The 238408-nt window shown below is 41.7% G+C and overlaps 7 protein-coding genes and 5 long non-coding RNA genes across 22 annotated transcripts in view; 4 read left to right on the plus strand and 8 right to left on the minus strand.

Annotated features, from left to right (window-relative positions):
- Positions 1 to 25219, plus strand: part of LOC309529094 — a 30126-nt gene extending 4907 nt beyond the window's left edge. The window contains exons 2-3 of the long non-coding RNA XR_014218072.1: positions 3733 to 3843; positions 23524 to 25219. This is a non-coding gene — a long non-coding RNA (uncharacterized lncRNA). The remainder of the gene's footprint in view (positions 1 to 3732; positions 3844 to 23523) is intronic.
- RPF2 (ribosome production factor 2 homolog) lies at positions 16590 to 33963 on the minus strand. Its single transcript, XM_082216829.1, has 10 exons — positions 33815 to 33963; positions 31319 to 31451; positions 30308 to 30345; positions 28638 to 28677; positions 27156 to 27237; positions 26079 to 26155; positions 25227 to 25326; positions 19538 to 19640; positions 17731 to 17875; positions 16590 to 17178 (listed from the first exon to the last, which is right to left on the minus strand). The coding sequence occupies exons 1-10, from the start codon at positions 33835 to 33837 to the stop codon at positions 17002 to 17004; spliced, it is 918 nt and encodes a 305-aa protein (XP_082072955.1). The 5' UTR covers positions 33838 to 33963; the 3' UTR covers positions 16590 to 17001.
- Positions 33964 to 39176: 5213 nt separating this feature from the next.
- On the minus strand, positions 39177 to 44476 carry GTF3C6 (general transcription factor IIIC subunit 6). 2 transcript variants are annotated; one of them, XM_082216831.1, is made up of 6 exons: positions 44303 to 44476; positions 42184 to 42264; positions 41721 to 41784; positions 40900 to 40944; positions 40672 to 40782; positions 39177 to 40013 (listed from the first exon to the last, which is right to left on the minus strand). In XM_082216831.1, exons 1-6 carry the CDS (start codon positions 44348 to 44350, stop codon positions 39694 to 39696), a joined length of 669 nt encoding a protein of 222 aa, XP_082072957.1. In that variant the 5' UTR covers positions 44351 to 44476; the 3' UTR covers positions 39177 to 39693. The 2 variants fall into 2 exon arrangements, with proteins under 2 accessions (XP_082072957.1, XP_082072956.1); XM_082216830.1 differs by lacking the exon at positions 44303 to 44476 and adding an exon at positions 44128 to 44262.
- Positions 44477 to 46889: 2413 nt separating this feature from the next.
- AMD1 (adenosylmethionine decarboxylase 1) lies at positions 46890 to 65816 on the minus strand. Of its 4 annotated transcripts, none has more exons than XM_082216823.1 (9): positions 65220 to 65814; positions 58156 to 58242; positions 56269 to 56395; positions 53502 to 53604; positions 52490 to 52532; positions 52245 to 52389; positions 51494 to 51586; positions 51242 to 51397; positions 46890 to 48940 (listed from the first exon to the last, which is right to left on the minus strand). In XM_082216823.1, exons 1-9 carry the CDS (start codon positions 65351 to 65353, stop codon positions 48806 to 48808), a joined length of 1023 nt encoding a protein of 340 aa, XP_082072949.1. In that variant the 5' UTR covers positions 65354 to 65814; the 3' UTR covers positions 46890 to 48805. The 4 variants fall into 4 exon arrangements, with proteins under 4 accessions (XP_082072949.1, XP_082072952.1, XP_082072951.1 ...); XM_082216826.1 differs by lacking the exon at positions 65220 to 65814 and adding an exon at positions 64554 to 64707; XM_082216825.1 differs by lacking the exon at positions 65220 to 65814 and adding an exon at positions 64483 to 64505.
- A 3603-nt stretch (positions 65817 to 69419) lies between these two features.
- On the plus strand, positions 69420 to 151296 carry CDK19 (cyclin dependent kinase 19). The gene is given in 15 exon segments (XM_082216803.1): positions 69420 to 73146; positions 88472 to 88478; positions 88480 to 88532; positions 95335 to 95410; positions 103333 to 103443; positions 114662 to 114802; positions 126797 to 126854; positions 127489 to 127620; positions 132999 to 133142; positions 133308 to 133377; positions 134409 to 134481; positions 135281 to 135378; positions 136750 to 136828; positions 138749 to 138997; positions 145622 to 151296. Coding segments are annotated over 15 exon segments (1551 nt in total). The 5' UTR covers positions 69420 to 73018; the 3' UTR covers positions 145754 to 151296.
- On the minus strand, positions 115729 to 122648 carry LOC309529095. Its single transcript, XR_014218073.1, has 2 exons — positions 121510 to 122648; positions 115729 to 119848 (listed from the first exon to the last, which is right to left on the minus strand). It is a non-coding gene; the product is annotated as an uncharacterized lncRNA (long non-coding RNA).
- On the minus strand, positions 127628 to 187304 carry LOC309529084 (uncharacterized protein). 5 transcript variants are annotated; one of them, XM_082216834.1, is made up of 3 exons: positions 186134 to 186921; positions 154439 to 154559; positions 127628 to 128300 (listed from the first exon to the last, which is right to left on the minus strand). In XM_082216834.1, exons 1-3 carry the CDS (start codon positions 186529 to 186531, stop codon positions 128289 to 128291), a joined length of 531 nt encoding a protein of 176 aa, XP_082072960.1. In that variant the 5' UTR covers positions 186532 to 186921; the 3' UTR covers positions 127628 to 128288. The 5 variants fall into 5 exon arrangements, 2 of the variants coding, with proteins under 2 accessions (XP_082072960.1, XP_082072961.1); XR_014218059.1 differs by lacking the exon at positions 127628 to 128300 and adding an exon at positions 186930 to 187304 and having other exon boundaries at positions 152557 to 154559; positions 186134 to 186258; XM_082216835.1 differs by lacking the exon at positions 127628 to 128300 and adding an exon at positions 187074 to 187304 and having other exon boundaries at positions 152557 to 154559; positions 186134 to 186262.
- On the minus strand, positions 135280 to 136730 carry LOC309529098. Its single transcript, XR_014218076.1, has 2 exons — positions 135612 to 136730; positions 135280 to 135456 (listed from the first exon to the last, which is right to left on the minus strand). It is a non-coding gene; the product is annotated as an uncharacterized lncRNA (long non-coding RNA).
- On the minus strand, positions 150036 to 152565 carry LOC309529096. The gene is made up of 2 exons (XR_014218074.1): positions 152398 to 152565; positions 150036 to 152231 (listed from the first exon to the last, which is right to left on the minus strand). It is a non-coding gene; the product is annotated as an uncharacterized lncRNA (long non-coding RNA).
- A 41-nt stretch (positions 187305 to 187345) lies between the features above and the next one.
- On the plus strand, positions 187346 to 207413 carry SLC22A16 (solute carrier family 22 member 16). The gene is made up of 8 exons (XM_082216777.1): positions 187346 to 187546; positions 198561 to 199037; positions 200480 to 200597; positions 201645 to 202191; positions 204539 to 204666; positions 205929 to 206038; positions 206158 to 206257; positions 206767 to 207413. The coding sequence occupies exons 1-8, from the start codon at positions 187497 to 187499 to the stop codon at positions 206977 to 206979; spliced, it is 1743 nt and encodes a 580-aa protein (XP_082072903.1). The 5' UTR covers positions 187346 to 187496; the 3' UTR covers positions 206980 to 207413.
- Positions 207414 to 212975: 5562 nt separating this feature from the next.
- Positions 212976 to 223143, plus strand: DDO (D-aspartate oxidase). 3 transcript variants are annotated; one of them, XM_082216814.1, is made up of 5 exons: positions 212976 to 213123; positions 216285 to 216459; positions 217547 to 217655; positions 218985 to 219161; positions 222320 to 223143. In XM_082216814.1, exons 2-5 carry the CDS (start codon positions 216288 to 216290, stop codon positions 222885 to 222887), a joined length of 1026 nt encoding a protein of 341 aa, XP_082072940.1. In that variant the 5' UTR covers positions 212976 to 213123; positions 216285 to 216287; the 3' UTR covers positions 222888 to 223143. The 3 variants fall into 3 exon arrangements, with proteins under 3 accessions (XP_082072940.1, XP_082072941.1, XP_082072939.1); XM_082216815.1 differs by lacking the exon at positions 212976 to 213123 and adding an exon at positions 213190 to 213210; XM_082216813.1 differs by lacking the exon at positions 212976 to 213123 and adding an exon at positions 213779 to 213919.
- Positions 223144 to 226605: 3462 nt separating this feature from the next.
- On the minus strand, positions 226606 to 233371 carry LOC309529091. The gene is made up of 2 exons (XR_014218069.1): positions 231091 to 233371; positions 226606 to 230045 (listed from the first exon to the last, which is right to left on the minus strand). It is a non-coding gene; the product is annotated as an uncharacterized lncRNA (long non-coding RNA).
- Positions 233372 to 238408: the final 5037 nt, after the last annotated feature.

The following is a 238408-nucleotide window of genomic DNA, read 5'->3' on the forward strand; positions in this document are numbered from 1 at the left end:
TTCTCTGAAAAACTAGGAGAGACTTAGAGCTCTGTTAATAATTTTTTTCATTTCTCAATCCTATTGGCTTTCTGAACAAAATATGTCTTTCTTATCAAACTGCTAAACCATTTTTACCCAAATTATTTGAGAAAAACATCACCAAACTCAAGACAGAATGGTTTTCACACAGCAGAAGCCCCTTTACACATTTTATTATTTCATATTTTCTACTTCAAATGGAGTAAATAAAAACTAAATTACAGATTTGACTTTTTGTCTCTTACTCCCTTTAATATTTTAAACAGTCTTGACATATGAAAGTCAATGGTCATGAAAGGCAATGTACACCCTAGCTTTAAAAAAAAATAATGAACATGGATTGCTGCAGGAGCTACACATCGTTCTGATTCAAAGAGCACTTCCATTATTTTGTAAAGATTTCTTGACATATTTGACTGCTTGGCATCTAATTTTCACTGCATTAGAACAAGTCATTCACCATCTCAATTTTTCTCAGTTTTTTCCTGAGTGTAAAAACAAAAAGCAATCAGTATTTACAATTTTTTACACTAATTATTTTAGTAATTAATATTTTCCAGCAGGATGTGTACCAAGTACCAGCAGTCCTGAGACATGGAAATGTATCAAATTAGCTTGTTTTCATTTATGACTCCTAGTTCAGATTCTCTAAAAGCTGAAATATAAAATGATTTCTGAGCAGGTAGATACCGGTAATACAAGCAGATTTATTCGTTGTGCAACCTCATCACCATATGTTGCCCACTTAAATATAGTACATCTCATATTTCTGCACACAATACAGTAGTAACACCCAAAATGAAATGTAAGTATTACATTGCGTTAATTCTCTTTTAAGAGAATGTTTTCCAGCTTAACACGCTTTTCGATGAACAAATCTCATTTATCTTAGCATATGCCATGTTATGACCACATTTTGAAAGGTGGCGGGGAGAGGAAGAATAATTGTTTGCCCCCTAGAAATCAAGCAGATTCTACTCATTCTAGTTTGTTTATGCAAACTATTTTCACCCCACTCTTCAGTCAGAAAATAACAGATTACAAAGGAATAAAAATAGCACAGCCCCTGCCCACAGACTCACAATCTGAAAAGACATGACACAAAAGGGATGTGGGGTGGGTGGGAAGGAAAACAAGCAAACCAAATTCTAATTCAGGCACCAAATTCCTAGTGTTAAAAGGTTCTTACAATGATGAGCTTGGATGGAAACAGGCTGCTCTCAGTTTGTTTGTTTTGAAATGCCCTGCGAAGAATTTACAGTGACCCAGCCTTTGAGGAAGTGACTGTAATGCAGTTAGAACATTAAGAAGGACCCATCTTAGCCCAGTATCCTGTTCTCACAGTGGCCATCAAGATGCCTATGTAGTGATTTATTTATTTTTTTTACTATTGTGTAAAGTGGTACTTCCCTTTGTCTGTGCAAAAGTCTTCAACTTTCAGTTTTAATGCATGGACTTCTAGTATTTGAAAGAGGGAGAAAAACTTCTCTTCACACTGGGTATCAGGGTGGGGCCTTCTGGACTCTTAACTAGAATCTGACAGCTTCATATCACTCCTACCCCAGCAGATGGGCTCATGGGACCTAGCTGATATTACACCCCCAGTGAATAATTGCCTCTGTGAGTTAATTATAGCAGGAGACCGTTAGTGGTCACTTCCAATTGTTTCTTTGCAAGTGTGCCTTGCCTTTGGTTCCTTTTAAATTTGACATCAAATCCATGTACCACTGGGATTGGTTCTGCTCAGAAGCTCAAGTGGAGCCAAACCCTGCCAAAAGGGCAGTTTGAACTTGGTGCTGATCAGCACTGACTTTAAATGCCACTGGGATCACCCGTACTCCCCAATGCTGCAAATTCTAGCAGGGTTTTCGGCCAGAGCCTATCAGTGATGACTGGAAGTCCTTGGAGTTTGACCTCAAAGGAAGGACTCTTTTCCTTTGAAGTATGGCATCTTCAACAGCAGAAAGTCAGTCGCTGGGGGCAAACAGCAAAGGAGGGATATTGCCTTTATTCTATATTTGTGGGTCTTGTATAGGGTGAGTCTTTTAAAAGAGGCCCCATGGAACATGTGTACTCTGTATCCACGGGGCCTCTTTTAAAGGACTCACCCTGTATAAGCACTGCTGGAAAGAGGGTGAACCTTTAAGCTAATGCAACTGAGCTATTATTGCATTCTGCTGGTTCAGTCCCTTGGGCCTGGAACAAAAGTGAGCATCGCAAAAGGCTTCAAATCAAGGTTCAAAATAAAGTCAGTCTAGGTCTCAAATCCAAGAAGCCAAGTTGCAAGGGGAAGCTAGATGGAAAGGGAGGAGGTGGTTGGCCACATTTACCCTTCCAGACTAAGACATGAGTGCTGTGCAAATGTTTTGTATGGCACTGCAAATGTGCTTGGAGATAGGTGTCAGGCGCACCATGTACAGGTCAGCTGTGGCCTGCCAGATGTTTCTTGCTGCTCAGTTTGGGGTTACAGAAGACCTTGAGAGTGTAATTAAGATAGTATTGCGGGGAGAGAGAGGGAGAGAGACTGACTGACTTCTGGCAATAACTTAAAGCAAACCTTAGTTACAACAAAATTGAGAATTAGATATAGATATAGATATTAGCTATAATGTCTGAAAGGAATTACAACACAGATCAGACAATAAAAGTTTATTCACTAAACTGGCTAAAAGCTAAATTTCTTATTTGCTTTTTCACTGTTAAAGCTGCCTTAAGGCGCTTCCAGCAGAAGATTCAATATCTTCAATATCAGGTCATTCAGATTCAATATCAGGTCATTCAGATATTGCAAATGAGTCACTGGCAACAAGCTTTAATTTACAGGGTTAAATTAAATTAAATTTGGATTAAATAGGAGGAAACACAGGCTGGTAATTTTCATGTCAGAAATATCATTTAGATACTGTGGGGGGGGGGAATGCATGCATGAGGACCAACCATCCCACAACAAACACTCCTCTGAAAGCACCCTTATATTCTGACTATGAAGATACACAGCTGTTCCTACTGAAGTTAGTGTCAGTGGTAAGCATATTTTTAAACACTGTGGTCCAGCATTTGCTGCCCACATGATAGACCACACAAAAGTGCCGACATCTGACGTAAGGTACACAATCTAAGGTATTCCAGGTAATCCATGGGCAATAAATGCAAGAGTAAAAGGAAAGACAGATAAGATTAAAAAGTCCAGCCTAATGTGAAAGTTTGGCATATTGTGCAAGTTTATTAAGAACAAATAATTTATAAATAAGGGCATATCCCTTAAAAGAGATACGCTGTCAACTATAAAATGTTAATAATATTCACTGGGTGTTTTTCTTTCCTTTCCAATATTTGGTCCTAAGTTTAAACAAAAAGGGAAGGAAGAGAAAATTGAAGGCTACATGGTAGCCAAGCAATATGGAAGTCAAATATTTATGCTTTTTCCTCATCATAGCATTTAATTCATGCCTCTCTGCTGGAGTAAACATTTTGCTGCTGCTTAGTGCCTGGGCTCCTGCTGCTAAGTAGTTTGAGGCAGAGGAAATGTATTTGCTTAAAAGTAAATAAGGATCTGGATGCTTATCTCTGTAAGAAAAATAACATTTAGCAAGAGAGACCAGAGCTTGCTTTGGGACGTTAAATCTCAGTTTAGGATCCTTAGAACAAGGATTGTTAACCTATGGCTTTCCAGATGTTGTTAGACTCTCATTATCCTTATCCATTCGTCAGTCTAGCTGAAGGTTGAGTCCTACGACATCTGCAAAGCCCCAGGCTCTCTACTGTTGCCTAGAGTAGAAGTGAGTTTATCCTGAAATGAAAATGCTTTGCAGACAAGTCACAGTGAGTCAATTCTATTACTTCCTTTGGGCCAGACTGTAAAAGGTCTCATAGTACCTGGAAAAGCTTCACTAGATGTCACAGTGAGAAAAACCAGTTCCAGTTGCCACATGTATGAAGCCAATGACATATTGGGACACCCCCAAGGTTATCATGGTGACCATGAAGTCCTGAGCCACCCCCACCCCCCCAAAAAATGGCCTCAACATAGCTGTTCCAGACCCCCCCCCAACAGTCAGGGAGTCCTCAACACTGGCACTGAGACCATATCTGTCAGGTCAGGCAGGGAGGCTGCTGGGCAGTAAACCAGCAAAATGTGTTATAATGCCTAAAACTAGGTTGAGATACTCTATATTGCCAATCAAGTGGACAGAAAGCATGGGAGGAGATCCTATAAATTACAGTAACTCCGTTTCCCCAGTCCTCAAGTCTGTGCCTAGGCTGCCTTGAGTACCTGGGTGGGCACAGCAGGGTGAGATGAACTCCACCATGCTTGCTCACTTAGGCCCCAGTGATACAAACCAGATCAGTCTCCTCATGTATGATCAAATCATGGATAAGGGAAGTCTTCATCAAAGCTGACCTGGCATTCAGTAGCAGTAGCTGCAGATCTTAGGGCTGGCTGCTAGAACAAGCACCCCCAAACTCGGCCCTCCAGCTGTTTTAGGACTGCAATTCTCATCATCCCTGACCACTGGTCCTGTTAGCTAGGGATGATGGGAGTTGTAGTCCCAAAACAGTTGGAGGGCCGAGTTTGGGGATGCCTATGCTAGAACCAAAATTCCTCAGGCTGGAAAGGGGGCTGGCCCACGGCATAGCCACTTATTGTCTGTGCCATGAACCTGCTACATGGCTTGCCCCCTTTCCCACACCCTATCTCCCAGTACCCAGGAACCACTGTAACTGCCTCCCTGCTTTGTTCCCTCCCCAGCTGAGTACATCAACTGACTGCAGAATTCCATCAGATTGTATTATCTATGCATGTAAGATCATCTCTACCTGACAATCAAAAGACATCATATGTACCTGCCAAAAGTGTTTAGTGTGATATATTTTTAAAATCCTTTTTTTTGTGTCCTGCTAGTAGTATTTCATACAGATTGGTGTATGATTAACAGAACTGTTAGCTGAGCAATGAGATTGCAAAATCTTAGTGATGCATGAAGCAGAAATACATCTGAGCTTTCAGTTTCCAAGCTGAGTCTGCAAAACTGATAGGCAGAAAACGTTTCCACCACAGTTGCTATGAAGTTCTTAAGATACAAGCCTAAAATACTAGAAGCTTAATTAATTTTAGTCATTACTCTAGCCAGAGCTGAAAAACAGAGGTAAATGAAGTAGGGACCTCCACATGACATTAATTGCCCTTTTGTCTCATTTGGCTCCTGTGATATACTAGTCATACATCATTACAGTCAAAATTGCTTCTATTAATATTATGTAATGTGCTCTTTATTTTAATGCATTCAATTACCTGGCATAATGTGCTTTTGCTAAACAAAGTCAGAAATGTATTGTGTGCATCTACCACCTAGCCCAGGGGTCTGCAACATTTAAGACAAAAAGAGCCACTTGGACCCGTTTCCGAAAAAACAACAACTGGGAACCGCAAAACTCGTCATTATAAAAATAACTTTTTTGTCACTTTTTTATTATTTCTTTGTTTGACCCCTCAGAATTACTCCTCCTCATAGAAATAAACATTAAATTAACAAGTTACCTTTTTGTGTGTGTGTGTTCTTCACTCCCCTTCAAAACAGTGACCAGCGTACATGCCCCTTTTCAATGCAGTGACCAGTGTACATGCCCCTTACAATGTAGCAAGCGGGCGGGCAGGAAAGTGACGTCGGGACGGTGCGTGACTAACGCACGCACCGCCCCCATGCGACGTCACAGCCAGTACAGCGGCCGACCACAGTGAGGAGTGTCAGGGCGCACAATGCGCCTCCTCCCTTCGCTAGTATCCGCCCCGGAGCCGCGACAAAGGTGTAAAAGAGCCACATGCGGCTCTGGAGCCGCGGGTTGCAGACCCCTGTCTTAGACATTAACCTCAGCCTTTTCAAGCTTGTGAAATCCACAGCAGTCTTGCTGTGTGTGTGTGTGAGTGCGTGTGTGTGCTAACCTCTTCCCTACTTTCCTTTTTACCACATCTCCAAATTGCTCTGTTTAGTTTCTGCTAGCTTCAGTAATTTATACTACATATGCTTACTGCTCATTGCATAATATAGCCTGTGATCTGTTTATTTTTAGGCACAAGCCCTGTCAAGTTACCAACAAATAAACTTGCCTGTGAAATGAATGCTTGCAATAATTTGTACTTTCCATATTTTTAAAAAAGTTTGTTTTAAGGTTTAGCTGAGTGCACTATGGATTTGTTTAAAAGTCTCCAGTACCTACTTTGACACAGTAGCTGCAGGCAAACAAAAACAGAAGTTACAACATAGTTCAATATTATGTATTATGTAGCACAGAAAACTTCAGCCTAAAAGGGTGAACCTAGGACAGAGACCAACTTTGACCAATGAGTTGACTTTATAACAATGTTAACCCTTTAAAAAAAAAACTCCTTCAAAAAGACTCACAAAAGCAGTTATGCTGAAAATTCTCTGCTGAAGTTAAATTTATGTGCATCATAAACAGTTCACTTTATTACTTTATTGACTTTGGGCTAACCCTTCTTGAACATGTGTGGCTTTTAAAAAAGCAGTAAAACTGCCATCTGCTGAGAGATCTATAATTGTTGCAGAATTCAATTTGCTTTCTTACTGTTCTCTGGTAAAATCAGCAAACACTATCCTTAGATGACAGGAAACAATCTGGTATTTGCTTTTGCTTTTTTGTTGTTGAAAAAAACAAGTTACAGTACTCAGAGCAAGACAATAGATGTTATCTCTGTTAGAGGCAATCAGTCAAAAAGCACATGAGAGACAAGTTACCTGAGCAATTGAAGTTTAATTTCAGAATCATGGCATTTCAGAACGTAGCTTGTCATTGTTGGTAGTTCCAATTTCTTTCTCCAGCATAAACCACCCCGGTTAAATTATGGCCTGCATTCATTTCTGAAAACAATTTTGTGCTATGAGAATATGTGCAGTGCCGGATTAGGGTGGTGTGGGCGGTTCCCTCCCACAGGGCGCTAAGACGAGGGGGCACATAGTAATAATAATAATAATAATAATAATAATAATAATAATAATACCTATATTTATACAGGTACCTACTCAAAGTTAGGGAATACCAAATTTTGTCATTGTTCAGGGTGCCATATTACCTAAGTCCGTCCCTGATATGTGGTGGTCGTTTAATGGAAGGCTGTATAAGCATCTGGGTTTGATTTTTATGTATCAGATGCTGCAGAGCTGATCAAAATAAAATCATAGAATCATAGACTCATAGAGTTGGAAGAGACCACAAGGGCCATCGAGTCCAACCCCCTGCCAAGCAGGAAACACCATCAGAGCACTCCCGACATATGGTTGTCAAGCCTCTGCTTAAAGACCTCCAAAGTAGGAGACTCCACCACACTCCTTGGCAGCAAATTCCACTGTCGAACAGCTCTTACTGTCAGGAAGTTCTTCCTAATGTTTAGGTGGAATCTTCTTTCTTGTAGTTTGGATCCATTGCTCCGTGTCCGCTTCTCTGGAGCAGCAGAAAACAACCTTTCTCCCTCCTCTATGTGACATCCTTTTATATATTTGAACATGGCTATCATGTCACCCCTTAACCTCCTCTTCTCCAGGCTAAACATGCCCAGCTCCCTTAGCCGTTCCTCATAAGGCATCGTTTCCAGGCCTTTGACCATTTTGGTTGCCCTCCTCTGGACACGTTCCAGTTTGTCAGTGTCCTTCTTGAACTGTGGTGCCCAGAACTGGACACAGTACTCCAGGTGAGGTCTGACCAGAGCAGAATACAGTGGCACTATTACTTCCTTTGATCTAGATGCTATACTCCTATTGATGAGGCCCAGAATCGCATTGGCTTTTTTAGCTGCCGCGTCACACTGTTGGCTCATGTCAAGTTTGTGGTCAACCAAGACTCCTAGATCCTTTTCACATGTACTGCTCTCAAGCCAGGTGTCACCCATCTTGTATTTGTGCCTCTCATTTTTTTTGCCCAAGTGCAATACTTTACATTTCTCCCTGTTAAAATTCATCTTGTTTGTTTTTGCCCAGTTCTCTAATCTGTCAAGGTCGTTTTGAAGTGTGATCCTGTCCTCTGGGGTGTGATCCTGTCCTCTGGTTCTTGATTTTCTTGGCTTCCACCCTGTGAGAAATGATCAATTGCAACATTGCCAGTAGTGCACATATGGGGGGGGGGAATGCATGTTAAAGTTACTTACGAATACCTCAAGGGAGAATAGCTGAGACACAGTATTCCATGTAGCAGAAGAACCCAAAATGGGCATTGCCAAAATGGGCCACCCTGCAGTCACAGTCTCTTGAACACAAATGCACACACAACCAAACACACACACTACAGCACCCCTGCAGGCCACTCTCTCTCTAAGCACGCACCTTTCCAGCCAACAACACTGCAGTGGGAATTATATTTGTGCTCTCTGTGCTACAGAGACCAATCCTCTCAGCCCACAGCTGTGATAGGGAACAGGGTGGGGGCTGGCAGTCCACTAGTAATGGCTTGGTGAGCCTGATGTGGCCCACAGGTTCAACACACTTGCTCCAGTTATTCCACACACAAAAACATACTTGGTGCAAGTAAATTAATGGCTCTGAAACTCAAATAATTATATTTGATAACGGTTATATAGTAGTTTACAACAAAATGCGGATTTCTTTCCCAGCCAGCTTAAAATGCAATTTAAAACACTTTATCAGACTGTTTGCTGCGTAACACGCCCCCCCCCCCCCGGTGGAGGGCAAATCTAATACAGTGGTACCTTGGTTTACATACGCTTCAGGTTACAGACTCCGCTAACCCAGAAATATTACCTTGGATTAAGAACTTTGCTTCAGGATGAGAACAGAAATCATGCAGTGGCGGCACAGCAGCAGCAGCAGGCCCCATTAGCTAAAGTGGCGCTTCAGGTTAAGAACAGACCTCCAGAATGAATTAAGTTCTTAACCAGAGGTACCACTGTAGTTTAAACTTGAGACAGAAACTACCATTTTCTAGACAGGGTCAATCTATCATCAAAATCAACCATCCATTATTTTCCAGAGGCACCTTCTCTTTTGATCTCAGAGTTTTTTGCCTTAAAAACCCCCACAACTAGTAGTGTTCAGAAATGTTAAACAACTGGATGATGTAGTTAAAGAGGCTGTATTTGCATGTAGCAATAATAAAGCAATAAATTTAGCCTAATAAACCATGTCATTGACACCGTCTATGCTCAGTATAAAGTACTTTAAGAAAGATAATTTCTATTTGTCACTGAACTTCTGTTACTCGCATAAATATATTTATTTTGACCTAGACAGGTTAAACACAATGCCTACCTTTTAAAAAAAAAAATGGCAACCCCTAATTAACATATTATTATTATCAATGTTTTTTTGTGGGGGGAAATGCTGCTGACTCACACCATGAAGTTGTTACAGTAAGTGCATAAAGTGATACCTTGGTTCTCAAATGCCTTGGAACTCAAACAACTTGGAACCCAAACACTGCAAACCCGGAAGTAAAGTGTAGTAACGATAGTTCCTGTCTGAAATGTAACAGAAGAAAGTTCCAAAGGGTAGGTGCCACTACACTAAAGAACTAATTCCTAAACCATGCGGAATTGACCTCCTGAAGAGATGGTATCTGCAAGAGGCCCTCTTTTTTATCAAAGCATTTACACAGTACACAACATGATCTATCCAAGGTTAGGACTGCTTCTTCTAAGATAAAAAAATCATGTGGCATCTTTGGGAGATCAATATGACTTTGCAATCTTATTGTTCTCTCTGGCAACTGCTATTTTCTTCACAGCCTTCTTCACAGCCTGAATTACATTTCATAAGCTCTCTGAAAATAGGGAATGCTTTAGATCTGTGCAAAAAACATTCCCCCAAAATGTGTTTACTGTTTACATGGAAAGGACTTCTTTCCCTTTCCTCCCATTATCATTTTCAGAGAACTTGGTCCTACCGGCACTATACATTTATAAAGCAGAATTATCCCATTTTAAACAGCCACAGCTCCCCCCCTCCCCCGCACAGAACTACAACAAATGGATGTAGTCAATTCCTCTTCCCAGGGAACTCTGGGAATTCGAGCCCTGTGAAGGTAATAGGCATCTCCTAACAACTCTTGGCACCTTTAACAAGCTATTGTTCCCAGGATTCCTATGAATGTTTAAAGGGATATGATGGCGCTTTAAAAGTATAACCTTCATAGAATCTTAATCTGTCATTTTTGTCCATAAAACGCACCAAATAATGTATGGGTAGGAGAAGTCTCATACTTTGGTGAGTTTCTTTCCAATTAACATCCAAATAAGCAAAAGAAAGAACTAAGGGGCAGTATCCAACTAAACAGTTCTGCTAGTGCAAGGATCTTTGTGCAATGGAACTTCTGCTCCTCTTCCTCCTCCTCCTGCCGTGTGCTTCTAGGCAGCCTATAAATTTGCTCAGAAGAGTTGGGAGAAACCCTGACACAGATTAGAACTCACACAGAGCTGCTTAGCTGGATATCACCCTAAATGTTTTAGAGCAATGAGCTGAGCATTAACAAGACATTTGAGGAAGATTTCCACAGCAAGATTGGCACTTTTGCACTCTTTCAATACTGTGTATTCCCATCACCAAGTTATTTTGAGTCCTAGCTGCTCCTATTTGTATTATTCATATAAATGTCTAATCCTTTTTCAAAATCCCACTAAGCTCTTTGCATTAGTAAGCTTATCATGAATCTGGATCCAGTACTGCTCACACATCAACCAAAGACCCACAGGAATAATCTGCTTTGCCACATGAATCCTTCATACTTGTAAAATACAGGAACTATTAACAGCACTACTTGGCTCGGGACAAGCATCCCTGAAACAAACAATTCTGTAACATTGATGTGGCACATTAGTAGCAACACTCAGTGTTGTTTCTTCAAATTTCAAATCTCAAGAGCTCAAAGCAGAAAAGTTGAACAACTTAAAAGCATGATCCTAGAAAGGTGCTTTCACAAAGGTTTTGGAAAACAGACCACAGGAAAAGCAGTCTCAAAAATAATAAGTTAAATAATCCTGCAATGACCACTTGAGTTTTCCCCCACTCTACCTTGGAAGTGGGGTATTGGGCATCAGGGTCCAGATAACACAAAATATTAATGTCCAAAGAGGACAGAGGCATCTCTTCATTTGGACAAATGCTGCCAACATCTCCTCCTCTCATAACAAGCACAAACCTTGGTTTACCGCTCATGGCTTGTTTGGAGATGAACAAACCATGAGTCTGAGTTTGCCCATCACCAGAGGTCAGTCTCTAGCATTTTCCCTTCCCCAGGCAGCTTATTTGCTCCAAGAGTGGGGAAGGGGCAAAGTATTCACACATGCTAAACCACAGTTTATTTAATGTTACGTTTCAACACGGTGTGTGAACCAGGCCTTTCACGCTCATAATACACAAAAATTAAATGGAAAGATTTGGGAAAGTACTCCTTCATGCAACACTTAATTAACTTATAGAACTTGCTGGCACAAGATGGAGTGATGGTCCCTGGGTTAGTATCAAACCAAGTTAAACATGTGATCGGATGTAAATTGCAAGTGGTGCAATAGAAGCTTCCTTCCAATAACAGATAGTATCATCCAGTGAAGGTGGACTGGGGAAGATCAGGCCAGGCCCAAATGCAGCCCTCTGGGTCTCTGTATCTGATCCTCAGGCCACACCCCTTCTCAACCTCTCTCAACGCCACACCCCCTTCTCAGTAATTTATCCTCTCCAGGCCACACCCCTCACCAGCCCTTCCTGACTGTTTCTGCCTACTAGAATGTGTCCTTGGAACTCTGATAACCCCTCTTAGTTGTCTGGCTGTGAGAGGTGTGTGCAGAAACTAGCCTATCAAAGTTAAGATGTACCTTTGTTACTTCTCCCACTTTTGTCTCTGGCCTCGCCCCCCACTGGCAAACTGGACGGTTGCCCAGAAGGTAATGAAAAAGGTTTGCCACCATTGCAGAAGAGGGTGGATTGTTGACAACAAGGAAGCACAGAGGATGAGGGATGAAAATAACTGCAAACAGGAAGAAGGTCCATTACCTTCATGCTCTGTGTTCTGGCTTCTGTTGGAATCAGGATGCTTCGTTAGAAGGGCCTTTGATATACAGGATGCTGCCTTGGAAGCAAAGTTTTTAGTGTTATGTTCCCACTTTACAAAATAAACATTGCTCACATGAGTGAGATGTAGGAGCTAGCCAGTGGTATGTTTGGGCAGGATTTGGATAGAAGTCCTGAGTTCTACTTAGCAGAATGAACAAAGCTGGCTTATCACACGTTGAATTAAGTAATACACATGCCCTGAAGGACCACTTGCTCCTGCATAGATCTGTAAAATCAGTTAGATAATCTGGGTAAAATTTATTCGCGTCCCTGCACCCTACAAAATATCATGAGGGAGGGAGGGAGAGTTCGGAAAATAAGGATTTTCCACCATTGCCTTTGGAATGCTCTTCCGTCTGTCATATACGAAGCATCTCCAATTACTTGCTTTTGACACTGTAAAGACATATCTTTTTGCACATGCCTTCCTTGATCCATGAAACTGCATGCTGTATAACTGGATTCCTATTTTTATTTATTTATTTCTTTTTTGCTAATTATTTTTATTGATTTTTCAAATAGTTTCTATTTCTTTTCTAAACGGCTTAGAAATTTTAAATGGCTGAGAACAGGAAGAAAATACGGGTACCCTGTAAGACTAGTAACTTCAGTGTCTTAAATGAGCTAAACTGCACCAGTAGCACTAGCTCTGAAAGAAGACCTTTAAAAAATATGTTCTGTACATAATTGGTTCTACTGTCTTTATGTTCTAGCAACTGAAAGGCAAAGACATAGATCAAACTTGAGGCCTACACTTCCTGGACCAAATCAAGCCCTCCGATTTGGGATTTAAGCTTTCTTCATTCTGCACTAGGCAGCAGCAGTTCCTCTCTAATGATGACTCACTGCTCTTTCTATTTTCAATATATTCCAAGCTGTACCATAATAGTACTGCAAGTTCTGTTGATTTAGCATTTAAGGTTAAATGTTTACCCTATTTATTTTTCCCTTCCCCTGTTCATAGAACAACAAAACCTTTCTGTAACTTTCAGTGACATTGCCTGATAAAGCTAGCACTGAATAAATTATATAGAGCTTCATCAGAAGTTTGTTTAGCATGAAAATCGTCAAACTAAATGCATTTTTTTCAGACATAAACCATTTGCTAGTTGCTCCACTGCATTGTGGTTCACACATACAAAAGTGTCAAGAGTTGTGATGAACATACAGCACACCCACAATAAGCAAAGTAGATGGAGGAAACGTTTAGCATTGCAGCTGCTTCACTTCTTAAAAAGCAAATAAACCAAACCAAAGTGTAAGCCACCTGCTTTAGGATAATGCATTAAAGTCAAATATTTTAGCTGCTTACAAATTAAAAATATTTATATCTAATCAACATCCATTATTCAAACTTAAACATATTCTGTCCAAGAGAAATCTAAGCACAATCCAGTTCATCACAAGCACTTCTAAGTCTTTTATTCTAGTTCATTCAACAAGCACATTCATAAAGCCTTATTCATAATCCCCACATGCGTCCCCTTTGTGACTTCACCAGCAAAGTAAAAGCTCTCTATTCAAGAAACTTAATAGTGGAGAAAAATCATTCCTGCTATAATACACACCACAAGAGGAAGCTTGTCCAAAGGCTTGTTGTCAAATGGAAGCTGGAATGGTTTCTGATATTATGCTGCTACTCAACATAGCCTAAGCACAAAGAAGTGCAATACACAATTCAAGAATTGTTATTGGCAATATCCTGGCTTAGTAAGAATGAACAAATTCCACTATTGCAGTTTTCCTCAATTTCTCATTTTTCCAGTTCAGTTTGTCAAATTTTTGTATTACTTTGCAGTCTTCCTCCCCCCCCCATCCTCGTGAAAATTCAGCAGCATTTTACTGTGCTTTTCTCCTAATATAAGCATTTTTAAACATCTCAAAATTTGAAGGAGTGCAAAGGATACCTATGATTTGTTTCAAGTATATATTTTTTGGCAAAGAGTGAATTAGGAACATAGGAAGATGCCTTATATATAGCCAGTGAGGCCAATGATCTATCTAAAACAGTGCAGCCACACTGACTAGCATTAATACTCTTAAGGTTTTATGCAGGTGTCACTCCCAACCGTCGCTGGAGATGTTGGGGGTTGAGCCTGAGCTTTTTGCATATAAAACAGATAGCCGACCACTATAGGCCATAGCCCTTCCCCTAAATTAGGTTCTCATTAAAATGCAATCCACCATTCCTATGCCTTAAACAATTAACAAATAAAAAGTGCATCAAGGTTCTGGTCTGTATGTTACATTGTAGGATGTTAGATATTATAAAAATGAGGATATCCAATATTTCATTTTTAGAAAATTTGGGTCGGGCCACTATTAGTCCCAATAAAGGTAGACCCATATAATCAACATGGCAAACATAGGCCCATTCATTTCAATGGGTCTGCTCAACCCATGCTAATGATCAAAGTATTTAATAGCAATAAAAAGTCAGATTCATCAGGGCATGGAGGCTCAAAGATTGGGAGAAAATTTTAAAAGACAACGTTCATGTTGCTTTCTAGGTTTCCTTCCCCTTCAGAACCAAGGTTAGAAAGAGTAAGACGCTCTCTTGTAACATTGTAATCTAAGGGCAAGCAAGCTGTTACCGTTCCTTGTTAGGAGCCTGAAAAAGTTTGTCTATACATATTCCTTAGGAACAATTCCCATTGAAATCCATGGTGCTAAGTCCTGATATCGTTTAGTAAATATAAATGGCTAAAAAGAACCTGAAGTTAAGCAGCAGTTTTCAGTTTTAAGATATTGAAAGGAAAAGCTCCCCACAGCCCATTTCTGTGAGGCTATTTAATATTCTACCTAATAACCTGCCATGATTTATTGCTGTTGCAAAATGAGTTTTAATGAGACTTCAACTTGAGCACTTAAATAAATTAAAAGCTTATTACTGTTTTATTAGCACACCAGGAGTTTAATTGATGTGCCTTAGGGATTTATTTTTTTTTGTATTATATGTACGGAAATTAGATAATTGAAGTACTACAAGCAAGAAATATTATGTGAAAAGCTGCACAGCTGACTGAGATGCTCAACTGGTCTTTTTAATTTTTTTTAAAAAACAGTTAATTGTACTTTCAAATTTTGTATTAAGTGCTGCTAGTACTTCAAGTACCAAAAGTGACATAGCTGCTACTGGCCACTAAAGTTTAAAGGAGCCATTATCTATTCTCCCAAGATGTTTACTACCCTTCAGTTGAGAAGATCACTTAGCTTTAGGAAGAAAGCATCTCAACACAGAACACCAGAACAAAGACAAAGATCTGCATAATATTTACATGTGCTAATTCATATTGGTGGCTTCGAATGTAGTGTGAGTGGGCATCCATTTGTAGAACAGGACCTTCCCTTCCCTTTACAGCCTCCCTATATCCCCTAAAATCACCCAGTAACCTTGGGCCAGCCATTGCCTTCCAGCCTAACCACCCTATGACGTGGAGATAAAATGGTGGAAGAGAGATAAAATGTATGTCACCTTGAGCTCCTCAGAGGAAAGGTTGGTGTGACAGAAAGCTCAGGTAGGCCAGAGTCTGGAAGTTTGCAGAGTGCTGGGCTGGAAACCTCACTCTGATTGGCTGCAGGTACAGCTAGCCAGAGGGGGCAGAGACAGCACTTTGGGAGGGGGGGAAGCTGAATTTGAGAAAGGAGAAACGGGTGATGAAGGAAGACTCTACTTGGGTCTCAATTCAGTGAGAAGGGATAGATCTTCTGGAGAGAGAAGAGTAATCCCAAACCAGATAGAGGGGTGCAGTGATCCGCTGGTCTGGTGTACTAAAGGAGAAGCCTCAGGAGTGAGATTTATAGAAGGTTGGGAAACTGACAGAAAGTGCCAACTTGTTTCATAACCCAAGTTTTAAGACCCAAGCTGCAACACCTCTGCAACTAGTTTAAGGAATGGAAGTAAATCAAAACTGTACATTTCCATCTTGTTGAGAAGCATGTAAGACAGTTTGACATCCTTGGCTATTTAGAAACAATTCCTGTAGTTTAAATAGAAATACATTTCACCATAGTAGGCAAACCTGTGAACTATGTCTGCTTTTCAGATGCTAACTGTTCCAACAGAACTGGAAAAACCACACTATCCCAGTAAGATACCATAGACGTCAAATGAAATATTGTAGTTACAGTAGTCTTCTAACCCCTCAATTCAAACATTCAATTATTATTAATTTGTTTATTACTTAAAAAAAAAGTTGAAACAGAAAACTTCTTGGTATAAAGACTGGGCTCCACGTTTTATTCTTTTCCAACCCAGGCTAGCTTATCATGTAAGCAATAGACAAAGCACAACCTGATTAGGGGAAAATCCAAGGATAGGATGAAAAGGTCAAAGCAACCTGGAATTCTTTGTTTATATAGACAGAATTTTGTAGTTCAATATAACAGCCATAAGCCAATTTACTGATGCTCTAAACAACACACACATACATACACACACACACACACACACACACACACACACCCCCGAACTAGGTCATGGCTTTCCCAGTGATAAATATCCAAATATGTTTATTTTTAAAAAAATCCAGAGTACAGATGTATTTCTGCTCATGTCCGTGATGATAATGTCTTTAAAAGCACACAGATAAATGCCATATTCTGAGAACTTAATGGCAACAGGGGCTGGGAAGAGAATGAAGAGTAGAACAAGTCATCCTGAATGGCTGGAAGCCACTGCTGGAAGCAATGGCTGGCAGTATCTGTTTCAAGTGGTTGTCAGAAGAAACTTTTCCAAAAATTAAGCAATACATATTCATTTCCTCCCTTTAAAACATCCCTGCCTTCCAGGAACAACTATGTAGTTTTGCCTGAAAACCCATTCAAAATAAATTTCAGAGGTATATGGCATTTAAATGAATAAATCAAAGGAGCAGCCAGCTCAAGTGCTCAGTCCAGATGCAGCCTATCATTCTAACTTTACTTTCTTTGGATTCTTTCCATCTTCAGTCTTCTTCTCAGCTGGCCTCTTCTTTAAACCCTTCATTTTCCTGGTCTGCAGTTTTTCCAGATCTTGTTTCTGCATGTGGATCCGTCCATATTTTGTACCAAAGACATCATGGGAAATATTTTTCTTCTTCTTTGGCTGAAAAATAAGAAAGCATTACAGTTTCTCTAGACTGACATCTAGCAATTGTATAATGCCACCATTCCTTGTTACATTTCAAAACAGTTGCATTTAAGGACAAAAACCAAGACTGGATGCAACTCACAAATTACTAACTTAGAAGCGCCACCCCCTAAAACTCCATTCAGGCATAAGGTTTCATTTGGCAGAAAACTCCAGAAGCAGTGATTTGGGAGTTACAGGAAGAGACAGCTCTTTAACAGAGCACTAGTGACAATATGAATTACTAGCAGCAGTGACCTTCCAAATTAAGGCCGCACCCAAATAATTCCAATTAAATTAGAGACCTAACAGTGGTATGCAGATTCAAAACATGCCTGATGTCAAGGAATCTTTTAAAAACCTACTAAAGAGCATAGGAAAAACAGGACAAAGCTTAATGGTTCATGTAACAGAACATGGAAACAGTCAGACAATGAATTGCTGATTACATCAAGGGTAAACATTGAAGACGAGAAATCTCTTTTCTTATGGAAAAGCTTTCAGTGGTGTAAAGATGTGCCAACATACCTTGAGAGCTTTGGGCTGTCTTAGAGATAACTTATAAAGATCATCTGAGGCCAAGTGGGTCCTCCTCATCACCAAATCTAGCGATGGCCCCATGTCTTCAAGTTCAATCCTTGGTATTTTGCAACCAGATTTTTTCAACAGTACTCTTAAAAAGATAAGAACAAGTTGCCTTCTCATCTGACATGTTTAACAGATGCCTTGCAACAATCAACCTCCCCCTCACTCGCATTCCACAGTGATGCAATACCAACATGACTGGACGATGTGCTTTTCTCAGACTGCAGAGTTTTGTGCAGGCTGGAAGCTTACTTCCAATAAGAGAGAAACTATTGCACACATGCTCTTTTTTTCTGGGAAGAAATCAGTTACTAGGATCCTGATAGTTCAGTACGACTCATTAGCAACGAAATCCTACCCTCTTTGAACCTGATGCCACTGATGCCCTGGCTTGTGTGCAAATGTTATGTAAAGCAAAAACATAGGGCACGAATGCTGAACAACAGACTTTGGGAGAAGGACTAAGGTGGGCAGAAATAGCGGGAGCACCCTGCCCCATGACATGCATCCTTAAGGGCACAGGAGTGGCCCCTCCAACCAACTACTCCCACAGGCAAATCACTATTTGCAGGGCACAACATGTGTTGGCCCCATCTGCACTGCATTTTGTGCTGCTTTTTCTGTGTTGGGGCAAGCTATTGTTTACTTTGCAGTGCTAAAGTACACCGAGGTTATACTTGTCTGCCACAAACTTAAAGCTCTGCTCTTAAAATATGCTTCCCTGGAATGAATGTCATATAGATTTACAAGCAAGTACATATAATTAAATGTCATTTAGTTTGGAGGTGAATAAATTAGTAGTATGATCATTCCTTTATTTTATTTTAAAAAATCACTATTACATTTTCCAATCAGCAGTAGAATTTTTACACAAACATTTAGCTGTTTTGTTTTTACCAAATATTCCATAGCTCAATAGCTGAGCATCTGGTTTGCATGCAGAGGGTTCTGGGTTCAAGTCCCAGCATTTCCAAGTAATACTGGGAAAGACTCTCTATTGAAAACCTGGGGAGCTGCTTGCCAGACAATATTGAGCGGGAAGGACCATTGGGTCTGACTTGGTACAAAGGCAACTTCTCATATTCCTAAATAATTTGGAAGCTGAAGAGTTTGAGCAGAACACATTGGAAATTATTTTTATAAGTTTTAGAAAATATGCCATTCCTGCCTTGACCTCTAGGAGGCGCTAACCACCTGCCTCCAGTATGATAGCATGCAGTGAATCTGTTCAAGCTGTTAGATAATTTAGGTAAATTATAACTAGGCACCTTCACTTTGATATACAGGAAGCCTGCAACTTACGCAAGGGTTACATTCCAAGGATCACACCGAAAGCTTATAGCCAAAACACATTGGGCTCAATGGTGGGTGGCATTGCCAAAAGTCATTTTTCTCACTCCATCCCCATTCTCTCCACGCCCCCCCCCCCATATAGCCACATTCATAAAGCTGAATGCGCACAAGTTAAACGTGTGCAGGTTACGGGCTTTCAAAGTCTGATTCTGTAACTCTAACTCAGGCATAGGTGAACTCCAGCCCTCCAGATGTTTGGGACTACAATTCCCATCAGCCCTAGCTAACAGGACTAGTGGTCAGGGATGATGGGAATTGTAGTCCCAAACATCTGGAGGGCCGGAGTTTGCCTCTGCCTGCTCTAACTCAATCTTACAAAGCGCTTCACACAATCTAATTCTTAGGAAGCATGTTAGTATTGCATATAATACCAAAAAATCAGCAATGAGAGACTTACTTGTAACTTCTCATATAGACTTTTTCATCAATGGCTGTGAAGTGAAGAACGTGTTCTAAGCCTGCCAGGCGAACGCTGGGCACAACAGGGCCTCTGAAAAAATCTGAAAGAGGGAAAAGAGCAAGAGCCATTTCTAGACAGCCAAAAGAAACAAGATCAGGGATCTGCAAATAGAATCGCCACTTGCAGCCAGACGTGTAATTATGTCAACCAGCAAAATATTCTGGCACAAGAGTAATATTTTTTTTAGAGCCACTAGGCCAAAACAGTTCAGGTCAAACAGTGCACATGCAACAACCAAAACAGGAGGATTCAAAATAACCATACACTTTTAAAGACCTTTATCTTTAAAACAGTGGTTTTCCACATATTTCAATGTTTGTGAAAATTGGGACTGAAAGAACAGAAAACAACACCTCACTTCAAAATAGATTGATATTCTCTCTCTCTCTCTCTCTCTCTCTCTCTCTCTCTCACACACACACACACACACACACACACCCCAAACAGCTGACACTAGTGGACAATTTTGAGGTTGCAAGAGATTATGCATTATGGAAAATAAAGAGTTAGAAGTGGCTGATTAACTGTACTTCCCCCACCCCCTATGTTTGGCACTAATTATAACAACCAAATTGGAGAATTGCCTCCCAGCCCTGACGCATTTCGGTTATTAATAGTGCAAGTTATGTAAAACATAAATGAAACAAAGCATATTCAAGATATTTGGGTCTACGAAATGATATCAAACATGGTAAAACTTAACAGAAACACAAAAGCTATTTTATGATTTTTATACAGTCATTATGATCAGAAGATGTTAACAAAATTGCTACTGTAAAGCTCACACCTCCTTGAGACTTAGAGATGGGGGGGAGCACAAGTAAGATATCTCTGGTCTATGCTTATTGATATCAAGGACAATCACTGTACAGACCTATCTATGCACCGTAAACAATAGATTCAAAATGTTAAATTGGAGGCGTTTTCCCAACCTAACCTAGGGCACCATCTGTATGTCCTCATTTTCAAGGCATATCAAAGATGTAAAACCCACTGTAAATGAAATCTCATCTTGAGCGCTGAGTTCCCCCAACAACCATCAATATGTACATTTTAGGATGACTCTCCATTTGAACCTCAATTCCAGTTCGTGCCAGGACAAGAAGAGCCAATGTGATGCCCTCCATATCTTACTGGATTATAGTTACCATCATACTTGACCATGATGGTTGGGGCTGATGTGGACTATACACCAACTATCCCTCTTTTAGGAATATTAACTTCTTCTTTTTAGAGGGTGAGGAGAGAAGATATGCAATCCAGATTAAAACAAGATCTCTGAATTAATATAAACAAAATGTGACTAAAGAGGATGGTTAGAATGCGGCATTCCCTGCCAAACCAAGAGCCATAAACTCAAGGTAGAGAGCGCGACTTGAACATTCTGAAATTTCTTTTCCGTACAAATAAGGGCTGCTAGTTCAGATTAGCAACCCTGAACCAACAACTTCTGAAATTATGCAGGACAGGTATGCCCAGATTATTTTCAAACGGCCCTTAACAACTTTGCATAGTATTGTTCAGTAGCAACACATTAGAACAAAGTCACCGGTGCTGGGATGTATGCATAACCGTTCAACTGGAATAGACTGTGATACTCTTCTGAGACCGCATATAGCTTGTGAGAAAAGGATTTGAACTATACTCTCAGCCAGGAACACAGAAAGAACGTGGCCTTGAATCATGAGTACAAGGTATGTTAACAAAAACAAGTATCAATATTGCAATTTAAAAAGTACCATAGTGCTAAATGTTCCGTTCCCTTCTAGCTTTGGCTTCCAGAGTCAACTGTATTTTTCTCAGTGTCATTTCCTTGGTTATTTCAGCCAAACCAAAAGCATGAAGTGCAAATATACCAGTGATCAGTTTTCACACGTATCCTTTTGAATTACCAGATTTCTAACCGAAGAAATGAGAAAATATTTTCTTGACATTTCAATGTCAAACTTTCTCTGCCCATGACTGATATTCTATGTAGGTAGCTTTTGAAATATTATTTTCCTATGTTTTTGGCATCCAATCTTTAAACTGGCAACAGTCCAAAGTTCTATAGCAACAGGAACACTGCTAAATCAAAATCCACATAAAGTTGCTAAATTTCTGAAAATTATTTTTGTTCTATTACATTATTCTCCGAGTTCTTGCCAGTTTCTTCCCCTTTTGCTTTCTTAACAATTCATGCTCTTCCAAAACCAACCGTCTGTGAGCTATAACCAGCCATATTGCTAAAACTTGGAAGTTATGCACATTGAAAGAGCATATTGGTCGACACCTATGATTAAACTGAGCAGTTTCACACATGCTCAGAAGATGCAGTTATGTTTGAATATAAAAAGGTTGTGTGGAACAATGCAATTCCTATTCAAAAGGGTTATTTTATTTATTAATTTATATACTGCCCTTCCTCCATAGATCTCAGGCCATTTCACAACATAAAAATATAAGAGAAAAACACAAAATACACAATAAAAACAAGAACCAACCCCCCTTTAAACACATTTAAAAGAGTAAAGGTAAAGGTAAAGGACCCCTGACAGTTAAGTCCAGTCGTGAATGACTCTGGGGTTGCGGTGCTCATCTCGCTTTACAAGCCGAGGGAGCCGATGTTTGTCCACAGACAGTTTTTCCGGGTCATGTGGCCAGCATGACAAAGCCGCTTCTGGCGAACCAGAGCAGTGCACGGAAATGTCGTTTACCTTCCCGCCGGAGCGGTACCTATTTATCTACTTGCACTTGACATGCTTTCAAACTGCTAGGTTGGCAGGAGCTGGGACCGAGAAACGGGAGCTCACCCCGTCACGGGGATTCGAACCGCCGACCTTCTGATTGGCAAGCCCTAGGCTCAGTGGTTTAGACCACAGCACCACCCGTGTCCCTCCATTTAAAAGAGTATAGGATGTTAATTAGCCAAAGGCTTGGATAAGGGGGAATATTTTTGCCTGGCACCTAAAGGTGTATAATGAAGGCACCAGGTGAGTCTCCCTGGGAAGAGCATTCCACAAATGGGGAGCCACTGCAGGGAAGACCCATTCTTGTGTTGCCACTCTCTGGACCCCTCGTGAAGTAGGCACATGGAAAAGGACCTCAAATTATGACTGCAGAGTCCGGGCAGGTTCATATGGAGAGAGGCGGTCCTTGAGGTATTGCAGTCCTGAGCCTATTAATTCTGTTTATATACAGAATTAGGCTGCTCACATATAAGAGTGCTTCAGGATAAAATCCCTCTAGTGTAGTGTTTCCCAGACTTGGGTCTCCAGCTGTTTTTGAACTACAACTCTCATCATCCCTAGCAAGCAAGACAAATGGTCAGGGATGACCAGAATTGTAGTCCAAAAACAGGTGGAGACCCAAGTTTGGGAAACACCGCTCTAGTGCCTAGGGTTGCACATGTGGTGCTTCAACTCTGAACACGCTACACCAAATGGATGGGGGTCCCTTGATCCAGAACAGGTGGCTGGTGTCTGTCTGACTGACCCTCTATCCAGGTGGGGAAGAGGAGGAACCTACACATCGATAGTAGAAGAGATACTCTTAGACTCACTTCATTTGAGTTCACCTCAGAACCCAGTAATGTTCCTTTGAGTGACATTTGTGCTCAACTATTCCTCATCTTGCTCCTGATTGATATCATTCAGAATATGCCAACAGATTAATGAATCAATGAATCCTCACAGGAGAGGAACTAATTCTCACACAAAACTGATTTACAATCTGTCAGAATGCAATGCTTTTATTTAAAGTGGGAAGAGGAGGAGTGTCAGAAAACTGTCTCAAATTCAATATGCTTCTGGAAACTGTAGCCATGTCACATGTATAACTAGCACACATGCCCTAAAAAAAGATTTAAAGGGGCCAGGAGAATTTTCCTGTTCTAGCATAACACTTATGACCTCATTTTCCCAACCCCTGTGCTCCCTCAGCAGCAATGTCACATGACTCAAATGGGCAAACTCCACACCCGGCCAATGGCTCGCAAGTCAACAGAAACCTAGTTGTTTACCAAGAACATTGATGTGGTCACATAGCTTTGGTAAGAGTTTATTTGATGCTTGATATTCCCTGTGGGCTAAAAGCAGAATGTGATATTTACAAGGGCAGTGGCTTTTCAAAAGCCATTTACTTTTAGCTGAAATCCAAAGCAAAATGTTTATTTTTCACCAGTCAGATAAATAACAGTTCCACTTAGGTCAAACTGTAGAAAATCCAGTCTACTCCTTTATGATTTCATGGGAAACTTCTTGCTCCTCATATTCTTTTGCCTTTACATAGTCAATTAATCTTCCCCAGTCGCAAAATTTTGCAGCCAAAACTGTACTGCGTAATCACATGAGGGAAGTATAAGCAGATTCTAGCTAATTCTAAGGTTGCCAAGTGCACACAAAGCCTTTAAGAAGAAAAACAACCTAATGGAACTCCCCAAAACAGCCCAGCAGGGACTGAAGAGCCAAAGAATGCTGACTGACAAGAGAATCAAAATGTTGAAAGCCAGGTGAGAGGGAAGAATGGAAGGGCTGAAAAAGAAGGCGAGAGAAAGAACTGCACAGATATAAAGAGAGGGAGAGAAAACTATCTCGCTCACTTTGTACAGGTTGTTCACTTCTTCCACAAGGAGAAGATATTCTAGGGTATTTTTTAAAATTCCCAGGGCTAGAAATGAGGTATGTTCATAGGAAGCAAGATTTTAAATGTGACTGGGATTAGGCAACAATATTTTAATTCAATATTTTAATGCCTACAGGGAAACAAACACAAGTTACCCATTCCAATTTTATTCTATCTAAAAAAGGAGGACCCCCCCCCCCATCTGACTTGGAATACAGTGGTACCTTGGGTTACGAACTTAATTCGTTCCGGAGGTCCATTCTTAACCCAAAACCGCTCTTAACCTGAGGCATGCTTTCGCTAATGGGGCCTCCTGTTGCCGCTGCACGATTTCCATTCTCATCCTGGGGCAAAGTTCTCAACCTGAGGTACTACTTCCAGGTTAGCAGAGTTTGTAACCCAAAGCGTTTGTAACCCAAGGTACCACTGTATCTCCCCGATTATCCAGTCGCTCTTTTCTGACATAAGAACTGGGCAACTGGGCAGTAATAACCAATGATGGGGTTTAGATATCATACTGACTCCCAATATGACTTTGAAAACTTACGAATTTGAAGTTATATTTGCAGGCTTGATTTCCATCTGCCAAGGATTACACACACACACACACACACACACACACACACACACACACACCCCACTACACTTACACAGGGCTTTCAGGGCCTTCCTAGTCACAGTCCTGAGCAAGTCCACACTCCCTGAGCTTCCGTAATGCATCAGATGTTCCCAGGCAATCCACTGGGTCTTGATTTTTAACTTAGGCTGCAACTATTTCTTTATAGGAGGACAGTTCTCAATGTTCTCCCACCCCACCCCCTGCTGCAAAAAAAGAACAGATGACCACAAAACCGCCTGGGTTACTGACCGAAAGATAAAACTTCCACATAACTTTACAAAACAACATAAATCACCGCAGCTTTTCACATTTTAGTACTCCCAACAGATGGCTAAATCCCAAATATGAAAATTTCCATGACTCAGCACTGCAAGAGTTCCTACTCTGCTGCACAAAAAAACTTACCAATTAGAAGGTTTTTTAATCTCCTGTGTTCTTCACTGATGTCGAAAGCATCACCGGCAAATATCAACATAGGTTTTGTCCCTTCAGGGCACTTGCTGTTCTATTAATTTTGTTTTTTAAAAAATAAATGAATCAGAAGATTAGAAAGTGAAGGGTTGCAGTGGGAGAAGAAGCAACACCTCAGAAAACTGCCAATGAAATAAGTGATAAAAAGTACACAAAACCCCAATGCAAGCAAGAGGGAAACGTAGCTATCTTAAGGTACAAATATTTTAGTTGGCTTAATCTGTACTGACTGCCTGATAGCATTTCACATGGAGAAGCCTCGCCAGGTCTAGGTATTAAGTCAGGGGTGGGGAACCTGTGGCCTTCCTCATGTTGCTGGACTCCAACTGCCATCTGTCCCAGTCAGCATGGCCAAAAGTCAGGGGTGATGAGAGTTGTAGGCCCATAACATCTGGAGGGCCACAAGAGTCTGTGACAAGAGCTCAGTAAAATGAATTTTCTATTCCTATACTATTTACAAACCACACAGCATAAACGATAGGTTAAATATCCACATTTAGGTAGTAGGCAAAGGCATTTGTATTTTCCATGACTTTTAACCTAAGCTGAACCACCCCTCCCCGCTTCTGTCATTCTTTTCAGTGATCACTTTAAAGGTTTTTACTGCCTTTTTTTAATCCTAGAAATTTTGAACTGTAGGGAAATATAGGTATGTTTTAAATAAATGAATAATGCCTAATACATAGTTTGGGTGTACTTCTCCATATCACTCCTCATTTTAAGGATATGTAGCCACCAATCCATTTGGTAAGCAATTGATAACCTACAGGTTTTACAGCATCTTACCTTGATATCTCTGAGAGCTACAAACTTCTCAATACCCAATTCAACCATATCCAGAACATGATAATCATACATGCGACCTGCCAAAGAAAAGAAAGTGATTCAAATATTCTCCTTGAATTCAGCACAAAGACAGATGCACAATAGGATTGCAGTGTACATATTTAAACACCACAAGTTATATGGATATAAGTACTGCCAGGTAACGGTTAACCATTTCTGAAGGCAGCCCTGTTCAGGGAAGTTTTTAATGTGTGACATTATTATTATTATTATTTGTGAATAACCGGCAACCTTGTCTTCATAAACGATATACATTTCAGACTCTGCATTCTTCTCCTTTGAGAGAGGCGTCTCAGCATGTTGGAAAATCCAGTAAGTTAAGACTTCCATCACCTCTGTCACCAACTCGCTACATAGCCTTGGCCACTAGTTCTGCTCCCCAACAAAATATTTATGCGGATGAAGGCAATGAACTGTAGAAAGTATTGCACAAATCAGAAGTGCTAAACAAACTGTGAGAGCTCTTCTTGTCACAATCAAATCAGTGCACCAAAATTTCTATCCTCATTTTCTTTAACATGCGTTGGCTGAATTCACGGAGTCGGCTGTGACAATGCCTCACCCATGCCCTCTGCTGGCCCTTCCCCTAATCTGCAAGCATTTAGTGGAAGGCAAGGATTCAACATGTGTGGCTGTGAAAGAGTTCCTGCTTGAAAATACGGACACTACAGCCCATTCTTGTCTTCAGTTGCATGCATAAAACTTAGGGGGAAAGGGCCAATCCCACTTCCTCTCCATGTGTAGGATCAATATGGAAAAAGGATAATGAAGTTACAGAGGAACCAAGAGCTCTCCTACAGACATCTCTACAAAAGCAGACAAGCTTTCGAATTATGTAACAGGAAAGCCTAATTCTGCTTCGAATCTTTCAAGCACACTGCTGTTACTTTCCTCCAAACTTATTTGTAAAAAAAGGAGGTCAAAGTAGCAGAAGAGCACTGATCTTTTTATTCTCACGTTAGCTAGATCTTGTTAGTAATCTGTTTCTTCCAACTCACAAAAAAGAAACAACTTTACCTATTATCAGATTATTAGGCCTCTTCTTGTTATGTGATCCAAACAGGAACAAAGAACAGTCAGATTTCTTGGAAAAAAATTCCTGTTAATAAAAGATGTCAGTTGAAGGTTTTGCAAAGTGCAACATAAAAGTGCTGAATGCCAATCCCTCGGAAGAATGTTCTGCTCCTGAGCAACCTTAAAATCCTGCCAAAGGAGGAAACTCAACTAGCTGCTTATCTCAAGATTAAACCTAAATGGCCTTGTTGGAATATTATGACATTGTTTTATTTAAAGTCTGCAGGAAAGACATGGGTGGCAATCCAGAAAACCCGGTGTGTGCATCCAACTGGGTTTGGTCTTGGGATTCTTGAACAGCCTGCTTGTACAGACTGCTCCTGTAATTCACATGCAAGACACTCTCTCACCCACAAGGTGAGGTTACAAACTTTTCTTTCCAGCCACAAGCTCTCATGCCTTATTGCAAGTGTGAGGAAACTGTGGCCTCCAGATGCTGCTGGACTACAACACCCATCACACCCCTGACTACTGGCCATGCTGCCTGGGGCTGATGAAAGTTGGTGACAGTGATTTGGAAGAGTCCGGGTTATGCATGGGGGAGGGTGTGCTTCTGAAATGGGGGAGCTGAAAAGCCACACATGCACCCCTTGTACAAAACACTATCTGGGGCACTTTGGATCTTAGAACTTTGGATTAAAAGGGCATGAGGTTTAATAAAATCTGAAATCAATCACACATATTCTTCATCTATTAAGAAACCTAATATGCACTATAAACATTCATTTTAAAGTTATTTGTGTTTTTCAGATAAGAGTCTGACATTCCAAATCCGAATCCTGTCTAAATGCATAAACAATACCCAATGAACACCAGCTGCGAAATGAGAATGGGGTTTCCCATTAAAGCTTTCATTTGACAACACTTACCTAATGACTTTATGTTTGAAAAGGTTAGGGAAATGCCCAGATATTCAACTTAGCTTGGGTGAATGTTTGCTATCTGCCTGAGTTTTTGAGATAGAGCAAGGTATAAAACAGAATGGAGTTGCACATTGCTCCTGTTTTACCCATCACTGCCTTGAGCATACCATGCAGCCCTCATTCAGCTTGATTCTATGGCAACAATATTCTCATTTCACAAACTTCTCACAACAGGTCATGTTTCCCAAGTCACAATACAGAATGGAAGCTGCTTATTTGAATATTTCAGAATCAAACACAGCTATTAATGAATTTAAACATAAAGGATCCTGTCTCCTCCTCAACAAGTTCTGCCTAGAAGCCAAGAATTACTGTTAAGAGAATTACTGTGGCAGGAAAAAAAGATTGCAGTGTTCGTTTTATGAAAATCAAAATGACGTGGATCCATATACTAGCACAGCATATCAGTCTCCTCTGAATCCATCTTTATTTTGTTGTTTAGAGCCATGCAATGAAGACAGCCCATTTGTTCCGATTGGACATATAAGTTTTGTATACTTACCAGTGAGGTTTGATCTTCAAATGGTCTTGCAATGTTTTTTCTAGAGAGAATAGAAAGGTTTGGGGTTTTTTGGCTCTTGGATATGTGGCGTGACAAGATCGACTTTGAAGTTTTAGGCACACTGTGTCGAAAGACTCTTGCTCGCTCTATCAGTTCAGGAGCTTCATCACCACTTAAATTTAGTGTGGTACAGTAACCTTCCCCCCAGCCGGGTGCATTCCAATTGTTTTGACTTCAACTCCCATTATCCGTGTCCATTGGCACTCCTTACTGGGAATCTTGGTCCAGAACACCCTGAAGGAAGGCTGCAGCACTGCAAAGGCCCATGCAATATATCATATCAACTCTATCATGGATCAACCAAATGCTCTTATTTACTCTGTTTACATTCCACCTTTCTTCCAAGGGCAGTGTAATTCTTTCTACTCAAGGACCTGCCTGAATGGGAATCTGCCAAGGGCCCACATCCCAACAGGGGACCACTGACAGCCTGCTCCTCCACTGCAACCTGCATGTCTCACCCCCTTCTCTGCATCTCACTCTAGCCCAGATGGTGGTGAGGAGCAGTACTTGCCACTGGCTCTCTGCCTGGCATGCAAGCAGATGATAGCTATGACAAGGACGACACGGAGCATCTAATGATAATGGGTAGAGGAAACAGGCCCACAGAGGGAGAGGTCTTGCCCTAGGGCCCTTGTAAACCTGCCACTGGCACGGTTTCCAACTTGTATCTTCACACAACCCTATGAGATAGGCTAAGCTGAGATAGTGAGTTAGCAACTGGCCAAGGTCAGCCAGTGCACCTCCCTTGTTCTAGTCCAGGCATGGCCAAACTTGGCCCGCCAGATGTTTTGAGACTACAATTCCCATCATCCCTGACCACTGATCCAGTTAGCTAGGGATGATGGGAGTTGTAGTCCCAAAACAGCTGGAGGGCCAAGTTTAGCCATGCCTATTTGAGTCCAACACACTAACCAAGTAGGGTGGTTGTCCCCCAACATCTGTTTCTGTAGATAGGGGCTCCATTTGATCAGTTTATAATTCCTGACTCAATTTTCATAAATATATCTAGCCCTTTTTGAAGGTATCACAACATACTTTACCCGTGAATCTGATAGGTTAAGTTCATGCCACATTTAAGCAGTTCTTCCTTAACTTCCTGCATTAACCAAAAGGTAGGTTAAGAGGCAGTGACTGGTCCAAGGTAACCCAATGAGCTTCATGACTGAGTGGGGATTTGAACCCTGATCTCCCAGGTTCTAGTCTGACACTTACCACTACACCACACTGGCTTCCTAGAGTACTTCTGCTATGGGGCAGCTCTATATATGTAGTTGAATAAATGCGGGGAGAGCAAACTATTACTTAGAGAAGGATCTGAAATATTTTTCTTGAAGCTTGAATTTGTTTTATTCTGGAGTGTTTTATTTGAAGTTTTAATGTGTTGTAAACCACTTTGAGATTTTTTTCTTAAAAATATAAAGTGGGGGGAAACGGCACCTAGACATACAGTTCGAGTTTCTAACACTGCTGAATACTGCATGCGCATGCACACACGTACACACGCACACACACACACACACACACACACACACGTATGTATTAGCTGCTCTTAAAATATGCTAAATGCCATACAAGTTCATATTAGATTAACTGGGGAAAACACTTACTTTTTATATAGTACAGCAAAGGGCTTTTTCAGCGCATACTACAAAAGGAAATAGAAGTTAGAGATAACATTTTAACGTTGAACCACTCTATGACAAATCACTTTAAACAGAAGAGGGGTAGTGCTTGTCTGGACAGAGAAAACAGATTAAGGAGTGCCTGAAGGATTTCACTGTGTGCTGTGCTTCCCAACAGGTTTCTGATAGTGGATCGATCCATCAGGGAGCTCTGTAACCACACCCTGCCCCCTCCATACCTCTCACTATCAAGGAAATGCAATAAACAAATAGAAATAGAATCTACCCGGTTGCTGTTGATACAAAACCCCACACGTACACAATATAAAAGAATATAAATCCATCTTCTTCCCCAGCCTTATACTGTACTCAACACTAAGGTCTCACAACAAATGTAACTGATTCATTAGAAAGACTGTAAAACCTGAAAAAAGAGACAAGGCATGTACTTTTGTAAATCAAGAAAATCTTTAATAAAAATAAATTAAAAATATTAAAAATTAAAAAAGGACTTTCTTCTCTCTTCATTACACTATTATTTTTTCTCCTTGGTCCAAATATATGGCCCCTTTCTACTGCAGTAGCTATACTGCTGTAAACCACCCTGAGACCTCCAAATGAATGAAGTAAATATAGATTCATCAGGAGAGTAAAATGGGGGGAAGCAGAAGAGGATCACTTGGAAAGAGCAGCTTCAGAAAATCCTCCAAATATACTAGCAATCAATAATTCCAGGTGCTGTGGATTTGAGTTTAGAATCAACATTCCAACAATAATTTTTTGGACTGCATACCCCAAGTGTTCTGCAACAAATGGTGGAATTGGCAGAGATTAAGCATACCCTATTAATACAACTGAAGTAAGGCCATCTGGAATCCAGCGCTTGGAGGACTTCACTTAAAAGATAATGCCCAGTATGTATTCTCCAAGTCACATTCCCACACAACCCAGAACACTAGCCATTATTTCACACACACAAATTCCAATCATACTTACAATATCTTTGAGCACGTCAGTTATTGTTGCAGTTGCATTTCCACCTTTTATTAGCATCGCATTCTTTGTGTTTTCTGTGAGCTTTGGCTCTCTCTTCTCAATAAACCTTTTGGCCCTCTTAGTTTTGGGCTTTCTGCCATGGGAATTTATAAGACACAGAGTCAGCTCTCAAAAAGTATTTGAGCACATCTACAAAGAAACTGGGTTCAACATAGCCCAAGGCCATCAGTGCAAGGATTCTTCTTGCACGGCAAAACCGTCTTGCCATATCCTCCCCTTAGCATGCCTCATACATCTGTTCTGGGGATCGCCCCAAGCTTACAGAGCAGATCTGGGCACGACATGAGGGGAGGGATGGTGGAGTCCTGTTGCACTAGCCCAACAAATCAGTTGAGTACCGCCCATAATTTTGTGTTCTCTATTAAATATATTTAATATTTAGTTATTACTGTATTTATTTATTTACTTACCTTTCCTCCAAGGAGCTAAAGGCAATATACATAGTTCTTCCTTCTTTCCCCATTTTATTCTCACAACAATCCTATGATGTAGGTTAGTTTGAGAAAGTGACTATCCCAAGGTCACCAACTGAGCATCATGGATAAGTGGGAATTTCAACCCTGGTCTCCCAGATCCTAGTCTGACACTGTTAAACAGTTGTTGCTTTTTAATGTATGGACAAAAAAACTGTACTAGTCTTCAAAAAAGTCAATATAAAGATCACGTATTAGTAAGGAGCAAAAAAAGAATAATATGCAACTCCATATGCATATTTACTCAATTCACTAAGCTTTATTTCCAAGCAAGTGTACATAGAACTTTAGTGATGGGTAGTTAATGCAATTGCTGCCTCTGAGTTTTCCACAATCCAGTTCAATACCAAAACAGAAACATATCAGCTGAAGCCACCTCATTAAAAATGTTACTCATTGTAGTTTTAAACATATTTAGCTGCAAGGAAGCCATACTGAAATCCATGGATCTTAGTTCTAATTAATCATGGCTGTATTTGAGCTGCAAGTTTTACTACAATCTGAAAAACCATATAAAAAATTATTAGATTAAGAAAAAAGCAAGGAAATGTTGGGCATGTTAGAGCTAAGTTGCAGCATCAGTCAAGATACTGATAAAGACATATCACAACATTTTTTTGTTTAAAACAGATTAACTACTATTCTGCTGACATTTCAGCTGGTTTGTCAGTAATGCCACAGTAACAATGTGCTGCCTCTGCATGAGAATCTAAATCTTTATTTGTTGAAATATCAAGCCTTATTAAGATGCTTTTATACTTTAAAGTCAGCACAAATAGTGTTTCGAAGAGTCTGAAGTTTTCAAAGTGGAATATTAACTCCAGATTGATGATATAGTGCTGGATGTTAGGATCTAAACACGAATGTTAAAGGAGTTGTGCTCTTTCAAAGGAACAGGGAGTTTCAAAGGAACAATTCCCTCACACTGTCCTTTCACCCCAACTACACCTCACACACCCAAGCACACATGATTACCTGTGACTCAGCTATACAGCTGCAAATAAAACTTTTAAAGTCTGTTTTAAGTGCAATATACTAGATGGTGAGCCTTATGGAAAATTCAATGTATTTTTTAAAATGCTTTTAAAAACAAAACAAAAACATTTTCAGAATGGTTTTTATATGTGTCTAGGTTACACCCTGGCTCAAAGTCCAATGCTTTGACAACCAAATAAAACAATTCCTCATTTCAGCATTGTTACCAAGCCTTCCAAGAATAAAAATATTGACACAGCTCAAAATGTAGCCGAATAAAGATCTGGTCAAATCTGGAATCATCTGAACAACCAAAATTCCCTAGGGATAGATGGACTGACGCGAGAAGAAAGTTTATGCAGAAATGTCAGATTGTCATCCTTGCATTTTATGGCTCTGGGGTCACACTGCCTACAAGAAATTATTTATATACACACAGAGGTGGACCCACCCATTAAAACGACTGACGAAATGGGCTCTCTTATCTGAACAGGATTGCTCAACACACTGTGCACTCCATTTTTTTATAAGCCTTTATAATTAGAATACGCTTCTTGACAGATAAAGCAGCTTAGCTGCAGAGTACCAGACAGTTCATGGCTCTACACCTAAGCAAAGGAGTAGAGCAACGGCTTATTTGGCTTTCCAGATACAAAAGGACGTTGTCATAACACCTGTAAAGCCTGCAGTCCAAACTATAGCCATGGTCATTCAGTAGCATGATGTTTTGATTTCTGTACCCGCGGAATGAGGAAAGTGCTTCCCGCGCTTAAGTAAGTCCGCGAGCGCTTATGCCATAATAAGACACAAACCTTGGAAATCCCATCGAGCTCACCGGGTTTTACTTAGAACTGGACCTGACCAGTCTAAGGCTGTATATCTGCCAAACCTATAGGGGCAATTAAACATTTTCTTCACGACCTCAAAATAACGCGGCCACACTATTACGGGCACAAGATTCGCAACGCTTCGAAACAACTGTACTTACACCACCCGGTCCAAGGACTCCATTTTCGCCGAAAAATATCACCCGTCTCCACGTGCGTCCGTCGAACATGTGCGCCGGAAGAAGAACTACGCCCGGTGTGGTGACGTCATATCCGGCGGCATTGGGAACAGGCGTAAAAAGATAGGAAAGGCTAAGAGCTTTGGAACGTAACAAACGCGCAAGCATTTGTATCTCTGTCTCACAGAGCCAATATACTGAAATATTCTGCGCGGCGGAGCAGCATAGAAAAGTTTTGGGTGAATAACATTTTATCACTTTTTAATTCCCTTCCCCGCATATGGCAACGTTCAGAGGTAAATCGGAAGTTCAGGCTGCGTGGAAGTGGTCCTAATTTGCCATTTCTATGAGAAAGGGCTTACGGTAGAGCGTCGGTCATAGAGATAAGAAGATTGAGCAGCCAATATAAACCTCCGGTTTTAAAGCTGTTGTCATTCATGGTTCTCTTTGGGCGCGTAATTGCAGATACTGTATACACAAATTTAGAAAGGCGTATCTTGCGTAGACATTTTTACTTGCTCCTCGCAAGGGAAGTGAGAGAGGGCTATAGCAATCAAGGGGAAAATACAGGATTTTGCAGTAGGCGTCCCGCCGCCGCCCCAAATGTTTCCGTACAGCACGAGCCCCTGTTCTTCCTAAAACAGTTTTTTTCAGAGACAGCAGAAGCCGCCTGACTGCCAATCAAATGAGTTCAAGGCTTCCGTTTGCAATTTAGTCCTTAATTTGGTGTGGGAGGAAGAGGCAGTTTAAGCAGAATAGCCTTTCTGCTCCATGAAGGTTGTTTGGGGTCTTACATAGAAGTACTATATACAGTAGATGACATTTGCAAATGGAGCGACGAAGACCGCATTTTTCAGGGGCTGCGCTGGGCTGTTTCCACCTTAGAACAGGTGGAAGCAACGTATGGTTCTCCCCCTACCCCCATTGTTCCGCTGTCCGAACCATGGTTGCTATGCACTATTGTTTTATGACCACCAGGGGGAAGAGATGAGCGGATGGATTCACTCCCCATTAAGGGAATTTGAGGATACTTTTTATTTATTAAGGTGGGGAAATGATACAGGATGTCAGAGTGCGAGGTTGCAGTTAAAATGAGGAGAGGGAAATGCGGGGGGGGGGGGATTCGGGCTCCAGGTGTCCCTTATCTCTGAAACCTTAGGAAATTTAAGTTTTCCTTTGCATGGAGCAGTGAATCTTGAGTGGTTGTTCTATTTGGTTAAAAGCAAATTTATCATCATCACCACCATCATTTATTCCTCCACACTTTAACATATTTTGCTAAAGCGTTAAAAGCTTTCCATTTACACTTCCTTTTGAGACCAGGTATTCTTTCAGGATATTCTGGCATGCAGGCTTTTATTCCACCTTAATGGCAGTATTCTTGGTATTGCCTGGAGGGGTGTAATGTTGAGAAAACAGAAATACTAACCCTCTCCCATATTGGTCCAACAGTTTGGCTGACCCCTGAAGGCACACTCTTCCATTGTCTCCCAAGATAGATATCAACAAGAAGAGTCTGAAAGACTTAATCTCTTTCTTTCAATTTATTGCCTCAAGCTTTCAGGGTAGAATGCATGCCTACTCAAAAGAAAGCTTAAGTTCTGCCCTGGGGCAGGAAGATGACTGGGAGAGTCACAAAACCACCACCCAAAAATGAGATATAGTTGTGATTTCTGCATTGCAGGGGGTTGCACCAGATGGCCTTTGGGGTCCCTTCCAACTGGACAGTTCTGTGATTCAACATAATTAACTCCCAAGTAGTTGTGTATACAGCATGATCAGCTAACCACTTTTTTTAGCTCTGTAGTCTGTAGTCACCCTTGGCCAACTTCTAAGCTAAGTTATAGGTGTGTCTACAGCATTTTGAATTGAAGTTAACCCCACACCCCTCCTCAGTTATCTCTGCTTATCAGTTGATATGCGGCTCTGAAGACTGAAGACTGTGGTGGGAAGATTTGTATCCCCAGCAGGCCAAGAGGTTTAGCTTTCTCTGCCTCCTTCAGTGCAGTGTCTATTTTGGTGATTCTCCACTTTGCTGCCTCTGCCCAAATCAATGGGGTGAGGTGAGAAAACTTTGCTTGGAAGGCCCTCACCCTCCCATAGAGAAATACTGTCTACAGAGAAGTAAGCGCCATTCAATCAAATTAGGCCTGCTCCTAGATATATTTATGTTTGCAATCCTACACCCACTTCTCCGGAAATAAGACCTGCTGAATTCAGTGAGTAGAAGTGCAGAGGACTGTACTATTGTACAAGTAAAATGTTTTGCTTGACCAGACTATAGGTATTGCAGTACTACCAGAAAAGTGGAAGAGCTTTGAACATCAAGCTAGACAAAGTGGAGACATAAGTAAACTAAGTTTTACATTTTTTTCTACCGACAGTTTCTTTTACAAACTAGCTTCTTTCTTAGCCTTATTGCGGTTATAAACAACAAAGGCTGTGTACACACCCTGGGAAATGTAGCTTGCTAAGAGTGCTCAGAATTATTGTTCTGGGTCAACTATGGTTCCCAGGATTTGATGCATGTGGGTGTGAAATGTGCTTTAAATGTATGGTTGCATATGCAGCAAAAGAAGGTCGTAGTACCCAAAGAACAGGTGGGAAACCTGTGGCCCCTCCAGAGGATGTTTATCTGCAACTTCCATTATTCCTGATCACTGATCATGCTACCTCAGAATGTTCGGCTTTGGAATTCAACAATATCTGGAGAGCCATACATTTCCCATTCCTGCCTTAGAGGCTAACAAATTTGTTACGGCATAACCTTTTTAAGTCCAGAAAAGCTTATGCAACAATAAGGTTGTTACGTCATTAAACATAAGGGCTTGTTTTTGCTGCTTCATACTACCACAACTACCCCTCTGGAAATCCTGTGGTTACCCAGATGTCAAACATACTAAACGCAATGGCACTTGCTTACAGATATGTGTACTACGATGAATCCTTATCATTTAAGCAGGGGCAAAACTAGGTCCTATCGCACCCGGGTCAAATACCCATATGGCACCCCCCATGTGCATTAGCATACACACACAGGCTGGGAGCCTCAATTGCACCCCTCTGGTGGCTTCACTACAGCAAGAAACCTGGCTAGCCCCCCCCCCCCCACATGCAGCTACTGCTCTGCTTTAAAGTATTTTGTTTTAAACTCAGTCAGGCTTACTTCCAAGTAGCATAGCATGCATAGTGTTAGGCTTTATGCACACTTTCTTGGCAAAATAAAAAAATTCCTTCCAGTAGCACCTTAAAGACCAACTAAGTTAGTTCTTGGTATGAGCTTTCGTGTGCATGCACACTTCTTCAGATACACTTCTTCTGTGTATCTGAAGAAGTGTGCATGCACACGAACTCATACCAAGAACTAACTTAGTTGGTCTTTAAGGTGCTACTGGAAGGAAGTTTTTTATTTTGACTATGGCAGACCAACACGGCTACCTATCTGTAACTTTTTTGGCAGTAAGCTGCACTGAACTCTGTGGGACATGTTTCTGTTGGAGCAGCCTCTCAGTAAACACATTTGCTTCACCTCCCCCCTCAGTATATAAAAAAAGTGTGCTAAAACTAGCCAAGCACATGGATAATAGGGTTTTACATATTTGAGAATAGTATCTATAGTGGCTTATCTTTCTGTTGGGGGACCAAAGTGCACCATCACATGCAAATCAGGCTCATTGTTTTATTTAAAGCTCTCAAATCAAGACTTTGATAATGTAAAAGAAGGCGCAAGTTGGCAGCCTCCAGGCAATGCTTGGTGTAGGTTTATAAGTGGCTCTAAGCATTATTTCAGGAGCTTTGCTGAAGTGATGCTTGAGTCAGTATTTTGCAACATGTTCTTGGAGGTTCTAAGCATAACACTTTGAAAACAATTATATTTTATGTTAGTTCTCTTTTCAGCTTATGTTCTTGTTATGCAAGCCCTGCAAGCCTTCCTAGCAAATAGACAGGAAAATGCTGTAGAGCAGCCTTTGCCAACCTACTGCTGTCCTGTTATCATTGGATGACAACTCCCATCAACCCTGACCATTGGGCTAAGCTGGATGGGGCTGATGGGAATTGTAGTCTAAAACACCTGAAGGCCAGCAGCTTCGTGAAAGCTGCTGCAGAAAATTACATTACAGTCAGGTTACAGTAATACTTCAAAAGAGAACTCTCACAGTATCATTAGACTGGGAGGTATCAAGTGATCATCTGGTGCTCCCAAGGTAATATAAACAGCTAGGAGGTTTGTCAGGCCAATTTCCCCCCAACACCTCCTTCGACATTCCATGTTGCCGTGCCGTTTCATTCTTGCTCCTTTTTAATTTGCAAGCCAATATTTTTCTGCAAGCTTGGGGCGTCTGCCAAATGTGTAGAAACCCTACCTTATCTGTGCGTGGCTCCATTTTGCTGTCCTGCTGATAAGCACGGGACTACCAAGCTCATTATTAGATATAGCAATGATGAAGCAAATGAGAATATGGAGACACATTTCTTCACATGTGATCTGTAATTATATCAGTATATTATTATTTCATCGTAGACATTGTAATACTTATGTTACCTTGAATGGTAAAATTGACACCGAAAGGCAAAACAATCTAAGCAGAATGGATATTCTGAGCTGGGGGTGGGGGGTGATTATATATAATTAGCAATTAACTGGAACACAGGGTACATGTTTATTTTAATTTGAAGGTTAAAACAGTGTCTAACCACAGGAGGCGAACACAATACTAACTCTTAATCTGTCCTTGTGGTATTGACCAAACAAGCACAAAGAAAAACAAAGCCATTTTGCTATGCTTGTTTGTTTTCAGAAACAAAGAAACAAATGCATATCTAGAATCACTAGCAAATGTTATGCATGGGATGGCGAGGGCACAGGACATCTCTCTGACCAAAAACTGGAGATTGTGCTTGCTAAAGTTCTTTTGCAGCTGCTGGTGTTGCAATTATTAGATTCATAGGAGCTGAAATGATAAAAGCAGATGGTTAATTGCTCTGTTTTTTTCCTGTTCAATCTTTTGCACTGGCAGTGCTTTCAAAAGAGATTCTAGTTAGTGTGGAGGGGAAAGCAACATTTATGTTTGCACATTGATATATATATGTTTACGATCAATAAAACACAAAATTATGGATATCATATGTGTTTCTGACAGCATGCCACATCTTATCCAAGTTAAGAAGCTGATGCAGAAAGTATAGATGCTGCAGGATATTTCTAATAATGGTGAATGTACCAATGATGCCCAATTCCTTGTGGGAGTGAAGCATAGCATGTGCGGAAGGAGAAAACACTTATTACATGTTTACAATAAATCCACTGCCTGTTCAACATATAAGATATAAATTTCAGTCTGCCTTTATGCTTGAAGACAGTAAACATTTATTTTATAACAAAGATTATAGAAGTAAAACTGTAAAACAAAAATTGCTTCCACACTTGAGAAGAATCAGGAAAGGGTTGACATTATTTCTTCCTCAGGCACAGCCTTCTGCTTTTCTGAGGCCAGGGATGTTAGACAAAGGCCAAAGTCCAGCATGTCTGGTGGACATGCCTCAGGCCTTACATTTACCTGATAGGATTTATTTTTTCCTTTAAATATCAGTTCCTTGCTGCACAACATGCTTTGCTGAGTTTTGGAAGTGGCTAATGGTGCAGTGTGGTCTTGTGGCGAGCGGGGGGTCACTGAAAGTAAAAGGGCTTGTGAGGAACAGGGACTTAGCTGCGTAGTTCCTGATTTGTGAAAGATGACACTACTTAGCACTCAGATTTAGGGTCCAGTTCTCCTATATGTGATGTAAACAAACCATCGGTCACAAAGAGTTCTCTAAAACAACGGTATACAACAATAAGAAGGTCCGTTAATTGTCATCTCTCAACTACAGTCTTTAGAGCAATGTGGAGAATTATCTGCAGTAATAACCTGACTATCCTCTGAAGAAGAGTCCACTGCCTTGGAGGAGGTGGCATCCATAGGAGGGGCGCCACCATCCCTTTCAATGTGTGGATGCATCTCAGGTTCAAAGGCCTGATCAATACTTCCTCTGTCACTGGCTTCTCCTTCAGATTCTTCTGCCATTTTGTCTTGGGACTCAGCTGCGTCTTCTTCTTTCTCGTATAAGAAGTTGCAAATCATGTTAGGTCTGCTGTATGAGAAATCTTTGTCCTTAAGCTCTAGCCATTCCACACCACCACCTGACAGAGAGAGAGAAATCAGGAAGAAGATGAGTTGGGGACAGGATTTTAAAACTTTTTAAACTACAGTAGTATTAAATTCACTAGTCACATCTATTCTTTCTCTCTCCTTTTCCTTTGGTCCCTTCCCCTTTCTTTGTCAGTGCCTTGATTTAGATGGTAAGTTCTTCAGAGGAAAAGAATGAATGTCATTCTATAAAGCACAATCTATGTTAATGGTTGCATATAATCACCATCAATAGGAAGTTTTAGGGTTAATCATGTAGCAGTAGTTAAGGAATACATTCATATACGCCATAAGAATACCAGCTGAGGTAGATGGGGACATAAGGAGTTTAGCACATATTATTGATAGCAAACTTATAAACAGGCCTGGTATGTTACCAAGTCAGGGCCAGGATTTAACTGGGATCACTAAAACAAAGTACCAGAACCACAACTCCTTGTAGGCTCAGTTACTTCCAAGTGGAGTAGAAGTGGTGCCAAGAGAGGGTATGTTTATGAACAAGGGAGGTTAGAAAGAAGTGAAGCAATATACAGGAACTGTGCAAAGGAGGGTGGTGAAGCAATGCATGACATGTAGAAATCTGGTGAGCATGCAAAATGGGATTTCTAGAAGGGGAACTATAGAAAGCAACAGCAATTTTCTCAGAACCACCTATGTTCTCTTCTCCTTCCTTCTTTTCAGTCAGGAGTGTCCGTGTCATGTTCAGCTTCTTCATTGTGTGGCATTTATATTTTAGCTGTATTTTTTGGTTGCCTTCTGCATCTAGTATAAGGAAAAATTACAGATTATTTTTAAGTGGTAACTTTACTCTTTGCAATGTTCCCCCTGCCTAAAGTTCTCTTGAGCTTTTGAAAAGCTTAGAACAAAAGTCTTCCTTACCATGATCTTCATTTTCTTCAAATACCAAACAGGTACGAAGAGTATCTGGGAATGAAAATGAACATTTTGTTAAGGAAAGTGCAGGTAACTTTTTAAACGAATAACACTCAAAAGAGCGGTATCTACTCTTGTTAAGCAATAGATTTAGAAGATAAGTGTATGAAAAGTTAGGGCCAGAAGAGCTGATTAGTTCATACAAGGGACTTTTGTTTGCTTGCTTCCTTTTTTCTTATTTAATCAGTTTACACCAATGTCATATTACAAACTTCTCAAAACTCCTCTCAATCTCAAAAGCAATTTGCAAACAGATATGGTAGCTAAAACTTGGATGTGAAAATTGTTGTCTGCTTTTAGTTAATGTTAACATCTCCTATGTTTGTATTTAGGTGTTTTTACTGTGATGTTATTTGAGAATTTATGGGTGAGATCCAACACTATGCCAGCAGATGCAACAGGACTTCCCCTACCTCATCTCCCCGCTGTGCTCCTCCCCTGCTTCCTTGCAGATTTTGGGTGCGTGGGGGGAGGGGCTGCAGGAGGAAGGATAATTTCCCCAACCCTAAGCAGATTTTGGGTGCGTGGGGGGAGGGGCTGCAGGAGGAAGGATAATTTCCATTTGTGCAAGTTGAAGTTCATTGTGCAAGCAGGACACTTGAACTGGATATCAGCCTAAATGTATTTGCTTTTTCTCTGTGTGGAAAAACAGCAAAGGTATACTACTAATAAAAAATAATTCTGCCTTGGCTCACATGACTAGTTTTATTGTGCATTGGATCCTGGCTTATGAAAAGAAGTATAGTATTCATAAAATATTTTCTTACCTTCATATTCTCCAGCAAAAACATATCTGTCTACTTGCAAAATGGGCCTCTCTGTGTCTACTCCCTGCAAATAATAAAAAGAAGAGTCACGGCTGCATTTAACAAAAAGATCATTAAATGCAAATACCTCCCAAGTAATTTTGACTCAAAGCGCAGCCTAAATTGCTGAAGTCTGTAACGCTTATGAAAGGTTACAGATATCATTGTCATTCACAAAGAGCATGCAGTCTCTATTTTGACAGTGTTTATGTACCCTAAACTGATCAGAACTTCCCACTTCGTGTGCACACAACAAAACGAAGATATGCACATTCTTCATACATGACAGTACTTCCCCCCACAACAACCGCAAACCAGACTATAGTAAGCAAAACACCTATATTGACTTTTGTAGGTTCTGAATAGAGGTTTGTTGTTCTTAACAAAAACTGCAAAGATGGAAATTTGTATTAATCACACTCACCAAAATCTTACACTTGTTATCACATTTTTCCAGAAAGTCTGAATCAATTATTCCCGACAGCTCCACCATGACCAATTGTTCCTGGGGGCAGAAAGTTTTTAAAATGTATTTAAAACAATGTATTCATAAACTCAATCTCCCTTTCAGTCCAGCAGATGGAGCCCATCTGCAAATATATTACTGCTATACAACCACTTTCCAGGAGCACATATACAAACACATCCACCCAACCATCAACCTCTATGTTGAAATTGCATGCATTTATATTTTCAACCAAGTTTGTGATGCTATGGGAGAGCAAGACATCCACACCTTCTTCTCCCCTCCAAGTTTCAGTAGGTTGGATATCTCACATTAGTTAGTTTTGCTCTAATGCAATGAAAGTGATGTGCATCTTTCTCCAGTGCCAATTTGCAGCTGCAGCTGACTATTTCAAGTCTTATATTTGTTTCATTAAAAAATAAATAAATCTGTTGCCTTTACTTAATGGCTTTTCAAAATGTTTCACTGCTCTCACCAACTTAGGACATGGAAACAAAATCATAACAAATCAGTTTAGAGTAAGTATCAACTTCTGATTCTGTATTCCTAAGTAATGCCCACTAGAACTGTTACTAATAAATATGCACCAACATATGCAAGAGGTAGACGAAAGCAATTCTGCTCTTCTGAGTTATAGTAAAAGAAACATAAGATGCATTCACATTTACCGTCTATTTTCAAACACCAGCAGTTTACTCCCACTTAATTCCAGCAGTAAAGCACTTCACTATTGTACATTCTGCACTGCCATTTCAACCCAGAGTAAACTAACGCTGCCTCTTTCTGCTTTTTTCATAGGCTGACATAAAAAGTACTAGCACTCCCACATTTTCTTCCAGCACCAAGTAGGGGAGTATGCAGGAGCTATATACAGTTGGAAAGTAGGTACTGTACACTCTACTCCTTAACCATTTACATACAATGTTTCAATCATCCTTAGGGAGACAGCATGAAAACTACTGATGGAAGATGCTGCTGTAGTTACTGTCACTGCTGGCCCAGAGTAACTCCTGCGGAACAGAGCCATGTTCAACACAATATCCAGCAGTAAAATGCCTGCTGAAATTCATTAATGTTTATTATCAAAGTAATAAAAGGGCACGTTTTTCGCCTTTCCTTTGGGGCTATATTCCAGGTGTACAACACATGCTTTGCCCGTAGAAGGGCCAAGTTCAAAGCCGCATCTCAAAAGTTATGGAGCTGGGAAATATTACTGTCTGAGATTGAGGGGAACATGGACTTCAGGGAGGTAGACAGACTGTATTCTGCCGGATCAGGACGGGAGCATGTGACCTTCCAGACTCGCAACTCCCATCAACCCCAGGCACCATTGCCATTGGGATGGATAATGGGAGTTGTAGTTCAGCAGCGGCTGGCACTCTGCACATGAACCAATATAACCTGACAGCATGTATAAGATATACATGTATTCTTTTATACCATGAAGTAATCATTTCAGTGATACTGGATATGGACCGGTGGAGGCAGAAGGCTTTTGAATATTAGGAGATCCAAGTGTTGCACCTATTTCACTACAGAGAATGGTGCTCCAAGACTCTCTACTTCAGGCATCCCCAACTTTCGGCTCTCCATATTTTTTTGGACTACAATTCCCATCATCCCTGACCACTGGTCCTGTTAGCTAGGGATCATGGGAGTTGTAGGCCAAAACATCTGGAGGGCCGCAGGTTGGGGATGCCTGCTCTAGTTTCACTTCGCAACGGATGGAGAGCTGAGTCATGGCATTAAATGCTGGCGATGACAAGACTAATGCCAGGAATCGAGTCCGACCGAGCTCAGCAGAACTTATTTCCATGTTCCATGCGTGTGTATCAGGTTGCCCTGAGGAAGCGCAATCCCCATCACCCATCCGTAGGCGTCAGCCCGGGACTCCCAACGAACCCGCGACGCTGCTCCCACGGCTCTCGGCGCCACAAAGAAAGGCCCAGGCTGAACCACTGGCAGGCCGCTTTCCCTGCTCAGACCCCGCATCGGGAGGGCAGCCGGCAGCCTCGTCGCGAGGTGAGCCGCGGAGTAAGCCCGCGGGGTGAGGGGAGAGCCCATTCTTGCCACCCACCTCCACCTCCACCTCTTCCCCGTCGCGGGGTCCTTCCGCGGCCTCCATGCCGGTAGTGCCTCAACGAGTGTCACGTGATCCCCCTGCCGCCGCCGCCGCCGCCATCTTACGCAGGACCCTTTCGGCAAGAGCAGCGCCTCTGGTTGCTGCAAGGAGGACTCTGGGCAGGGACGGGAGAGCCGCGCAGTTCGCAGGCTTGGGGCGGCGGCTTCTGCTCAGAAGCAGCCGAGGGGGAGACAGGTACAGTTCAGGCAGTCTAATGACCCGACCAAGCGTGTGGGGATATATATATCCTGACCTATAGAGAACTTTGGCGGGAGCAGGAAAAAATGCTCGCTTGTATCTTCCGCCTTTTTAACATAAATGTGGTTCATTTCGCGGCTTTCCTGCTGTTTAGCGAAGTCCTCTCTGTTAACGACTGTTCTCTTCACTGGCCATCCTCTCGTCCCGGATACATTTTTAAATTTAAAGTATTTATATTCCGCTTTGCGTATAAAACTGCAAAGCACGGTGTAAAAATTAAGCCGCCCACTGTGCCATAGTAATAAAAATAACAAGACGTACATCCAAAGGAAACGGACAAAACCTTAATGTTAGCTGCGTAATTTAGAACTAAAATAGGCGTTTTAAGAAGAGCTCTCTTGTTCATTTTTCGCACCAGGTCATCAAGTATTAAGGTCAGTAGGCTGCTTTTTAAAATAGCAGCTGCTGGGAACACAAGCCAGTCATCCGTCAAACTAATTCTTCTAATCGTAACATTGCAGTTTCACCTTCTCTTTTGATAAACTCTGCATGATCTCAGATGCACTCTCCCTTTTATCTTGATGTAAGCCATATACTGTATAAATAATGCTCTGAAAACCTGCACCCCCTACTAAACTATGTATTTTAATTACACTATCTTGCTTCAAGACTTAGAATTTTAGCAGCACACAGGTAAATTAATCTCATAAGTTTTACACAAGCAGGGAAATAATTTAATACTGTTTCCTTGGTGAAGACAAGAGGGAGTAATTAGCAGCCGAGATTTCAGTACTGTACTAGTTCAACTTCATGAAACACAAAAACCAAACCAAGGCTGGTATGGGGTGTTACATTCATAATAATAAAGCTGGTTATTCATTTATTTGTGATGAGATACATACTTGAAGTGGAGAATTAACACAAGAAATGAGAGGATAAAAGTTGATGTTATTTTATTAATGCATATTTGATATTAAGCAATCTCATTTTGATTTAGTCAAGAATGTTACCAGTAGTGGCAAAGCCACAGGTATCATACACTTAATGTTACCTGTATAGGGTGTTTAAAGGCAACTTGTGTACACAACAATGTAAGGGTATTGATATAAACACCATTACTGTTATGGATTCTTAAGTGCTACTCCACAACAGGTTAGCAATACCTCCAAGATGTTGGTCTCTATTATCTATGTCCAACAGCAACAAGTTTCAAAATAAGTTCTTACCATCTATAATTTTAAATTTGCTTTTTTCTGTTGCCTGCCAGCAATGATTCAGTCTTATTATTTATTGCATTTATAACCCACCTTTTTTCTCAGATGAACTCAAGTTCGTGTACATGGTTGTCCCCCTTATTTAATCCCCACAACCACCCTGGGATGTAAGTTAAGCAGAGGTAGTGATTGGCCTAAGGTCACCCAGTGAGGTTCATGGCCAAGTGGGAATTTGAATCCTGGTTTCCCAGGTTTTAGTCGGACACTCTAACCACTACACGCTAGCTTTTCACACCTTATAGTCGGTCATCTACTGCATTTACCACTTCCTCTGTATGTCCACTCCTCTCATTATCAGAGCACTACCTATAATTGGATCAAATTGCAACCAAGTGTTGAGGTACCTTAAAGAAATACAGTAACAGTTTTGTTAAGATCTTTGTGGACCAGAAACCACTTAAGATACATGAAGTGGTAGCCTCAGATACAGGCACACATACATGTGTAGACGATGGCAAGATTAGGGCAGAGGGATTTAAAATGTAAAAAGTAGTGGCAATTCCAACTTTGTTGCAGGCAAACTAACCATAGTAATCATTTAAAAGCAACATTGCTAAAATAAATTTTAAACACTGCTCAGTGCCTACTTCAGCCACCCTAGAATCGCCCCTCCCTATCACCATGATCTATCAAACTTCTCTTTTCTATTGAAAGCAAGAAGTAAAGGTATTGACTTTTGTCCCTTTTTAGGGGAGCTGCTCATGATAGATTATAAACAATGGCAGAGTGTTCTGTAAGAATATAATCACACACATTCAATTGTACTTGAGACTATACACAGCTGCTATTTAAGTAGTGCCTTCATTCTAAAAACAAGGTTACATTAATAGTCTGCCCTTTGCATTGATTAAAAATAGTACAGACAGGTAGTTGATTAGCAGGATTAGTGCTTCCAATAGGCTTAAACCTCCTGGGTCACCCTGACATTTGATTCCCCATCACAGTTATTAGCATACAAGGGGCTGTCTGGAGGTAGACAAGAACTTAACCAGGTCAAGGCTTGAAGTTGCCATGTATGAATTCAAAATAGAATTATCTAAGTCAGGGTAAACAACATTCACTCATTGAAAGAGCTTAGAAAGCAAACTTTTATTGAAGCATTACAATTTCAGGTACAGATATATTTTTGTACATTTTAATGATCCATGTCTAACACCACAAGAGAGAAGATTTAACACCAAACATCACCCCCTCCATTGTTCGCCCTAGTGTTTAAAAGTACCCAATTCAGCTGCTTTCTTTCTATCCAAGGCTTTTTACCTGAATCTGCATTTTAAGTATTATTGAAGGGAACTTCAGTCTAGCAGACCTCAAGTCAACTTGAGGCACTCTTTCAAGAACAAAAACCATTTGAAAAATTGGTCCTCAAAATCTAAAGCACCCTAAACTGTCAGGTGCTACTTATAAGCAAAATTGGTAATTTTGGTAGAAAACAAATCTACTTAAAAATAAAAAGGTGTTCAACCGCTTGATATCCAACCAAGCAGATTTAGTAGCCTAGAAACACTAAAAAAGTGTTTCATTTATAAATACAGAAGGAACAAAATATTGTCATATTCAGAGAATCAAAAACAGTAAAGATGAGTGTCAAATTTGTAACAGACTTCCTGGTCTCAACAGCTGAAATCCCACAGTATTTCCAAGGTTACTTGAATATACTGTCTCAGAAGCTTGAAGTTTATATCCATGAAGTGGTATTTCCATGCCTAAATTGTTATTAAAAGTTGTGCATAAAGTGTTGTACTTGACTGTCTAGGCTCCTCATATTTTGCCTCCTGCAGCCAAATCACTCAGTGCCTTCCACATCTTGTAAAAAGGAACCACACGTTAATTAAGAAACACAGATGAAGTCACAATATTATTAAGTTCAGCTTAAATATCACATGCACAATGCTGTCACAGGACGTCAGTCACAGTGTGGAAGGATTTGTGGTGTTTGAATATGCAACAATAGAGCCACCTTATTTCACAGTAAATGGTAACTAACCATTTTGTGCAGTAGTTTGAATCACATTCCATTAGATGTCCCTGCCAAGTTACCAGTAAGTACCAAGCTCCAAACCAATTAGATTCCTCAACGCTGCAACTATTTGAAGCTTGTCAAATGCCTAGAGTCAGCTTAGTCTATATTGTCACAATTGTGTAAGTACCCTTACACGGATGTTCAACAATTTTCACCAGTTGCTATGTGTTGCCTTTGAACAAAAGACCAACACAGAACAGAAATGGTCTTGGCCGAAACTGAAAAAAGTTGATCAAAATAAAATGACCAATGAGCAATTAAGTTTCCAGAAGTAAAAAGCTAGTGCGTTAAACCCCAGTATATTGTTTCAACTGGATGTGAAAATATACACAGACCTAGTGATAATTTTTTATACTAGCCTCAAATTTTAAAAAGTGAAGTAGTCCACCATGTGTAAGTAGTCTTGTTCTACCAGTCTCAATATTTCAAAACTGCAAAAAGTTTGAATCTGCCATCAAAGAGTTACAAAATAAATGTCAATCAGAAATTGCTCAAATTCAAGATTATTTTTAAAAGTTTAAGTTACAGCATACATATGAAAAAAGTTAGGCAACAACTAATTGTTTCAGATAAGTAGGTCCATGGGAAATCCTAATGAGGACGAAATCCTTGTCTGTGGGGAATTTTTGGTGATACGTTGAGAAAAACTATACTGCATGTAATCCTATTGGAATTTTTACAAATGCTGTAGAGTCTCATACAGTAAAATTTTTCTACATGCATTTCAATTTCACAGCAAAAGTGAAATAGAATACCTAAACACAGTAGAGAGTATTCATGCAATATATCTAATTTTTTGATATAATAATGCATACAATTGAAAATTATACTATGATTACATTTAGGGCTTTCTGCAACTACGAGGTGGATATGAAAAATATGGCCCCTTGTATCATTAACTAGAAAGCAACCACCACCTCCTCTATTGGGTATCTTTTTGCGCTTTTTCTTCATTTCTCTTAATCAACTCTGCTGTTTATTCTTGGCAAAACTGGTAAACACGAAGTTGTAGTCATTAAACTGAGCAATCTGGCGATCTAGGCGCTTAAAACCTTCAATCTTCTGGGCTGAAGAAAACACTGTGCGACATTTTGAACTCTAATAGAAAAAGAAAAAGATATTCTTCAGATACACAAATCTTGATGGTAGAATATTCAATACTAACAAATTAAGAGGGGTAACCACGTTTGTCTGTTGTAACCAAGAGCCTTAGGTAAAGGTAAAGGGACCCCTGACCATTAGGTCCAGTCGTGATCGACTCTGGGGTTGTGGCGCTCATCTCGCTTTATTGGCCAAGGGAGCCAACTTACAGCTTCCGGGTCATGTGGCCAGCATGACTAAAACACTTCTGGCGAACCAGAGGAGCGCACGGAAACACCATTTACCTTTCCGCCGGAGCGGTACCTATTTATCTACTTGCACTTTGACGTGCTTTCAAACTGCTAGGTTGGCAGGAGCTGGAACCGAGCAACGGGAGCTCACCCCATTGCGGGGATTCGAACCGCCGACCTTCTGATTGGCAAGTCCTAGGCTCTGTGGTTTAACCCACAGCGCCACCCGCGTCCCTTCACCAAGAGCCTTGTGCCACCTTAAAAAATAAATTATGGCATAATGGGCCAGAGCTCCATTTAAGAGTTGGGTGACATGACACACCTTTTGAGTAGGCAGAATTTATTGTAAGTACAGAGAAAATGTGTGCGCATGAGTTTGAAGGGGGCAGACATTTTACAATCCCTTGGCTGTTGTAACTCCAAAGAGATTTATTATGCACAAAAGCAGGAAGATGAGGCAAGTTAAAAAGGGAATGATTTACTTGCAACTAATGAATTAGTAAGCAAATTAATGTAAATATATTAAGTTGGAATTCCTATGTAGATGATATTTAGGACTAGGGATCTACTGAAACTAGGAATGGCTAGTTGTAAGTACAGAATTTTATCTCTTAGTTTATCTTGATGTGCTAAATCTTCTATGATTGGATCTTTTATTCTAGACTATTTGCATAACACAAATGAAAATGGAATCCAGTAAAATGTATTGTATTGTTTAGTCTTCAAAGGCTTGCTTGAAGAATATCTTACTTCCCCTATCCTTTCCCTTAGATCAGGCATGTCCAACTTCAAGTAGGCTGTGATCTACTATCCAGTAAATAAAACGGGCAGTGATCTACCACACACTCCCATTTCATTCTTCAACTTCTTCGCTTTAGGGGCGAGGGGTAAGGTGTTGTTGGCGGCCAGAAAAACACCCCTTCTTTCCTTAGCACGTATTCACGGTTGATTCCATCGCCTTCTTCCACGTATTGCCCAAACGGAGACTACAGCTGATTAAGCCACAGGCCGCTCTGTATGGAGGAAGGAAAGGCGCTCTCCTTTTATCCAGCCTCGTCCTGAACGCGAAACATCAGCACCCCCATGCCCCACTTTCCTTTGCTCCCAAGGGGGACCGCTGCACCCTCTCCCCATCGCACGGGTGTGGTACTGTAGCACCCAGCAAGGGCCACCCAGCCGAGAGCAGCTTCCTTAGCAGAGCAAAGCAAGAGACATGTGCTCCGGAGCTCACAGTACGGCAAAAGCAGAGACGCAGCTCGCTCCCTCCCACAGCAGAGCCCTGGCTGCGAAGAAGTAGCAAAGGCTGCCTGGCCGTAGTGCAATTGACCAAAATCCATCCAGCAATCTACCCGTCGATCGTGATTGAGGCGTTGGACATGTCAGCTTTAGATCACAATACACTGTTCAGTCTATAGTTCTTTTTCACAGGAGGACACTGAAACACTCAAGGCCTTCCTCTTCTGCAATCGAGTGGTGGCCCCATAAAAATCTACAGTTCTCTCTGATAAGCATGAATGTTTACTACTTATAAGTTCAGTTTGAATCTGGAAAACATGCTTTGGATTATAGCCTTCAAATCAGTTAGGGTCCTCTAACATTTGGTGTGGTTTAAAGTAGCTCCTGTCCTGTTTCTCTTGACCATCAACATTACAAAACCATATTTTCTCTCCTTTTTGCAGCCGGAATACACCTGTTATTCATTTCTTTCTTTCTTTTTAAATCAGTGTATTTGTGTTTTCTGAAGAAACAAAACAAAGATGCAAAAACTATGGCCATTGGGGGACGGGAACACTGAATGGCAATGGTAGTGGAAACAGTAAAGTTGATTGTGTGGAAGTAGCCTTTTATGTGCTATTTATGGCATTTCCAATTTATTATGGTTTATGCAATAATAAAAATAAATTGCTGTAAGATGCCACAAAACTGGTTTTGCTGTAATAGACGGACTAGGTAAACATTTTCTGTATTACAAATACAATTACTTCTGTAATGCTCGTGGATAGCTGGATCATTTGGGATTATCTGGCTGCCAAAACTAGCCTACTGAAAGTAATACAAATGTTTGTACCTGATTAACAAAGAGGGTTGTCACAAATTTTCCTGGCTTAAAAATGTCTATGACCTTCCTAATTAAGTCATCATAGGATGTCTGACTTATGTTGGTTTCAAAACTAACGTATGAGAACTCTGGTTCTGGAGTGATGTGAATAGTCCAATAAGTTCCCTAGAAGAAAATAAAGGAATCAGGTTAGAAATCTCAACATGGCAACAGTTAATAAGTGAATTATCTTTGCAAAGAATAAAAAAATATGGCACTCACATCTGTTTTCATCCCATTCATTGAATATCCACAAGGATTGAACATTGTAGCATCAATGACAGAACCTGTTATCAGGTCACGAATTCCACTCACCTAAAGCCAAGAAAGTGTTTGTTTATTTAACCTATTTATGTAGCTGACATTTCTAAGCAGTGTACTTAAAAATTAAAAAGATAAATTAAAAGTAATCATATAAACATAAAGTCTTAAAATGCGTGCTCATATTTAATCTTCAGTGTAGACTACTGCTTCAACTGATTAATGTACGTCTGATGAATCAGTTCTTTTCACCCATGGTTCCTCTCTTCCTCTCTCAAATAAGTTCAAGGCTTTAGATGTCTGGCTGTTAATTTACCTTACTAGTTTTAACTAGAGAAGCCAGTTAAGTAGCTGAGAATACTATTCCAGGTGCATACATTTCACCATGTGTGTTTTAAGCTGATTAAATGGTGTCGTCATTGAGATATGGATGAGAGATGTAGTGAATGTTCTATTGTTGACTAGGCAACCCTAAAACAAGTCAATGTTTCTTATAGTGACTACAATAACTTGTGCTTAAATTTAGTTAAACCTCCATGCATTTAAAACCTTTTGAGTATTATTCCTATTTTATAGACAAATTAGCTGGCAATCAGGAAAGGATTTGCCTAATGACTTTACAAGTGAGGGGCTGGTGAGGACAAAAGTCCTACATATTAGGAACTGTATTAGTCTCTGTTCTTCTCCTTCACAGTAGACAATCCACACTTACACGAGTGACATCATTTGCAGTAACACCATCTTTCATGTAGAACTGGTCCATAACTACTGGATCGAGCTCGCTCATCAGAATTTCCAGTGTTTGATCTGGCTGATTGATGACCCGACTCTCTGGAAAATCCAGAGTGTACAAGTACCTGTTTACAGGGGGTAGAGAATCAGAGAAGATAATATATAGCACCTAAAAGTCAAATTTGTACTGCTCAAGATTAAAGTAATAATTCAAAGTAAACCTACCAGCAGTCAGAGTTCATACGACCCATGCAATAAGCTGCTCCATCTGTAAAAAGCAAACAAGACCAGGAATAGAGCTTAGAAACAAGGACTATCATCTTTGTTTTGAAACGTAATGTTTAGTACAGCTAAAAATTAATTCCATTGTCTAATTAGTGTCTCCATAACATCATGAGAGTAATTCACACCATACATCAGTTTGCAGCACTGATGTGGGGAGAAAACTAGTACTGCAAACTGATTCCCCAACCCCTGTAAATATTTCCATTTTGTAAGTTCATTATTAACAACAACAAAAAGGATGCCTATTCCAGTATTAGGCAAGATTGACAGTTTCAATGTTTTTATTTCATTTATTAAAATAAACATGCTAAATTAGATCACTCTGTGGCATCAGAAAATTTTCCAATGCATGCATGAAACCCCACATCACTGGCTTGCAGCAAAAAAAAAAAAAGTACAGTATTAGTATATTACTAGTTGGCACTGGAGATTTGTCGCTGTGCTTTTCTTACAGAGCTCCTAAGCTCTGACTACTTATTATAGGCATTGGTTGTCCATGTTATTGCAAAAGAGACACAGCCATGCCTCACTGCCAAGCAATCTACTAGATTTGCTAGAACTACATAGCTCTTTGTCCATGCAACTGTTTTCTTTTTACCCTTTTCTGAACTTATGGTCAACAGAAGACAAGGGGGTATTATCACCCAAGGATACACATAAAAATATCAGACATCCATCAAACTGTGTGCACTGTATAAACCTATTACATTTATCATGCCATAATTCTGACTAGGTGTGAAAGTCTACATAAGAGTAGATAATGTAAGAGTCAGTTCTTGACATCTTTTGTCAACTCAGACTATCACTTCTAATCAAGGCAAAGCTGCATTTTTAGTATGATAATGATTTTATATTGGTTTACATGCTAGTTTCAACAACCCACTGCACATAAGCCTCTTGGACAGTTGTTTGTTATTTACAAGCATCCCATTCAAAATACACATTCACTTACTTGGAAATATTTCATTAAGGAACTCTACTTCTTCCTGGAAATTCCTATGTGGGTACTCTTGATGGGAAGGCTTCATGAAATTCTTGCGTGAATAAAAGAAGCTCTAAAGAAAAAGAGGGGTGAAATTAAATATGCAGCTTTTCTTAAAAGTTCCATTAGGATCAAAAGGAAATTATTTAAACACATGCTTCTGCTCAGGCCTTTCCTTCTTGTCTATAATTTAATCTATTGTCAACTCAAAGATGAATGCACTACTCTGCAAAAACAAAACATGACATCAGTTTTGTCACATATAATACATAATGATCTGGAAAGATTTTAAATGGTGTCTTTAAAATACAGATTGGCAACTGCATATAGATAATGCAGGGGTTGGGGGTCACCAGAAGAACTGGTAACACTTTTGTTACACCAAGCTATTCCCTTCACTGAGTCAAATAAAGGAGAGTCCAATGATAAGGACTCACAGAAGCCATGACCTTGATTGTCAGTATTGGGTATTAATTTCAGTAGCCCACCAATGCCTTTCAAAGTTTTACCTGTTTAGCTACCAACATTTGGTTTTGCTGCTTTGATACACCATCAATCTACTTTACTATTATGCAGCTTGGAAATCCTAGGCTTACACAAATGTCTGCCCCAAACAAGATACAATGAATTGATTTGATAGCCAAGAACACTATCTTAATATGTATTGCTTCCTCTTAATGTGGATTAGTGCTATTCAGAGATCCCATAAGCACATATAAATTGAAATAGCTTTAGTATGTTACAGTGCACTTTGATGTGTACATTAACAAAGTGATTATTTTGGAAAGCACTACCAATATGCTTGCCAATTTCCAAGGTGCAGTGAGAGAGAATGACCATCAGGATGTCAGGAGGAGTGTTTCTAGGGCCTCTCCCTAGAGTGCTCTTTACATGCTGCGAATACAAGGCCCAGTGCCAGGCAGGGATAGGGTAAGGATAAGGAAACATATTACATGTAGTATTCATTACGGTGGCTTGGGTAAAAAGCTGGTTTAAAAGATTTTCCTCAGTGAGTGGGGAAAATAAATGTAAAAGCTTTCCAAAATGGCCCTGACAACAGGAAGAACAGTCAAGTTACCTGCACTTCCAACAGTTGCCTCATAATGCTAACCATAGCCACTCTCTATTTTATAGTATCTGTGTGTGCTTGTAGCTCAGCCTCTCTGACAAAGCACTTTAGCTGTTTTAGTTTTCATGCAGACTTTCATGCAATCAAAACACTAGCTAGGCCACACAACAAGGCGATATTGTGCCACACACTATTCTTCTTGTAAATACAGAAAAATACTTTCCTGAGTGCATTATTTCCAACTGCTTAAATGGTCTTTAAAAGAGGCCATGCAGACAATAGTGCTCAGGAACCTTAGTAGAACTTGTAGATTAAGATCACACAGAAGTAAAGTTAACTTTTGAAGCAAGGGACTGGGTAGAATAGATCTGTTGTACAGTTGTGAACTGTGCACGTTCCAGCAAGCCATGTTTAACTGAAGGGTACATTACAGGGCATCCATATGGTATACTGATGGATAAGAACATCATGCACCATCTTTGACCAAACCAGAACAACTTTTTGTCGTGCATTTGACCAGAAGGTGAATTTGACCTTAGTGTTGGTCTGGCTCTCCCACAGCTTTTTCTGCTTGTACATAAAAACACAGGCAATGTTATTTTATGGAACATGCATGTATAAAGGCAATATGGGTTGCCATCCTCCTGGTATTTGTTTGTGAGAGGTGTTGAAGAATACAGTGGTGCCCTGCAAGACGAATGCCTCGCAAAACGAAAAACGCGCAAGACAAAAGGGTTTTTGCGTTGCTTCGCAAGATGATTTTCCCTATGGGCTTGCTTTGCAAGACGAAACTTCTTGCGAGTTTTTTTTTACTTTTTCTCAAAGTGACCGCAAAGGCGAGCTCCGGTCGTGCGGCCAAGGGAAGCCCCGCTGTGGGTCGTCCAAAGTCAGCCCGAGCACGCCACTCACCTAAAAGGCATGGAGAGACAGAGGGAGCGCGCGAGGATCCCGGTGCAGAGGACGCTCCTGCAGCAAAATAAAGGCAGTCAGCAGCCGGAGGGCTCCAGGACCCAGAGCTGCGGCGGGGCCGTCGATGGTGCTGCCAGAGATTCCACCCTCTGGGCCTCGTTCTCTCCGCCTTCGCTTGCCCTGCCTGCGATCGGCCGGGCTCATTGCTCCGCTCTGCAGAGCGCTGCGCAAAGGCACGGCGGGACAGGTGTCCGGGGACGCTTTGGCTGAGCGCGCCCCGGGATCGGAGGTGCGGGGTGCTTGCTGCAGATCTTATCTTCCGGGGTCGCTGGGATGGCAGCGGTCGGGACTTGTGTTATGTAAGCGCGTCAGGAGGGACTGCTTAAGAGGCCTGACGAGGCTTATGCAATGGCCAGATGCTCCCTAGGGGTCAAGGCTTGCAGTTGCGGGAACAAGTTTATACCTGTAGCCGCTAAGCCGCTAATAGCCATGCTTCGCAAGACGAAAAAACCTCAAGACAAAGAGACTCGCGGAATGGATTAATTTCGTCTTGCGAGGCACCACTGTATTCTTGTGCAGGATCCAGGAATCAATGTATTTCTTATAAGATGTCTGCTGAAGCTTTAAACATAGAAACGACGCTGAAACAAGGTCTAGCACTCTACACTTCTCTTCCTTAAATATGTAAACCACCACCACTTAAGAAAATATACCTTTCAGTGCAGCTATAACGTAAGGATGAGATTCTGGGTATCTTACCTGAATCGAGTCAAACCCACAGTACTCTCTAGCAAGCTCTAACAGGGGAACCAGTGCCTGCAGTAAGAGGGTGGTACCACATGTCTTCAAAATGAAACGTCTCTTGGAGACAAACATGCTACTCTCACTGAAAAACAAAATACAATTGGTAGTGTTACATTTCATACCTGAGTAGTTTTGGGAAACTCAAAATTTATTTGCCATCAGAGTTGGTTCACTCAAAGCTGTTCTTAGGAAACATCCCTGGGAATGTTCCCTAAAGATTGGATGGGGGCGTATCATTCCACAATGGGCTTTGAATCAGGCAGAAGCCAACAGCTCTCCTACAGTACTTTTGCCTGCATCAACATTGTGACCTGACAAATTGCTCCTCTCGCTGTTGGAGAGAAGGGAGCTTCTAACAGTGCTGAGTAAAGGCCTATGTCCTCAATATGCAGATTTGTGGAGGTCTTAAAATACAGGGAAGGAATACAATGACAGCATTATATACCATCTTAAACACAGCTACTAATGTCTGATGAAGTAGGCATATAGAATATTAAACAGTAGCACCAATTTTCTCCTGAACAGCAACCACAAAACGTTCTATGGGTCTATCTATGGGTTCATACCATGTGAAGAGACATGATCACATCTCTCACAAATGACAGCAAACGTTTTTTGCCAAGAGCAGGGAGACAGAGCCAACTGATCAGGGCTGCACTGCTGGGGGAAGGACTTGCCCCTACCCAATACCATTTCCCAACTTAAGATCACCCCTTCCACAACTGCAACTGGCCCCACAGGGTGAAAATAAAGTGCAAATATGTTTTCCACCATCAGACAGATATTAGTTTCAAAGGGAAAATATTTAATTCTGAAATACTGAATTTGAAGCATGTTAAAAATGATTACCACCCACTGCCATTCTGATCTGACTTTCCTCTGCATTTTCCTCTTAGAAAGAACACCACAGACAATCCACTCACAATCTTCCAACATCTCATCTAGTTTGCCATCCCTTACAATGAAATGAGTAACTATGCCAAAACAGTTTAAGACTTCTGTATTGGTGAAAACCAGCATAGTAAAGAGGCTTCAGTGTTGGGACCAGATCCAAATCTCAGCTTGACTACAAAGCTAATGATCAGACTTTGGTCAAGTCAGTATTCTTGACTTAACTTCCACCACAATACTGCACTTAGCCTCAGAATGTTTGGATGAACTTCTCATGCAGTGTAAGTATAGCATGAAAATGTAACAAAAAGGGAGTTGGATAGGCTCCTTTTCTGCACAGCTACACACTCCAACAAAACTCATAACGGGGCTGTTCTAGGGTGCCCCTCCCCTGAGTATCCAAGCAACTCTACCCTATCTGTAGCCAAGAGGTGGCAATAAAAGACTATCACAATGTTTATACCACAGTACACATGCAGCCCAAAACACAGCATAATTTTATCAGAACCATCAACCTGTACCAATTGGAGGCCATTTGGGTAGCTGCAGAGTTGAGTTGGTGCTTGTTTTTTCAAGCAAGCATTTAGATTTGGAAGTGATGGCAGAGGGTTGCCTCCAGCTGCCTCCATGTGTACAGGGATGGCTACAATCAGCAGAGCAGAGTATACTATAAAGGGTTTCTTTTTATAAAAAAAGCTGTGGTGATCAGAACTGCATAAAACACTATAAGTGGGTACACAGACTGGAAAAAGGAAGTATATTTCTCAACACTGACTTTTTCCTCATTTACAACCACAGCACACAAATTCATGTTTTCATTGAGTTTTCTACTGGCCCACCAAGATCTTACCTGACTAGTAAAGCCAACAAACCTATCAAGCAAATACATAACTTTGAACCTTAGTGATAAGATTGTTTCTAAAAAGCTATGTTTAACCTTTGTGAGCTTACCTGAGTACATAAGCTTCCTGCTTGTCAGTTTTTGTCACACTAATGATCAAACAATGCACATTCTCCAAAAGTTTGTCCCACTCAAACCTGTTAGGGAGAGTAAAGTTTAAAATTTTAATTCAAGCAGAAATCCAATATGACTACAACATTACTATTTCAAGTCATAAATGGGTAGTACAAACAAGTCCATAGCTGTAGTGTCCAATGCCTTATTTTCCTTCCTAAGTGGTTTGGAGATTCTTAACTACATGAGTAGTAACATAATGACCAGCCTCAGCATGGCTTAGATGTAAGCCATAGATGTAAGAGTAATAGTAGATTGCAATTCAACATGTTGCAAAACATTTTTTTCTTTTGTGAAACATTTTTTGTGTGTGAATTTTAGTATTTGGGCAATCAAAGCTACTGGTATCTGAGTATTACCACTTACAAGCCATCACATGTTTTTAGAATTAGAATATAGGAATGCTGCAAAAGCAGAATAAAGCTTGAAGTTTCAGCATAGGAGCCTGTTTCTGGCCTGGCTATGGCCTCACACACTGCAATGTGACACTATATGGAATGGATGAGGAACCTGTTGCCCTCAAGATGTTGTTCAACTATCCCTGACCATTGGCCATGTTGGTTGAGGCTCATGCAAGTTGGAATGCAACATCTGAAGGACCACAGGCTTTCTGCCACTGCCATCTGGTTAACACAAGTGCATCTTTCAAGGCTTTATAGTCCAAGCCATTCTTCATAGCACATTGAAAACATTTTACAAACCTGGAAAACATCACCATAGACAGGACACAGAAAGAGCTAAAACAGTGTCTCATTCTGTTATGAGGTTTGTCACAAACTGGAAGTATGAAAAATTGTCTCAAAAATTAGACAAAAGTGTTACCAAATGGAAGTTTTGGCATGGTGGCTAAATAAATTGCTTTTAAAGGCTCATTTTAAAATTTATTTTTAAGGTGCTTCTTAAATATATTTTTAATTATTTCCTTGAACAACCACTAGGTTAATATTAATGTTTTCCCTAGAGATCTCTGAACTGAGTAAGTGCTTTTCTTAGGTACATTTGAGTTAAAATGAGATTTTTCTATGTAAAATAATTAAAGTGATTATTTCTCATATACAAATATGTACACCTCTACCTACCAAACATAGGTATTTCTTTTGCACTAGAAGAAAATAAACTACTAATGTCTGCTTATTAACTATCAATCATGGACATTTATTTTTGCTTGCTTTTTTGGTGGGGGGGATGTGCCAAGGCAGAGTGAAGCAGAAACACAAGTAATATGACAACTGTCCAGTGCACCAATTCCAATATTCCCTTAATTATTGTCATGGCTGAATGTCATTCCCTCTAAAAGTAAAACAGAATGCATGCAAAGGGTATACAGTACAATGAAGAGATGCAAAAGCAAAATAAAATAGTGTCAATAAAAGTAGCTGTAATTAACATGATGTAGTGGTCAGATATACAACACTGTTTTAGAAATATATGTAGCAGATGGTGGCGTACCAATGAGTGTTTCTCCAGTTTGCAAATGTGTGCCCAGTCCCAAAGAGTTTGGCAACCCTACCCTTAGGATAACTTAATGGGAGTACCATAAAAATACTGAAGCACCATGAAATGTGCACATAACCAACATAACTAAGTCATAGCTGCCTCTAGCATGATAGGCTTAGTTTTTTATATCAGAATGTTTGGGAAAGCATTTGGCTTCCAGTTGCTAGCATGTTTGCTACTGCAGTGTTTAGAACAAATGACATCTTTTTAGCCTTACCAGTTTTCTTACTATTCATAGACTGGTAGTGTTTTAGATCACAATTATGAAAAGGATTTACTTTTACCTGAGCAATTGTACCAATTTTTTCAGTAAGAATCAGGTTTCGATTTAATGTAACAAACCTTTGTCCATACTAAGCAGATTCTGAATAGCCATGTTTGAGGGGAAAGCCTTTATATTTTCTTGTCTTACACAGAACTTTTGAGTTCTATGAGACGTCTCATTCTATATCCCAATAACACTTTGGAATCAGTTCCATTGACTTATTGGCTTCCAACATATGCCTTGGCAGATAGTAAGCTTAAGTTCTGTTGATTTGCTCAGCATTTACTAAATAAGATCTGGAGAAAGGAAACTGATCCTAAACCTCCACTGCCTTGCAGCTATACTCATCCATGAAAAAGGCTCTGGGACTAAAACCTGAGGAAAAATCTGCACCTGCTGCCTTGCAAAACATCTATGGGACAAGAAAAATCTAAGGAGTAAATCCTACACAAATCCAGAGTGGAGTCCTCATAAGATGTCTTGTACACCTCCTGGCAACTCCTACAGTCAAACTGGTCCAAATGCATTGCTCTGCTTTCCTTTGGACAGTTTTCTCATGAATAGCTCTAAAGGAAGGGAATGCTATGCTGGGGGAAAAAACATGCTGCTCCATTGGAGTTACAGAAGAAGCAATAGGATGAGGGGTCGCCATATTTCTTGCTTAGTAAGGAGGTGGAATTGAGAGAACTGTATGCTAGTGAGGACCACATTGCACATGCTGGTGGAGGAGTTTGGATTTGATATCCCGCCTTTCACTCCCCTTCAGGAGTCTCAAAGCGGCTAACATTCTCCTTTCCCTTCCTCCCCCACAACAAACACTCTGTGAGGTGAGTGGAGCTGAGAGACTTCACAGAAGTGTGACTGGCCCAAGGTCACCCAGCAGCTGCATGTGGAGGAGCGGAGACACGAACCCGGTTTCCCAGATTACGTGACTACCGCTCTTAACCACTACACCACACTGGCTCTGGTGCACTTCCTTCCTTCATAATGCAATCTCTCTGTTCCTTCTTTGCATTAATGACCCACCCATAAGAAGCAGCAGTCAGTGGCTCACACTTTTTAACAACTTTGACTGCATCAGAACCATAATGTTCAGGGGTCCACAACTTATTGGTGGTTGACCAACAAAGCTGCAGAATGGGTCTTGTCTGTGATATCACACTAACCTCCCAGGCAGTTGGGAATACAGTGGTACCTCAGGTTAAGAATTTAATTCGTTCTGGAGGTCCATTCTTAACCTGAACTGTTCTTAACCTGAGGTACCACTTTAGCTAATGGGGCCTCCCGCTGCTGCGCAATTTCTTTCTGCTGCGTAATTTCTTAACCCGAGGTACTATTTCTGGGTTAGTGGAGTCCGTAACCTCAAGCATGTATAACCTGAAGTGTTTGTAACCCGAGGTACCACTGTACCTCTAGCTTTGCGTAACTGCAGGCGCAAATCCCCCTCACACCAACTGAGGAAGTGAAGACTCAGGAAACAGTGAGAAGCCTTGCTGCTTTCCAAAATGCTCCAAGACACAGCCAGTAGCCTTCTCCAGGCTCCAGACAAGTAAGTTGTGACTACAGATTCTGCTCCCTGCCATCAACATTATCTGCTCTATATCAGCATCAAGCAAAATGTGATGCTTCCTCCTCCACAAAACAAGTGCAGAAGAGGGGCAACAGACTTAAGTCCATCCTGCTCTGCTGCCTTGTACTTTGCACTTTTATTTATTTATTTATTTATTTATTTATTTATTTATCTTTGTGGGTTTTATAAACAAGAATAATGTTATACAAACAAGTATACCAAGTTTTCTCATGTCATGTCAAAATAGCATAATAAATGTGGAAAAATATCTACAACATATATTTCATTATAAGTGGTCAATGTACAAGTTTTGGGTTCATGAATTGGTTTAAAACAATTAGGAAGAAGAAGAAGAAAGAAAGGGTGAAGAGGAGGAGGGGGAATGCCGAGTGGGGTGGGGTCAGGTGGTTATGCTTCTATTATTCTACTTAGTAGGGGTGGGAATGTGTCCGTGTTACTTGTATGGGTTCTCTTACTATTTATTTGTAGTGAGAGAGGTTGGGGGTGGCTGAGGGTGTACTTTGAGCTTGTTCAAGCAAAAAAACTGTTTCAAGATGGCTGCTACTGTACATCAACCTTCCCACTCCCTTAAAATCAGAGCCAGTTCAAAGAACTATCAAGAGATCCTGGACAGACAAAATGAAGTACTTTACATTGTAGAGAGTTAAATTATGGGATTTCCTATCATAAGATGTAGTGATGACCACTAACTTAGGACAGCTTTAAAAGAGGATTATTTTGGTTATGTTTAGACTGAGGTGCGCAATCCCTAATGAGGCCTCCCGCCGCCGGTGCCCTTCCACCATTTGGCTTCCATTCCTAGACCGAGCTAAAGTTCGCTAACCGAAACACTACTTCCGGTTTGTATACCGAATAGTTAATAAACAGGGCTGTTCTTAAACCAAGGTACCACTGTAGTACAGAATTTTAAGTTGGAAGGGACCCAAAGGATCATCTAGTCCAACCCCCTGCAATGTAGGAATCATAGTACACATAAACTTCACTAGTGATCCACAACAGCCCCTGCCCGTTAACTATGTGAAATTTTAAGGTATATGTGTAGATATTGGTTGGCTTGATTTAACTTAAGTTTCTGTACTAGTATTCTTGACTTCTGAAACTTGCCATGGTCTTAGATTTCTGGCCAACTGGTAACACGCTGCAAACAAGGGGGAGATGGATGTAATGTGTTTATTAAGAGATTTGCATGCTGCCAATTCTGTCCTAGCTTTGGGGTGTTTCATATACAAAAGGGATACACTTGAAATGCTCATATGCATGGGTAGGTGCTTACATTTTTCATTTATGCCTCTTTATGAGGGGCACACACCTGCTCCTCTAGACTTCCATAAAACAGGAAAGAAGTTGTATTTGTTTCCAGTACTATTATATCCAAGTTATAGGTGAAATCTCAGATGGCTGGGGTATAAATAATAAAATTTATTATTATTATTATTACTACAACAGCTACTGTTTTTAAAAATCTGTTTTTAACATACCAGGTTTAGAGAATCTCCTAAAAAGTATAGGTCTTAAAGGAAATTTCATAACCTCAACTATATTACAGGTACTTGTTTCTAGACTACATGTTGATCAGATTGGATATTAACTTGTTTTAGGATTAAATGTTTCAATGCAATAGCCAAAACTACAAAAAATTGTTTCACCAATGTTGGGCCAAAACGTATTTTAATACCACTGACAAACAAGATTGGCAACCACAATGTAGATAATTTGCCATAGGAGTCCAGGTGTGTTATGAATTCTCAAATAGCTCAGTTTATAGAAGTGTGAGCTATCCAGAAGACTTGATTTGAACAGGGCCTCCCTTGCCCATCACTTGTCTCTGTCTTGCTTCAGCAAGTTAACCTTGTCAGTCATTAATTCCCACTCTGGTTCCTATGCTTAACAAGCCCAATGTTTCAAAGTTCTACTAAAAACTAGTCAAGGGAGCACTGTCCCTTTCACACACAAAGCAAGGAAGATGCAAGCACATGTACATTTCAGGCTGTGCAGGGCCCAGCCCTTCCCCCCACTACTCTGTTGGCTGAGCTGGCGCTTCCTCCACATTCCTGAAATGCCCACTGGATGACAGGCCCAGGCCCAGCCCTTAAAATGATACTGCAATCTCATTGGCCTGAGTTTGTCAATGGGGAAGGAGAGGCCACCACATCTGGGGCGCGAGCCAGAAGCCTCACGTGTGATCTCGGTTCCAGCCACATTTTTCAAAAGATAGGAGGGGCCTCTCCCCGCCCCTGTGCCCAAATAGGAGAAAAGCCAATCGCGCAAATAAGAGCCGCCCCAGCCACTGCTCTCCTCGCCGGAACGACCCTATGTGGCCCAGAACACAAGACCTGCCCCAGTCAGAAGCTGAACACAAGACGGTGCGAGGGCTAACGCTCCGCAGCATTTAGTAAGGCCCGCTAAAAGCGTCATTTCACAGGTAGCTGACTGACTCGATTAACTCTTCCACAAAGCCAAGTTCTGGGGCTGACAGAGGCAACCAAGCGCTCGCTCCGTCAGAATTTGGTCCGAGATTATCGAGGCCAGGTTGGAACCACGGCGCCAACGGAGACGACACAGACACGCAAGGCTGCTCGCTCGCCTTCTGGCCGGGGCGAGACCGGGGTAACGCGGCAGCCGGTGCAGCGTTCGGAGGCGTTAGACACGTGTCCCGCCGTCACGTTACCCTCCCATGAGGAGCTTGCGTGCTCTCAGCCGCGGGCAGTGCCCAGTTCGCACACGAAATATGTTTCAGGCGTAGACGCTGCTTATACACGGGAGAGCAGGTTTGCCGGTGGCCCCGCGCGCGGCTAAGGTTTCACGCGCCTCCCACTCTTCCCCGAAGGCCCAGCCAACCGCCGCCCGCCCCGACCATTACTAGGGCGGCCGGCAACGACTACACGCGGTGATGGCATCGCTCCGCGCTACCTCAGAGCAGGGGCGGGGGAAGAGAGGAACCACGCGGGCTGAGCTGAAGTCGGAAGCTCTCCCGAAGGCACCTTTTTAGCAAGGTCGTTTAAAAGGGCCGGCGCGGAAGGTCACATTCCGCCCGTGCAAGGTCACCCCGGCTCTTCCCACCACCACCACCAAGTTCCTCCACTCGGCCAACTTTTTCCTAGGGCTGCGCGGCCTGCTTGGAACTCGGACGCAGGCCTGCCCGCCAACGGCCGTGCATGGAAGCCAGGCCCACGCGCGTGCCGAGGAGGGACGTTGGTGGCGGTTGGCGGTTGTTCGTTCTCGTGCCCCCCCCTCCGCCCGTCAACGCCCAGAGAAGCCGGCGAAACTCAACGCGTCACTTCAATGTCCGCCGTATCCCTCCCTCTCCGTCGGGCCAGCCCCGCACTGTCCCTCCTTCCCGTCACACACTCATCCACACATCGAGCTGCGCTCTGAATGGAGCAGCCGCCATGCCCTTCCCCTTTGCTGGCCATCAGCCTCGTTCACTTCCCGCCCAGCGGAGCCGGCATCGCGGCAGTCCTCTCGCCAGTGCATGTGCGCCACCAGTCGGGCATGTTCGCTCCCCCCTCCCCTCTCGCCACTAACCCATCCATGTTGCTTCTCTCCCGCGCCCGGCCGCCCTCCAGCAGAGCGGACCTTCCCCTTTTTCGCCACCACTCCGGTCGGCCCCTCTGGCTCCCTTCCTTCTCCCCTCGCGAGCAACTAACCTGGGGATGGTGCGGAGATCGCCGGACCCATTGGTTTGGTGCGGCTCCTGCGGCGAGGGCTGTTGCCAGGCGAACCACACCTCCAGTAGCTTCTCAGTCCCTTCGAAGAAGTGTGCACCGTTCTCCTCCATCATGGTGAGACAACTCCGCAAAAACCAACAACCACAGAAATTAAAACGACAGACACCCCCGACCAAACTGCTGCTGCTGCCACCGCCGCCCTCCTCTTCACCTACACACCGGCCAAGGCTGGTACTGCTTCTGTTCCGGGCCGCGGCGCCTTCACCGGGTCTCAGCCCGTCCCGAACAGGTTTCACCTTTGACGGGGTAGTAATCTTATATTAGGCTATAAGAGAAATATATATATAGATATATATACCAGAGAGCGGTTGCGGGAAAGGTGGCGGGTTGTTACACAGTCCTTTGGGGTAGGGGAAGGAGGGAGATGGAAGGAGAGAAGTGCGGAGTAGGCAGGCGTGCAGGCGATGCGGTTCGGTTCCTTGTAGTCCGTGTGTTCCCCTGTTACAGAGAAAAGCACAGAGCGAGCGCTAGCTAATGTCGCCGGCCATACTGTGGAAGCGAAGAGGAATGAAGCACGCAGCAGCTTTTATATGCGCACAGGTATTCGGGTCCCTTCCTCCGCAGCGCCACCATTGGGTGCTTGCTGGTTAGTCCCGCCCATCTCCTTCACCGATAGGACGCTCCAAGATGTCTGTCAGGCGACACGGGCTCGCCCCGTGCTACTGACGGTTCCAGCCTGTGCGCCCGAAGGCGAAGCGGACGGAGGCAACGTCCCCGGCTGGCACTCGCGGGAGCCAGTGGGCGAAAGAGGGAGAGAATAGCTGCAGAAAGAATACAAAGAAACCGCACACAGCTGCGTAGCAACAGAAAATATGTTTGTGGTTAGAAGAGTGGGGGTTGGGGTTCTGTTCAGGAGAGAAGGTATAAAGGTACACTGGAAAGCTGACATTTGTTTTAATGTGCATTTTGGACTACACTTAAATCATGAGTGCCTGGGGCATGTTGCTGGGACCTTCTGAAATATGGCTCTTTCAGTACAAGCTACAGGTGGAAAACAGCAATGTGTGACAGACTCAATATATTTGTGACAAATGGAAAGTATAGGGTGTTGCCTAATATATAGAACCTTGTGTATAAAATATACTATTGACCTCTCTGGGAATTATCTCTGAGTAAACATGCATAGGACTGGACTGCACCTGTAACTCAGGAACAGGAAAGCTGTGGGAAACCCCCTTGTTCACTGAAGCAGCTGTTCAATGATTTTGTCCTCCGCAACCAGATTAACCAGCCATTTACAATGATGTATTTCTACCAAACCCACTGGGATTCCACCAACAATAAGCAAATCTTCCCCAGTTTAATAGTATATAAGGGCATTACTGCACAGTCAGTCAAAGCATAATTCAACATAATTCAATGCACTCTGATCATGCTTCCATTTAGGTATATCCTACTGTGTTCAATGTGCATACTCCCTAGTAAGTATGTTTAAGATTGCAGTTTTATGTTTAACTTCAAGTTCTTTTCAATGCACAATAATCCATGAATCTGCACACGACTTGGAAGAGCATAGTTATGCTGTGTGACAGTGGTCCTTAACCTTTTTTGGGTTACAGACTCACTTGAGAATCTGATGAAAGCTACAGACCCACTTCCCAGGAAAAATGCAAATATGTGCCATTTTTTTGCATGCAGTTGATTTTATTGCATGGGTGTGTTTTGCATCCATAGGCCCTAGGGCGAGAGGGAGAACTTACAGTTTCACATAAAGATAGAGAATCTACTGAGAGCTGATGGACAAGCTTCAGTGACATACAGTTACAATCTTATATTAACCCAGCCATGGCCAAACTTGGCCCTCCAGCTGTTTGGGACTACAATTCCCATCATCCCTGACCACTGGTCTTGTTAGCTAGGGAAGATGGGAGTTTTCCCAAAATAGCTGGAGGGCCAAGTTTGGTCATGCCTGTATTTGGCAGTAAGCTTTACAGTAGGGCTTATGAGTAAGCAAGCATAGAATTATACAGTGTATTGATAAATAAAAGGGGGGAGGTAGTTGGTTGAGAATTCTTGCATTGGGATTTTCCACAGGGCTGCCTCAAGACAGTTTCCTGCCTGAGGCAAAGGACAAGATGATGTCTCCACCATTCCATGTACAGAAGCTAATTGGAATAGTGTCTTCCACTGCACCTGAGAGTACCAGGCTAGTTAGGGGAGTGTGGCACATAGAGCTCTGCCTTTAACAGAAGAGTACAGCTGTGGGATTCAGGAGTAGAAGCTAGAGGACTACCACTGCTGCCCCACAACATATTGCAACCTGAGGCAGTTAACCTCATTCTGCCTAATGGTAGGGCTATCCCTGGGCATCCAAAATATATTTATTTTAAAATTATAACAAATGAAAGTTTATGAAAGTTCCCGAAAGTGTGGAAAGGGGAAGATAAGCATTCTGCTGCTAATTTCATCACAGGAAATACCCAATAGCCGCCACTGAAACTTGTAACTGCATCCCACACATTAATCACAATGGCAATTAATCCACTGCCTTGAGCTATTGTATTTCCCCAAATGAGACTGTGTGAATTAATTTATCTAAAATTAAGCTACTTTCACATCTGAACAGTGTATGTGTAAGGGGCAGGCAAACAACACAAGCTTATAGGGAGGCTTTTGCATCTGATAAAATATATTTTAATTCAGGGGATATTGTGACAGAGCACACAAGATTTCCTTGGAAAAAGCGTGAACAAATGGTTACTTCTGATCTGAAAGCAGAAGACAGCAGAATTGTGGGTCATGATACAGTATTTGTTTTCTAAATTAAGATTGCTATCCTATGATGAATTAGTGGAGGATAAAAGTACCTCAGGAAAAGCTTAACATGTTTTGTATGTGAGAGGGAAAAATAAAAAAGTAAAAAGATGTGTTGAGGTTAGAAGTGAAAATGTATCAATGGGAATTAAAAGTAGACGTGTGTACAAGAAACCTACTGAAACTCTGAATAATTTTACTCAGTAAGGCTCTGATTTCATACCTCAGTGTTAATGCCTACTTCAGATCTAATGGAAGACCATGGTTCGTTCATCACTGTGTGAGTAAACTATGACAAACACTGGGCTTTAGCATTTCCTCTCCTCTGCTTCCCTCTTTTGTAGGCAGGGGGAGATGAAGATGGGGTCACACAGTGTAATTTGCCCCAGGTGCTGCACTTCCCCTAGGGACAGCCCTGTGTTCATATGGGTGGTGGGGAAACTGGTGGCTGAATTAGTTTCCCAAAGAAAATCTTTGCCAAAGAGATCGTTCCTCTGTAGTTGTGTGCCCAACCATCATGTAGGCTGGTATTAATATCATGCTTTGATTATATCCAAGTAAAAAGTTCAGGAGCATTGGTGCTGAGATCTGCAAAAGATCAAAAACTTGAACAACTTGCATTTCATAGCTTCACCCTTGGTAAATATTGTTAAGCAATACAGTACAACAGTGCCCTTCCCTGTAATGTTTTTACATTCAACGCTGGATTTTAGCTGAATAAACAACAATAACAGGTATGCTGGTAGAAAGCCAGCAAGGGACTAGCCAGTGTATTGTACAGAATATCACACAATTTCTGCTTGGTTTTAAAGGAAAGCATTGATATAGTGGGCCTAGTTGAAATCAGATGGAGAGAACCTGTGCAGTAGGAGAACTAGTGCAAAACAGCTATCTCTTGATGTAAACTACGGGAAGGTCAGTAGGAGGGTGTACTGGAGGTGGTGTTGCTCTGCATGCCAAAGGACACAGAGTCCAGCAAGCAAAAACTTATAAAAGGGGTAGACTCCACCACAAAATTGCTGTGGGTGGCAATACCAAGGCATCAATATAAATTTAGTACTGAGTACATGCTATCACTGAGATGCGGGTGGTGCTGTGGGTTAAACCACAGAGCCTAGGACTTGTCGATCAGAAGGTTGGCGGTTTGAATCCCCGCGACAGGGTGAGCTCCTGTCGCTCCGTCCCAGCTCCTGCCCACCTAGCAGATTGAAAGCATGTCAAAGTGCAAGTAGATAAATAGGTACCGCTCTGGCAGGAAGGTAAATGGCGTTTCCATGCGCTGCTCTGGTTCGCCAGAAGCGGCTTAGTCATGCTGGCCACATGACCCAGAAGCTGTACACCGGCTCCCTCATCCAATAAAGCGAGATGAACGCCACAACCCCAGAGTCGGCCACAACTGGACCTAATGGTCAGGGGTCCCTTTACCTTTTACATGCTATCACACCATGACCAAAATGCTCAGTGTGATCTTGAGATGGAGACAGAAACCAAGGAGGCATGCAAAGAAGGAAATGTAATGGGTGACTTCAATTGGGTAAATGAATGCTCCAGTCACGATAGAAAATAAGCCTTCCTTTATAAAATGTAAGTCTTATCCAAATGAGGAGAACAAAAAGGTACAGAAACTTTGGCAAAATAAATGCAAGCAGACTACAAGAGAACATTTCATATTGCATTTTTTTTTAAAGACCAACAATAATACATTTAAAAAACATGTTAGAACCAGCAGACTAGCTGGAGAGATGTTTGGTCCTTTGGATGACAAATGAGTCAAAGGTGTACTAAAGGAGGAAAAGGAGATTGCAGAGAAGCTGTAGTGCTGATCCCTGCGCCTGAACTGAGTCTGAAGAGGCAAATGGTGGTGACAAGAATTGACGTTCTAGGCCTTGATGACAAACTAAAAATGAAGACATCACATCCAGGAGGTAGCATCTACTTGAGAGCCCTTTAAAAACTTGAATTTAAATAACTGATCTTCTAACAAAAAAAAGTAACATCTGTGAGATCAGCGTGCATACCTGAGGACCAGAAAGTGGTCAATATATAATCAACTTTTAAAAAGGGATCCAGAAAGTATATATGAAATTAGTTTTCAAGTATCCAACCTATAATGAAAACTATTATTAAAATTAGAATTACCAAGCATAAAAGACCAAATTTGGCTGAAGCAAAATTGGTATGGCTCCTGCAAATTTAAGTCATATATAACTAACCTTTTAGAGTTCAGAGTGTCCATATGCATATGACTAGGGGTGATCAACAGATAACATAAACATGGCCATTTATCAAAAAGCTTTTGATAAAGTCCCTTAAGGGACTGAAAATAAAACTGCCAATCATAATGGTGTTATATAAATTGATGGTGTGACCAGATTATAGTACGAACATTTCTGGTAGTCATACATCAAAAATACTATCTTAGAGCTGGAAAAGGTGTTGAAAAAGGCAACCAAAATTATAGAAAGGCAGGACCAATTCCCATATAAGGAAAGGTTACAACATTTGGGGCTTTTTAGGTTAGAAACAGTGCATAAAATTATGCATGGTGTGGATAAAGTGGATAGAGAGGCTTTCTCCCCTTCCCATAATATTAGAACCCAAAGTCATCTACACAGCACATAAACTATTGAATTTTATCCCACAAGATTTAACATTGGCCACCAACTTGCACAAACATAAAAAGAATAAGACAAACTATTGGAGGATAAGGCTATCAAGGCTGCCAGTCATTATAGTTGTACACTGCCTCTAATATTGGAGGTGATATGTGACTGAATACCAGTTGCTGGAAAACACAAATGTGGAAAATGCTATTGTGCTTGTATTGTGTTTGTGGGCTTCCCATAGGCATCTGCTTGGCTCATGTGAGAACAGTGTAGTAAACTATTTGTTTATGGTTTGATCCAGCAGGGCTCCACTTGTTATTAGAGGTTCCACAATGCTCTTTCTTATCCTTCACCCTATTTAACACCTTAATGAAGCTACTGTGGGAGGTTATATGGATATTTCAGATGCAGCATAATCAGTATGTTGATGACACCCAACCCTGTCTCTCATTTTCAGCTGAACCAAGGGAGGCAGTTGAAACAGTGAACTGTTCATTGTTGAGAAGGACTGGATGCTGTACAAGAAGCTGAAACTTAATTCACAGAGTACAGAAGCAGCGTTGGCAGGTGGACTAACATGACTAATATCCTCTCAATTCTTTTGTCCAAGTTGTTTATAAAGACATTGAACAACAATGGGCCCAGGACAGAACCCCGCTTGTCACTTTTTACCAGAATGAGAAGAAACCATTAATGAGTACAGTACTTTTGGGTTCGGTCAGTCAGCCAGTTACTTCATTCAGGCCACCTTTTACCAGCTTCCTCGCAAGAATATCACGGGGTGTGTGTATTTGTCCAAAGCCTTACTGAAATCAAGATACACTGTGTCCACAGCATTCCCCTGATCCACCAAGACTGTACAGTAACTCCATTAAAAAAAAAAGAAATGAGATTTGCCTGGCATGACTTGTTTTTAAGGTACAAATGAAATGAAAGGGAAAACACAGCTTTTGTGATATGGTAGTCTGCACATCTGTAAGTTTACATTATCTGAAGAAGAGAAAGACCTTGCAGAGCAAGCGCAGACCTGCATGTAAACTGTATGAGTCATTTAACAATGCCTTTTGAATGCTGATGGTTACTCGAAATACATTAGGAAGAGGTGGAGGCAAACCAATAGGTGCCAAATCAATTTTATCTTTGTAAGCAAAGTGTTCCTCTACGTCAAGTTTCGAAGTCTCTAGGCTTCATGTTCAAGAGACATTAAACTCAACGCCAGCTTGAAAACTGCTCTACCCTATCTCCACCCCCTTCCGCGTCCTAAGGTAGTCCCTGGTCGGTGAGGCATATTGTACGCGTTGCCTGTGGGGCAGCGTCTTCCCGCTCTAGCGCCTGGGAACGTGCACCTGCTGCCTTTTCTTTTAATTATTAATCTGAGGGCAGAAGAGCTTTGCCGGCGCTCTGCCGCTCCTCCGTTCATAGAACATGAGACGCTCCAGGAAAGCAGCGCTGCGCAATGTCAAGCGAGCGAGCCGAAGGAGGCGGGAGTGGGAGCCAGCGAGAGGCGCGTGAGCAGAGCCATTGTCAATATGCTAGCGAAGGGGGGAAGGGCGAGAAACGCGAAGGCTTGGGAAGAGCTGCGGGACGACGACGACGCGGAGATCTGCCCAAGCGGCAGCCTTTCTCCATCAACTCTCAGACTTGAGGCTCCGCCTTTCAATTGATTGACAAAAAGGCCAGCGTTTCAGATTCAGCGTTTGGGCGGGCTCAATGGTGAAGGGCGAAAAGGCGGGACGAAGTCTAGCCAACGGTGACGAATGTAAGAGCGAAGGGCGGGGATACAACCTGAATGACAGCTCAGGAGATAAACAAGCTCCAGCGCGAGACCCTCAATCGACCGACCTCGGCCGTACCCCGTTCCCCGCCTCGCCGCTTAAGAGTGTGACTGCGAGTCATTGTTCTGCAGGCGGATAAACGAAGCAAAGAGACTCCGCTGTCTCCCTTCTAAGCAACCGCCTGACTCTCCCGCCACTGCCCGGCAACGTGAAGACTCAGCAACTTCCCACCACCCGCTCAGCAATAACCGGGGAGCGGGTTGCAATGCGCAGGCGCACACAGGCTTCGGTGCTGCAAGCGACGCCGGGAACTGTAGTCTCCGCTTCCTCAACCTTCCCCAGACGCCTTTGAGCTCGCGCTTCCTCCGATACTACCAAGCCCAGAATCCCTTGCGGCCCTAACTATTGGAAGCCCTAGTTGAAGCGGGTGGCGGCGGAGCGGACTCCCCCCCCCCAAAAAAAAACCCAAAACAAGGAAATGGTGCCCAGTGCGGTGGCTTCGTGCCCCTGACGCTCGCGCGGCCGCTGGTCCCGCCGCCTCATCCCGCCCTCCCTGCGGCCGCCCCTTCCATGGGTGAGAGACATGGACTACGAGTTCAAATCCAAGCTGGCGGCCGAGCGCGAGCGGGTGGAGGATCTGTTCGAGTACGAGGGGTGCAAAGTCGGCAGAGGCACCTACGGGCACGTCTTCAAAGCGCGGCGCAAGGACGGGTAAGAGGGAACCGTGCTCCTTCGAGAAGGGCGGGGGGGGGGGGTCGGGGAGAGAGGGGGGGGGAGCCGGCCGGGCGGGAGCCGAGGAAGCGCGGATTGCCAGGAGGCGCCGGCGAGGTCGGCTGAACTTTGAAGCCCCGCCGCTTTCCGCGATTGCTGTCACAGCGGCGGCGGCGGGTTTTATTTCTCGAGCCCCAACCCCGCCCGCTAGAGGCGGCTGAGGGCGGGAACAAACTTTGTCCCGCGCTGGCGAAGCCCTCCTTCCGCTCCTCGTGCCTTTGGGGTGTGAAGGAGGCTCGGGGTCGAACGGGATCCAGGAAGAGACGCGCTCTCCCCTCGTTTGTTTTGTAGGGTCCAGCCCAAACCGCGCTTTCTCTGCATGAAGCAGGACTAAAACTATCCTCTCAAGTCTCAGCCGTTCAAAGCCTAGGATTTAAATGCTTGACCTGATTTGAGTAAGCAACAAAATTTCCCTCTTTCTCGGTCGGAAGCACTGGGAATGTTTGGAGCTTGAGATAGTATCCTGGTCACAGAGCTAAGAAAACGGTCTTTGTTGGGTTAATAGGTCTTAATATCATACTTTGATTTTATCTGATCTACATTTGAGGGGGAGAGCCCCCCAAATTCATATTAGCTGCTCGGAATAAAAGGGTTTTTGCTGTTAGTGCACAAATTACTTGCTTGAGAAAAAATTCTTTTTACTACTTGTCCTACAAGTACATCTCATGTGACACAGGTATTACCTGTTTGGATAATAATAATCTGCACTGTCTTGTGTAGGCATATATCTGGATAGAGAGGAGTCTGATGCTTTGTAGATGTTTTGACTAGATAGTTTTTGGAACTCCTCTGGATCGAAAAGTCTATTCAGTATTATAACGGTATTCTATATATGTGTATCTAGGATTGGTTAATGTATGAAAACAAAGAGCAAAGTATACTCCCATGTTTAAATTTCTGATCTATATTTTTGTAATGCTATATATACAGGCTGATGATGTAAAATCCCTTGAGTACTGAAAGTGGTTTTATGTTTATATAGTGTCAATGGTCTCCACCATGAAAAAGAAATCAAGGCCTTTTGTAACTATTCTGCTTTGGCAAATCAGGTATTTTGATTACAGTATGTACAAATGCTTAAAAATCTGGATGCACAAAACCCAGTTTCTGGTAAGTCTGCAGTCCTGTGTATTTACCCTTACTTGGAATAAACTCCATGAAACAGTAGGGTTTGCTTCTGAGTAAATATGTACGGGATTGGACTGCTTGTCTCATTGAGTGTACAAATCCTTAATTCACAACATTTAGTAGCTCTCTTCTGCAGACATTCAATATTAATTTCATGCTAACTGATAGAAATGATAGCAAAAATCACAGTAGGTAGAGACATTCCCATGTAATACATTGATAGATCAACATAGCTATGTGTGTGTTGTCTTTTCAACTTGGTAGTTTTCTTTTACAGTGGGAGCCATGTGGATAAATGTATAAGCCTGCAGTTTCAGTTATGTTATTGACAAAGTTAATCACAGTAGTCTTCCAACACAAGTCATGAGATGAGACCCTTCTATTTATTATGCAGTAGGGAAAAGGGAAACACAACTTTAGGATTAACAGCTTTTCCAGTAGGGAGAGGGAGAACCAATATTTGCTCCAATACCTCTACATTTCGTTCTGAAGCATGGGCAGATTTTAGAGGCATCAAAATACTAGGCCCAGAAAAAGCAATATTGAGACAAAAAAAATCACAAAACAGTTTTACTGCTTTTCAGCAAATATTATATTAATATATTGACAGTTATTTATTTTGCTATTTTTATATTCCACTTGTCCTTTTGAATGCTCAGAAGCCGCATGCATGTGGTTTTCAATAGTTTCCCACCAGGTGTTGCTCAGGTCCACACATGCCAAAGATTCAAGCAAAATATATGATTAGACAACCTCCGTCCACCAACTTTGTTATCAAGAGATCAGGTGTGATCACAAATTTTGAGTTGTGCTTTCCTTCCCTCACTAACAAAACAAAACAAAACAAAACAAAAAATAAACTGACTAACAGTGCCATGGAATTAAATGAGACTTACTGTCCAATCCCAACTCAAGTGTAGTACTTATTCCTAAATGTGTGGGGTTAGAATTGCAGCCTTAAACTGCCTTAGCATGATCTATTAAAACTTGGGTTTTTTCTTTTACTTTGATGCAGCTGCAATAGCTGTGATACTTACAACTGGCCGGGCGGAAATTAATAGCATCTTCCTGCATCTCTTTGGAGTAAATAAACAAAAAGAACTTAAATTGTTTAAGATAATATTTTTCTCAAACATTTCCCGTTATGACCATTTATATGAAGGAATTAGCAGCTCAACACACTTGTTTTCCTGGATTGTGTTTGGTCAACCAAATGAATAGCAGCACCAAACTACATATTTGTCTTATCATAGCTGCAGCAGTGCTGTTAGCCATGGTTACAGAGTTGAGTGTTACACATGACATTGACATAAGTCCAGTATCTCATGATTCTGCAGGATGACAGAATTCTGCTTCCTGGGAATGTATTTGAATTTGAAATAAAGTGAGTTCCCTGTCCTTATTCTTCAAAGATATTTAAAAGTGTGTTGCAAGGCCTGATGAAACCTTATTTAGCCACCTGTCTGGCTTCTCAGTTGTCCAGCGGTGGGAGGTGCAATTTTTTAAAATAGATCTTTCTGCCTCTCAGTGTCTAGGAGAATAGAATAAATGTGGCAGACTTGCATGATATATCATTTTTTGCTCAATTTGCATAGTATCAACAGACTTTAACACTTGGCTTTTCTTGATACACAATTCCTCTTTCAATGCAGGAGATACATTGTTCTAGCTTTATTAATGCACCTCCCTCTTTCAGCTTGGAGAGGCCAGCTTGGTGAGGCAGTACCACAAAGATACCCTCCTGATACTGGTTTCTCTGTCACTTACTGGGTTAGCAGTGGGAGGTCATGGCTGTGCAGACATACTGGTGGAACCAATCCAGCACTCGCTCTGATGTGCTCACAGAGCCTTGACCTCACTGTTGCTCTGCCCCTACAACACCTCTTGGTAAGCAGCAGCAATGCCCATATTGGAAACATCTCTCTGCAGTACCACCTTACTGCACTAGCTGCTCTTATATACAGGCTTGTGAGACCTGCTTCCGTCTTTCAGACTTGGAGGAAATGTGTGGTGGCCGCATTCAGGATACCTGTTCCAGTTTTAAAAGGGAAGGAGAAAGCTGCAATGCCTTTTGTAGGTGTGGAAAAAGCACCATGATGGCAGGGAAGGAGATATGAGAAGGGAGACTGTGGGAGGGGAAAATGGGGAGCCAGTGGGTGAGGGTGGAGAGGTGGGAGGAAGATTTAATCCACTACTTGCAAGAGTGATAAGAGGCCTGCTCTGGTTCTGATTTTGTCATGTTTGGATTCATGTCGATTTCAGGGAATTCCTAGGGAAAATTCCTTGAAGGTCATTGCTGGCTCTTAGTCAATATGCCAAACCAGTACAGAAGGCTTATTAACTTTGCTGCTGCAGTTTTTTCTGGAAGTTTATCACCTCACTTCTGTAATGGCTGTTTTTTCATGGAGCATCTGCTTGCCTATTGGCCAGTATAAATAGTTACAATGTAATGGTATTGAGATTGTTTGCAAGCCAGATGTTGTATATTATTTTCAAGGCACTATTGCACAAAACATCCATATTGAGATATAAGTTTTAACAAATTTGAAATGTTGCGCTGTGATAGTCTGAAATTCATTGAGCCTCTTATGTTGTGTCTTATAATTAAATTGGTTATTGCTGCCATGAAGGATACAGTTTGGGAAAGAGTAATGAATGCAAAAGATCTGATTAAACCTTTTTGCATTTATTTAAAACTTTCCGTGTATAAAAATGCTTGCAAAATTTATTGCACCTTAAAACAGTTTTGTTGCCTGTATTGTAGTTTACCGGTACATTTATGATATAAATACAGTTATAAGCTGGTGGTTTTGGCTCTTGTGGGTGTAATGGTTGTATGTCCTTTGATTCAGTATTGGTGGAATAGGAGCAATGGAGCTGGCTACATACGTAGTTGCTTCTGTTACATTTAACTTGTGTACCACAATTTCAAATTTTATTTTTATTTACAGTACTTAGACTTTTAACCCCACCCCGAAAACTCAAGACAAGTAGAGAAACAAGTTATAAAAGTACTGTCAAAATAAACAAGTTGCTTCCCATTCCACTCTTCTATGCTACATCAAATGACTTCGCATCGTTAGTGTGTTCAGCTTCTAGAATGTAGAAGTGACCACTAAAAGCTAGTGATAGGGTGAATTTAGGTCAGAAAGCCTTGCCCCGTTATAGAGTGTTGAGATCCCTCTGAATTTGGGTCTAGCTAGTAATGGGATTTGTCTTTGTTCTGGCTACTCAGCTCTGCCTCCAGTCCTCCTGCTTTTCCCAGCAAAGTCCTTGCAATTGAGAAGCTTTAGAATTCATTTCTAATTAAGGACAAGGCCCACAAGCAGACTTTCCCACTCTCTTAGGATCCCTCTTTGCTGCTGGTTCCTCACTCTGCTTTTCTTGTGATGTTTTGGGAGGGGGAGGGGATACAGGGGAACCTGAAGATAAGAGAAGCTCATTTCTCCATGTTCCTTTATTCCTGAATGTTCTTGGGGGGGATGTGCACAAGGTTTCAGGAAAAGAAGAATGGATTTGGAATCAAGCAAAGGGGAGTTACCCAGTCACTACATAAAACTAGGGGGGCCAGATGAAAAAGAAGATAGGGTTCCTGTCATGGGCATAGCCAGGATTTATGTTGGAGGAGCAGGCTTTATGTTAGGGGGCCAGAACCTCAGTAAGTTATGTATTTTTACTGATTGATTTGGGAGAGCAGCTGCCCCCTGCCCCCCTTGGCTACACCCATAGCTCCTGTGTCTTTATAGAAAAGGTAATTGTAATTCCTCTTCTACATCTAAGTTGCAGGAGTTCTGTCTTCTGTAAAAAACAAAGGGGGCGGGGGCAACCTGGGTAACATGCTATGCTCTTGCTGTTTGAGGCTTCTCAGAGACCACAATGCGATATGCCTTAGGAAATGCATTCTTCCATATGAAATGTTTTTAGGTGTTGGTATTCATGTGTTCTTGGATTGTACCTAGGGTTCTGTTCAGATAAAGATCCCATTACCGCCATACTTTGTCTAGAAATAAGTAGAAACAGAGGGGAGCAATCCTGCAAACAGCTGGCAGGTCTTTCAGTTATTTTGGTTGGTTATTCATTCTTACCTGGGAGAAAGTGGAAATAAAAACAATGAGGCTTACTTCAGAGTAGATGCTATCAGATTGTCATGTTAATATCTCATTACTAATTTATATGGTTTAAAAACTTATTTTCATGAGTCAGTTACTGGGATACCAACATTTCTGAAACAGCTTTAAACATTCTAAATCTTAAGGAGGATATTCAGAGAGGGAAGAAACAACTACGTATGTGTTTATTTTTCTCTTAAGAATGGGGGAAGGAACAAAGGGTTGTGGAATGTTACTTTTACAGTACAATCCTGTATGCATGTCTACTCAGAAGTAAGTTCCATTGAGTTGAAGAAACTCACTCCCAAGCAAGTGTGTATAGTATAAAAAGGTAAAGGACCAGTGACAGTTAAGTCCAGTCGCAAACGACTCTGGGATTGCGGCGCTCATCTCACTTTACTGGCTGAGGGAGCCGACGTTTGTGTGCCGACAGTTTTTCCAGGTCATGTGGCCAGCATGACTAAGCCGCTTCTGGTGAAACCAGAGCAGCACACGGAAATGCCGTTTATGTTCACCTTCCTGCTGGAGCAGTACCTATTAATCTACTTGCATTTTGATGTACTTTTGAACTGCTAGGTTAGCAGGAGCCGGGACTGAGCAACGGGAGCTCACCCCGTCGCAGGGATTCGAACCGCCGACCTTCCGATTGGCAAGCCCTAGGCTCAGTGGTTTAGATCACAGCGCCACCTGCATATAGTAGCCTTCAAATGAATGGAGTCTTTTATAAATTAAATTAAAATGTTTGGAGGGGTAATTACTTTAGAAGTAAGTTTGATAAATTTATTGGAGTGTTAGAACACTTAATATTAAGACATATTTTTTCTTGGGATTTTAATACATTAAAAAAGGTGTAAAAAACCCGTTAAGAGTTCAATCCTATAATGTCTTCTCAGAAGTTAGATCCACTCAGTTCAGTGGAACTTTTTCCTTGGTAAGTGCTTATTTAGGATTATAAAAATGTCTACATAGAAGGCTGCATCATACTTACAAAGCTTGTGTTAAAATAAACTTAGCTTAAATCACTCTAGGTTAAATGGCTTTGATTTTAATTTTGTGACGCTGAATAGCTCTGTGTACCTCATTGTGTCTAAGCAAATTACACCTATTACGTATATGAGGTTTTGAGGTGTATCAGTTAAATAATTTAGAAAAAAAGACATCAACAAATACAAAGTTGCAAGAATGGCTCCTTGAAAAAAATACTTGTTTTTGAATAGAAAAAGCTGTGGCAAAGTTTTAGTGTGGGAATGTTATTGGTAGAAGGAGGCCTCTAGCCGTGTTGCCAGCTAAAACTCCATAGAAACCCAGCAGTGATGCATATTTATAGTTTGCCAATCACCATGGTACCAAGGCACTGCTATAGCTAAAATCCATTCTACCCATTCTTATAGATTGTTTCAGCATCCTTCTTAATCTTTCTGCAGATGAATCTTAAACAAATTGGGAGAATGCATTCAGTACTTAGTACATTTTCATGATTGTTGTTTGCCCACTTTATATTTTACAGATTCAATAAGTATCATGCAACAAATATTGTTATATCACACTTTTGTCAGCTATGAAATATTGCTTCTAAAACAGTTGCTTTGCTTGGATAGGTACACAAAGAAATAATTGCTATGGTAGTAGCTTTTCCCCCTGTAGTGAGTGATGGCATAGCCAGTGGCATATCTCTTTGATTTGGTCAGCTCTGTAGTAGCTAATCTTAGACCTGATTTATACATGAAATTGACCACAGTGAAAGCTCACAGTGAAAGCTCCCCAAACTCATGTAAGTTTCCCATGCTTGCTATATCTTAAAGAACTTGCAGGATATGTTGCCCCATTCACATGTAATATTAGCATGCCAACAATCAGGGTGTGCTATTGGCATGCTAATGTTGCACATGAATGGATGAGCACACTTTTTTTTGTATGTGAATTTAAATGTGGTGAAGCACACTGTGGTGAAGCACATGTAAGGCTTATCCAGATAAAAGCTTTTCATGTGACTCACATCCTACATGAATTTAGCTTTAGAGAGGGGTAAGAATAAAGAAAACCCAGTAGTGCTTATTTTAAAAACCTAAATAAACACACTCTTTTGGGAGTTGATGAATGCCTGAAGTGCCTGGTCAGACCAGTGGGCCGTCGGTGGTGCTTAGTGATTCTGAAAGACTGTTGGTTGTATTGATTAAATAACCTTTTTATTATAGTGCTAACCTTGCATGTTTGAATTCTGTGTTTGAAGTGATCTTGTCTTTCTAGGCTGCTGAGACAGCCAACTAAACTTGACCTTCCTAAGTCAGTACTTATAGTAAATCAAGAGCTTTGAGAGGCTGTTGAGGTGGGCTGCATCTGCAAGCTATTTAAACACGAATCTCGGTGATTGTCATTCTGATAGAAACATCCAGACTAGTAAGACAAGTCCGTCATCTATGAAAATTTAAATCTATTAGCTCCAGTTTAAGAGCTGCTACTTCATGTCAGGAATATTTTGATGATGATGAATAAAATTTATATACTGCCCTTCATCTGAAAATCACAGGGTGGTTTACAGTACGAAAGCACGAAATACATAACATAATGACGAAATAACAATAACCCCTTCCAGTTTAAAAGGCCATAGATTATTTAATCAGCCAAAGACTTGGGGGAAGAGGAATGTTTTCACCTGATGCCTTAAGATATTTAATGAAGGTGCCAGGTGAGCCTCCCTGGGGAAGAGCATTAATGCTTGCTACTCATCCTTACAGTAACCATAGCACCTCTCCCCAAAGCCATTCCTACCTGTCTGCAGTCTCTCTTCAAACTTTGTGTCCATTATGCACTTTGTCTTCTGCTCTTGAGCTTACTTTTCTATCACAGAGAATCTGTAACTCCTAGTGCCGTATCTTTGACTACTGGTTTCCTGGAAGTACAGACATGACTTTCTTGCTCTGCCAGGCATGAGAGTAAGTCACTATGAACTGGCTCACATGACTACCAGCTGTTCATTTCCCCCTGTACAACCTCTGGTGTGTACAGGATCATGTGGGCCAATCTTGGTAAAAAAAAAAAAATCTGACTGTTTACGTTGTGAGAAACCTACAATTATTTCTTTGGTAGATTCAGGAAGTTATTCTGCAGTCTCCATGTACAGCCTCTTTCACACTGAGGTTCCTCATGTGAAGATTGACTGGATTTGTAACTGTGAACAGGCCCTAAGTAAAACCTGACAAAACTTCAGATAGGCTCCCTTTGCTGTCCAGTATGAAAGGCTTCAGACAGTCCTGCTCACCTTGTTCGTTTCAAAGCATTTTCTTCCCATTATGAATACTTACCAGATTCAACCTGTGAGAAGGGACATCGTTTAATGACTTTCTAGCCTCTGTGGAGAGCATGCTTAGTGAGTCCCTTCCAAGCGTTATAACTTGACAAACATTTAATCAGTTATCAGTTTGCTGCATAACGTATTTCCCCTTTTTGCTTGCCAAAAATCATTAACAGTATAATGTTGATATATGCCGCATGATCTAAGCATGCTTAATTGTTTGAATAATTTTAAGTTTAATTGGTAGATCCTTGTGAGTTCAGTGAGCTTAAATGTAAATGTGCATAGGATTGCAGCTAAACTGAATAGTGTGTTTATGCCAAAAAAACCACATTTTTACTTGATTGTATTTTTTCATGTAAAGGTGCTTTATATCTATATGTATCAAACTGCTGAATGACTTTACCCTTCTGAGAAATTAAGTAATTTTTTTGAGGATGAAACTTAAAGGGCTTTCAGTATTTTGCACTTCTAGTACATTTTTGAAAAATTTAGTCAGAAGTAAAGATTTCCTATGCATAGGATTACACACTTTACTTAAAAAACTGAAATTGTGTTTCTGAAAGATGTATCCTTTATTGACCTTGTTTGTTGGTGTTCATGAACTGAAACAAAGGCAGTATTTTATCTCAGGTTTCACCTTGGATAAAATACATGAACAGCTGACCTAAAAAAGACTTGTTTGTTTCAAGTCTGAATCTGCTCCAAGCTGGATGTTTTATGATGAGTTTGCAAGCTTGTTCAATAACTTCAGTTCCAAAAAAAGTTCCAACTGTATTATAACGGAGTAAAATGTTGTGGTACATTAAGTTAATGAAAATATATTGCTTTAAAATATTAGAGGGAAAATATTCTTGGTACACATGACCCACAAAGTGGATCATTTTGAAAATGTATTCCCTTGACACCTTGACTGTAAAGCCTGACAAATTTCTTCATTTGCTTTGAGTCGTAAGAAGGGCAGATTGAGTATGCCCTGAAAACTCAGCTCTCCTTTGTCAGTCTATTTTAGGAATTAAAAGTTGCCTAGTGAAAACAAATTGCAGGCTAGAAATTCTGTACACTGGGAGAAGAGGTTCTCTCACTCAGTGGCCTTCTGTGTTTCTGATGCATACTGAGCAGCAGAGATGGAGGCAGGCTTGAGGCCCCAGGCACTTACCTCCCTGGGAATGGATGGGGACTAGTGGTGAAAGAGAGTTGAGGTGAGGGGCTAGTGATGGTGGCACAGCGGTAAGGATGTACAGCCAATTCCAGCTACCCAGTGTCAGATGCAAAGCAGCTGCCACTCACTTTCTTCTCAATAGCAAGGTCCTTTGTGGGTCCAACTAAGCATGGAGTGGGGGTTCCTGAGCTTCTTGGGCCATCCACTCTGGAAATACACCTGGAGAGTAACCTTTTTTGTCTTGGTATGGTATTAGGAGACAGAAGTGGTGGCAGCTGGAGCCAAAAGGATTTTCATCATGATCCCTAAGCACCAGAGACACGCTTTGTACTCAGCAAAGGTATCAAAGAGTCAGGAGTAATAACAGCTAGAGGCTTTTCAGCTGGCCAGTTTTCTTCCTCTGCAGCACTGAAGAGAGTGTTTGGCTAGGGATGGGACAATGCTGTCTTACTGGGTGCTGAGGAGATCCCAACAGAGGGAACAAGTATGAGAAAGAATGCCACCCTCACTGCTTGTGGTGTGGCTTGGTTTACCATCACCATCTCTTTGCTGTGCTGCTGTCTGATGATTTAAAAATGGGAGAGGCATGTGCACAGATGGAAGAAACAAACCACAGCAGTAGTGGCAGTAGAGCAACTCTGCACTGGTGAAAAATGGGGACCAAGAAGGAAGGAGAAAGGAAAACTTTATCCATGTGACCAGATGGGCGGGGTATAAATAATAAATTGTTGTTGTTGTTTGCTATTATAGCACACAACCAAATGACCTGGTGAAGGAGGAACAGAGCAATCTGTTTCTCCTTCACCCAGCCCAGTTACTATCCTGAATAGAAAAAAGAATAGAATAGCTTTTAAGGCGCTGCAAGGATCTTTGCTACAACACTTACACAGCTACTCTGCTGGAAATTGTTGCTGTAAGCACTCCTTGTGATTGAGCTAGCCTTGGGTTTGCTTTTTGTACACACTATACCTTTAAAGCACATTCAAAGCACATTGCCCCACAAAGAACCCTGGAAACTGTAGTTTATCCCTCACAAAGTTATAGTTCCCAGCACCCTTAACAAACTATAGTGCTCAGAACGCTTTAAAAGTGGAAAAATGTCTTTGAATATTCTTGGTGTGTATGCCCCCCTCATAGAATTGTAGAGTTAGATAGGACTGTGAGGGTCATCTAGTCCAACCACCTGCAAGAAGCTCAATGCTTTCTTGTATGTTCTTTATTCAGTCACAGAGCTTATTCCCCACCCCTCGCCCCCAAATGAAATGGCAAAATACACATGAATTATGGTATGAGTCTCATTCATGTATAACTTCCTGCTGGTTGTGTTCTTCACAAAGAGCTTGTTTCCATAGGCACCAGTTTTTTTCTTGTATTAATCAGTTTTACATAAGATCAGATGTGTATAGTGACTTTCTTCCTTACTGCATTAACAACATTCACAAGTGATATATTACAGACTGCAAGGTGCTGTTGCTGTCAAATGTGAAAGCATTTTTAATAAATGGAAGAAAATTAACATAAATTGAATATAAACTGTCACTGAAAGGGGAAAACATATGAAACCTAACTTACAGTGATTGAAACCAAAACTGAAAACTGGAACAGATAAAGTGATGTTTGTATTTCAGATAATGTGCTTAGCACTATCAAGAAGTTCCACAACAAAGATTTGTAATCAGGTGTAAGAATTTATAACATTTGTTTACTTAGTGCTGTGAGACTTATTTCCTTTATCTAGTTGTTTTCAAGCAGTGTTTTTATATCATGCTTTTATGCAGGATGTAGGATGGCCTTGGGAAGAAAAGCAGGATGTAGTTCAGGATACTAGTGTGTATAGATTATTAGGCCATGGTTTAATGGTGTTATTGCTACTTCTCTGGCAAGTACTGTAAATTAAAGAAAAAATGGTCATACAACATTTAATGAGCATCAGTCCTGCTGCTGCCTCAGATTGAGTTTAATTACTGTGTGATACTCAGTTGCATACCACCTCACAGCAGTGCCTCATCTTTTATTTTCTTACTGCGTATGGCTGCTCAGAGCTACAGTGCATGTCTTCCATGTTTGGTTTCCCTTTAAGGGTAGGAAAAAAATTAAAATGCATAATCATTTCAGTTACATGGTATAAGTGTAATTGAACTGTAGCATTGTGTGGCGGGGAGATGGTGTTATATTTCTTTTGGAAAGACTTAAGGCACAATCCTGTACTCAATACCTATCAGTTGAGAGACCATAGGATTTGGCTGAATCACCCTTACATAGGCAGAATGCACGATGAATCACCATCTTTAGCTATACTGTCAGAACATTGTGTTTGCAGCCCATTCTGACAGCCAAGAAACACTGGTAGAAAGGCTGAAATAACATAGAGTCATGGGTAGCCCAGGGGAGAAACATAGGCTGTCACCTATACCTGTTTATTTCATAGTTAGAGCCCCAGTGGTGTGGGGCAATATTTCTCTTGCCATGCATGTTTAGTTCACAAGGTGAACTTTAGTTTTGGGAAATGGGATACTTTGTACTAAATAGCTTGTCTCCAGAACATTTCTAGGTTCTTCAGGACATTGTTAACACTTCTCTGCACTAAGCAGGGATGGGGGACTTGTGGCCCTCCAGATGTTGTTGGACTGTAACTCCCATCATTCTCAGCCAGCATGGCCAATAGTCTGAGACAATGAGAGTTCTAGTCCAGAAACATCTGGAGGGCCTCAGGTTCCCCACCCCCTTTCTTGGAAGATCACAGAACGACCAGCAGCTACATACATAGTGCTTCAGTATAGCCCTACTAAGCAGAAACATGCTCATGGTCACCACAGTCTCCCCCCTCCCCTCTCGCCATCCAGGTGGTGCAGAGGGAAGCCTTGAGGCATCAGTTTTGATTGAGCACTAAGGTAGCACCACTTGCCCTCCCCTTTTCACACACTCTGAAATACATAACATGCAATGTGCATCCAGGTCCACAAACTATGTTTTCTGTCTGTTGACTGTTATTGGTGCTGTCTGCCCTAACAGAGACTGCTTTGCAACAGGTATAGGCACTGCTTTTTCTGGGGGTACGCAGGGGTACACATACCCCTAAACATTTTGTGAATCTAAGTTTGGCCTACATTGAAGGGCAGTATTTCAATAAGAGTAGGAAAATGAGAGTACCGCTGAACATTTTTTAAAGAAAAAAAGCACTGGGTATTGGATCCTGTTCAACACCCCTTTCCATGCTGAGAACATGGGAGACCCATCCCATGATGAGCAGCGGTGCCCAGCACGCTCCTGGTTGTTTCTCTTTGTGGTTGTTAATCTGCTTGCTCCAGGCAGACTACTGTACCCGTGCAAGCTTCATGGCAGAGAGTTATGCAGCAGATGAGTATGTTCCTATCTTAGAGCTAGTTCCATGTGGGATACTGCACCTGTTATTCTGCTGTCTGTTGAACAGCTATCTGAGACACAGGAACCCTATTATCCATGATGCTGTTCAAGAAAGACTATGATTTTGCCCTTCTTGTTTTTGTTGTTGTGGAGTGGTAAATAAGAATTCCTTTCCCACACATTACTTGAATTGGCTTCAGGATTGCACTCTCTCAGGAAGATGGGAGGAGCTTCATGGGCAAAAGGGAATTGGCTTCTCCCCTCTCTCTCTGCTTACTCATACCACTTTGATAGGTGAATAGGGCCACCCACCAGCAAATCGCCTGATGACAGATGACTCACCTTTGAGTGACTCACCTGGGAGTGTGTCCCTGTTGATAGGGGTTAGAATAGAATTGTAGAGTTGAAAGGGACCTTGATGATCATCTAGTCCAACCCTCTGTAATGCAGGAATCTCAAAACGTGGTCTCCCATCCAGTTTGAAACCATACCAGATCCTGCTTGGCTTTGCAAATGTGTTAGGAGTTTTATTGCTGTACCACTATTTCATTGCCTCCCTCTATGTGTGGGCAGTTTATGGGCTTCATTGGCAGTACAAGTCTTGGCTACTTGGTACTGGCAGAGTTTTCAGGTATTCTATATGCTTGTCTGTTGTTGTTTTTTACACCATTTTGGGATTTTCTGTTTGTATTTTTCTCCCCTTTGCTGAGTGATCATTGGAGATGGCAGCTGTTTACCTATGTAAATTGGCATAGCCCCCTAATGGGGGGGGGGGTAAGTTCTGTTATGAAGTTTTATAGCACAGTAGGAGCAATTATAATACATACAGACCTTCCACTGGTCTCTTTGTTTGCTTCTAATTGATTTGAGCAGATTTTTCTAATTAATGCTTGAATAAATATTTCAGAAATTATTCTTAATTTTGATGGTAACCTGTCTTCAAAAACTGCATTAATTTTACTTTTAATGTGGTGTTTCAGGAGTTTTAAAGTGTAATACTTTTCTTCAGAAAGGCTGGGAAACAAGTGTGATTGCATTTATCCGAGAACTTGAAGAAACATTTCAGACTCCTAGGTGACAGCCTCGCTTGCAAATAGCCATTCATTTTTACAGTTGTTCTGCAGTATATAGTGCAAACAGTGCTGTTTTGGAAAATGTTTAAGTGGCAATTTATTTTTTGCCACCTGTACCTGGAATTCTGATTTTTTAAAATACTTAGTATAAACTTCTGATTCAGGTCAGTTTCTGAACTACTGATGTCCGAAAGGCTTCTCCTTATCATGAATGATATTGTGATCACTGCTGCATCCATGCAAATATTTCAACTGTTTATTGGTTCCTTATAGTACTGTTTCTATGTTTTTGTTGATAACTTTTGAATATACATTTGTTCTTAAGTGTTTTCCCACAATAATTTGTTCTCTCTTCTCACCCTCCCCTTGAGGCAGGAGGAATGGGATTTTCTTCTATGTCAAACTGGCTGGTGGTCCTGTACTGTGTGGGACATAGCTAGCTTGCTATAAATGGAGAGGATTTTGAATCACCCCCCCCCCAAATAAAGAGCTTATTAGCTAATGTATGATAAAAGTAGGATAAGTGAAGCTATTCATCTATATTCCATAAAAGGTAAATGAAGATCTTATCAGTGCTTACCTTGAAAAAAAAAACTTTTGAGTAAGTTGTATTTTCAAGGTAGCCATAACTGCTTTTGTGTATTGCATCTGGTTCAGCAATACTGAAGTGGATACAGATTATGTTTTTTTCAATGAGTTTAAGATGGTTTGAAAGGGCAAGTGATTGCTCATAGTGTTTACTCTCATCCCACTGGTAAGAAGTTTTTTTAGGTGTTTTTTTAAAAAAAAAACCAAACATTTGTTTCAGAGACTTGCAAAATGTGTTTAACCAGAAGCAAAAGTTTGGCCAATAAAATGTGTCTATTTGTGGGTATGTTCTGGGAAGTTAAGCCACTCACAAACACTTTCAACTCTCAAATATTTCTGTTTAGTATCAAAGAATAATCTTTACCTGTTTGTTGTTTTAGTGACTCCTGAACTTCCTTGAAAGTCTTGGACTGATAACTATCATGTTTCCAAATGGTGTGCCTATTTATTAAAGAACTGCTCAGTGGATATCTAGGTATTTGGCGCTGTTGAGACGTAAATCTTGTATATCTACATAAATCTCTGCCTTTTACTTCTGCTGTGTCCATAGATTCCATCGGGCTTCGTATATGGACTTCAAGCCTTGGAGGTAGCAGAATATTCAGCAGAAGGTAAAGAGGAGTGTTGCCTTCTGGCGTCATAGTGTGTGCTTGTGTGCGAATGTGCGCTGGGGTAGTTAGTGTTGTGCAATCCTTCTAGGGAAAAGGCAAATATAGTCCTGTCGGCTTGGGATCTTAGTTAATAGAACAGTTATGTCAATAGACTGCCTGTTGTTTGAACTTGGTCAAAAGTTCCATCATCAAATGTTCCATGAAATCAAGAATGCCCTTGTGTAAGTCTCAGCTTGCCACTGTTTCCCATCATAGGCTCACCTGATAGCAATGGAAGGGCTATACAGTAGTACCTTTGGTTAAGAACTTAATTCGTTCTGGAGGCCCGTTCTTAATCTGAAACTGTTCTTAACCTGAGGTACCAATTTAGCTAATGGGCCTCCCGCTGCCGCCACGCCGTCGCTGCTGTGCAATTTCTGTTCTCATCCTGAAGCAAAGTTCTTAACCCGAGGTACTATTTCTGGGTTAGCGGAGTCTGTAACCTGAAGCGTCTGTAACTAGAGGTACCACTGTAGAGCCTTTGTCTCCCTCTTCGGTGGGAGTGAGGGAGGTCACTCTCACATGCACACTCTAGCCTCTCAGATAGGACTGGTTATTCCTTTCAACTCTCCTCAGAAGACTTACCCATTCTCCATTCCCAATTTAGGCCACATGGCCTAACTTCCCCTTCTGTCCTTTCACTTAATGTCGGGTATCTCTCGACATGAGCATAATGCTCAGGAAGAAGCTTACAGCAAGCAAATACACACACACACACACAGAGTCTTCACAGGTTTGAAGGGTTCATGTCAGCATTTGCAGCGAAGTACTTGCGTGTGTTGTAGATACAAGCACATGTTCTGCTCCCTATCGTTCTGCTGCTTTATGGGAGGGCCGTGGAGGTGGCTGCCACCATTCCATAGAATGCATTTAGTGAGATTCAGTGTGTATGTTTGTGTATTGGTCTTAAGACATAATAAGAGTCTGCTGAATTAGGCCAATGGCCCGTCTGCTTCAGCATCCTGTTTTCACAGTGGCCAACCAGATGCCTGTGTGAAGCTCTCAAACAGGACATGAGCTCAGCAGTGCACTACCCACCTGCAGTTCTCAGCAACTGGTATTCAGAGGCATAGTGCCTCTGACGGTGGAGGAAGAGCATAGCCATTGTAACTAGCAGCTAGCATCTTTTGGGTGCTGTGTTGGCTAGCTTGCCAACTTTCTTGAAAAGTGTTACAGGCCACTTTTCAAGCAGTACAGCATCCACGTGGCCTCTGCCATTTTAAGTAGGTAGGTTGATGATGAGGGTATAGACAGGCGAGAAGCATTCCCTTCTCAAAGGAAAGGCAGCCTGCACATGCTTAGTGGCACCTTGAAAAGATTTCCCCTCAGAAAAGAACTCTGCACATTCTAAGAGACTCTTTGTTCTAGGTTCCAGAAGCTTTATTCATTGCACTTTTTATGGAAAAGGGGCCACCATATGATGTAACTCGGAGCTCTGGAAGGTTTTTGGGAGGTGTGGATTCTGGAGGCTTCTTCAAAGCAGAACTTTTTTGTAATTGATATACTTCAATGTATGTCTTTTTTTGTTCCAATAAACTAATGCTTTCAATACTTGGCCTCTATTTTACAATATTTGACTGGTCAAATGCCAACTTTATACCAAAATGAATAGGAATGTTGAACCAAATAGAAAGATGTTGTGTTACCTGTACATACTCCATTTAGGCTCATGATTGTAGGTGAAACCAATATGTAATACATTTAATTTAATTTCCTCCTCTGTGTATGTTAAACTTTTTGTTTATAGTGGAATATGGCTCCTATGGATGAGTTTTTACAAACTCCTGTTGATAATTTCTTCTACACGTTTTATAATTTAACTTCAGTTTTATTATATTGTCACCATGCATGAAACAAAACCAGGAGCTGATAACCTTTTTACACGAATAGCATCTTTAATCTCAACAGTTGCTGCTGGCCTGCTAGTGGGGTTCAGTCACTGCCACTAGAACCTGGCATGGCTCAAGGTGACTAAACAAAACTAAATAATGGCTGCTAATGGGCTTGGCAGTGCTTGAATCAGGCTTGATTAATTTCTTGTGTAAATAAAATTAAGTAGAGGAAAATACAATGCACATTATATGTAGGTCAGCACATGGGACAGTTGCTCATGGAATTCATCAAGAGTATATGCAATGAACTAAGCATGTCTGCTTTTCATTTCATAGCTTTCTCAGTAAGTAGGCTTATGCTTCAATTTTTACTGTTCTTCTCCGGGCTAAATATTAAAAATTGCATAGGCTTAATATTATTTCTCTGGGATTTATGTGTAGAACAAATCTTTTGGTGTGGTAGTAATTGCTTAGGTATGCATCATCTGTCCTGTCTTGTTGCTGACATTTATTTCTATCCAAATATAAAGGGTGTGAAAGCTGGCTTATTAACTTGTTGGATCACATTATTAATACTGGTATCTCTTATCATTTTGTGATTTCAATTCTCTTCAATTCTCTTCAGAATTTCTGTTGAGTACTATAGCAATTTCTAACATGAGTTGTGTCTAGGGGGAAGACAATTTCTAACGTGAGTTGGTTTCAGGAAGGTGACACTGCCAGTAAGAAACTATTTTAGGATGATGATGCATAGCAAGCGGTTGTACAACCTTATTATGAATGTGACATATGGTTCATAAAAATCTAAGGGCTGGATATGAGGAGAGGTTCTTCTAGGGAGCCAGCTCTCTGCATCATGACAAGTATCCTTTACACATTAATGTTCTTTCCCACCCCTGCCTAAAGAATTCACATGATCTTGTCTACAGTGTGCCGCAAGCAGACAGCACAACTGAGCACGATGTCTCACATCAACGTGCATGCAAGTAGCTAACTTGCAGTGTGGCATAAGCAGGCAAGCCAAAGAAAGGCAAAACCAGCTGTAGTGTCGCTAGCTGTCCTGAACTGAGGAATAGATTCCTGAATTCAAATAATAGTAATCAATTGCACTGTCCATATTCTTAAAGCTTGTGCATTTCTTTTTTTTTATAGTGAATTTGGGTTGTGGTGGCGGTATAGAAACTTCAAGGACGAGGCAAGGAACACAGCAGCAGCAAGACACTTGATTGTACCAGCTGCAAACTCTGACAGTTACTTACACAGTAATAGCATGAATGACACTGAACCACAACAACCCTTTGTCCTTTGCCAGAGCTGAATATCTTGGGAACACTCCTTGGGTGGGAATGAGTTAACAGAAACCGGCCTGGATCCCTAAACTGCATTTCCATTTCCCAGGATACCACCCTTTTGCAGGGACTACAAATTACGCTGGGGTTATAGTATGAGTAAAGTGCTCGTTTCTATATCTGGCCGTGAAATCCAGTCCCACCAAATATATCCTCTGTTGCAGGTGGAGTGGAGAATCCAAATATAAGTCGGGGGAGCTACACATAAGTAATAGAATGTTTAACAGTCAGATTGTCAACAGGTGAAACTTTTCTTATAATTTAATTTCTGTAACAGAAAAGGCTCAAACTTGTTGAATTCCTGTTTGCCATAGGTGGTTATCTCATGAGCAAGTCTGCCCCCCCCCACTTGTCATTTAATTTTTCAAAGTTTTAAAATTTGGCTGTTCCAATGGGCTTCTACCTGGGAAGCTGTAATGTCAAAAGGATTTTGTGGCCTCTTATACCCCCCCTCCCCCAATTAAAAATAATTTGCTGGCTTTAGGCAGTACCTATTTTACACTTTAATGAGCAGGCCCTGATAGCTTGAGGAAGGCAGAAGATCAGATTGCATCTGCCCATCTGCCAGGTAGTCAGAGCAACACCTGCTCTGGTTATGCTCCCTGAAGCGTGTCTAGGGCTCAGGAGGTAGGTGGTCCTTAAATTTAAGGATTTCTGATCCAGCAGTCATCTTTGATAATGGAAATGGGAGGAAAGTTTAGCTGATTCTGAGTCTCCTCTGCAACCCCACCCTGACCGGTGTTACTCTATTTTCTATATAGGAGCCCTCTAGAACAGCATGGGGAGGTAGTGAGGGTAGCCAACAGAGGTTGGGAAATGGATGCAGAGGTTGGGAAATGGCTCCCCTCTCCTGTTAGCAGAGGTGTTCACTATGCTGCAAATAGAATGAATCCCCCTATACAAACCACAGGTGTCATTGTGTAAAACATGGGGTATATAGCTAAAATGAAAATAATTGTGTATAAAAATAAGTTGGTGTTTGACATTGTGGAAGTATTGGGTCCAGTGATGCTATGCTCAGTTTCTCCTCAGTTAAAAAATGAGCAAAGTTTGGTCAGTGTCTACTGGCTTGGTAGTTTCCTGCTTGCTTCCAAGTATGTATATTCTTCTTTTAGCTGTTCAATGTTTAAATAGGTATTGATAAATATTTTTTTTAAAAAAATTAAGAACATCTTTGGCTTTGTCAGTTGGAAAAGTAAGGGGGAAATAAAAGCTGAAAACTGATCTAGTAAGCAGAGGAAGATTTTTATTAACTAAGCATAAAAGTAGGTATACCAGAGCAAAACAATGCATAAACAAATTAAATGTGCATTTTTAAAGATGAGAAAATAAACATTAGTGAAACATTATTAATGCGTAGCAGTGAATTTGAGTATTTAGCGTAAACTTAATAGAAACATAACATTTTACAAATGATGCTGTCCTATGCATATTTGAGGACGATCCTCATTGAACAACCTGGATCATGTACAGGAACACTCAAGCTTTCCATACCTGATGTTGGCAGAAAACGTGCATAAGCAACTGAAGGAAAAACATAAGCTTCCAGCTGGCAAGACAACAGTTTAACTGTCATAACATAACTGTTACCACAGACTATCCAAGTGGAATGCTTTGGTAACCCTGGAAACCACCAGGTAGCTTGAAACATATGCAAACATGTACGTAAGCTCAGACACACAACTCAGATACTGTTGTAACTCCCAACAACTAGTTGGGAATTGTCAAATAATGTATGGAGAGCACCAGGAAACCTGATCCAAGTTAACTACATAGAAAACCAGGACTACAATCCTGAGCATGTTTTACTTGAGTTTAACCCATAGAGTTCATTGGGACTGGTTTCAGGTAAGTGTGTATAGGATTGCATCCTTGGTATCCTAAAACCATACTTATTTTCTGAGAGCTGGGTATAAATAATATATCACTGAAAAAACTAGCATAGCTCAAATTCCTTTTCTGATCAGTATCTGAAAGATAGTTCTGATTTCAAACTTTCATTTTGACCTTCATGGATACCTGAAAATGGAATATGGCATGAATTGGAAGAAGATTCTTCACTCTCTTACACATGTTAGTTTTTTCATTGGTTGTATTTGTTTGACAATCATTCATTGGGCTTTATGTCACTTGATGCAGAAGAGGGAAGAATCAGAGGAAAGTGAAGAGCAGTTTGGAGTCTGAAGCTTCCCCATGCAAAGGTCTTAGCTTTACGTTGCAAGAACAATTTGTTGAGTCATATATCTTAACATGCTCAGTATTCAACTTCTGAAACATTTTCCAGACAAGATTGTTGCTTGTTTAATAGTCCAAAGACAGTCCCTGGAAACTGCTTTTATATAGTAGGCAAGGCTATTTGTTCAACCCAGTATTGTTTTCTCTGTTTTCCAGTTGCCCTCTAGGTTCTTGTGGTTCTTATGCAGAGGTCTTTCCCCATCTCCTGATACCTGATCCTTCTTTAAATGGAGTGCTAACAATATTTGTTTTCAATGCTACTTCCGAAAAGCATTTCACCTATTATTTTCAAAGAAAGAGTATTATATTCTCAGATTCTCAGTTTTTGCAGTAGCATAATTTGGGGGTGGGCAGTTTGGAATCTCCCTCTTCCCTGATGCCTTTGCATTGCTGACTTGGTACGCACCCAACTGAGGAGGCAGATATCGCCCACATAAGCATCACCTTCAAACCCACTAGGAATGGGAGAAGCAGTCTTAAACTTGCAGTATGTGGATTGTTCACTTCCCAGTAGATGTCAAGAATATGGTAAGACCAGCTTCCGCCCTTATCATTTGACAGAGAATCAAACTGTGAATTACATGCGTGGCTAGCATGTCCGAAGAGCTTTAAAATTTAATCCTACTGTACAGTCTCTCTCCTCCAACCCTCTCATATTATTCAGGCACGCAACCTATCAAGAGGTTTAGCCCTTCTCTCCCCAGCACCAGTTCCAGTGAAAAACACATGCACAAACATTCTCAACCTGCAGTGTGGTGTAAAAAATGATCCTGTTGGTACCAATGGGAGATCGGTTCTGAAGACTAATTACTGCACTGGGAAGCAATGTTCATTTATCACAGATGGGCAGGGAAAGGTTCAACTTCACTTCCATCAGTGCCATGATCCCTGCACCTTGTTGGTGCTAACCCTGTAACTTGTCTAAGGTTTTTGGGTTGAGCTAGCTTGTTTTGTCTGTCTTAGTTGTATTTCCTGGGTGCAGCTATATTTCTGTTTCCCTAGGAGATTCTATCTTGCTGCTGTTGGCTAGTGTAGCTGGGCTGCTTAGATCTTGGGAATTCTCCAGGTTTTCAGGCTATGCTTGGTGCAGCCCTGTGTGCTTTTGTTAAAATACCATATCTTCATCATGTTTTGTTTTTGTTCTGTTTTGGGTGGTATTTGGAAAACTGCCATTTCAAGAGGACGTATTTTCACTAGAATATCACATGCCAGATTTATTGTTTTCTGGTTAATAGAAGAACTTTGTCATCCCTGACAAATATAGACTAGGGATTAATTAGTATATGTGTTCTTTAACTATTTTTAATATAAATAAGCCCTGTACCATTTACTGTTTTCTTTTTCCAGAAAAGATGAAAAGGAGTATGCATTGAAGCAGATTGAAGGTACAGGGATATCCATGTCGGCATGTAGAGAAATAGCAGTAAGTGAATACATTGCTTAAATAAGTTTATAATTAGTGGTGGGTTTAAAAAAAAAACTTTTGTAAAAGTTCAGGTTTAATTATCTGATAAATTTCTTAATTGAAACTTTATTCAAGTTTCAACTATTTTTAAAAAGTATTTTGTTAAATTTAAGATGCAAGCTTTAAATACATCCTGAACAGCCATCTAGTTGGGCAGGCTTTTCCTGGTTCATCAGATTCATAATCCTGCTCCATTATTTCTTGTTATTTTATTGAATGTTTTATGTACATAGATTTTTTTCTCCTGTAATCACCTTATTGTGATTTATGATGACTGCCTAGGGATTTTTAAATATTATGCGGGGAGTGTGTGTGCGTATGAAAGTTAAATAAAGAATTTTTTAAAAAGAAACTTTTGCAGAACATTTGGTACCACTCCAGTTGGGTTTGAAAACAATTTGTAGCTTGGAGCTTCTTGAACTTGTGCCATCATTAGAAGGGATCTTATTTAAATGCTTTGATGTGTAATTAAGAGAGATTACATGGTTTTTGGACTGAGTGTATAAATTGAACACCTCCCTGTTTTGGTAGCTGGAGGTAGTGAAATAACTTTTAAAAAATAAAGGTGTTTTAAAAAGAAATTTGGTGCTTATTACCTTAGGGGTGTATGCATTCATTTTTCAGTAATGAAAAGTTAAATCTGTGAATGCAATCCTCAGCAGTAGTGACTCTTTCTGACCTGTATGCCACTGACAAAATATGAAATGGTACACTAGCTGAATATGCCACCAGGTGCGAGACACAGATTCTCTTCCTTTAGTTCCTCCCACTTCTAGGATATTTCTGTCATTCTGCATTTATAGCTCAATCACCTTTTTCTATGAGGGGAATGGATAACCAAGCATGGACACGTTATTCAACAAATAACAGGAGACCACGAACCTATTAAAGGCAAGCTCATAAAGCTGAGCCATGCATGTTTATGACTGTGTATACATGTCTTTTTCTCAGAATCATGGAGTGCCATTGAAAGACAGTATTCAGACAACAGGTCATTGCTCAGAAATGGAATGCATAGTTTTATTACAAAGCAAAACATTAATATGCAGGCTGTTAAGAGCAAAAAAAGCATTGGTTAATCAAGCCATAATATTAGTTCTCCTGAGATGAAGAGGCAGGGACTAAATATGGACATCATTCTTAGGACCAGACTGGAGTATCTGGGGTTGGTTGCAGAGGGGGCCGGGGCTTTCCCAATTCTGCAGGTGCCTGGAGCCTATTATGGTATGTTTGAAAGCTTCTTTGAATGGGACTAGGAAGGGAAGGGTGCAGTGGTGCTCACTTGGATCTTGAACTGATTTGAGTTCAAAACAATAAAAATGAAGGAAGGCAAGGAATACTGGGAAGGAAGCCAAAGCTTCCTTTGTTTCTTAAACTAATCCTCTTTCTGGATTATTTGAGAGCATATCCCAAACTGAATACCAGGACCTAACTGAAAGAACTCTCTTATATGTCAATTTATACCAGGAGAGTTTCACTCCCTACAATTTGACCTAAATGGCAAAGGAGAACAGAGTCTTGATGGGCACCTAGGAGTCGCCCTGGGGTGTATCGAATGAAGTGAAAATATAATTTCTACTCATAACCTCCAGTGAATAATTTACTCCCCCCCCCCCTTAAGATGTATGAATGACTAGCAGTGGTAGTGCTTTAAGGTTGATGTTTTACTGTAGCTGGCTTTCAACACATGCTCTTGAGTGGTTTGCTAAAGTTATGCATCAAATAATTAGAATGGCTTTTGTATGTTTGGAGTTCTTGTGCAGTTATGCAAAGCTGGCAAGAAGCATTCCCACTGAAACCAACTGGTATGAATTTAAGATTTCCCCCTGGCTGATCCTAAGCTCCATGCTTAGTTGGCCTGTACCATGCAAGAATGAAAACAATTAGACATTTTAGGAATTTTCAAAAGACCAGCAAGGTAGAGCACATCAGCAATGGGGTAGCTCATGGCTTCTATTTCCTGAATATGCAAAAGGAATTCTAATTACTGAATTGCATATACTTGAATATCTTAAATATTTCCAAATTGGGAATGCCTCCTCCTATGCATGATTTGGAAGCACATTTTAAAACCTTCCTGTACTATGTTGAAAATACTTCAGAATGATAGATAATGTTAAAACGGGGCATAGTCTGTCACTTCTGTGCTTCATCACACACTAAAATCAGTGCATCTAATTTGCTTCATCAGTACTGAAACCTATATTAAAGGACTGTAGCCTAACATGTGAATTATGAAGCAGCCATTCCACCACCCTCTAGCAGAGGGAGATGGGACTATAGAGCTTCTCCATTGGCTCTACTGGAAAAACACCAACTTTTGCCCCTGCTGTCCTTGAACTCTATCCAGTACAGTTGGCTGTTAAAATAATTCTATTACTAAAATCCATTGCCTAAGTTTGCTTTCCCCTTCTTCCTTCCCAATCTCCTTTCCTTTTGAAAGTTTGTTCACTATGCATTTGAATACCTCTGAAGCTAACCAATTTTTGTATGATAGCTTCTGAGATCAAGGTACAGGTTTTCATCTGTATCTGAGTACAATTGACTGTCATTTTGAATCAAAATTGTCAATTGAACCTTTCAAAACCACACTGATTTTTACCATGGATTTCAAAACTGCACTATTTTTTTTGTTTCTTAGTATTCCCAAGCAATGCTGGGAAGAAGCTGCAATAAGCTGCTGTTTATTGATATTTGTAAACCTGTTCTGGAAGCCTTTTTTTCAGCTGAAGAGCAAGCTAAAAACACTTAACAAACAAATCAATCAGATATGGAATAATCTGTGCAAACCTAATTCAGTCACAGTTTATACAATTAGCATTTTGTAGGGAGAAAAATGAAAATTGTATGCTTTACCTTTTGGACTTCTAATCATATTTAGTTATTTGACTCTTTCAAATGTGTACAGTACATTGTTAGGTGGCTGTATAGAGAGACATCTGCAACATTTACTTATTCCTATCACGTTGCATAGTTTAAGCTCAGACGAAAATATAATGAAGACACATTCTTAAAGTCTGAACATAATTCTTATTTTCTATTCTTTTGCTTTGCTTTTCATAAAATTCTACATGTACATATTGGGTTTTTTAAAAACAACAACACTCAAGTGTGAGGTTTAGAAGAGATTTTAATATTGCTACAAATCTTCATTGATTTCCTTGTCTAATGTCTGCAGAAGCATTTACACCCATGTAATCAGCAGACATAAAATATGTTGAAATTATATTGTACAGTGGTGCTTCGCAAGACGAAATTAATTCGTTCCGCGAGTTTTTTCATCTAGCGAATTTTTCGTCTTGCGAAGCACGAAATCCCATAGGAATGCATTGAAATTCAATTAATGCGTTCATATGGTCAAAAAAAGTCCAAACAAAGCCAAATTTGGTACAACAAGAGTTTATTAAGTGCTCTTTTAAAGTCACACATACTGTAAAGAGCATTTCAAAAATTGAAGGAACAATAAATTAAGTTTCTAAACATGACAGAAAAACATTTAAAAATCAACAAAGTGTACAGTACATTTTCTAAGACTCTGGGGGACAACTCGAAGAAGGTTCCTCTTCCACTCTTTGCTTCTTGCTGAAGAACCCCCTCCTCAACTGTTCCCCCAGCCGCCCACCACACAGAAATTCAAATCCAGAATTTTTTTTAAAAAACAGCAGTGTCGCCCAATGGTCATAGAAAATCATAAAAATGCAGAAAAAAACACACAAGCTTCCAGATTCTTGCAAACCCCTCCCCAACACCAAGTCCTTGAATTCCAAACACCCCAACCCAAAATCCAACCCCCCCCAAAAAAAAGTTTTAAAAGTTTAAAAGAAGTTTTGGAAAAGCTTCAAAAATCACCAAAGTCTTCAAAAACCTCAAAAAAGGCTACCACACCGCGTTCTATGAGTTGCTCCTCGAAGTCAAGTCGCAACTGTATTAACGTTGTTAAGAAAAAGGAAACAAACTTGCAAGACGTTTTCGTTTTTCGTCTTGCGAAGCAAGCCCATAGGGAAATTCGTCTTGCGAAGCAGCTCAAAAAACGGAAAACCCTTTCGTCTAGCGAGTTTTCCGTCTTGCGAGGCATTCGTCTTGCGGGGCACCACTGTACACACTTGCAGACTACTTATCATTTATTCAGCTAGAGCACCACTCCTTTCTTGCAATCATCTAGCTTGCCTGATTTATTAAACTTTTCTGTTACTGTTTTTACCTTCCCGTATTGGTCACTATGAATGGGTGTGGTATATGCCCTATTTCAGAATAGGCAATTGTTAACTTGATGATATTTGTGCGTGGGTTTGACTGCTTCTACCTTTGCACTAAAAATTAGGCATAGGAGGAAATTTGTTTGGTCCACTTTGCAGTGTAGTAACCTGACCTGATGCTCCTGAGCTTGCTTGCTGATTTTAAGTTAAGTGTGCACGGAATGCATACAGCAGGACAAGTGCAGATGAATTGGATGCAGTGGGCACCAGGGGACGCAATGGGATGGAACACAGCTATGTTCAAGAGCCAGCAAGACTGAAATAGGATGGAATTAGAGGCTTAGCCCATCGCTATTGAAAAATATGCAGGCTAGTGATTGTGATATTTTACTGTGTCTCCTATCAGTAAAAGTGCCAAACTTATTTATGCTCTTTCTGTGAACCCCATGGAATGAAAGCACAATGCTAATTGTCTCATTTCCTTTACTTGAATCAAAGCATAATCCTTTTTAAAGTCATTTGAAATGCTTTTGTTTAAGAAGAATGCTGTTCATTAATGCCAGAACATTTTCAGATCTTGAAATGAAATTATTTATAGAACAGCTGCTTTTAAAAATGCTTGTTATGGAACAAGGGTGTTGCATGACTTGAGCAATTGTAGTAAAAAAGAAAAGCAGCACTTGCCAACAATGCACAAGAAAGTATTTTTAAAAATCAAGGAATCAGTAAGCTATAGTTATTGTGTAAAAAATCCTAAGGGCATTTCAGTTCCCTTGCTCAGTTTCAGATGTCTGCACACCATTTATCCTAGGCAGTGAATAGCCATTCTTAGTTGGTTAAGTGATTTGTCTTCTTAATTCTGGTTTTGAAGGCGAAACTGGCATCTCAATAGTTCTGCAAGCTATTAGCAGTCAGCATCCAGCCTGTTTGAAGAATCTGGCATTTAGTGATGCTTTTACAATAAATTGTCTTGTACTTCTTGCAACTTTAGAAATTTAAGCTATAAAAATGTAGAGGCCCTTCCCATCTGCCTGTGTGCAAGAGTAGGTTAGAAGATATTGTATATTATGGTAGGTGGCTTCAGATTTCGAATTCTGAGTTAGATAGTGTGGTTTGCTAAGGCTGCACTAGAGGAGCCAGAAAAAGTGAATATACAGCTGGGTGCTAGTCAGGGAGAGTTGATCAGAGAGGGAGTTAGTGTTTGTTTATGGTGTTTGTGGTGGACAGCAAGAAGACAGCAGAGGAAGAGGGTCAAGAAAGAAAAAGGAAGACCCAAAAGGAAGACAAGTGGCTTGGTGGCCGAAGACTTGTTGGGGTAGCTGAATCACTTGCCTCAGGCTAAAGAGATGAGGGGCAAACAAGTCTACAGCATCAAAGGTGAAGAAATGAGAGGCATCTTGGAATTCTAGGCTGTAGTGTCTGGGAGGAAAGCCAGAGGAAGATTCCAGGATAGCACAGTAAAAACAGATCTATGCTCCAAACGATTATATTCTACTTTGTACCATACCTCCATCTCACAATTATCAGGGATTATTGGAAAGTTAATATGCTAAGGGTGCAAGTGATACTAAATGATGGCAGTGGTATGGAAGTTGGGCTTTGTTAATAAAATAAGTAATGAAAACCCCCCTCCTTTTCTCCACCTAGACCTTGGACCTAAAGGGGAGGAGATTTGTTGAATGATCCCCCAGATTTTAAGACCTGCTAAGGAACAGAGGATTGTTATTATGTCCTCATATGAAAAACCACAGAATTCAAGGAGGATGTACTTTCTTTTCCCCATGACTATATAAGCTCTGTATTTAAGCTCTGATCCAGCAAAGGCTCCTGCCAGTAAAGGGGGAGAGGTGATTTTAGCTAAATTTCCCTTGCAGCCTCTATGCCCTTTGAAGAATAAATTGCTCTGGAGATTAGAAGACCCTCCAGAACCACATGGGAGGTGGTGCTCTATGGGCTGTAGAGTAGGCAAAAATTCCTTCTCGCTGACAAGAGCCTCTGCTGGCCTGGAGCAATAGTTATTTCAAATTGCCAAAACAGCAGTATAGGTGCCTTGTGGAGCTAATGAAAGAAGTGTAGGAATTCTTTCAGTTTAATAAGCTGCTGCCATGTGCCGATTGAAAATGCGGCTGCCTTATCTTCTAAGGCTCTTTTTCATTTCTTGTTAGAGGACTGCATCAAAATAGCCTAGGCAAATAAAAGAGATTATTTGCTCTCTGGCTCACTGTTATAAAAATAGGCTTCATCAGTTACTCAACTAAAGCTTTATGTCAAATAACAGATTAAAGCAAGAATGAGGAAGCAAGGATGAGGAACCTCCTCCCACTTTTCCCCCTGGAGGGGGGACTGTACACTGGCAGCGGATGAAGCAGAAGCCAGGGGAGGACAGGCCATCCTCTCCTCTCTTCCTCTCATTCTGCCTCTCCTGGATTAAAGCTTGGCACTTTTTCACTGATACTTGTATTGATTTAGAGATGAACTCTCTTCCTTTCCATATGGCTTGCTTTATTTTCTGTGAGTGAGTCTGTTGCTTCACTGCACTGGCCTTTTCCAAGAAAGCACATTCGATCTTTGCTGAACATTGTATTTTAGGGAGATTTCTCTTGTGGTGGAATCAACCCACAAATCACAAAAGTACTCTCAGATGTTTTCACCTTAACACTGCCAACAACACAAATATTTTTTTTCTTACATATACATAATATGTTAAAGACATGCCCCGTATGACAAGAATTTGTTATATTTGAGCATGCTCCAGATAATGCAATGTTTAGTAATTAAATATTTGTGCAAAATTGGAACTTTTGTCAAAGTCAAAATCCACGATAGATTGACATTTCTTAAAGGTTATATTTAAGAATGCTGAATTCAATACCCTGTGTTAAAAATTGGGAAGTGGGGAAAGAGAGAAATTAAACTATTGTGAAATGGCAGGTTAAATAATAACCTTCCTGAACTTCATACTGATCTCTCTTTTGTGATCATAGGCCAGTAGATTGTAAAGGTCATTTAAGAATTTTTAAATGACCATATAATACTTGCCAACTGCTACTATGTTTTAATCCTAGAACAAAATGAAGCCTTTGGTTTATGTTGTTTATGGCATTCCATTTATTTATCAGTTTAATGCAATGAACACCGAAGGGTTAGATTGAAAGTTGGGCTATGATGTTAGGATACATTTCTCTATATTGCACCTTGACTTACACTCAGTGGAGTTCTACTGGCACTAGAGAAAGGGGGTTGGATAGTTTCAGTTTGCAGTGCAGGGTTCTTCCCTCTGCTGTCACCTGTGCCTCCTGAAAACATTCTCCAGAGGCTGAGGGGAACAGTGGGGGGTCTAGGGGACTGGAAATGTGGGAATGTGGGACTGGGGGCTGCAGGGAAAATGAGGAATCGGCAAAGAGCATCCATAATTCCATAATTCTCTCATTTTCAAAGCAATGTATGTGGGTCCACTGCAGGGATCAGTCCCTGGAGGGGATTATACACATTGTTCCTGTTTGATCTCCTCTTGTACTACTTTGGGGGAAAGGCTTACTCCGTTATTGTTCTGTAAATGAGGTACTTCTTGTGCTTAGATTATTCCGGAATTGCTGGAATTTTCAAATCCTTTTGACAAATTAAAAGCAAATTGTCCATTTTGTGGTGACAGAAGTATTGATGATTTTGTCTCTTCACTTACAGCTTTTGCGAGAACTGAAGCACCCTAATGTGATTGCATTACAGAAAGTTTTCCTTTCCCATAGTGACAGAAAAGTGTGGCTGCTATTTGATTATGCCGAACATGATTTGTGGGTAAGTTCAGAATTTATTGGTGCTTTGACTGGCTGTGGTTCCATATCCATAGTTGGGGATAGTAAAAATCTGTAAAAATGAATAAATCCAAAACCCCAGAAATCAGAATAATTTATGAAGTTGTGCAGATTTTCATATGCTTATTATATAGATACAGCCGCATAAGGCAAATTGGAAATGGAGACATAGTTTGAGTGCCAAAATGATTTAACGTATTTTTCGCCCTCCAAAAATGAAGGGGAAATGTGTGTGCATCCTATGGGGCGAATGCAGGCTTTCACTGAAGCCTGGAGAGTGAGAGGGGTCAGTGTACACTGACCCCTCTTGCTCTCCAGGCTTCAGGAAGCTATCCGCAAGCCTTGGGAGCCCGCGGGAGTTCCCACCGGGCTCCCTAGGCTTGCGGATAGCAGCCTGCACCCCGAAGCCTGGGGCTCGCTGAGCAGCGCGCCCCGGGCTTCAGGCAGATATCTGCAAGCCTGGAGGGGGGAATAATTTTTTTTTCTTTATTCCCCCCCCCCCCAAAAAAACTAGGTGTGCCCTATGGGCCGGTGCGCCCTATAGGGCGAAAAATACGGTATTTACTTTTATAAAAAAGTTGGCCTAAAAGAAGGAGCTTCTTCAGATGACCTGTCTATTTAGCATCATTCTGGTTTGCTTGCACAAAGCTTACACGGTGGTCAGACTTCATTAATTTTGACTTTATTGAAATTTGTTTATGGAGTGGTTCTGTGACATAGAGTATTCGTTTTGTATTCTTCCTGATTTGCTTGTAGGGATGGGGGTTATACGTTTTCCTGTGGATCTTTATTCATACCACACTTATCAACGTGTTTCCCTGTCAGTTTACAAATGTCCAGTTCTTTTATGATTTAAGTGGATTTGTTGCACTAAAGATCCAGTATGCATTTGAATTGCTCCTGTAAAATAATTACAGTCTGGAGACATCCTTGTTTTTAGAGACATGACTTATTTTTATTCATGAAGACTAGAAATCTCCCACCCCAGCTTCCCCTTTTTTGATGTGTAATATTACTGGTTTTCTCACCGTGTTTTAATTCACATTGCCCTATTCTACGCTTCATAGTTTTAGGAGTATGCAAATATTGATACCTATGCCTGCAATGCTGCAATCCAGATAAGTGTTTGAGATCAGGGCTTATTGACCTGAATGCGCTTGCCTGACCCAACAAGCCCTCTTCCCCGCCCCCCAAATGCAAGCAAACCCCACTGCAGCCAACCACAGACAACCAACCACACCCTGCCCCCCCAGGTACCTCTCACTGCCAAGGAAATGTAATAAACGAATAGAAAGAGAACCTACCCAGCTGACGCCGACACAAAACCCCACAGTACACTATACAAAAGAATATAAGCCTTACCACCCCACCCTCCTCTCCCCCCTCTTCTTCCCCAACCTTATACTGTACTCAGCACTAAGGTCTCACAACAAATGTAACTGATTCGTTAGAAAGACTGTACAACCTGAAAAAAGAGACACGACATGTACTTTCGTAAACCAAGAAAATCTTTAATAACAATATAAATTAGGAGCCTGTTCACATATTGCTTACAAGTTGGTGTGCAAACGTTTATGTTTGTGCATCATGTACAATATGAAAATCAAACATATTTGTTAGCAGTTTGTTTGTAATAACCTCCTGTGGAAATAGTCTAATTACCACTGGTCTTCCCTAATCAGTTTAAACTATACTGAACTTGGATTACGTTAACATGAAATTTAGGCTTGCCTTGGACAAATTTCTGTAAAACATACAGTAGCAAGGAAACCACACTTTGAAAAGCCATTGCAAAATACATGAGTAATAGCTTACTATCAAGGAAAAGAAACCACACACACACACACAACACACACACACACACACACAATGTTCAAAGTAAAAAGAAACTTGGATCAAAATGATATAAAGTCATGAGGTTTCATGTTACTGCATGCTGCTTATAGTTTAATTGGGTAGACTTGTTCTTACAGATTTACTAGCTTGCACCCACTCATTTTCGAAGTTTTCCCCATTGAAGTTAATTGCACAAAGAACACGTGTACAATTAATATCCCAAAGTATCACAGTCTTATTATGAATAACTTCATTTTATATGCATGAACTTTAACTCTGTGCATCAGTTGAATTTATTTGTTTTAAAAGCAACCACAAAACAATATTTTGCTGCTAAAATGAGCAGTGTGCTTAAGAATTCAGTTTGCAGATCTTGCCATTTGAATGCTGCTTGCACTGTGTGAAAGTTGCCACATGAACAATAGGTTTGTCGGGTCACCACTACTTGTTAGCTATCTGTTATGCAGTCATAATGCAAAGTTACAGATAGGTAGCCATGTTGGTCTGCCATAGTCAAAATAAAAAAATTCCTTCCAGTAGCACCTTAAAGACCAACTAAGTTAGTTCTTGGTATGAGCTTTCGTGTGCATGCACACTCTGTGCATGCACAGAGACATTGGATTCTTATCTCATTATACATGACTAAGCCATTTCTCACCTTCTCACCCCTTGCCTTTTCCTGTAAGACCTATTACAGTCGTTAAGAGTCGTCAACAGGCTCATCTCAGCTATCTGCCAATCTCCCATTCCCACCACCCTTCTGAGTAATACCCCTCCCACCTTCTCACTATATAGAAGGATCTGGCAACTTCTGTTTCAGTGTATCTGAAGAAGTGTGCATGCACACGAAAGCTCATACCAAGAACTAACTTAGTTGGTCTTTAAGGTGCTACTGGAAGGAATTTTTTTATTTTGATAATGCAAAGTGTACATATTTCACTGTGCACTGTCACTTTCCGTGCAATGCACCATTTTATTATCACTAACAATTTTCAGATACTGTATACACTTCCACTTTTTAAATATGTTTGTACATTGAACCATTGAAAAAGGTACTTTATATTTTTCTAACTAAATCATGCAGCTCGTTAAAGGAAGTAAAAGTATTTATGCGCAATTGCCACAGGCTAATGACTACTTCACATATACCTGCAGTGGTAAGGGGTAAGGGAGGTACTACGCTGCTTTGAGAATGTGCATATGATCAAGCCATATAGATGGGACCAATGCTGTCGTTTCTTACCACTAAAACACTGGCTTCCCTCTCTGCCAGTAAGATTTGTGTGGGTAGTAACTGCACTGCTGGCCCTGCCTTCTTGGAATAGTGTTGGATGTCCTCCAGTAAAGTGACTCTCATGAATAAATATGAATTAACTCAGAATCTTATTTTGTCTCTCTTTCTGGTCATTGCTTCAACCCTCTACTTTTGCAAGCAGAGCCTTGTTTTGGGGTGTTTTTGGATCCCAAAATCTGAATATTCTATGATCCTTGAAATTAGCTACTTCATTATTCCTGTTGGCTCTCTTGGTTTTTTAATATTTTGTATAAAAAATTAGGAGATGTATAGGGGCAATTGTACTATTTCATCATTTAGGAAGCATGCAATTCTGGGAGGAGGAATTTCAGAGGTGTGGAGAAACTAATTATTTTGGGCCAGTGAGAAACTTAAAAAGTGAAATGAAATGTGAAAAGATTGCTGCTAAGGGCACAGCTCTAGGAGGATCCATGCCTTATTTATTTATTGAGCTCCATAATGTACATCTTTGAATAATGTTTGCTTTCTCTGGGGAGTGTCCAAAATTTGCTGACGGCCAAAACTTTATCCCTCGTGTTTTGAATAACCCCCCCTCTGTCACTTATTCTAAGCATCACTCCCCCTTCCCCTGCCCCCGTGGTCTTTTTGCTCACTCCCAACTTTGTCTCTTTCCATGCTTCTTACACTTGGAACAGCCTCCCAATCAACGTATGTAAAGCTCCTTCACTCTACTCCTTCAAAACCAACTTTAAAACCCACATGTTTAAGGACACATTTTTTTATCAGATCACTTACATTCTTGGTGTCATACTTGTTTGCAAGCTCTGCGCTATAAATAAAGAGTAGTATTTAAAATTTTCAGGATAGAAAAGATGGTAGTCTGGGCCATTGATTATACCAGTAGCATTTTATATTTTAGATTGAGAGCCATCGTGGTGTAGCGACTAGAGCAGTGGAATGGTAGCAGGTAGATCAAGGTTTGAACCTTTAATCAGCCATCAAACTCCCTGGGTTATTTTGGACCAGTCACTATTTCGTAACCTAACCTACCTTCCTAGGGATGTTTGCGAAGATAAAATGGGAGGGAGGCGAACCATGTGTGTCGTTCTGAGTTCCGTGGAAGAAAGGTGAAATACAAGTACAATAAATGAATAATGCCCTGGTTCATGCACAGTGCTAAGCCATAGTTTGCCTAACATGGGTTGTTTCTTCAGTACATAGCTTGATTTCCAATTGCAGTGGTGCCCCGCAAGACGAATGCCTCGCAAGACGGAAAACTCACTAGACGAAAGAGTTTTCCGTTTTGGAGGTGCTTCGCAAAACGAATCTCCTATGGGCTTGCTTTGCAAGACGAAAATGTCTTGCGAGTTCCTGCGGGTTTTTCCCCTCCCCCCCTTTTTCTTAGCCGCTAAGCCGTTTATCAGCTGATCCGATAAGCCGCTAATAGCGCTAATCCGCTAATCTGTCAATGGTCTTGCTTCGCAAGACGAAAAAACCGCTAGACGAAGAGAATCACAGAACGGATTCTTTTCGTCTTGCGAGGCACCACTGTGCTGTTGTCTTATGCCTTTGTTTCTTGGTGATCATCTGCAGTGGGATGCCTGTGCAAACCATGGATGCTAGATTTACATGTCAACACCAAGCTATACTTAAATTCAAGGTTCATATAGAACACTAAGTCATCGCAATAAACAGTAATTTAATAAGCCATGACTTATGAGGAAACCAAGTCATATGAAGAAGGTTCTAATTTAGCACAGAGATAAGATCTAGTTGGGATCACAAGCTTTATTGGGGAATAAATAAGGAAAATATAGAAGCATTCATAATGCTAAAGAAGTAAAACAACTATAGATGCTTTGAAGTCTTCTTGGAATGGCCTGGTCAAGTATCACATTAAATGATAGCTAAAAATAAAGTTTGGCTTAACATGAACAAGCTGTGTGCTGGAGTGCGCTCCTCAAAAGTCCTTGCTCCTGCTGGAGAGAACCCAAACCAGAGGCTAGCTTCACATTACATGTGAACTAGCACTTGCCACTTTTTCTCTCCAAATAAAGAACAGGAAGTAAACCAAGAACAGATATTGGTTTGGTTTACTGCCCATGGTTTGTTCAGAGATAAGCAAGCCATGAATACTGGTTCACACATAGTGCAAAGCCATTCTCTGATTTGTTTCCTCTCTAGCGTGGCAGCAGTGGAAACAGGGGAGATAGTGAAGTAGGGACCTTTATTCAACATGCAGCAGCAGATTGTTCATACATGTTTACACCATAGTTTTTTTTTCACTTTGGTTAAATGTGATGTTCAAACCTGGTCTATAAGTTGGTGGAAAAACCTCCATTTGTTTTCTAATTGATAGATTGCTGGTTCCAGCAGTATCTGGGGAAAAGCCATTTCTATTTCTATTTTTTAAGAAATGTATTTAATGAAACATAGTAAAATAAGTATAAATGTTAAAAGAATCAGTGATATATCTGATTTGGTTAATCTACCTTTTTAAATACAGTTCTAGATAAGTAAGTTGCATAAATCTGTATTAAAACTCTGTGCACCATTTCTGTACTGAACAGGGTGGTCTCTAGAGGTTAAAGATCCTGAAAAAAGTTCCCATTTTTATGTACCAGACAGAGAATCAAGAAAGCTAGTCGGAATCCCATGGTTTTGTTTCTTTAAAAAACAAAAGTCTGTCCAGGGCTTTTCCTTTCCTGGGTCAGGCAATTAGATTTCATCACAGCTGGAACATTTGCAATAGTAGTAGTGCTGCAGTCCAGGGTATAATTACTTTCCTGAGCATGTGAATACTTTATTCTGCCACAGTTTGATTTGTGGCCTTTAAAAAGAGCTCTGATGTTTGAATTTGGACGTAGTCTGCTGTATGACCTTCCTTTCCACACACAGTACAAATGTTGTTGTATAAGCTTATCCGAGCCTCTCTAGCTTTGTGTGCAAGGTGGTCCTAGAGGCACTTAGGTAAAGGTAAAGGGACCCCTGACCATTAGGTCCAGTCGTGGCCGACTCTGGGATTGTAGCGCTCATCTCGCTTTATTGGCCAAGGGAGTCGGCGTACAGCTTCCTAGCATTCCTTAAATCAGATCTAATAAGCTAGGAATATATTACTTCCACATTTCTCTTTTCACCTAAGTTTGAAAAGTTAACTGCCATATTATCAATATGAGCCTCTGTTGTGTTAGCTGTTTGGTGATAGCTTCTGTCTTGTACACGCCTCTGTTATTTCTCCTTGTCAAAACTGGTTTGTTTGTTTTTTAAAGCACCCCCAGTGTTTCTCCGCCCTTGCTTTACTCAAATCTCTACTGTTGTTTTAAATGGCCACTATTAGTCTCTGCCTTCTCACTGTACTCAAATATCTTCTTCCTCAGCTGCTTCGTGCGAGAAAGATAAAGCAGGCTTTCTCCCTGAGATTCTTCGTGCTCAACAATTTAAAAAAGAACTCCAATCTCAGTTCAGTTTAGAACTTGTAAATTCATAAGCACAATAATTCCGTGATAAATAATATAACCATACTTGGGTACCACTGAGCTAGGACATAAACAAGCAGAAGGTAAAAGCAGAACTTTTTGTTGTGTTACTGTCACTAGAATAATAAGCAAAAAGGCAGGTCCTTGCTCTTGAGGATTTTACAATCAAAAATCCAATCTAGAGAAAGGTGATGAATGGAGGGGAGAAAGATGGGTCATTTGTGCATATTTGGGCTTAGTTTCAGTAGGGGATGAGGACTATGGTTTATGCTGAAGTATCACAAAAGGACTGAATTTAAGGTACCGTATTTTTCGCTCTATAACACGCACCAGACCATAACACGCACGTAGTTTTTAGAGAAGGAAAACAAGGGGGGAAAATATTCTAAACGAAATAGTGGATATATGATTTTTGTGGTTCATGCTGTGGCCACAGACATGTGATCTGACAGTTTGGAGTAGCCCAATGCAAAAATCCTGAGGATCCATGTGGATCCATGCTTTGTAACCATGGAGGAGGGAAGGAAGGGGAACCATGGATCCTCCCCTCACGACTGCAGCAGATCCCCACCGCCACCCGCAGGCATTCACTCCATAACACGCACAGACATTTCCCCTTACTTTCTAGGAGGAAAAAAGTGAGTGTTGTGGTGCAAAAAATACGGTATACCGTAATTTGAAGGAAGAGAGAGGATGTGTCACATAGGTGATATAGGAAGGAGTTCTGCAAGAATGGGCAGATTTAGAAAAATAAAATAAAATCCAAAGATGGTACATTTCCATAGACCAACAGTTTTGACTAGACTTGGAAACCAAGACAAAAATTATGGTTGCTAAATTTCTATCCTCACTTTGCTATTTTGGCTTCTGCGCAGCTGAGGAGGCACCTTATTTTCCTACAGGAGAGCACATCTTTCTTTTTTTGCTGTTTCTTAGCTAAAATGCTCCATGCGCCTTAATCAAACACAGGAAGCATCTTGCTTTACTTTCCTGCTCTGGGACAGAATGTGGTGGCTTTTCATTTTTGGCCCTGCATGGTGAACATACTCAAGGTGGCCTGTGCAGCCACCCAGCCTTGGTTCTGGGGAGGGGATTGACTTCTGGGATGAACACTGCCACCACTAGCACTCCAAGGTTGGAAGGAGAGCTGAAACTCATTGCAGTTGCCAGAGGGCAGTGACACACATGCCAAGGAAAGGGTGGCAAACAACAATATGGAAGACTGCACAATTCATTTGTCAATATGCTACTAGTTAAGAGTCATCAATTCCAGTACACTTTGTTTTAGGAAATAAAATATTATTGTATTCTACTTATGATCTGGAGAACAATTTAAATAAAAACACATGGCAGTGCCTTATTGTCCCAAGATTCATCTACTGTCCACTAAGACCAGAGCATTTAGTGTGACAGCACTCGCCCTTTGGAATATGCCCCCAATGAACCTCATACAGGCAGCTAAGGTCTTGGCATTTAGGAGCCTGCTTAAAACTCATCTCTTCCCTCAGGGTTTTCGTATTAAGCTGATCTACTGATTTATGATGTCTTTTGTACTTGTTTTACTAATGTACCAGTAATTTTATAGTTGCTTTTATGCTGTTCATTGCCATATTTTTTTCCTTAATGCTGGAGGTATGGATTTTTTTTTTTGCAAACAATTAAATAAAAATTGAGAAATAGGGCTGAGCATTTAGTTTCTGGAGTGATTTCTAAGCATTGCAACTTCTGTATATGTTTCTTCGTTAGCTGTTTTTCTACATTTAAGCTGATTGCATGCCAATGAAGTGGAGAAAAACCTAATTAGGAATATTTGCAATTACAAATACTGTAATCTGTAATCTCTGGGTGCTTTAAGTTTTTTGGTCCAGTGAACAGGTTATGTAAGTCCTCAGGCTTTAGTTTATATTTTAAATAGGGCTGGTGGAGAAATCTGTCTTTAACTTACCACAGAAAGCACTAACTTAATTGTACTTCTTGAAGACATCCATTACATAACGATCATAATCAACAGTACAGCTTCAATTAAGTTTAAGGTAATAGTATAAGCATTCCTTCCCCAGACTCTTTTTCTCTATAGACTCTTCACTATGGAGAGCTTGTGCCTTACTAGATGCTGAGTGTCTAAGAAGTCAGCCCTTCTTCCCTGGAAACTCCTGTGGGGAGACCTGGTTTTGGCTGTAATGCCAACCAAATTGGAAAACAGCCTCGAACTGGCATTTTCCTCTCTGTTCCTCGTCTTCTTTCTGGCATGAATTCCCTCCTCCTTTTCTTGTCAGCTTTAGTATGATTTTTCATTTTATCTCTCATCAACAGTAACCAACTAACCCTCTAAATTGGAATTTGAAATGTCAGGAAGCCCTGGTTGAGAGAGGAAGGATGGTTAGCAGCAGTGCAGATGAAAGGCTGACCAGGGAGGAAGGTGTGGAGTTGTGCTGGAGATAGGAAGGTGGGGACCAAGTGTAACATTCCCAGGGTTGGCACCTCATTTGAAAACTTCCATATGGGAGAGCAGCTGCTGATACATGTGCATTAGACCTCAGTGATCAGGGAAGGGCACTTCACATATGAATAGGCTCACTGCTCTGGAACAGAGGTATTGCACTGGAAACAGGTCTTTGAACTAATCTGTAACAACCCATGGCACAAACTTAGTCCCTGTCTTCTCGAGAGCCAGTGTGGTGTAGTGGTTAAGAGCAGTGGACTCGTAATCTGGGGAACCGGGTTCACATCTCCGCTCCTCCACAAACAGCTGCTGGGTGACCTTGGGCTAGTCACACTTCTCTGAAGTCTCTCAGCCCCACTCACCTCACAGAGTGTTTGTTGTGGGGGAGGAAGAGGAAGGGAAAGGAGAATGTGAGCCGCTTTGAGACTCCCTAGGGTAGTGATAAAGCGGGATATCAAATCCAAACTCTTCTTCTTCTTCTTCTTCTTGGTTGTGTGTGCATATGCTACTAACAAAGTAACATCCCCCCCCCCCATTGCCAGATCTCCAACAACTTCTTACTTCAGTTTCCTGTGCTCTCTAGAGCAGTGGCTTCTAAACTTCTATCCACCTCAGACCACTTGAAAATTGCTGAGGGCCTTAGCAAACCACTTAATGTTTGTGTGTGTGGGAGGGGGGTTGTTTTGCCTGTTGTTTAGCAGTTGTAATACACTATGCTAGATGCTAAAACATTTTTAATGGAATTCAAAATTTAATGCAACCTCCCCCAAAAATAAAAAATAGAAGAAGCAATAAAAATACAATTAAAAACCAGTATGAATATTTTAATGCGATGGATGTACTTGTTATGTCTAACAAAGTTCTTTGATGCTTGGTGTCATATTTGTTGAGTCTTAGGTCAACAGATTCAGCATTCATCCAGCATCCTGTCCTTTTATATAAACTGACAACTCCTACTCTGAGTCACTCCCTTTCTTTTGCATGTGCTCCCTCTTAGCTTCTCCCCCTCTTTCTTGCTTTTCCTTTGTTCCCATGTATGGACTCTCCACTCCTTTCAAGTGCCTTATCAGCCTCTTTCCTCTCTTGGGACCACCCCACCCTGCCTTGCTTTATTCCTCTGAGGGAGGCAGAGTCTCCTGCCTCTTCCTCCTCAAGTCACTTCTGGTCAGTCCTACTTACTTTCTGGTCTGACGGCTGGGTTTTAAGAATGATGGAGCAGCCACTGCACCCACCAGTCCTCTCACACACATAGCCCACTGTTCTTCACAGGCATATAACATTTGAGGATTCAATTCTTAATGTTTGCATGGTAGCAGTGCTGCTGTTGTGACCAACCCTAGATCAGATCGCAACCTGGTAGTAGATCCCACCAACTGAGACTTACTTCTTTCATGATTGACCCCAGCCTTTCCCCATGACCATACTCCTTATCCCTGTTTTCCCATTAATCTCAACATTCCTTCTCTAATCACTGATAAAAATTTAAGAAAAGAACTCCTGGGCTGTATCTTCTTACCCCAAACATGTAATGTAAACAAAGCTAAATACATTTTTTTGGGGGGGGGGGGTTGCATACCATAATTTGTTTTCCACTGACTCCAAACATTTATTTGGCACAGATCTCCCAGAGTCTATGACTCTTAAGAACACAGTGCTAAATTTAATAAAATTGCTTTAAAACAATGGGAAATTACATAGAAATTGGGAAAGCGTGAGAAGCAAATCTGAAAATAAAATTCATTCCAATCCTAGTAATCTCATATCCAAGGAGATTAAAATATCATATCACATTGTTTCGTTTTCTGAAGTGTCAGATGTAAAAGCATGTAAGATGGGACATACTTGCATACCATGTTTGATTTTGGAACTAGAGAAGCTTCAGATTTATATTTCTTGAATTATATTTTACTGAGCTTCAAAAAGTCACAATAACAACACTAAGCAGGTAGAATCCCTCCTCAGGAGAATAGATGGTGAAAATATACCAGATGGCATGTAGATGTAAAAGAGGTGCCACTCAGGTAAGTAATATTATAGCTCGTTGCCACTCACCAGACTGAGAGTCCCCTTAGCCAGCATGCTTCAGTTTCAGAAAGCCACCTGGAACATGCAAGGCTTTTATTTTTTAAAATTCATTGTAAGAATTTTATTTCATCAACATTCATGTCTGTAATCTTTTTTTTACTCCTAGCATATTATCAAGTTCCATCGTGCCTCAAAAGCAAACAAGAAACCCATGCAGTTGCCAAGATCTATGGTGAAATCACTACTTTATCAGATTCTTGATGGAATTCATTATCTTCATGCAAATTGGGTGCTTCACAGAGACTTAGTAAGTGCTGTGATTTTTAACTGTTTAGAAATAATTTGGATTGCATTTTTGTTTTGGGGAAGTGAATAAAACTGAGTGGGGGTGGGGAATCTCACAAACTACTTCACTTCTTGATGTTCTTAAATACTCCTAGGGGTTTCATGGCAAAAGTTAACTTTGTATCATCACTGGTTTTTAACAGCAACATCTGCTGCAAGTCTCTGGTGCTGCATCCAGTTAGCAAATAGCTTTATAAGCAAACAGTACATCAGCCAAGGAACACTTTACACTGAAAAAGCAGGTAGCCGTTTAAACTGCTCTGGGTTACTTTGGCTGTCTACCATTCCAAAACTCAACAAGCTGTAGGATGTTCCTTGGGAGACTATCGCCACATTTGTCCAATCGTATCTTGTCATAATAAGCCAATGTATGAAAGCGCCTCCTGGACATGCATAGAGCCATTTTTGTCCTCCCTTCACATGAGCACGAAAACAACCATGAAGCTACAATGAGCTCTAGCTTCTCATTATATTCAGATCAGGTAACTGTAGTTAATGGCTTCCAAACAAACCAAAATATTGATTCATGTTTTAATATCCTGCTTTGTTTGGAAGCCATTGACCTCTGCTTTTTCAATGCAATAGAAAGCTAGAGTTAATTGTCACTTCTTAGCTTGTTTCCCTGCTTGCACAACAGGGATAAAGCAGATGCGTGCAGATGCGTGCAGATGCAGGAGGCTTGTTAAACTGAGATATTGATCGTCCAGAAACAGTTGTTGTTTCTTAAGAACAAACCACTGGCCTCATAATTCTGTCACCAGCGTAAATGACGGCTGAATAATATGAGAAGTTGTTTAGAAACTTATCTAAGAAACCACCTCTTCCGCAAGGTGGCAACTCCCCCCAACTTCCCAAAGGGGGGGCAGTGTAAGTTTTTTTTAAAAAAAAAAGTGAGGAGGCTTCTTTCTTGTCTTATTAATCTAACATTGCTTATTTGGGTGCAGCCATTCTTTTTTACAGTCATACCTTGGAAGTTGAACGGAATCCGTTCCAGAAGTCCATTCGACTTCCCAAATGTTCGAAAACCAAATCACAGCTTCTGATTGCCTGCAGGAAGCTCCTGCAGTCAATCAGAAGCTGCGGAAGCCACATCAGACGTTCGGCTTCCATAAATAGTTCACAAACTGGACAATCACTTCCAGGTTTGCGACGTTCGGGAGCCAAAATGTTTGGGAACTAAGCAGTTCGAAAACCAAGGTACGACTATGGGGGGGGGCAGATACTGAAGTCACTATTTGACTTCACTGCTGCTATTACCTTCTCTCATGTGCACACATAAATAGTACTCAAATGCATTAAGGCACAGTTATTATCAGGGGCTTGTACATAATTACTGAAAGGTGAAAGAAACATTTTCATGAGCTGTTTGTGTCCAGTGTGGGTGTAATTTAAATGATTCTGTAGTCACTCTCTAATACTCTGCCATTCTCTGAGATTTAATGGGTGCCTTCTGTTTCAATCTTTAAATGCCTGCTGAAAATTCCTCTATTCTGCCATGTTTATGCAGGCAATTAAGAACACATATTTCCATAATAGTTAGTTATTGGTGTCTGATTTTAAATTTTATTTTTTATTATATGTTTTTTATTATATATATATAGATACTACTGCTTTGATGTTGTTTTATGATATAGCAGTATATAAATAATGAAATTATTTGAACTCTGAACACATTAACAACTTTGTATTGCACGGTTATGGATACTGGCAGACCATCCTTTGGTATGCTGTCAATGATTGGATGAAGTATCATCAGTGAGCACTAATGGAAAAAAGATTTCTTCCCTCCTCCCTCTTGATAGCTGGATCCTTCTGTTCAGCCTTTGGAATGTAGTATCCATGGGAGCTGGAAAAATTAAGCCCTTCAGCTAATGAGAGACCCCTGAAATATAAATGGAAGCAGTTTGAATGTGTAGCGGCAAAGAGAGCTCTGAATTTATTGAAACAGCCTTAGGGTGCTGTGGCTCCAATTGGAGATCTGGTGCAGAACTGCCATGGGTCTCACCGCAGCATGTGCCTGCATGCCGTTATTGATCTTGATTCTCTAAATCCATGCAGAGAATGTGGAATCAGTCACGGCAAACGGAAAGTATTTTGCCAGTTCTTTTCTGGCCATGCTGCTCCTGAGTTGTTGGCATTCATGGCTAACAGGATCCACAGGCACCTTCAGTCAAGTGCCATCATGACATGCATTCCTTCTTCTTCTCCTGTTTATTATCTTCATCAGACCAAAAATATGACCAAAAATACAGCACAACGAAACCTTACAGTATTATTAAATGCAGGACAAATACAAAAAAGTGTAACATACTAACAGCAGCTCAAATACGCACCCACCCACACCCTTTGAGTAAGCCCCTGGAAATATTTTTTTGCAACTTCAGGTGCTTAAATGTCTTCTCATAATCTCACTGCCACCTATAGAAATTTTGTTACCTAGATCATCAGTCAGGCTGTAACTGATGCTGGATTGTGGGCTGCCCCCTGGATTGTTGACAAGGTAGTTGTTTACCTTGTCTGTTTGCTTTTTTAGACAGTGCTCAACTTTCACTTGTCCTTTGGTGGTGGCGTTTGATGAAAGTATTCATGGCCATCCATGAAGTTGAACAGTAGAGGGGAGCCTGGAGCATGTTATACCAGTCCTGACTGACAGGAGATTCTTTCACAGAGAGAATGAAATACCCCTGCTGAAAATTTCAAATAACAGACAACTGTGAAATATTGTGAGAACCAGTCATAGTTCAGCTGCTCAGTGGTGATATAGATCTGCAAACAAAACAAATATAAGATCCTGTTGTGCATCTCATACAGGAAACAAATGTTACCAGGAAGGCTGCCTTTCCTCAGGGGCCCATGACAGTAATTCTGCTTCCATGGAGAAAGGAGACAGTGTTCTAAGGCTGCTGATCCCAGGAGTTGGAAACTGATGAGTATCAAACCTTAAGGACGTGATGCTAAATATTTCCAGTGGGCTGGATTAGAGAATTGCCTAGCAGACCATTGAATGGCATTCTGTTACTTGAAAAGATCATCCAAGAGTTGTTTGCAAAACATACTTGCATTTGTGTATGTGCATTTTAAATAGCAGTTGCAACACCTTCCCACCCAGATCTGGCATCAACAGAGGCTTCCTTCTGATGTGTGTGCATGCATGTGCAGTTTTCTTTGGGATCATGAAGAAGAAGGTGAAAGGTTATCCCCCTTTTTTTACCTGCATTGCAGACCCGGTCCAGATTAGGGATTCTGTGGTTTACACAGAAATCTGAGCATGCATTTAACATAATATGTCCCTTGGTCCTCAGAGAGACGATTACAGAAAATGAGAATCTTTGTGTAAGAAGGCACAATAGGAAACCTTTAGAGACCTACCTTTCATCTACATGATTTCATGCTGAGCATACATTTTCTGGTAGTGGTTGAATACTTGTAGTGTGCAGGATCTAATCATTAGGGACATAGGGACATGAGTTGTGGTTAGCATGTGGAATGTATGGTGACCTGCTTGCTTCCATGGGTGATGAACATTACTTGCAGTCTAGAAAAGCTGGCAGTGTGTGGGAAGAGATTGTGGAGTGGAATTCAACTCTTTGCTAAGGAGATCATTCAGTCAGCATAAGCATTTCTGCTCACCCAACAGAACAATCTTCCTCCCTCCCACCACATACTGTTCTGGGAGTTTTCACTGACCCTCCAGAATGGTTTTGGGAGAGGTGGGGAGGTAAAGCCCCATTGTGCTAGTGGGAATTAGTGGGAATTTCCACTAATGGAACTGGGTTGTTGAATCCAGCGCATAGTCATGTTTTCCTGGAACCATATTTTTGGGGAAGGCACATGTTGGATGTATAGATGTCAGGACCGAGTTGTTCCTGGCGATCCCAGATGAGTGAGATGGTGCCCAGGACTAAAAGTGAGAATATTGAAATCTGTATGTAGCTCTCCCATGTGGTGAGCTGCTGAACTGCATGCTGCACCATCTACATATGGAGTAAAAACGTCGGGCCAGCAGGCCAAATTTGGCCCTCTAGGTCTCCCCATTTGGCCTGTGACATGGTTTTTCCTAATCCATGCCCACTTGTGCCACACCTAGAGACACAGGTAGAGATGCAGCTGCAGAAAGTAGGATTGAATGCTGAATGTCAGCTGACGAGAAGGGAATTCAGTTAGCTTGATTCAGGAGAGCCTGTGAGTTCCTGCTGGGACCTGGCTGGCATGCTCAGGCCTTACCAAAAGCCTGATTGGGCAGTGTTTCCCCACCTCACACCTGTGGGCCAACTTTGACAGGTAGGTGGTCACCGCACCTTTCAATCACCCTATACCATTTTGAAATCAGACGATTGGCCTGTGAAGGTGGGGGAAACAAAAGAGCTGAGCCATGGAGTCAAAAAGTTTCCCCATCTATACCAGGCACATCCAGCACCCAACAGGTTGCGATCCACCATACAATATAAAAAACTGGCAGTGATCTACCACACTCTCCCATTGTCATTCTTCAACTTAAACATGTTCTATTTAGGTGGGGAAACCGAGCCAGATGGGTGGGGTATAAATAATAAATTAGGGTTATGATAAAAATAATAACAAATTATTACCCCCACACCAGCCCCCTCCCAGGGCCGTTGGTGCACACGGGAAACCAATACACCCCGAAATGTCCAATTCCCCTTTTACCAGGTGGAAGAGCTCCGTGGGGAGGTGGGGCACCAGTAAAGGTCTTCACAGTTACTATGCTGCTTATGGGCACAAGGTTGGCAACTCCCAACTTGGTCAGACTCTTCTTTCGAAAGCTGGCCATTGGATCTTCCTGGACAGGAAGGAGTAGAAGTCGTCTTCCTGTTCCAGTTGAGCTTTGCCTGAGCAATAGAGTCTTGATGAGCTTTGGTGCATTCCTGTATCCTTTTGTCCTCCTCTGGTCCTGATTTATAGCTTGCTCTTCAGCCTTGCCTCTTAGTTTGGTCCTGACTTGGCTTTATCCCTTGACTCCAGTCCCCTGGTGCAGAAAACGAAAAATCTGAGGCAAGTGAAAAGGAAGTAACGTTTGTTATAAAACTGTCTAGCTCAAAACAACTTTTGTTAGAGCGCTGCATATTAACTTGCCATCGGAAACATTCATTTAAAATGTTTTATGGGTGAAGCTCAGTGGGGCTCGTTTTTTGTTTGCTTCCCTGTGTTCATTCCACCCCAGCAAAAACTGTGGGTTATGTTTCTCCTTCAATGTTCAGTCCTGTGGCAAAATATTGTATCCGTAAAGAGGACAAGGAAAACTATGTTAATCTCTTGGCCTTGTTCTTGGTACCATGTTGATATTTAGTTTGTCGACATTTTATGGACATTGTTTGTATCATCTAGATATAATAAGTCCTTCAGGGAATATTTATAATAGGCATTTTTAGAGTGCTGCTCTTAAATAGTGCTGCTGTTTGTGTCTTAACAATTTGCTATTCGAAACAGCATGCACAGATGGTGAAAAAATATCACTATTATTTGTATAATATAGTGGTACCATTGTAAAAAGTCTGGAATTCACAGAATCCTTGATTTAAAATTAGCTTCTTTTTCAGTTACTTTCTTTTTTACAGAACAATCGCTACAACGTATTATTATTTTTTTTTGGGGGGGGAGGAATCTATTTTTTGTTCTTTACCACTTGTTCTCCAAAAATAGTATCTTTTGAGGTATTCCCAACTCAACCGCAACAAAGACTAAAACAAATTAACCTCTGTCTGTAAATAGTCATGTCACATTCTTGCCCTTCTCCTTCCTGCCCACCCTTCAAACCTTCTATTTCACTTGAAGATTCAATCATGTTTCATTTAGCCTAAAGCCACTAAGTTCAGTCAGATGGGCAGTTACATGCATGTACTTTAACCATCACATATATTTGAAAGTTGTTATAAGTTAGAAAATGCATGCATTCTCAGCATATCAAGAGTGTTGTGTAGGAAAGAGTACTTCTCCGGGTTATTTATTACTTCTATTAAATACACTCATCAGAATACCTAAAAAGTATCAGCATGCATTATAAATGTGGAATTATACATTTCAAGCCTCTAAGGGCCAAACTTAGTGAGATTCATGATTGGATCTCTGGTTTCATTACCAGAGCTCCCCACTCCCATTAGAATGGGACCACAGTATGGGGGGGGGTTACCCTTCTCCATCACTATATTACCAATGTAAATCTGCCACAGGTGGGAAAACTTAGCACACTGTCTCATCACCATATTCACTTCATGAAACTGATTGGCTCATATCATTTTCCGAAGGAGAGAGAACCTTAAACTTCCCCAAAGACACAGAAGCAGCAGCAGACTGGAGTAGCAATGACAGCTAAGCAGCACCAAAAAGTAAATATTATCAGTAGTTAGAGCTTTGCGGGAATGATTTGTGGAGTCGCAAAGCACTGCACTGACTCAAATAAATTAAAAGGGCTAGATGGTTAGGGAATTCCCCAATCATTTATCCCTTTTGTATTTCCCCTGCTTGTTGGATCACCTGCCTTCAAGAAAGAGCTGAATTAAACAGATGTTAGAGATCAGTGATCAGATCCTCCATTTAAAAAAATATCACTTAAAATGCATCTATGTTCTGGGATTCAGTGGTATTCATTGCATGGTAGGCTGCCTACCCATCAATAGAAAACAATCACTCCAGTACAATACATTCCATCACCTGAAAGTGAACCTAGACACCACGCCAAGCACAGCCTTCCTTTCCTGTCTTGAGTGTCTTTTCTCAGCCTTTAGGCTCTGGTTCTTGGATTGTTGGCACTCAATGCAGAGTAACTTTGGAACCATCTACTGCACAAGACCTTGTTGTTATCAGAGGTTAATTTTCCATCTAGATCCAGAGCGGTCCAGCTGACAACCTAGAGAATGGACAGTGCCAATTAGCTTCCATGGGCCATACATGCCAAAGATCATGGCCACCATTCTTTTCTCTCATACCAATCAGTTGCTTTTGAATCATATGCAAATTACTAGGCCAAAGTTAACAGTCAAAATGTTTTCTGTACAGAACACTATCCTAGCCAGGTCACCCATACATAGGTTGCTACTCAGATTATGTAAATACTGTTATTTGTTCAATTGTCTAGAGCAAACTGAGCCCAACTGAAAGTTCAGGTCTCAAAAGTTAATATGTACTAGTAGACACTGACAGCAGGAAAGTGCAAAACATTAATTCTGCCGCTTTAGCACAGATCTTGTTAGTAGTAATTCTTTATTTCAGCAGCTCTGATTCCTTTTCAGTATCCCTTTTAACCCGTTTATAAAAGAATTTAATATTCCACTTAGAGTATGCAGAAGAGCTGTCCCCAAATTTGCTGCTATCATTATAAAATATTAATTGGGATGGGACATCAATTTTTGAAAGTTCAGGTATCTGAATCTTTGTGTGGGCAATAGCATCTCTGTTGATCATATCAGGTTATACTGTACTACTTTTAAAAACTAAACTGTGAAACAATTTCCCTATATTTCAGTCTATATTTAACTGCCACTTTGGTTTTGTTCCAGTAGTGTTACCTCAATGGTGTGATTTGTATGAAGTTTCAACTAAGGTCATGTAACATTGACCACTGGTTTCAATTTTAGTAAAATACACAGACACATCACTACATTATTCACAAGGTGAGCATGGCCAGGATAAACATCTTGAAATCCAGTGTATCATGTTTACTCATTCCTTTTTATTACATTTTAATAATTAAAAAGTGCACATTTTTAAATTGCTAGGCTCTCCCACAATCAGTAATAGAAGAAGCACAATGTCCTGTTACTTTGCTTATTAAAATTAGCCATTCAACGCCACGTGGCATTTGGGAGTGAAGGTTCTACAGATGCATAATTTGCTGTTTAAATTCAGTTTGTGCACCTGACTTCAAAAAGTGACTTCCATTCTGTCATAAACAAAAATCTGCCCTTATTCCCTTATGGGGGACACAAGAGCCCTTATACAGCCCTTTGTAGGTTCTCCATCGGTCGGAGAAAATAACAGAGGCCAACCAGAGAATATTGAGAAGCAAAGCAGCTCGTAAGCCTGATCTTTATTGAACTGTTGCAACAGGGTGCTCCCCTCACACACAGGAAAGGAGGAGGACCCAGAACAAAGGTGTGCCCACCCTTATATAGACATTTTAAATTGCCCGCCCTGGAGTCCAAGACCACCCCCAGAAAAATCATACATACATCACAGAAGGGGTGTAGCTCAAGACCACCCCCCAGATCCATCATACCTACATTGCAGAAAGGGGTGTAGCTCAAGACCACCACCCGGATACATCATACCTGCATCACAGAAAGGGCGGTCTACAGCAGAAATCTGAGTGCACTGTTTATCTCCTGTCTGGCAGGTTACCTGTTAATGGTTGCTTGACTGGATACCCTGGGGAGCCTGGCCAGTCTTTTGTAATGATAAATACTTAGTTCCCGAGCCAGGTCACAGACTCACCCTATTCATACACAGACATACCCTTAAGACAGAATTTGTGAATGAAAAGACAATGAGGAGGCTTTTCCATTTTCCTTCAACCTTGCAGAAAAATATTTGAGGTCAATTTGGGAGGGACAAAATGGTTTCAGGAGTTTTTCTGTGGGGTTTCAGACATGTGGTTTATATATGCAATTATGAACATTTATTTTATATATATATATATATATATATATATATATATATATATATATATATATATAAACTTAATTTTTTTATTTCAATAGTCAATGAGAGACACTGGGCAAACTACTGGCTAGATGAGAGGTAGGCATGGGCAACTCGTGGCCTACAGGTCACATAGCAATCCTTGGCTACCTCACCAAGTCTCCTAGCAGCAGTCATACTAAGAGCTTTACAAAGGTGCTAGGGCTGGGGAAATTGTGGCTTTCCAGTTGTTACTCGATAGCAACTCACACCATCTCTGAGGGTTGGTCATGTTGGTTGAGGCAGATTGGACTTGGAGTTCAACAACATCTGGAGGGCTAGAGGCTCGTCCCTGCTCTAGACAATGCACTCTATAGTTGGGCAGTAGGGAATTCTTGAGCATATTAAAGATAAAGGAACTTGTACAAAATAGTGATGCTGCCATCTTGGAAAAAGGCAAGGCCATTTTAGGTATGCTTCATATATGCACACTTTGGGGTAGTAAGGTGAGGTGAGCCAAGTTCACATTATTTGAGAGGCTTTTTAAAGTTTAATCGTTATTACACTCTCCTGACGTAAAGGGACAGCTATAGTTGCCCATTACCCACAGCTACACATTGCATGCAGCAGGGAACATTTGAACTTGTGTAAAATATCCCATTTTCACCCCACCCCTGGTAATCAGGATGTTTTGGATAATGGGTGTGCCAAATTTCACTTTTTCTTGTGGAAGCATGCTAACAATTTTGATCCTCTCTTGAATTAATGGCTTAGTAAGCCAAGTGCTCATGAATCATTTTCTACGGATTGTTTTGATATAGTGGCACGCTCCAATAGTTAACTGCTTTTGTTTGCATGTGAATGATTTAAAAAAACAAAAACAAAAACCAGCAGTACCCAGAGGATAACATTTTTCTCATGGGAAGGTCGTATGTCTAAAGAATTATATCCTAGATAAGCTCAGGAACAGTAAAGGCTACTAAATGCTAGCATTCTGTTGGCCATTGTTTCCCTTATCATTTAATCAGTTGTGTTCCTCTTATTCAAAGCTGCAGACAGTTTTACTTATGTTTGGTTTTTGCTGGCTCCTTTCTGGCCTCCATACTAAAGAATTGATTGCCCCTGCATGCATTAAAGCAGCTCCAGTGTTCTTACAGTTTGATTTCTGTTTGATGTTGAATTATTTTTATTCTTCAAGAACATGATAGTTTGTCTGAGCACTTTTGGCTCTTGCTCTTTGTGTTGCCTCTCAGAGATGTATTCGTTGCATTACACCCACTAGCCGGAGGAAAGAAAACATGATCATTTACTTATTTACTGCTCAAAGGAATTTGCCTTAAATTATAACATCTATGCTACTTCTGCAGCAGATGGTTCCAGTTTATTATTGTTGACCTTGTACATTCTACATTTACACCTTTACTACAAAGTCAGACCCCATAGTTCACACTCAGCAGGGATCTGTTCGTTCAGTTTTTATTGCTGATAATTTAAACATGAGATTCCAAATCTAACCTTTTGTTTCTATAGCAACTAAACATGGGCTGATCAGTACTATCATTTTCTTTAACAGCTGGCATCTTCTGTTCACTGTAAGCTGAGTTTTAAAAGTATAAGGTTTTTAAACTAGGTGTTAACTGGCCCAGAGGTGTTGATGTAATTAGGAAGCACGTATACTATTATAAGAGATCTGTTAGGTAATTTTGAACCATGAATTCTCATGTTTTCATTGGAATGAATGCCATTGTCCAAAGCGGAGGCATGCCCTTGAGATGTCCTTGGATTTGCTGAAAACATGCGTCTTTTCTGAAGTTAGTGTTGGAGATCTTAATGCTGTCTTTGGCTTATAATGGTTGCTGCATTTTCTTATGGATAACAACAACTACATACTTTCTTACTTCAGTCATATATATGCCTACATAAGCTTTTTAGTCTTCTTATACATGCATATATTTAGACCAGGCAAATGCCTGGACACGTGAAGAATGAATTCGTGTACAGGAACATGCATGCAAGCCCCACTCCCAGCATCTGATGTGAGTCATTCCGCCCACTCAGTCCCTGACTGTGCATGTTGTTCTACTCATGTTCAAGCAAATACAAGTAAAAATACCCTGCAGACTTTCCTTGTACACCCCTGCTCCTCACCCACAGTTTTAGTCTACATGTATTCAGGTGGATGCGCAAACACACTCTTTCATTTGCTAATATGATTCTTCTGTACTAATTCCTTAAAATATTCAACACCATAAAATGGTCTAATGTATTTACTTCAACTTCACATGTAAGTAAAGTTTCTTGAATTCTTCTGAAGGGGAAAAAACAGTAAGGAACAAATCGATCAATCTCCAAAGGTGTTTTAATCAAAGCAATTATGATTCTATGTTTCTAAGTAGATTCAAATGGGATTCAAAATTGCCCAAGACTTTCCACCTAGTGCTGGAAGACCTGTCTTCAAACTCTACTAACAATATAAAGTTTATGTATAGTGCTTCTCAAATGATGTTCTGTAAACATCTGTCCAGTATTCATAGCGAAATGGTATTATGTTGGTTGGTTTATTGGAAGGAAAAAGTAGAAGGTGCATTAGGAGGAGCTGCCAAACTTAGTGGAATAACAAGAGAAGGAGGGAAGAGCTTAAATTGTCACTTGTATAATTTGGTAAAATAGGATAAGGAAAAGCTGGGAGATAGAGAGGGGCATAAGGTGGTTATCACTGATGGTTGTACTCAGAATTAGACCTGCAAGCTTCATAGCTGTTTCACAGATATAGCTTATGCTGTTGTGCTCAATTCATTTTCTTCCTACATCATCTTAGATTGCTATTGAACCAAAATCTACCTCATAGTGTGCATTGACAGATTTCACAATTATATTTTATGCAGTTTTATTTCATTGTGTTCAGGATATTTGCTTGACACCTACAAAATTAGTGGGAGTTGCAATTATCTCCAATCTAAACAGCAGATTTAACTGTGTTGCTGATGTTCCGTCTTATTAGTTCCAAATAGCAAATGTGGTGCAAAAGTTGGAACTGCTTCAGTTGGTACCTTTTGCTTCCCTGCCTTCCTGGTTTACAGCCATGGGCAACTGCAGCAGGGACAGGCCAGTATTGGGATTATTTGAAGCTCTGTTTTGCACAATGTAAAACAGAGTAATTTAAAATAGTTCATGAACTATTTGCTTGCATACAATTTAAAATGGTATTTCAAAGAGGAAAAGTGATCATGATCTGAGTACTTTAAACTTCTAAAGTACACAGAAGACTTAATTTCATGTGGATTTAACAGCTAGTCAGCAGAATATTTTACCCTTTTTTCAGAAACCAGCAAATATTCTGGTAATGGGAGAAGGTCCTGAAAGAGGAAGAGTTAAAATTGGTAAGTATTCATTACATTTCTAATGCAAGTTGTCGCAACTGCTTTTATTAAGGTTGTAATGTAATGACTGCTGAAGGGCCAAAGATTATCATGGCTATGAATCCTGGAAGACCTGCTCCCTGACTTGGAGGCCTTTTTCTACCTGGCCCTGACTGACTCCAACTACAAAAGCTGAGGCTGCTGAAGAGGCCAGAGACCATCTTGACTGTCACTTAGTGCAGACTCACGTCATCAAGCCTGAGCTTCCACAGCCGCTATCCGCCATGAATTACAATTGGCGGGATTGGCAGCAACAGCAGCAGCAATGTTTATACTCATGATAATATTTTATTTTATTGCTAATTATGCTGTTTTAAATGTGCATTTTATATACTGCATTAAATGTGTGTTCTGTAGCTGACTTCCTTTGTAATGTTTTATTTAAGATAATTTTGTAGTTTCTGTTAATTATGTTGTTTTGAAAGTATACTTTATATTTTACTTTATTCTGTAATGTTTTATTCTGCCACTCCCCTCTGAGGTTCAGCAGGCACAGGCATTGTCTAGTTCTCCCCATATTAATTGTACAGTGCACCGCAGCTTGCTTTCGAAGCTTTTGCTTTTGGTATAATAAAAATACTGTTTTGTTTTTCAGCTGATATGGGCTTTGCACGGTTATTCAACTCACCTCTTAAGCCACTTGCAGATCTGGATCCAGTTGTGGTGACGTTCTGGTACAGAGCCCCAGAATTGTTACTTGGTGCAAGGCACTACACAAAGGCCATTGGTAAGCGGGTGGCTAGACTTACCTTTTTAGTCTCCAAATGTATAGATATTAGGTTTTGCAATCTAGGGCTCCAGAATATGTCACTTCTAGGAAATTTCTGGTGCTAGTACGTTTCAGAAACAAGACATGGTTCCATCAGTGAACCTGTAAACTGTGTGCACAATAGGCCGAGGGTGTTTTCTGCATGAATGTGTTTGTGCTGGCTCACCCATCCTTACTTTATAATGGGATGTATCAAGCTGCCAGTCTTTTTTCTGGTCTCTTCCAAGGATCTCTGGTGCCAAAGATTCTGTGCTTCAAGCCATCTCTATCAAAAGGCCTTCCATAATTACAGGGGAAATGGCAGCATGTTCTCATTCACCCATCCTCTGAGCTAATCGCTGAAACATCTGAGTGGTGCCTCCAGTAGTTTAACAGTCTAAGAACTTTGTGTTTGTGCTGATGCAGATTTAGAAAGTGAGGTGTCTCTAATGGCCACTTAGTATTAATCTTGTATTTTCAATCACTGTTATCCCATTGAGTGAGCTGCCTGACATTCCTCCGGTACCATTATCTGCATCCATTACATCACTAGCACGTACCTTTCCATTTTTAGCTTCTGCATTTTGGCAGCCTTTAATATCCCAGATGTTCTGCCTTCAAATGTCATGTCCTTGGATTTTATGCTTTCATACTGCTATCTAGAAATGTGAAGATACAGGGGAAGAAAATAAGAGGGTGGGTCATGGCTGATGAGGCTGTACTCCACTGAGATCTGGAGGGCCACAAGTTGGCCATCCCTTTTTTAAAAAAATTGACAAGATCACATCAGGGCTAAGAGAAATACCTGTACAGGATTCTAAACAAGCTAGTCAGTTTATTAAATGGCAATATTTTCACTGATCACTTTGGTATTTGAGTTTGTTACTGAGGGTCCATATGATCAGCTGAACTGTTCACTGACAGTGCTTCACCCATTCCACCCATATCCATACATATACATGCTCTGTAGTTACAATGGCACATTACTTTGTCTGTACCATTGTATTATGGAATACAATGCGCATATTGTTTCTTTTGGTCACTTTCAGACCAATGCAGTGTCTTGAGATTCATGTTCTACTGTATGCAATGGCTTTTGAAAGTTGCTTGTCTAGGTGTTCTGCATAATGCACTGTACCAGGAGTACAAGATGAAGCAATAGTGGAAAATACACACAAACACCTTAAATAGCGGGATCCCAGCCTATCTAAATGATGGCTAAGCAGTTGGGTGGTTGGTCTTACTGTTATATAAAGCGCTATGGTTTCATTAGGAGCAGGGGAGTTCACAACCTCTAAAACTACATGTGTGTGCGTTAAGTGCTTCATGCAATAGGGGAAAGTGGATAAAGAGGAAGGAAGGTTTGTGATGATCTCAAACTAAACCCACAAAGCACATACATGTGGCCACAACCAAAGCTGGGGGCACTATGGGAGATACACTGCATTTTCCTAGATGTTAAATACAGCAGTTTGGTTGTGCAGAAAATGTGAAATCCCTATAGCATGTGACACATCCAGAGAAAAATGCCCAAGGATAAGTGTGATAAAGTCAGAGAAGCTGTGGTACAACTGTGTTCCAAGATGTGTTATTGAAGGCCATGATAAGACACGATCAGACAGATAAATATACCAGAATAGTCATATGAAGGTTCATGGCAAGGAGGACAAGCAGCAGACATAATAACTATAATTGTTTATGTACCTCTTGAGTCCATACTTGCCTCTAGCATTATGCACACTTTACAAAAAAAGTTAATGAGTTAATCGTATAATGCTTTGCAGCTACAGTGCTTATTACATGCACATTCTTTCTGTGGTGTGATTCAAATCTCACGCTACAGCTTGAAATATATTTATATTAAATACCATTTGAATCTAAATTGCACAACCCTCATAAGAGGACTTGCCTTATTTAGTAATAGCTTGTAGATTTATAAGCACTCCTTTTGAAGTTCAGCATGTAGGGAAAGGACAACCAATATATTTGCAGGGAATGTGTCATCTATAATTGTTCATTATGCTTGTGGGAGGGGGGCTAGATAGGTAGACCCATACATACCTATATGCCCTTCAGCAGAACTTCTAGGATGGCTTGCAAAATCAAGATAATTAAAGTACAGCAAACATGTTAAAGCAGAAAATGTATTAAAATACATTTAAAAGCCTGAGAGAACGAAAGCACATTTGCTTGGCGCCAGAAGAATAACAATACTGATGCCAGACAAGCCTATCTGGGAGTGAGTTCAAGAAACAGAACCACATCACCGAAAAGGCTCTCTGGTGGCCACATGCATTACCTGGCAGGGCACCTAGAGGACCGCCTCTTCTAAAGAACGGAAGGAGCCTCCATGTATGGGCAACTTGCTTATGAGAGCAGGCATTCCTTCAGGTGCCTGGGTTGTAAGCCATACAAAGCTTGAAAGGTGGTCACCGGCACTTTGACTTGTACTTGGGAAAAGCCTGGAAGACAGCGAACTTATTGCAGTAACTGGTGAGATATGTTCCCAACAACCAATCCTGATCAACATCTTGGCAGCTGCATTTTCAACTGACTGGAATTGCCAAACCAGCCTTCAAGGGCAGTCCAACGTACCACGCATTATGGTAGACAATCCTAGATGTTTCTCAAGGATGGCTAGCTAAAGGCTGAGCCTGGCACAGCAGCCTAAGCAGATGAAAGGCACTCCTTGCCACTATCTGAGCTTCCATTGACAAAGCTAGAGCCAGGAGCATGCCCAAACTCGGTGTTTTATCCTTTTAAGGGGAGTACAACAACATTTCTTAGACGAGACGATCCACCTACTTATGGAACCTTTGTCCTGTCAGGATTGACTTTGATTATTGGCTCTCATCCAAACCATTATTCTCAAGTGGAGTCTATCCTTTTGAAATTTATAAAGGTGGGGCTTTCTCCAAAACATTTTCTGGTACCTAACACATCTGAACTTTTTCTTCCGGCACCACCTGCACATAAAACATTTCTGAGAATGTTGTGTTGGGGGTCCTGGATTTCAGCATCCTACCCAGCAACTTAATTTGCTTCCAGGATTTCATGGCTACATTTCCCAACTTCACTGGGGCCAACGTGCATTGTGAGTGCACGTTGACCCCAGTGAAGTTGGAAAATGTAGCCATGAAATCCTGGAAGCAAATTAAGTCAACTCATCCATCACAAACCCATCTTTCTGCATTCCTATTGACTGAATCATGCTTTCCCAGAGCCCACCTCTTCCCACTCCTGGAGCATATCCTTAGTTGGAGAGGATATCAGCTTGTTAAAGAAATAGGTGTGTTGCTCAAACTCAGGCAAGGATTTGGAATCACCCACACTTTCCCCTTCCCCTTCCCCTTCCAAGGGCGATATTTTAATCTAGATCTGTGCACAAAAGAGCTGATTCAAAAATAAGAATACTGCAAATGTACCTTCAGCAACAACCAGTGGAAAAGTTCAAGGCTGATAGAAGCAAGGTGGAAGTAAGGGTGGTAGTGACAGATGGCACCCAGTGAAACACCACCACAACTGTGCAAAATCTTGCCCATACACTGCACTTCAGTGCACCCAGTTGCATAACATGCAGTTTTATATCTGATTTTCTTCTCCTATTGCATTATCTGTGGATGTGTGGATATTGCAAAAAAGAGAAGAAAGAGATACAAGCAGAGTCAAATTCATATTGAACTCCAGTAGGGATGAGCCCTTCGTATATTTGAAGAGTGGTTCTAGCTTTTCCTTATTATTCATAGTGCTTTTTAAACTGAGGACTCAATTTTTCAATATGTAGAATTGTATAACAGATGTACAGAATAAATATTGCTGTAAATGAAGCCTGAGACCAAAATGGCATGCTCTTAAAAAACTAAGTGTACAATCCAGCCAAAATTAAATGTTCCCAAGTCAAATTTGTTTTTGGTGGAACAGATCAAAGCATGTGCTTAGCTCTCCTGTTGAAAACAATAGAACTTGGCAGTGCCTAACTCTAGGTGGATTATGCCCAAAGTACATAACTGAGAGACCTTAATAATCACTGTGGTAAAAGCAATTTCATTGTGGTGTCATGAGTGTGGACAAAACCAAACACCTCCAGAAAATTGGGGGGAGGGGAAAGGATTGAGTGCTAATTTCTGAAGCTTTTTCTGGAAGTCACTGGCTAGCAGCTGCTATCCACCCCCCAAAAAAAGCCCTTGGATGTGGGGAACACTACATGATGATATTGTGTCTCTCCTGAGGGATTTGGGCAGGAGGGGTGGCAATGGCAGACACATTAATAAAGCTAGGAATAGTGAGGCCAAAATAATACAAGAGAATTTCTTTCCCTCTCTCCGAATACTATAGATTTGGGACAAATAAAGGAAAGTCTTCACACAACATAGTTTTATTTAAATGACTGCTAGAAAATGGTGCTGGCAGCAGCTGATTGCTCCTGGCTAAGAGTGGAATCCTATACCTGTTAACCCAGTAAAGTCCCACTGGGTTCAATAAGGATTGCTCACAGTGTGCAAGTATGAGTATGTTTTAATGAGGGTTAAACAAATTCATGGAGGATAGTTCTTTGAACAACTCCCAGTCATGATAGCTAAATGTCACCTCTGTGCTCTGATGCTGCCTACTTCTGAATGCCCATTGCTGTGGGACATACGATAGGGGTAAGAGTGTTACTCTTATGCACAGCACGAGAGTTTTCTAGACAGTGACTGTAGCTTCCAATTCTACAAGCTCTCTTGTCATCTTTGACACTCCTGCTGGCCCTTCAGGGGGACAATCGCAGCAGTATGTTTCAGCTCCTCCACACCCTTCCCCAGCACAACTCAACCAGTCTCCTTTCAACCAGAAATGCCCTGGGCTAATTTTATATAAATAGAAACTTCTTCATGTGACTGTCATGAAAGTACCTTTGGGCCAAATAATTTGTTTGATTCTTCATCATTATATGCACCCTCCCCATCTAACCCACCCTAAACAACCTTCTTTGGGAAATTCCAAAATGAGGGTTGATAATCATTGCTGGCATTCATAATTTGGTTGAAGAAGTTTGAAATGTTGCAGAAAATTCCTGCTTGAGTTTGTTCGAATGTCTTTTTAGATAGTCAACAAAATAGCTTTTGTTTGTCATCAGACATAATAGTTTTTCTGCTTTGAATCAGTTTTGTACAATATCTGATTATGAAAGTATGTATTCATGTGGAATTAACAGGGCATTTTGTTTCATCTAGTTGCATCACAACTATGCCATTTTAGTTTATCCATATTTGCTATATATTTCATTACATCATTTTGTGATGAGCATTAGAAGTATCTTACTTCAGTGAAAAAATAAATGAGGATACCTAGATTGCACATGTGATCTTCTTTCCTAGATATATGGGCCATTGGCTGCATATTTGCTGAGCTATTGACTTCAGAACCTATCTTCCACTGTCGTCAGGAAGACATCAAAACAAGCAATCCTTTTCATCATGATCAACTTGATCGCATATTCAGTGTAATGGGATTTCCTGCAGGTAATTTAATGTTATGAAGCAGCCCCATGCAAAATCCTTTATTTGATTTCTGCCCACTCCCAATAAATTAGTCTTATATTACCGGGGAGTAAAAATGCATTAATTTGTGTACAGTATATCTTCTTATCCTTCAATAAGTTTTCAAATTGCTTTTTCTTGTCAAAGATAAAGACTGGGAAGACATTAGGAAGATGCCAGAATATCCTACACTTCAAAAGGACTTTAGGAGAACAACGTAAGTGCTATGTATCATTGACCATTGGCAATTATGCTTCTAAATTATTATTATTAGGACCAACTTTTTATTGACTTCATTTGCTTAGTACAAGGGTAGTCAACAATTGTGCTCTCTACGTGTTGTTGGACTACAACTTCCTCATCCTTGACTACTAGCCACGCTGCCTAGGGCTGAGGACTCCATGTGGTTACTCTAGGCCAGGGGTCTGCAACCCGCGGCTCCGGAGCCGCATGTGGCTCTTTTACACCTTTGCCGCGGCTCCAGGACGGATACTAGCGAGGGGAGGAGGCGCATTGTGCGCCCCGACACTCCTCACTGTGGCGGGCGCTGTACTGGCTGTGACGTCGCATGGGGGCGGTGCGTGCATTAGTCCCGACGTCACCTTCCCGCCCGCTGTCAGAGATATATTCGTTTTAAATGTCGCAATGGTTTTGCGGCTCCCAGGTGTTTTTTCCTTCAGAAACGGGTCCAAGTGGCTCTTTTTGTCTTAAAGGTTGCAGACCCCTGCTCTAGGCAGAGTAGTATGAGTCTGTATGATGACGAGCCTTCAATATTCATTCTTCTGTTTTTATGTTTTTTCTGTATCCTGGTTTAAGCTTTAATTCTATCACTTGCTACTGTTTATATTTTGTATTATTTATGTTGTTTTGTGGTATTTTTAGCTTCCTTGAACCTCAGTTAAAAATGGGATATCAATTAATCAGATTGATAAATGTAGGAATTTTGTGCCGTCAGTCACCCCTGCATTTGTTTAACATATCCCATACCCAATAAATACCAATACCTTTTACCTCACATCCCATAATAAAACATACTGCCATATCCATGTTTACATATTTGAATGAAAAAAAGTGATATTCATGAGACACAAACAAAATACCACCACCTGCCTTGCAGTACATCATTTGTCTCGGTAAATAAAAAAAAACTCAGAAAGTGTTATTTGGAATGTAAATTACTACATACATTTCTATGTTTTTGTTAATGTGTCACTCTTTTGAAACATGTTTTTCCGTTGGGTTTTTCAGGTATGCCAATAGTAGCCTCATAAAATATATGGAAAAACACAAAGTTAAGCCTGATAGCAAAGTATTTCTTTTGGTAAGTTACGCTGCCCATCTCATAGTGCTGTTGAAGACTGCTTATTTTGTAAAATAATAAGCACAGTTCCATATATGTCTATTCAAAAATAAATTCCTGTAGAGTTCAGCTGGTCTTCCTCCCAGGAAATCTGTGTATCGGATTACAGGTGTCCCTTTTTCTGGCAGAAAATGAGGATAAAGATGCACGGATTTGAGTACTGAATACTTTTAAAAATCTGTTTTCTGTTCTTTTATTTTTGGTGTTCTTAATGTTATTGGCCCGATTGACTATTTTTTCAATTAGCCCTAAAGTTTTAGGACTGACGAAAAATTAACGAGCCACCAGTTCCAAATGTCATCATCCAAGAGGAAAGAAAACTCAAATGTGACATTGCTGGTTGTCCTACTGAATATTAGTTCCTGGCCTGCAGAAGTCAAGCAAAGTTGCTTTCTTCCTCCTCTTGTGGGATTCCCAGAAGCATTTGGATGGCCACTGTAGGGAGCGAGATGCTAGACGAGATAGACTTTTGTTCTGAACTTTTTATGACATCTTACTGTAGACAAAGGAGAAAGTTGTCTATTTTATTTTTCTCCTGAAAAGTCTTTTTTTCTGAATTACAAATGATACAAATTGAGGGTGTATGTTATCATGTATTAACCACAATTTTTGTGTTACTATAAAGAAGCAGCATTCATTCTGTGCATGAAATCCTAAGTTTTTCTTTGATTTAATTACCATTTAATACTTGGTATTTTGGCATATAACCCAGTGAGTGCTATTCATATAAACTTACTTTCTCTAATATTGTGCTACACAGCTTCAAAAACTTCTCACTATGGATCCTACAAAAAGAATTACCTCAGAGCAAGCTTTGCAGGATCCCTACTTCCAAGAGGACCCACTGCCTACGTCAGAGTATGTCTCTCTGCTAACCCTTTCCTTCTTTAGAGCTTTCCCCTTCTTGTTAAGGGTAAATTTGGCTATCTGTGTGCCCTGTGAATATATAAAAATAGGTCTAAATAGTTCACAAGGCAGAATTTTTGTTTGCCTATATCCTTGAAACACCTACTTACATACCAAGTGAAAGTATGCTTTCTCCATTCAGTAAGGAATAGGTGAGTGCAAGGGATTAAAAAAGAAAAATTTACATTTGATCACTTGCCTTTCCCAGGAGACAGACAGCTTGATGATGCAGTTCATTAAATGGACAGAGATTTCCCTATGAGTTATCAAATTTAGTAAAAGTGAAGAGAACTTGCAAACATGATGGGTTATGCATTATTTACAGGTTTTTCCTCTGAACATAAACTTCATTTTTATACAGCACAGCCAATGGTACAGTCCTACTCTGAAGTAAGTCCCATTGAGTTCAATGAGGCATACTTCCCATAGTTTCTTGGTTTGGTTGGGAGCCATAGCAGAGCATGGTTGAAAAAAAAGCATTCTATCAGTTCCTGAGGTGGGCTTTCTTTAAGCCTATTTGTAGCATGGAGGACCCCTGGAAAAGACCCTGATGTTGGGGAAGATTGAGGGCACAAGGAGAAGGGGACGACAGAGGACGAGATGGTTGGACAGTGTTCTCAAAGCTACCAGCATGAGTTTAACCAAACTGCTGGAGGCAGTGGAAGACAGGAGTGCCTGGCGTGCTCTGGTCCATGGGATCACGAAGAGTTGGACACAACTAAACGACTAAACAACAAAGGATGGAGGACATTTTTAAATATAATGCATTTTTTCAAGCCTAAGTGTTGGGGCAATGCAACCTTCTTGAACAATGCAGCTGCAGTGGAAAGTTGACCCTTCACCCCTAAACTGTGGTTAATATTAACTGTAGCTTGAAACACACTAGCTTATGAACCATGGTTTGAAGTGGACTTGCTCCAAACTATGGTTAAGATTAAACACAGCTTTGTCAGATTTGACCAATATGAAAAGCTGCGGTTAAGAAAAAATGGAAGTGAATGTTCCCAAATTTCTCACAGCCACACCACTGGAGAACATGTAAGCCCAGAGCGAAATGAGGCTCATTTCCATCATGATAAAACACAGTTTATGATGACATCCCAACATGACCAATGAGGTAGCTAAAAATGAACTAAAAAAAGGTTTTCACATCCATGCCTGGCAAGGTGCGCGTGTTGTGAAATTCATTAGCCAAAGCTTGTTCATGGAACACTAAACTGTAGTTTTGTATTATTTCCAAATGAAGTCTTTAAGATTGTAGTACTTTTAAATAAATGCAAGATTGAAGGATAACACCCTCAATGTTTTCTTTCTCTACCTCAGTGTTTTTGCTGGCTGCCAGATTCCTTACCCAAAACGAGAATTTCTCAATGAGGATGAACCTGAGGAGAAGGGGGATAAGGTATAGTTCAAAAATTACTCAACTAACAGTAAAGAAGAAGAAAATATGGTTCTTTGGCAGAAACACTGACAGAACACAGGGGGTTGTATCAGACACACATTCCTGGTCAAGACTATCCCAGCACAGTGTCATGGGACATTTCTAAAATATGTAGCATTTTCACGCCTGATGCTTTACAGGGGCATGGGTTGATTTATCTTGAACAGCTAATTTAGTAACACATGGCTGGAGGAAGCAAGAGAGGATGCTTTTAGCTCTAATCATCTGATGATGATATCTTTCAGTTGATGAGAAATTTCCCTCCAGCCCTTTATGCCCTATATTCTGGGTAGCAGAGGGCCTTGACTTGGGTGTTTTTTTGTTTAAGTGTTTTTGATTGATTTTCCATTTACAAAAACACATACAACAAGAGGACTTTGGTGTCCACAGACCTTCATAAAATAAAGAATGCAGAGTTGACACAAATTAAATTAGTCCATAAGATTCCATATTCTTCCATACGTTTGGGGTGGCTTCTTTGCACAATCCTCCTGCCACATATATTCAATGAAGGGCTGCTCAGTGTTGTAAAACGAGAAGGAAACTGATTTTCCCTTAGCAGCATTCCCGTAAAGGCTAGTTTTTTTAGCCAGTGCTATTGTCCATACTCTTGGCTTACCCAAATTTGATGTTTAGAGCTCCAGGAGACCCCCAGCACTTGGCTATTTCCAATCACATAGCCATAAGCAGAAAGAGTAGGAGGTTCTTGTGACACGATGAAGCATCCAGCATCCCCAACAGCTAGTTTAGGATATGCATGTTTGGTCATATATTTTCAAAACAGTTTTTCAACTCTCAGGCCTTAGGTGAAGCTAATTCTTGTTACAAGAATTCCCGCCCCCCTCGGTCTAAAATGGCCTTTAATCATTTCAGGTGTGAACAAAAGCAAATAAACCAATTTCCCTTTTACCCCTGGTTCACAGGGCTACATTTCAGTCAACTACTTTGATCTTTGGCCAAGAGCACATTCCTTTGGCCATAAACTTGATGAACAATTGCAAACTGTAGTCCTGGCTGGTTGGTCCCATTGAATAGTGACATGTCCTCTTTTGCAATAAAAGCACAAACATGGTTTCAATTGTAACTTCTCGCAGTGGTAAAACAGAGTTTTGTATCCTTGATGGTGGAAATTCCTTTTGCTTTGTGTTGCCTTTTGTTCAGCCTTCTGATTATAAACAATGAAACCCTTTTATTACACTGAGAGACATGGGAAATTCTTACTTTATTACACTGAGAGACATGGGAAAGTAAAAAATTCTTACTTTCTCACTATTAACCCCACTTTATATGTAATGCTATGGAAATCCTACAAAAATTGAGCTCAGGTGTTACAAACAAGGGAAGAGGTTGAAGAGTAAGCTAGTTTGCCTCTAAGATGCTTTTGCTGTGCTGGAGGGTGGAGCACAGGATGGGGCGGAACAACAGGAGGAAGAGGCAGGTCAGGCAAGTGTGAGGTCATCTGCTTCCCCACCCTCTTCTGCACCTCTGTGTCCCAGAACCAGGAGGGAATTGAAAAGGAATGAGCAATGGAAGCTTCTATGTAGGCATAGCCTCTGAGGAAGGTACATAAACTGGGGGGGGGAGGGTTCCCCTATTACGGCAGCTGCTCCATAGGGCTCAGACCCCAGAATAGCTGCCTAGATGCTAGATTGGTGCGCGTAGGTCTCCAGAACTGTAGAAACGAATATATTATCATTGACAATAAAGAGTTAACTACAGTATCTGCCATGTGCATTCCTTTGTTTGTGAAGCGCCCTTGACAACAGTATATAAACAGTATTCATAGCCAGTACAATCTTGTGTAAATTTGTGTGGACTGAAGAAATTGCTAAAACATACTCATGCAAACTCTGGCTTTCCCTCCCATATTCAATCTCGTAGAATCAACAGCAGCAGAACCAACATCAGCAACAAACAGCACCTCAGCAGCAAGCAGCACCTCAGCAGCAGCAGAACAGCACCCAGACAAATGGAACTACAGGGGGAGGTGGAGCAGGAGGTGGCGGTACTGGGGCAGGTCTCCAGCATAGCCAGGACTCCAGCCTCAACCAGGTGCCTCCAAATAAGAAACCACGCATAGGGCCTTCAGGCACTAATTCAGGCGGGCCTGTCATACCTTCGGATTATCAGGTACGGTTTTTGTTCATTTGGAACATGCTATAGCTCCAGTTGCCCTTTGTCACACCTGAGCCATGTGGTGAACTTTTAGGCTGTAGCAGAGATGGTGAACTCTCCAGATGTTGTTGGACTCCAACTCCAACCCAAGATGCCCAGTGGTCAGGAATGATAGGAATTATCATCCAACAACACCTGAAGGACCACAGATTTCCCACCCATCTGCACTAAAGTAGTCATGCACCCAGATCAGGTCACTGTGCAGTTTGTTGGTTGTTTTCCTACATCCTTTAACAGCAGCCTAACACATGTGTATTAAGGAGAATTCCACCCCCGCCCCGTTATGCTGGGAAAGCGTTGTCTGCTAAATTTCAATATTGTTGAGCCTGGAGGGTATGAAAGAGATAGCAGCCTTACATCCAAACTGCTGCATTGAGGACAAGGATTCAATCAGCTCATCAAAGGCTGACAGTGATCAACAATTTGGGGATATGTTGTAAGACACTCATATGACCTAGTTTAGTGCATATTCACATAGGGGTTATGTGAATCATCTCTAGCAGACAGCTAAATCCACATGACCTTTTTGAGGCGTAATTGCAACAACAGTCATATGATAGCATCATCATACAAAACTAGTAGCGTATATTAGTTTTCATGGATAATGGTCTTTTCATTAAGTGAACATTGTAGAATCATAGAGTTGGAATAGACCACAAGGGCCATCGAGTCCAACCCCCTGCCAAGCAGGAAACACCACCAGAGCACTCCTGACATATGGTTGTCAAGCATCTGCTTAAAGACCTCCAAAGTAGGAGACTCCACCACACTCCTTGGCAGCAAATTCCACTGTCGAACAGCTCTTACTGTCAGGAAGTTCTTCCCAATGTTTAGGTGGAATCTTCTTTCTTGTAGTTTGGATCCATTGCTCCGTGTCCGCTTCTCTGGAGCAGCAGAAAACAACCTTTCTCCCTCCTCTATATGACATCCTTTTATATATTTGAACATGGCTATCATATCACCCCTTAACCTCCTCTTCTCCAGGCTAAACATGCCCAGCTCCCTTAACCGTTCCTCATAAGGCATCGTTTCCAGGCCTTTGACCATTTTGGTTGCTCTCCTCTGGACACGTTCCAGTTTGTCAGTGTCCTTCTTGAACTGTGGTGCCCAGAACTGGACACAGTACTCCAGGTGAGGTCTGACGCATGTCAAGTTTGTGGTCAACCAAGACTCCTAGATCCTTTTCACATGTACTGCTCTCAAGCCAGGTGTCACCCATCTTGTATTTGTGCCTCTCATTTTTTTTGCCCAAGTGCAATGCTTTACATTTCTCCCTGTTAAAGTTCATCTTGTTTGTTTTGGCCCAGTTCTCTAATCTGTCAAGGTCGTTTTGAAGTGTGATCCTGTCCTCTGGGGTGTTAGCCACCCCTCCCAGTTTGGTGTCATCTGCAAATTTGATCAGGATACCCTTGCGTCCATCATCCAAGTCGTTGATAAAGATGTTGAATAAGACCGGGCCCAAGACAGAACCCTGTGGCACCCCACTAGTCACTCTTCTCCAGGATGAAGAGGAACCATTGATGAGCACCCTTTGGGTTCAGTCAGTCAGCCAGTTACAAATACACTGAGTGGTAGCATAGTCAAGATCGCATTTTACCAGCTTCTTTACAAGAATATCATGGGGCACCTTGTCGAATGCCTTGCTGAAATCAAGGTAGGCTACATCCACTGCGTTCCCTTCATCTACCAGGCTTGTAATTCTGTCAAAAAACGAGATCAGGTTAGTCTGACATGACTTATTTTTCAGAAATCCATGCTGACTATTGGTGATCACAGCATTCCTTTCTAGGTGCTCACAGACTGTTTGCTTAATGATCTGCTCCAGAATCTTCCCTGGTATTGATGTCAGACTGACTGGGCGATAATTATTTGGGTCCTCTCTTTCCGCCTTTTTGAAAATCGGGACAACATTTGTCCTCCTCCAGTCTGCCGGGACTTCGCCTGTTCTCCAGGAATTCTCAAAGATGACTGCCAGTGGTTCTGAGATCACATCTGCCAGTTCTTTTAATACTCTTGGATGCAGTTCATCTGGCCCTGGAGACTTGAATACATCTAAACTAGCCAAGTATTCTTGTACTATCTCCTTAGTTATTCTGGGCTGTGTTTCCTCTGCTGAATCATTTGTTCCAAATTCTTCAGGTCGGGCATTGTTTTCTTTATCGGAGAAGACTGAGGCAAAGAAAGCATTGAGGAGTTCAGCCCTTTCTGTGTCCCCTGTTTGCATTTCACCATCTTCTTCTCTGAGTGACCCCCTGTTTCTTTGTTCTTCCTTTTGCTATGGACATACCCATAAAAGCCTTTTTTGTTGCCTTTAACCTCTCTAGCAAGCCTGAGTTCATTCTGTGCTTTAGCTTTTCTGACTTTGTGTCTACATGTGCTGGCTATTTGTTTGAATTCCTCTTTGGTGGTTTCCCCCCTTTTCCATTTTTTGTACACATCCTTTTTTAATCTTAACTCAGTTAAAAGTTCTTTAGATAGCCACCCTGGCTTCTTTAGGCACCTTCCATGTTTCCGTCTCATTGGTATTGCCTGACGTTGTGCTTTTACTATCTCCCTCTTAACAAACTCCCAGCCATCATGAACTCCCTTTCCTTTTAGTATTACTGTCCATGGGATCTCACCCAGCACTTCCCTAAGTTTTATGAAGTCGGCTTTCTTAAAGTCAAGAAATTGAGTCCCAGTATGCTTGGCTGCTCCTTTCTGCTGTATAGTAAACTTCAGAAGAGCATGATCACTCACGCCTAATGATCCTTCCACTTCTACCCCACTAACCAGGTCATCAACATTGGTTAGGACCAGATCTAAAATGGCTGTTCCTCTTGTTGCTTCTCCCACTTTTTGGACAATGAAGTTATCTGCAAAGCCAGTGAGGAATCTGTTTGACCTTAAGCTCTTGACTGAGTTTGACATCCAACAAATATCAGGGTAATTGAAGTCCCCCATTACTACTATCTCCCTTCCTTTTGCATGCTTGGCCATCTGTTCCAGGAAGGCATCATCTATGTCCTCCGTTTGGCCTGGGGATCTATAGTAAACTCCCACAATGAGGTCTCTGTTATTCTTCTCTCCCTTAATTTTGACCCAAATGCTCTCACTTTGGCTTTGAGGTTCTAAATCTTGGATCTCTTCACAGGTATACACATCCCTGACATATAACGCCACTCCTCCTCCTTTCTTGTCTGGTCTATTTCTCTAAAATAGATTGTATCCCTCCATTATTACATTCCAATCGTGGGACTTATCCCACCAGGTTTCAGCGATGCCTATTATGTCATATTTAGTTTGCTGTACCAGGAGCTCAAGCTCATCTTGTTTATTTCCCATGCTTTGCGCATTAGTGTACAGACATTGAAGTCCATTAATCATTCCCCCGTGTCTCTTATTTAAGGATTTTTTCCTCCCACCACTAGGCCTGTGTGCTGTTTGCTCCATTTGGTCTATGACATTTGGATGATCATCTTCATCAATTGATAGACTCCTACCTTCAGGAGCACTGTCTCCCTCCCCCACATTAGTCAGTTTAAAGCCCTCCTGATGAGGTTTCTGAGATTTTTGGCAAAAACATTCCTCCCAACAGTTGTGAGGTGCAGCCCATCGCTTGCCAGAAGTCCATCTTCAAGAAACTGCAGTCCGTGATCTAAGAATCCAAACCGTTCCTGTTTACACCATTTGCGAAGCCAGCTGTTCACTTCCACTATTTTCCCCCCTCTCCCTGGGCCACGTCGTTCAACTGGGAGGACAGATGAGATGACAATTTGCGCATTTAATTGCTTCAATTTCCTGCCCAGAGCCTCGTAGTCTCTTTTGATCTTCTGGAGGCTATTGCTTGCAGTGTCATTGGTTCCCACATGAACCAAGAGGAAGGGGTATTTATCAGTGGGTTTTATGATTCCTTGCAGTCGTTCAGTTACATCTTGGATCTTAGCCCCGGGGAGACGGCACACCTCCCGAGACATCTTGGTAGGCCCACAGATCACTGCTTCTGTTCCCCTCAGTAGGGAATCCCCTATCACCACTACACGCCTCCTCTTAGGTTTGGTCGGGGTTCTTCCGTGAGCTGTCCGTTCCAAGGTCACCTGCACATTCCCTGAGGACTGACTTTGCTGCTTGTCTTCATATACCTGATTGACCGTAATGAGGGAGAGATCCTCAAATGGAGTCTGTTCTTCGTCTTCCATGCTAGGGGAGAGGACTTCAAAGCGATTGTGTATTTCTAAACAATCAGAGCGAACCTGGGCTTCCTACTTCTTTGAGTCACATTTCTCCATATATCTGGCACCTGTGTTGGTGAACTAGCCTCCTTCTCAGGGGTGTCCCCTGTCTCCTTCTTGGTGGAGACGGTGTTCTCTGTTGCTTCCAAGAAGAGCTCCAGCTCTTTAATTCTTTGGAGCGTAGCTACATGTTCCTCCAGTTGCTGGACTTCGTCTTCTAAGAGGGCAATCAACTGTACTTTTAGATGTATTCAAAAATTTACAGCTGAGCTGCCAGTGCATGCATTCCTGGAATCAGACTGCAGGAAAGACATTGAAATGTCACTCAAACACTGCTTGAAGAATTTGGATCTCTGCTTTGATACCCAGGCCAATTATTCATTCTCTATTTTGAAATCATCTATAAGTTTACATTAATCCCAGTTGGTGCCACAGAATTTGTTTTGTTCTGCTTCCTCCATAGAAGCTTTGGTAGGACATTTTACTCTCAAAAACAGAAAAATAAATGGTGAAGAGCAGTTATTTCATTGAAAGGTTAGATTTAATATGAAGATCTGTGAATTTCCCTCCTATATTTATGTAGAATACTAATATCATTAGGCCTTCTCATTTTTATGTTAAGTTAATTGGAGGTAAGGGAAGGACCTAGTTAAGTACATTGGATCTGCCTTAATAGCTGGTTATTTCAATACAGTTTCAAAACATGCATAAGTTGCCACTGCAGTTTGAAGGGGATAGGAGAAATAATATTTCAGATTTATTGTAGCATCTCCTGTTACCCTATTCTGCCTTGCCACGCCTGCTGAGCATGTGATTTAAGATACCCAGTTAAGCTTACCAGACATATAATCCTACCTATCCAAGCTGAATACAGAAAGTTTATAGGACCCTTGGAAGAATATTGTCCCAAGGCTGATGTCCTGTGTTCAGCTTGTTGAGTCACCAGTTGTGCTGGTCTTGGCTGAACGTTTATATGGTTTCCCAAGCATGCTAGGCTGCTCTGAACAAGTGGGTTATATACAGTAGTGCTTGCCATCTTGAAGAAAGTAAATTAGAAAAAGTAGGCTTTGAAAACCATACTGAAAAAGATTCATATTGGAAACTTTTAAAAAAAAATACTACTGTATATCATTTAAGTAACTAAACCAGTATAAATTTACAGAATAATTATGCTTCTTATTCCAATATTAAATAAACAGGAACTGGTTTTGTATGCATTTGTTATCTTTATAGCCCTTTCTCATTCTTATCCCCTTCTGCCATTTGCCATATTTTAAGACTTCCATTAATGGAAGGAAATTCCTTATTCTTGCAGCACACAACAGATCCATCACAAGATTGATATTTGAGACATAACCCTTCATTTCTGAATGTTTAGTCATACTCGTAGTATGTTTGTTTATCAATTGCAACCACAGAATTGCTTTTAGTGGTGTGGTGACATCAGTCTAACATAAAGCCAGTGTTTCTTACTTGATAAACTGCAGCCAATCTTGTCATTTCATATTGTAAACCTCTAAGTAAACTGCTTAGAAATTCTGAAGATATTGCAATAAATGAATGAAATAAATAATTAGAACATCACAAGCTGCCCTTTCGGCTGATAGACTTTGACCTTATTTTTGCTGTATGACTCTATTGATTCTTTTCCCCCAATAATTCAATTTTGTTCTTTCAGTAAAGCTTTATATTGCTATAAAAAGAAATACCTCTGGCTTCCAAGTCATGAAATCTAGGTATAACTGCATATAGTAAGCTGTCTCTTGCTATCATTAACTGGAGCATCATAATCACATAGAACCTTTTCTTGGTTCATTGTCTAAAATAAAACTTCTGTACAGTATAGCTTTTTAAAATCTACAGTAGCTCCTGTGCAGTGTTTGTGTGATAACAGTATTAATAGTGTAGATTTATACCTTCTTGTTATAATCCCTTAATTGTATACCAAGACCTCCTGTGCAAGTTCCACCAAGTGATTTCTGCGGATTCCTCCATGCAGTGTTCCACATAATTGTAGAAAATCCCTGGCCATTTGGCCAGGCTTTCTGTGTTAGGGTGTGTGTGAGGAAATTGCACAGGGCAAAAACGGGGAGGCAGGAACCACCCCATTGCATGAGCAGAGTTCTCTGGATCCAACCATATGTTTTGTTCAATAGCAATAATCCAGACATTCTATTAGTAAAGAAGAGAAAAAAGTGGGGGTGGGGGGAGCAGACAGTATAAATCCCTGTCTCGTTTCCCTGCCCAGTGTAAATCTATCTGAGAGAAAAGACAGGGATCATCAGCATTAACATTTTGAAAAATAATTTTGGAGCGATTCCTGCCCACCAAAATGTTCTAACATGTTTTGTTTCCCTCCCTCCTTTAGCACTCCAGTTCACGCCTGAGTTACCAAAGCAACATTCAGGGATCTTCTCAGTCCCAGAGTACAATGGGCTATTCTACATCATCTCAGCAGAGCTCTCAGTACCATCAGTCTCACCAGTCGCACCGATACTGAGGAGAGCACATAGACGGTGTTAGAAAGGAATGAACTAGCAGTTGGCGGACTCCAGCAATATGAAGTTCATAACCATGAGAAGAACCAAAAATGCAAAACTGTGATGCAGATTTTAAAGTTAACAATTATAAAAGGAGAACTTTTATTAACTAATTGTTTTGAGACAAGAGACCTTTTTATCCTTTTTTTTTTTTTTTTGCCATAAAGGAGATTCTTGTGAAGTTTCCCCTCAGCTTGCTTTCGCATGCGTTCCATTGTGGTTACTCGAATGAAACCGTCTGATCCGAACCCAGCACTTAAACTTCTTTAACCTATGGAATTTTTGAAGGATTCCTGGTGCACCTTTCTTGTGTTGTAGTAATTGCCATAAATCTTATCTTTTTCAAATCCCTTTACCAGGATTTTAAAGTTTTGAAACCTTGAACTCCCAGGCTTTTCAAGCTTGTATATAGTTAGTTTTTTACTAGGCAAACCCGTTTAGCTATACAGGTATAATGCACCTTTTAAAAGCACTATGTTATTTTCACAGGATATTACTGTTTTGCTCATGGATGTCAAGAACAGCAGATTTTACTGTTCCAGAGTATTTTATTATTCCCTTTTTTATTAGTCTAGTTTTCAGATGAGGTCTTTAAAAAAAAAGAAGAAGAAAAGAAAAGAAAAATATACAACCCAAGTCTCTGCAGCAACTATTACATGTTATGTGTTTGGATTGAACACCAAACAGAAGATTATGAATGTTTGTTTTTATTATTCAAATGAGCTCCCGTAGATCATTTGCCATTATCTTCCAAGTGGGTTGACCTAAGCTTTGCTTTAAATTAAGGCATAACAGTGAAGTGGAAGGCAAACTCTTCTGTGGCTCCAGTAGGACAAGAGTATGCCATGGTGTCTTCTCTAGCAGTTTTTCGTACATGCAATGGTGTCTTCTCCAATGTTTATATCTGTTTTTCGGAACTCTGCCCTAGGAGTTTAGCATCAACTAGAAAAAGGGCAAACAAGGAGACTGTGCTACTACTTTGGGGGGCTGTCAAGAGGGACAGAGCATCTTTTTAGTATATGTTTTACCTTCTAAGTTTTGTTTGTTTCTGATGAAGCTTTCCTTTGCTAAATGTGGATGGTTCTGTAACTTGCAGCAAAAAAGGGCAAAATGTGCTGTGGCACCTTAAGAGACTAGCACATTTGTGGCATGAACTGCTGCCAACTTGTAGGACACTTGCAATCATGAACCTGGACAAGCCATTTTCATTTTTTACTATTACTAACCTTCATTATCCATTTGAACCAGATCAAATATTGAAGTTGTTGAGCAATGTCTTGAAAGTGCTTAGCCTTCTCATGTGGGAAAATGCATGTTTTGCCATCTTACCACTGCTGTGATTAACCTAAATTGGTTAAGTGCTAGGTAAGTGAGGCTGTACTGAAACGACTGTTTTCCCAAGGTCAGACATATTGTGGATGTTGGTGTATTGGATAGGCAGCTAATAGAGGGGATGTCAGCTCATCACCAGAGCATAATACTGGAGAGCCATTGGGTTGGATCTAAAGATCCACCTATGGAAGGGGTAGGCAGAAACTGACTATCCCATCCTCTCCCCACTAGGTCAGAGCACCCCTGAATATTCTCCTTTGAGGATCATGGCACTTAGCTGAGTGGGGTGGTTCTGGCAAAGGGGTCCGAGATGGAAGAGGGAGCTCACAGAAGCTCAGACAGAGGCATCTACTCATATTTTAAGGGGTGCTCCAAGGGCTACTGGGTAGAAGAGGGGACAAGAAAGTCATAGATCATAGAATTGTTGAGTTGAAAGGGGCCACAAAAATCATCTAGTTCAGTTCCCTGCAATGCAGGAATATTTCACCCAGTGTGGGGCTCAAGACCACGGTCATGAGATTAAGAGTCTGAAGCTATCCTTCAGTCCCCTTCTGCCTGGTCGCTTTCACAGGTAGATCTGTATATCAAACTCAGTATCAAGTACCTGTGATCAGAGACCATACTTTGAGACATCTCCCTTTGTTTTGTTTTTTTAAGAGGCCCAGAATTACAGCTAGTAAAAGCTGTATATCTTCTGCAGTTCAGCTTCTTGTGATTCTGAGCCCACCCCCCACCCTGGTCTCTCTTTTAAAAAAACAGGTTTATTGCCTTTCTGAATATGAAGATAGGCATAAAGTTTGTCAGCAATGCTTAGTGAAACGCTAGATGGTGAGGAAGTGGAGCTGAATAGGATTTTCAAGGGTTAAATCTTGAGTGCCCATTAGTGGCTTCCCTTCCCCATCACTAGCAAAAGCCAAATACATTGTCCAACATGTCTGCTAATTTGCAGTATTTATACAGACTGCAGAATCCAGCTTTTTCTTGTGTGGAATTCAGGTTACCTTGGTGCAGAATGGTTTTAGCTCCTCTGACTTTATTGCACTAAAATGGAAAAGGCATCAATTTTAGAATATACATGCAGCACCCTGTATTTGTCATAATAATTAATAAAGAGGTACAGGGAGGAGCCAGTTATTGATATATGCATTTATAAGCATTTACATGGTATAGCAGGGGGTTTGCAGACTTCAGGCTTGTTGAATCTACTTTACTTTTTACTGGAACCCCAAAATCTATCAGCCAGAGCCATATAGTTAAAATTAAAGGAAGAGTGCCTTTGAGCATTCTGAGCTTACAAATGTGTTTTCTGTACCAGGACAGGACTGAGCTCACAGTCTTTTCACACAAAAGTCTACTTCTGGTTAACATTTCACAAGCTTAATGTGTTTGGGAAATGTTATATTGTTGTTATTATTAAACAACTGGTAATCACAAACTCTTGCTAATCTGCTCTCTACATCTCTACCAATAGATCCTGATCTACCTTCTGCCTACCCCTGCTGTCTAGCGGGAGCTCATGCTCACTCTGTGTTCTGATCTGAATTGATATAAAAATCACCAAATCTTTGCACGAAGATTGCAGTAAGCTAACAAGGGGATGGGCCAGTTTTCTTGAGGGAGGAACTATTTTAATCCCACGAGTAATACATTTATCCTATCCCAGGACTGCGTGTGATTCCACTTTAAACTTTAAAAGGTCAGCTCATGTTAAGCTCAGTTGTCTAGTCACTGACATTGTTCCATTTGCTGTTGATACCAACTGGCTCTCTGGAGAGAGCCAAAAATTAATTTATCATAGCATACCCATAACAGGGGGACAAAACAAAAAGTATTCCATTTGATACAAACATACATTTATGCATCATGTATCTTACACTAGTTTTGTTTTACTGAAGTAATGTTTCTTTTGCACCAGCTTTCAGTGAAAATGTTCTACTGGCTCCATGTCTTCCTGCACCCATGCTAATGTTTAGTGAGCAGTTTAGGAGATTTAACTTTATTTTTACTGGCTTGTGAATTGCTCATTTTCCTCTTCTCCCTCTGTTGCTCTGTCCCCCAACCTCCCGTTTGCTACAGCCCAGCATCTGCGGCAAGCTCTGTCCAAGTGTGGGTTCCTCTGTGCATGCAATGTGACGACCTGTCTTGAATGTGCTTTATCTCCATGAGCTTCCAGTCCCCTAGAAGGATGGCCATGATCGTTGTCTGTACTGACGATAGTTGCAAATTGCTTGCTTGCTATATACTCCACTTCCCCATGGTGTCTGTACACACAAATGTAGCTGTGCTAAGTAATACTTCATGGCCTTCCAAATAAGCATTGGCAGGGGAATAGATGAAAGTATAGGTTTACACTTCTGAAATGTTTACTGCACTCATTCTGTATTTGTATTTTGGCTTTTTGGGGCAGACTTGGCCTATTGCAGTGAGCTGTATGTGTATAATAAATGAGTGTCTCATGTACTGCAGGGCTAAGGCGAGCCAAGGTGAGGTAGCTTTGTTTCAGGGGGAATTTCATGAAACAAAAATGTAATGTAAGACAAATCATATATTGTATGTTATGGAAACACAGAACATGGACATTTTCATAACTGTGCAGCTCTGTCAACTCATTCTTACTAGCATGTGCAGCTTTGACGTCACCTATAATAAGTTTCTCTTTCCTATCTCATCGGCTCTTAGAAGTGGACGTGGAATCGACCTTGGTTGGTTTCTGTCTTGCTGCTTTGGGAAACAGCTAGCTGCTCAAGCCTCATTCTTACAATGTTGCTCTTCTCAGCTTTCAGAGAAAAGGAGCAAAGAAATAGGATTAGCAAAGCAGTGATGAAATGTATTGGGAGCATAGACTGCATAATGAAGGAAGACTTTTGTGAAAGCTGCAAGTCCTGCACTCTATATCTGTGACACTGTATCTTTTCGGGTGGGGCTAGGGTGGGAAGGATGGGAGGACATCCTGAGGTTGGGGAGGTGGAAGCTTGAAGTATTTGATTATGTACGATATTTTATATAAACATAATAAGCTTAGTTCCCCTTCATAATCTTCAGTGATGGTACTTAAGCAACATTAAGCAACGATAACTGTTTTAAGATAAAAGAAACATATTGTACATAAAGTCCATGTGTAATCGATATGTTTTGCCACACAAGAACGATGTGTATTGCTTTATGGGGGGAAAGTCCTTAATGCACTGTTATCTCCTAAATATTTAGTAGTAAATTAATACTATTTAATTTTTTAAAGAAAATCTGTCTTGTGTAGACACTAAAAAGTATTACACAATGTGGACTGAAGGTGTCCCTTTTTAACAGCAGTTTAAATAATGTTTTATATCTGTCATGTAGTATGCTTTTAAAATGGTTTTTAGTTGTATTTCCTCACTGTGGAAGGGTGCCTGCCATAAGTTTTCTTTTATATATAATTTCACATATTCATCTTCTATTCTTGTGTCTTTATTATATAGTTCTGTGTCCTCTCTTATGCAACTTCAGCTCAACAGTGATACCCCACGTATGGCAGTGTACTTTATAGTGGCTGCTGAGTTTTGCAAAATCCAGATTTGTACTCTCACTTCTTGGGATTTCATGGGGTGCTCAAGCTAGGATAATGACGTTCAAGTCAACAATGTAGGGGAGTCCTAGAAAGTACACCTCCAGCCCCATTGAAGACATACACACACATAAGGGCCTTTCTTGCTTCTGTCCGGAGGTCAGTCATTCTTCCTTGCTGTCACCAAGCATTGATCTCAACTGGCTATGTTGCTGAAGTGAAAATGTAAGAATCTGGCAGCTATCTAGCAACTGCCGAATATGCTTAACCTTGAACTAGCGCGAATGTGCTAAGTGGCGCGAATATAGGATAGGATGTCGCTGTGGGAGTCCAGTTCTTGCTGCCACCCAGCTCACCTCACCTCCTGCCCTGCAGTGGGAGAGGCTCAGTACCAAGCTAGAAACGTCCACCAACTCTGCTGGGCAGTTACAAGACACTGAACTGTCAGGCTTTGCCCTCATAAAGCATTTACTGTTTTCATAATGTCCCAGAAGACTGTTAAAACTATGCTTTTTGTTCATTACATCATTTTTATTTTTTTGTTGTAATTAAATTGAATTGCTTCAGTGTGAATTTTTTAAACAAAAATAATATACGTTTGTAATAATAATAAAAAGTTGAAGTCAAGCAGCTATGTGATGAGACATGTGTAAACTTTGGGCTTCAGTGGAAACAGGATGAATTCCACAGACCTGAACTGTTGTTTGATTTAAGACCCTTCTAAAATCTGCCTCGGGAATTGTGCTTAGGTGCACATTACATCCCTTCTCAGCTGTTCCTTGGAAGACAGTACCAAAAGATCTTTTGTATGTTGAATCAGTACCTTTCCATGGAGCTATCACTCCTCATGCAGCCCCTTCACTTCAGTACTGATCTACCTATGATTGGGTCCATATGGTCCTGAGGCAGGGTAGGGGGAGAAGACATTTCATTGGCTTAGCCCCTTAGATGCTACAAGGGGACGTGCCATGAACCTATGCCTGAAATCTCTGTAGATAAGGTGGTGTTTCTGAAGCAGGGGCCTGGGAGCTAACTGCAATGTGTCACGCTTTTTAAAATCTAAATATATCATTGCTAGGTTGCCTGCTGTGAATCTGCTGTTGGCAGCTTCTGTTCCTGTACGTGTGGCCCACATCTCCCCGCCCTCTCTTTAAAGCACTGGTTCCCCCTGGAGACGTGAATATAATTGTACTGTTTAAGTGTCATGAGACTTGTCTGCATGAAGGCATTGTTTCCATAGTGCCATAGTAAGACTCTTGATCCTTTTCCTGGAAAATCTCTGGGTTCTCCATGCAGGTTTCCTTCCCACAGCACCCTGGTTGCTTGTGTGCAGCTGGAAGTGCTATGATCTCTTTCTATTTGCTGTGTGTGTGAGAGTGTGTGTGAAGGAGTGTGTGAATGTGTGCGCAACACAGTTTTAAACCACATCACCCCGAAGGATCATGAGAAATGAAGTTTATCCCTCATGGAGCTATAATTCTCAATACCCTTAACAAACTACAGTTCCCATTATTCTTTTGGGAGGGTGAGATGCTTTAAATGCATAGTGTTGTGTACACAGCCTATGTCTAAGAAGTTGCCAGCTGTTTCAGTGTATCTGAAGAAGTGTGCATGCACACGAAAGCTCATACCAAGAACTAACTTAGTTGGTCTTTAAGGTGCTACTGGAAGGGATTTTTTTATTTTGACTAAGGCAGACCAACACGGCTACCTATCTGTAACTACAGCCTATGTCTGTACTTGGTTGGTTCAGTCAAAGGGAGGTAGGTGGACGTTGGAGTTTTCAGGGATGGGGCTGGTGTACTCTGATGTTAGTTTCATATTCTGTTTTTGCAGCTCTTATTTTTTCAGATTTTTCAATAATAATAATAATAATAATAATAATAATAATAATAATAATAATAATAATAAATTTTATTTATATCCCACCCTCCCCGGCCAAAGCTGTCTAATATTGCCAGTTGTTGCATCTGCGATGATTAGGGGCTGCTTATACAATTCTGGGGGGCTGAGTCGTGCTAATTTTGGGGAGGGTGGTCGTTTAAACATTTGCAGACCCATGAGGAGAGCCAAGGCAGTCCAGTGTGGGATGGCCACTTGTACTAAAATCCACGTAAAGAGCCTAGGGTCAAGATACCTGCTGTTTTGAGGGAAGGCAAGTGGCAAAGACAGCCTTCCCCATCCTGGTATATTCCAGATGTTTTGAACTACAGCTTTCAGCACCCATGACCTTACCAACTGGGCTGAGAGGAGCTGGAATCCAACAACATCTGCAAGGCACCGGATTGGGAAAGGCTGAGCTAGGAAGTGGAAGTACTAAAGGATGCTGGGATCTGAGCCACACTACTTTGGAGGACTCCTTTGAGATGGAAAGAGAGAAAGAAGCTGGCAGAAGGAGCTATTGGTGGGCAAAAATTGTTATAATAGGCATCTGGAAGAAGGTGTCTGATATGCAAGGAGCACTGAGGATGCTTGAATCCAGATACAAGGAATAGTTTCCATGATTTTCCATGCACAAGATTGATCAGTGTAGGATGTTTGGTATGGATGGTGTGTTCAGTGGAGACCATGTGACGAGAGACTTCTGAACATGAATACAGGTAATATTTAGCAGAACCTGTAGAGACTTTGTTCTTGTTTTATTTTATTAACCTACTCCTGCCTTTTGGCCTAAAGGATCCTCATTTTGAAACTAATTGGTTATTATCCTACTGTTGATGAATAGGAAACTGGAAGCCTAGGAAGACCTAATGAATTTCTTTCAAGCCCAGTAATACTGGCTTGGCCCAGCCGGGGCATGCTGTTATTGTTTAAGATTATTTTCAGATTTACAAGTATATTTTCAAATGTAGATTTTCTATGAAAACAAACTTCCTGGTCCAGCCTTTAAACTGGATTCCATTCTTTGTATTGCTGTGGATGGGATCTGTTCAGATCAGCACAAGTGTGTGTGTGTTGTTTTTTAATTACATGCAGCCCTCGTGTACAGCTGAAAATCTGACTGTCCATCAGATGTGCTGTTCTCCTGGCTAAATTAGCTTTCAGGCACATCACTGTTCCATATAAATGTATTTAAATGCTGCTGAGACAGAATGAGCCAAAGCAGTGCTTAGCAGAATATTGTATTAACTCGGGCGATGAATTTTCTTCAGTACCTACCATGCTGTGCAGGAGTGCTGCTGCAAGGTGTAAATCTAGCTGGGTGTGTGAGTTTGGCGGACAACCTTGCCTCTTATCTTCTCCAATTAGTAGTGGGGAGGGAAGGGAGCTGAAATTCTGTGAAATATATACTGCTAGCAGAAGATTGCTGTTTAAACAGTCACAGGCTTAGCACAACACAATTCAGTAATCATGCTAGTTTTATTGGTAGGAAGTGGAGGTATAGCTACCCAAGAAGCAGGGCTTTTTTCAGCCAGAACACAATGAACTCTGTTCCAGCACCTCTTTTTCTAGGGGAAAAAAAAACTGCCAAGGAGTGTGAGGTGTGAAAAGGCCCACAACTCATCCTAAGAACTGCCCTATATCAGTGTTGGAAGTTTGCACAAAAGTTAGCAATTTTTTTGTATCCCCACCCCCATATATGTTTCTAGATGCGAGTCTATAATAGAAGAAACTGTTGAAAGGGTCAAACAGATCTCTTTGTTAAGTTACTGGCTCTGCCAAGCCTATTAAACACCCTTTTTACATGACTAAAGAGTTGGCCATGTTGCCACAGAAACAACTAACTAGTAAAGCCTCTAGAAGAAAGAGGTAGGCTTTCACCTCTCACCTGCGTGGATGTCATTCTAGGGGTATGAGAAAAACACTCCGGGAGCTGGTCTTGTCTGGCCAGGACCTGGGAAGACTTGCTCTCTGTGTTGAAACCATAGCTGTGAAGACAGCCTGGAATCCTAAGGGGAAGCAAAATCGGTTGCAGTGTTAATGCAATTAGATCATTCATCTTACGCTCATGTTGTATCTATGTGTAATTAAAACCATGTATCAAAATGACATCATAGGCTCCAGTGAACTTTATTCCAAGAAAGCTGAACTTGTAAGTGCTGGCACCCTTGAAGGTTCCCCAAGACAGACATCATTGCTGTCCTCTGGGGGGATACAACCATTGGAAAGCGTGTTCCTCTAGCACACATTTGAACTAAAAATTAATAATCTGATAACTTCTAAATCCTCAGGTAGCACAATAGAGCTTAAACAGCAAGTGAGAACTGCAAGCGGATCATATGAACTATGTATGGATCCACTTGCAGTTCTCTTTTGCTATTTAAGTTCTATAGTGCCATAGGATTTGAAAATTATTATCAGATTATTAACACCTGCAATAATGGCAATAAGCTATAAATAGAAAAAAAAAGTTTCCCACCTATGGCAAAGGGTTCCTATGGCTCACAGACAGCAATTCAGAACCTTTAGGATAGCACTGCCCACGGGAACAGCAGGCAGGATCCAATCATGTGGATTTTCTCCAGGGAAAGGAGCTACTATGAGTTTAAGAAACAGTACAGTCGTACCTCAGCTCCTGAACGCCTTGGGAGTCAAACGTTCCGGCTCCCAAACGATCGAAAACCAGAAATGAGTGTTCTGGTTTTCGAACATTCTTTTGGAAGCCGAATGTTCAACGGGAGCTTCCTGCAGCCAATCAGAAGCCATGCTTTGGAAGTTGAACCGACTTCCAGAACGGATTCTGTTTGACTTCTGAGGTACGACTGTATTACAATTGTGCAGGTTGTAGATGGCACTGTGAAAGAGAAGAAAGCAAACCAGGAAAGCCAACCCTTGCAGATGACACCAAACTGGGAGCGGTAAACAATGCAAATGAAGACAGAATCAGGATTCAATATGACCTTAACAGATTGGAGAACTGGGCCCCGAACAACTCACTAAGGACAAATGTAAGATTCTACACTTAGGCAGGAATAACCAGCTGCACCAATATAAGATGGGGGACACCTGGCTTGCCAGTAGTACATGTGAAACAGATTTAAGGGTCTTGGTAGACCACAGTGTGACGCAGCAACAGAAAAAGCTAATGCTATTCTAGGCTGCATCAATAGAAGCATAGTGGAATGATCAAGGGAAGCAACAGTCCCGTTCTGCCTTGGTCAGAGCGTATCTGTAGTATGACCAGTTCAGGGCGCTACAATTTAAGAAGGATATTGATAAGCTGAAGCGTGCAGAGGAGGATGACCAAGAGTCTGGAAACCAAGCCTTTTGAGGAATGGTTGAAGCAAGTGAGTACGGTATGTTTAGCTGAGTAAAGAGGAGAATGAGAGAAAATATGATAGCCATCTGCAAATATCTAAAGGCTGTCACATGGACTATGGAACAAGAATGTTTTCTCCTGCTGTGGAGGGTAGGACCAGAACTAATGGATTTAAGTTACAAGAAAGGACATTCTGACTAAAAATCGGGAAGAGCCTTCTGACAGTAAGAGCTGTTTGATAGTGAAACAGACTCGCATAGGAGGCGATGGATTTCCTTGGAGGTTTTTAAGCAGAGGTTGGATGGCCATCCAGCATGGATGCTTTAGTGCAGTGTTTCCCAACCACTGTTCCGCGGCACACTAGTGTGCCGTGAGATGTTGCCTGGTGTGCGGCGGGAAAAATTAAAAAATTCAATTTTTTTATTTTTTTTTAAAGTCAAATTTTCGATTGGGGCGCCGTCACTAGATGACCCCCGGGGTTCCTCCCTCCCTCCCGCTCTGCGCCTCCCTCCTCCTCCTCCTCCGGGGAGGCCCTTCCTGGCTCTCGGCCAAGGCTTGGCGGCTGCCACTCACTCACTCGCCTCGCTCGCCCACCCGTCCCTCCATCCCTGCACCCGGCCTCTCCTCCGCAGCCAACACCCGGCGCAACGACACCGAAGTTTCCCCCCAGGCTCGGCTCGGGGAGCAGCGCTGCTCCCCCCCGGCTCCCCTTCGCCCTCCCGGCTCTCTCTGTCGCCCACTGGGGACCCCCCTCACCTGCCAAGTCCGGAGCGCCGGTGGAAGTTGCATGCATGCATGCAGGGCGCCGCGTTGCCATTGCATTGCACTGCACTCCATGCAACGCCTGCACGCATGCATTGCCTTGCACGCCCGCCAAGGGGTCTCCCGCGGCACACCAGGCAACATCTCACAGCACACTAGTGTGCCGCGGAACAGTGGTTGGGAAACACTGCTGTAGACCATTTTGACAGGTGGGGGAAGCTGCCCAACTGTCAATCAACTGTAATCACAATAATGTCAGGTGACCAAAAATAAATAAATCATTTTGTGGGCATGTCTCTGACCAACCATGAAAAAGAATATCTCTACTTACAGCAAGACCTGCTTGGGGCAGGGATCAACTCTGCAGTGGAATTCTGAATTGGGACCTCTGCAGTATAGTTGATACCCCAGTGGCTTCCTGCCACTACTGATCAGCATGTGTATCTTCATGAGTGTATATGCTCAAATTAATTCATAGGAGTTAGAGAAAGTAGGTATGTAGATAATAACTTTATTGAAAAATGTAGCACTTTTGTTTTTTTCCATACTGGAATGACAGGAACCAAAGTAAAATACCTTTCATATGTTAATAAGAGTTACAATTTGATTATTCCATTTTATACATTGTTGATTGTCATTTCATTTATTTCTTTTTAAAAATTTTAAAAATCAATAATACACTAATAATAATATATCTGAAGAAGAAAATACATGTTTGTGTAAAATGAAGAGACAATCATAATTAGTTAACTTTCAAACAGTGTGACAAGTAGTGTTTTTGTGGACCTAACCCTGAGATTACAATAAGAAAATTAAAATGAACCTGAGCCCTAAGTTAGTTGGATCCCCCCCCCCCCCAGAACACAACTGAATCCCTCTTAATATTGGATTCAAGAGCCTAAAAGCAAAACTAAACTACGTTACCGGTTCAGAATGATGGTTCAGCTTCAAAAAAGCCTTGATGTGATATTACACACACTGGACTCCCACCCAACCTCAACAGCGTGTACACACACACACAAATGCAAGAGGATTTTATGTGGCAGTTTGTCCAGGCTTCCATAGTCTGCCATTTTCAGTGTCTGGGAAACAGAGATTCAGTCTGCTACTTTAGACCCCAATCCACTTTAGCAGGAAGAAGGAGAGAAAGATACAGAACAGCAGTGCCTCTGCCATACTGGTAGTGACTGCTGAAATTAATTTCCCCGCTAATGATTGCACCTCTGGTAGTCTGAGTCAGCTCCATTGCTGCCGTTGATGCACTGGGCCTGATTACCACACCATTCTAGCATCCATAACCCAACCCTTGACCCCCATCCAGTCTGACCAATGGTGCCGTGGTGACTAGGCTACTTTGTCATATGTTGCTGCACCTAGGCAGGGGATAGGATTGATCTGTTAATAATTCCAGCAATCGTAAAACAAAATCAATATGTTCATTTCTTTTTGTTTCATCATTTTCTCTCTCTCCCTACTCACGGCAATTTTCTATCTGCTATTACAGGCTTTCCTCTTTTGCCTAGTTACTATTATGAATCATCTAGTACCAATATAAAATTCAATAACTCAACGATGATGGATCACCATCAGATATTCAAATTAGAACTGTAGTGTGTATTTTCTTCCCATGTGAACTAAAACTGAGCTGCTAGTTTCAGAGTGTCAGAGCAGCCAATAAACTTGTATTGGCTTGAACTGGTACACAACTTCCTTCTGATCCCAAATGGCAGGAAGAAACTTCAACTGCTGGACTACCTGATTACAACAGCCTATGCAGCTCCCAACATTCTGTGATATTGGAGGTGGAAGAGGTAGTTATGCATTATAAGTAATATTGGCCAAATCCAAGTGCATGACCTGCCATGTCTCTAGGGCGCAAGGTGGACTGCGCCTTGGAATGGATGTTAGTCTCCCAGGACTAACAACCTAGGGGTCTTCAACAACAGATCTGAGGCCACCTCTCTGCTCAGGAAGGGAGGTGGTTGGGCAGAGGGCCTGATGCTACCCCAACAGAATATCTAATCTGTCCCAAGAGCTCAGCCCCAGAGACAGGATAATCAACTCTGGTGACGTTGCCTCTCTGAGGTTCTGGGTTGGTTCTGCACTGAGAACAGAGTCAGGCATAGCTGGGGGAGACTAATGGTCCCTCCTTTGCCAAGCCAGGTCCTCATTGATGCTCTTATTTTATAAGCCTTCTAAAAACAGCTCAATCAGACATTTTAAAGGTACATATATTTCAGGGAGGAGGGATTTATCCATTAGTGCCCAATTCATTTATGTAAATAGGCTCTGCTGTATGTATAGCTTGACACAAAAGCATAATGGATCTAATTGATACACATATCGAAATGCACAGAAAAACAGTCATTTCCCTTCCTCCTCTATCAGTTGAAAGGCAGTCTCCCAATACTTATCATTAACTGGGATGCTCTAGGTTCTGTTGTCCAGTGAAAAGTGCTATAGTGGAGCTTGTCCTTAAGTTACAGCTCTGCTCAGTGCAAAATGTTTTTGCTAACCATAAATAATCATTGTGGGGTGTGTGGGTGTACATGGGCAAAGATACAAAGTATGGATGGAGGAGGAGAGGACAGAGGGTGAAGAAAGAGCTTTGAGTGGAGCAGGGGTCTTTTCCCCATCCTCTGGACCCCCTGGGTCAACAATTCTGCTGCACCTGGAACGGGGGTGGGGGGTGGAGAGTGCAGCTGAATCGAACATAGCCTGAGGAAGTACCATCCCCCTTGGGCTTGCCCATAAAAAGCAAGTCTAGAGTGAGAGAGCAGGGTGATGTCCACTTTTTCTCATTGTGAGACTTTTGTGGGTGAGATGAGAGTTTGTTTGGACCCTGAGTGAGTCCTCTGGGTGAGAGGGAGGGTGTGTCAGAAAGAAAATGAACTGATACTGATTTATATATATTAGTAATTTTGTATTAATGTAACATCTCTATATGTAATTGTCTGTTTTTGCAATATTTTATTTCAATTGTCTGTTGTTGCTTCAGTTTTTGTACGCCACTTAATCTAATCTTCTAGACTGTTGCTATTTTCAGTTGGGATCCACATATTGGCACATTCAGGTTGCACAATTATAGTTGATGTGGACAGAGGAAACAGACGGAGCAAGACTTTGCAAGGAGAACAGATATGTATTTGCTCACCCCATTTTGTGTTTGCATACCCAAGAGAGTGAATGCCTGAATTCAGAGTTTACTGAAGAGCTTTTTTAGTGCAGTGGGAATAGGGCAGAGAGAGTGGCACTTTGCCTTTTGAAGCAAAAGTATTGAGGAACCCTGTCAGGAGAAGTGGCCATATTACCTGTAAATCAGTGGCTTTCTTTCTGAAGTGTGCCATAGCCACCTTCAGATGCCCATGCTGCTTTGCAGAATTTGCCCTCTTCAAAGTCATTGCACCCATGATCTAGGATCACTAGAACAGATCACATCCATTCTATGCCTCTCCAATGTGTGAGTTAATGAAGAAAATCATATGCAGTTGATTTACAACTCTGTGCTGTAAATCAACTGCTATAATTTACACTTCAGTATGCTCCTATATTTCAGATGCTTTCAGACATGAAGATTTGTAGCATGCATGCCTTTAGAATCCTAATTTACTCAAGCTTGTTGCAAGTCTCTGAAGTGTTAATTAATAATGGTCATGCCTTGTATTAGCTGTCTAGTGTATTAGCTTCGTGACCAGCTGTTTCTATAATGGCCCTTGGAAGTTATGAGGGGTGGTGGGAGGACACCCTCACCAAATCAGTTGAGGCACTGAATATGTGTTTCTATTTGGCAGGAGTGAGTGAAAAAAAAGGAAGGAAGGAAGAAAGAAAGCCGCTTGAATTTAGACACAGCGTTAGATTTCTATGCACTGCAAAGGGAGGTCATTCCAGGAATGTCCTGCTAGTCAAGAGATGTGGGGTGATCAGCCTTTCATAACACAGCTTATGAAATGGCCTCAGCTTTAATGTACATACAAGGCTAGTGAGCAAAATAATGTTTATCATGTTGGAAACACATGCTCATGTCCCTGTCAGCCTGTAATCAAGCTCACTCTTGCTTTCCTTGGTGACTAATATAGACAAGAGATAATAATTCAGACAATCACTTTTAAGCTGCTGAGTTTTACAGAAATGATTTGGTATTCCATTAAATCCTGCATATAAAAAAATATGGTATTTCTACATCAGGGTCTTCTACCATACTAGCAGAGATGTATAAAACAACTCCAACTGTCTTAATATCTGCCTTATGCGGACATGTCACATAAACAGTTCGTATCACTTTGCTGCAGAGTTTTCTAACTAGTAAGCCGAGATGTAAAGTTGAGGCCATCTATTATCTGAAAATGCAGAACGTGGGCATACTCTCCCTGCCAAAGTACTAACCAAATATAGTAACTCTTGGCGCTTGTACGTAAGCAAGGTTTCAGATGTACGTAAACTATCTCTGACTTCTCAAAGAAGCAACATGAGAACTTCTTTCAACTGGCTGATGCCAAGGTCCATTCCTGCAGCAACGGAATAGTAACATCTTTACCTCAGCCTGAGTCAGTGGTCCTGTGTGTCAAAATAGCTCACTAACTTGCTGTGCTAAGGGATCCCATATCACACATGAATCACAGGCTCAGAAGTATTTCTTTCATCCAGGAATCCTCTACTTCCTTCCCCACCCTCACCCAGTAGTGAATGGATAGCTTGGAGAACAGTTTGCAGGCTTTTATCATCCAGAACACAAACTACAGGAGAAGGTTTTCTCTAGATGCATTGGCTCCCCAATTTATTAATTCAAACACAGTTTTTGCTACCAGTTGCCTCCTGAGACAATTATTTCCTAAGGGAATTGTTATGAATTTGTCGGTGCCAGATTTCAAATCCCTATAATCCTAGCAAGTGTTAAAATACAAGTCAGGCTAGCTTCCTCATGAGTTGATTGTCTGGGTGAAGGGCCATTAAGAAAACAAAGAAAAGGTGATGGGCAAAAGAGAGCAAAAGAGAAGGGGCTCTGTGCCAGATGGCAAATGAGTGGGGGCCCTCCTCCAGAGAGGCAGAGCACAATGTTTGAATCCAAGCAGCTATGGGAGAAACAAGACCCTCATGGAGTGTTAATGCTGTGAAACCCTCTATCATTGGCTCAGGTTGTGTCTATGTGTAAATAAACCAGAGTGTCCTCATTCCCAAAAGGAAACACAAACCCTGGCTAAAGGCCTGGTAACCCTGGAATCTCACACTGCTCAAAGACTGGGGTAGTGGGCAATAGAATTTTGTTGAGAAAGGGCCTTCGGTCAGTGATAAAGCACCTGGTTTGCAAGTAGAAGGTTTCGAGTTCAATCCTTGGCGTCTCTAAGTACTGGGATTGCCCACAGTTGGAATCCTGGAGAACCAGTGCCAATTGTGCTGGTGGTGTTGTATTTTAATTTATTATCTGCCCATCACTCTAAGGTCCCTGTATTACAACACTTTTAAACTGTTCTTAATGTTGCATTCTAAGCAACCTACAATCACAAAAATAGGGCTGGTCCTAAAAATGTAGGGCTGGTCCTAAGATGTATCTTAGGTGTCAAAGCCTAAGATAATAAAGTATGTCTTAAGCATTCTCCAAAAACTGTTCAGTGGTACCTCGGGTTAAGAACGTAATTCATTCTGGAGGTCCATTCTTAACCCGAAGCTGTTCTTAACCTGAGGTACCACTTTAGCTAATGGGGCCTCCCGCTGCTGCCGCAAAGCGATTTCTGTTCTCATCCTGAAGCAAAGTTCTTAACCTGAGGTACTATTTCTGGGTTAGCGGAGTCTGTAATCTGAAGTGTCTGTAACCTGAGGTACCACTGTATAATGAAGTTGCCAGATGCACCTCTATGGGGAGAGAGTTCCAAAGCTTAGGGGCTAAAGCAAAGATTTCCCTCTCCTGGGCTTCCACCACCCCAGAACTTCTAAGGGCGGCAGAACTTCCAGAAGGTCCCGCTTTGCTGATCTTAATACCCAAGGAGGTCTGTAGGGAAGGAGTGGGTCTTTCAGGTATTTGGGGCCTGTGTATCTTGAAATGGACCCAAAATAGGCAACCAGTGCAGCTGTTTTAGAACTGGATATGTGAGAAATGAATGAAACCCCGGCCGGTAATCTAGCTGCTGCATTTTGGACCCATTGAAGTTTCCAAGTTGTCTTCAAGGACAGCCCCATGTTGAGGCATTACAACAATCCAGTCTGGGAGTTACCAGAGCATGGAGTACAGTGGCCAAGAGGCTGAGATGCCACGAGTTCTGTCCTTCTCACTCACATCCCATGACAACATTACATGCATTTTAAATCTTACCTATGGCCAGAGATTATGAGAACTCTCATCCACAATATATGTAGGGGAAGCAAATTCCCTATCCCTGCTTGTATACAGTAGTTACACAATGATAGCTTTCCCTAACTTGGAAACATTTGTTTATTCCCCTTTAAAATAAAGTCTAGAATGTACAGTTTAAGGGGGAATTCTATACAAACATGAAACAAAAGCTGAAGTAGTGTACTGTGAGCATTGGTTCATTCTAATAAAGATATTGCTTTACTGTGGATTATGTTTTAAAGGAGCAATACAGCTATCTGAAGTTGATAGGCGCATGCATTTTGGAGAAACAATGGAACAATTGTCGCTGCCTCCACCTCTCCTATTCCCTTAACATCCATGGCAGATTTGCTTTTGCTTCAGGTTTACGTGCCAGGGTGTGAAGTGGACAAAGTACTAGGCAGGAGTACATGAGACAAGCCAGGCAGCCTCATATGCTGCTGAAAGAATCACCATCCTTCTCTTGTCTACTGCTATTTACCAGCTTGTAGTGATGAAAGTTAATGGGACAAGTTTTGCATTCCTTTTCTCCCAATTGAAAGGCAAAGCTTGTGAGTAATAAGCATTAAAAAAAAAAAAAAACACAACCCAGATTGAGAGTGTTCAGACTCATTCAGATTTTTAACTGCATTAATCAAAATGCATCATGGCTGCCTTTGTTGTTAATTGGATCAATCCTGCGTTTAATTTTTGTAAGCTTTCAGCCTTCAGTGAATTGAGTGATCTGAGGTGAACAAAGCATAAATTAAAGCAATTCTTTCTCTTTTTCTGTCTCTCTTTCTCTCTGAAAGGCTGTGATGAATAGTGTTGAAGCAAGAATTTTTGCTAATCTTTTACTGACTAGTTAACTTCAATACTTTTCATGTATGCATTCCTTTCAAAACTAATGGACTCTGGATTTCCCCTCCTATTTTCCTCCTAAAAAGCTATTCCGTACCTCTGTGAAAAGAAAGCATGGGATGTCAGGGGACAAGAGGCAAGACAGAGGTGGTTTGGGGTGAAAATCCAAGCCACAAAAAAAGTAATTCAGTGCTAGGGACGTGCTATTACCCTCCTGAGTTGAACTCCCTTATAGTGATACTAATATGCAAACAGCAGTCAGGGCGCCAACTACAGTAGGTCTTACATTATGGCTGATTTCAGCTGTCATCAAATTACCAAGGTAATCCTGAGTCATCATGACAAAGACTCAACATGCCTAGAATTAGATACAGTAAATAATTGTGCTTTGGAACGTGTGCTGAAACTTGTCACCTCTTGATTTAAATCCTAAACAGCACCCAATATTATTGCAAAACACAGATTCTGCTGAATCCCTTACGAACACTGCACTCAACAAACGAGTGAGTGGGAATTTGCCCAACTATGAGATCATACTTTCAATACATCTTCTGCTATTGCAGCATTCATTTATGATACATACAAAGTGAGAGAGACTCAGATATGCTTTTAGTGCCATGAGTAATGTTGATCTAAAGCTACACCGGAAGTCTGCTGCTTCTGCGGGTCCAGCAGTAATTCTGGGAATAAAGGAAATTTTGCCTACTACGCTATGATAATTGGATTACTATTGTATTGTGTTTGCTCAGGAAGGAGATGGGCTGCATTTAAAGTCTTCAAGAAACTATGCTGGGAAGAACATGTAGCTTGTGAGCTAGGTACATCTCTGCTTCGGTCCAAATGCTTAGTTTACCTTTGGAAAATTATGACTAGATCCCCCTATTTATTTATTTTACTTTGGTCATTCAGAATGTTTCTCCCCAGAAAATGCAAGCAAAAATATGAGGGCACATAAGCACTCAAATGATATGTGTCTCCAAGGGAAATGACTAAATTATCTGAAGTTTTGCTATTTAGTTTTGTTGTATTTTACTTTCATGTTTGTCTACAAAAAAAATAATGATTTTTTTAATACAAAAAAAGCACTCAGAATACTGTAAGACTTAGGAAATTATCTAATTTGGCACTAAACCAGCAAAGACCTGTGAAAATTGTGCAGTTGTGGTTCTCCATAACAAAATATTAGTGGAAATGCAATATCCAAATATTACATTGCAGAGAGGGTTTGGATATCCAGCACTGACTAACAGCTGTTTATCTATTTCACATTAAAATGGCTATCTTGCACTGGAACTGGCCACTGAAAGTAAGGCCAGGTATTTCAAACATAAAACTGTTCCACCTCTGGTTGCTATTCTCTGCCCATCTTCCTTTTTACTTACATACAGCTTGTTACATTTCCTTCCATTTTTTGCACTTCAGAATCGCCCTACTGCACTTTTGTCAAACCAAACAGTGCCCAAATTCTTTTAAAACTAGATTCGTGGAGCATTGTGTTCCTCAATTTATTCCAAGTCTTACTGTGGGCTATTTGAGGGGCTCAGCTTTTTACTAATAATTGAAATATGAAGTGTCAAAGCAGTACAGTAGTTTTAATTCACTGGGACCAGGGGCTAAAGCTGGGCCTTCTGCTTCTTGATTCTGAGCCCCTGTTCTGATCTGTGAAGTCTTTGTGTTTTGATTTGCTTCTTTGAACGGGAGGAACAAAGATACAAGCTGCACTGGCAAACTTGATCACCAAACCCAAGTTTTATCTCATGCAATTTGGTTAATTATACGTTAAAATTTGGTGGCAGGGTCTTTGTCTTACAAATATCTACGCAGCTTCATTTGTATGAAGAGATTATTTTCTTAATCCTTTTGGACTTTTGCTTAGTGGGCAAGGTGTGGCTAATTTAGCAGCTCTCTTAAGCTTTGGGTGCCCTCTGCTGGTAAATCTTGGGGGGGCAGCAAGTGTGGAGAAGAAGAGCTCCAGGTTAGAGTCCATGTGTTACTGCTTTACCTGATCATTTTTGTGAGCGCATACACATGACCAACACTTGTGCCTACCCATACCCTCAATCAACATGCACATTTGCACTTTGCCTGGGGGGCATGTTCCTACATGCTCTGTAGCCATGCATTGCAAACCAATGTGTAAATCGCAGAGCAGCTCAGATCTTTGGCCTGTGGCAGGCGTGGTTAAGGTGTGACCCTCCAGATATTGCTGGACTACAATTCCAGGCAGATCTGCACCATACATTTAAAGTGCATTCAACACCCATTCAAAGGATATGGCTTCTCCCAAAAAATCTTGGGAACTGCAATTTGTTAAGGATTCTGAGACATGTAGCTTGGGGACTACAGTTCCCAAAATTCATCGGGGAAAGTCATGTGAGAACCTCAGGAACTGTACTTTGTTAAGGGTGCCAGGAAGTGTAGCTCTGGAAGAGGTAGACTACAGTTCTGATTGGGGGGGGGGGATGTTATGTGTTCTAAATGCAGTATATGTCCCTTGGTCATTCTGGCTGGGGCTGTTAGGAGCTGGAACACAACAATTGCTGGCAGGCTGCAGATAAGAACCCCACGTGACTCCCACCCACCCAACCACACCAGGCCATGTGCATTTTAGAATACATTTTATGTTTTGCACATTTTAAAATACAATTGCAGCCGTGCCATTAAAATTAACAAGGAGGTAGCCCTAAGCTTCCTAAAGAATTAACAGGATTTATCGTTGGACGCTGCCTAGCTATCCTTCTCATCCTGAAAGGAGCAAGAGCTCAGCTGCTTATGACACTTCCACCTGAGTTCAAGGGCTGGCTTACACATGCACACTCACCATCTGATGACTGCAGCCTCATGTGCTGCATTTGCCTTGTTGCACGTTCACGAGTTTCATATCATCTGTCAGCCCAGCAATGGCAACGGGCTTTTCAACAGAGGCTCTGTTTCCTTTGTGGTCTCTGTACAGTCCCAACATATTGTGCTGCTTGTGTTGAGTCATCTCGCTCCCCTGGGTTGTCCACATCAGCTGACAGCAGATCTCCAGGGATTCAGACCAGACGGGGACATTCCCAGCTCTACCTGGAGATGCTGGGAATTGAACATAGGATCGTCACCTACAAAGCAGATGCTCTGCTGCTTCTCTTGTAACTAAGTTTAGAGAAATCTGCAGAAGACAACTCCAGCCCCCATCACAGCCCTGGTGCTTCTTCCCACAATATTCAGGTGTCTAGAGCTGTGCAAATAAAGCAGATACTCTGCCACTGAGCTATGGCCTTTCACCTTGGGCATAGTCGGGGATTAGTGAGACTCCTGGGCCTTACAGATCTGTATACCCCTCTGCTTTCTTCCCCTTATACGTGCACCTTGATAAACAAAGCCTGGTCCTATCTATGACTATGGGGTGAAACTCTGGTACTTGTTCAGCATAAACAAGCAGGAAAGTAGCTGGCTTTATTTATTGCAAATGCTTTTATCCTTCCCTCCTAGCACTTGCACACCATACAGGGCAGCGAACAACAATTAAAACACAACCATAAAACACAACGCTATCTCATGTGCAGCAGATAAAATGAAGGTATCGGTCAAAACAAATGTCTATCAGCAGAGTGGTCATTTGGCCTGCTGCTGACTGTGGGTGCTACAGAATTATTATGGAGAGGTGGGCAAAGAAGCTCATTTTGCTTTCAGCACAGTTCTGTTATTTGGTTGAGATAAGCCACTTAGTAGCAAAGGCATTTTGACATTTGCAGTTGTCTTGTAATGTCATGCTGATAGTGACACTCTGAGACTGCTGACAGCATTTGTTTTGTAACACCTGTGCGTATCTGTCAGTATTAATAAGAGCAGCTGCATTTCGGGGGGGGTGAGAGGGGAGGGGAGGGCCTACAATATATATTGAGTGGAGTGTCTTCTTTTGTAGTTCCTCCCTCTTAGAATCATAGAAGAATCATAGAATCATAGAATCATAGAGTTGGAAGAGACCACAAGGGCCATCGAGTCCAACCCCCTGCCAAGCAGGAAACACCATCAGAGCACTCCTGACATATGGTTGTCAAGCCTCTGCTTAAAGACCTCCAAAGTAGGAGACTCCACCACACTCCTTGGCAGCAAATTCCACTGTCGAACAGCTCTTACTGTCAGGAAGTTCTTCCGAATGTTTAGGTGGAATCTTCTTTCTTGTAGTTTGGATCCATTGCTCCGTGTCCGCTTCTCTGGAGCAGCAGAAAACAACCTTTCTCCCTCCTCTATGTGACATCCTTTTATATATTTGAACATGGCTATCATATCACCCCTTAACCTCCTCTTCTCCAGGCTAAACATGCCCAGCTCTCTTAGCCGTTCCTCATAAGGCATCATTTCCAGGCCTTTGACCATTTTGGTTGCCCTCCTCTGGACACGTTCCAGTTTGTCAGTGTCCTTCTTGAATTGTGGTGCCCAGAACTGGACACAGTACTCCAGGTGTGGTCTGACCAGAGCAGAATACAGTGGCACTATTACTTCCCTTGATCTAGATGCTATACTCCTATTGATGCAGCCCAGAATTGCATTGGCTTTTTTAGCTGCCGCGTCACACTGTTGGCTCATGTCAAGTTTGTGGTCAACCAAGACTCCTAGATCCTTTTCACATGTACTGCTCTCAAGCCAGGTGTCACCCATCTTGTATTTGTGCCTCTCATTTTTTTTGCCCAAGTGCAATACTTTACATTTCTCCCTGTTAAAATTCATCTTGTTTGTTTTGGCCCAGTTCTCTAATCTGTCAAGGTCGTTTTGAAGTGTGATCCTGTCCTCTGGGGTGTTAGCCACCCCTCCCAGTTTGGTGTCATCTGCAAATTTGATCAGGATGCCCTTGCGTCCATCATCCAAGTCGTTGATAAAGATGTTGAATAAGACCGGGCCCAAGACAGAACCCTGTGGCACCCCACTAGTCACTCTTCTCCAGGATGAAGAGGAACCATTGATGAGCACCCTTTGGGTTCGGTCAGTCAGCCAGTTACAAATCCACTGAGTGGTAGCATAGTCAAGACCGCATTTTACCAGCTTCTTTACAAGAATATCATGGGGCACCTTGTCAAATGCCTTGCTGAAATCAAGGTAGGCTACATCCACTGCGTTCCCTTCATCTACCAGGCTTGTAATTCTGTCAAAAAACGAGATCAGGTTAGTCTGACATGACTTATTTTTCAGAAATCCATGCTGACTATTGGTGATCACAGCATTCCTTTCTAGGTGCTCACAGACTGTTTGCTTAATGATCTGCTCCAGAATCTTCCCTGCTATTGATGTCAGACTGACTGGGCGGTAATTATTTGGGTCCTCTCTTTTCCCCTTTTTGAAAATAGGGACAACATTTGCCCTCCTCCAGTCTGCCGGGACTTCGCCTGTTCTCCAGGAATTCTCAAAGATGACTGCCAGTGGTTCTGAGATCACATCTGCCAGTTCTTTTAATACTCTTGGATGCAGTTCATCTGGCCCTGGAGACTTGAATACATCTAAACTAGCCAAATATTCTTGTACTATCTCCTTAGTTATTCTGGGCTGTGTTTCCTTTGCTGAATCATTTGCTCCAAATTCTTCAGGTCGGGCATTGTTTTCTTTATCGGAGAAGACTGAGGCAAAGAAGGCATTGAGGAGTTCAGCCCTTTCTGTGTCCCCTGTTTGCATTTCACCATCTTCTCCTCTGAGTGACCCCACTGTTTCTTTGTTCTTCCTTTTGCTACGGACATACCCATAAAAGCCTTTTTTGTTGCTTTTAACCTCTCTAGCAAGCCTGAGTTCATTCTGTGCTTTAGCTTTTCTGACTTTGTGTCTACACGTGCTGGCTATTTGTTTGAATTCCTCTTTGGTGGTTTCCCCCCTTTTCCATTTTTTGTACACATCCTTTTTTAATCTTAATTCAGTTAAAAGTTCTTTAGATAGCCACCCTGGCTTCTTTAGGCACCTTCCACGTTTCCGTCTCATTGGTATTGCCTGTCGTTGTGCTTTTACTATCTCCCTCTTAACAAACTCCCAGCCATCATGAACTCCCTTTCCTTTTAGTATTGCTGTCCATGGGATCTCACCCAGCACTTCCCTAAGTTTTATGAAGTCGGCTTTCTTAAAGTCAAGAAATTGAGTCCTAGTATGCTTGGCTGCTCCTTTCCGCTGTATAGTAAACTTCAGAAGAGCATGATCACTCGCGCCTAATGATCCTTCCACATCTACCCCACTAACCAGGTCATCAACATTGGTTAGGACCAGATCTAAAATGGCTGTTCCTCTTGTTGCTTCTCCCACTTTCTGGACAATGAAGTTGTCTGCAAGGCCAGTGAGGAATCTGTTTGACCTTATGCTCCTGGCTGAGTTTGACGTCCAACAAATATCCGGGTAATTGAAGTCCCCCATTACTACTATCTCCCTTCCTTTTGCATGCTTGGCCATCTGTTCCAGGAAGGCATCATCTATGTCCTCCGTTTGGCTTGGGGATCTATAGTAAACTCCCACAATGAGGTCTCTGTTATTCTTCTCTCCCTTAATTTTGACCCAAATGCTCTCACTTTGGCTTTGAGGTTCTAAATCTTGGATCTCTTCACAGGTATACACATCCCTGACATATAACGCCACTCCTCCTCCTTTCTTGTCTGGTCTGTTTCTCTGAAATAGATTGTATCCCCCCATTATTACATTCCAATCGTGGGACTTATCCCACCAGGTTTCAGTGATGCCTATTATGTCATATTTAGTTTGCTGTACCAAGAGCTCAAGCTCATCTTGTTTATTTCCCATGCTTTGCGCATTAGTGTAGAGACATTGAAGTCCATTAATCATTCCCCCGTGTCTCTTATTTAAGGATTTTTTCCTCCCACCACTAGGTCCGCGTGCTGTTTGCTCCATTTGGTCTATGACATTTGGATGATCATCTTCATTAATTGATAGACTCCTACCTTCAGGAGCACTGTCTCCCTCCCCCACATTAGTCAGTTTAAAGCCCTCCTGATGAGGTTTCTGAGATTTTTGGCAAAAACATTTCTCCCAACCGTTGTGAGGTGCAGCCCATCACTTGCCAGAAGTCCATCTTCAAGAAACTGCAGTCCGTGATCTAAGAATCCAAACCGTTCCTGTTTACACCATTTGCGAAGCCAGCTGTTCACTTCCACTATTTTCCCCTCTCTCCCTGGGCCACGTCGTTCAACTGGGAGGACAGACGAGATGACAATTTGTGCATTTAGTTGCTTCAATTTCCTGCCGAGAGCCTCGTAGTCTCTTTTGATCTTCTGGAGGCTATTGCTTGCAGTGTCATTGGTTCCCACATGAACCAAGAGGAAGGGGTATTCGTCAGTGGGTTTCTCTTGAGTAGAAACACAGTGTAGCATTGCCATTTTTACTGTTAGTGGATAAACCTGCTACCATTGAAATTAACGGTACTCACCACCACTACCACTTGAGTTCGAGTTTTGTGTACAGCAAAATTTATGTAGAACTCGGGATTGGAGTGGCAATATGCAGCAGAAGCACTAAATGTAAAAATACATCCCTATTAATTGGCTCATTGAAATGTCAGCTTATATATGATTTGAAGGTAAAGCTGATGTGACAGGTTTTGAAAGCAGTACGACATAACTAAATGTAAGAGGAGTCCTGCTGAAGCGGCGCAAAAGGCCCATCATCCTGTCCTCAAAGTGGTGAACCAGACACCTATGAAAATCCCACAAACAGGGCACAAGTGCAAGAGCACTCTCCCCATTTGGGCTCCCCAGAAACCGGTATTTAAAGACATGCTACCTCCCTTACTGAAGGTAGCACCAGGCCATTATGGCTAGTAACCACTAATATCCTCCATGAATTTGTCCCAGTCAATCATCAGTACTGGATCTTCAGGTTAATGTATTCCATTGTGCGAAAAGGGGCCTCAACCACGAATATCAACAAAACCTGGAAAAGGTGTGCTAAGCATGGAGAACCATGGGCATCAATACTTCCTTAATGTGGGTCCAATGTTGTACTCAAGGATTTCCCTGCCCAAGCCCATCCAGTAAAACCAAATGCAACTTATTATATCCCAGCTTCATGAGTGAGTTCATACAAAGAAGCATTGTTGGTTGCACCTTGTGTTACAGAGACCTGAATGGCCTCAGTTAGAAGTTGGGCACTTAGTATTGTCATTCCCTTGCAGCGGAACACTCTTCTGGCAAAGTCAGCAGGCACCCCTGATTTTTACTTTCAGGTGTCTCTTGAAGACCTTTTTGTGCTGACATGCCCATGCAGTTGTTTAAAACTTTCTTGATTAGCCACTCATTTTAATGATCTTTTCGTGCTGTTTTAATGGTCTTTTTATGTTTTATTTTATACATTTCATGGCCCCTTATCTCTATTACAGTCCTCATGACCTATTTGGAGGGTGAGAAAAGTCTGCCCTCCCTTCTGAAAAAAACACACCAGCCCTTTTCTTCCTAGTATGGGAGATCCATACTCACTCCCAGATTCCCTTTGCTTGATCATGGAAATAGAATATTTGCTGCCCAGGAGCAAAACAGCATCAGAAAAATAGATTTATTTTCAAGGGTAGTTCCTATCAAAGTATTGACCAAGGTTAGGATTTTTTGTCTTGTTTTCTGTTTTTGTCTTCCCTGGTATGTTAGCAAAAAGACTCAACTCAGTGAAAAACATCTGATGAGATTAAAGTTCAGTTGTTTTTCAGTCACCAGTCCAATGCCTGCATTACTCAACCTTAACTTCAACAATAATGTTATGGCGCTGCCCCCTATTTCCTTTGTTAGGCAGATTACTGGTTAATGGCCCGAGATGTTTGAGAAATATCCAACCTAACCCACTAAATTGATTAGGAGATAACTGCAGATCTCTCTCAGAGCCTTTTGCAGGAGTCAGCCATCAAGGTTGGAGGAGGTGGAGTGGGGGAGAAAGGACGGGAAAAGAGCCAAGTGAAGAAATTGAATTTTGGCAGAGGGAAAGTGTGTGTGTGCTGTGAGCAGTCCATCAGCATTAATTCTTTGACTTTCTCCCTGGGTATCTCACTTGACATTGTTGGTATATAGCCTTATAAGGGTGATCTAGGCTTACATGGCCACCTGCACTTAAGACCAAGGGTGGAGATCCTAATGCCCTTCAGATATTGTTGGCCTACAATTCCCATAATCCCATGCTGACTGTGGGCAATGGAAGATGGAGTCCCACAACACCTGGAGGGCCACCAGTTTCCCATCTCTGATTTCAGACTACAACAAACTGGGAGGGGTAACAAATGCCGCAGAAGCATGAATCGGTAATCAATATGACCATGACAGATTGTAGAATAGGCCCAAACTAAGAAAATGAATCTCAGTAGGAACAAATGTTAGGTTCTACATTTAGGCAGGAAGAACCAGCTGAACAAACAGAAGATGGTGGTACACCTGGCTTGCCGGTAGCACAGGTGAAAAGGATCTTGGGGTCTTAGTAGACTACAAGCTGAGCATGAGTCCATAGTGTGATGTAGCAGCAAAAAATGTGAACGCTAGTCAAAGCTGCATCAACGCAAGTATAATGTCCTGATCAAGGAAAATAATAGCCCCGCTCTGTACTGCTTTGGTGTGACCACACCTGGAGTACTGTGTCCAGTTCTGGGCACCACAATTTAAGAAGGATATTGAAAAGCCAACAAATGTGCAGAGGAGGGAGATCAAGATGAAAACCAAGCCTTATGAGGAATGGTTGATGGAGTTGGGAATGTTTAGCCTGAATAAGAGAAGACTGAGAGGAGAGATGATAGCCATCTTCAAATATCTAATGGGTTGTAACATGAAAGATGGAGCAAGCTCGTTTTTTCCTGCTCTGGAGAGTAGGACCCGAACTAATGGATTTAAATTACAAGAAAGGAGATTCTCACTAAACATCAGAAATAACTTTCTGACAGTAATAGCTGTTTGACAGCAGAACAGAGGTCGAACGGACTCATTCCTTGATTGTTTTTAAGCAGTGGTTGGATGGCCACCTGTCATGGATGCTTTAACTCAGATGGCTGCATTGCAGGGAGTTGGACGAGATGACCCTCAGGGCCCCTTCCAACTCCACAGTTCTATGTTTGTCCATCTGTAAAACAAAATGAATGCTATAACAACATCAGAAGCCTCCATTACTTTCATTTCAAGGAAAGCAGACTTGAGTTGGGCTGCTCCTGGAAGTTCTTGTAGCTTGAGAAAGTGAGGTACAGTGGTGCCTCGCAAGACGAAATTAATTTGTCCCGCAAGTTTTGTCGTCTTGCGATTTTTTTCGTCTTGCGAAGCACGGTGTCGGAAAAGTTTTGGAAAAGCTTCAAAAATCACCAAAGTCTTCAAAAACCTCAAAAAAGGCTACCACACCGCATGCTATGAGTTGCTCCTCGAAGTCAAGTCGCAACTGGATTAACGGTTTTAAGAAAAAGGAAACAAACTTGCAAGACATTTCCGTCTTGCGAAGCAAGCCCATAGGGAAAATCGTCTTGCGAAGCAACTCAAAAAACCAAAAACCCTTTCGTCTAGCGAGTTTTCCGTCTTGCGAGGCATTTGTCTTGCGAGGTACCACTGTACATATAACAATACTTTTTCACTTTAGCTTGAAAAAGAAACGCAACTTCTCTCACTAGAAAAGAATATCATGCATCAGGCTTGACAGGCACAATTTTGAAAGATAATATGTAGGATCCCATAAAATAAGCCCGTCCCTAAGAATGATGCGAGAAAGGTGCAACCCTATAACTGGATGCAGAAATTTCATGAATTAGAAGTTACAGAATCAGAATGGCTTGCAACTGGGTACAATTGTGCAAGAATGTATAATGAAAGGATGAGCGAGCCATGAAACTAATTGTGTCTTTAGCTGATTTATTAAGGCTGTCCTGCAAATTTGCTGAGACTGCAATTTCATTCTGGGAGAAATGCATCATCCCCTTGGTCTGGAAACACTTATTTCTAATAAAGCATGGGCGGTATATGTAATCTCTGGTGGAGGAAAGTGTACATAAATGTCCTGCTTTCCCTTGCCTTTGAATTTGGTTCTGACATCATTGGCCAGGTGTCAATCATTTACTTGAACAGCTTAAGGCTATTTTTGTACAAATAATGCTTTCTTTAAAAGTTGCAAGAGCACCCCTGTAGGCAAATAACTTTTACTAAAATTTAAACATTCTTTTAAAAAATATTTTTTAAAAGAACAGAAACAAATGAACAAATAAGCATAGAGACTTGGTTCTTTCCAAGTTCTGTTCCAAAACAAGTGAGCTAAAGAGGTTCAGACACTGGCATACTCTGGCTAAATCCTGTTTAGGGAAGAGCCATAGCTCAGTGGTATGCAGAAAGTCCCAGGGTCAATTCCTGGCATCTCCAGGTAAGGCTGGGCGAAGACTTCTGTCTGACACCCCGGAGAGCTGCTGCCAGCCAGTGTAGATAATATTGAGCAAGATGGAGCAATGGTATAAGGCAGCTTCCTACGTTCCTCTTTTGAGGTTCCAAGGTGCACAAAATGGGTCCTCAAATGAGGTCCCTTCACAGGTGCAAGAGATGATTGGGGTTAGTGGGAACATTCCTAGTGACCATGCCCTTGCAAGTCAGCTGTGCCTTCCCTTCCTGGCGGCCAAGCATTTGGCAGAGGGGCTCTACGCATGTACAGCCCCACCAACTCACTGGGGAATGCTGACTGGCCAGGAAATCAGATGGTGGGTGTGTTGATACATGCGGAGCATGGCTGGCAGGCACACGTTCCCTTGCACCTGCTATGAGGGGATGTAGGGAGTGGGTGGCAAGCCAAGAGCTACTATTCCAATTTGATTTCTAGCAGAACACGGACAGGCTACAGCAGTCTTGAGGCTGGAGCAAGAGCATTGGCAGTGATTTCTCACACCCACCCCTTCCTAAGAATGCAGGGCACCCACAAAACGTGTGTGCATTTGTGTTTACAAATAAGCCTATACAGTAATTGTGAAGTGGGGACTGTACATTGGCAGGGGTAGTTCCAGTTATATTCTGAGGGTGCTAATGGGAATGCACTTTAGCAGCTATTTAGGGCCAAGATATACAGTAGCAGGGAAAGGTGATACTGCTTGATCAACTGGCTAGCTTATAGCATGGATTTGCAATAGGCTTAGAATAAATGAACACATCTACTGCTGTCAGGTTGTTGGAGGAAGCCTCTCCACCAGTCACAACTGCACAGAACTATGGCCAGGATATGTTGCATACTTTAGGCAGTGAGAGAATTAAAAGACAATCCCAGTTGTGTGAGATCTGGAAAACAGAAGAAGTATTCTGTAACCAGGCATCTCTCTTTCTATCAAGAAGCATAGCAAACAGGCCATAACTTTGCTAGTTTGGCCCTGGTTTCTTGGTACCAAACTGGCTGCTTGTGTAGAATAGAAGCCCAAACTCCTGTGGCATCTAAAGCATCTCTGAAGTGGATGGTGATTCTTTTGGAAGCTCAGGCAGAAAGCAGAGCCAGCCAGGCTTATGATGATTTGTCCGTGGCAATGCAGACAAGAGCATTTGGAGATTTGGGATGTGGGTCAGTGAAACAAATAAATTAAAATTTAAAATGTAGCATATTGCATATGCAAAGTGTTAGCAATCATTGAAAATGACGCTCAGCTCCCTTGCCACTCCTGGTCCTATGCCAGTGTAATATCCCACTGAATCATAGAATTGCAGAGATGCAAGGGGTCATCTAGTTCAGCCCCCTGCAATGTTGGAATCTTTTGCCCAATGTGGGGCTCAAACCCACAACCCCGAGATTAAGAGTTATTTCTTGCTGTACCGACTGAGCTATGTTAGATCCTCTTATTTTCTTTCTCCTCTCCTACTTCTATGATCCAACCCCATCTTCTCCTTTTCAGCACAGCTCACTGCTAAGCATTTCCTGTGAAAATGACTCCCCAACCCAAGGCCTCTTCTTTGCTGGTTCTTAGGGGCTACTTTCCCCCCTAAAGTCTCTAAAAAGGTCATAATGACATAAATCCAGTTTAATTAAACATGTGCTGGGTATTATATTGAATGTCTTCACCATCTGTTATGCTGGCAATGCTGAACACTGAATCAAAACAAGAATCTCTTTCAAAATGTGTTTTGCAGTTAATAATAATTTGGCCTTAGTTATTTCATTAGCATGCCAAACAAAGCAATGTTCAAAGTGTTGTTTGTGCCTTGTATTTGCACATACTAGGTACAAAATACTTTCTGTACCACAAGAATTTGAAAACATTGTCCAATGCAAACCACACCATGTGTGTCCCTTTCCAGAAGTTTGCCAGTTTTGTTTTGGTTTTCTGGCAAGGCATCTGTGCCTTTAACAGCTGTGGGACAAACAACAGCTTGAAACTTCTTTAACAGGCAGTAGGCCAGATTGCCAGGCACATCTTTTCCTGGGAAAATGACAGGTAAATAACATACAATGGCTTGGAAATAGCTAGGGGCACCTCTGGAAAGCGAGGGCCATTTCAACAAAACATGCCTTTCCGTCCCGTTCCCCCCCCCCCACATTCTAGCTAAAGATGATGTCAAGTTAGATCTGTGTCTGTGAGAACACCACACTTGCTATACAAAAGTAATGCAGTTTTTGACTGGGACGGAGAAAGTCAGAGAGCTTTGAGCATTGGAAAACCCATTTTGGGGCCGGCCTCTTTGGAGATCTGATGAGGGCCAATGGATTTGTTGCGGGAGTGTTGTTGTTGTTGTTTTTAAAAAAAGATATCTGCCTCCATCTATGCTCAACCTGAATATTTGTAAATAAACTCAAATAATACCTTCATGCCCAACATCAGCACCCAGAACGGTTAGGCAAACATTTGGATGGCAGCATGCTTTTAGCTGGGTGAACCTGCAGCTGCTTCCATCTTCATTTCCCCAGAATGCATCTGGGAAAATGAAGATGGCAACTGTCAGGGTTCTTTCACCCAGTGCATCTTGTCTTAGCAGTGCCGGTCTATGGGGGGGATATGTGGTGATGCTTAGCCTGGACCTGAGCAAAGAAGCGCTGGACAAAGAAGCTGCAACTGCTACTGCTATTTCCCTTGTTGCTTAGGGCCCCTTCAAACCTGGTGCAGTCCCTAAAGACAGAAAAACCATGAATCCCTGGTCTTTTCCAAATGAAACCAAATCCAGGTAAGGACAATGCCCCTAGAACTTTTCATAGTTTAGGAAAGTGAGTGCACATGACAAGGTGGCCCCCTGTTGGTGACTGAGGGCAAAGCTCCACATTCACATCATACAGTAGCTGTAAATATTAGCAGAATGGATAAGAATAGCTTCACATTTGTGTTCCGAATCCTTCTCTCTGGCTGGCTGGCTTATTTATTTATTTGATTTATATACCACCCTTCATCACAAGATCTCAGGGCGCTTCATGGCTGCTTTCCACATTAGGCAAAAGTTTCAGATACGTCTGCCATTTTTTCTTATGTATTGTTCCTTGCATTTTATCTCTGCAGTTTTCCATCTTTCAATCAGACAAAAGAATAAAAGAAGGATTTAAGCTCATGGGTCCTTTTAGTGAAAAACATGGTGGTACGTGTAATGCGTATTCTGAAACAGCTTCTTTGCTTACTGCTTATTCACGCCAGTGCAATCAAATAAATAGACCAGACCTGCAGCTAAAAATAGTTCCCATATCAGATATCTATAGCACGGAGCTTCCTATGAAATGTGTCTGTCATGAATACTGGTTAAGGACTGAAAGACAGTGGCAAGGGATCTACAGATTTGCACGAGCGATTGAAGAACACAACCATCTGCACCATTCAAATAAGTTACCATTCAGACACACCATTTTGCTTTACAAATGAATCCGTTGTAGAACACTTTGTGAATTTAAAGAGTTGGACAAGTATTTCACAGCAGAAATCTATGACTCTCATTTTAATATTTTTATAATAACTTCTGGCTCTCACTAATTTAAAGTAGTTGTTCTAACTGAAAATTACTCTTCTATATTGCACGTCATTTTGAATGTTCCTCCTCAATATATGGTGGATAAGTTAAAAGAAAAATAAAACAACCTTAGTTTTGCCTGCATTTCACTTTTCTTCTTCCTTCCATCTGATCTGGCCATAGAAAGTCAAATAGCAGATTATGGGTGTGTGTGTGTGTGTGTGTGTGTGTGTGTGTGTGTGTGTGGTTTCAGGTTTTTGCAAATCAAAGTAATTCCCCCCCCCCAATGGAAGGACTGCCATTAATATACTGAAGAACAGTCATGCATACCTCCTAGTGTTTCTGACAATGGTTCTGTGTCTTTTATTATTATGAAATGCTTTTAAAATGACACACACTCCATCCTCTTGTATACAGAAGGAACAGGCCTTTCAGTTCTGCTGTGAATTTCCATCCTTACCCTTCCCTCAAAATCTGAAATGGTACTCCTGATAGATTGTTTGCTCCAGCACTCAAGACCATTTGAAAATTATTTCTGTGCTCTTCCTTTTAGAGTGAAGTATCTGTCTCTTCTCTGATCCTATTTTAAGCCTAGAGATTTTCATTCAGTGTGCCAGTTACAGTACCTCATTCACCTATGCTCTAGTCTAAGAGTGAATATTCCATTCATACAGTGGCTGCTTTCTTCTTTATAAAGAAATACTGCTTTGTTATCTCATAGATAAGATAAGGAACCGAGAAGCCTGCTTACATGTCAAGGGACAATTGCTGCTGTATTAAGTATACGAGACTTCTGCACATGGAGGACCAGAGAAAGCAACTGAACAGTTTCTTTTAGTAACATGAGAATCAAGTGGAACCCTCTCACAGTACGTTTTGGCTCCTCTCCAATGGAGGCTTGGCTTTGGGCAGATGCTATTCTGAGTAATGCATCTCAAATGTTCTGTTAATCTATTCGGGCTGAATGAATGACTTTCTATTTGATTTTATTCTCTTTTAAAATGCTAACCAAAAAATGACAATTGTACGTGAATTCAGAAAGCACAAAAGCAGAAAACGCCAGCTTTTACCCTTGTGTTTGTTTTCTCCAAGAGTGGGATATGTTAGCAATTTTAGCTAACAGCTGTCACAGACAAGTTTGTTCTTGACAGATTGCAACAGGAGGGGGAGCTTCTGACTGCAGCAGCCAAGGAAGAAGAGCCTGTTAGGAAAACTGCCTCCAAACACTTGCTGTGCTGTGTGCTCTGCTAATGTTACATTTTCAGTTGCTCAAGGCCAATCTAGACGTGACGGGCAGGGCAGAGATGTGCATTTTATGCATGTACTTTCCCCATTCACATACACAGCATTCTGGGTGGGTGCAGAGTCTATTATTGCCCTTTTCACAAAAAGGAGGATTGGGAAGAGAAACCCTGTAACTGTGGGGGAAGGGTTGGCGTCTCCACCCCCATCGTTCTACCCGGACACTGAGGTCCAGCGCCGAGGGCCTTCTGGCAGTTCCCTCACTGCGAGAAGCCAAGTTACAGGGAACCAGGCAGAGGGCCTTCTCGGTAGTGGCGCCTTCCCTGTGGAACACCCTCCCACCAGATGTCAAAGAGAACAACAACTACCAGGCTTTTAGAAGACATCTGAAGGCAGCCCTGTTTCAGGAAGCTTTTAATGTTTGATGTATTATAGTATTTTAACATTCTTTTGGAAGCCGCCCAGAGTGGCTGGGGAAGCCCAGCCAGATGGACGGGGTATAAATAATAAATTATTATTATTATTGGCACCAAGGATGTGTCTGAAGCCAATTCCCACTTTGGTTCCCAGATGAAGGGAAGTAACTGCTTGCCTCCATTCAGCTTCCCTTCAGTGGGACAGTGGAAATTTTTTGGAGAACAGGAGTTCACCATGTCAGCCCCTGTAGTCATGCCCCAATGTAGCCATGCCACAAATCCAGGCAGGTCTGTCTGTCTGTTCTCTTTCTCTCTGTGGCAGTAATACATTGCATAATACACAATTTATTAGTACCAGCATGATTGCAATCCTGAGTATAGTATCCTGGGGTAGCAAACTCCATTGAATTCTGACTGCAATGGATCAGTTTGTGAAACACAATGAGCTTTTTACACAAGACCTCTGGCTAGCTAAAAATGCAACCTTTAGCTTTTAATTAGACACGCAAACAATCTCAGACAGATGTGTTGACATTTAAACTGTTAGTGAAAAGTAGGAACCTCGCCAAAGAAAAAGAAAGTAGTATGCTGGATTATTTTCCTCACTCTTAGATTCCCTTGATGATAATTTGCCACAATCTTAAAAGTCTCATTGTCACCACATTTACTTGCCATGGGAGATTCATTCAGTCACCTTGCCACTCTGATAATTTTGGTCTTGCTCCAGCTCTGAAAAAGCTCCTGAACGTCACTCCGCTACATCCCTGTTCACACATCTCCTGTGTTCCTATTTGCCGGAAGCATGGCAGCGATGTTCATAAACAACCTACGATCTCTGCCAGTTTGGAGAGGGTTGGGAGCAGGCCGATGTTGCAACCCAACTATTTATCGCAGCCTGTGGGAGCTTGTGACCAAGGACTTGTAAACAGGAGTGTTTGCAAGGGTGTTTTGTGGGATAGGCCTGGAGCGCTGCCTCATAGTGTACGTAGGACCAAGAGACATGGACGGCGAGGGAGCTGCCGCCGTGACCTGCAACACCTGTGCCATGTTTGTATTCCTGTCTCAGAATATGAAAAACTACACATGCAGCAAGTACAAGCTGGTTGCCTTGCTGGAAGAGAAAGTACAGCAACTTGATGCCCACCTATCCACTTTCGAGATACCAGGCAAGATGAGAAATTTCTCAATACAGCAGAGTGGACTGTCCTGAGACAGTGATGCAGGTTGGGGAGTAAGAAGATCACCCACTGCAGGAGTCAAACCCCTGGAAGAACATGACAAACAGGAGCAGGGCCCTAACTGAGAGGTGGTGCAAGGGCTGTAATAGGAAAAAACTAACCTGTACCATTCTGTTGTCAGGGAACAGGAACAGGAGCAGGATTCCTCTTAATCGAGTGATGAAGGTGAGGACTCCAACCCTGACAGGTATGCAGGGCACCGCATACCCAATGAACCTACAGAGTAGCACCCCCAACCTGAGGGTGTGGCACTGCCATCATCGCATTTGGAGGGCTCTCCTGCAGAAGGCCTGAGCCTCCCCCACTCCACAGCTGTATATAAGACCTAGGCCCCTTTAGGCAAAGAAGCATCTTGTAACCATAAGTGGCACTATTTATTTAATTCATTAGATTTCTATACTGTCCTTTCTCATAAAGCTGCACCTGGTGCTACTGCTACAAAAGCACTCAGTTTCTGCTTATTACTTGCTGGATCAACTTCCATGTTCCCCAGAGCAAAGCTTCACATCTAGCCTTGAACCTCACCTTGCCCTATACCCTGGTTGAGCCAGAGCAGGATATCCATGGGAGAAGGGGTGGCATAAGAATGCCAGTTTTGCTGTGGCTGGATACCAAGGACTACCTCCCCTCTCGATTTAGGAGTTCCAAATCAGGAAATGGTAGATGAGTAACTCCCAGCATCTCTTATAAAGGACAGTGACAGGCAGAGTAGCTGAGAAGTTAGGCCAAGTGAAATCAGAAACCTTTGTAAAAAGGGTTCTGGTTAAGTAAGGTTATTCCCATAGAACACACTGAGCCAAGTGTGTCAAAGCAAGTTGCTGCTGGCACACGGCTTCTTCTAGCATTACTGGGTAACTGTCACTTGGTTGAACCTTCAGAGAAATTTTAATATGAAATAAAGAGGGGCAGGCAATGGCTGGCACTTTCTAATAACATGGGTGAAACATTAAGTTCTTGCAGTCTTTGCAGCAATGCACTGGCCTGAGCACATCTGCACCATGCATTGAAAACACTCTTATACCACTTCAACAGATATGGCTGATCCCTGTACCACAGTACCATGAGAACTGCAGTTTGTTAAGGGTGCTGGCAACTGTAGCTCTGTAAGGGATAAACTGCAGTTCCCATAATTTGCTGGGTAAAGCTATGACTGCTAAAGTGGCATAAATGTGCTTTAAATGTATGGTGTGCATGTGATCTTGGGCCTTAAATTAACTTAATGCAAGGAAAGTTTATCATTTCTTCCACTTCCTACATACTCTGTGAGACGAGGTATGGGAGGATGCTGCTGGGGGGTGGGGGCAGAATCACCCCAAACTGGATTGATTGACTGGGGAAACTCAGCCAGATGGGCGGGGTATAAATAATAAATTATTATTATAATATTATTATTCTTATCCCCCCCCCAGCAGGCCCCTGATCCCCATCCCATATTTTTTAGCTCTTCACCCTCCAGAGATTTGGGAGGTGCAGAGGGAGTATGAAGGTGACTGCAGTGGAAGGAGAGGATGGGAAATCATAGAACTGTAGAGTTGGAAGGGACCCTGAGTGCCATCTAGTCCAACCCCCTGCAATGCAGGAATCACAACTAAAGCATCAATGACAGATGGCCATCCAACCTCTGCTTAAAATGTTATTTCTGTGAACTTAGGAGCCAAGCCAATAATGCTAGAAATTGATTAACTAAGATTTATGTTAGAATAAATGGATCCTGAAATCATTAATCATGTGTATAAAGTTAATTGTTGTAGAACCTGAAGGACTTTACCCCTAGGTGAGGAGGGTAGAAGATGTCCTCCTATGATCTGCCTGACTCAATCCCTGCTCTCTTTTAGATGAGCAAGATCTTACCATGCTTAATTTTGTTCTTACTATGTTTCCATGCTACGTATGCCTTGGTTCTTAGAATTTTAAAAAAAGATTTTTTTCATTTTGAATTTAAATCTGTGAGCTCATGCACTAGTTTAGCTTAGTGTGATGTGCAGAGAATATCACACAAGCAGAGATATTAACTATGGTTGTATATTGGCTCCCTTTGACTGCAATCCTACCCTGTACTCACTTACCTTGAAGTAAGCCCCATCAAATTCAGTAGACATGTGCAGGGCTGCACTGTTAACTACAGTATATAACTTGAAAGAGTGGAAGGTCTTTCTCAATGGCAGCTGGTGTGATGAAATCTGCTTACGCAGATGAAAGTTTTATTTTCACATGCCCAAGAGGTTGAACAGGTATTCTGGTGACTTTAAGGAACTATTGTGAAAAGAACCAGATATCCACCAGAATGTTGGCGTTTCAGAGCTGAGAAGCTCCTATCTCTTGCGCTTAATTGCCTCACAGCCCTGTTTGAAGGCACACCAAATAGGGCCTTGGGGGGATATTTTATTGTGATTTGCAAGCAACTGTGGACTTGATCAGTGTTGGGGTGGATTTGCATTTCTTTCTTGCACTTGAGGAGAGGAAAAGGGTCAAATTAAAAGATAATAAAGGTTTGCAGCATTATGTTCTATCTTGGCATGTTCATAGAATATTCCTACTTTTAAACGTAGTAAAAAAAAAAAAAGTTAAGCCACTGTAGGATACCAAACTATAATGAGCCATCGACTATGAATTTGACAAGTAGTGTCATCATAGGCCAATGAGAACTGGGCACATCATGTAGCAGAAGAAACTATTGCAGGTGTTGTTTGTTAAGGAAAGGTGGATTTTGATCATGCTACATATGTTAATTGGCTTTACCAGCTGGATAGCATTGGTCACCAGTTGAATTAAGTACTTATAACACCAGTGTTCTATATTCAGTTGCATAGACTTCGTGTGTCTATTGCAGTGTACGGACAATCTTAGGGACTTAGGTCCACCACACTGCCACTGACAGCCATCCAACTCCAATGCAGCAGTGAAGCTAGAACTAACCAAAGCGTAGGGCATAATATCAATATTGCCTAAAGAACATTTATGTTAAATGTATGACCCTTAGCAGTTGTAATTTCCCAGCATGCTGGAGCTTTAGCAAACATCTCATCTCTCCCTCCCACTGTCCTTTCATGTTCCTCACACACAGCTGTTTGCCAACACACCCTCTCTGTCACTCACTCTCACACCACTAAACTTCCCTTTCAACTCTCCTTCCACTTAACCTACTCTCAGAACAGGTTCATATTGAACATGTGTGATGAACTCCCTTCTGAAATCCCATTGACTAACACTGGCCACAGAAATGCCTTTAAAAAGAAAAACAAACCAAAACTGCAAGCATGTTATACAATTCATGAGTAAAGGCACATGCTTGTTGTATTTGACCCAACACAGCAAATCATTTCCCAAAAGATGCTGAACAAATTGAGAAATATTTTCTTAAAAATCATCCTAGTAAAACCCATGGAAGAAAAATGCACGCCATCTTTCAGCTTGTCAAACATTTAATTCATTTAAAAGAAGGCCTTTATTATTTCTACCCTAGAGCTGGCATGGACCATCCTCAAATCGACATCTCTTACACAGCCAAGTTTCAGATCAGTCTGTTGAACTATTTTCTGACCAAAAGCTGTAGAATCACCTCCTCTCAGTTTCTCTTTATAATGATGGGATGTGATTCAGTTGACTCATCCCTAATTAATATGGGGCTGCAACAGTGGCCCTATAATAACTGCTAATCCATTCCCCTGAATGTTGTATAGGGTCCCTGAAGTATAAAATGAAGCCCAGCCTTCCATTCCCCATACCCCAGGAATGTGCTTTTGCTATTATTTCTACAAGTGAGTCAAAAACCAGCAAAGTCTGGGAAATTTAGTCACTAGAGGACTGTAGGTCACAGCCTGTCTGTACATCCAGCATCTGATAAGTGGAAAGGGAAAATATATATACTTCTTCCTTGTTAAACAGGTGACTCAACCTAGAAGCAAATTGACTCTTTTTCACAATTACCATGATTTATAGCAGTGCAAAATTATAGGTTAGGTTTATTCTGAAGGGTGGATTGTTTCAAAACCATTCACAATGATGACACTAATCCATCTTTACCTGCTCAACAATAAATGGTCACATGAGACAATGTTATATGAAGACTTGTGTTCAGCTGCACAATGTGCTTTCAAGGCAACATGAACTCCTGCTGGGAAATTAATGAGTCTCCACTCAATAGCACTTTCCACCCTTTGATTCTGGCTGTGTGTTAGTAAAACCTCATTTCCTTGTTTTGTAAAATCTTTGTAATAAATCCAGCTGTGATTTTGGCCTGCTTTGTGTATGATGGTTAGTTTTACCAAAGAAGTTTGTTTTAAAAAAGGGAATTCGTTCCAGTTCCGGTTCACCCCTCTGCAAAAGGCACCTAATTCCATTCCAGTTCAATTCACAACCCAGTCCTCAGCATTTTTTTGTTCCAGCCTTCAGAATTTTACAAGCTGCTCTGCTAAAGTATAAACTATGCTTAAGAAGACCAAAAAAATATCAAAACCCATGAACAGAGAATGTGGCCAATTGTTTCATTTATTTCCCCCAACTATGATTTTTAAACCTAAATGGCAACATGATGGCCTTAGCCCCCCCCCTTCCACACTTGAAATGGCAACGTGTATTACAACTTCACTTACTTCAAAATGTGGGCAGCCAGCTCTGCTGCACTTTGGAGGTCCTCCTGCTCATGATGGCGCTGAATGGGGCCCTGGACCTTTGCCACAAAGACTTTGCTTGACAGCACAACTGCCATGATGTTCTTCTTCCTGGGAAGAAGAGGGTGCAGACTGTTAGTGGATGCATGTCTCACAGACTTCATAGCAGAGGCAAGGAGGGTGTGTGCCTTCCTTCTGCTCTGCAGTCCCAGGGCATCCTTTAGACCTGGGACAGCCAATGTGGTGCCCTTCGGATGTTGCTGCCAGCGCTCTAGCCCATTGGCTGTGTTGGCTGGGGCTGATGATGGGAGTCGGGAATCCAGCAACATCTGGAGTGCATCACATTGATTGCTGCTTGCCTTAGCTTTAAACAGGTGCATTTCTGCAGAGGCCAGAATGTAAAGAAATTGAGTTAAAGGCTGACCTAGCAATTCAATCTCATATAGTCAGGGCTCCAAGATTTAGTATTACAAGGAAACATAAGTGGGTTTTGGGGTGCTCCAGGTGTGAAGCAGCCCTTAATGATTTCCTCCACAATGTTGTATTTAAGGTGTCCAACACCTTAAAGGGGGGGGGAAGGCACATAGGAGGCATATATGTTCTCCCTATATGAACATTAGAATTGCCCTGCTGGTTCAAAGAGAAGGCCCATCTGAGAGCCAGCGTGGTGTAGCGCTTAGTGTGTCCGACAAAGAACTGGGAGTCCAGAGTTCAAATCCGCACTCAGCCATGAAGCTCACAGGGGAACCTTGGCCCAGTCACTGCCTCCCAGCCTAACATAGCGCAAAGGGTTGTTCTGAGGAGAAAAACTCGCGGAGGAGGGGGTGGGGAGTAGAAAACGATGGACGCCACCTTGAGCTTGCAGGAAAAGTGGGGTGCGAATGTGAAAGCAAATAAATAAAAATAATCTAGTTCAGCATACTTGTTCTCACAGTGGGCAACCATACGCCCCGACTGGAAGGCCACAAAAGGCGAACGGCCACAAGAACAAAACCACCATATCCTAGGAAATTTGGCCAGGGGATTCGACTTTAAACGGGACTTTAAGCGCGCTGAAAGGGCTCAGGTGTACCCTGGCGCTGCTAGAGGAGCTGAGGTGCGCCCGGCCAGGGCGGAAGGGGCCAGGGGCCTGGAGGCGGGGAAGCCTGCACCGGGCGGGGGAGCTGACCCCCCTGGCTCCAGGGGAGGGGTTACAGCGCGGCCCTTCACCGGCCTGAAGGGTCCGTCTGTTGGACAGGCGGGCGAAGGAGCCGCCCCTTCCCAGCAGGCGGGCTCTGCGGGGCAGGGAGGGGAGAGGCTGAGATGGGACTCTGGCCGGCCCCGCACACCGCCGAGCGCCCGCGCCATGGCTCGCAACTTCGAGCTCCTCTTTGACTCCCTGGGACACTTCGGCAGGTAACAGGCTGGAGCGCCGAGAGGGAGGCAGCAGCGGCGGCAGAGGGGGAGTGGGGTTGGAGAGCTGGAGGCGCTGCGGGTCTCCGGTCTGGCCCTCCGCTCCCTAGGCAGGGGCGACGGTGGGGGTGGCGAGGCGCGGGAGAAGCGGAGAGCTTTTTTGACTCGGGCGCCCGCCAGGGGTACGGGAGGGAGACACGTGTCCACCGCGGGGGAGGGAAGGTTGGCCACTTCCAGGGAAGGCTTGTTGCTAGTTTTGACTCTCGCCCTCCCTCCAAAGAGCGGGAAGCAGAGAGCGCGCTTCTCTTCTCCCGCTCGCGGCTTCTCCTCGCACAACAGCCTCGCGAAGTGGGCCAGGCTGAGAGATGGTGTCTGTCCCCAAGGTCACCCAGTGAGCTTCAGGGATGAATAGGGATTTGAACCCCGGTGTCTTCCCAGCTCGATTCACTACAGCACGTTAATGCAGCGTTTGGGGGCTTAGAGGCTAATAAAAGCCCCTGTTTTAAAATACCGGTGTAGGAACCCTTAAGGGAGTATATGTACTATATATGAGAGGTGAAAGATCTTTTGGACAAACGACTAAAAAGAGGAAGTTCCCTAAATTACGGAAATTTCCCCCTTTACCTCAGAGGTCTGGTAGTGATTATTTTGCACATGCTCCAAAAAAAAAACACCTCTTCCTGTCATTTATGTGGCATAAGCTCTGTGGATAGGGTCCAAGTGAGCCTTGGCTCCCATTCCTACATGGGGATGGAATATGCTGTTTGAAGGGGGTTGTGGAGGTTTTCTTCCTGCCCTGTGTGTGCAAAACACATTGGGAGCTGCTTATAGCAGGGGTGTGTGTAAGGAGGGGCTTGGCAAACCTGTGTCTTGGGGTTCTCTCACCTCTAGGAAATTATCTCTACACTTAGGCAGGAAGAACCAGCTGCACAAATACAAGATGGGGGGCACCTGGCTTGCCAGCTGTTAGCATCTGTCTGTCTGAAGAGACAATGGAGTGCGCCTCTGGGGGCGAAATCAAACCGCTGGAGAATCACAGGGCCCACAGTGACTGCACAGTAACTGCTACCTCCCACATTGTTTTGGCTGTTTTAGCAGCACCAAAGTAAACTCACTGGGGCGCAAACCTGGGCAGTGTGTATGGAGGTCCTGGGCTGCCCAGATGACAAGTTCTTACTCTCTGCCTCGCTGATGTGGTCCAGAGGAGGGCAGAGCAAAACATTTGGTGCCAGCTTGGCTGCAGGAGGGGTACAAGGCCCAATCCAACCATCTTAGGGATACCACTCCAAATTTGTGTAGGGTTTACTCCTTAGCCTTTTCTTCTCCTGAATATGTCCTGCAGGGCAGCTTGCCAGTAGTACACGTGAAAAGGATCTTGGTGTCTTAGTAGACCACAAGCTTAACATGAGTCAACAGTGTGATGCAGCAGCAAAAGAGATTCTGACTAAACATCAGGAGTAGCTTTCTGTCAGTAAGAGCTGTTTGACAGTGGAACAGTCTCCCTCGAGAGGTGGTGGGCTCTCATTCCTTGAAGGTCTTTAAGCAGAGCTTCAGTAAACACCTGTCATGTATATTTTAGATGAGATTCCTGCATTGGACTATGATTCTATGTTTCTTTGCACCTGTGGGTTCAGTTCCTATTAAGTTTCTTTCTCTCTCTACAGACTTTTTGCTTTTAGAGAGAGAAATCTGGTGTACAGCTTTCTTGGTAGTTTGCACATATTGTTGTAGTCTGGCCAGCTTAGTCACTGTGAATGAGTAATCCAGGGTTTTATTAAAAAAGAATGTTGATTTTTCCTGAATGGGCAGTCTAGCGTTGGGGAATAGGACTCAGCAGGGAGGGGTGTGTGAGAGAGCCCATATTTTGGAGTTAATGAGATTGCTTCCCCCTTGCTATTGTAAACAGCAGAGGGGATTGGGATGTCTGTGCATTTATCTGTTTGGTTTCCCTACACCTGCATGCACACCCAGCTCCTATTCATGAAGTTGTCATCTGTGCATGCACAATGGCTCTCTCAAATGAACAGTTTTTTCTTTTGGATTGTAGCTGGTTTGAGGTAAAATGTATCAAATGGCAGTATTTCGCAAGGATACAGGATCACTTTGTATAGTGCGCAAAGTGTATATGGATTCAAAACCCAGTGGTGTCTGTGCGCTAGATCCAGATTAAGCAGTGATATGTAAACAGCAAGAGACAGGGAGTTAGTGTAAACTAGGTGCAGCATTGGGAGGGGGATATCTGAATATCTGCTGCCCGTTATTGTTATGGTACTTCCAGTAGGGTTTATCTCAAACTAAGCCAGCAATAAAATAAATAAATATTATCCAAAGAAAACAAGATCTTGTAACACTGCACCTGGAATTTCACTTCTCAAAGCACCTTCTCCCTTGTGTGTAGAGGTGTAGGGGTACTCTGTTCTTCTGCCCTCAGCACAGGTATGATAAATTATAATAATAATTTATTATTTATAAGCTGTCCATCTGACTGGATTACTCCAGCCACTCTGGGAGGCTTCCAGAAGCATGTGCTGTCCATGTCAGATTTGATATTTCACTGGATGATACAGTGACCTCATTGTGCTAAGCCAAACCTTGGCTCTTGGTTAGTCTGGAGAGAGCTTAACCATGAGCCCATGTTCTGATTGCATGCTAAGCCAAACCTTGGCTTACCACAGTGCGGCACAACAGCAAAAAAGATAGGGGAGAAGCAAAACAGTTCTGAGTTCCTTGTTGGGAGCCTGCATCCCATCACAGATAACTGCACAAAGCTTCTACATAGATACTGTTATTATGAATATGTATGGATCTAGCTTATAGTGAGCCAGGCCATTGGTTTGTCTAACCCAGAGGTGTCTGATGAGTAGTGGCTTTCCAACATTATTATTATTTATTGAATTCATATACTGCCCTATGCCCACAATATCTCACACCAGTGTTGCTTCCGGATACCCATTAACCTGTAGATGCCAGTGGTTGATCTTAGGGTGTTCTGTATGCAAAGGATGTGCTATACCAACAAGCTATGGCTCCTCTTCCAATAATTTGAAACAGACTACTTTTTCATGAAAGCAGGAAAGTCCAGGAAATGCAGACATTGAACCATACGCATGTAGGCCCTCCTACACTCACCTTCAGTTTGCATTCTGTGTATATGTGCATATATCACGCACACATATCCAAAACCAGAATCACTGGGTGGATCTACACACAGGAAAAAAGCTATAAATAAGTCATAAATTAAATCGTTGTAACAAAAGTAAAAAAAAAAAAAACCTATGTAAAATCGCATAGAAAAGTTTTGTGCTCTACAGCTCCATCTGGTGTTGCATGTTTATAATGCAATTAAAACTCTGTTTTTTGACTAATGTAGTTGAGTCCACAGTTTTATCACAGAATGACATGTTAACGCATAACTAAAAGGGTCGTTCAAGCTGAGTACAGTTAGAGTTTGAGGGCTCGATCAGGTCCTGAAGCAGCATTCTTAAGAACTACTGTTTATAGAAACTGTGACTGCTTTATAGCTGCTTTGAGTTTGTTTTTTATGCATCTTCAGTCATTTGCTTTTTCGGGTTAGTAAGTATCTTTGACCCTTCATAAGCAATCAAATGTTTGCTAACAAGGCACTTTATACCCCTCTTGGAATGTTAAGCTTGTTGCTTCTAAGATTTACCTGTTAAAACTATGAAACTAAAACCTGCAATTCTCCACACCCCATTCTTGTTTACCGAAGAGCATAAATCTTCATGAGTGTTACTCCAATAGCAGAGTTTTATATAAGGTTCTGAATTTCATATAACCAACTGCTCCAGGAGCAGAAGGGAACCCTTGCTTCACCAAGCCACTTTCTATGTTGGTTATCCTCACCAGCAAATGATGAAACAATGAATGTTTTGCTATTAACATAACTTTTTTAAAAGTTAAAAATACGTTAACAATATGATATTTCCCTTTTAGGATCATTAGGGTAGGTAGGAGATGAAAAGGGTATTATTTACACAACTTTCTGCTTTCAACCTGCTTTTCCTTGAAAATGGCCTGGGAATTGGTCAGTATATTCCATTTAAGTCATCACCTATTTATTTTCTGCAGTGGTGGAAGTTGTGCTTTGTATTACATACATGGAAAATCAAGTATAGTAAATTATATGGGAATAATAAAGAGGAAGGCTTAATATACATCAGTGTGAGCTTTTTTCTCTCTACAAGTAACTGGGCAAATACAGTGATTGGCCAATTATGCATGTGTAATTGGCATTTAATTGGAGCTTATCTCTAGATTGGAGTCCGCTGATGAATAACAAGACAGTTATTGAAATGAATTCTTGACAGGGCATTCAAGGGCTAATGCTGAACACTAGAGCCATTATAAGAGAGAAACGTTTGTATAGCCTGGAAAAACACATGGGGACTGCTTGTCCAAAACCTGCTGTTTGTCCGTTCTGTTGTTCTTCCCCTCCACTGATACTTCTGCTGCCACTTCCCCCCTTTTCTGTGCCCCAATGGACTGCTTTGGGTGCCTCCATCCTAGCCCAACACCTGAAGCGACAATACAGCAGTGTGCTCATGGCCACTATTGCCTTGCACTGCGTTTTATTACAACCAACACCATGACAACTTCTTGGCTAAAAGGTCAAGAGCACAGTGCAACATTATATTGTAGTAAGTACATAAAGCCTGGAGGGAACTGGTGATTTGATGCACATTACCAGTGTGGGTTACATGTGATTCATTTGCTTGACTATGAACTAATGGGCAACCTGTGGGCCACCAGGTGATGTTGGTCTACAACTTCCATAAGCCAATGGCCAGGGAAGACTGGAGCTATTGTTGGCACCCATCTGTCTCAAGAGACAAGGGAGTGCACCTCTGGGGGTGGAGTCGAACCGCTGCATAAGCAGCACCAAAGAAGGAGTGCCAACGGGAATAAAATATTGGGGAGCTGAGCATAGGGTGGGGACCAAAGATGGACAAACTATCCCAGAAGGAGCATGATGTGCTCCCACCAAAGGTGCTGCCCCTCCTCTGGTGCCCCATACACCCCATATGGAGCTACAATCCAGCAATATCTGGAGCATCACAGGTTTCACATACCTGTGATTAACTTTTATTTGCTGGACTGTAGGTTTCTAGAAACTCTTTTCCCTGTGGACATCCTCCTTTCTGTATGCAATAGAAACATCAGGGGTAAAAAGCAGCAAAGGGGTGAAAATGGAAAATGGTATGAAAGTAAAGATGGGTGAAAGCACAACATTCCTTCAACACCATGCCCTCAGCCCTACTGCTGCAGTTAGGTTTAAAAAGAGGAGAACACCAAGCAGGGAATTCAAAGATGTGATTAATTTCACCTCTAGTTCCAAGTAACTATCTTGGTGGTTTCTTGTACCTTTCTTAGAAAAAGGCGTATAAATTAAATCTCTGCACGTTTTTCTTTTAGTTGCAGGAGGGCACGCCTTGCTTATAAGCCAAAGAAGACAGCCTTGGGACTCACACAGTTGTTTATAATTCCATGGGTGGGCAACTGCTTGAATTATTAAAATATTTTGTTCGATGCGCAAGTGAAGTCTTGTCTCAGTAATGCTGCAAAGTGCATCTGTATCATAATACAAAAGCACCACAATGCCTTGGGCAAATTCTGTTCTGGGACTGACTGGTAAATAATCCAGACGTTATGTGCAGAATTTTGATCAGTTCCAGCAAACCCTGAGGAGCAGTCTGTTAAAAGCAAGAAAACCTGAACGCATGTAGAGATATTGTTCACGGTATATTAACGTATCCTGTTAACTGTCTTAAGTTGCTCTAGGGTTCAGTGTGTTCTAGATTTCACTGGTATTTGAGAAGCCCAACAACCTGTGGAGAAAAGAAGAACTCAAGTGCAAATACAGAAATAGGCCTAATATAGACAATATTCAGACAATTATATTATATTGTGGATGTCTCAATTATAGTGTGTAGTTAGCAGAGACTTAGGGTGATATCCAACAAAGTCATAGAGCAGAGCCTCTGAAATTAATTGACTTAGGTTCTGCAACTCCGTTGGTCTCAGTGGGTCCGTTTCGAATATGCCCAATGTTGGATATCATCCTTTGGGTTTTGCTTGGCATTACCACAACATATTATTTTATTGAACACTGGTATTGCTTCATAACTTGCATAAATAGACAAACCAATGAACTAAATCCCATTAAACATGCATCATAATTGATGGATGGAAGTACTATGCTGAAGAGCCTTTGAAGATTAGAAATTAACAAAAATAAAGCATATCCAGTAATGAGATACAAAAATGTAATTTGCTCCTCTGTACCTGTTTGTTATTAAATGGTTGTGTGTGTTTTTTAAGGATTTAAGGAAGGGAAAGGCAGAACTAGGTTTTAATGGACAAAAGCAGATTGTTCTTGTTTGGGAAAAGTCTTACCAGGACATTTAAAAGTGGGATACGAAGGGCTAACTGAACATACAAGGAACTAATCTATGTATGTAAGGTGCCCCCATGTGGTGTTTTTTTTTTTTTAAAGGAAGAGCAGCACTGGTAATGCAGGAAGCTGGAGGGGGAGAAAGAGTGGGGTTGCTTGCTTCACCCTATATGTCAACCTGCAATGGCTTCACTCTAAATCTGAACCTCCGTCCGCTTAACCCAAACATTTTTTCCCCTTCTGTGGGGTTCATAATGTATTTGTGAGGTCAAGAGGCATGTTCAGTGCTGACAGATTCATTGTAATTATAGCAGGTGGCCTCTGTTCAAGTGACTGCCTAAAGCTTTATTTGCGACCCAGGGAATCCTTATGGGTCTATACCAAAAATGAAAAATATAGGTAACAAAAAGGGACAATTAGGCCTTGACTGACTGGTCTGTTATGACATATTTATAGGATATCTGACATGCTTTTACTAAGCTTAGTTTCAGTGTTTGCCTACACAGACACTCGTGTGCTCACACATACGTACCCAAAAAGGGACCATCCATACACAAGGGGGTGATATTGACAGACCCAGGATAACCCCAAGGTTTGCAGAGGTACAAAAAATACCTCTAAGCTACAGGAAGTCCCACAAAATAACCCAAAATGCTTGGGCACGGAATGCTGACTGACACAAGAGAGGGGAAAATCTGAAAATGGGATGGGAGTGGAATGAAGTGACTGGTAAAGGAGGATGGAGGAAGGGAGATTCTCATATTTTAAAACGGTAGCTACAAAAAGGAAAAAGAAAAATTTTGTATTTGGATAAGCTGTTTTTAAATATACTCAAGGATGGAAGTGAGAGCTGCCCGTAGGAATCGGTGCAGAAATGTAGTATTTTTCATGTACAGTGGTACCTCGGGTTACATACGCTTCTGGTTACATACGCTTCAGGTTACATACTCCACTAACCCAGAAATAGTGCCTCAGGTTAAGAACTTTGCTTCAGGATGAGAACAGAAATTGTGTTCTGGCGGCGCAGCGGCAGCAGGAGGCCCCATTAGCTAAAGTGGTGCTTCAGGTTAAGAACAGTTTCAGGTTAAGTACGGACCTCTGGAACGAATTAAGTACTTAACCCGAGGTACCACTGTAGCTGGAATTGAGTACAAATGTGTCCAACCCCACTGTAAAACACCAGAATGGAGTGGAGTATACCCAAAACAGCCCAGTGAGGCTTGAGCATGCTCAGTGGGCACAGCATTCATTATGTACTTTGAAGAGATTACGTAAGGCACTTAATTCCCAGTGAAATGTGTGCCTTTTAGTGACATTTTAAGCTCTTACTTGCTGTGTTTGGCCTCAGAAAATGTACTTATAAATGAGAAACAACATAATGGAGTTTGTTGACTTTTACTTTTGTTTTTTTGCTTTGCACAAAGTCCACACTATTCTATGACTTTCCTGGCTTCATGTATTTTGAGGATTAATTTATTCATGTGGTATGGGAGCCAGCTCAGTGCTGGGGAACCATTTTTTTAAAGCTTTTCTTTCTGGGCAACCTTCTGGGGGCCACATGATGGAAGTGAATGGGGTCAGAGGCAAAGGGGTCAGAGTGACGAATGCACATTTTATCTTTGTTTCAGTAGGCTAGTTTCTATATGCACTCACATACTCCTCTCTATCCTCCACCCAGGGAAACCAAAGGCGTGATCAGGGCTCAAGGACACATTCCAGCCAGGCAAAAACACTCAAGGAGGGTGTGGGGCAGGACGGGAGATGGGGTGTAGCCTAGACAGAGTTCTGATGGCCAAACAGGGAGACCGGGAGGGTTGCATTCAGTTCCTGAGCCAAAGTTTGCCCACTCCTGTCCTAACGGGATGGTAAATACTAGAGCACCGCAGATCCATTCCACAAATGATTGCTCTGCACAGTCATCTCAAATAGGTTTGTTGTTGACACACTTCTTTACACATTTCTGAAAGCACCTCGGGAGGGGACTGGAATTGTCCTTCCATGACATCCAGTAGTGCACAAAGCAGCAAGTGTTGTGGAAAGTTTGGGCTGTGTAGCCTTGCAAACTTTCCATACATTTCTGGCAGTTCTGTAACCCAAAAGAAGAAATGTCCAGCTATTTATACTTGGTTGTTGGCTTGTGGAAAGAAGTGCCTTCTTCTTAAAGTTGTTGAACACAGTAAGTCTCACTGGTGGCATTATTACTGGGACTCTCCTCCCCCTGAACACACCCCTCAGATGCCTGCCGCCCAACAGTTGCCTTTTTGTCTGTGAATAAGCAGTTTCCTAGTGAAGGTATTTGGAAGGACAGGAAAAGTACCAAAATAATTTTGGTGCCATAAATCCTGTGGGATGCTCTGAGGTTTCCAGATTAGAAGGGGAAATGCAACATCTTGCTATGGGATTTTTGCGCTTCTCCTTTCCTTGCCCCATATATTTTAGTCTGTAATGGTTTTATTGATCGATAGGCATTTTTATTGGGGTTGTTTTGCTGTTATTTCTGAAATATGTTCAATAACCTGTTGTTCATTTATTTTGGGAGATCCAGCCACAGGCTTAGAGCCTAAGATAAGCTAACTTGAGGAAGGTCATGGAAGGAAAGTTTTCTGTTCTCATCCCCACCCCCATCTCATAAAGCCTCTCTGGAGAGTTTGAGGCCTCCAGAATAATGTGGGATGAGGTTGCTTCTGGGAGGCTCCATAGGCACTGTGGCTAACTTCTGGATTTGAAGATAGGCCAGAAGGGTCTTTCCTGTTCCTACCACTCCTCCAGCCATTGCTTCTCTGCATCTTTGTTTCAGCTGTGACACTGGGTGGCAGTGATAAATGAAGATTTCCCTCAGTGCTCCTTCACATACAATTTCTTCAGTACATTTCGTTCAGAGCCCTGCTTCAGCTCGGGTCCTGTGTGCTTCTGGTTTCCATAAGTCGAGTTTCTCTCGACTTCCCTTTTGGAAGTGTTGCAATAATTAATAATAATAATAATAATAATAATAATAATAATAATAATAATAATAATTTATTATTTATACCCCGCCCATCTGGCTGGGCTTCCCCAGCCACTCTGGGCGGCTTCCAAAAGAATATTAAAATACTATAATACATCAAACATTAAAAGCTTCCCGAAACAGGGCTGCCTTCAGAAGCCAGTTTTGGAATATGGACGTGAAGCCAGTTTTGGAATACCTTTGTGTGGCTTTTGCCCGATGTTGGCAGTAATTTGAGTTTGTGAACAGAAGCTCTTCATCCTTTGCACTCACAGTAGGCCTGGTATATTGAGGGTGTTGTGTACAAGATTTGCTGGGTTTGGGGAATAGGAAAATTACCTAGTTATTCATGCTAGTAAGTTATAAATGTTGAGATACCATACTGATATAAGGACTCTTGATGAAAGCAAATTAGTATTTATTTGTTTTGATGAGAGCTGTATGCATGATATATGGAAAATCAGTGGAATAAAACTTGCATAAGGAACTTTACACATACCCCCCCCCCAAAAAAAAGATAAATATGGTTCTACAGGGCAGAAAATATAAGAAAAAAAATCAAGACCAACGATTAGGAAAAATAATCAAAATGGGGATAGATGTCTCTCAACAAAATAAATGCCTTCTTTTATAAAAGTATATACTCATCCAAGGTTGCCTAAGATGCATTTCAGTAAGCTTACTGTTTTTGACTAGTGAAAGAAATCTATAGGTAACAGAAAAAATAGTCATAACAATAATTAGACATGTCACAGTCAGTCAACAAACAATAGTAACTAAAGTGCTATCACTGGAAATGCTCAGAAAAAGGTAATATAAAGAACAGCCTAAAGCAAAGGTGAGGTGCTGTTCCTTGAAACTGGGCTGTAACTCTGGACTCAGCTATACAGCTGCAAATAAAAGATTTTAAGTGTGTTTTAAGTGCAATATACAATGTGACACTAGATGGTGATGGTGAGCCTTATGGAAAGTTCAATGTATTTTTTTTTAAAAAAAGCTTTAAAAAAAGCATTTTCAAAATGGGTTTTATATGTGTGTAGATTCCACCTCTTACCACAGTAAGTGTGTGCTGAATCCTTTATTCCATCTGTGGAGACCATTCTCAAGAAAGGGGAACTTCTTGGAGAGACGCTCCTTCCCCGCCTCAGATTGTGCAATTTCCGGGATTAAGGTTTTTTCCATGTTGACACCCCAGGTTAATTTTCATCCATCCCCACCCCTGACCTGTTGTTAATATAGAAACAGCAGAAAGCCATTTTGAAATCCAACTATGCAAAAAGGACAAGATTTATTTATGGTCTATAAACTGGATTGGCTAAAATCGGTGTCATTTTTGCCAGTTGTCTCACTAAAATGTAGATTTTAATCCTTCAACTGCAGATTGCAAAACACTTTGGACCCCGATCCTGTGTCTATGTTCCTTACACAAGACATACCAGATCCATGTGCATATTGTTTATCTTAATAGAACTGTGTTTTCTTCTATCAATTCACTGGGACAAAGTTGAGTTTTTAAAGCCATTTCTTTGAGTTTAAAAATGCAACCCTTTTTATAACATCAGGATATATATTTCAAAGAATGGTGAATATAATGATAATTAATTATTTGTTTTCCTTTTCAGATATCAGGCATGGGTTTATTTTGCATCTGTTTTTCAATCCATTTCTTGTGGCATCCACTACTTAGCTTCTGTCTTCTTGGCTGTTACCCCAAAGTTCATATGCAGTGTCCCTGGAAACGTGAGTAGTGTTCTGATTTATAATTCATCTAGTTCAAGAATAGAGGATGCCTGGGCACTCTGGACATCAGCACAACACTACATCTTGGTCCAGCTGGAAAATGGAGATGTTTGGGAACTTAATCAGTGCAGCAGGTCCAAACGAGAGGACACTTCAAATTTTACTTACGAATACAGTGGTAACAAGACGGATGTTCCGTGCACTGATGGATTCATCTATGACCAGACCAAATGGCAGAGCACCATCGTGACAGAGTGGGATTTGGTCTGTCAGCGGGAATGGCTTGCAAAACTCACACAGCCCACATTCATGTTGGGAGTCCTTTTTGGAGCTGTGATCTTTGGAGATATTGCTGACAGGTACAGTAGTACTGAACTAGCTTGGTGACTTGGGTTCAAATCCCCATCCACCAAAAAAAAAAAAAGCCCTCCTGACACGGTTTGGTTTGTTAGACGCAACAGGAGAACGCAGAAGGATGCCATCAAAATATATCATTCTAGATTTCTCAAGCAAGTTTCTGCTTGCAGTAGAAAGCACAGAGCTGAGAGATGTGGAATAAAATTCCTATTCAATCAAGTTAACAGTCAGAGGCTGAGCTTGAACAAGGCATGTTAACTGAGTATTTTCAAGAGGAAATGTAGGTGACTTGCAAGCTCATGCAATGTTGGTGTCCTGTTCTCTTTCCACCCTCTCTGATGCCCTAGTCAAAAGACAAGAAAAGAAGTTACTCAGCCAGAGGCACATAGCTCCACTGCATTTTTGGATCACTTTTATTAACTTGGGAGGGAGGCCCTGCTTATGTGTTATCCATGGAAATTATTTTGAGCATAAAAAATGGAAAGGTAATCCTACCTCAGAATTGTAGTACTCATGTGTACTCAGAATTGTAGCCTAAGGGAACCTAAGATGTAGGTGGAATGCAGCTGCCACGTAGGCTAGAGAAATTACAGTAACTCCACCACACACTTCAGTATCCTTGTTGAGGAAATGCAACACACAATATAATGCAGACTTACTCCAGCCCCTTAGCATCACTGTAGGTGGACTTCAGATGGCCCTACAGAATGTTGAGAATGGGCAGCAAGCAACAAGGCTTGTATCATCATCATCATCATCATTTCATTTGTACGCTGCCTTTCCATAGTTAAAAGTATGTAGTCTGCCTGTGACCTCAGAACACTTAAACTTCTAGCCAAAGTCAAGCATTTAAAAAAAAAATCTTAAACTTAAGTGGGAGTTAAATTAAGCATTCTCTCATGCTGAACTCAATAGGACATAGAAGTGTGTAGCTTTGGCTGGCTGGAGGTGTGTGTCTGTAGATTTTTTATTTTGCAAGGAAGGAATGTAGCCTACTGCACAAAGGCAAGAGTCACATCTGTTGCTCTACCTACTTTTGCCTCTGGCCCCTGGAAGTTTGCTTATGACAGGATGTTGCCCTCATGCTCTATACAGTTACTCCATCCAAAGATAAAGTAATAGCAGCTGCCCTTTAAAAAGCCATTAGCTAAAATGCAATCTCTGAAAATGAGCTTTGAAGCTCATTTTGAGTTGATGAAATGAAGATAATTTTGTTTTTAAAAAGAGATTAATAAAAATCTATTACAGAAATATCAAGTCTAAAAATCTAGTAAATAACAAGTGTAAAATCTGCAGTAAGCCATAAACTGCTAGGTACAGCATTTGTGGGGCTTCCTTCTTTCTCTCTTGTTCTGGTAATGCAAGCCCCAGAGTTAGAAATGCTTTTCTGATGCAGTTTCTGCAATATTTATTTTTATGCTTGTTTTCCTACTGCGTTCCACAGGATGGGGAGACGGCCCGTCATGTGGTTCACCAGCACTGGCCAATTTATATTTGGCATTGCAGTGGCGTTCACATTTGACTACACAAGCTTTGTGATTGTCCGTTTCCTGCTTGCAATGGTAAGAACCCAAGCTGATTTTTCCAACAAAATAATTTCCTTGACTGTTTCGAAGGCTCTTCATTATTAAACCTCTAAAAGTGTATTCTAACTGCAGTCTCTAAACCAGTTAAGCCAGAGCACTTGGATTGATCTCAGTACGATTTCAGTGACACAAAAATGCTTCTGTGAGCTTCTAAAGTTTCTCCAGGAGTTTGCCTGGCTGCCTCTGAGCATATTGCCTAACCTTGTTTTATATTGACTGCCCTTTAATATATGTAGGCCCAATCCAGCCAAAGCAAAGCACTTTGAAATATCATTCATTTAAGGTGGAAACATTAACCATGTACCTCTCTCATTTGATCAACAGATCTTAAATACTGAATGTTTTCTTATTTATATATAGCCATATACCATATTTCTTTCAAAGAAGCAGGGAAGTGAACTTGGGTAATCTTATTTTTCCCCCTACATAGCTTTGTTGAGGTAAGCTAGGCTGAGAAAGAGAGTGATTGTCCCAAGACTGCTTAGGCCTCATCCACACATCCATTTGTTCCATGATTACTTCTGTTTGCCCCTTGATTTCTAGGCCTGGGTTTGAGAGGCTTTTCTTTTGTCCTGCCACTTTCCAATACAGCTGAATTGGAACAAACATCAATCCGCAGAAAACCTGATTGACATTTGTTCCGATTCAGCAGTAAAGCATGGGTTTTCCCAGGGAATGCGGTGGGACAAAAGCAAAATCTCTTGGCCTCAGGCCTAGTAATCATGGGACAAACAGAAGTGTGGATGAGCCCATAGTGAGTTTTCCATTGCTGAGGGGAAATCTGAACCCAGATCACCCTGATCCAATTCATATTGGCTCCCTTTTTGGCTGGACTGTAGCCTACATTTATATCCAATACCATTGCTTCGTTTGTTCTTGGATCACCGCTTTCCTCTTTATTGCAGATCGCAGACTTCTTGAAATTCTGAGCCTCTGCAGCATAACCATCTATTTTTAATTCTTGTTGTAGAGGGAGACTAGACTGAAGCCATTTTCTTTCTCTGTTTTTCCCCCACCTCCCAGGTTTCAAGTGGCTATCTGGTTGTAGTGTTTGTGTATGTGACTGAATATATTGGCATAAAGGCTCGCACGTGGGCATCCATGCACGTCCATGCGTTTTTTGCACTGGGGATTATGGTTGTGGCTCTGGTAGGCTACTTGGCCCCCACCTGGTGGGTCTACCAGATATGCCTTTCCATAACAACTCTCCCCTTTGTCTTGTGCTGCTGGATGCTCCCAGAGACACCCTTCTGGCTGCTCACAGAGGGAAGATACGAAGAAGCACAAAAAGTAATTAATGTAATGGCAAGATGGAATAAAGTAAGCACTCCTTGTAAAATTTCTGAACTGTGTCCCGTCCAAGATGATCTAGTCAGTAGCAGAACGGGTGATAATGACATTTCTCCCGTGAAGAAGCACAACATCTTAGATCTGTTTCATAACTGGCACATTGCAAGAAGGACCATTACAGTCTGGCTGATTTGGTTCACTGGGAGTTTAGGATATTATGTGTTCTCCCTCAGTTCCGTGAACCTTGGAGGCAATGAATATTTAAATCTATTTCTCATAGGTAAATATTGTTTGATGTAACTTACTGTACTTGCAACAGAAATGCAACCAACTTTTTTAAAAATAAATGTCTAGTGATTGTCGCCACCACCAGTGAACTTCCAAACTCAGGCCCTGTTCATACACACATGCAAATTATAATGTGAGGGCCATTTCATAGGCAGATGATTTTCAGGGTAATCTTTCAAGCAGGGCTGTGGTTATGGGAATGGGGACCTGGCCCTCTCAGGGATATTCCAGCTAAATGTTCAGCTTTCATCAAGACTCTATCCTTTTTACTTTTAGAGATGCAAAGAAACATGTGCAAGGAGCATTGTTGTTCACTAAGATATAATACTGTCAAACTTAAAACATGTTAGGCTATAGTCTGCCTGTATGAATGTTCTGGCTGTTCTGCAAAGCTTCTCTGTCCCTTTAGGCCTACAGAATTTCTTACTATGGGGTTGGTTTCAAGTGGCTACTATTCGCATGAATTATTTGGCTTTCACTTAAGGTTAGTTCACAGCAGTGGTGGCTAACCTGTAGCCCCAGCCAGCATGACCTGTGGCCAGGGATCGTGTGAATTGCAGTTCAGTAATATCTGAAGGACTACAGTTTAGCCACTCCTGGTTTACACAAATGTGGTTTAGAAATGCTGGCCAAAAAATGAGAATCAAGTATGCATGCTTCTCCCACTGTACACATTACCTGGTGTGCTATGAGGATGCAGGTGCATACTTCTGTATGCATGTCCTCAAATCCTTGCACATCCACAAAGAGGGGAAAGAATGCTGAAATCAAGCGTATGCACATGTACTCTGTGCCACATGTTGAGTTGTGCATGCAGTGCACTGTACTGATGCCTCACTACACATATAAGATTACCTGCTGGAAACTGCATGATCAGATGCTTGAAGTCAAATGCTTCTGTGCTGTGCAGCAACAACATAGCCTAGAACCAAGTGCAGGGCTCCCAGTGCTGAATCCAGAGAACATTTTTGTCTCCTTATTTTGGCAGCGGGAGTTGGCCCCAACATCTGACCAGGAGCCATTGTTACAACAGCACCAAACCTGTGGAAGAGCTGCTATGCAATGCAGAAGTACCATGCAAGGGTTGCCTTCAGGCCTGGACAGGTCTGCCTTCAGCCTAGCAGCAGATGACTTGGTGGGGTGGAGATGCTTACCTGATCTCTTGGCAGGTGAATTGCAGCTGCTTACTGGGTGGGGAAGAGCTGACGTGGCAGGGAGGGCAGCACAGTGCAAACGCAGCAGCAGGAGCGCCAGGTCGGCTTTGCCTTTGCATTGACAGTGCTGCCCTCCCCACCACCTCACCTTTCTTAAGCAGCTGGGACTCACCTGCCAAGAGGTCAAGTCAGCGTCTCTGCCCTACCATGCCACCTGCTACTGCTATAGCCACTAGGAGAGTATCCTAATAGTCCTCTGGCCATTTAATGCTGTTGCAGACGTTTATGCAGGCAGACAGGAAGTAGCACTTGGAACCAGAAGGGTTGTGGGAACAGAGGTGGCCAGCCCTCCCTCCCTTGTCTTGCCTAGAAAGGCTGCTGTAGTTGTATGCAGCACAAGTGCCTGTGTGCCACAGCATCCAAAGCTGTGGATGGGGCTGGGCTGTTCTTTCTCACAAACTAGCATCATTTTTAAGGATGTGCGTAAGATAAGGTGCTAGTATTCCATTTTGTTTAGCAGCAGTGTATTGCCAGTGGATCAATACTGTTACAAAAGTGAATTTTTCTGTAATCATGAAGACATTTATCAGCTGCTGACCACTTAAGGCATGGTTCAGCCAAATTGGAGCCGTGCTGCTGATTTCAGTGGGAGACTTAAAACATACACTTAAATCTCTTCCATTTTTATCAGTGACATTTCACAGTATTTCAGTTTGATGGGATTGTGCCCATTATTTCAACATATTTAGTTTCAGGATGTTAGTCTAATGAGCTCCAGTTAACTGGCAGGCCTAAGGGCCTTTTCACCCTGTGCATGCCTGTGTCACAATAAGTCTTTAAAGTGCCACAGAGCAAAGAACTCTTTTTTTATTTCGGCTTTTTGACATAGTACTGCAGGAGCCATTACAGATATCCTTTTGACACCTGGGGAAAGTTGTTTTGTAACAGCCTTTGTTTCTGTAGATCATTTTCCCCAAGTGGCAAGTGTATTTCATATTCAGTACCTTGCAGTATTCTAGGCCGCCCTGTTGCCATCGCCATATTGCAAATCGGGAGAGCTGAGGCATAAGGGGAGGGGCAGGCTAAGGCCACACTGGAGAGAAAATAAAAATCATGGGAAGCAGCAGTCTAGCCATGTCTTTATGTATCTAACACATTTTTAAAATGTGAATTATCTGATACTAGGTGCTGTGGAGCTTCCTGCCTATGTCCTGGCTTGCATAGGAATGGACAAACTGGGACGAAGGAACACCTTGATCCCATTCCTCATCTCGAGTGCAGTGATCTGTGCTCTAGTCATGGTGATACCTCAGGTGAGTCACTCACACCTGCATCAGATGTATATAAACATGCTGTGGGTTTTGTACTAATGTAGCATCCTGAGCAAGGCAAGAGGATCTATTCAGGGCATGTGTTGTTTCCTGTCAGTTTCAGCCACATCTGCATTATATAGCTAAAGCAGTATCACATCGTTTTAAATAGTCCTGGCTTTCCTTGAAGAATCCTGGGAACGGTGGTTTTTAAAGATGCTGAGGATTGTTGGGAGACACCTGTTCCACTCACAGAGCTACAGTTCTCAGAGTGGTTTAATAGTCCATTCCTCTTCCGCGGGAACTCTGGGATTGTAGCTTTGTTAGGGAAAACAGGAGTCTTCTAACATCCTTAACAAACTTCGGTTCCCATGATTGTTGAAAGTCTCATGGTACTTCTTTAAATGTATAGTACAGATGGAGTCTAAAGGCAGGGTTCACCTAATGAACCCCACCAGCAGAAGCCCAGTGCAGTGGTTTCTGCCTGTGCAACAGGGTTTCCCCACTCTCCTTCCCCTGTGCACTCCCCAAAATTGGCTCCTGGGAACTGAGAAAACTCCTAGGATAGCAGAGGATAAGAAAATGGGATATCATTCTATCTGGCAAGCAGATACATGTGCACAGATGGAACATCTGTAACAGCGTGACGTTGAATTCCACCCAAGGTTTTTGAATTGCTGCCAGCTTGAATTACTGCATCAGAATGCTACGGAATAATATTGCCCCAGTTCCACCCCCGTTCCATCTCCTCTTGGCAAGTTTTGGGCTACATGAGGCCACATTTGGAAATAGCGGCTCTTGTCAACGTTGCAGCAATTATGGGACCTTGGGTTGACACAGAGGGTTGTTACTGAAACTAATTGTAGATCATAGGTGATGCCATGGCTTAAAGAAATGGGCCATAAATTCCAGAAATACTGACAATATTCCATCTGTAAAACTGGTAACTTGCTGATCTAGCAACCTTTTCCAAAATGTGAGTGTTTATATGCTTAGATGGAACTTAAGAAAGGAAACTGCAGCCTTTGGGCCCACAATAGTAGTCAAAAAATACTGTCCAGTCGTGATTAAGTGCAGAGATGGAATTAATTACCTGGTAAAGGAAACCAAACCATTGTCTGCTCTGAACAGTGCAGTAGGGGTTCCTGAATGTTTACAAAATAGCAAGGCTTTTATGAACTGAGTTCTGGAACATAAGTCCCTCAGTGACCCTCAGTGAATTCATGCTCCCTATGCTGTTATAAAATTATGTTTCCTCTTAACAGGATTACAGTGTTCTAGTTATTGCAGCAAATATGGCTGGAAAGTTTGCAATAGGTGTTGCATTCGGCCTTATCTACCTGTATACGGCAGAGCTATATCCAACAGTTGCACGGTAAGGCAAAACTCTTTACCCCTTAAGAATTAGAATTGTATCCTGCAGCTTTGCTCTGTGAAAATGTCTTCTGCTTATAACAGTATCAATTGAAATTGGACTTTTTGTTTACTGTTCAGGACCCTTGCAGTGGGCAGTGGGAGCATGATGTGCCGGGTAGGGAGCGTGGTAGCCCCTTTCTGTGTTTACCTGTCAAGTGTTTGGATCTTTATGCCACAGGTAAATGCTTTGTTTTAACAGCTTAATCAAACTTGACAATGCCAGTAATGTACTAGATGGCCAGGTGTGAGAACAGCCAGTAGTTGAGGCCTGGAACAAAGAAATATCAGCACTGTAGCCCCTTTGAAAATGACTTGAGCATATCCACAATGGACCAGTTCACATATGATGCTAAGCCAAACTAATGCTAAGCTTGAAGTTACAAGCCTGTAGGTACTCAAAATTAAAACCATGGCCATTTCAGTCCTCCCTGTCATCCTGCTGCTGCCTCATCCAGAGCTAAGCTATGGTTTGAATTACAACACTCCTCAGTGGTAGGGCTCCCCTACTGATGGCAGAGCCAAGCAGAGCTGGGAGGGGGGCTCTATCCAACCCCCTTGAGCACAACTTGGGGGGTTGGGTTGCTCTGCAACTTCATCTGTGTCATTGTTAACAATAGTAAATAAAACCTCTTGTTTTGCTTTTCATGCAGTTAGCTTCTCTCGCTTACATGACCTGTTTTCTTTTAGCTGATTGTAGGAGTCATGGCCTTCCTGAGTGGAGTGCTAACCCTGATGCTACCAGAAACACTTGGGAAGCCATTGACAAATACATGGGCAGAACTCAATGAGCATATGAAAAAAGACAGTGGCCCAGAAAAGTATCTCCCAGCATCTCAGGATGGTGCAGCACGGGATAAGATTGAGATGCTGAACCAAGAGGCACACGACACTGATGGATAAGATTTTTTAAAAAGCTATTATGTGCTGTATTGTGCTCCTTCGTTTGCAATATCCACTGGTTAGTACACGTTCCTTGTAATCTGTACACCCTCTTGCCCTCTCATCATGGAGACAAGAATTAGAGCTTGTAGAACATATTTTGAAGCTGTTCTGAAGCACCTTGTTAACATATGACGTGAGTAATGCTAATTCAAAGAAATATGTTTTTCTGATACTGATTTTAAAAAGCCACCTCTAGCTTCTTTCTCAGATTTCCTGCTGCATTCATTGTCATTTCAAAATCCCCTGTTAATATTGTTTGAATTGCCAAGTGCAACCACAACAAATCATGAATTGGTATTGTTACATTCTCGGACATTTAGACAATGTTTACATAGGAGGAAAACTCTCAAATAATTGTAGTGATTTCTTAATAAATGGAACGTGCCAATCTAGGTTTTCTAAGCTTTTGTCTCATTTCTTAGCAATGCCATCCATTTAAAAGGAGAAGCCAGCCCATGGCTTCTAATGGAGACAGTCAACATTTGTAAGTTGCATAGACAGCATGCATGCTCATTGAATGTTAAAGGAATTATTATTATTGTTAGCTGTCTGTAGCAATGTCTCTGCAGCACAGATAAAATCAGGTTGTCTTAAAAACTGGAGTGCCATTTTTATTTTATTCCTTTTCATTCCTTCCCTTTATTTCAGTTGCAATCTTTAACTCTTTCAATCTTTAACAGGGCTCTTCAAGGGTGGGGGGAAAATTGGCATGAAACTAAATGTGTGTACATGCCCTATGACTTATTACCATAGATTCCAGCGTATAAGATGACCTTTTAACCCAGGAAAAGAGGTTAAAAAGTTGTGGGTCGCCTTATACGCCGGGTATGGAGCCCGCCCACTGCTGCTTCAGAAGCTGCCACAGCAGCGGATGACAGGCTCCTCTCCACGCCGGGAGGAAGCTGCCCAGCAATGCTAAGCTGGCTTCGCTGGGCGGCTTCCTCCTGGTGCAGAGCTGCCCAGCGTATTAGGCGACTGGGCTTATAAGACGAACCCCCAAATTGGCAGCTGCCAATTTGGGGGGGGTCGTCTAATACGCCCAGTCACCTAATAAACCGTAATCTACGGTACAAACCTCCTGAGGATAATCCAAAATACATTTTCACTCAGCTCGTATAAGTCTCATCATCTTAAGTGTGCTGTAAGAATAAAATGTCTTGGTATGCCTGAAGGCCAGAAAAATCTGCAAAGAAAACTACAGAAGGATGTTGTATACAGAATATTGGCTGCAAATAGCTCTTTGGGGGCAAATAACAGTTCTGGGGCCAATTGTCAGTGTGAAAATGGCATAAGGGAAAGAGTTAACCATTGTCCCAATCTGGAAAGGCCCTCCCTCATTGCTGCTGTTTTATTAATAAAGAGGAATGATAGCTCTTAAGCTTGCTAATTTCTTTTTTAAATGGTTAAAGTAACACATAGTTTTGACCCTGGAGAGTTTCTTTACCACCCTCAGTTAAAACTAAGGACATGTGCTTGACTACTTTGCAGAGCAGAGGCTGGGGTCACCAGGCCACAGGTCTTTTGCTGGATGTGTTCTACATATGCATATGTTTATACATACTAGGCTTTTAAAAAAATATATGTGTTGAGTCTTCAGAACAAAGCTTTTTGGATATTCTTCAATCATTTATCTTAGGTTTACCCCTGCAGCTCTCTCACAATTAATTTCTGTTCCTGTTGGAAATGCAACTTTCCCAGCCATTTTAACAAAGAAAACAGTTTGAGGGGAATCAGCTGCTACAATCTCAGCCTTTGGTTTCCACAATGATTCCCCTGTGGCTTCAGTGGGAAGGGCCTTGCCAAGCCCTGTTTGTCCTCCTCCTCCTCTGCCTCCCCACTTTTAACTTTCTCGTGTGTTCAGATCTCCTTGGCCTCTCCCTTCCTCTTCCTCTGGCTCCCCAGCTGTGCCCTGTTGCTCTTTCCTTTCTTTGTAGTTTCATTTTCTCAGCAAAGCATCCTGGCACATCTGTCCTAAGTTTCAACAAGGACACCTCCTGCCATCACCTTCTGATCACCCATCCTAGAGGTACAGGCATCCACCTCACAAGGGCATGTCAGTTCCCTGAGACAGGCTTTCAGCTTGCTAGCAACTCCTTCACATTCTGAACCTCTAGCAGCTGCTTGCAAGCTTCTTGTTCATGGGTGTTTCACTGTGCAGGGAAGCAAGTGGACTAAGGTAAAGTTAGCAAAGAAGCAGAAACCCTTGTGCGAAACTACTAAAGATCGACTGTGCAAAATGTATGCTACAACATATTTCATTAAAGGCAGCATTAAAGGAAACACGTATTTCCTTGAACAACAGCAGCAAACTCTAATATTGAGACCACTAGGCAGTGGTTCCTAATTAGCTAAGTACTGCAGACCCTGTTTTTTGAAAGCCAAGCTATGACCCTCTCCCCTTACTTTTGAAATTTTTGATATCTCTGTGGTAGTTTTTGTTAGATGAATGGTACTACTGAACCCCTTGGTAGGTTATGCAGATCCCCTGGGGTCCACAGACCACCAGTTGAGAACCACTGCCCAAGAGAATACTTTGACTTCTTCCCACCAACACCCCCTTCTCCCTCCCTGATTCTTGAACCCTCCTGACTCCAGTGATTGAGACTCTCCATTTCTCATATGCCCCATTTTGTCTGTGTCAGCCCTTTCAAAGGCTAGGGGATAAAGACTGTGGTTCTGGAAAGGTGGGTGGGTGGGTGTAGGTGTGTAGGCCAACTATATACAGTTTCTTATTTTAACAACAGAAATCTTTGGCACCCTCAGTTATCCTTGGGCGTATTGTCCTGCCTTGATACTTGGTACTTGGGCTGGACCTTAATAACAACAATTTTATTATTTTTTATCCCACCCATCTGGCTGGGTTGCCCCTTCTAGATGTTGTACTACAACTCACATCATTTCTAACCATTGGCTCTGCTAGTTGAGGCAGTTAGGAGTTGGAGTCCAACAACATCAGGAGGGCCATGGGTGCCCCACCCTTGAAATAAACGTTTCACGACTGGCAGGGCAATTCATTTATGCCATGATGTGTTCTCAGCAGCAAAGGTGAAAGCCAAAGAACAGCAAGAAAAAGAAGAGGCAGTGTAGCAAAACAGACAACCACTCCTGCATTGCTCTGAGCAACCCTGTTGCCATCCACCAATCATAACGTTGATGGTGAATGACATCCCCACATTAGAAAAGCAATTAAGCCATTAATCAACGTGTGATGATAAAATGTCCTGATGATGTCACTAAATGCAATGCTCACACCTCTCCCTATGGACAATGCATTAGTGTTAAGTCAGAAAGAAGTGCTCTCATTGCTTCCCCCTGTAAAGACTACTGTGAGACAACCAGCAGGAAAGCACCAACAAACACTGGCAGTCATAGGCTGCAGGCCTCCCCTCAGGCAAGGTGTGACCTTTCCCACCAACCCCCAAAACCAGGACTGACAAATATCCCTTTTGGCAGGGAACTCCTCATATTTCCCAGTGACTTACCGTAGCAGGTAGAATGTTAAGAGCTGTTGCTGATTTTTCAGATGTATTGAGGCAGCAAGCAATAAAAGCCCCTGGAAGCACCCACTCATTGTCTGGATAAGGTTTCAGATTCAGTCTCCATAATTTTCCACTTAGAGATCTCTGCCTAGGAACTGCTGCCAGCTGGAGAATAGGAATGTCTGGAAACTGCTGGCAGCCCACGAAGAAAATGCTTGGCTAGCCATGGACTAGTTATCTGAGCAGGGACAGCTTATCCCATTTCACTACCTGAGGATAAACAGGAATTGCCAACCCCTGGTTCCTCCCACCATGCCCCACTTCTGCTGCCACCAAGCTCCAGTTCTCTCCGAACTCAGCAGGAGCTGAGGCGCTCCTCCAGAAGTTGCCACTCACTTGGCTTTTCCACCCAGGGGCAGGGAAGACAAGTGGCAATGTTGTGCTCCAGAATGCCTCCCTCTCTGTAGTGGAAGCGGTGGGGTGGGAAGAGAACTGCCTCTTTCAGTTCCACCACCTGAGGAGGGTGCATCACCTCACATCATGGGTGGGCCAGCTCTGTATCTGACAGCCAGCATAAGGCAACTGCTCAGGTTATTATATATCTGTATGTATAGATATATAACACTACCAGGATTTTTTAAATATAAAAGCCCTTAAAATGCATAGCTTGCACTGACATATTTTGTTAATTTATTGTTAATTATAAAGAAATTTTTAAAACACAATGTTATCACTTTCACAGTTAGTGGTACATAGATTTACACATTGGGCAATCATTTATGTCTATTACTTCATAGAAAAAAACCAAACATTCATTTTCTATAATTAAAACAGTATCCTGGGTTCTGAAGCTGAGGGCATGATGTTTGTCACTTGATTTCACTGCCATATTTTCAGTTATTGGATGACATCACCACTCCATAAATCCATATTCTTATGAAACCCAATCTTGTGAAAGAGAACATCTGTTCCAGGAAAAACCATAGATGATCTTTTCACACACTGTTACAAGATATCCTCATGACTTGTTAGTAGAGACACACATTGGCTACTGCAAAATGGAGTTGTCTGGCTGCTGATTGAAATGGCACTTCCTCCTTTGCTATCTGGCCATCTTTTTGTTTTGACTGAAAACAAATTTACACATGTACTATGCATCTAATTGCCCCCAAAGTGCAAAGTGATGATTTGACCATTGATGAAAGAGAATATCCGCATTAGATTCCCTTCCAACAAGAAAGTAAGTATAGGGAAGGGCTTCCTACATTTCTGGAAAAGAGCTCCTATTGCATACATAACCAAGGACCCAGATATATGGAGTATTAATTTGCTCTTCCCAGCTTCTGAGGAATCCTACATCTACACATGGCATAAACCTCTTTACCCACCTGGAACAGCCTTCATGTAAATAGTTGGCCCTAAAGATATAAAAATAAACATAAAATATATTCAATATAACTAGCAACTTGAAAAATTCTGATCATAAAGCAAATATGAATTTTGGCTACGATCCAGCACAGTACTTAAATCTATGTTGCACTGTGACCATATGCGACACATCTAATCATATTGTATCATTTTGGCAAGAGATTGTACCAAATAATCATTTTCTGCAAGTTGCATTTGCAACCAGTATATTTTTTTGAACTGCATTCTAATATGTTTTGTGACTCACTGCCAGCTTGGGAGAGGCACCAGTCCACAAACAATACAAATTATTAGGATGCTCCAATTCAAAGGGAGATTCCCTCCAAAGCGGGGTTTCAGTCAAAGCCTCCTTCCATATGTTTGCTGGAAATGTGGAGTGGGGTGGCCACTTGGGTTGGCCCACTCATGTATAAATAAACCTTTGGCAGAAGCTCTGATAGACATATCTGAAGAGAGGAGCTTTAACAGATTTTCCTCTGAGAGGTAATGGAAACCTGTATGTAACAGCTACACCATACATTTAAAACACAAGGCTGCACACCCGAATCTCGGGAACTGTAGCTTACTCCCACCTGGAGACTGACACACGAGAGCGTGATACATTCCCTGGGTCCCTTGCAGACATAAACCCTGGCGCAGTAATTCCAATTGCAACCATTATAATCCGGCCATGAATAAACTGCCTCTGGTTTAATATTTAACCTTGCGACTCTTATTTTGACTTCGTTGCCCAGCATAGCTGTCAACTTTTCCCTTTTCTTGCGAGGAATCCTATTCGGAATAAGGGAATTTCCCTTTTAAAAAAAGGGAAAAGTTGACAGCTATGTTGCCCAGTAGCACCAATTAAAATCATGCAACGAGGACAACTGAAGCAGTTTCCCTTGAAGGGACCATGGACACTTGGCGACAGGGATCCAGTCGGACGAATCCAAAACACCAGTGCAACACTCGTTGCAAGGAGCGAGGCTCGGCGGGAGGGAGCACGAAACGGGCCGCCCTCGAGCCCGTGGAGTCGCCGAAACCCGCCGCTGCTGACCAATCGGGAACGAGCAGAGCTGTCTTCTGGCGATTGCTCCGCCCTCCGAGCCTGCGTTTCCCCTCCGTCCCCTTCTAATGGTCGCGTCCGTGGCCTGGAAACCTTTGGTGGGGAAGCGCCACTTTGTCGGAAAGGGTCCGGATTCTTTGCAAAGGAAAGGTACTTTTTAGCCTCTCTCCCGCGGTTGTCCGCGGCTCGTCAGAATGAGCGGGAAAACCCGTGAACTCCCCTAGTCCGTCTATCCACGTAAATGTAGAGCCATTGTACGCTGTGAACCTACATATTATTATAAAGCCGGTTCCTGGAGAAAGGGGAGGGCGGAGAGCTTTGTGGGTTTTTACTTTTTAATTTTAATACTATCCCGCTTCATAGCTCCTGCTCTTATCCGCATTCTAAGCAGTTGGCTGAAAATACTGCCGCGTTTTTGACTGGTCAGAGATCATTTGTCAAATCGTGTTTTTTTGCAACGTTTCTGAACAGAAATTGAGCCCTGTTTAAAAGTGTGCTGCACAAACGGCAGGGGCTGGGACTAGTACAGTGAGGGGGGGGGGGAGTATTTGATCCTCTGCTAAATTTGCCCGTTTGCCCCCTAACGAAGAAATGACCAGTCCATAATTTTAATGGTAGGTTTATTGTAGCTGTGAGAGATAGAATAACAACAGGAAAAACCCCAGAAACTCAGAAGACAAAAGTCAGAGATTGATGTGCATTAGAATGAGTGAAATAAATATTTGATCCCTTTGCAAAAGACGACTTAGTACTCTGTGGCAAAACCCTTGTTTCCTTATTTCCTCAGCCTACTGGACCATTGTAACCTCAAGAAGGGGTAGCAACGTTAAGTCTTTTGCAGCATAAGCAGCAGAGTCTCGTGGCACCTTGAAAGATTATCAGATTTAGAACTGCACAAACTTTCATGGACTGGAATCCACTGCAGCACACCTCTACAAAAGCTGACGTCATAATAAATATATCCGGCTTTAATATCCTGCAGGGTTCTTGTTATTTTTGGACCAGTATAAAACTGTGTGATATACTCCATAGCATTAGTGGACAGAATTTTGCTGGACAGACCTTACACAACCATGAAACCCACCAAATCTCAAGCCTAGTATACCGTAATCTGACAGTAAAATGGGCTTGATCCCATGTATGCAGCCCTGAGTTCATTAGATGAAGAGTGCAGTACAAATGTGAAAAACCTTTTTTTAAAAAAATCTTATTTCCTAATTTTATAAGGCATTGAATGTTGATGTTTTTCAGTGCCAAACATTTTACAGTACTATACATATATTGAAATGTGTTTTGTTGATGGAGGTGCCTTCTCTATTCTGTGGAAGGGCAGAAATATTTCCACTTTGACTTGATTGTTTCCAACTGCAACACACACAACAAGCACAAAAATCTGTGCAGGTTTTAAAAAATAATGTGTAGGTAAATTGCAAAGTTGGTTCACCAAACTAAACAGCTAGAAACCTTTGGAAGTTGTTTTTAACGGCTATTTATATCATGCTTTGTATGATGAACTGTGAACTGGTAGTTTAATTGTACACATTGTATGTCTCTTTCAGACATTTCCTCTTTTACCTCTCTTCTGTGTGTTGGCCTATGACTTCAAGCAGTAAACATTTGATCATATTCATTCATCATAAGAGTGGCTCTGTTGTGCATTCATTAGAATTGTTCTTTTTTGTTGTTGGACTGGAGAGGAGGGAGAGAGAGAAGAAAACATGCAGATTAAAGAAATGGAATAGTCTAAACTCAGTTCATATTAGGAAAAAGTGTCAGGGCCCTTGCCTCTGATAAATTATGTATGCTCACTGGGAAGGTTTAATGATCTCCCTCTTCCTTAGTATATCTGTATTATAGAGAAAGCATAACATAGCTCTAAGGAGCATGGTGGCCTTCCCCACCAAAAAAGAAAAAAGGCACAAAATATCAGAAGGTAATGGTAAGCAGGAATTTAATCTAAAATAAACCAGCAGCTAAAACATGTTATGGAAGATTTAAACAAAGGAACCAGATCTACTAAAGTTTTCCTCATTTGATTTTTCAACTGTCAGGCTGGGGAGAACTGAAATGCCAAAATATTTTGAGAAAATATTGATCTCAATCATGCTGTTGCTGTTTCTTAGAAGGGAAAAAAACCAAATACTTGTTCTTTCCATTGGTACTCTTTTATCAGAAATAAACTTTGGGGAATTATCAACCAAATTCTACTTGTCATGTGCAAAGTTCAAAGGAAGTTCAAAACCTAAGATGTTTTAAAGCAGGGTACGAAGGCCACTCTCTACTAGATTTTTTTTAAAGTACTTGTTGATCCATAAACTGTTCCAGCATGAATGCCATGGCTATCAAAGCAACAGGAGATTCGATGAATATGAATATGCTATGAATACAAAATCTCTGCATTCTGCCAGGACTGTCAAAGACACAATACTGTATATTCATGTTGCCCCATGCTTTGGGGTGACTTTCTCTTCTTCACAGATGGTATCTTTTGCAGACACTGTTTGCAGATGTGTAGTTGGACATTGTGCAGTTTCATGTTGACCTTTTGTTCCACTCAAAGGAATGACTGGCTAATTGGCTGTGTTTTAGTTTAGAGAAGAAATTGTGCTTGCTTGCATACTCCATCTTCTCTTTACTTTGTTATTTAAACAGTGGCAGAGCAGTTGTAGTTTTGAAAGGGCCTTCAGCAAAGTCCTATCAAGTGGGTCCCAGTCTGCATTGTTACACCTCTGAACAGGGCTTATCTTGCAGCAACAACAGTGAGCGACCCTTTTAAGTCCCGCAATAACCCTAGTGCACCATTGCTCTGAGGCATAGTAGGAAATTAAGAAGGCTGTGAGCCACTGCTAAGGAAGCCTGTAGCCGAGTGAAAACGCATCCAGACTAATGGACCCTGCCAGGTGGCTGGGATCCAAGAAACCGCCCAAAAGTGCCAGGTGCTGTCAATGAAGCTGAACGGACACCTAGAATCATAGAATCATAGAGTTGGAAGAGACCACAAGCGCCATCGAGTCCAACTCCCTGCCAAGCAGGAAACACCATCAGAGCACTCCTGACATATGGAGTAAGCTTTATTTCCAGAAGAACCTATTCAATCAAGTGCATGGGTGAGGTCCCCTATGCTAATCCCTCTTAAGATATCTATGGATTAAGAGCCCTCCATATCTTGTTCCACAATGGACAGATTTTTTTTAAAAGTATTCTTAGATTATTATTTTTTTTAAAAAAATCATTATATAAGAAATCCTTGTTTTGTCTTTAGAATTTTATTTTCACACCCCCCCCCTTTCTCCTTCCACTTCTCATAACAGAACATGTCCAAGGCAAAGATTGCAGTCATTGGTGCAGGGCTCATTGGCCTCTCTACTGCTGTTTGCATTTCGGAATCTGTCTCAGACTGCAGCGTGACTGTCATTGCTGACAGGTTTACCCCCAATACAACAAGTGATGTAGCTGCTGGGATGCTCATTCCTCATATTTACCCAGGTGAGTGGAATTTCCTTCCTAAGATGCAAAATGTAAATAGGCATAGATATTTACGTTATGTATTTATTTGTTTTCCGTCCTTCTTCCTAAGGTCCCAGGGTGGGTTACAACATTAAAACACAATATTAAAAATGGTTTTAAGCAACTTACAACAATAAAAATAAGGTGGGTCCTAAACATAACGCCTCAAGTGTCAAAATTGAAGGTAAAGAAATGCGTCTTCAGCATCCTCCAGATGATTTTCTGTATTTACTATCAGCTCCCAAAACGGGCTTCAGAGAGGGGTAACTGTAGTTTTCAGGGCTGATTCCATGACAAGTGGATCAGTGCACCACGAGCAACAAAACACTGAAGTGGTTGCTGTGAAATGAGTGCCGCTATTGCCAAATTGAGATGTATGTACAGTTGACTCACAACTTACACATGTTTAACTTGTGCAAATCCAGCTTTATATGCTTGGCCAAAAAGGATCCCTCCCACCATTGCACTCACCTTGGGAGCGTGTTCAGAGGTGCAGGGAGAGTATGTTTTATTCATGATTTTGACTTTATGCATTATCCCTGGAACATAACCTCCACATATGTTTAGCATCAACTGTAGGTCTCTCTCTCTCTTTACAGTAGTTCTATAAGGAGAAAAAGTAGCAAATCTAAAATATTACACATTGCACTTGCACCCAATCAATAAGCTACTAACATTCTTTGTAATATTGCCAGGCTAGGGTCATTCCAAAACTCCATCCAAAGAGTACAGAGTGCCTGTCATAGTACCCCTATTGCTGCATGCAAGACTCTTCCCTGTTCTGGACTCTGTACGTACACTTTGCTTCCAGGCAGAAATATTTGCATTGTTTATTTGGCCATGTTACATACATCACAGAAGCTGGAAAATATATCCGTTCAACTACGTATGAAGGTAGTCAGTATTTTGCAGGAAGAAGCAGCAATCACTTTGCAAGACTAGATTACAAATCAAACCACAGTCAAGCTCTATTGTATTCCAGATGTTTCGCTGAGTATGTAGAATAGAGATATGACACTATAAATTTAAAACATCATTTAAAATGTGTTTTCTTTCTGCTGTGCAGACACACCGGTTCATCAACAGAAGCAGTGGTTTAAGGAGACCTTTGACTACCTGTCAGTAATCTGTAATTCCTCAGAAGCTTCAGAGGCTGGGATTCATTTGGTCTCTGGGTAAATAAGGAAGGCTGTACTATGCTTACTAAAAGCAGGGGGATAGGCAAGCCTGTTGGCCAAGCAGAGTTCAAGGCACATAAAGCAGTGAAGGTCTGGACAGTGCCTGTGTGACTGTCTGGGTAGGAACCCAATGTACACTGACTTGAGGAAGAAAGGCGGGCTATAAATACAATAAGCACATAAAAATGCATGCATTGGAATTGTATTTTGTGGCCATGTTTTAGAAAGGGGAAGAGACAAAACCAATATGCGCTCATGAATTACTAGTATTACTGAATACTGTGTCCGGTTTTGGACGCCACAATTTAAGATGGACATTTATAAGCTGGAACACGTGCAGAGGAGGGCATGGTCAAGGGTCTGGAAACCAAGCCTTATGAGGAACAGTTGAAGGAGCTGGGTATGTTTAGCCTGAAAAAGAGGAGTTTGAGAGGAGATATGATAGCTACCTTCAAATATCTAAAACGGTGTCACATGGAGCAAGTTGGTTTTCTCCTGCTCTGGTGGGTAAGTAGGACCTGAACCAATGGCTTCAAGTTATAAGAAAGGAAATTCTGACCAAACATCAGGAAGAACTTTCTCACAGTAAGAGGTGTTCAACAGTGGCACTAGCAAACTCCCTAGGGAGGCGGTAGACTCTCCTTCCTTGGAGATTTTTAACAGAGGTTGGATGGCCATCTGTCATGGATGCTTTACTTGAGATTCCTGCATTGCAGGGGGTTGAGCTAGATGACTCTTGAGGTCCCTTCCAACTCTATGATTCTATGATGATGATGATTTAAATTTCTATACCACCCTTCATCTGAATATCACAAGGTGGTTTGCAATATAAAAACATGAAAATACATGCCATAATAACAAACAAACAAAATTACTCCCCCCATGCAATTCTGTGAAAATAGCATCCTGAATGGAACCCTTGGGATATGCTGCTCCCAGTGTGGTATCTGTTTCCCCCCACTGACACATAAGCACATGTTTTGGTATCATATGAATGAATGGTAGAAATTTATTTGGGACTGGTCTCCCAATGGCTATTCCTTATGGTGGCTGTTTAACAGCTTCGTATTAAAAGCAGTAGAGCAACAGCAGGAGAGGACTGTTGCCACTAAGCCCAGCTTGTGGACTTTACAAAGGCCCTAGTTTGGTAATCGGGGGAAATACATCTTAGGAACAGGTGCAGCAGGAGCACAGAACTACCCAAAAAAACACACCCAACCACAATTATATGAAATAATTTTGTTCTTAGATAATGATTTTCCAATAAATGTAACAGAACAGAATGGCTGTGTGTTTTACGTTCCTCCTCCCTTTCATGTCTATGAGCTGGCAGATCTTTAAAACCATTCCTGAAGAGAAGCCTCCATTCTGGTCTGATGTGGTTCTGGGGTTTCGCTCGATGACTGAACAGGAAATGAAGAAATTTCCGCAGCACAAATGTGGTCAGGCCTTTACTACACTGAAGTGTGACTGCCCACCCTATTTGCTTTGGCTGGAGAAAAGGTATGAGTGTTTGGGTGGACACCTTGCTATAACAAATGAAAGAACCGTATTATTGGATAAGACCAAGATCCTTCTATCTGAGCATCCTGCCTCCACCAGCAGCCAGCCAGATGTCTCTGCATGCTCACAAGCAGAATGTGATGGCCCTTTGTCTGGTCAGGGATGATGGGGATTGTAGGACCACAGCTTCCCTGTCCCAGCTTTCAACACACTGCCATTTTCTTATTGTGGTGATGTGATGCAAAGTGAAACAAAGACCAAATGTTAAGAAAGTGCTCCCTGGTTGTAATGCAATAGCACTTCTATTCTTACACCATGTTACAACATGGGCTGGCAGTTTTGCTTCAAAGCAATCACACGCTGAGTGCTCTTTATTCTTCCAGTGTGCTGTTCTGACATATGAGCAACCTCACGGGGAACTCATGCCTTGTCATGTTTCATTTTTTAAACAGTCCTGAAAGTGGTGCCGACGCTCAACTAAATTGCAGAATCCATTTAGTATCTGTCAGGCAGGCCTGTGGGCAAAGGCCTCTGCTGCCCCTCATTTCTGTCTTACACTCTTGTAATTTCCCAAAGGAGCTGCCTGATCCTCAGAGCGAGTCATTGGCACAAAACTCACTCAGATAAATGCTGTTTTGCTGATAGGCCCGTTTGAAGGATGGTGTCCAAGTAGCTGAAACAAATGATTAAGATTTCTTCCACTGAGTGGGTCAGAAGGAAGTGTCCATTAGATGTGTAATTTATTGTGTACCCTCAAGTGCCCTGAGCACTATTTATGGTGCTGTTCATCAAAAGATACAAAAAGAGAATCAATCATAAGCACTTGGCTGGAACCCACGAGCCACTTCTGTAGGCAAGAAGAGTGTTGATTGGGGCACGTCGGCTACTTTTCGACTGTCACAACAAACTTCAGAAACATTAAATTGGGAGTGACCTCAAAGCCACTTCCACTTCAGGAGATGCAGCTGCAGCATAAATGATGAGCAGCCTCTTCTTCAGACCAAAGGAATTAAGAGTCTACCACCTTCTGATGCATTCAGTTCCACGGCAGCATAATTTTCAGCTGCATAAACATTGCAATAGCTTAAAAAAAAAACTAAAATGAAAAAACTCCTGGGAAAACAAAAACATCTTTGCCTCACAGTTAAAGGATTGCCACTGAGAGGGGGCACGTCCCATGAACAACTGATTTGTTGAAGGCACAAGAGGGTCATGATTTTTTAAAAAAGAATTGTGCCCACCTGTGAGGATGCATTGGTGCGGCACAGACAAGTGAGATTTCAGCATAAACCAAGGGCCAACTTAATGTCCATCAGCTCTTGTATCCTGCTTTAGCCTGACACTGGGATGCATTATTTTCTGGTAGAGGTAGATGGGAAATGTGCTTTTGCTTTTTCAAGGATGGGCACAATGAGCAGTTTTCTGTAATTTTGATCTATGTGGGTTTCTGTGTCCTTTTATTACCAGCCTAGCACATGTGTTTGCAATTGAACAGATGTTTTGTAAGAGCACAAAACACCCCTGGGAAATGCAGCCTCCCTCAAAGCTCTGTTCTCTAACTTCATTCAGTGCATTTTTGATGATGATGATGATTTATAGTGTTTATAACCCGCACTTCAACCAGCAGGTTCACAGGCGGTGCACAATGTTATATTGATACTTTAATGTCAAACAAAACCAATAACGATAATAAAAGCAACCAATCCATCTGCTGAAGATCAATTCATTAATTCCAAAGACCTGAAGAAAAAAGTACACATGTGATGGCGGGAGGCTGGTGTTGGGGGGTGGGAAGCTTTTATCTTCCATGGGGGAGAGTTCCACAGTTGCAGAGTCACAAGAGAGAAGGTCTTGTTCTGTGCCATCATAACCATGAACCACCACTGTCAATAGAGCTGCAGGCAGGGCCTTTCATATAAATCTTAAGGCCTGGGCTGGTCGATGGTGAGAGAGGAGCTCCTTCAAATTCCTGAGTCTCAATCTGTATAGGTCTTTACACACCACCTCCACCTCAAATTGGGCAAACAGAGAGCAAACAGGCAGGCAGTGCAGCTCAGCCTCTTATGTAATACAGACTCGTGGGAATTAAAACAGAGGAGTGAGAATCATCAGTAGGATTGTGCAGGCAAGCTTCTGCTTTAAGTAGCAGAAGCTTGCGCAGTGGGTTAAAAAAACAAAAAAAGTCTGTTTTTCTGAACAGCAATCTCCAGCACCAAATCACGAACAGCTCTGAAAGTCTCCTCAGTTCCATAATTGACATGTGGATTGGTGGGCAACTGTGCAAGAAACAGAAGTCTAAAGTTCTTGTGGGTGCACAAAACTAATTGCATGATACTTTGGATCTTGACTCAGCACTTTTCCTGATCCCTGGAAAAACTGCTCTTTGCTGGAGAAAAACTGCTCTTTGCCGGAGAATGAAGGAGACCACCTAACCTGTGATTAGTTGTACATTTCCCACTTGTTCAGTCCTTTGTTATTCTTTTCAAATTGCATATTTTTCCTGCTTACATTGTAGAGTCATTGGGACTTGCCAAAACACGCACACAGCAACCACACTTTTTGATTTTTGTTCCACTAACTTTACACAAATGAAGAAGTGTGTATCTGAAGAAGTGTGCATGCACACAAAAGCTTATACCAAGAACAAACTTAGTTGGTCTCTAAGGTGCTACTGGACAATTTTTTATATTTTTAAATATACTTCGACTGCATCAGACCAACACGGCTGCCTACCTGAATGCATGCTTTAATTTTAACTGTTAATTAATTTTATTATTTATACCCTGCCCATCTGGCTGGGTTTCCCCAGTCACTCTGGGCAGCTCCCAACAGAACACTAAAAACAGAATAAACCTTCAAACGTTAAAAACTTCCCTAAACAAATGAATCCCATTTGACTTGTGTACAATTCTGTTCCATAAGGTTTTTCAATCTCTTCACTGGTTTTTCTTCTCAACAGTTTCTTTTAAAAAAAAGTAAAATGAGATTATCTGGATTGCATATTGGAACCTTTCTGTTTTTTTCTTTCCATCTTTCTATTTCACACTCGTCAAAGACCATCTAAATTATCTTATATCCTTGGCCTGCGTAACAGTCAGGCAAAACATTCACACTGATAGATAATGATTTCACCTCTTGATTTTTTTTTTCCTTTGCAGGCTGAAAAGAAATGGGGGCCAGGTACATGCTAGAAAAATCGAAGACCTGTGGGAGCTGCGGAGTGACTATGACATCATAGTGAATTGCTCTGGCATTGGCTCCAGGAAGCTCGTGGGTGACCTCGAGATACACCCCGTCAGAGGTCAGGTTCTCAAGGTCAAGGCCCCTTGGGTAACACATTTCATTCGGGACGGCGATGGATTAACCTACATCTACCCAGGGATGCACAACATAACGTTAGGTGGGACACGGCAAAAAGGCAACTGGAAGCTGTCTCCAGATCCCAGTACCAGCAAAGACATATTTGGCCGATGTTGTGCTCTTGAGCCATCCCTTCAGGCAGCTCAGGATATAAAGGTGAGGGTGGGCCTGAGGCCATCCAGGTCAGCCGTGAGAGTCCAGAAAGAGATACTGGTTCGAGGCAGTGGAAAGCTTCTGGTGGTGCACAATTACGGACATGGGGGCGGTGGATTTTCCGTGCACCAGGGTACAGCTAAGGAAGCAACCCAGCTGGTTAAAGAGTGCATTGCAGCCCTTGAAATGTCAAGGCATAAGGCAAAACTGTAGCCTGTAAGGTGAACGTTCATATTCTCATTTCTCTCTCTCAGTAATTACTGATATAAATTGGATTAGTGTGTTAGTTTTGAAATCCGGTCAGGAAAATGCCATTGGGTTGATTTACAGAGGCATCTCTCTCTTGACAGCTGAGCACTTGATGGCCAGCAGGGGAATGTGAGAACTGGCTGAAAGGTGATGGGAGGAGAGGTTCTGTCTGCAGTGTTTAATCTGTAATGCAGTTGAATACAAAATATTGAGTCCCCAACCCTTGCAAAAATTTCTGTTGTGCAGCTCCATTTCACCAGCAGAGGGCAGCATTGGATCAGTCACTTATTTGAGCCCTATTTAAGGTGCTTGGGATTGGGGGATGCTCCGCATGGTATCTCTGTCTTTAAAAACCAGGGATGGCTTGGATGGTTCAGAAGCTACAGCACTGTGGCATTCCAAGGGTCTCCTACAAGGCCCTCAGCTGGTCCAGGCCAGACTTCCCCCAATATTTCCCAGAGCAACCTTCTGTCACCACCTACTCCTTTACATAGAGGAATCAGATTTTCCCTTTATTGGCTGCAATTCAAAATCAGTATGTGGAGTGAGATCTGCGAACTTGGAATCCCCCAGACCAGAATACATTCATAACTTTAAAATTGGTATATAATTTTGGATGGAGCACCATCCAAGCAAGTGGACTTTTAATATAGAATAACAAAGAATTATGCTGTCATAACCTGGCATGCTTGTCTCTTCTCTTCAGCAGCTCTAACACCACTCTGACTCAGCTCACTGCTCTCCCTAACACTCTGCTAATTTCTCGTCTGCGTCATTCTCCACTCTCCAATGATTTCTATCAATTGACTCCGCCTGTCACTCACTCTGACTCCACCCAGCATCCCATACCAATCCCCTGCTGCCAATCATTCTTCCGCTCAATCTTCTGTTCTGAACATCATCTTAATAAAGGATTTCCTCTGCAGAAGCCAATATACTGGTAAGAAGCACAGGGAGCAAGCCCCAGGGGGGTTATTCAGCACATACTTCGCTGAAATGAAGACCAGCCTCCCATTTATTTCAGTGGGGCTTGTGGATTAAAAAAAAGGGGCAAGGGGCAGACTTTGCCAATGTGATGGGCTGACTAACCGTCTCCTATTTTGAATGGGAAAAACTCTGCAGCTGTTTCTTTTTAGTGCATGTCTTTGTTCATGGTGGAAGCTTTCCCAATGATGGCTATTTATTTATGAAATTTATATCCTGCACCTTCCTCCCAAGAAGCCCTGGGTGGCTAGGCAAAAGCCTTCCTTTGTGAACACACGAGCGAGCGGCATCTGCTATCCTCGAGCAAGTGCTGTGTGTGGCCACAGTGCCAAAACATCATCCTTCAAACTATAGAGCAGAGCCATATATCATAAGCTGCAGACCATGAAGCTGCAGGCAGTTGTAGATTACAGTTACCGTTATCTTTTATGTTACTAGCTTGTTGCACGATGCTGCCAAATTCCTGGGCTTTAATAGTCAGACCATTACGCTGCCTGTAACTCTTTACAAGTAGCTCTGAGCAAAACTGCTCACCTTTCCTGAATACAGAACAGCGCATTCCTCGCTATGGTCATCCCAGCAACATTTTCAGATGTTGCTGGTGCTGAGTAGCATTGCAGGCAGCCCAAGCGTTTGAAGTACAGCTTCAAGGCAACGGGATGTAAGAGCGAAAGCAGCCTCAGCTAGCCCTGTGTCGGTTCATTTCATCCACTATACCTGCCAACTTGGAATCCCACTTGCTGCAGCGCTAGAGATGGGAAGACTGCAGCATCTCTCTCACTTCATCTTCAGTCATTCCTCAGCAATCCAGTTCCAGGCTCTGAGTTGCAACCTGGCGTGTGTGTGTGTGTGTTGCTCTGGGGTATCCAACTGTCCAGGTGTTTCGAACTATGATTTCCATAATCTCCAGCTGAGATTATAGGAGTTGTAAACATCTGAGGCCTCTGTGCTGGCTATCCCCAATTTAGTTTCTTATGAGAAGCTTTCACTTTCTCCTTCTGCTTCCAAATTGTAAAGGTAAAGGGACCCCTGACAGTTAAGTCCAGTCACGAATGAATCTGGGGTGTGGCACTCATCTCACTCTACTGGCTGCAGAAGCTGGCGTTTGTCCGCTCCACAGACAGTTTTTCTGGGTCATGTGGCCAGCATGACTAAGCCGCTTCTGGCACAATGGAACATGACACCAGTGCACAGAAATGCTGTTTACCTTTCCACCGGAGTGGTACCTATTAATTTACTTGCACTTTTTGGGGGGGTGCTTTCGAACTGCCAGGTTGGCAGGAGCTGGGACCGAGCAATGGGAGCTCACCCTGTTGTGGGGATTTGAACCGCTGACTTTCTGATCGGCATGCCCAAGGCTCAGTGGTTTAGACCACAGCGCCACCCACATCCCTCTTCCCAAACTGTAGGTTTCCTTTATAAATCATTTATAAATCTTACACATCTAAGAAAAGTATCAAGTCCTAAAGATTTCAGGGGAAGGTTAGGTCACCCCCAGACAGTATTTTGTGGGAGTGATTCAAGCTCATACCAGGGAATTGGAACAAATGCTCCATAATCCACCGTCTGCACAAGGATTGTGAAAGCAAATCAGGATGAATCGCTCAATAAATTGGCTGTCTAGAGGAGCCTATAAGCATTGCTGTGGAAACCAACTGGGATTTCAAAGTGCTTCTCTTTGGGATATATATCACATGTATTATTTGCATTCCTGGCTTCTGTCGCTGTCATTTGGTTATCTTCTGTACGTTTCCAGGGAGAAGAATATTGTTCCATGTTTCCAGTTCAATTTTGCCTTCAGATCTCTTTCAGAGAGATGAAAGGGGGAGCATTTGGGAAATCAGCAGGAATGCAATATGCTCACCTGAATGCAAGAGCAAATGCTGTTCCTCAGAGAATAGGCGCTGCTAAAAAAGACAATTTCTATATTAAGTCACATTTTCATCTCACCCTTCTTCCAAGCTAGAAATGGGAAACCTCTGGCCCTCCAGGTGTTGTTGGACACCAACTCCCATCACCGCAGCCAGCACAGGTAGTTGTCAGGGCTGATGGGAGTTGTAGTCCAGCAACATCTGGAGGGTATCACATCAGGGACCACGTTCTTGCTGTCAGCCAATCAGGCTGCAGTTCTATGCACATGTATCAGTACGGCCCACTGAACTCAGGTTCACTTATGAGCAGACATGCCTAAAATCACACTGCTTGACTCTGACAAATACAAATCAGAGGCCAATTGTTTCAGAACATATGAACTAACAACACTTTAGGAGACACCTTGATAGCCCCAACTCTTGGAAAGTCTTTCTTTGCACCACTGAATATTGATATTCTTAGAGCACAATCAAGGAAGTTGATCGGTCGGTGTTCAGGGACAGAGAAGAGATTCCAGTTTAACTTCCATTAAAATTTCATGTGAGATGAGAGCTAACACTTTGAATTAGTAGTCTCTGGTTTAGCAGATGGGGTTCCGCCTCCAGGGGGCAAAATTGGCAAGGCTTGTTAGGCACACCGAAAGATTCATTTAGGAAGGGAATAGAGACAAGCTTTTCTTGCATCCCACAAAAGGAAGAGAACATATTCATATTCGGCTCTCAGCTTTGCATTTTTTGCCAAACAACAGGAGAGGCAAGCTCGGATTGTAAAGTTAATTTAAGCAGTACTTTTTGTAGATTAGGCCAGAAGTTTTCAACCTTTTTGGGTCCATGGCTCCCTTGACATTCTTTCTGCGGCACCCCTGTGGGGCTCAGGAGCCCAGTTATGTCACCCCTTGCTTGCAGAGCCAGCAGCCTCTCACCCCTTTTCAAACACTGGTTGAAAACCACTGGATTACGCAGTTGAATCCCTCTGTCCACCATGTTTTGGAAAAAGTCTCTTAGTAATCCTGGATTGCAGGGCTGAAACAGAGTTGTAAGGTCAAAATCAACACAAAGAAAGGAATTTACAATGCTTTCTCTAACTTAATTTACTTTTCAAATGAAAAGCAGTAAGAAATATGAGAGAAGAGGCTTTCTTACTATGAAGGAAACCCATTATTTGTTATTCCTTCAGATACCAATCTGTTTTCCTCCAGGGTGATGCTATAGCATCATCTGCAACCATTCTGTGTCCTCCAACACAGATTATTTAGATCCATTCCAATCTAGGTTCAGGCCTGGCCACAGAACTGAGTCAACCTTGGTTGCCCTGATGGATGACCTTTTCAGACAGCAGGGAGTGCAACCATGCTCCTCCTCAATCTCTCATTGGCATTTGATACCATCACCCATGGTATCCTCCTAGACTGGCTCCAGGGTTTGGGAATTGGGGACACTGTATTACAGTGGTTCCAACCCTACATTCAGGACCAAGTCCAGAGTACAGCATTGGGAGAGTGCCTTTCAGCCCCCTGGTTGCTACATTTACCTTATCTCTAGTGCTATTTAATAGTGTTACTGGCCTGGAAAAGGTGGCATTCTGTTAATCCCATACACTCTATAGTAGTAAAATGCTGGAAATTATCAGTAATAATAACAGGAAGTAGGTGCAAAAAAGAACGATAATAAATGACTTAGAAATAGAGTTCCCTCTGGCAGTATCTACTCAATATTATTTTTCTCCTTTTTATACAGTTGAGACTAATTGCTGGCCTGATACAAGAATAGCCTTTGATATTTAGCCTCAGGGAGTGAAACATGCTTCCGAAGGCAGCCATGTCAATATTTAATCGTTAGATGTGATGCAAATGGGCGAGAAAATAAGGTTGCTCTGAGCCTTTGCATTCAAAATTAAAAATCTTTCCAGCTGCAAATGTTAGGGGTGGGGGGTGGGGACTTTGGGCATAGCTACCAATGTTTCAGAACAGGCAGATAACAGAATGTGAGTTTAAACAGCCCTGAAGGTGGCTTCCAAAACAACGGCAAGTGAACATTACAGAATACGTCATAAAAGTAGAGCATCCATTGCTAAACTATTAAAACAGCGGGAGGAAAAGCAGAGAGCAAACAAAGACTGCAGGTACAAACCAGATAGAAGGGCCTTAAATACTATTAAAAGCCAAAGAAGCAGAATGGATTTTACCAGGTGCCAGAAGGATAAGGGTGAGGGTGCCAGGTCAACCTATTTCAGGAGAGAATTATCTCTACCTAGCCCTACCTCAGAGGGTTGTTGAAATGATAAAGTGGAGAGGGCAAGAACTATGTATACCACTTTGAGCTCCTTGGAGCAAATGAAATAATGATACTGACAGTGATTTTAAAAATTGTTAAGGCTTTTGGCACCTTAAAAACTAGCATGTATATTATGGCACAAGCCTTTGTGGACTAAAGTCCACTTCATCAAATGCAAATGTTATTGTCAACTGGTAGGTAAGTGTATAACAGGAATAGAGCATGGAAGGAGCATCTGTCACCCTCCAAATGTTGCTGGACCTCAGCTCTCATCATCCATAACATTTGATCCTGCTAAGACTGACAACATCAGGTTCCCCATCCCTGGTGTGCAGGGAGAAAATGGCAAGCAATGGGGCCAAATGGAAACCAAACGCAATAAGCACTACTTGTGACAATTCCAGGTAAATATTGTAGCTACATATGGCTTCCCCCCAAATAATCCTGGCAACTGTAGTTTGCTACGGGTGCTGAGAACTGTAGATGTTTGAGAGGTAAACTATAGTTCTTAGGATTGTGGGAGTGGGTTGTGTCAAATACATGGTGTGTATGCAGTCTTAAGATAAGCAAAGTGACAGTTCCCAACAGCAGCGATAATAACAAAACTATCATAGCATTGGGGAGTTAGTTAGCTCCTGTAGTGGGCCAGGAAACCATTGCCTCAATTCAAACCTAAACAAAATCAATCAACTGGCTTGATAAGTTCAAATTCAGCAGGTGTCTCCTGATAGCAAGGGCAGCCAGAGTGGGCATCTGAATATGACCACAGCTGACAAGTAGGCTTATGCAGCAGAAGGCAGCCTGTCCCCAGGCCATTTAAACTTTCAAAGGTCAAAACCAGCACTTTGAACAGAGCCCATAACGAAAGACGCAGAAAGATCTTGTAATACTGGAGTGATATATTCATGGCAGTTAACAACCTGATGGCTGCATTCTGTAAAAGTTGGAAATTTCCAGACAGTTTTGACAAGCGGCTCTAGATGCTGTTGATTAAAATACTTCAGCCTGTATGTTATCAACCAAAACAGAAGACAAGCACTACATGTCAGAGACTCCACTTAAGTAAAGGTTCCTTACCATTCTGATATTGATATCATCATCATGCCTCTGTCCCTTAGTGGAGCCCAGGGGGGGGGGGTGCACAACTACTATGTTAAGACACCCATCATAAAACAACCACACTAAATACCTTGTAGAAATTTCCTATCAACCACAAACAATACATAGGGAGAAAACACCTAGCATCAGAAAAACAAATATGATTCTATGATTCTGTGTACATTAAGGGGTAGGGGGAAGGATGCCCACTGGGGGAAATGGGATGCTGGACTAGATGGTTCCTTGGCCTGATCTAGAACAGAAGCTTCTTTGCTTGAAAATGACACTCTGCTATGACTGTCCATCAGTTTGGGAGGAGAATCAGCTTTCTAGATCTGCCTGCCCTTATTCTCCTGCGCCCTGTGTTGAACCCCAGACGGAAACATTTGTTATACCGCTGAAAACCTCTGCTGGAGCAAGATGTGCTAATGGGAAATGCTGTGATAAAAAAGCCCTCTTATTATACTCTTACCTACTAAGCACTGAACTAAGGCCGTTTTGATGCAATATGCACCAGTGATTCAGCCTTGAATCACTACTAAAGCCTTTCGTTTTCAAGAGTGGCACCTGAACAATTGAATTGACTTGTCTCATTTAAACAATAGACGGATAGAATATGAAGGATTAAAAGTCTTTATCCTCTCTTTTTACGGTTCCTGTCTAGTCATAAGTGTTAACACAGTGGGTGAAAAAACACTATTAAAAAATTAAAATTATGATTAAACTTTATGCCTTCAAACTTTCCCTTATACTTCCAGTTGCTTCATTGAGCCATCTGGCACTCTCAGGTCTGCAGCCACCTTGCAGTGATGTGAAGAAATATGACCTGGGTTGATTCAATGGCGCAAAGCTTTCCTGGGTATACAAAGAAAAAAACCCGGAGGGTTGTATTTGACTAAGGCACCAACTAATGCATCTAAAGCAGCCATCCAGATTAGATCTCTATATGCTAAGAATCAGGCTCAATCAGTGAAGATAGCCTTGAGACTCTTTCAAATGAAAGTCCTCCCCCTTCTTTTGGTGGGCATCTCTTTAGGCTCCCGTAGGGACTTTTTGAAACTGGATTCTATCCAAACGCGATTCCTTAGAGCCATCCTTAGGATTCCCCCCTTGGTAGCGGGTGCGGTTATGAGATTAGAGGTCGGCTGGCAAGCTCTATGGTATGTGGCCTTGAAGACGAAGCTCTGGCTATGGTTCAAGCTTTGTTTTAAACCAGTGGGTATTGCCCCTTTGATATTGAGGGACGATTTCCAATCATCGTGGGAAAGGGAGGTCACTAACGAGGTTCAATCCTGCGGATTGTCTCATCTTTACTTTGAGTCTATGACATACAATCAAGCTAGAGCTGTGATCTCCCGGAGAATGAGTGACATTGCCAGACAAGAGGACATAGCCCAGGTAAAACCAGGGATGTTCCTAGGGGACCAGATCTATCGTACCATACCAGCCCCCTACCTTGCAGAAATCCACTATGTGGAATACCGCAGACTTCTTACAGCGGCTAGATTAAATGTCCTTGACTCTGCGATATTGTGGGGAAGGTACAGGGGAGTACCAAACGCCCAGAGAATCTGTCATTGTGCCATGGGTGTGGTTGAGTCCACTGAACACATTCTCTTGACTTGCCCTTCTTATGCAGAGCTTAGACAAAATTTTATAGACCCACTCCTATGTCAATTTAGCTCCCTACCAGGAGAAAACCAGGTTTTACACTTGCTGAATAATGTCGCTAGAGCTATACCTTCCTTGGTGGCCAAATTTCTTTTTTTAGCTTTTAAGCGCCGCAAGACTATAACTGACTGTATTGATATGGGGCTATCTGTTTAGCCCATTTTAGTGTTGGCCAAGTTCTAAAATCTTCTTGGATGTTTTAACTGTGTATTGACAAATGCACTTTTTTCTGACTGACGGTCGAATAAAAGGATGATGATGATGATGACTAAGGCAGAGATGGAGGAACCTCTGGCTTGTGGGCCCAATTTGGCCTGCCAGGTCTCCCACTGGAATTTTCCCCAAGTCACACTCATCTGCTCCATACCTGATGATCTGTGTAACAGTAGGTGTGGAGTAGCTGGATTGGCTTCTTGTACAACTTTTCTGCACAGAAAACAGGGATTAACTCCCCATGTGGACCAATTCAGTCATCAGATGATTGATGGGAGGGTTGCCCCTCCCACTTGTCAAAGTTGGCCAGTGCTTGTAGGGGAAGATAAAGATTGGTCAGCTGGGCCAAAAAGATTCCCCACCCCTGAGTTAATGTATATTCAGTTAGAATTCCAGTTTTCTCAAGCCCCCTCCCGCTCAAAATATTCCATGTTCCTATGATTTCTGGTCTTTTCATGTTTGCTGAAAATCTCTTCTCTCTCCCCCCCCCCCACGCTTTACTCAGGCTTTTCTAGTCTACTATTGTTAATTTGTCTACATCCAGCATTGCAAAAATGTCAGAAATTTGTTTTATTATGTTTCTAATGCTGTTATTGCCTTATATGATTACTTTTTTTGTACACCAATTGGCTATTCTGATGTTTAGCAGCCCACCTGTTTTGCAAACAAACTAAATATTATACTGATTTTTTTTCTAGCACTCTATGTATTCTGTTTTAGAGGAATTAAGTTTCCCAACTCTGAAAATCCAGTGGTTTCTGACATGCTGCAATAACTAAGACAGCGTTTTAATAATTAACTACAGGCTTTCCCTTCCCCCTGTGAGCTTGATTATTGCCAAAAGATTTTAACATTGCTGAAGAACAATAAATATCAGTACCACATAGCAATTCCTCCCCCTCTTTTCTGAGGGGACAAACTCATGTGGAATTAACTGTATCAACTGAGACATTTCTTATGGTTGGCAGGGGGCGGGAATATCCACCTCTCCAGAGTTCACGGTCTCATTTGGAACAATTTAAGGTGGTTTAGTAAGTAGTTAGGTGGAGAAAGAAATGCATTGTGGGATCATGAACTCTGGCAAGAATTCGAAGAATAAAAAGGAGTGTATCTGAAGCAATCATCTGGATGCAGCACCTGTGCAACTCAGCTTCTCACCTTCCCCATAATTGTAAAAAGACAACTGCGATGTGATAAAATGGCCCTTTGACCTCACTGATCTTCATTTTCGTCCAATAAAGGCATCCGTGCTGCTTGCCTGTTTTGCTAGAGGTGCACACATTCCTCCCTCCCTCTTCACTTCTTAAATCACATTTCACAGCTTTGGCAGAATTTTGCATTCTTAGGGAAGAGCTGCAAAGAGGCAAAGCTTTGAACCAGACTAATCATAAGCTCCAGTTCAAATGTCACTGCTGCTGGAAATTCAGTAGGTGGCTTTAGGTGAACTTCCCCCTTTCTCGGCCTCTGACCTGCAACATGAAGATAACAACACTGACCTCCTTACATTGTTGTAAATGGTGCCACAGAAATGTTTCTTTTTCTGTCTTTCCCCACTGTTTAAAAGAAGCACTGTGGTTTCTTCTCATATGCTGCAGCTGCAGTTCTGTGGCTTTTGTCTTAAGTGTTAGCATTTCTGTTGTGTCATAATTCACCAACTCCTGCATTCCTACATCATAGCACTGTGATTAAAGGGGGGGATGACAATTGTTCATCTGGCATCCTGTTCCTTCTCTGCTATTCTTTATAGTTGTCATGAACTGGCAGGATGATGTGGAAGAGGAAAAGGATCCCAGTGAGGGGTGTAGCTGGGACTGGGCCACACCGGGGCAAGCAGGGGGTGGAGAAGTACAGGGTGACAGAGGATGGCAAGGGGTTGGGGGTCACTGCACAGAAACCAGAACAGCAGGGCCCATCACCAGAGCCAGAGGAGCAGCTATCCCCATGAACACGGTGGGCTCTGAAGTTAGGGAGCAGTGGGAGGGGTGTTCTAGGAGGCTAGGCCCACAGCCCAGCTCCCTAGCTCTGGAAGGAGATATTTGATTCCTCAGCTGGAGCAGGACTGGAACAGGTGAGAGTCACCTGCCTCATCAAGCTCAGCTGCAATCAGCAAAGTACAAAAGGGAAGCAGAGCTGAGGAGCTGTGTCTTCTCAGCTGCCCATGTCGATGGACCTTGGCTTGTATGCTCCTGGACTGTGCTTTGGGTTTGACTCTGAGCTGTATCCTGACTGCTGGACTCCAGACTTGGCTACTTGTTTTGACCCTGTACTGTGTCTTTGGACTTCGCTTGTGTAGATTGAACCTCGGACTTTGGACTTGGCATACTGACTTGCTGCCAGGTAGGCCAGGGATTTGGGACAATAGTAATGTTTTGGATGGGGTGGAGATCAACTGAACCAGGTAGTGACAGCTGCCATGATGTGGAATAGCTTCATACACTCTTTGTCTATGTAGGCTTTAGGCCTAAAGTATATTCCCAAACCCCATATGCCTGCAAACAGCCTGAAGCTTAAAGAATTAATTTTATTTCATACATAGTGTGGGTCACAGTGGGAGGCTTGAGGCTAATCAGAGGTTACTACCAACATCCTAATTGTGCACATGCTTAAAATGAAAAGGATTGCAAAAATGGTTGCCAGTAGACCAAGTGGGGCCAACAGACTTTGATTTGGACTGGGGTATTTTGGGGGGGGGGAGTTTTTGTTGGTGTTACTGATTAATTTTTTGTAGCTTTATTTTTACGTGGAATTTGTTCAGTTTGGTTATGTAGTTTTTTATGTGTTTTCTTTATTTTTGTGACTACTTTGCTATGTTTGTAATTATGTAAATCTTTTCATATTGTAAGCCGCCTTGAGCATTGCTTTAACTGTGGAAAGGCGGCATATAAACAAAATGATGATGATGATTTCGTATTTGGTGCATTGAGAAATAAGGGACGCGGGTGGTGCTGTGGGTTAAACCACAGAGCATTGGGAAATGTTTGCCTCTCTTATAAAGCCAAAGTATTAATATACCAATTGTAAATAGCATAATGGTGGGCTGTATCCAGCTAGACCCATGGAAACCAAACGACTTGTTAGGCATGCCATTTATTTCAATGGGTCTACTCGGAGTATGACTTAGTAGGACTTATCCCTGTGTGCTTAGATGCATAGTTAGAGGTTCCATAACCACATTAATGCAGCCAGTGGAGGTTGATCCAATAGGGCAAATGGGGCACTGCCCCAGGAAGCTGGGTCAGCAGCCACCTGCCTGCTGCCTTACTTAGAACCATCCCATGTTGTGGCCCTGGCTGGCAGCTTCCTCCTCCTTCATCTCAGTTTACCCTTTGAGAACCCAACAAGGAGGAGGATGGGGACAAAACTATGAGGAGTCAGTTTCATCTGTCACAGCATCTGCTCCACCTAACCCTGGCTTCCCTGCTTTCTGCCCCACCACTTCCAATGGGCCCCAGCCACCACTGAATGCAACTGAAAAACATATTTGTTGAATACTGGTTCATCTGGAATTTAAAACTCTGACGGAAAGAATATATTTCTAAACCTGGCTAAAAAGCTTTGTCCCACGGTGGTATAAAAGGTTCAGGAGACTTGCATGATTCCCATTACCCAATGTCCATTAAGTCCTTGTTTAGGTTATTTCAAAGTGTGTAATGCTTCTGACTGTGACTTCTAGGCCAACCATTCCATGTGTCTTTAAAAGGTAGCAGAGGAAAAGGTTTGCAGCCTCCCCTATAATGTAGGTCAATCAATATCTTCCAAGGAAAGAGGCAGGGCTGGTGGAAAGTCACCCAAAAGAAATGTAATCTAAAATTAGATTTCCATTTCTGAAGGTAATGAGGATTGATATGAATTAAGCACTGCAGTGTGTTGAATTCAGGGATGAAAGACTTTCCCTAAAACATTCCAGACTTTTAAGAATGATTGGGCAACCATTAGGCAGGTTCAGTGATGACAGGTGGGCAGGTAGGGAGAGCCAAGCATGACTGCCTGGAGGACAAGCAAGGTTAAGACAACCAGTTGTTGCCATTTCCCAAAATTGGATCCCCCCTTTATTGCTTTGAGTGTTCAAACAGTTTCACCTATATCTTGTGGTAATCCTCGCCACAACAGTGCAAATTGGTTCAGTTACTCTAACACCGTATCACAGATGATAGGCTGAAACTGAGATAGTATTATTTGTATACAAGAAATCAGATGCTATACCTCACCTTTTTAGTCTACATGTATGACACTAAGTTTGCTTATGGTCTGGTGAAATCCAAACCAGGGACCTCGTTCCTTATTCCTACCTAAGGCTGCAATCCTATCCCCACTTACCTGGGAGTAAGCTCCATTGAATTCAATAGGACTTCTAAGTAGATGTGTTAAGGGTTGCACTGCTAGTCTATTAGCGACTAACACTTCCACATTAATAACCATTGACTCATAACTATGGATTTTGTAGTTGTGCCACCAAACTGGATTCTGGAGAAGTGACAGCATCATGCAGTTGATAAAACTCAGGCAGGTTAACCCTGGCTTTTCCTCTCTAACAAGGGAGGAAGGATTTTATTGGAAACATCCTGTGCCAGGGAACTTAGCCAGATGGAAGATGGGGGATTTCTTTCCATAGGCCTGCTGATAATGGCTAATGGTGCTACTGCGATTACTTCCAAGTAAATATGCATAGGATTGAACTGACAGAGACATGCTTACATCTTGGCCTGATCACCAAGGGAATTTTGTAACTGACTACAGTGAGGTTTTAAGTTTGCATATTGCAGAGGAGCAGGGAGAGGATGTTTAGCATTAGTTATAAATGTTTCAGTGTTACTGATGTCCTTGCAAAGTAAAAACAATTGCTATTTCATACACTCCATTAACCCATCCCAAAGTTTACAGCTAAAGAACAACCAACTCTTTTAAAGTAAGTCCTGAATATGCTGATAAAACTTTTAACTCTGCAAGATCAAAGGCCTATGCAGTATGTGAATGATTTAAAACCAAAAGTTGCAGCAACTAGATAGACTGAACCAAGGAAATAATTAACCATTTAATATTGGCATTTGTGTTAGATCTGTGCATCCACACAGAGCTGTACCATAAAATACAGTGCCATTTAATAAAACTGTTAAGAATTGTTTGGCCTATTTTAGCAGCTGGAGAGGGAAATCCTAGTATGTACAAATATTTTGTTAAAAGCTATGTATTTGCATTTGTATTTATTTGAAACATTTTAGGCTCTTTTTCAGGGCAAAAAGCCTTCTCAATGCAACTGATGTAATAGCATAAAACTGTTAAGCACACTTTCAATAATGTGCGTGTGATTATGCCTTACATACAGTACTTCGAATTATCAAAATGTACAGAATGACCAAGATCTTGTGACTGATTTAATCACAGATTTTGGATTTGGTTCCATTTCAGAGTGATAGCTCAACAATATATTATACATACCGTAATTCAATGAAGAAAGTAGGCTTTTCAGGTTTGGGAAGATTTCCTTTCTGAGTAAAACCCCTTCCACCATTTAAATGATCTCACTCCAGTATAGATTGTTCTATGTATTACGAGTGCTGGGGTAAAGTCCCCTTATTTTTGCAAAACTATTGCATTCATGTAAAAACAGGGGGGTAGTGTTCTCCTTATTTGAGGAAGAATGTTTTCTTATACAAAGAGGAGAAGGGGTTTTAGTTCACTGTAGCTATATGAGATGGTCATGTCCCCCCTTTATTTTACTTTTAAAGCAAGAGACCTGTGCCATTCACAACGGTGTGGACTTTTCTGTGTTGGTTCTCTCAGCTTGCCCTGCTTAAAACACCTTCATAACAATGCACTACAATGTGGCATCATAGTGTTCCCCCTAGCCACTCTACCAAGTGTATCAGAAAATCAAATCTCCTTGGGTGACATCCAATGATGTCAGTCCACATGCACAACAGACTTCTGCTCGTGCAATGGGTTTTTTTTCTTCCTCTTAGCCCCAGGTAAGCCCCAACCCACATAATCAATCACAAGATGCAGCCCACACACCCCATTTGAATGGTAAGGCCCATCAACGTTGCCCTCCTCCCGGACATCCTCAAATATTTTACTGCGGATGGGGTGGTGGTGGTGGTGTTGAAGTGACTTCGGCCCTCAGGAGTTGGCTTCCCAAAGGGAATTCCCACTGAATCTGCTAATATAACTTTGGATATTGCACCATCTCTTTTAAATCTCAAACCAAGTGTGTTTGTATGAGCATGTACATTTAGCAAATAGGACAAGATTCCCTTCCATGCGGCCATTTCACACATTTTATTTTAGGTTTATACACATGATGATTTGCACATGCACATTAAACATGCAAAATATAGCATGGCAAACCTGTATCATGTGGATACATTCATCAAGGAGTGGATGCTAGCTGTGACTTCTAACAACATGTATACAGTGGTACCCTGGTTTACAAACTTAATCCGTTCCGGAAGTCCGTTCTTAAACCAAAGCTTTCTTAAACCAAGGTGGGCTTTCCCATAGCAGCAGGGAACTCAATTTACAAATGGAACACACTCAGCAGGAAGCGAAACATGTCCTTATTCCAAGGCAAAGTTCACAAACCAAAACACCTGCTTCCGGGTTTGCAGCGTTCTTAATCCAAGTTGTTCATAAACTAAGCTGTTCTTAAACCAAGGTACCACTGTACATGGAATGAACATGAGCTTGCTGCCACCTATGCTAAGCAGCCCACAGTCTGATTCTTTGCTTAGCACTCCTTCTCTGGGATGCATAGGATCAGACTTAAGGGTGCCTGTGCAGCGTAATTGCTGGCATTACCATCCACAGCTACAGAACTGGCAGAGCAGGTGTCTTCTTCCTTCTTTATCTAACATTTCCTTCAGTCCCTACCTGCTCCATAACTGTTTTTACTGGTAACAGGTGTTGGGTTTTTTAAAGCGACTGCAGCAGCATACTGCTTTTTTAAGGAATCACATGTGTTGAAATCAGTGAGGCTTTATGCATACATTACATTATGTGCAGGACTGCAGTTGGTTTCTGTTACTTTTTTATTAGGGAAACATGTTAGATATTGGTTTATTAGCTGAAATGTGGAATTGAATTTCTGAGTTTTAATGGTTTATTTTGCTGCAGTGTTTGTTTTCTTTTAAATTGTTCAAACTAGTTTTGTATGATGGTGTTGATGGGTTGTGAAATGTTTTACACTCCTATTTTAAATTATTTTGATTGGCATTAGATTTTGTAGCTTTATGTTTTCATTGTATGTAAGTTGCCTTGGGGATAGGTTTTTGGTTTTTACTCCAAAAGCCTGCATGGAAACATAAGTAAATATATATTTTAAAACCTGTTCTTCACCGCACTTCTTGAACACCCTGCACGATCCTAAAGGCACATAGT

The sequence above is a fragment of the Podarcis vaucheri genome (genome assembly GCF_965113315.1).
Source record: "Podarcis vaucheri genome assembly, chromosome: 3".
Taxonomy (NCBI): Eukaryota; Metazoa; Chordata; class Lepidosauria; order Squamata; family Lacertidae; genus Podarcis; species Podarcis vaucheri.

What these genes read in the sequence shown, in the direction of transcription:
- RPF2 (XM_082216829.1), bottom strand. Translation starts at nt 33,837, where the DNA reads ATGGAGTCCTTGGACCGGGTGGT. An exon ending in TTTGCTGTACTATATAAAAA is followed by an intron (nt 28,678 to 30,307) that starts GTAAGTGTTTTC and finishes TATTCTCTCTAG; the next exon opens with AAAAAACATTGCAAGACCAT. An exon ending in TTGAAGATCAAACCTCACTG is followed by an intron (nt 27,238 to 28,637) that starts GTAAGTATACAA and finishes TTTTATTAACAG; the next exon opens with GAATTTTTTTCCAAGAAATC.
- GTF3C6 (XM_082216830.1), bottom strand. Translation starts at nt 44,217, where the DNA reads ATGCGGGGTCTGAGCAGGGAAAGCGGCCTGCCAGTGGTTCAGCCTGGG. An exon ending in TTTTGCTGGAGAATATGAAG is followed by an intron (nt 40,945 to 41,720) that starts GTAAGAAAATAT and finishes TTTCATTCCCAG; the next exon opens with ATACTCTTCGTACCTGTTTG. An exon ending in TGAAGAAAATGAAGATCATG is followed by an intron (nt 40,783 to 40,899) that starts GTAAGGAAGACT and finishes TCCTTATACTAG; the next exon opens with ATGCAGAAGGCAACCAAAAA.
- AMD1 (XM_082216823.1), bottom strand. Translation starts at nt 65,353, where the DNA reads ATGATGGAGGAGAACGGTGCACACTTCTTCGAAGGGACTGAGAAGCTA. An exon ending in CGTATGAACTCTGACTGCTG is followed by an intron (nt 52,390 to 52,489) that starts GTAGGTTTACTT and finishes CCCTGTAAACAG; the next exon opens with GTACTTGTACACTCTGGATT. An exon ending in TGAATGGGATGAAAACAGAT is followed by an intron (nt 51,398 to 51,493) that starts GTGAGTGCCATA and finishes ATTTTCTTCTAG; the next exon opens with GGAACTTATTGGACTATTCA.
- LOC309529084 (XM_082216834.1), bottom strand. Translation starts at nt 186,531, where the DNA reads ATGCACCTGTTTAAAGCTAAGGCAAGCAGCAATCAATGTGATGCACTC. An exon ending in CTGGCTGCCCACATTTTGAA is followed by an intron (nt 154,560 to 186,133) that starts GTAAGTGAAGTT and finishes GCTTCCCCTTAG; the next exon opens with GATTCCAGGCTGTCTTCACA.
- SLC22A16 (XM_082216777.1), top strand. Translation starts at nt 187,497, where the DNA reads ATGGCTCGCAACTTCGAGCTCCTCTTTGACTCCCTGGGACACTTCGGC. An exon ending in TCCGTTTCCTGCTTGCAATG is followed by an intron (nt 200,598 to 201,644) that starts GTAAGAACCCAA and finishes CCCACCTCCCAG; the next exon opens with GTTTCAAGTGGCTATCTGGT. An exon ending in TTTAAATCTATTTCTCATAG is followed by an intron (nt 202,192 to 204,538) that starts GTAAATATTGTT and finishes ATCTGATACTAG; the next exon opens with GTGCTGTGGAGCTTCCTGCC.
- DDO (XM_082216813.1), top strand. Translation starts at nt 213,878, where the DNA reads ATGGACTGGAATCCACTGCAGCACACCTCTACAAAAGCTGAC. An exon ending in CATTCCTCATATTTACCCAG is followed by an intron (nt 216,460 to 217,546) that starts GTGAGTGGAATT and finishes TCTGCTGTGCAG; the next exon opens with ACACACCGGTTCATCAACAG. An exon ending in GGGATTCATTTGGTCTCTGG is followed by an intron (nt 217,656 to 218,984) that starts GTAAATAAGGAA and finishes CATGTCTATGAG; the next exon opens with CTGGCAGATCTTTAAAACCA.